Source organism: Amblyomma americanum, chromosome 1 (genome assembly GCF_052857255.1).
Source record: "Amblyomma americanum isolate KBUSLIRL-KWMA chromosome 1, ASM5285725v1, whole genome shotgun sequence".
Classification (NCBI taxonomy): domain Eukaryota; kingdom Metazoa; phylum Arthropoda; class Arachnida; order Ixodida; family Ixodidae; genus Amblyomma; species Amblyomma americanum.
The window spans coordinates 436,765,202-437,053,559 of NC_135497.1; the positions used below are offsets into that span (position 1 = coordinate 436,765,202).

The 288,358-nt window shown below is 45.8% G+C and overlaps 1 protein-coding gene and 1 pseudogene across 2 annotated transcripts; one reads left to right on the forward strand and one right to left on the reverse strand.

Annotated features, from left to right (window-relative positions):
• Positions 1-36,349: 36,349 nt before the first annotated feature.
• LOC144115900 (nose resistant to fluoxetine protein 6-like) lies at positions 36,350-170,951 on the reverse strand. 2 transcript variants are annotated; one of them, XM_077650532.1, is made up of 16 exons: positions 170,903-170,951; positions 129,248-129,914; positions 91,784-91,995; positions 89,036-89,147; positions 88,385-88,469; positions 84,139-84,227; positions 81,059-81,238; positions 72,400-72,493; positions 72,117-72,203; positions 70,706-70,871; positions 70,117-70,199; positions 63,026-63,148; positions 57,711-57,831; positions 52,866-53,055; positions 52,129-52,271; positions 36,350-38,130 (listed from the first exon to the last, which is right to left on the reverse strand). In XM_077650532.1, exons 2-16 carry the CDS (start codon positions 129,834-129,836, stop codon positions 37,858-37,860), a joined length of 2,547 nt encoding a protein of 848 aa, XP_077506658.1. In that variant the 5' UTR covers positions 129,837-129,914; positions 170,903-170,951; the 3' UTR covers positions 36,350-37,857. The 2 variants fall into 2 exon arrangements, with proteins under 2 accessions (XP_077506658.1, XP_077506659.1); XM_077650533.1 differs by lacking the exon at positions 170,903-170,951 and adding an exon at positions 168,262-168,313.
• An 88,746-nt stretch (positions 170,952-259,697) lies between these two features.
• On the forward strand, positions 259,698-261,346 carry LOC144125259 (uncharacterized; annotated as a pseudogene).
• The last annotated feature ends 27,012 nt before the right edge of the window (positions 261,347-288,358 follow it).

Sequence of the window (288,358 nt, forward strand, 5' to 3'; positions counted from 1 at the left end):
CGGCTAGGTGATTTGGATTATGAAGTAATCCCTGACGCATTGACTGCATCCCAGCGACGCCGCGTACGTCCAGAAGTTGTCCATGTATTCCGTCTGAAGCCGTATTATGCGCGCTGAAGGACGCTGCATTTCCATACTCTATTTTCGCAAGATCCGTTGTTTTTCTCTTACTAGTCGCATTATACGTTTTAATGTATCGGGTAGATGCTTCTTTGAGACGGGAGTAATGCTGCGAACATTTGCAGTGTTTGTTCATTCTTCAAATCTGCGCCACACAACTTTATCGCTTTGTTTGCGACGCAAAACACGACCAGATTTATTCAATTGATCGCAGCCTGGCAGCGCTGATTCTACGTTGTTACGGAATGTTCTAGTAACTTTGCACGCTTTATCTCGAAAGTTTGCCATCAGCTTTAAATGGAGCACGGCCGACAGCGGCGGGCATTCTGTTCGACGACCGCCGAGCACGCTTGCCGCTTCGCCGCCGCCGAGTGATTCGGTCCATTTTGGGTGCAAGTCAGCCCAATAAACAGTTTTCTTTTCGAAGACCTTTTGTCCGTCTTCATCGCTGCTTCGACTGCCGTCACCACTACGTGACAATATATACGATCAACACGTATTATGTTACATGTACTGAAGTATGCTTAGTTGCGTGCTTTGGCTGTATATTCGCTACATCACAAATTGTTTTTTCTGAAGAAGTAGAAGTTTGTTTGTTCTAGTTGTCGTACCTCAGACTAACGTGCAATAATTTATACATGAAAGAAACAAGGCATGATATATTTGGAGTTTAGCAGTTTGAGAAGGGATCATTCGGAAACGCGACAATATTCCACTAACAGCCGAAAGCTTCTTTCGCAGGTAGTCTGCATGACTGTCCCGCGGTAGATGAGAGGAGAAGTTAACACCAAGGGTTTTATGTACGTTCACTATTTCAAAGTTTGGTCTTCATATCGCAATGAGTAACCTGGTGGAACAATTTTATTTTTTGGGCGAAAATAACAGCTTTAGTTTTTGGTGGACTCACCCTTATCCGGTTTGCTTTGAACCAGGATGAAAGTTTGAAATGACATGATTGCTTCTTAGTATGAGCTGCTCGATACTGCCACCAGAAAGAAGCAGGGTGCTGTCATCAGCATATATCACAAACTGAACAGAACAGCCTACGTTTACAATGCCATTGATGTACGTGTTAAATAGGAGCGGACCAAATATACTTCCGTGTGGTACGCCACATGTGATTGGTAAAAGAGCAGAGCATTGGTCTTTAATGGAAACACAATAATTTCTGTTCTTGAGGTAAGCTTGAATTGAAGCTAAAGGTGTCCCGTGAATGCCATACGAGATAAATTTATTGATAAGAATATCATGATCTATGCAGTCGAGGCATTTTTCGCGCGCTTGCAGGCACTTATTCAGGCATCGTCCGGAGTGACCAATATACACTTTGCACATGAGAGTGCAGTCTGATACACAATTCCCACCTTGCAACCAACATATCGGTGCTCATGCCTCGTTTGGCACTCTTTTTTTTAAATTTTTCGACATTAACCTTTGGGCAAAGGCTTTTTAGTTTGCAGGATGCCGAAAAAACAACAGGAATTCTGTATTTATTTTCCACTTTTTTCATGTTATGGGCCACGCGATGCGAATAGGGAATCACTTGTGGCCTTATGTTGATTTCTCTTCTTGCATCAACTTTTCTGCAACCATAGCCAAAATAGACAAGGGAAACCCTGCTGATAGCAGCCTAGACACTTGGGAATCAAAACTTTCTTGAACAGCATGAATACAAGACTTATTCATGACTTCCTCAATGAACAAGATCACAACAGCTCTTTTTACAGTCTTGGACTGGGCTAAGTCGAACGGCATTATTTATTTCTGGGCACGAGGCTTATAGCCCCAGCAAGCATGCACATCATGAACAGAAATCTGAAGATCTAAAAACTGCAACTTGTCTTCAGCAACCTCATGAGTGAAGTTAAGACCCCTTCCATACTTTCTAAAAGTAGCTAAAATTTCCACCACAGTCTCGTGGTTGGTCAGTTTCTAGTTTTCTTGAAACGACTAAAAAATCTTCAACGTACCTAAAAATTTTAATTACTTTTTCTTGTCTAAAACTTCGTCTAAAACACGGGTAGTTGAAGAGAGGAAAATTATGCACAAAACAGGCGATACACATTGCCTAATACATATGCCACTCTTTTGCACAAACGATCTACCTTCGAAAGTAAGAACCGTTGCGCCCAGTTAAAATTGAAAAAATGACATGAATCTTTCAACAGTTATGCCAGCTGCATTCTGAAAAGCTATCACCCCATTCTTTTTAATGCACTTAAGAACAGAGGTAAACAGTTCTCTGTGGGGAATAGAATAGTAGATATCTTCAACGACTATGGTGGCAGCCAGCTCTACCGGCACCAGCCCTCTCCTTATGCAATACGCCAAGCGTCTTGCCTTGCACGTCGTCCAAGCGATGTGGGTGATTAACACAGATTCTTGAGATGGAGAGGAAAACACGAAAGAAGGGCCCACTCTACTAGAAATGAATCTCAATAAAAATTTTGCAGGGCGAGTTGGTTCATTTTACTTGAGGCGATGCTTGTAGCGCGACAAAAAACAGACAAGGGACAGAAGACGAACGGGGCAAGTGATACTGTCAACTAGTTTTATTGAAAGATCGATGGCACACATTTATACAATTTCCGTTTTACTTCAAGAACACAATCACCAGAACACTCATGCGAATGGCACACAAATTTCACACGCCTGCATCATATCATGCTATCTAAAAACTTATACTCTTCAGAGTACATCTTCACCGAAGGGCTGCTGACGCAGTCCGACCCTTTCTTTTTGATATAGAACGCCTCTATCAGTTCCCGCGTTAGCGCGTATTTGTTTCGACCAATGACCTCTTTCTTATTTAGGAATTGTGAGCGTTTGCAAGACTTGCGGTGAACTACCAAATTCGTTCCGCTCCAATTGTCGAGGCTTTTTTCATGCTCACGCTAACGCGGGAACTGATAGAGGCGTTCCATATCAAAAAGAATGCGTTGGACTGCGTCAGTAGCCTTTCGGTAAAGATGTACTCTAAAGAGCATACGTTTTTAGATAGGCTGATCTGATGCGTGTGAAATTTGAGTGTCATTCGCATGAGTGTTCTGGTGATTGTGTTTTTGAAGGAAAAGGGAAATTGTATAAATGAGTGCGATCGATCTTTCAGTAAAACAAGTTGAGAGTAGCGCTTGTCCCGTTCGACTTCTGTCCCTTGTCTGTTTTTGTCGCGCTGCAAGCATCCGCTCAAGTAAAATGAGCAAACTCGCCCAGCAGAAAGTTTTATTGAATTACTGGTCAATATTTTCTTTATCTTCTTTTAATTTAATAGACTGGTCTAACAGCCGAACCAAGCTAGCGTTAATATTGTTGCCCTCTTGCGTCATACGAATCATTTTCTTTCTAAATTTGCGGGCCCTTTTCTCCGCTTTCACCGCCTGCGCTGCTTCCTCTTTATAAAACGCAAGAAGCTGGTGGACAACTGAACTGCAGTCCCGCTTGCGTCGGCTTCTGTCGCCTCCACTTGTGCCACCACCGTTTGCTCGGTTGCTGCAGCCCATGGTTTCACTGGTGCTGGGTAGCACAGCCAGGGGAGACGTGCTCAGCACTGCAGCAGTGGTGCTGCTACCCTGCGTGTCTGCAGTGCCGAGGAGTTGTGGGTCCACTGCGTCTCCGAGGGGCCCGTCTTCCGCTGACGCGACTACCTCGGCATTTTCTGGTGCCTCCTTGACGACTGGCGGCTGCACACGACCAAATATAGAATATTGCATTTTTCATCTTCCCACGTAAATGGCCAAAGTTGCCCTAATAGTATGCAATCACCAGCTGCCTCGACCTATGCCGGCCAAAACAAAGGGACAGTTCAAAACTTATCTCCACATAACTGCATAGATATATTATTGAAGAACTTAACAATACAGTCTAGTAACTGCATAGATATAATATTGAAAAACTTAATAATACAGTCTAGCAAAAACTGATCACTTAAAAGCAATAATGAATAGCATGTTTAAACTGAATGAGACATCGAGAGAGTCATTGGCAATATATAACCAGTCTTGTACACGTTGCATAAAATAAGTAACCGATTACAAGTAAATCCCTCCATCCGAAATGTAACTGATTACAGTGGTCAATTACCGCCCCAGTGTGGCTAAACGGCTCTGTTCCTGAGACCTGGAAATTGGCCACTGTAATCCCAATTCCAAAACAAGGGAAGCCACCGACGGATCTTGGCAACTTCCGGCCTATTTCTCTAAAATCAACACTGTGCAAGCTGACAGAGAAAATGTTAGCCACACGACTGTCGTAGTGGCTGGAGCACTACGGTTTCTACCACCACGCCCAAATTGGCTTCCGTCCATTCATCGACACTGAAGATAGTTTTGTTTATGGTTTATGGGGTTTAACGTCCCAAAGCGACTCAGGCTATGAGGGAGGCCTTAGTGAAGGGCTCCGGAAATTTCGACCACCTGGGGTTCTTTAACGTGCACTGTGATCGCACAGTACACGGGCCTCTAGAATCCATCGAAATTCGACCGCGCGTCCGGGATCAAACCCGCGTCTGCCGGGTCAGCATCCGAGCGCCATAACCACTGAACCACCGCGGCGGCAGTCGAAGATGGTTTGGCTGTATTGGCGTCGCAAGTTCTGTCATCAACTCGCAGCTACAGTGTACGTACAGTCCTCGCCATGGATATCAAAAAGACTTGCGATAATATAAGTCATGCTGCCATTTTGCATTCTTTTGACATGCTGCCTTTCCCTCTTCGAGTACGCAATTTTATAAAATCGTTCCTTGAAGGCAGGCGATTTGCCATACGCCTCAGTGGTATTGTCTGGAAGCCGTCAATTGAAGGCAGGGAGAGCTATCACTTGCCTTGCACGCATCACACCGATCGCGGCTCTTCAAGAAAATGCTAAGCTACATACCCTAGAGGAGCTTATGCAGCAGCGCCGGGATGCTCTTACGCTTAAGGCCACCGTTTTTCATTCACCGCGAGCACTAATGACGTCTGCTACATCACACACTATACTGTCGCCGGCACCGTCAGTTCTTCCTCCATGGGACTTTGTGCAGTTGAGCGACAACAGACCTACCGATCTACGTCGCCGAACCTCACCTTATGCGGCACCGTCCCTTCGCGAGCGAATCGCGGAACAAGATAGTCACGTACCCGGCGGCTCAATTATTATATTCTCTGATGCCAGTGTCCAGGGATGTGTAACAACTGCAGTTTATTGCCCCTGCAAGCCTGCGCTTAACAAGACGGCCAGGCTTCGATTCGCGGAACCCCCTTCTTCCTTCTGTGCTGAGCTGTTTGCTATACAAGACTCGCTTCCCTCTGTACCCGCAGTTAACTTGCTCCCTACAGCCCACATTATCATCCGTACTGACGCCCTTCAAGCAACTCGTCTACTCCGAAGCGTCAGCCGCAGCCCAGAAGTCTGCTAGAATATACATAGCCTGGTGGCTCGCATCCCGCAAGCCATTTAAATTGAGTGGGTCCCACGTGACCTACTCAATTCACAAAGCTATGCAGAATCCGCGACCTGCGTTCCGAACCTACCCATATCAATGCCTCAATTCCTCAGTATGCATGACGCTACCCTCCTTCTCACAAGAAAAGAACACTTCCGGCGCCACGTGCTCTTGTCGCTCCGAGTGCGATAACCCAACCCCACAGTCTTACCCGTGCAGGGGAGGTTGTGCTCCGGAGGATCCGGGTCGGCGTTGCCCTCACTCCTGCCGTAACTCGGACGTGGCTCAATTTCGACACTTATATCCTTTCTGTTTTCTTCCCACCTCCCCTTATGCCCTGAGGCAATAAACAATGCTATAAAAAAGAATAGCTGCATAACCCGAAACGTTACAGTCTGAAAAAATAATCGATTACAAAACTGCACACAAATGCATTCGATTACAAGTAATCAATTACGTACAAATCTGTATATAACCTTGGCAAGAGGCCAAACCAATGAACCAAGTAGATAGAGATGAGGTGGGAACTGCAGTATGACACTTGGGTTTTAACTGGTGTGGGTTAAGAACCTTTTGTTCGCCCTTGCCTGACAACCATGGTTGTACAAGTGTCGTTTTTTTTTTCTGTGAAAGCTCTTCCCTCTATTTTTCTACTCAGTTCTATAATATCCGCAGCCGGCCTGCCTTGTGCAGTATTCTGTACATTTGAAAAAATCGTAGTGATGAAATTCCACAGTGAATGAGCGGCTTAAAAACTGGTAATGATTTAAATTGCAAATTATCTCCAAACTTTCATCGACCCGCCCATCATCACTGATGTGTAGGCTGCCGAGCAAACGCTGCAGCTGCCAGTAGAACTGCCACGGGACACCAGTAGAGCCAGGGGAAGTTTCAGTTCGTCTCAGTTGCCTGGAAAGATGGGAATTTCAATATTAAATGTTCTCTTGTTGATCTCTTTAGGCCATCAAGCTTCCCTGTGAACACTGGAACTTAAGAAAAATGTTACATAAATATGCCGGTACCAACTGGCAGGTACTGGTGAAAAAGTCACTTAACTGCACCAGTTGGAGCTTTTCAAGTGATTGGTTCAGCCGATAGCATTCTAGCAATATCTGCGTAGTAGGCCAGTGAGGCCTGCAGTTATATATTTGAAAAAATCGAGAAATTTGCTTAATTCTTACCGTAGCTGGTAGCCAGAAGTACCCGAGCACTAAATAAAGACACCGTAACTCAGGAAAAAAAAGTGAAATTTTGAAGCACGTGTATTCAGTTCTGCATGCAATGCTTACGCTTGAGCGGAAGTTGATTGACTGAGAATTTTACTTGCCATTCTATCAGTGTAAGTTAAATAGGGGATAAGTAATGATCACAGCGCTTCTGTGCTGTAGTCATGCGTGCTGACGGCTGTATGGCAAGGCCACTAGTACAGCGCTCTGTCAGTTTGCAAACAAAAGTTTTGAACAACAGTTACCGCGAAAATGTGAAAGACGAAATTTTCATGCAGAGCGGTGCATGCACGCGTACACAAACGAAGACGAAAAGGTGCTTTTCTTCTTTATTAACTTAGTGCAGGTAAATAGCCATCCGATTCTTGGCCGATCCCCCGTGGGGCTAACAACAACAGCAACTACTACGCAGGTTACGAAGGAAAAAAGAAACGAAGAACAGACTGGCGCTGTGTTTCGAGTGCATCATACGCTGTTTCTGTCACGAGGAATTCGTTGTTGAGTTCTTATATGAGTACATAATTGAAACATCTCGGGCGCTCGCGAGGTAAGCAATACGCGACGACGGCGAAGAGTTCGCACGTTGCTGCACCAACACACTGCTTCCGCACAAATGGGGCCGACGTCGCGCCATGAAAACAGCGCTAGATGAGTAATGCAATGAGAGTAAAGGTAGCACTTACCGGTATTTTTTGTTAAGATTGTCCATTTTCTGCTTCACCTGCTTTGCTGTGTAGGGGCCTTCGCCCGGCGCTAGCCTGGCGTTCAGCTCGGCCGCTATGGCAGCGCATATAAGCGCATTGCGCGTATTTCCATGCAGGGCGGGTAGCTGGTCCTCCCAGATGCAAATCAAAGCCGTGTTGTCACATGAGGCCAGATGACACGCCTCCGGGATGACGATTCCTGCGACACTGCTGCTGCTGCCACTATGACTTCCACGGTCGCCACCATTTTGTCAGTTTAGCGCAAAAGGAGGATAGCCAGCTCGGTTTACGGTGACTGCGGTTAGTGGCGTAACTACCGTTTGGCTTTCCGTGTGAGCGCGGCTAACTATAGCCAAGGGTAACCGCAGTTCTCTTAACCATGGTTAAGGGTGCCCGTGTAAATGCAGTATAAGCCTATCTTCAAGCAGCAGTCATGTCCTCCGCACAGAGAGCGACGGCGGTCGTGTTCATGGCAAACTTCATCTCATTATTCTTTTTAATTTGTTGCTCAATGTACCAACCATCGACTACAAAATGATGCAATTTCATAAGCAGCAAACATGTCGTGAAAGATGACTTACAGCGGATCAGGTCAAGAGAGCGGAGACTGAAAATAATGTCATTCGTCCCTCCTTTGGTCTCCTCGCTACCGAGGGCTTCACACTTAGTTCTTGAAATCTGCACGGAGGTGCCTCATCTCACAGTTAGTCTTTCCGCTGGCCAAACTGCTTCTCAGGGGCTTAGTGGTTCGGACGAAAAATCTATCTCACTGTAGGGTCGGGGATAGCCCACCGAAGCGTTTGGGCCCCGAGCTGCGATGGTTATACTTCCTGTGGAGACAGAGTTTAGGTGAACCGTGCGTGAGGTCAGTCCAACTAAACAGGAGAAAAATGAGTGAATAAAACACAGAGGCACGCACGATGACGTTACGCAATCTCGGCTATCAAGCGCATATATCTAGAATGCTGGTAAGCTGCCGTAGTGACACTGCGCCACTCCATCACGTTTACGGTGAATGCACCCGCAGAGTGAAAGCCCTCAGTGGGCAAATTGAAAGCGGCTTTCGGCTTCTTTCTGGCTCGGGAAGTGCTAACAAAATATTCACGATTGTAAGTGCCTTTTTCCGTTCTTCTTTCGGTGTTCTTAAGAGGGCGCTCGCGGCATGGTATTGATTAAAAGATTTGTAAGGGTTGTTCTTTCCTCAAAGCTGCAGCACAATTTTTTATCGCTTTGTGATGATAGACGTGAACAGATTTATTTAGAATGGTCGCACACAGGTGGAACCTGTTCTAAGCTGCTCTAGACTGCTGCGCTTACTTTACATGCCGTATCTCTAAAGTTCGTTGTCAGCTTTTAATAGACCACCGCCGAGAGCGGCTGTCACTCTGTTCGACGATGCCCGCCGAGCACCCTTGTCATCGCCGCCACCGAGTCTTTCAGTATTTTGAGGGCGCACGACAGCCCAATAAACCGCTTCACTTGAAAGCCCTTTTTGCTAACGGCGGGACTGGCGTCACCGCTACTTAAAAATATTGAGCATTGCTGGCGCTACGCTGCAGGTTGATGAATGACCCCTACAATGTCTGTATTTGGGTACCAGTGTCTCCCATTTTTCCTGACTTTAGTGCTACATCTTAAACCAGGCTCCTTACTAGCCTTGCAAAAATAATGTATTTGCACTTGCCACGCCGCGGTGGCTCAGTGGTTAGGGCACTCGGCTACTGATCCGGAGTTCCCGGGTTCTAACCCGACCACGCCGGCTGCTTTTTATGGAGGCAAAACGCTGAGTGCACGTTAAAGATCCCCAGGTGGTCGAAATTATTCCGGAGCCCTCCACTACGGCACCTCTTTTTTCCTTTCTTCTTTCACTTCCTCCTTTATCCCTTCCCTTACGGCACGGTTCAGGTGTCCAACGATGTATGAGACAGGTGCTGCGCCATTTCCTTTCCCCCCAAACAAAGAATTATTATTATTCACTTGTCACGCCGCGGTGGCTCAGTGGATAGGGCGCTCAGCTACTGATCCGGGCACCCAGGTTCGAACCCGTCCACGGCTGCCGCGTTTCGATGAAGGCGAAACTCAAAGGCACCCGAGTGCTGTGCGATATCAGTGCACGTTAACGATCCTCAAGTGGTCGAAATTATTCCGAAGCCCTCCGATACGGCACCTCTTTCTTCTTTTATTCTCTCAGTCCCTCATTTATCCCTTCCCTAACGGCACGGTTCAGGTGTCCGCCGATATGTGTGACACATACTGTGCCATTTTCTTGCCCCAAAAACCAATTTTCGATGTTTTTTTTCTTCACTTGCCAAAGCTGCACTGCAGCGCCTAGGCAGCATCATAGCCATAGCTGGCGGGAGAAGGTGTTGTCGAGTGATGTCGAGGCTTGAGGAGAGGGTGTAGCTAATTACAATTCATTGAAATTCATTGATAGCTTCATTTTCTGTCCCGAAAGCATACTCACCATCACCTCTCCTTGGCGCCTTTCTTCCCTTTTCCTTTTTCTGGCCCTCTCCTACCTTGCTTCCCTGACGGCGTTGTTGATGTTTCTGCCGGAAAGTGACAGTGAATGCGTCTTTAATTTCTTAGAAAACGAACGAACAAAAAATTAGCTGCGTTTAACTGTTGCTAAACCTGATTAGAGAGCGAAAGCTGTGGTGTATCTGGCAAGTAGACGCGGCTTGGCGTCTGTAACGTTGAATGCGTTCCGCAGAATTAATAGGCAGCGCGCCCATCCTGCCACCCTAGCAGATAGCAGTTAAATTACTGATGGATCACGAGAGGTTGGTCACCCAATGAACGCTGCCTATTGCTTCAGTGCCGCGTGTCTGCCACGACGTTGTCAGCGCTAATGCATCCAAGCCACATCTCGCCCCACCGCCACGTACCTCAAAGTACTATTGAGACGTCCACTGTCCTAGGAAACCATGTGTCCCATTCCTCAGAATCATGCCAATCTAGAACGCTGTAACGCCAACGGCAATGAACGCAATGAATGCCGACGTCCTATTGCTTCAGTGCCTCGTTTCTGCTACAACGTTGTGAATGTCAACGCCTGCAGCGCACATCTGGCACTACCGCCAAGTCGGTTAAAGCGTGACTAAGGTATCCAGTGTTTCAGGGGGCCAGTTATGCACCTTTCCTTTGCTTTCGAAGAAAATTGTAGATTGGTTTTGAATTGATTGGTTCCATTTTCAGGAAAGAAAATGGAACTCTCACATATATTGGTAGAAACCCGAACCACGCCGTAAGGAACTTAAGAAAGGAATAAGCGTGGTTGGCCTGAAGGCCATTCAAAGTCATTCACTGGCCTATCGGATGACTGCTTTACCTAGCGTAGTGAAGCTTTTCGCTTCAAAAATTACTAGACCAAAGCTTACCGAACACAATGAACGTGGAAGGCCCATAGAAACAGAGGCGAGAGTGTGTTTTTGGCGGCGGTGGCTGAGTGACATCATAGCTGTCACGTGGTTTCTCCTAGGTTCAAGGTGAAAGTCGCCCACACGGCGAAGGAGCTACGGAGGTTAGTAGTAAAGTTTTCGCTTTAAAACAACTTTAAAACCCAACGTGCAGGTAATGTGCGCGGCGCCAATAGCTGGCAATCTGTTTTGCGATAAGCCGTTTTGCTACACTGCGTCTGTTGTAGAAGCGGACGCATCTGCAGAATGGGCCCGGAAGCCATCTTGTGGGAGTTCACTTCCTTGAGTAAAGAATATTTTATTACTTTTTCTTTTATTTCCTTCGTCTCGAGCGGACAGCCCGTGTGTGCCGCTGCGTGGGGTCAGCGCGGTTTGCGGACGCTGCTGAAGTCTGTCGTAACAGAAGGACGCGCAAAGCATTTCGCCTCCAGCGTATTTCTTTTACATTGAATATGGAAACCAACCAAATTTTCTCACTTTGTCTTCTTCGGGATTACGCCTTTATGGGAAAACTATTAGAGTGTCAAAAAGCCGCAACGACGCAGTCATTTATTAAAGCGACAACTAGCTCCACAAGCGCTGGTGCGTCCATTCTCTTAAGCGGGTCACTAGCGAATTCGTTCGTACATAACACTCAAAGTTGTAGCGAAATAAGTTGTAAATGCAGAATCTGCAATTATAAAAGCTTAACTGTCTTTGATACTGATACTTACGCTGCGCACTTTATGCCGCATCAAACTTTTATTTCACTTGCATATCTACCTTGAATGGTAAGTCGCCAAGCGTCATTTCTTTTGCTTTACACTCCAACGTCAGCAATTGCCGCGGTAACATTAAATTGGACCCGCCGCGGTGGCTCAGTGATTAGGGCGCTCGGCTACTGAGCCGGGGTGCCTGGTTCTAATCTGACCGCGGCGGCCGCGTTTCGATGGAGGCGAAACGCAAAGGCGCCCGTGTGCTGTGCGATGTAAGTGTACGTTAAATATCCCCAGGTGGTCGAAATTATTCCAGAGGCCTCCACTACGCCACCTTTTAAAGCGCAAGCTTAACTGGCCGCGAGCTTGCGATTTCTCCGTGGCCGCACTCCTAGGAGGCACATGACGTCAGAAAGCGCACCTCACATATCACGGTGGACACCCGAACCACGCCGTAAAGGAAGGGAAAGGAGGGAGAGAAAAAAGAATGCGCAGTTCGGGTGTCCACCGAGATATGTGAGACGATTACTGTGCTTTGCGCACTCGCCACGCCATCTTGCATGAAATCACACTGCGCGACTCGCCGCCGCAGCCGTTTGGTATGACGTCATATCGCGTTCCCTGTCGTTGCGCTCGCCTCCGCTCACTTCGCCAGCTGCGTCGCGGGACTCCCGGGTGGTGTCCACCACCATCCTATCTGATACCTGATTTAATATCTGCTGCGGGTCCTTGGACCCATGACGTCAAACTTATTTTGGAATATGGCGGAGTGCTTAGCTTGCAGCACTCTGGCAGGGTGGGCCAGGTATTGTACAGCCTCCGTGATCGGCACGGAGCATATTAGCGCGCGCCTTTTCTCTCTATCTTTCCTCTTCTATCCTTTAACTCTCCTACTTTCAGCATGCGACAGCGAGCGTGGCTCGGCTTGAGCCAGTAGGCAGGCCCGTGCACTTTCCTTTTCTTTCTTCCTATCAGCAACAGCAACAGCTGCGTCGCATGCCTGATAACGTATCGGAGGATTGAAAAGGAGAGCTCGCTTGCCCCTCAACTACAGTTTTTGTCATCTTTAACGCGACAAAAACATAGCTAGACAACCAGACTAACCTGGTCTTGCAATCAAGATTACCACAGCTAACCATGCTATCCCTTACCGTTCACTACGTATATCCTGGCATAGCCGAGCTAAGCCATTAAGCCGCAGAGTTATTGGGTGACCTACCTCTCGCGACCAACCGTTAACTTAACCGCCACCTGCCAGGGCAGGCGCTTTGCCTATCCAGTGTGCGGAACGCACTCATCGTTAGAGGCCAAGCCGCGTCTACTTACCGGATACACTGCAGCTTTCGCTCTCTAACTAGATACAGCAGTACTTGAGCCGCAGCTAATTTTAACGCGAAAGCTTTACTGGCCACAAACGCGATTTCTCCTTGGCGGTGCTCCGAGGAGGCACATGACGTCCCAATGCGCGCCTCGCCGCGGATATTTCTCTCCCTGTCTCGTTCTCTAGTCACTACTGCGCATGCGCCACTAGTAGCACCGAGCCACAGGTGGTCCGCCGCTGCGCAGCACCGCGCCTTACCTCTAAATGCAACTTACCTTAAAAAAACCAAACAAAACAAGTGAGCCGACGGAGTTAATAGTGTTCTTTGGCGTTGACAACGTTGCAAAAGCCGTTCATTTTCACGACAGGAAAGGCGCACAACCGGCTCCGTGCGCCAGTGGAGACCTCAATCTCACTTTCATGTACGTGGCGTTGGTGTGCAACTGCAAAAGCCTGCTTTGATTGCGTTCCGCACACTGGACAGGCGGCGCGCACTCCCTGCCACCCTGGGAGGGGGCATGCAGTTAATGGTTGATCGCGAGAGATTGATCACCAAATGCGCTCTGCGGCCAAGCTATTGCTGCAGTGCCGCTTGTCAACCGCAACGCTGTCAGCGCTAATGCATTCAGGCCACATCTCTCTCTCACCACCCCCACATGCATCAAAGCACGAATGAGGCGTCCGAATATCCAGGGAGCCAGATATGCGCCCTTCCTTTCCTGAAACCATCACCGTCTATAACATTGTCAACGCCAACGCCAATCAACAGTGAACGCCAACATCTTTCGCTTTGTATTTCCTGGATTTCCTGAGCTAATCCACATTTTTGTTTTTGTTTTCTCCACGCTTACATTCATGCTCGGCCTTCTTGCGCTGGTGGTGTTCGCTTCGCTAATTTTCCCGGAACATTTCGCGTGCTCCAAGGCCCACTTGACGGAAAAGTTATTCTAGTTTTCAGGGTTGTCTTACCCGCAGAGTATACCCTAGGTTGTTTTTGAGGAAAGGCCAATAACTAACTCGCTCCCTGTGCCAGTGGACACCTTATTCGCGCAGTAAGATGGCGGTTGTCTCCACCTGCAAAGTGAGGCACTTCTCCGCCTATCTTCTTCTGCCACCACCTTCCAGGCTTGCAGGATTGGCGCGCTGCCTATCCAGTGTGCGGAACACTCAACGTTACAGATGCCAAGACGCGTCTACTTGCCCAATATACCGCAACCTGCGCTCTTTAACCAGCTTCAGCAATAGTTAAACCGCGGGTAATTTCTCGGTCAGTGCTTTCACATGTAACAATACCCAGCGAATTTGGTCGGAACGACACGCAGGGAAACTTGATGACGCCATAAGCAACAATTTATTAACTGCAACATTAGCAGAGCAGGGAATGTTCGAGGTTGGTTTTGTTATGCGTGCTTTTAGCTCTAACGACGTATTTCAAATGTTTATCATTGTAATAAGTGGTTTTGCATTTCTTTAAAACTACGCTGCGGTGCTACGCGAAACTCCGGGGATGCGAAAACACCGCAGGCCACCGATATAACACTCAGACAGCACCTTATACATTTTACTACTACTACTACTACTACTACTACTACTACTACTACTACTACTACTAATAATAATAATAATAATAATAATAATATTAATTGCTTCTGGGGAAATGAAATGGCGCAGTATCTGTCTCGTATATCGGCGGACACTTGAACCGCGCCGTAATAGAAGGGATAAAGGAGAGAGAGAAAGAAGAAAGGAAGAAAGAGGTGCCGTACACCTTTGTTTAAGCCATTTAGGGTACAACGCCAGCCCTAGCGCGTTATGTTACTCGGGCTGCTTTTGCGATTTCTCACTGCGTGGTTCATGTGTCCACCTACAAAGTGAGCGAGGAATGCGTCTTTCCTTTCCTCAAATCCAAGAGAGCGTTTAGACCGCGAATAAGATTTCCCATATGTTTCTATTATCAGTCTAGACACTCCACTCCGCTGGACTTGAAGAAAGGAAAGACTCATAACTGGCTCGCTTCACCGGTGAACGCTTCAACCGCACAGCGATAGCGAACCACGAACTCCGGCTAACAGCTTGTTTCCAACTAGCGTTCGTGTTTTTTCTCTGACCGCACGGTTGAGGTGTCCACCGGATAAGTGAACCAGTTATGAGCCTTTCCGCTCCTCTAATTCAGCTAATTATATATTTTTTAATTTCTCTTTTTTAATTTTCTGTTTTGCTTTCTATTTCTTTTTATGTGGCACCTGTGGTTTCTCATCAGGGTCCTTCAGGCGACTTGAGGTGGATGCCTTCTGCGTCCGCCAACTGAGGATCACGTGTCGAGGTTTCAGTGGGCGCGCGTGCGCGCACGTGTATGCGTGTGTGTGTGTGTGTGTGTGTGTGTGTGTGTGTGTGTGTGTGTGTGTGTGTGTGTGTGTATGTGTGTATGTGTGTGTGTGTGTGTGTGTGTGTGTGTGTGTGTGTGTGTGTGTGTGTGTGTGTGTGTGTGTGTGTGTGTGTGTGTGTGTGTGTGTGTGTGTGTGTGTGTGTGTGTGTGTGTGTGTGTGTGTGTGTGTGTGTGTGTGTGTGTGTGTGTGTGTGTGTGTGTGTGTGTGTGTGTGTGTGTGTGTGTGTGTGTGTGTGTGTGTGTGTGTGTGTGTGTGTGTGTGTGTGTGTGTGTGTGTGTGTGTGTGTGTGTGTGTGTGTGTGTGTGTGTGTGTGTGTGTGTGTGTGTGTGTGTGTGTGTGTGTGTGTGTGTGTGTGTGTGTGTGTGTGTGTGTGTGTGTGTGTGTGTGTGTGTGTGTGTGTGTGTGTGTGTGTGTGTGTGTGTGTGTGTGTGTGTGTGTGTGTGTGTGTGTGTGTGTGTGTGTGTGTGTGTGTGTGTGTGTGTGTGTGTGTGTGTGTGTGTGTGTGTGTGTGTGTGTGTGTGTGTGTGTGTGTGTGTGTGTGTGTGTGTGTGTGTGTGTGTGTGTGTGTGTGTGTGTGTGTGTGTGTGTGTGTGTGTGTGTGTGTGTGTGTGTGTGTGTGTGTGTGTGTGTGTGTGTGTGTGTGTGTGTGTGTGTGTGTGTGTGTGTGTGTGTGTGTGTGTGTGTGTGTGTGTGTGTGTGTGTGTGTGTGTGTGTGTGTGTGTGTGTGTGTGTGTGTGTGTGTGTGTGTGTGTGTGTGTGTGTGTGTGTGTGTGTGTGTGTGTGTGTGTGTGTGTGTGTGATGAGGGGTATTTTTATTCTATCCCTTAATATTTTGAGGGCGGGAGGACCTGTACCTTCTTTCCTTTACTTCTCTTCTCTCTGTCTGTTTCGTTTTTCGCATTTTTCAGATTCAGCCTTCCGTTGAATCCCTGCCCTTTTTTGCCCTGCCTTCCTGTTTCACCACTTCATTTTGTGTCTTCATATTTTGCGTTCCACGTTTTTTTTTTTATGGAGAGGGGCACCACCATCTGCCATACAAAAAAAAAATTTGCATCCCTTACGATGTAGACCCTCAATCTAATCAAAAGGGGTAACAAGTAAGAGAGGAGGCCTAAGAGAGAGAAACCTATTCAGGCTAATACAGGCCTTCTCAATCAGCAGAATCCGCTACGCCACGCCATAGATAAATTTAAAAGCAGCAGAGAAAAACAAGATATAACACTCTCGTAAGAAAATGCATCAAGAAAGCATTAGGGCTACCCCTTTGCGCATCTGAGGAACTGGTAGCCCTCGGATGCAGAATACCTTGGCAGAACTAAGAGAGGCTGTAAAGATATCGCTGCTAGAGAGGCTAAGCATAACACATGCGGGCAGAGCCACTCTAGCCAAAATCTGACTCAAAGCAGACAGGGACATAGGAGAAAGGGAGGAAATTAACAAGGAAAACAGGAGCCGCATTAAGCTCCTCCTTTCCCAAGAAACATGCACTCAGAACTCGACAAAAAAAGAAGACGTCTAATACCACTGTCACACGGCCGTGGGCAGAGCCACTCTAACCAAAATCTGACTCAAAGCAGACAGGGACTTAGGAGAAAGGGAGGAAATTAACAAGGAGAACAGGAGCCGCATTAAGCTCCTCCTTTCCCAAAAAACATGCACTCAGAACTCGACAAAAAAAAGAGACGTCTAATACCACTGTCACACGGCCAGTTTCAATGGCCATCGAGTTGAGGGTCTTCGAAATTCTCAATCGCCATCGAACTCGAAGGATTTGTGTCGCTGCTACACGGCAAATCTCAATGGCCATTGAAATGGTTCTCGTGTCATAGGCCAAGCTTGTGTGGCGCCACATTCGCTACTTTGGATTTTGCAAAAAGAACAAAAATATTTGAAAAATGTATACTAAATGCTGAAATACACCCATACGCGCATGTTGCTTAAAACCTTAATAATTGCACGTACGCGACGGACAAATGCAGACACTGCTGTAGCCACTCTAATATAAGACGAGCCAAAACCAAGCCAGTCCAACTGCGTCGGAGCGCTGCTTCGTCAGGCTTAAGGCCTAAAAAATCGCCTTGATATCTAAAAAGCAATAGCCATTTGCCTCTTGAAACTTTATGCGAGGGTAAGAATGCGTAAATCTAAGGCGAATACAACAGTTTAGAACACGATATTGCTTTGAGGGATTAGCGACGAAGCTGTTATCGCTGTGAAGCAGGCGGGCAGGGCGCCGCCATGTTGTCAAAGCTAAGTACGGAAGCAACGCAAAGACCTAAACGCAAAACTAATACGCTTAAAACCAGTCACATACAATTTTTTAATTATTGTACAGACTGCTAGCACTAATGTATAGGCGAATAAGGTTTGTTCATGCTTTTTTACCGTTAATGTGTCGTGTATGAAAGTGCGCTTGGCGCCGCTCGAAGCACCGCTAGCAACCTTGGGCAGCGCTCGAAGGCCCTCGAAATCTCGATGGATTTCCGCGTTGCTCCGTTTACTCGATGGCCATTGAAACTGCCCGTGTAGCAGCGCTCGATCACCTTTGAGTCGATAGGCTGTCGGTTCGAGGGCCTTTGAAATACCCGTGTGACAGGGGTATAAGAGAGTCCAAGTACTGGAAGGCATATAAGGCGAAAAACCAAAAGAAATGGTCGCCTACGTAGAGGTGGCAGGAGACAGAAATACAAAATACACACAGCGATGGTGGTGCACGCCCGAGGCAACCCGATCACATCCACCACCCCTGTGGGTGGAAAATATATAAACAGCAGAGGAAATTGCGATCGCGCTGGCTGGCGTCGGATGAGATGCCGAATATATTGTAAGCCACAGTAAAACTGCAATCCGAAATTTCGGTATAGCAAAAATTTTAAGACGATAATTATTAGACAGGCCAATTACCAAAATCAAGACCTCCCGGGAACGAATCTGTCCGTGGTAACGAGGCTGCCCATGAGCTGGCTCGAGATTTCTACCAGCGAGCAGCTCAAGAAGAGCTCCACCTCGAGAACCACGGAAAAGAAGGGTGACTAATATCGCATCAAGTAATAACTCACCACTACAGGCAACACCGCAGGCAACTTCCCCGCCCAGTGTGATGCTTAATAATCAGCAAGCGGTTGCGTTCACACGTCTTCAAACTGGCGTCTACCCGCACCCGACATAAATTAAGCATATTATCGCGTAAATTGAGGATGACAAATGTAAGAAATGTAGAGCGAGAGGGACCCTCGACCATAATCTATAGAAGTTCACACAATCCCCAGGCAGTGCGAATAAAATAGATAGTAGAGACGCCTGGGGGACCTTGCTGCATAGCCCGGACCCTCAGCAACAGCTCCTCGCTGTCCAACTGGCTGAAGAGACCGCCGGGATTCAAGTCGAGGCCAGCATCTGACGCGGCGACCGTGTCCACCCCAATCCCTCCTGGATCTCATCTCTCGACTGAGAAGGAGAGCCGGAGAGTAGGATGAGGTGGTCTCCTTCTGTTGGAAAATAAAGTCCTTCACTCACTCACTCATCCGTCTGTGCTCGTTGAGCCCTTAGGACATCACTTCCGTTGCCGCGGCCAGAACCTTATTCTTTCAATTCGCTCTTTACACGAAATTACAAATTTGGCCGATTGGTCCCTGTTCATTTATCTTTGGTTGGTTTAAACCTGTTGATGCTTATCAGGTGCAGGCTACTTCTCATTCTACTATATTATTGCTGTTATTTTCTGGTCTTTGGCATGGAATGAATTCTGATTGTGGCAGTCCATGATGCAGAACAGGGTTCTGAACAGGGCATATGCGTTTCTGGTCGTGCACAGCGCTTTCTAGTCTCGTCCTGCACTCCACCAGCAAGCAATGATAATTCAGTCCCGCCTGTCGCAGCGACGTTTCCAACTTCCGGTCTTTTTTCTTACTGTGCGGATCAGGTGTCCAACAAAAGAAAAATGAGCTGGTGAAGCGCCTTTTCTTTACTCAAATTCAGGGGAGGGTCTCGACTGCGAATAAGCTTAGACAGCGAACTGGATAGTCTTATTTGCTTCGTGCAAGCGGGCTCACATGGTTCAACATTTGGACCCCAGCTGTTCAATATCTATGGGAACGATCTTCATACCTTACCATTATCTTCCCGTTTATATCAATGCGCTCATGACACTGCCCTAGTTCTCACACACTTCTCATATGAACACGCTACAAAAATCTTACGGGCAGACTTAAGTAATCTTGCAGGTCCGATGAACTCCAATTACATATTTATAAATAAACATGAAACAGAACTTACGGGGGTTAAGAGCCCTCATTATCAAATACACCTATGTAGCAACTTATACCTCCATTTAATTGACTGTGAACGGTGCCACTGCCCACCTACCACTTAGACTATTGTACACATGTAAAATACGTCGGTTTATACCTAGATGAGTTTTTAAGTTGTAATCACCATATTACACGCATTTGTAAAAACTTCTAACTGCTGCCTCGTGCATCCATAGACTGCGTACGGGCACTGGCGCTCAAACCAGATACAAAATGTGCAAACTCAGAGAAACCGTCATCTGGTATTGAATTAACTGTGTATGGCTTTTGTTCAGCTAATAGGAAAGAAAGGGTGAACTGGCTGCTTCACAGAATTGCTCAATATAGGTGTAGCGATGGCAGTAGTGTGCATAATCTAACAACTTGAATAATAAACGAAATCTAACTGTTAAATATGAAAAAGCTGCCCCGTTATGACGTCCACTATTCAATATGTTATGAAACGGAGTACAAAACACCACTTATTTAACCAAAAACTCCGAGACGATTAAAAAATACTGCATAACTTGAATTTATACTAACTATCGTAAAAGTATGTGACGCTGCTATGTACCATTTATGTTCAATTCTAAACCTGCCCAAGTGGTCGAAATTATTCCGGCGCCCTCCACTACGGCACCTCTTTCTTCCTTTCTTCTTTCACTCCCTCCTTTATCCCTTCCCTTACGGCGCGGTTCAGGTGTCCAACGATATATGAGACAGATATTTCGCCATTTCCTTTCCCCAAACACCAATTATTTTTTATTAAAACTAAACAATATGACCAGCCTGAAGGATGCCAGGAAATAATTAAAGAGCTGGTGCCTTTTTTTCTGTATTTTGCACTTCACACTTTGTCCCTGTTCCAATTTTGTCAGAAGTATACACCTATGAATGATTCCCTTTACTTTGTATTATGCTGCACTTATCGATTTCCGCGTGTACATCTGCTACTGACCTTTATGTTTGTTAATGAAAATGTGCGTTACTTCGATACTTCTGGAGACTGTTTTCTTCGTTGCGTTGAGTTTAGCACATATTCACTGTAATATTCAACAAGCTTTTATGTCTGCATTTTCAATTTTTACTTGAGCTTGTTATGTGCATTTTCATTTTTTCTTTTGCATGCATATGTCACGTTCCCGTTCACAGCTCCTTTGAATCTGTACGTCGCCTTGCTTATCTGCCCGTCCACCTACGCAGGCGGGCTGTGCATATAAACGGTAAAAAATGCGTGCAATAAAGTTATATTACTATTATCCAAATTTTGTTCCTTCTGCTATTTAGGATATCACGCAGTTTTGTGCAGTAAGTATTGTTTAAATTTCGCTACTGGACCTATGAAATGCTGACCGTTACTGAAGAAAATGTGGAAACTATTTAAAAATAAAACAATTCGCCAAAAAGTGGTCTAAATGCATCTAATGTGTGCTAGAAAGTGGAAAGCAGGTTCCAGGAATTCGTTCTGAGGAACAAAACAAGGGTCAGGATTACACTCCTCATTAAGTAGTGAAAATTCGCTAAGCAATTTTTCAATGGAATCGGTCGGTACCGGGATAATGCTTTGCAACGTTTGAGCAGAGGAACGTTAGCTTGGCAAAACGGTCCGGAATAATTCCGATCAGTGATGTTCTTTTAGTGCCCACGTACGCACGTAGTGCACATCACGCGGCTGTTTTTAAACTTCGAATTGTGGCGGAGACTGAGGCATTCATCTCCCACTTAGCGGTAAAATATGTTATGTATACAATACCGAAAAGGGTACTGGCATGGCCCCCGGCCGCGAACCAGAACGGTCAGCTTTGGGACTAACGCTAGTTTACGTTTTCGTTTTTTTTTCTAGGAATAGACGCGCAGCGGCAGCCTACATGGCTTCTGGAGAGTTTAAACGGCGGAATGAAAGATTTTGCACCTCAAGCCGAGCACAGTATCTAGACAGCACGCAGTTGGGTAAGGCTGTCGTATGTCCTGAATCATTTCGCCTAAGTTTTCATTGCGCCGATTATTTCTAAATGACAAGTTCAGTAGGTTTGTTGTCCGTTAGTGACGTGTTTATTTTCTTGTAAAAGGTAAAAGGTAGCGATGCGGAGCGTGCGGCTGCTAATAGTGGAGGCTCCACGCGTGCAGCTATTCCGCTGAACATGTTGCAAGAGCCAGCTTTCCGAGCTGACTGCTGTATTCTTTTTTAAAAAAAAAGGAAGCACAATTTCCCATGGTTAGCGCTTCGACACTGCAAGTAACAATCCAACGAAAAAAAAATTACGGTTACAAAAAAAAAACTGGTACCAACCTGTGAGGTGGATTTGTCGCAGGGCATCTAGAACTATTGACCACTTTTGTTCGAGTTTTTGGGGTATTCGTTTGAACATACTATCGCGATTGAAAGAAACGGGAACAATGCCGCATTGACACACTCCGCTGTCCGAATTTCCTTTCATCGCTCTTTTACCTGGGTGGTACGATAAACACGTTAGAGTCTTCCTGGGATGTATCATGGATGACTCTAACGTCATTTTTGCTATTACCGAAGTAAAAGCGCGATGAAAAGAAATTCGAACAGCGGAGCGTGTAGGCGCCACGTTGTTTGCGTTTCTTTCCATCACGATGTTACGTTCCACAGAAGAAGCCGTTTTGCCACTTCGTCTATTAACAGCTCGTTGAACGCAGCGCGACTCGCTTCACAAGCGCGGATTACGGGTGTCACATTGAATGTGCGGTGACATGCGTGGGCAACATTTCAAACTCAATTTTTGTTTGCCGCTTCGCTGCTTCCAGAGCGGCTGCGGCACATGAACACAGGTGGCGTGCGGCATCAAGATGCTCACTATTGGTCAGCAACAGAATGATCACACCGACGCTGTCAGTTGCTAATGCTACCCAGGTTGGTATGCTTTAGCAGGGGCCGTGGATACTTGCTGCGGCCGCGGCGGAGTAGCCGTCAGTGACGGCTACTCCGTACGGAGGAGCGGGGAAGTCGTCACTCGAGGGTGCCGCGACACAAAAAGTATGCACCTACTTCATGACGCGACGTCACGAAGATGCGGAGGCGCTGATGTCAGTATCGACTTTCGTACGGTACTTTCGTACTTTCGTACGGTTTGAAATCCGCCCCAAGTACAGTCTTCAGCCTTTAGTCCCAGCCCACGACCTGCTAGCAATCAACCGACGGATTTCAAGCCAGGCTGACGAAGAAGATCAAGAAAGGTGCCTGCTGGAAGGTGTAGAAGCCTTGACCAAAAAAGTCAACACGGCGTCTACCAGGTGTGCCAAAGACCCAACCAAAAGGGTGGTCTCGTTTTTTAGGCAAAATGAGTTGCGATTGCTTCAGGCAGACAAGAACGGAGGGTTCGTCGTATTACGTGATAAAGTTTTCAACGAGAAGGCGCTCCAAGCCATCGCAAAGAACTTCGTCCGGGTGAAACCCAGCGCCACAAGGATCAAGACCAGAGCTGCTACTTTGTGCAGAGACCTTGAATTGTCCAGGCTGGCAAACTCAATAACTGCGTGTAAGACAAAAGCGCTGTTTGTGTTCTTTACTGCAAAAGCGCACAAGGACTCAATGCCGTTTAGAACAATCGTCAGTGAGAAGGGATCATGGCAGTTTCTAATTAGCCAGTATTTACTGAAGCACCTTAATACTTTACAAATTGAAGACCCCTTTTTTACAAAGAACTCGACTGATGTTCTTACCTTCTTCAACTCCAATGACCATATCGGCTACGCCTTTTCAGTAGATGTTGAGGGTTTGTTTTATTCAGTGCCGCATCAAGGTTTGTTTGTTGCTGTCCGAGATTGTATTGAAAGAAGCGGTTTAATAGGCTTTCAAAACTCTGCTGGTGTTCCAGCAGATAGCTTCATGTCTTTGCTCGAATTTTATCTGCAAGCCACCTTCATTTCTTTTAAAGACAACTTTTACATTCAAAAACAAGGAATTTGTATCGGTTCATGCGTCGCTCCTGTTCTTTGTAACATATTTTTAGCCGCCAATGACCGCTCCCTAATGGACGAGCTTACTAATCTGGGGGTATTTAAGTGTTTTAGATACGTGGACGATTTTTTGATTGTTTTATCGAAACAAGACACCTTGACCCACACTGATTCAGTGAGTAGAATTTTAACTGTCTTTAGACAGTATGGGCGAGGTCTGACCTTCACGCATGAACTTCCTTCTAGTGGGTCGTTGCAGTTTTTAGATATCAACCTGAACTTCGGCTCACAACACGCCTGCTGGCACTATGCCCCACGAGCAAAGAAAGAGCTACTGCCGTTTGATTCAGCGCATTCTAAGGTAGTCAAAAGAGAAATTGCAAGCTCGTGCCTGGAATCTGCCCTCACTAAGTCATGCCCGCATGCAATGCATATTAGTTTCAATAATCAAATTGAAAGGTTGCTTTCAGCCGGCTTCCCCTGCGATGTCATATCAGCCGTGGCCGAGAATCTTCTTAGGAAGATAAAAAAAAAGAAATCGAGGAAGTGTGGATGAGCCGCCAAAAAAAAGAAGTTCGTGGTGATGCCATACATACACAAAGTGGCGCACAATGTAAAAAAAAAAGTGGCCAAGAGGCATGGCGTCTCTGTCGTTTTTTCTGCCCCACGGAAAGTCGCAGCCTTGTGCCCGAGAACCGGCACCCAAGGAACTAGAGGCAGTGGATGCGGCATCAAACATGCTGAGACGTTCGTTAAATGTGCCACTGGTGTGGTGTATGAAATCCCACTCAAGTGTGGAAGTGCATACGTGGGCCAAACAGGCCGTTGCGTGAATGAACGCGCAGGGGAACATGCCCGATCCATTCGGAATAAGGAAGGAGCTAACTTGCCTGCTCATTGCTTTGATTGCAGTGGATGCGAGCCTTTGCTTAAGCAGATTAAAATACTAGGCAAAAGTAATAACAAAACAGCGCGTGAGCTTTTGGAGGCCTATCACATAAAAGATAAAGGTGATAAACGTATTAGCGACACTTCCGTCAAAATTTACAATTAGCAAAAGTATTTTCTGCGCACCTGTTGATCAGGAGTTGCTTGGATCTACCTCCTCTCTCAACCTCCTTGTTCTTTTGATGTGATTTTGCATATATAAGGCACTTTCGCACAAATAAACCCAGTTGATAGTTTGCGCTCTTTCTGTACCTTGGCCTTTCCTGTGGTTGTCTTTTTATGCGCAACATGGTTTCTTCAAAAGCAATGTACCAACTTGTCCAACAAGAAGTTCTTCTAAACTGTCGGCATTAGAGCGACCTAGAAGGCAAGTGGGCCATCTAGATCACTTGACCTTGCGGCGTCATCACAACCTGCCCACCGAATAATGAGAAAACTGACCATCGTGGGAGGTGGCAGTTAAAGTAATGATATGTCGCTCGGAAAGAGCAATCTGGGCCGAGCAAGGCCCACCGCTGGTAGCACCTGCCATCACAGGGCAGTGGCGCATCGCTTAACCGCTGCTCTGCTGCGCCAGAGGGGGCAGGGGGTGAAAACTGCCACGAATCTATGAGTGTAAAGTAGAGAAAAACCTTCTATCGCGTCATTCGCTTAAGGCAGAGCTTAGGTGGCTCCACCAATTTTATCTTTGCACAAGTTTATTTTCATTCCCCGTTCATACTGTACAAGTTGCCCGCAGCACTCGCACCACAAGGCGAAATACACGCTTTGTTGTTGTGGTACCGCAATAACAATGAAAAACATGCGCTGCCCGCCAGATAGTGGCGCGCCTCAGCAAAACCTTGCGCTATAGCGCTTCTCTCTGGCAGCCGGCTTCCCTGCAGTCCCACGATCACTCCACTTTGTCGAATGCCGCACCAACGAATCGGGGGCCTCATGCGACTATCGCATGAGGAGGGCGCGACGCCCCGATTGGCTGGTCCCGGCCATCACTTCAGAAGACATACCGAAGCTTTCTAGCCCGGCTCGCTATGCCCCGCAATACTTTCGCCAGCTTGAGGCTTCGGAAGTTCGTCCAGAGTCACAATAGCATTTCTGATATGACGAGAAGCTCTTGATGGTGTTGGGAAGCCGGGAAGCGTGACCGATGCTGGTCTTTCAAGAGCGAAGTTACGAGGAACGAAGTTTATAGACAGGTAATTAGATGGCACAGTTTTGCGGGAGAAAATAATAATAATAATTGGTTTTTTTGGGGGGAAAGGAAATGGCACAGTATCTGTCTCATATATCGTTGGACACCTGAACCGCGCCGTAAGGGAAGGGATAAAGGAGGGAGTGAAAGAAGAAAGGAAGAATAGGTGCCGTAGTGGAGGGCTCCGGAATAATTTCGACCACCTGGGGATCTTTAACGTGCACTGACATCGCACAGCACACGGGCGCCTTAGCGTTTTTTTTTTATGGAGGAAAAACGCTAAGGCGCCCGTGTGCTGTGCGATGTCAGTGCACGTTAAAGATCCCCAGGTGGTCGAAATTATTCCGGAGCCCTCCACTACGGCACCTATTCTTCCTTTCTTCTTTCACTCCCTCCTTTATCCCTTCCCTTACGGCGCGGTTCAGGTGTCCAACGATATATGAGACAGATACTGTGCCATTTCCTTTCCCCCCAAAAAAACCAATTATTATTATTATTTTCTCCCGCAAAACTGTGCCATCTAATTACCTGTCTATAAACTTCGTTCCTCGTAACTTCGCTCTTGAAAGACCAGCATCGGTCACGCTTCCCGGCTTCCCAACACCATCAAGAGCTTCTCGTCATATCAGAAATGCTATTGTGACTCTGGACGAACTTCCGAAGCCTCAAGCGAAGATATCAGGGAGATGTGGGAGTTCTCGAGAACCTCGTAAGTTCTTTACTTTTCGCCCATTGCGAACAGATTAACCGGCAATGAAAGCGCCCAGATGTGCAGCAGGGGTATGGGCTGAGGCGACATATACACTGGTGCATTGAAAATGCTGCTTCACTTTTTGTTTCAGTAATGAAAAGGTATACAAGGAAAGTGCACAACGAGTGCCGAATTTTTAAGCAAGGATTGGGAATCGTGTACACCTTCATTTAGTTTGCAGACAAGCCATGAAGCCGCCGCGGTAGCTCAATTATTGTGGCGCTCGGCTGCTGACCCGAAAGACGCGAGTTCGTTCCCGGCCGCGGGGCTCGAATCCTTATGGAGACTAAATTCTGGACGCCCGTCTACTGTGCGATGTCAGTGCACGTTAAAGAACCCCAGGTTGTTGAAATTATCTGGAGCCCTCCACTACGGCGTCTCTGATAGCCTCAGTCGCTTTTTGACGTTAAAATCCCATGAACCAAACCAGATAAGCCATCATGCTTTATTTGTAACGAAACCGTTGAGATCTTGAAAGCGGAGCCTTTACCGCCACTATACGACGCAAAATATACAAATTGGGTTGGAGCAGAATGTGCCTACAAGTACATGACCATGAAACGAGCCCTGCAATCGCTAAGAGTAATGTTATAGAAGCAAACTGAAGAAAATGAACATAAACACTGGCAAGCAACGGCGTGGCATATGAGTCGGCCTAAAGAGCGAAGCCCTTTACCGACAAAGAAATGGTAAAGGCATGTGCCTTTAGATTAGCTGCGTGGCTGTTTCGCGAGAAAATAAATTTAATAGGGAATGTCAGCGTAACACCGAATACAGTGGCTCGCAGACTCTAGAACATAGGCAGAAATATTTCGTGTCAAACTGCAGAGAGAGCTAAGCAGTTCACACATTGTTTACTGCCTTTAGATCAGTCAGCGGATATGTGTGACACAACCCAGATCCTTGTGTTCATTCGCGGTGTTAATGCTGAGTTCAACATCATGCAGGAACTCTCTTCAGTCCACAGCATGGTACAGTACAGGCGACATCGTTAAAAAATTAGAAGCGACTGTTTCTGCGTGCAGCCCGGAGTCATCATCGTCACCATCATCAGCATGACTACGCACACTGCAGGGAAAAGATGTCTGCCATGTGTCTCTAATTAACTATAGACTTTGCCAGCTGCGGCTACTGTATCCCCGCAAACGTCTCTATCTCATCTGCCCACCTAACTTTCTGCCGCTCCCCTCTACGCTTGTTTTTTTCTTGGACTCCCTTATTACCCGTAAGGACCAGCGGTTATTTTGCCATCGCATTACATGATCTGCCGAAGCTCATTTCTTCCTACTCATTTCGACTAGGATGTCATTAACCCGAGTTTGATCTCTGACCCACTCTGCCCTCTTCTTGTCTCTTAACTATAGAGCTCTCATTTTCTTTCCATAGCTCGCTGTGTTCTCCTTAAGTTGAACCCTTTTCGATATCCTCCACGTTTCTTGATGGCCCGATGGCCCTTAAAGATGACAGACTCGATTCGAAGGAAAAGGCAGCGTAGCCGGGGGCGGCAGAAAGTTAGGTGGGCGGATGCGGTTAAGAAGTTTGCGGATTTAGGGTGGCCGTAGGAGGCCCAAGACACGGTTAATTTGAGAGATCTGGGAAAGGCCTTTGTCATGCAGGGGGCGTAGTCGGGCTGATAACGATGATGACGTTGTCAGCAAACTTTCTGTAAACGAAATGTGTGAAGTGGAGGTGCAGGGATAATTTATTCGATGAAACCCGAGCTTGTCAGGCTTGCTGCCGCAGTTCACTGAAATTACGAATGCAAAGCATCAGCTCCAGCACTCACATTAGCCCCCGCCTTACGTGTTGGAAATGGGACGCAATTCTTGTGCATTGAAATATAGCAAAACTGCGTTGTGCCCTTTGCGGCATTTTGCTGCCGCGATATGGCTCTCCCTCTCTATGGATATATGGGAAAATCATAATGCTTAAATATGTGAACATTTTCCTCCCTCCTTCCTGCTGAATCAGTTGATTCTGCTTTAATATGTTGCAAATTGTGTCCGCTCCATTCGAAAAATACAGTGTCATTCACAACTTACTGTCGTGAGCACCTACTCCTGGCGTCGAGGCCGGCGCAGTGTGCCGGTCTTGACACCAGGAGTACTTTATCGGTGGCGCCCGCGTGCAGTTCGGCACGCGCTGCGGGAGAAGGGGGGGGGGGGGGGCTATTTTACTTTTGCTCACCACACTACGTTGTAGTCATCAGCCACCATTTTTCTCAGTAAGCAATTTCAATCCTTCTTAATTATTTTTTTCTTTCCGACGTCATGCATATCGTGCTTAATGCCTCTTTTCTGGACTGTTGCACGCTGTCCTGCTTTATGTGCCGTTTCGATTCGTATTCTGTTTTCTGAAATATTTTGAAGTTGACGCGCGCTCAAGAAGGCCTTTATGCACGAGGTGTTCTTTACGCCAACTTTAGAATGTGGTTATTCTGTAAATAGAAGTTTTCGAAATAAAGCATTTTTTATCACCTTTCTGAGATGGTTCCTATTAATCCAACTTGAAAACCGGCATTGAAACGCTTACTTTTTAGGGTTTAATGACTTGATGGATTACCCGTCGACTAATTCAATTCATTAATGCGTTATGGTCCGGCCCTGGATATAGCTAATGGTGTATCCAGACGGCGGGCCACGGACTGGTCCGCGGATTTGTGACGCGGGATTGACCGCGCAAGGCGCGCCCGGGACTGGCCGGCCACAGCATTCGCACGATGAACCAAAGCTCTGTGATCCGCTTGCAGCAACGCTCTTCTCACGCTACAGTGTTCCGCGGCGAGAGCAAGCGGAATACGCCGCCGATGCAGAGATTCCGCCTAAATACCCAACGGAAAGCTCGATCGGTCCGGGAGAGATTTGTGCCGCGGCGAGGGGGAAGTTGCATTCCCACAGCGACAAACATGGCGACGCGCTTCGAAGCAGGACCGCTCGCTGCGGACACAATTCGTCGTTGTTACTGCCTTTTTTTGTTGCGTTCGCTGGCCATAAATGGGGGCACCAATCTTTCGCTTAGTCTCATACTTCTTGTAAAAAGACCTTTCAGTGAAATAGTTGCTTTATCTTTTAAATTCAGTGACGATTCTGCCCCTTCTATGCTTAAGCGCAGCGTAGGTTTTTTGACAGAAGTATTTCCTGTCTTAACCACCAGAAGGCGCCAATAGGGTGAGCTTATCGCCACGTCTGTGCTTTCATACGCTGAACTAAGAGTGGCAGATGTGAGAAATGCTGTAAGGTCCAGAATGCCCGAGTGCGTACGAGCCATAAAGCTGTACTAAGGCTAACAAGTAAAATGTAGCGTCGTCAGACCACGTTGACATGTTAACAGTGGACGCACTTTGGCAGCAGCGGCGACGGAGGCCGGACGTTAATGCGACGTGCTTCTGTATTCACAGGTGCCCGTTGATCTACACCTATCCCGACGAGGACTTACGTTGACACAGAAGCAAGCTTGCCTGGCGGAGAAGATCTGGGAACAGCACTCCGAACATGGAAATGTGCAGCACATTCTTCAACGACGCAGCGTGTTCGCGCTTCCCGCCATTGTAGGAGCTGCCATCTTCCGACGGAACTGCGAAGACGGGACTGTTATCGCCACATCGCGTGGGCGTTGATCTTGGCTGGCCTAATCACTTTGGCAGCAGCGGCGACGGAGGCCGGACGTTAATGCGACGTGCTTCTGTATTCACAGGTTGGTGGAATACCTTTTGGTTTTTCTGTAGAATAAGCCTGTGTGCTCCTACCGCTGCTGCTGCCAAAAAGTGTGTTGTGACGTTCTTGTGTCTTCCTTTGATTGCCTTGGATGGTCCTGTTAGCACAGTATTTCACTGCTGCCACTGAACAGTAACATGAATAGAAGTAATAGTGAACAGCTTGGTGATTTTGCAGCAACCATTACAGAGAAGCAGCCTAATAGTATAAAAGAAGTTGTAAAAGTCCTTACAGATCTGGTAGTAAGGCTTGATGTGTTTGCCAAAGAAATGAAGAGCGATGTAGCAAGAGTGACGAGTTCAAATGCCGAGATGAGAAAGGAACTTGCCGACGCCTGTGAATCCATGAACCATATAAACAGTGTATTTGAGAATTTCAGAAATGATGTTGAAGGCTTCCGTCAAGAGCTTGAAGAGGTGAAGAGTCAGAACGCCAGTAGCAAAATAGAAACCGAACGGCTAAGCGAAGAACTCAGAGAAGCCAGGAAGGAGATTGTGGAACTAAAGCAGTATAGCAGGAGCATGAACGTTGAAATTCGGGGGCTACCTATGGTTAAAGACGAAGACCTGCGGAAGGCGGTTGGGGACATTGCGCTCAACCTTGGTGCCTCTGTCTCGGAGGGTGACATCGATGTGGTTCACCGTGTGCGGTCGAAAGATAAGGGTAAACCTAACGTTATTGTGAAGTTTTGTACTAAGACTGCCCGAAATAGATTGATTGCTGCTGCTAGGAAGAAAAGGATCAATTCCGGGGATCTGGGATTCGAGGGCGAGGAGCCAGTGTATATTAATGAGAATCTCTGTGTGGAAACTAAACGTCTACTCACCAAAGCCCGTCAACTCAAGAAAGACATGGAAGTTCATTTGGGTGGAACAAGGGAAAATCTTGATGAGGAAAGTGGAAAAGTCGTCTGTCCTACACATTGCGTCAGAGGACGACTTAGGGAGAGTAGACTGACCGAATCAAGGGTAGCATCTTATTTTGTGTTCTTTGTTTTTATTTTTTTTAAGGCATAAAATGCCGTACACTATTTCTCAAATAGACCAACTGATAGAAAACGGGGACACATTCTCAATTCTACACTGTAATGTTCGAAGCCTACGTAAAAACCTCAATGAATTGACTGGATATATTTCTCGCTATAAGTCTACTTTCGATTTAATTGCTTTAAGTGAAACTTGGTTGAGAAAAAATGAGACCATTTCAATCCCCGGCTATAAATTATTGTCACTCCCACGGGAGTCGCATGCAAGAGGAGGTAGTGTAGCCTTATTCATTAAACAAAACATTGCATTTCGGGCCCTTTCTACAGAATCTGTTAGCGACGATTGTATAGAAGCACTTTTTATCAAACTGGCAAATGGCATAATAGTTGGAGTGGTGTACCGCCCCCCAAGTTCATCACTGGGGTCTTTCACTGAAAGGTTTGAAACATCCCTTACTTCGTTATCGCGTGGGCCTAACGGTAGGATTATTATTGTTGGTGACTTTAACATTGATGCCACATCAGACACACAAAATGATTACACATTGTTGCTGGAATCCTTCAACTTACATAATCTAATAGCTGAACCTACCCGGATTACCACCACCACAAGTACACTGATTGACCATGTCCTTTGTAGCAGGGATGACATTGTTTGTTCTGGTGTGTGCTCTGTTCCAACTTCCGACCATTTGCCAATATTTGCTGCCCTGAAAAATAAGGCTCCAGAGGGTGTGAAGCATAATCACACTAAACATCATAAAAAAATAAATCATGGCTTACTTCGCAACTTACTGGAACAAACAGATTTCTCTGCTGCATATGACGGTAATGTTGACACAGAATTTAACAATTTTATTGACGCCCTTCAAAGTATTATTGCACAATATAGTGAGAAAGCATGCATAAGAAACTACAAGAAACCTGTTTGCCCGTGGATGACAAAATCCATTCTTGATGATCTAAAGAAAATGAGTACTGGTATAAAAAATGGAAACAGAATAAAAGAAATGAATACTACCTAACCCAATTTAAGCTCCTTAGGAATTCCACAGTCTCTATGATGAGAAAACCAAAAAAGGAATATTACTCCTTCCATATTCAGCAAGCAAATGGAAATACAGCGAAAATGTGGAACATCGTAAAGGATGCTATTCGCTCCACCTCTAAGCAACAAGTACAACCTGTTGTAATTGATCAGGATGTGGTGGACATATTTAACAATTACTTTGTAAATATCTGGCCTATCTTAGCCCAGCAGCTGATCCCGATAACTGATCCTAGCAATCTTATAAACCCTGTTATAAATAGTTTTGTTTTAAAGAGCTCGAGCTGGGCGAAATCGTTAGTGTGGTAAGCACACTTCAAGTAAGCAAATCCCCGGGTCTGGACGCCATTCCAGTAAAAATAATCAAAGATAATATTGACCTATTAGCCATGCACCTATTACACCTATTTACGCACTCTATAGAATGTTCAATATTTCCTGCAAGACTAAAAGTAGCTAAAGTCGTGCCTATCCATAAAGAAGGGGAACTGTCGGAACCGAGTAATTATAGGCCAATTTCAGTCCTTGGTGTCATCAATACAGTTTTTGAAAAAATACTATGTATACGCATAAAGAAATTTATAGGTAAGTTTAATATTATATGCCCAAGTCAGCATGGCTTCACGCCGCATAGATCAACAGCATCCGCAGTCCTTGTCCTATCGCAAATGATAAATACTGCCCTCAACTATAATAAGAAGAGCAAGGTTCCGGGCTAGTTTGTAATGCATTTAAGGGAAGAAACAACGCAATGGAACACGGACACACGTGTGTGTCCGTTCTTCGTGTGTCCGTGTTTCATTGCGCTGTTTCTTCCCTTAAACGATAATAAGATTGCCATAGTGGTGTATTTAGATATTAAAAAGGCATTCGATACGGTTAATTATACAATCCTTGTTGATAAACTCAGTAAGTATGGCTTCCGAGGGAAAATGTTAGATTTTTTCAATAGTTACCTTACAAACCGCGTACAGCATGTTGTAATGAATAATGTGATTTTTGGGGCGCAGGTCGTGCTGACTGGGGTACCACAGGGCTCAGTTCTGGGACCAATGTTTTTCTCGCTTTATGTAAAAGACCTCCCGTCTATACTAAAACATTCTCAAGCAGTGATGTACGCTGATGACACAGCTTTAATATTTATAGGAGACACAATCAATGAACTCAACAAAAAGATAAACGAAGAGATGGAAATGGTTCTTAACTGGTTTACTAACAACCACCTCTCCGTTAACATTCAGAAAACCAAATATACTTTGTTCCGCTCTAGGGGAAAAAAATTAAACTACCAAAATGTTGCTTTGTATTTAAATAACCAGCCAATACAAGCAGTTTTAAATATCTCGGCGTATATCTTGATTCTGATATGCACTGGAAGAATCAAGTAAAGCAAGTTTGCTCAAAGCTGGCATATGGTTGCCATATTTTATTACAAGCGCGAGAATGCTTTAATTTCTCTATACTCCGAATACTCTACTTTGCTTTTATACAAAGCCAGCTAATCTACTGCATGGAGTCATGGGGTAACACATACCCCACATATCTCGAACCTGTAATCCGATTGCAGAAGAGAGCGATAAGAATAATTACTTATTCAAAATATACTGACTCTACTGAACCACTTTTCAAGTCTACCGGCATTCTACCTTTCCATTCCATGTATACATTAAAGATAGCCCAGACAATTCATAAAATACTACAGCTCAATGAACCGCTTCCCCACAGTATCTTTATAACTCCTAAAAGGGAGACTAGGGCTGCTAGTGCAAAACATTTCAATTTGCCCGCCTGTCACAATACTTACGGGCAGAGATTATTAGAATTCAATGGAGTTTTAATCTGGAATGGCATTCCTAATGAGGTTAAAACAGAAACAAACCTTGTACGATCGCTCAAAATGTTCCTGATGAACATGTGAAGTATATGGTATGAATTTTTTACTTTTTGTTTCGAAGAGAAATATGTTTTTTGTGAGCGTTTTGTTTGTATTCCTGTATTTTTTCTCCGCAATTCTTATAAAGTTCTAATTTTCATTTTAGGAATAGAAATGTTCGTTTATGCGTGCTGCAAATATGTTGTATTGTATTGTGTTGGACCCGAAACAAGCCCCTGGCTATGGGTCCAGTTATTATTGTACATATTGAATTGTGCTCAGTTTCATTTTCGAATAAAAAAAAAAACCTACTTTCGCTGGTGTCGCCTCGACTGCCGGGAGCACTGAGCCGGGAAAGATCAGTGTGGTGTAGTTGCCAGACTTCATGTGTACGTGTAGGATAAAAAGTCCGAGGTCCGCCGCCAGAAAAAAATGTTCTCGCATTTTTTGCGCGATTCGGTCCGCGGACCGTGCGCGGAACTCGTAGATCGGAAGCGAAACCCCACATGACCGCTACTCCGCGTGCCAAAACAGGTCCGTGGTCCGTCGTCTGGATACACCTTAAGGGTGGATACATGGGCAAGTCGGTAATCCATGATATAGGAAAGTCCGGCGAGCAACACGGGCCAGAGTACGCGGGACCCGTGAACTAAAGCCCCTCTATTGTCGTTGGCGCTTTTTTAAGTAACGCCAAATCTTGAAGCGCATCACTGCCTTCTTTTCATATCAGCCTATGGTTTTCTCGGTTGCGATTTACGTTTTGCGCCGGAAGCCGGCGTTCATTTTGTATCTGCTCGCATGGACATCGAACCCCGTCAAGTCGTTATCCGTCTCACAGGTTAATCGTGGTCGCGCGCATTGTTTTGCCGGGCGTTCATCTAAAAGATACAAGTCTGTGATGCGAACGCATATTTCGAGCGCGCTGGTGTTACCAACAAGGTGCGAAGGCACACCACGGCATCAACAAGTGTCCCTTAGCGTCGGTAAACTTCGCGGCTTGAACGTTCAGAAATTTCGACGTTTTTCACACGGTGTAATCATCGCATGCGGACACGAACCACTAGCGTGATATAGGAACTACTTTTCTGTCACTGTTTAAAAAAATAGCACCCAAACAGCAATACCGCGATGGATGAAAACAACAGCTATGCAACGCAGCCACAGACTCGCCCCGAGAACAGCGAAGCAATATGGCAGCGCTTCCGTTCCAGACCGGAAGTCAGAAAGCTATGTGAGGAGGAAGATCCGGGTGGGGGGGGAGGTTAGCGGTACTTAGCCTGGTCGGCAGGAAACGTCGTGAAGAGGGCTTTACCGTGAACTGTCGACAAAGCCGTCGTCCTCGCGACGGCCTGGCGCCGGCTGCAGACACGAAGCTGAGGCCGCGGTGGCGTCTCGGGAAGGAAGGGGTCCATCCCCACATCGCCTGCAAGCCACTTCGACGGGGCGTTCACCATAGAGCGAGACTGCGTCAACCGGATGGAACCGAGGAAAACAAAGGCCCCAGGCTTCCCTGTACTGAGAACAGTGGCGGCATGCGGAGGAAGCCGTCTTTTTCGCACGAGTCGACGCGGACAAAAAGCGATGACCTCGTCAGAGGCGGTGTCCTTCCTAGAACTTTAGGCACTATACTAGAATGTATGATCCAAGTCGACCCTGGTCATCACCCGGCTACTGTGGGGGCTCCTTAACCTGTTAGAAAATAACTGTAGCCCCCAAAAGTGCTGCGTAACGGTGACCTGATCACCATTTCGGCCGAAACTGCTGCGAGAGGGCTCCGTACCGCCTCTTGCTGTGGGCGGGCCTACCAGTCATCACGCGCATCCGGCCAACTCGACTCTAATCAAGTAGCTACACTAACCAGCTAGGTGCTAGGGACGACAGACCCTATAAAGACAGCCGTAAGGCGTATGGTCGTATGCTTTCTGAGGAACTGTAAATAAACTGTATAGCACTCTCCAGGTTTTCGCTAGTCGGTTTCCGCGGCCGCCCTGTTCTTCCTCCGACACCGTCCACGCAACTTCGGGCACGGAACGCAACCTTAGCTACAAGGCTACAGGCGCCAACTTCCGACTGATTTATTTTCAATACGACCGATATTTAATTTTTCCCTGTGTGTTTTCCGAATGTGCATTCTTAATGCTGTCGTTTGTACTCATTGAAAATCTGTCAGAGTTGGCAATGTCTGCTTGGTCGTCCTTGTGCGGAAAATTTCGAGATGGTCCGAGCTAGTCAAGCGCTTTCTGTGCCTTTTAGCCCATCCTTGCAATTATCTTCGCTGAAAAATATGGCCGAATAAAGGAAGGAGGAAGAGCCGTAACTTTGCCTTGGTTGGTAGACAAGTTTATTTACACTTTGTACACAAAGCACATGCGGCGTACGCCAAATAAATAATTACATAATTCGAAAACACCGGTCAAAAAGAAATAGCGTATCATAGAAACATACCTTTTAAGTGGGATGTTCGCCTTTACTGGCTGAATAAACCTAACTTTTCCGCATCCCATGAGCGGTAGCTGCGCGCAACGCTGATAACTGGCGCTTTTCTTTTAATTCCTAGTTTAAAACACAAACGCTGAAAACCCTCATTCCACTGAAAATAACATGCAGAATTTCCTGCGAACTAAAACAAACTCTTTGCTTTCAATTAAGCTATAGCGCCGGAGTAGAAGGCACAGCATTGATTTTCGCGGCTAATGGACCTATAAAGCCCAGTGAATATTTGACGTCTTGCTGCTTTTACGCGGTGTTTATTTCGACCAAAATGTACATCCGCAACGTTTTTGAGGGCAGAACCGCTCCGAGAACTGCCCCTCTGCAATCAGAAAGATCAATTGTACCGTTTGATGTAAACGTTTGTCAGCATATCCGCGCTAGGCGAGCAATATTATTGTAACTGAGTGCAAAGCACTCCTAGAAGTGCTTGTTTTGCAAATGTCTTCATATGCCAGCACCTGCAGTATTTGCCTGGCAATCGCGTCGCCTTTGAGTACAGAGAAGTTACTGCTTTCCACATTGAATTTTTCTCGACCGTTCTATGCCTTCAAAGAATAAATTAGTAAACGCTCTCCTGCTTGCCAAAAACAACACCTTGGCAGTTAGCTGTGATTTCCATCAGCAGAAAAATGGCGAAGTTTATTGGCAGTGTCGCCTGCTCTTGTGTGCGCTGGACGAAAAAGGTGCAGAAGTTTTGCTTATTTCGACAGCATAGACCAGTTGCGCCGGCTGCTTGCAACTTGTTCTCCACTTCCTCAGCACCAGACCGAAACCTACAGCTGGCGCCGGCAAGACGGGGCTCACAAGCATTTTACACACCAGAACGACTCGAAACCGCCTCACGGCGGTCAGTACGGCAATCGCCAAAGCCTGAAATTCTAAGCACGCACAGTGCATACGCGCGAAGAACGTTTGGAAATTCGGCTCTTTATTTGCTGCCAGTGGCTGCAGCTTCTCCTTCTGTGCTTGTGAGATAAATTACAGGTGACCACACAGTGATGGAGACGGAATGTCGAACCAAGCACGCTCTCGTGCTTTATTATGTCATGCAGAGGCGGAAGTAACCCAAATAGGCACAAAGGCACCCGTAAAGCTGCCTTGCTGCCTCTGCCGATCCCGGTGGCTGTCGGTGAGCCTCGGTAGCCGCACAGCATTTGCGACTCACAGTAGCTACAATAATAATAAAAAGGTCAATAAAAACACCATTCCTCTTCACACTGCACAGTTTCGCACAGACAGCGTTGAGCTACTGTTCTGGATTGCACTCTGCTCTCGCGGAGTCTGCTTCGCTCCGTGCGCAGCATGAATATGGCGAAACCACTGGTGCGAAACTTCAGGTTGCCATCAGCATCCGTTGCACTTGTTACCGCTGCCCATCGACAGCGAGGCTCCCTTGAAGCACTGCTTGAGCCCACCGTTGTTGATGATAGCAGCGGGCAAATGGTTGGCATTGCTGTCACTACCAGTGTTCTCCAGTACCCCGCTAGTAGGAGCGCTCCTCCGGCGGTCCCTCACGAACACTAGCTTCTCGAGATGGCCTGTGGGCCCGTCGCAAGCAATGAAGAGAAGGTAGCTGATGATGTAGCTCCACACCACGACAGCGAAGCACTGGGAAACCTGGATGGGATAGCAACAACTGCCTTAAAATAGTCTTCGGCGACGGTGCCACGGCTACATTCATGCAGGAAACAATTACCACCACATAAGGAACAGACAGTAGCCAGACACAGGTGCAAAACTCTCGGATGCCGTTTCAACCAAGAAACATGGTTGTCTAAGTGACTCTGCAGCAAAATAAGACGCATTAGCTATCGGCGGTGCGGGGTCTGCAAACTGCCAATAATTTACTTCGTGGTATTCTGTTTCTTCAAGAAGAGTGCAAATTCTCCATTTTTCGAGTGAAACAATCCCTGCACCGATTTCAAAATTCGTTTTTCTCTTGTTTCAAATAAGAAACCAAACAAACCAAAGCGCAGAAGGGTCGTCAGGTAAAATATTAACTGATTTGGGGTCTTTTCCTACCCTGGCATCTAGCCGCCGCGGTGGCTGAGTGGTTATAGCGCTCGGCTGCTGGCCCGAAAGACGCGGGTTCGATCCCGGCCGCGGCTGTCGAATTTCGATGAAGGCGAAATTCTAGAGGCCCGTGTACTGTGCGATGTCAGTGCACGTTAAAGAATCCCAGATGGTCGGAATTCCCGGAGCCCTTCACTATGGCGTCTATCATAGTTTGAGTTGCTTTGGGCCGTTAAACCCCCATAAACCAAACCAAACCAAACCTACCCTGGCACCAAAGGGATCCGAGTATTACGCAAGAAAAAAACGACCTCTGGTACATGAGGGTGCCATGCGCGTGGTAGGAGAAGTTATCAATAAGAAGAGGGGAGTGGCAGAGCTCTTGCTTCCACTTCTCCGCTCCAAGGCAGGATAAAAGGGCCGGGGATCTTTGGAATGCTCAGAAGCCACGCGCAAAAATTACGTGCCCAGTACACCCAAATATGAAAATGAGTCTAAATAACATGCTGTGTTAGATGTAGTCTAGATAATTAGCATATTAGCTTTTATTACAGAGCTACTAAACCTAATATACTACTATTAGCGCAACGAATCAAACATAACACGTTGAAAAATTATTCGAAACGAATCGAATACGCTCTCATGTTTTCAAACTGGTTCGAATAATTGGCTCGAAGCTCTAATAATACCCACTGTAATTTTTTTTCGACTGCTGTTTCATAAGCAGGGTCCACTGCGAAGCCGGACAGGACGCTGCCATGATCGGCCTCCGCGGGATGGAGACTCCCCGACATGGTTCATTTCGTGCCAAGGAGTTAGTAGCGTTCATGCAAGACCTCCGATGTCGTGCGACTCTGACAGTGCTCTGGCACGTTCAACAGACCTTGCATTGATGCCAGATCTCGGACAACATGGCTCATAGGTAACTCTCGCCGTTCTTATCTACTGAAATGTGGCTGCAGGTGTTTGATGGCATCAGTAGCAAATGGGAATTTTACATGCGTGTGACACGATGGTCATAAGGTTAACATAGTGACGTCATACTGCATGACTGTATCGAATTTGCTAATATTCGAAATTTTTACCAGTAATCATAAAAATATTTGATTGGTATTCTTATAGCTGTTAGCTATAATATTCTTATTCGATTCGCTTTTGAAAAAGTACCATTCGAGCAGAACTACTGAGTTAAAAAGAACCAGAGTTATTTCAAGACCAAACTACAGCTGATTTGATGGTAGCCCGAAAGAAAGCATAACTTTGGGGGTACTTGTTGCGCAGAAAATAGATTATCGCTCTTAGCGCAGTGTAATGTATCCGAAAGTAAGCAAAAGTTAGCAGAGGGCCGCAGAGAGTCAGATGGATTGATCAGACTGGGAAATTTACGCGTATAGGGTGACCATTTCTGAGGCAAGAAAAGTTTAATGGAAGATTGGTGATGGTATCTGTACTATGTCTTTTCTTGAGCAATGTAAAATTATGAGATAGTACTGAGATGAATTTCATAATGAATAATTTTAACATCAATCTAATTATATGCTGAAATATTTATAATCTATCTCGACGTCTACAATCTCCTCTGCCAGTCTTAATTTGTTGCTCATACAAGCTATCATTTACACATCTTCCCGTTTGCCCGACGTATGTCGAACCGCAGTTAGTTGGAATTGAATATACTACTTTCTTATCGCAAGTCAATGTGCTTCTGGGCACGTTTCTTTCCACAGATCGGCTATCTACCTGTCTACCTGTCGACTTTACCTTGGTGCGTATCATTCCGAGACGCTTGCGAATCGAAAAAAAAAACACTTTTGCACTAGCCCTTGCTCCCACCTTTTTAAATTTTGTGAAACAGCATGAATATATGAAATAACCGCATAGTTCGTTCTAGTAGATCTTGTTTGAAGATGATGTGCACCTTCTGGTTTCTTAAGCTCCTTGAACATTTTTTGCGTGACTGATGAAATGGCATGGTGAGGATTGACGGACATGATAATGGAACTGCTTTGCAGTAGATGCTCGCATGACTTGTTAAATGCATTAGTTAGAGAAGTTTGGACAATGGATATTTTTATATGCTTGGCATGATATGATTCAAACGGTCAGATAGGTTTGCACGCCCTAGGTTTGTAGCCCCAGCATACTAAACGCAGAGAAAGGTGAATTTCAAAACCTAAAAATTGTGAAACAGTCTCAACCGGAAGTTCATGAGTCAAGGTCAAAGGGCAAAATGCGTTATTAAAGACAGACAGTACCGAAGACATTGGCTAGACCGTCCTTGTTCGACACAATCTTAAAGAACTAAAAAATCATCAACAAATCTGAAGACTTATATAACATTTGATTCTTGAAAGCTCTGTTTTAACAGTTTGTCTTTCGAGGCAAGGAAAATATTCCTTGAAACGGGGCCTATACATGAGCCTGTACATATACCTTCTTTCTGTGAAACAAGTTCCCCGTTCCAATCCACATACGTTGACTTAAAGTAGGCAGACAAATTTCAAGGAATGATGCAACTGATGCACCACAAGCTTCTGGAAGGCAACTGCTTCATTATTATCAATGCTGTTACTGGCACATTTTATCAGTTCTCGGTAAAGGTTCTTGATGCGACGGAAATGGCGTACAATCTTTTGGTTTGATTCTGAGTCAAAAAGTTTAATACTTATTCTGAATTATTACACGAAAAGATGTTCAACAGGAAATAAACCTAAGCGTTGTTGGAGGAATCAGGAAACTTGTTTCTGCGAAGAACCATTTTCTGATCCTATGGCCCAAGCTGAAACTATGTCAAGAAAACTTGCCCATCAGCACATTCTATATGGTAATTGCAAGACACAGCAGGAGTGGCTAAAAGTCCGAAGGTGCAGCGTAAGAGACTGCAGCGATGTTCGTGTGACCTGAGGCAGCAAGAACTGAAGCGGCTCCCTTAGTGCCATCGGCGGTTCGCATCCCACTTGGGAATATACTATTCTGAATTCCTTTTGTGCTTTGCTAGAACTCTAAAATAAAATTTCAGACGTTTTCAGGGAAGTCCAGCTTTATGTATTGCGAACGAAGTATTGGTCCCGAATTTAGCATGGGAAAAGCCGACAGAAGTACTGGTGTGAGATATTTCTAGGTCGTGCACTGCTAGTAAAGGAGTTATGGCTGTTGATGATGAACAGTTCGTTTTGATGTGCCAAACGAATCTAGTGCCTGTTGTCGGAGGTCTCCCAAAGTGTTTGGCCCATGGGCAGGTGAAACTACTACGTGTGCCGTAAGCTCGAGAGAGAGAAGAGTTAGGGTCCCTTATGTGATATCCAGAATTCTATGCAGCTATACCTGAAGCAAATTGTTCGGATCGGGCTTGTGTTCAACAAAGGCGCGCTTTTTAAATATTGCTCGTACTTTTTTGGCCCTTCCGAAATATTTGTCTGGAGTAGAGCACTCGTGGTGAGGCAAGTTGAGTGCCGCGAAGATGAGACTACGAAGGATAGAGAGGCTAAGCAACTGTAGCGCTATGCGCAAAAGGCGCACTCAGCCACTCGAGCTCTTTCTGGCTGATCTATGCGGGGAGAATTAAGCTATAAGAAGGATGAGCTTACGTTGGAGGCTTTCACTGCATTCGATGGCCTTGCTTACCTCGGCACTGGCGTCAAAAGCGCTAGAACTGATGTACAGTTTCATTATAGGTGATAGCTAGAGGCTTTTTCTAAAATTCCGAAACACTGCGAAACTCGCAACGATGAAATGTGGCATATCAAGCACACTCCAGCGGCTATTCGATGGTTTAGCTCTGAGGTCCTCTTTTCTCGCCTGGGCTGTACTTATTGAGGAGCAGTGACTATTTACGCCGTCGACAACGGCACCCCAGCAAAGATTTTCGAGAACTTTACGAATTCTAGACATCTGCTTTCAGGGCGCATGTCTGCGCTTTGCTCATTTTCATTGCAATCGTCTCTCTCTTCCATGACTGCAGTGGATGAGGTACAGACCAGATCACATATATATCTACGGTGCTCAAGCAGTACTATGCGGAAAGAGTACAGCGAAATTATAAAGCAGGTACTGACTTTCAATGATCATACTTCCGCTCGAGCACAGCCTAACAGAGAGGCAAACCGCATGGACACAAGCGCCTGGCTCTAGCAGAGCAGCTGCCTAGAGTTTTAAATCCATTTGCTCCGCAGCATACCACTACAGCGCGCCATACAAAAGTGATTAAGTCTGCACTAAAAGAATCAGGCACATAACCAGGGTCTACTGATGATAAAGCTTGTTTATTTCTACCGCATAGCCTACAGGGATGTGCGAGAAGCCGCCGCGCTGCGGCGTCTTTTTCAATGAACATCGCCAACCCTTGGCTGTGAAGAAGGAAGCTGACTCTCCCGAATATTTGTTTCGCCATGAATATTAGTTATTTCGACTACTCCAAGTCCTTAAGAGACTGAAGTTTCGAATCGGATACAAACACTGTTTGCGTATTACATGTTAAACGATCAAAACCTAAATATCAGTAGATCCGTAAATATCGCGTCTAGTCTGTCTCCCATGTAGACTTCTACAGAAACACTGAAAAAAACGGGCGAAAATTTCTCAAAGTTCACACCTGCTCACGAGAGCGCCTGCGGCTGAATGAAATGATCTGCAGCCACAAATATTCCTAAACTTTGCACGCAAGAAGACAGGCAAAGTTCTTTGCGTATGTTTCTTTCTTACCGCACGAATGTCTTGTATTTCGCCTGTCCAAAATCTATAGCTATCTCGATGTGTAATGCAGGTTGCTACCAATCATCTGTTGGGAACATCAGGCATTGCACATAAGCATGGAGCCTCAGTGACGGTTGTCATCTGGCATGCCAAAAGCCCACTTTATTTCAAGCTAGCGACATTGTTTGTTGGTCTCCAAATCTGATCGTCACTGTCCAGCTACATGCAATAAGTATTGCAAGATGGGCAAGGTACTGAGTTGACAGAATCGTAATTTTCATGGGAATTTCAGATGCATGGTGTACAGGCACTGATGTAAGTTAACTGAAGAGGTTATTGAACCATTCTACGTAGAAAAATTGTAGCCCCAGTTCATTAGTCAGCCTTCTGTCGCGCTGTATGAAAAAGAGTTTGCATATGTGACCGGCATGTCACGTGATGCATTTTCTGGCGTTTTCCGGATTTTTCGTGACGCCTGGACTTACGCAGTTAGCGGTTTTCTATTTCTTTGATGTCTCTCCTCTCACTTAACTTACATTTGCTAGTCGGCGCCTGTGTTGTGTGTTCTCTTTGTATGGTTCTGTGGACTTCGCAGTGTCCTTATTTACAGCTCTGTTTTCAATGCTTTCATGCTCTCCACAAAAACAGCAACGTCATCTGTATAGAATAAGCAATATCCAAACTTAAGATTCCATTTCAAATACACAGATGTTTTCGAAGTTCGCAGTCCTTACAGAAAATGACCTCACCAATACAGCAATGAACCCCGGTAACGACGGGCAACTTTATTGAAATGATACTCTCATCTCTATTCCCTCCGTGAACTTACGAAGAAAACTCAGGTGAGAACACACTGCCATCATCATCCCCTCGCATACGTCCACAGCAGCCAGACGAAGGCCTCCGTCACTGACACTGACCTCAGGTTAGCAATTCCTTGCACCGGCTGCAATGACCTGATCGCCGCAAATCTCTTAGTCTCTCCCGGCCACCTGGCTCTCTCTGCCACCTACTATCCTTCCTTCACGGAGAAATTGCGGCTGATTTCTTGGATGTTGATTATCTATTAGCTGCATTACTTGCTTTACCAAAATACATTTATTCTTTAAGGTTTCAATTAGGATATTATTATAGAAGGATGGATGAGCTGGATCTATATGGATGAGCTGCTATTCCTGACCTTAGAGTGCTTGCTGAATGCACACACAATCTCACCATTTACAAGAATTCCGAACAAGCGATTCTAGTTCTCGTGGCCACCACTACGTAGCGCACGGCTTTGAAGCTTCAAAAATAACGTTTACAGCATCCCTGACAAAAGAAAGAAAGAGAATGGCCTAATGGCTGCTGAATAGAACGTGATAGGGTGGTAGGCTTAGAGGCACCAGCTGGGCACTGTAAAAAATTCGTGGTAACGTCTCACGCTTAATCATTTCTCGTGACCTGGTTCTGTAATCACAATCTTACTTTGATACATTCTCTTACAGTATCTGATGCTTCATTACCGATGATAAACTATCCAGGCTGCAGAAAATCACTATTTTACATCTTAGTATAGGCCTGCTGTGGCACATAGTGCCCTTAAAGCCTGACTCATGTACTGCAGCGTCCTCTCTGAGTCCCTTGGCAGGGCAATGTTATCCAGAAATATGTGGCTGGTAAGGCATTTCTTCATTATTGTTGCCCTCATATTGTCCCAATCGAGCCCTCTCAGTCTCTCTTGTAAACATTCAGCTAACAGCAAAGAAGAGTGCGTCATTCTGCGTGGCCCTGGTTCTAATATTTTATCACTTCTTTGAAGAACTCTGGCCTCAAGGCCCGTGCTGCAGTTATCTTCAAACAATTCACATGCACTTTTCCACAATGCTGGTGTTTTGACTAAAGTGAGCGTTTAGCAAAACTGAAGGCTAAATATAAGGTCTCTTTACGTTATGCACATATTTTATGCACATGTTGATTGTGTGAATATCGTCTATCGTCTAAGAGTAATACAAAAGGCAGCTGTTTCCCTCGGCTGATTGAAATGAAATGTTGCTCAGGTTTTTTTAGCATATACTTGAGTAAACGCCCTTTTAACTCACAGGCAAAAAGTTCATCATCATTATTTCCATTTTAATGCAGTCCACTCCAGGAGAAGGACCTCTTCCTGATCCCTTAAATTAACCCTGTTCTGTGCCGGCTGGGGCAGTGTATTAATATAGGAAGTGGTGGCCAAGTCTACTCTTGGTGGCGAAATCCTGTTCTGGTGAGAAGGTGAGTTGCGGCTACGGTTGATGGGATGAGGCCGCCTCCCAGGCCCCCAGGTATTCAATCGACACTCAGTTGTTTTTTCCTCCCGTGAAGGATCGTGCGCCGCTTTGATTCCTCTTGCACTAGAGGCGAATATTTTACCCCTACGCCATCACCCTCCCCATGAATAATTATGTTTGCATTGTTTCACATTTTAAGACGTATTCATTTGTCGATGTATTGTGGATACCAAAAGAGAGGCTTTTCTAACTTCGTACCTCTGCCGTCTTTCAGTAAGCAGTCATAAGATCCTTCCCGTCCGCATTTCCTCTATGCATTGCTCTTGAGGCTTTCATTTCTTCCTCTTTCGTTCCCAAGGGGACCCTTATTTTCTTTGCCCCACTAGTGCTGCCATTTAGGCGATGGGTGTTTCGGCAAGTTAACTATCTTAGACATCTTATGGAACTGACTTCCTTGTGTTTGTTAAGTACGTCTGAGGCCACATTTTGAAGCAATTGATTTCATTTTACATTTCATTTGGCAGTGGCGCAGTCATGGCGAAAACAGGAGGGTGAGGAAACAAACTGCCAATCATGGATATTGCCTGTCTGGTAGCGACGCTACCACTAGCCACCGTCCTGCCGCCACAACTAGCCGGGCGGAGTTACACAGACCGCGCTGTGTCAATTAGACTGACAACCGCCAGCCAGTTTCTTTGTCGAGACTGCATTCGAGCCGATAAAGCTCGTCAAGCGTGTCCGAAGCGTCGTTGTGCTTTGCCATCCGTTACCATCCGTCCGCCATTGCGACATGGGCACGGGACGAGTATATGCAATTAAGTGGCACCATGGGCGTGTTTCTGCTACGGCCACTGTAACGTCTTCTCTCACAGCCTACGTCACCAGGAGTCAATATCAATACCAGAGGTCTAAATGAGAGGATTAATTAATAGAAAATTATTTGTTAGAAAAATCGTTAGCGTGTTTGGATGTCACTTTCTCCAGCTCCCGTTATCATGGTTGCAAGGCAATCGCTCCTACCCTTCTAAATTAAAATCATGGGCTGAAAATTGCACAGAGCAGCCACTACATCTCGATATCATTGCACTCCGAAATGTAATGTTTTGGCGTTTTCATGATTTGCCCCTTTTAATCCCGCGACATTATATTGAACACCTGGCAGCCCTATCAAATGGTGCACCTATACTAGACTCTGTGGGTAAGGTTCTTGCTTTAAGCGTTCATCGATTCAGTTTGCAGTGAGAGCCGGTCCGTATTGAGATTTTATAGCGTCCTCTGCTGCGCTACATACCTCTCCATCGGGCGAAGAGGATGTCGATGTGCCTCTTGTCTGGGCTGCAAGTCATTCCGCTGCCCCTTCCACCGCGCTCTGATCTAGTGCACACAACAGCCCAGCGAGCCATGTGGCGACGCCCTGTTAACACTCAATGGAACGGACTATAGAGCCACTTGTTACCTTCCACTTCGGACACTTCCTCCACAACGGCTTTCACTGAGAGTGAAGGATGGAGTGCCGTTCTTGCCAACTTATATTCGGCTGAGGAAGAATGCATTTTACTGCTCGCTCGATGAACCATTTTAGTTTAGTTGAACCTTGACAATGCACTTGCTTGGCTTCTGAAACATTCACAGGGGTTAACAATCATCCTAAAGCTTGTTTCAGTTGCATCAAAACTCCGTTTTTAAGGGCTATTAATCCTTCTGCGTAAGTAGGAGAGACAGAAAAACAGAAAATCCGAGAGGCTAGCAGGTAATGCACCCGAAGAGCAAGAATATAGGAAAAATTGTGTGGTGGATAAGAAATAGAAGTTTGGATTTTCCCTCTTAAGTATGCCCGGAGGAGCCGTGTATGAAAACGCGAGTAACTTCTATTGCCTCCACCAAGCGGCTTCAAAATTCCGAAGTACCAGGCCTGAGCTCAATTAGTAGGAGTCCCTTTTACCAGACACAGTGAGAAGACATGTACGGCTAGGCGTAGAGGAGCTGAGCCCACGCGCATACGTGCACGTGTTTTAGTAAGGCACTAAATATCTGGACACAACAGATCTAGTTGCAGGGTTCCAGAGTCCTGTTTGTAGTAAATTTGCAGCCAGGAAAGAAGCCAATTGAAGCTTCGAGGAAATTATTATCTTTCCCTGCATTTACGCCGTAGATGTTTTTGCAGCACCCGGGGCGGTTGCTTAGTGGGCTCGGTCACTGAAACCAAGGACGAGGTGGTGAACCATGGCCGTAACGGTGACATTATGAAAAGCGCGTTGTGTTGGGTTTAGTGGCGCAGAAGCATCAAGGCTATCATTTGCCAAGTTCAAGGCGTAGGATGATTGTTTTGTGCAGAAATTTACATTTAAAACATAAGAGAACATCATTGGTGTAGGGGGCCTAAAACTTTAGTTCGTACTACTTTCTGACAGAGTAAATGGAACTTAAAAATGGATGTTAGTAAAAGCATTAAACAAGATCAGGTAAACTCAGCGGCCATCCTTGGCTGGGCAAGGCTCTCGAGGCTCTCAACCAATCAAATAAAAACCTCAGCCTTCTTCTCAGGAACCAGAAAGTGACTTAGGCGTATCACCATTGGTAGCAAGGCACAGGATTAGAATTCAGAGCTTTTCAAGGACACCGGCTTCCCTTCAAAAGCTAGAAAACATAGCATATCCACAAGTCATCTGTACATAAAATGAGTGCTGCAAAAAATTATGTGTTGGTTGCAAACGGAGTACAATATTGTTCCTCAGTGATTCAAGTCTTGTGCATGAGATTAAAACATGGTTTGCTCTAAGTTGATCTCCGCGTTTTTCAAGAAACTTGCCTTCTCTTGTTATTAGGAAGTTGTGTGTCAGGTACGCATGTCTGATACGAAGACACATCAAATTACATCTATGAAACTTTCCTGGTGCCTCCAGGTTTTCTATTCACCGAGTATGCGATTTAGGCAGTGCAATTTGTTATTTACTTTTTGTCCTAGGTTTCCTCCCATTTAACGATCAAATTCATAATCATCAACATCATCAGCCTGACTGCAACCAATGCAGGGCAAAGGGCTCTCCCATGTCTCTTCAATTAACCCTGGCCTTTGCCAGCGGCGCCCACCCCATGCCTGCACACTTCTTAACCTCATCCGCACACCTAACCTCCTGCCTCCCATGTTACGTTTCCCTTCCCTTCGAATCCAGCATCTTATTTTTAACGACCATCGATTATGTTGTCTTAGCATTATACGCCCTGCCTAAGCCTATTTCTTATTTATTTCAACTAGGATGACATTAACCCGCGTTTGTTCCCTCACCCATTCAGAACGCTTCCGGTCTCCTGACGTTATATCATTTTTCTTTCCTTGGCTCGCTGCGTTGTCCTTAACTTAAGCTGAACCCTTTTCATAAGCCTCCGCGCTTCTGCCCCGTACGTGAGAACCGGTAAGAAGCAGCTGTTGTAAACTTTTCTCTTGAGAGATATTGATAAACTCCATTCATAACCTGAAAGAACCGGCCATATGCACTCCACCACATTCTTATCCTTCTAGTTATTTCCCTGTTATGACCTAGATCAGCAGTCACTACCTTCCCTAAGTAGACGTATTTCTTTCCCACTTCCAGAACCTCGCTTCCAATTGTGAACTGCTGTTCCCTTGCTAGGCTTTTGAACATTACTCTGGTTTTCTGCATGTTAATTTTTAGACCCACCATTTTTCTCTAGCCGCCGCGGTGGCTGAGTGGTTATGGCGCTCGGCTGCCGGCCCGAAAGATGCGGGTTGGATCCCGGCCGCGGCGGTCGAATTTCGATGGAGGCGAAATTCTAGAGGCCCGTGTACTGTGCGATGTGAGTGCACGTTAAAGAACCACAGGTGGTCGAAATTTCCGGAGCCCTTCACTTCGGCATCTCTCATAGCCTGAGTCGCTTTGGGACGTTAAACCCCATAAAGAAGCCAAACCAACCAACCATTTTTCTCTGCCTGTCTAAATCGTTGATCATGCTTTGCAATTCATATCGTGAGTGACTCAACAAAGCAATGTCATCAGCGAATCGCAGATTATTTAGGTATTCGCCATTAACTCTTATTCCCAACCGTTCCCAAACCAGGCCTCGGAATGCCTCCTGCAAATAGGCGGTGAATAGAATTGGTGAGATCGCATCTCCTTGCCTGAGACCTTCCTTATTGGTATTTTATTGCTGACATTATGGAGGACTATAGTACCTGTGCAGTTGCTGTAGATATCTCCATTCATTTTTACGTAAGGCTCTTCTACACCCTGATTCTCAATGCCTGTATGACTGCTGAGAGTTCCACTGTGTCCAATGCTTTCTCGCAATCAATTTATTGAGGCTATATATAGTGGTTGCTTATAGGTTTGGTTTGGTTTATGGGTCTAACGTCTCAAAGCGACTCAGACTATGAGGGACGCCGTAGTGAAGGACTCCGGACATTTCAACCACCTGGGGTTCTTTTACTTGCACTGACATCACACAGTACACGGGCGTCTAGAATGCCGCCTCGTTCGAAATTCAACCGCCGCGGCCTGGATCGAACCCGCGTCTTTCGGGCCAGCAGCCGAGCGCCATAACGACTCAGCTACCGGGGCGGCTAATGGTTGCTTATAATCTGATCATTTCTCTATCACCTGATTGATAGTGTGTATATGATCTGCTGTGGAATATCATTAAGAAAGCCTGCCTGATCATTTTGTTGATTAAAGTCTAAGGTTGCCTTGACTCTATCAGCGATTGCCTTAGTAAATAATTTGTATGCAGCGGGCAGTAACCTGATCGCTCTGTAAGTGTGCAAGTCTTTGGCGTCTCATCTGTCAATTAATATAATGTTTGCGTTCTTCCAAGCTTCTGCTACGGACGAGGTGATAAGGCGTTACGTATACTAGGGTGGCCAGTTTTTCTAACACAATCTCCGCTGCATCCTTGAGCAGATCTGCTGTTAGCTGATCCTCACAAGCTGCTCTTCCCCTTTGCATTCCTCCTTACTGTGTGTTGATTGCATGTAGGCTCCATGGCGCACGTTGAGTTTCTTGATTTTACGACTACGAGCTTGTGCAGTACATAAGTCGTCTCTTTCATTCCCATCTATTAAAAGATGGCTCGGCACCCAGCAGAATTTTACGTATGTCCCAGTGTTGTAGCTTTTTCTATGTTGTGTATGTATGTCCCTGTGTTGTAGCTTTTTCTATGTTGTGTATAACGTTTCCTAGTATAGGTTCGACAGCATTTTTGGAATATAATGCCCTGAACAGGCTAAATGAATCCGTGTAGATTACGCTGTTTTAGAAACTGTTGCTTAATTTTCTGCCTACAACTATGGAGAGTGCGTAACATTCTGCTGTAAAAATGGATGTACAGTTGCAGGCTTACTATATTTGCCGTTTCCTTGTAACACCCCGCTTCAGACATAATCTGCTCTTTTTGAGCAGTGAGTGTAAAATTCTGTGCAGTTCACGTGTTTTTCTTGTAGAGCCACGTATTCCTGCAATACGTGTTCGTGTGATGTTTGCTTTTTCGAAAGTGTGTTAACGTAAAGTCACATACAGCGTGAAGGCTCTACCGCAAGGAGAGCGGGTCTCGCCTTCAGACGATACCAGGAAGGGTGCCCAGTATTTGCAAGTTTTGGGAACTCTCCTCTAAGCGTAGAAGCAGATGTCTGATCGATTAGGGTTTGTTGTTGAACAGTGTTCTTGAGATGCACATTGAAACAATCAGATAACAAACACGTTTCGGTAGAGACCTTATTTTCATTACTTATTTGCTTATGAGCATTGTTTTTCTGTCTGCTAGGGATGGTTCATTTGTTCCTACCTAAATACTATTTATAGGAAATGTTCTGTACGCACCGGTTGAAAGACGAAGACCTAAGTTGTGAAGCGAGTCAAGTCATTTCAGATATGAGGGCCTGGCTGAACCACAGACTACGAACCCATAATCTAAACGACCGCGCACTATAGAGAGCGATAAACCTGGAAAAGGTAAATTCTACCAGAACCCCAGTGTTTTCGTGAGCGTATACCTTCAGTACGTTGAAGTTTCGAGATGCTTTCTTGCTTAAGGTGTTTAAGTGAGGTAGGAATGTGAGCTTTTTGTGAAATATTATGCTCAATGACATGTTTTCCTGTTGTCATTAAAAAAAACCGCTTGCTCCCCGATGTCTGTGCACGTTAATAAACCCCCGATGGTCGACATTATGTCGGGATCCTCCACAACAGACCCTCATAGCCCATGTGAAGCTTTGGGACACTAAACCCTACGAATCAGGAAGCCTGTCAAGCGGTCACTATAAAGCGTTATTTTTCGTCACTCACGCTTTTCCCTCCAAATGCTGAAATAAACATTCACATTACTCATGCAAGATGTTCATGCTAGAAAAATGTCATTCATAATTTTGAAAGGTGGCATGCACACACAAGGTTATTCAATTCCCCGCTAATCACTCATGCCAAGGATGCAGCTGAAGGTTAAATTAGCAAATCAAATTTCTACGTGTCCTTCTCGAAAGACCGCACTATTCTAGCCATAGGTGAAGTTCTAATAAGCTTGCGGTTCTCAGGCCATCAGCGAGTGACGCGCCACGGATTGAGTGCTTAACTTAAGGCTTTTCTTTTGTATCCCGAATTTGTGGCAAGATGAAACTGTTGGTCTCTCTAGGTTCTACAGAATTGGAGCTCACCAGAGTAAAGTGTGAGTAGAAGATTCGTTCCCTGGCGACGTGGTGCGTGAGAAGGAAGACAGGGTAATGAACGAGGTACACTCCGAAGGACAGATGGCTCAGGGGCACAAATCCGTTCCATGATAGAAAGCGGTTGACAATTCCTGCGTTTGTTACAAATCGGGGAAGAAAACAACAGATAAAGAAAATCGCGAAGAAGCTTTTGGAACTTATAACAACACTAGTCTTCAAATACATATGTGTCGAACACAGTGCTTACCACTAAATGCCATCAGGATATTAACCATAAAGTAGAAAAAATTTCTTGAGCACGAATTCTTTTCAGAGAATTGAATTGTATTTCTACCTCTGCAGCAGAGAATTCGCAGCACATGAGGAAAAGCTTAGTTACTGAAAACCACTTTACAGGCTCCTCTTAAAACGAGTTAAGGATTTCATTGTGTTGCACAAATTCTAAGTAGCCAAGTCTATGCACTATGCAAGTCTGCAAAGAGAACCTCTTGCCCGGCCCCAGAAAGTATGTAGCTTTTCCTTTTGCTTTTTAACATTTTCAATAAAAATTTGCTTTTGAGAATTTTCTTCTGAGCTTTGCTTTTGAGCAAAAAGCTTGAACAAACCTTGAGTTCTGTATGCTGGTACGAGAAAATATGCGCTAGTCAAGAGTGAATAGAAGCCCCTGCATCTTGTCTGCGTGAATCTTAGGTGTTTCTTCAGAGAGGAGACTGGCCTGCGCTCACCTCCTCGGCCTGTAGAACAAGTGAAGGCGACGCAGGCTGTGCATATCGACCACAGAATGCGGTCGTTGAATGCGTGGAAGAGCCGTTTCGTCTCTGTGGGCCGTTCGCTTTTGCTGTACCACTCCAGCTTCATGAAAAGGCAGTACAGGCCGCAGAGCAAACAGATGCACCAAAGGGAAGCCTGAACCATCTGCAAAAAATAAGGAAAGAAGCAAGTTTCACAAAACAAATTGCTGTATAATTTGTGCTATGCCTGGACTACCCCAATGCACGAATGCATGAGCGCCGATCCGTGTTTTGTTACCATAAAGAAAGAGCGGTTTTTGAGCATACTTTTTGTTATTAGTGTGTTTTGGGCTGTCGCCCAGGACGGTAAGTAAGGGCATGTGATAGCTGGAGTACGAAACGTGATTCACGCCGGTCATCTGTTGTAACAGATCGCGCCTGTCGCTTCCGAAAGCGATCGCGTTTTTGGCGGTCAGGAGCGGCACTTGCGGATGGTTCCGCCAATTTTGACGCCCTTGTGTCCGGCCATAGAAACACAGTTAATGAGTAAAATGTTTAAAGGCGAATCAAAATGACCTGTCCATGTGACTGATTAGACAGTATTGAGCAAAAGCACTAAAGAAAGCATCTTAAAATTAGCTGCTGTCCGCCCCTCCCCCCCTCCAACCCACCGCCGCTGCAATGATAAAACAGTCGTTGGGGTAGGCACTAGACAGCGCCACCAGTAACACCTTTAAGCAAGCTGGTTGTTTTCGGTCGTGGATTTCTATTGAATTCTGATTGAATCAGGCAAGTACATCATACAAACGTCGTACTGATACAGAAAGATTGCAGTATATGACATCTCTGCGTCAAATTTCAGCTCAAATACGCAAGTGGTTTAACAGACAAGAGACTTTTAGGTGCGCGTTTAGTTATGCCGCAATGACTAAGTAGGCGGACGGGCGGAAACCGAAAGGACAGGATTTGTGGACAAAGAAAGGCTGAAATGTAGCCAATGAATGCATTCCAGCATTAAAAACGTTGTAGCTCTGGCACCGTCATCAGCTTAGTCCATGCATATGCCCGACAGCACAAACGCGACTCCTGGACGTGACACGCGATCATTACGACTTCAGCTGCCATGCGATCCTGAAACCTGCGTGGCTATAGTTCTCTGCAGTCCGCAGCCTCGTGTTGCACTCGTAGGCGAAGTGTATGATTGAAGTCCAGAAAACTGCCCAAGTGTGGCGGAGTCCCCGACTATCTTGCTCTGTGCTCCTCAAGACGACACGAAGGCGCTCGAATACCATTTGTAGAACATTCAGCATATACTTCCTGTCATATTAAGGATCCTTGATTTCAGTGAGAAGATTCTTGTCATGAAGAACCTATCGAAACTCAAAGGGGAAAAATTTTACATCACTGAGGATTTTTCTGCGAATGTTCGATCCCTTCGTAAGAAAATATAGAATGCATCTTCCTCGCTTCGTGACGGTGGTTCAAAGGTGAAGCTTCGGTACGATCATGCTTTCATTGATGGTGTCAGGTACACATGGGATGAAGCCTCGAGTGGCTTGAAACGGGACCCCCATCACGATGTGTCCGAATCTTCTGAGCTTCCTTCGTTATCACGTCACGAAGCCACAGAATATACTGTGCTTCCTTCGTTACCACGTCACGAGGTGGCAAATCTACTGCACTCGATTCGTCACCCCATTGACAGTTACCTAGCTCTCCATACAGTCTCGTTGTCTTAAATCTTAACTCTAGAAGCATCTCAAACAAACTCCCCGATCTTCTCGCGCTTGTGTCCTCCCATGACCCTCACATTATTGGCATCACTGAAACCTGGCTACAACCTGACATATATGACTCGGAATTTACCCCACCTGGTTACCTTGCTATCCGTGCCGGCAGACATGAGGGCAAAGGCGGTGGTGTAGCTTTACTTCTTCGTTCATATCTTAGGTTTTCTATACTACCCGCTCCTTGCAACACTGAGTCAATTTGGTGCAAGATTTATTTAGAAAAAAAGACCTATTATTGGCGTTTTTTACCGACCCCCCGGAACTTCTGTTGATGTTTTGCACTCTGTTGGCCAGTTCATGCATAGTCTTTCAGTACCAAACATCATCTTCATGGGTGATTTTAAGGTGCCTGGTATTCACTGGCCATCGATGTCTTATTCTGGCCATGATGCTTCTTTAGCAAAAGAATTGATAGATATTTCGCTCTCTCTTGGACTCACTCAAATAGTTTCGTTTCCTACCAGACTAAATTCATTGCTAGACCTAATCTTCCTAAGCCACAACCTAATAGAGACCGGATTTCAGTGCACGGTTGTCGATGGTATTTCCGACCATGAAGCAGTTCTCCTTACTCTATCCCGCTTTATTAGTAACCCACAGTGCACGTTCACGTCATTTCTGGATTTCCATCACGCTGACGACAACTCCATAATCGACAAACTGGCCGAGTGCTTCGACTCCTTTTGCGCACTCAGCCGTGACAGCGATGTTAATGACCTTATTGAATATTTTGAAAAGATTGTTAGTCTGTGCATTAAGCTGTTTGTTCCCGTCGAAACGAAGAAAAGAAATTCTACTCTCCCTCGGATCAATCGAGATGTTTTGCAGATGTCACGTCGTGTGTCTCGGCTGAGGCGCATGACACGTAACAATAACCCTGATTCCATTGCTCGATTTCAAGCTGCGAAAAATGAACTTCGTAATAAAATGCACTCTGCTAAAGATTTCTATTTCCGCGTTCAGCTTCAAGGGCTGCTTAGCAATAACCCTCGTAAATTTTGGCGATCTGTTTTACCCTCAGGCACTTCATCTACCTCATTCGTTATTAATGAAGAAATTGTCTCTGACCCCGCTGAAATATCTGATGCATTTAATGCTTACTTTCATTCTGTCTTTGCACGTGATAATAACATCATTCCATCTTTCAGTCTTCCTAATCATGACCGTTCTATCTCTGATATCACGGTTAGCACTCAGGGCGTTTTAAATCTTATCTTGCACCCTGGCTCAAAAAAATGCGCTGGACCGGACAGTATCCCAAATACCTTCCTTGCACGTTATTCTCTTTGGTCGTGTCGATATCTCTCAATTATTTTTCAACAATCTCTTTCTACTGGCATTGTCCCTTCCTCATGGAAACTCGCCAATGTACTCCCGCTCTATAAATCCGGCAACAAACAACTTCTTTCTAACTATAGGCCGATCTCTTTAACTGCATATTCATGTAAGATCCTAGAGCACATTATTTATAAACACATCATGGAATTTCTTGAAGCAACTAAACTTCTGTCAAGGGCTCAACACAGGTTTCGCAAGGGATTTAGTACAGTGACTCAGTTAACAGAATTTGCGCATGACATTTTTCTCAGCATAGATACCGGTAACCATATCGATGCCATATTCATCGATTTCTGAAAAGCTTTTGACACGGTTCTTCACTCTAAACTGTTATGCAAACTAAAAGTCATTCTCAATAACTCTCAACTCGTTGACTGGATTGCCGATTTCCTCTCGCACCGCTCCCAGTCTGTTCACTTCAATTCCGTCGATTCTTCGAAAGCTGACGTAACCTCAGGTGTTCCCCAAGGCTCTGTCCTTGGCCCTTTGTTGTTTTTACTTTATATTAATGATTTGCCTGACGGTATAACCTCAAAGATCCGTCTATACGCCGATGATTGTGTATTGTACCACACTATTAACTCTGTCAGTGATCACTTCCTTCTGAATGAGTCTTTTGGTATATTCTGTGATTGGTGCAATACGTGCCAGATGAAAATCAACTTCAGCAAAACAGTTGTCATGTCTTTCACCAACCGCTTATGCCCTTCTAATTACAATTATTCATGCCCTTCTAATTACGATCATTCATCCCTGCAAAGGGTACATGAATATAAATATCTTGGCGTTGTTTTTTCACACAATATGTCATGGTCAAAACACATCGATCATATCACAGCTAAAGCTCTTAAAAAGGTAGGTTACTTGAGGCGCACAGTACGGGATGCTCCTAAAGAGACGAAATTGGTCATGTATAAAACTCTAATTCGCCCTATTCTTGAATACGCTTCCAATGTTTGGAATCCATATAAGCAATGTGAAATTGATCAAATAGAATCTGTACAACGAAAAGCTGTAAGATTTATTTTTCGCCGCTACGACTTTCATTTTTCACCCTCATCTGCGATATCTTCCTTAAACTTAAGTCCGCTCGCATCCCGCCGGAAAACTGAGTCCTTAAAACTTCTTCACTCAATAGTGCATTCTGCTAATTGCCTCTCAGAGAGTAAGCATATCACATTTTCAAAATCATCTCTAACCAGGAGCCATCACGATCTTAATATCCAACCCTTTTTTGCCCGTACTAACGATTTCAAATACAGTTTTTTTCCGCGTACCGTGGAGAGTTGGAACTCTTTAAATGGAAATATACGTGCCTTTTCTGTGTCTGATTTTGCGTCCGAAATTGAGACGTAGCATTATATGATGTTGTATGCAGCGTTTGTTTCACATTTTGCCATGTACCCCTTTATGCGCGCAACTGTACCGCATGATATATGTAACCACTCCTGCTATAGCCCCTGGAATGGGGCTGCAGTATTTTCAAATAAATAAGAAATAAAATGAATTTAATCATTTCAACCTTATGTTAACAAGCAATGCGTAATCAGCGGCACATAATGTTGTAGAAGCCACCGTCAAGCATGCAGCCTTCCGTTAGGCTCTTCAATTTCGCCAAGACTGAAAGGAGGTGACTTGGCAGGGTCGACGGAACGATGCAGCACCCCTGCGCACGAGAGCTGCCATATCCTTCAAAGGCAGCAGGACTCACCTTAGAAATGTTGGCCTTGCCATACTTCTCCACCGTGAGGAAAGTGAGGCAGCCACCGAAGAAGCAGACGCCATGGTAGAAGGGAAGCATGTAGTAGTGATTCATCGTGTCCACAACGGTGCTGTGAGTAAATAAAACACTCTTGTTCTGAACGGTACTACAAAGTTAAAGTGGTTGTCAGTTTATTCAAAATAAATTTAAAACTTGGTTTATTTTAACAAAAGCCGTGCATTAGAAAACACCCTAGGACCTCGATAATTTGGCGAAAAATATATTTAAAAGGCGGTTTCTGATTAGTTTAGGGAGCGAAAACAGAAAAAAAGCACAACTTTTAAGACAAGGACCGAACAAAGGACGAATACCACCGTGACGACCTCGAGTGGGTGTTTAATTCCATTCCGAAAGGAAAAGAGGCAAAATATACACAGTCAGAACTGGCGGTGAGCAAACTTGGAAAACCGCCGTGTTCACATACACGGCATGAGGCGAAGTACAAAAGTCACTTCGCATTACCTGAGATAACCAGTCTAATCAACAAGTTCACAAGAACGAAAAAGCAATATATGAAGGGCTATTGAAGCTACATATATTTGTTTGTTTTCTTTACATCTGTTTTAGCTATTTATTTATTAAGTTGTATAATTCTGCTTCCTGAAACATAGCACGAAAATTCTGAATGTATTGATTATGCAGGTTTTTGTCGAGGTAGAGAACAAAATTTCAGCAAAAGAACAAGAAGACAATGTAAGTGCTCAATTCAGAGCAAGATTAGGTTCAAAATATTCATTGTGAAGACAGCATACGCTGTTTGCTCCCGCTCGTTACCTGACGACTTTGTAAAGAGTTCTAATTTCGTAAAGATCACAGTATTATGCTGCATATATTTCACACTCGCATCGAAGCTCGTCAATACATTTATTAAAACTTAAATTTCTGCCATCACATTTCTCACGAGACGCAGCCTTACTAACCCCAATGCACGGCAAATGCCTTTCCGCTACTTCTCCAGTTAACCTGGTCCTGTGCCAGCCGAGGTCTCCTTATTCCAGCTAACTTCCAAATCTCATCCGCCCACCTAACTTTCAGCCGCCCCTTCTACGCTTTTCTTCTATACATTTTATAAATTCGTATACGTGGCCAATTAATGGGTTCTTCCGCCACCCAAAGTATTCATATTTTGTTGAATAAAATTTGGCAGTTAGTTCACTACTAACGGCATGCTCTTGCACCCTGGCATCTTCCCTAACTTCAAGCAATTTTTCAGGCGTAAAAAAAACCTTTAGTGCCTTAACATTTTATTCGACATTGCATGAGTGAATGTAGAGTCCACAGTGTACGACTTCGGCTACAAACTGCAGCATTTTTGTAGGGGGTGTCCTTCATCGTCCCTCATTGGAAATTGGAGCCGCTGAAAGTATACCACGTGTTTCAGGAAAGACTCATAAAGTTTCATAAATACGCTTTCTGGGGCAGAAATATGGCTCTTGCGGCATAGTATCACCAGTGTTGGCGGGCACAGGAAAGCTGGTGAATTGTCTTAAGTAGTAAGGTGTTTGCCTAATTTCTGATAACTAACTTTTAACTATCACAAAAAGGCGACTAGCTGCAATTAGAGATTTCTAACCAGTCGTTAGTAATCGCCATATCGTTTTAAAATTTAAAAACGCGATTACTCTCGCCGCTGTGGCTTGAGAAAATTTCGCTGCAACGTGAGAAAATACATGCTGTTTCGAAAACATGCTGGAAAAGCAACCCTTCCATTGCACGCAACTAGTCGAAAAAGATAAATTTTGTCGACCCACAGCGCCAAGGGTAATCGCGTTTTCGAAATCCTAAAAACTGATACGGCTATTACTAACGACCGTCAACAGATCTGTAATCGCGCCTAGGCGCTCTAACTTTACTAGTTACAAAGTTAGTTTTTAAATATTAGTTAACCAGCTTACCACTTAAGACGATTCACCAGTTTCCTGGTGTCCGCCAACACTGGTAATACTATGCCTCAAAAGCAATAATTTACCTCGAAAAGGCAATTTTTGGAAATTTTTTACTGTGCTCGCCTAAACACGTGGTATATGAAGAAAGCCAAGAATCGCCAAAACCAAGCAGCATAGAGGAATGTTTTTTAATCATTTGTGCCCATAGTCAATATGATATTAACCGTGTAATTAGTTAATTGATGAGCCGCCGCGGTGGCTGATTGGTTATGGCACTCGGCTGCCGGCCCGAAAGACGCGGGTTCTATCCCGGCCGCGGTGGTTGAATTTCGATGGAGGCGAAATTCTAGAGGCCCGTGTGCTGTGCGATGTCAGTGCACGTTAAAAAACCCCAGGTTGTCGAAATTTCCGGAGCCCTTCACTACGGCGTCTCTCATAGCCTGAGTCGCTTTGGGACGTTAAACCCCCATAAACCAAACCAAACCAGTTAATCAATAGAAGATTATTGAACTCAAGGCAGAAGGAGAACATTGCCCTGTGCTACTTGGCTTCGGTGGCTATTGGATTACTTTCATTATATGTCATAGCGATCCACTCCTTTCTCTTCTCTAGTTTTGTCAGTCCCTGAAAGCAGGTCAATAGCACTCGGCAAGGTTACTTGCGGCCATGAGGCGCCTATATCTTCAGCGGCAACCATTATCGCTATTCAGAACGGTTCAGTTGTCTTGAGCATATAGACTGCAAGCATAGATCGCGGGAACTCCGCACCGCAATGCGCATTTTTAATATTTACTAAGAAATGTTGCAATGTTCGCACTGTAGGAACTATTTCAATTTTGCGGGGTTTTCGACTCCCTGCAGCCTTTTTTGTCACTTCCTCTCAACGGCCTACTGGTAAACCGTCCTCACAGTTCTTCCTATTCTTCGCTCATGCTCTCTTTGAGTGCGTTCTGCGTGCGTAAGAATAGCCGAAGCACTGCAGAACGAAGTCGGAACTGTAATGAACCTGAGGAATCGTCGTATGAAAAACCAGCGACCTCCGCTTGGCGACTCCGCCACCAAAGTAGCCTGAAATAAACGCCGTTGTTCCATTTAACAACGTTGTCTCATTTCTCTCGTATGCGACGGCGAATGGTCTCGTGCAGGAGCATAAGCGGCAATATGGCTGACAGCGAAGGAAGGCAGCCTTGTAGCAACATGCAAATTAATACTCAAAGAACAAGTGAGGCAAGCCGGCTTCACAGGGTGGTGGTGGTGGTGGTGAAAAACATTTTTTGACTATATAGAGAGAGGCGCTCGGGGAGAGGCCCCTAGTGGGTCTCGCCTCTTGCAAGGCAAGGCGGAGTCCCTCATTCCGGGACCCCGTTCGTCCTGACCACTGCGCAGGTCCACCGAGCCAGGGCCTGCTGGGCCGATAGTTTCTGGCAGCCGAGTAGGGCCGCTTCCTATGGTCTGCGACATATTCTTTGGCGCGCCAAACGGAGGGTCCTCGAGAGCCGGAAAATCCCCAATCTGGAATGCGGGGGCACCTGTATCACGTGACGCCTTCTGGTTAGGTGATCGAGGAGGCTCGGGGGTACGCCGGTGGCGTTGGTTCGACTGTGCCTTGCATTATCTTATTGCAAGGCGGGGGAGGGGTGTACCGGAGTGGTGACAGGACCCGGCACCACTGCACTCTGAGGTTGTTTTCATTGACCGGTCGTGTTGCCTGGTTGCTGCAGCCGTCGGAATTGGGCTTTGCAGTATTGCGAGCCCGTAAGATGGCCGCCACCGTTGATGGTGCAGGAAGGAGTGCACTCATGGGGTGCCATGTTGTCTTCTTCGAGGACGGCGACCGTTTGGCCGCAGTGTCCGCAGCGATTGTCTTGAGGATTCGTGCATAATTCCACGCGGTGACCGATGGTTTCACATGGGAAACAAGTGGGAATAGACCGCTTATATTTGCGCAGCATAGTCTCCACACTGTTATAGTGCACGTAACGTGGTACTCTATGCCTCACGAAGGTGAGAAGGGCAATCGTCGGCGTCCCCAGCTTGCTGATGAAAGCTATCTCTCCTCCGCGCCACTGCACTTAAGATTTCAGGGTGGCCGAAGTTTCTTGCTCATGGACTTTAATAATCCCCCTGCAGACTTCACCGTAGACTTTGTTGTAACCGACCATCGGGATGGATACTTTGGAAGCATTGAGTGTAAACTCACGAGTAAGCGCGGTCGCCGGATCTACGTCATGATTGGTAGCGATGACGATATTCTATTCCCAGATGCGCCAGATGCTAAGTGTGTCCAGCGAAGAGGCACTTACATAGGCGGAGAGCAAAGCACAAAGCTCACCTTTCTGCAGGGCCATCTTCAGGAAGATCGTCACTCTGGGCTTGATGACGATCTTTGAAATCTTCTTTTCGGAGTAGAGGCGTAGCAGTTGGGTGCCATTTCTTCGATCCTACTGTTTGCGAGAGCTGAGGGTTTGAGCTTGCAGTGTTCGGATGCACAGAAGCAGTGGTAGTCACGGAGGGTCCATTGACAGCCGAGTTGTTCAGGCGTTGTTCGCGTTTACGACGCACCGCAAGCGAGAAAAGACCTTCGTCCACTATCCCCTACGCCGAAGTGGAAGTTTCAGGCGAAGACAGGGCGCCTGCGACGACTACTGAACATGCCATTGTCTCTCGATTGTACCAGCGGCGACCAGAGGCCGCTATGGCGTTCGCGGAGAAAGCTGGAGACCGGCTACAAGGCTTTATGCCTAGCTGGAACTAAAAGGCCCAAAAATCTGCCCACTCAGTCGAACGTGGTATCTTCGGGCGCTGGGGGATGTTATCCGTCTAGTAGAAGCAAAATTTCCGCGGTCGTATGGAATTTTTCGACAATCCGGACGAAAATTTCCGGACCCGAAATGAGGCGCGTCCGCTTGAGATGCGCCGCGGCCGCGTTCTCTTCACTGGGTGGAGAAACCTCGTTGTCCACTTAGGCTTTATTTCTTTGCGTTTTTTGCATCTAGTGCGCCCCGCTCTACTCGCTGCGGCAGTGCGGAGCTAGAGTAGCGTATGAATTTTACTATTCTAATGTTAAGCTCGCTGCACAAAATCATGAAAAATATCCAAATTTTTCGGTGGAATTATCTGTTTCCGAGGAATGATTCCCTCACTGCTTCAGTCTCTCAAGGTGTTCTTCAAATGGTAGCGAGAAGAACCGGGCATACGCTTGGTTTTCGTATCTAGAGCTGCTGAGAATTCTAGTTGATAGCAGTGCTACAGCAAGTGAATCACTGATATCGGTTATGGGGGATTCATTGTTGTAAAACCCGTATAAAGCAAACTGTTTTTCCTGCCTCTGTGTGATGAGGGTAGTCCATTAGAAATAACTAGTCATTTGGACCTCACTTGTATGAGCCTTGTACCAGAACCATGAACGGCGTCATGTTAGTCCCGTATATCTGCCATGCGGCGATTGCACAAGACATCAGCGACAGCACGGAGAAGATGGTAGCAGCCAGCCGTGTCCTCCTGCGATGAGACAGAAAAAATCACCGCGACGAAGCTGACAGCTCTAGCAAACAAGAGACCGCTACAAAATACTCATAGACCCTTCTAGTGCAGTTTTATCTAGAGAAGCACTGTTTTGCAACCTGACTACCACTCCCATAACACGAAGTTTACTGGCCTAAGTTTTTTTTTTCTAACAGACATCTCTCTCTATCTCTCCCAGAGATGTTGTGGCACAACCACGCTGTAACCGTAAGCGCCTCCCAAGACAGACCTGCCAAATGCCTCGACACTATCGCAACCTACTCGATATCGACAACCTTTTTTCCCCCGCACTTAAGGGAGGTCGCACAAGGCATGCGCTGGGCACCAGATATACTCCCTCCTAACACAACGGAGCCGAACACTGGCGGCACGGTGCCGCGCAGTCCAGACATGTATCACGGTAACATTATATCCCCTAACTCCTCAAAAAGCAATGCTCAGCTTCTTACGCATAAGCACAGAGGGGCTGCCATATATAGATTGAGGTACCACTTTAGATCTCCATATTTTCATGTGTTTGTGGTGATAGGTAAGCAGTATCAAGTAATATTTGCAATTTCATAATCAAAATTTGGAGGACACCTAATTATCATTAACTGTGGCAATACGATACCATAAGAAACTCGTTGTGAGCTGCCATTCCCGACCACACATAGCATGCAAGTGTAGAAGGGCATTCCTCTCTCTCCACTTAGCCACCTGCCAACTGTGACTGGTGGCATATCGCAGCTGGCTGTTGTGACAAAAGCCACCTGCAAAGGCGCCACTTTCCAAGTTGCGGGTCCTAAAGAATGACACCGGCGGTGGGCGCGGGTATATGGGGATTTTAAGCTATCGCGTAAAAAAGAAACAGAAAATAAGTTCTGAGTAAAAAACTTCAATCGCTTATCACACTGGAGATCAGTCTCATCGGGGAAGCTAGAGGCAACTTTTCTGCTGGATTGATTTTTCGACGCCATTCAATAGCATTCAACGTACCTTCAGCATCCTTTACACATTTTTGTTCGAAAGCATTTATCATTTTCACCAGCTTGGACGCCCCTTCTGGCTTTTGATATCATGGTTGGCAGGGGCAAAATTGCGCGTGGATGGCTCAGAACTTTGTCATCAAGCTGTTCTGGCATGACATGCTATCAAGAATTTCCTTGTGGCTGTGATGTTCCACGGTACATCGCGGCCGTTCTTGAACTGTGGATTGTAGTTTGAGGAGGGCACAGTCCCTGCAGGGTCGCAGAGCTGGCTGTTGCGACTGCTGGAGAGTAGCACCACGTCGGGGTATTTGGGTGCTGATATTACTCTTTTGCCCTTTGTGCATGACCGATTACGGTGATCTCTACCGTTCGTTCCCGCTCTTGTGTAAAGAAACTTGCATGCGCTGGGCAGCATCAAGTGCGTGGATCCGAGGTTTATGTAGGTGCCTCATGCAGGCAGTTTCTAAGCGCCTATAATCCTCATGAGGGCCGCTGTCCAGTCATTTTTAGATAAGAGGATCGCTTCGTTGTGCTCATTTTACTGTTCGCATTACCAGTAAATGACCATGTAACCGAGGTGTGCTGCGAGAAAAAGGCACAAGATCCTAGCCACAAGCCGGAATAGATTCTCCAAGCTCCCGTGTGACCGATATAAGTTCATTTGTTGTCTTAGATGTCGGCATGTCTGGAGGGTTCAAGACTTGTTAGGAATACGGCTCACTGCGCGACAGCGAGCGCGGTGCGAACTAGACACATGAAAGGCGTCTGGTCATTTCAGAAGAGGCACGCATGTGCATGAACCTGGCGCGCTCTGTCCCGCTTTTTGCTTCAGTCATGGCCTTAGGGCGGTGCGCAGTGCAGATTCCTGACCCATAAGGTGGTGCCCCTTCACGTACTATAAGCAAAGACCCCTTTCTTGGCAGTACTGGACTACGCCTACTAAGTCACCGTGCGCGACTGGGACCGTGGAATAGAGTGCGCGCTGATCGTGGCACCCTGTTCTTGCATCTGTCCCTTCTATATACCGAGAATTTGGCAAGTGCGAGGAATTCAACGAGTTGTGAATAGGTCCCTGGGACCGCTAACTGTAACATCGTCCGTTTACTTGCAGAGGAACGCCAAGTTTGTTGTTTCAAATCGTGAATATCAGGCCTTGCTGAATGCTGCTTCAAATCGAAAGTGAAAATAGGTCGTGCAAAAACAATTCACGTGAATTAAATAAAAGATTATGGCTTTCGATTGTGACTAATCTGGCAAACACAACGCACGTGTTAGTGATTTCGAACTTTTATATGATTACATGTGAAAATGCAGAGCAGAAACTGGTATTTGACGCATACTCTCTCTTTTGCTCCAACAAATTTAAAATACCCACCTTCTTGAATTTCGTACACCCAGAGTTAAGCACCATTTCTTTAGTTCCTTGCAAACCTGCTTATTCTATGGACCGCCTAAACCAATCAGACACACCAAAAAAACTTAAACGTGTTGGTCCGCGTCTCGTCATTTGCTCGAGGCTCGCTCGCGGCATCTGCACTCACTATTGGGAACAGAGATGAAGAAACGCGGTTTTGAAGCATAATGAAAGAAAGAAATAATATTTGCGCTAAAGTAGCAGTTTTAATCTCAGAGCATACAGCAACACCGAGCAAATGTGCTGCGGAGATCAGACGTAGCGATAGCCCGATAGCCGGGTTCGGTAGGAAATGCATCTTGAAACCGCGCAAAAAAGACAAGGGACGAGGAAGAAACCAGCAGTCATTTTTCCGCGGTTTCAAGATGCATTCTACTAATAGTCACCAACTAGCCCGTCTCTATAGTCGATAGGAAAGCAGCGCAACGATGTGGCAACCGGAGTGGCAGCCGCTATTTCCTCGGTTTCGCATAGTCGTAGGCCCATCGATGTCGCGTCTGCAAGTGAGGGGCAGGTGAGGAGGTGAAGCGAGGACGAGTGCTGAGCAGTAAACCACACTAGGCGGCTCTCGGAGCGCTGATGTGCGGCGGCGGCGCGTGGGGAGCAGGTGCGTGCTCAGGGGTGCTGTTTAGAGACGTCGCTCCTTCAGATCAGCTGATAGGGAGTTTTGATGCAATTTCTTTGGCGGAGTGGAGCATATCCACCCTCTTGAAGCACGGGCTGATTGGGCCCCGTCAGATATTGTCACAGAAATCAGCATTTTCTCGTTTTTGACCCTGGAGAACGTTTAACACTTCTCCCTGCATCCTTTTTTTCGATTGTGTGCTACGAGGTCTCTTATCGTCTCTCTTCAATCCTGTGTTGCTGCACGATTGACAGCGATGACAACTATCAGGACTGCATGTGCGTTTTGGATAGGCATGAGTCGTTTAAAATCTTCAGCAGTAGCAGTAATGGGGTGGTCAGCTGCAGAGGCCATGGAGGCGTTAAGAGTTTCCTCTCATAATAGTGGTAAAGAATAATAGTGGTAATAGTGGACGAGAACAGGCAGCTGTGAAAACGCCACACTGCGAATAGAGAAAAACTGGCTGAACTGAAACTGAAAGACAGATGCATTCATTACAGATAATGTAATCCGCACCACTGTCTGGGCGCGAACAACTGCTTGTATGGTTTCCAATACGTACTCAGCCTTTTGATTTGGTCTTCCTCATAACTTGCGCTAGTTGGGCAAAATGTGCCAGGTGGGCTGTTGCGAATTCGCGACATACCGATTCTCTAAATTTCAGAGACACTTAAAAATTCCTAAACTGTGCTTTATAATGCGGTACCTTACCTGCCTTAATGCAGCAATAACAATTTCTTTCTTTCCTTTATAATACGGTCGTTAAATGGTTTCATGACTCTGCCCCCGCGTTGGCTAAGTCATATGGGCCTTTCTACTGCTTACACTGACCCGAAAAACGCGGGTTCGATCCCGGCAGTTGCATTTCAAATGGGGCGAAATGCTAGAGGCCCACGTACTGTGCGATTTCTGTGCACATTAAAGAACTCCACGTGGTCGAAATTATCCGGAGCCCTCCACTGTGGTGCCCTTCATAGCCGGAGTCGCTTTGGGACGTTAAACCACACAAAACCAAACCTTTTATCATCTTATTTGCTAAAATACATAAGAGGTAGTGGTGAAACATATTTATTGATATTGCTCTTTAGGAAAAACGTATATTTATGTAAGGGCGAATTGCTGAAAACTTTTCTTGCTTTAACAGTATGTTGTGTTGGGCATGTTGGGATTGATTCATATTGTGGACCAGCGCAAAACAGACAACGGACCTAGGAAAGAGAAGACGACACGCCGCTGTCTAGCAACTGAATTTTATTGGAAAACCACGTGAAATATAAAAAGTTAAAACAGCACTAAACCAAAAGAACAACAAAAAACATAGACACGTCGAGGATTACACAGCTGATGGAAGACATATCTAGGAAGGCTATCTCATTTCTCTGTAATTCCACGGATGGTTTCGCAACACACGTGTCAGTGTTCTCGGAAATGCATAAGCTTCAAAGATTTCCCTGCCTACCTGATTGCTACTGCAGTATCGGATATCTGTATTATGCAGATCAGGCAGGCAAGGGTCGTCATTTTCATCTTTGCAAGCGCGGCAATGCTGCACTAGGTTAGAGGAAGGGGATTTTGCGATGTCGAGCGAGTTCTTGTGCTCTTTCAGCCTGATGTTAATGCACCTTCCCGTGTGGCGATAATAAACCTTTCCGCAAGTCAGACACCCTATATATGATTCCTGTTTTTATTGCTTCCTTTACGCGCACAGGACCGTAGGAGCGCTATAAGCATCCCATGAGGCCTTTCGGGTTCGGCTCCGGAGCTACATTTTCTTCTAGTGCGAACCGGTTCTAGCTGGTTTAAACATGTTCGCCGTAAAAATTATAAACGAAGCGGCGTTTTCTAATTCACCCTGTTTATGTCTTATTTGGTTCTTTTTTTAGACTTAGCGGCGTAGATTAAAACATTATTTTATGTAACATGCTTCATGTTGGCCCACTTAGCAGTACTGGCCGCAGCAAACTTGTTCAACTCTCGTCACGTAGGACCGAAGCCGTGATCAAAACACAGTGAATAATTTTGCTTCGTCTTCTATGCGTCAGAATTAGAGCAGAATTTATTTTCTTTTTCTCTGTTTGGTCAGATCGTGCGCTGTTATATAGGCAAAAGGTCTTTTGAAAATCTCTAGTGAGAGTACTACGTCTATCAGGCGATTATTTGCAACTGCAAGACGGGGCTTAAACTGAAAAATCGGAGCAGAACGATAAGCGCTGGAAAGTGACATGTTTGTTTTCAAGCAGCAAGTGAGGCTTGCTATTTTCTCTCCTCAAAAAGAGGGAAGGATGGTGATGGAGGATTTCACGAGCATTCTTTCTACAGTTACATTTGTATGAAACGGTCAGCGTAATTTTCTGGAAAAGGGACCAAATGATAGTATTTGAATGATTCACAAAAGGCCTGAATTTTCTGGAAACAGAACTTTCTAGACTTCGAAAGAGAAGTCCTTGAACCAAGGAGTATGAGCGAAAACTGACTATGTGTGCGCAGAGCTGTTCATTGCATCAAGGTAATTATGAAAAAAAAGCAGATCGGTTGTGAATGTGCACAACAATTCACTATTTTAGGAGCCCCGTAATGCGAGTAAAACCTTTCGCACGTAGGCGGGGTTTTTATTAGCGTTATTCAAGTTTTATTGAAGATACTAACATACTTAGCACTTCAGGGTGATACCACGTTGAATAAAAAAGCAACTGGGAACTTAGGCTCAACGTTATTTTCGGGTGGTCGAGAATAAAAAAGCGAGGCTACCAGAAATACACAAAAATAAAGACTTCTATGGGTTTAAGAGAAAGAGATGGCGGGACGTTGTGTGTAAAAATGTGCCGACTTCTATGTGCAGTGGCTCAAGCTATTTGAGGCATAGGACAATGCCAAATTAAAATTATTCCATAACAAAAGAAGGCCTCACAGTCAAAAAATGTATAGACCAATTTGATTACTGTTCGTTGTTTACAAGGTAACTACTGGTGTAATCGTTGCACAATCAAAGTAACTTTAAGCATGTTGGTTTTCGGATTTGGTAGTCTACTAAAACCATTTTTGTGCCATCAATTAGGTTGAAAAGTAAAATGGAGAGCATAACCAGGCTTTATACATAGCATTCATAGATTACGAAAGAGCATTCGATTTATAGAAAATATCATCGGTCATGATGGCATTGGGCAACAAGAGAGCATTTATTCAGTATAGACAGCAGGTTCCAGGAATCCTCATGCGGCAATCAGCACCCGTCTCCTGCATCGTCTTTCGTACCCTTTACGAGAATTTATTTCCTGTAGTTTACTACCAATTACAAAGTAAAACGAGGGCCGAAAATTATTTTTGCCGTGCGAAGATGTTAACACTTCTTATGTATGCTCCAACGTGGAATGAGCAGGGAAAACTTCATTACCTTTGGCTGCCACCGTTTCGGCGCGGTTTTGAGAAGAGCTTGCATTTCTGTCTGGCTACCGTCGCCAGCCTTGGCGTTGAGAATGTAGAGGCGGTGGGATGAAGTGTGAGATGAAGTGTGCATATTTTTTTTCTGGCTGACAGGAAAAGCTGACGGCAGCATCTATCAATACAAGCAGGTACCTAAAAGGAACGAACACTTGGCCGTTTCGAAGTTTAGTTCGGACTCAGAAACTATTGTTCACATGAAGTAGACAGTCCGAAAATTAAGGAAAGGCTGATCCAGGATCGTATTCCAATAAAACTCAGTAGGCACTGCTTTTTACATCATAATGTTAAATATCTAACCTATGTCTCACGATGCCCGGTGGAGAGCATATGGCATCGACATATCTAATACCCTTAACCCTACAAAGAGAAAACTCCAACTTCACATAGCTTGCACAATATCTGCACGGGTAACTATAATTTCATTTCTGTCAGATTTTTTTTTTCAATTCACAAAAAACCCATAGTTATAATGTGAAATTTGCGCCATACTTACGCCTTGCACGTCTGAATCACAATAACAGCAACGAAGAATAACTGGTAGTCTGCTGAAAGGTACCACAAGTGCAGCATGGTGGACTGTAAAATGTAAGCAGAACAGGCGACGTTAGCATCAATACAACCCTTGCGATAACCAAAAGCGTCGTCTACCATGCACTGCCTGATGTACAATAGTTTCCTGGAAATAATGAGGCTGTCTTAATTCTCCGAGATGTTTAGGTCATGGCTGCAACAAGTCGATGTCCTGCTCTGATGCCTACGTCGTACCATGTTTAAATAGTTTCATTGACATGGTGGCCATGCATGCAGGGCCAACCATCTATGGCCTCCCTTTAGTCAAACGGATATATTTGGCAATCCATTGTCGGCTGAATGAAGGTAACCATGCGGACCGAATAAGATTTGTCTGTTTTGCTTTGCAGATTCAGGGGCTAATTGTTAACGGCACATCACTGCAAAATCATGCTCTATGTTCATTTCAAAAGTCTCTCTTGTGACCGTTGCTGAACAGACTCGCCAAGTTGAAATTACGGCTTCCTGGTGTTACAGTCGTTTCAATACAATAGCATTATTTTCCCGCTTACCACTTCTGTGTCACCTCTCCAGTTCCGCAACTGAAGAAGCAGGTCCCACCAGTGCTTTCGAACTTCATTGTAGAATTTCTTATAGAATTCTTGGGTGTTTGGGCCAGATGCAATTAGTGGCAGCAGGTACATGCACATGATCATGAAGAACAGCGGGACAGTGCACCTGTAAGTAGGAACGAAATGTATGTGTGCATTTAAAGTTGAAGCAGTCAAGAAACACAGATAATCATGAATTAATCACGCATCGACCGACACTCAAATAGTATTTTGCACATTCTTAACTCAAGTATGCTGAGTTTTGTCGAAATTGACCACATTCACACGATAGCCACCTAAGTGTTGTCGCAAGGAATGAATGTTTTATTTTTTAAAGCTATTGTTTCGTGTTGTAGCCAGGGGATGCGCTTGTACTCTTCAGCTTGTAAGCCGCTAAGCTTTATTTGACTACGAGGGCTTTCTCATGAATATTCGCGAAACTTAAAGAACCGTTCCGCCCTACTGTGTTAATATTTCCTTCAATGTTTATAGCATTTTAAGCAGACAGTGAGCGCAAACATAGGTTATGTAGATAGGTGAATTACAGACCTCTAAATACAACGAGGCTACTTCTTATCAAAACGACGGTTAACTGAACGCCCGGGAAGTTCTTGCTACAGACAAAAAAATAGACATGAAGTAATACGTGCGGGGACAGTACTTTATGTTTCGCACCCACCAATTGATTTTAAGCATTTAGCCCCTATTCTAGGCAAAATCAGGTTAATTCCTTTCGATGCTGAAGCAAAACTTGAGGTTGATCTTTTTGCGAAGCATTTGGAACTCTCTCTCAAATGGTACCAAGGAGAAAGAAGCATTTCATACTATAGCCCCAAGGAGGATTCCAACGAGCGCCCGCTTAAACGTAGCAGCTGCGTTGCAGGTGCCTTAAAACACTCAGTCATCGCCGCATCGTCTAGCACTCGTTGTTATAATTGCTATCTACAAACAAGCTAGATGAATCTTTGAAGCTATAAATATGTTTTGAGTTGACTACGGAAATCGCCGGCTGAATGTCGCTTCGTGAAGTTAGGCGTATGTTATACTAGTGTTGACTTGACCTCCGTACTCATCTTCGCCTCGGTGTAGCATAATTAATGTAATGTCAGGCACCAAGACTCGAGCAAGTAAATTTCGCTACTTCCCCTCAGCCTGCAGAGATGTAAATTTCGAACCTAATCGGTTCTTCTAATCTTGCAACAATTGTTGTTGTGCACTGCGCCTTTCACTGTGACTGCGCAAGAAGTGGATTCCGGAAATCCTCTCAAGTTAAACAGGGCAGTTTCTACGCACTACACACGGATATTACGCCTGTAAGCATGTAAACTATTGCACGCGCAAGTGTGTTTCTTTGTTTTGCTGTTGCGCTTACCTAATGAATCGTCTGAGGATGGCAACCACGCCCACAATTATATGGTCGGTCTTTTTCTTTCTAAGCGCCACATAGAGGAGGAACCCGCTGCAGAAATAGAAAAAAAGACAATAAGTAGCAGCGCAATTTCTTGAATAAATGAAAAACAGTTGGCATTAATTTATGTCGACTGCATGAAACTCATGTTTTCAAAAATAAAAAATAAGGGTAGGAAAAGAGGACTTTCGACTTCCAGTTGTAAAGACCTTTTCAGACATTCAGCGGATGCATGAGTAAGGCTTACCTGAAGAAGAAAAAGCTGTCCACCCCCTGGTAGCCTGCCGTTACGATCATCGTCTCCCATCGCTCGAAGTAGTGCAATGCATTGAGGAGCCTTGCTGAAAAAGTGCACCGTGAACTTAATAAAATAAATCTCTTTGCGTGTGCAATGACACATTAGCTGTTAACTACACAATGCTAATTCTGGAAGAGAGTACTTACAATTTGCACCGACTCTAATTACAAGATACCCTCACTAACGGGGTAAAGAAAACTACATCGCACTTTCACTGCACAAGCAAGGATATATACTTGAACAAATAAACATAAAAACGCTGCACTTAAAACTGCTGGTGCTAATACTCGATGGAATTGCTTATTATTTATAGTCAGGTTGAAAGCATTATGAAGGTTGTTTATCTTTTCTGTGTGTTGGGTTGTGTGTTGGGTTTTATGGCACATAGGCAACTTAAGCCATCATGCGCCAAGCTCGAGGTATGGAGAAATTTCCTGAGAAGATTCTTAAAAATGTTAAAGATCTTCAGTGGTTTAGAGTGCTCGCAAAGTTAGAACTACCCCATAACGACAAAGGAAAAATTTTAGAAATTGGTACTATTAAAAGTTTTAAAGGGCGTCAGGTAACCTTGGTGGCCATCCTTTCCCTGGCAAGGATCTCGAGGCTCCCAACTGATCTAATAATGGCCTCAGCATTCTTCTCAGGGTCGAGAAAGTGGCTGAGGTGTATTAAAATACAACAGAGCAGTGGTTAAAAAATTTTGAGTTTATGGAGAAATCTCGTTTCTCTAAGATAACTAAAAACGCACGACATATCAATAATTGCATTATCTCCTAAAATCAGCGCAGAATGAAAAGGAATATATTCGTTACAAAATTGAGTTAAGTACTTTTTCCTTACATCTTCTAGTTTCGCACCAGAGAACAAAATTTGGTTAACTGTAACTTCATCTCCGCATTCTTCGCAAACAGGTTTGTCGTGTTTTGTCAGCAGAAAATTATGTGTGAGGTACGTGCGTCCTATACGAAGACGGCAGATAACCACTTCCTTAAAACTTTCCAGGTAAGTGCAGGATTCCCATTCACCTATATTTGGTTTTACATTATGTAGTTTGTTATTTACTTCTTTGCTCCACCCAGGCTGCCATTTCTGTCTTATATTACGATGAATTCAGTTAATGCAATCTTTGAACGGTACATTTACTTTCTTGATATGCTTGTCATGAGCTTCAACAGCCCAGAAGTCTGCTCTTTCGTTGCCTTTCATGCCGATTTGGCTAGGCCCCCAGCCGAGTTTTATGTTTTGTCCTTCAGCAGTGGCTGTTGTTATGTTGTGTATAATGTCACCCAGGAGCGGATTTATTGCATGTCTAGAGTGAAGGGCTGTAAGTACACTTAGAGAGTCTGTGTTTATAATACTGTTTGCGAGGTTCTCGTTGACTTTTTTTTGTATGGCTACAGAGATGGCGTAGCATTCGGCAGTGAAAATGGAGGCACACTGGGGAAGCCTTACTATTTCATTCCAATTCCCTTGTACCACTGCGCTTCCAACGCAAGCGTCTGTTTTTGAACCATCTGTATAAAAAGCTGTGAAAGCACTGTACCTTTCTTCGAGTGCAAGAAAATCTTGTATTATATGTTGATGTGGAGTTTGTTTCTGCCGGAAGTGTGTAAGAGTGAAATCGCGTATTTCAGAGATATTGTACCATAGAGGTAGTGGATCGCCCCTTTTCGTAACACCAGGTAATGTGTTTAGTACGCCAATAACCTCGCAAATTTCTTCAAACCGCAAAATCAGTGGCCTAGTAGCATGGGATTTGTTAATAAAGAGTACTCTAGATGGGCACTTTGTAGTGATTGGGGAGCATAGATGCTTCTGCAGTGAACGAATTTTTAGAATGCATGAGCATGTCAGTATTCTTCTCCTGTCTGTAGGTGGTGGTTCGTTAGTTTCAACATAGACTATTCACCGGTGGGGTCCTGTATGCATCAAAGCAAAGACGCAAACCTAAATTATGCACTGGATGCAGGCGTTTCAGATACGATGGTCTCGTTGACCCATAAACCATACGTCCGTAATCTAAGGTCGAGCGAACAACAGAGCGTTAAATTTGTAGAAGGCATGTCCTGTCAGAACCCCAGCGTTTTCGGGAAAGTACTTTAAGTATGTTCATTGATCCAGAGGCTTTCTTTTTTAGAGTAATAATGTGAGGTAAGTATGTCAGGTTTTTTTGGAGAGTAATGACCAGAAATTTTACTTCAATTTTTATAGGTAGTTCGATTTTGTTTAGGTTTAAACTTGGGTCGGATTGTAGACCTCGTTTTAGTGAGAACAGGACGCCCACTGTTTTCTGCGGAGAGAACAGGAATTCATTTTTGTCTGCCCATGTCTCTAGTTTGTTTAGTTTTAACTGTGTTTGTCTCTCGCACATTGCTACATTGTAGCATGTGCAAGCTATTTGAAGATCGTCGACAGAGATTGAATACATCACGGACTTCGGCATTATTTTGTTAATGGAATTCATCTTTACAATTAACAATGTCGTCCTTAAAATACAAACCTTAGGGACCCCGTTCACTTGAACGAAGCACCTGGACAGGGTTGATCCTAGGCGTACTTGAAATCAGCGGACGGAACAGAAGTTATCAGGCAGTTCAACATCCTGCCCCGGATACCTAGGTTCGCTAGGTCGCGGATGATCCCAAACCTCCAGATTGTATCACGCTTTCTCTATGTCGAAGAAAACGGCAACACATTGTTGTTTGTATATAAAAGCTTCTCCTATTGTGTTTTCTAGGCGAAATAAATGGTCTGTTGTTGAGCACCACTTTTTAAAATCGCATTGATGGACATCAAGAAGTTCGCGGCATTCAAGGACAAATGTTAGCCTTATATTCAGGACACTTTCAAATGAATGGGCCAGACAGCTTGTAAGTGCTATTGCCCTATAGCTGCAAGGGCAAGTTGGGGTTTTTTCAGGTTTCAGGAGAGGCACTATCACTGCTGTTTTCCACGCCTTACGCATTTTTCCTTCTATGAATATTTTGTTAAAGAAATTCAAGAGTGCTCCTATGACAGGCTGAGAAACATGGGCAAGCATTTCGTAGTGTATCTGATCGGGTCCTGGTGCGGTTTTTATTCCGGCAGACAGTACCCTATTTATTTCTTGGAGAGTATATAAATTGTTGTATTGTTGCTTTCCCCCTCCACTGATCGGAAATTTTTTTTCGGCTATATTTTTGTGTTTCAGAAATGGCGGCGTATAGTGAGATGAACTGGAAACTGCAGCGCAGTGTTCCCCTAGGATCTCTGCCTGTTCCATAATGCTTGTTTCTGTGCCACGTGTTGTTATAAGAGGAATTGTGAACGGTGAGAAGCTGATATTCAACTTTAGAATCTGCTCCCACATTTTTTTATGTAATTTGACTGTTTATAGATGAAACATAACTCTGCCGAGAAGCTTTCTCGGCACTGCGGCGGACGTACCGAGCTCTGGCTCTTGCCTTTTTAAAATGTACGAGGTTTTCTTGTGTTGGGTACCTGTGAAAATTACCCCACGCTCTATTTTGTATTTCTTCCTTCCTTGCATTCTTTTGTCCGCAACACTGTGTTTTTGCCGCACCACTCCTGAAGACTGAGGAATAGCTAAGTCTGCGGCAGTAATTATGCAAGTCGTGAGCATTTCGTTTATTTTACCGATGCTGAGGTTTTATGAAAATTCATTTTCTAAATTGGCTTGTGCTTTAAAAATTTCCCCGTCTGCTAAATTCAGCTTCCAACGTCACGGTTTAGTTGGGATGATTTCTGGTGGGGATGTCAAATTTATTAATACAGGAAGGTGATCGCTGCCATATGGGTTGTCAATGACATCCCATTTAAAATCATTAAAAACAAATGGTGAACTAAACGGCAAATATAAACAACTCATATTGCCCTAGGCTGGAGAGCAGTATCTTGTCTTTTCCGTGTTTAAAAGACATATATTATTTGTGAGAAAAAATATTCAATTGTTTGCCCCTAGAGTCGCAGCGCTCGCTTCCCCAAAAAGGGGATTTAGCGTTTAAATCCCATACTACCTGATATGGTTCTGGAAGTTCCTATATCAGTTCTTGTAGATCGTGGAGTGTGAATGTAAAATGTGGAGTAATGTACAAAGAACACATAGTTAGTGTTTATTATATGACGATGCTGACTGCACCCGCCTCAAGTTTTGTTTTTAGTTTTCTTTCTTGAGCACGGACGCCTTTTTGAACGAAAATCGCGACGTCTCCCGAGAGTCGATTTGCCTCCTCGCGACCGCGTCTAAAAGATTTATAATGTTTCAGGATATGCACATGTTGTGGACCAAGATTGGTCTCCTGAAGACTTAAGGCTACGGGCAACATCGCCCCTTAAATATCTGTTATGGCACTGTAATTCCTCAACAGGCCTCTACAATTCCACTCAATTAAAAAGGCCATGTTTATTTTTTCGGGTGAGAACGCTAAGGCGTTTACTTATGCTCTGGACCCGTTTTTTTTTTTTGCTCAAGAGAGCTGTCCCGCTGCGGCAAAGCGGGCGGACTGGGAGTTATATCCATCACCTCGCCAGAGGTGCTGGAGGACCGCGCAGCTGCGGTTGTGTTAGCTTCAGGCCTACCCTGACGGGGGGAAGTCCTGCGGGATGCCGACCCATGGACCGGCGCTCCCTGCATTGGCAGTGGCAGGGCAGCTTTCGCTGACCCTGCCTGGGGTGTGGATAGTTCTGCTATAGGCTCGGAGGAAGTGGCCTCGGCAGGTGCCGGACAGCTGTGTATTGCTACGCTCCTGCGCACCACATCAGCGAAGTTTGGTTTTGCTTTGAAGGAGAATGTGTTGCTAAGCGCGAAACGCCTCCTGGCTTATTTAAATGAAATGTTTTCTGATGTCTTAATGGTGATGATTTCTTTCTCCTTTTTCCCGGACGGACACGCCCTGGAGTACGCAGCGTGGTCTCCTTCGCAGTTTGCGCAGCGCAGTGCTGCGTGACTATCCTCTGAATGGTGGTCTTCGGAGACGCATTTCAACAGGTTTTGCGGCCGCGGTAACTCTGTGAGCCGTGCTCAAATCTGATAATTTAAGCATCTGCGTATGTCCGGAATCTAGTGCCTGACGTTTACTTTAAGGTAACCGACTTGGATGGTTTCGGGTAATGTGTATTTGCTGAATGTGAGAACCAGGCGTTTATTATCTATTTCTTTGTTGTGTTTGTGAATTTTAATTCGATACACATCTGTGACAGTTTGGTCGCTGAGACCTTCTAGCATTTTGCGGTTAGGTGAATGAAATCTTTTTCCAAGATGACACCACGGACGGTATTTAGGGATTTGTGTGCCGTTATGGAGACTGGGATGTCTCCAACAGATAGAATGTGTGAGATTTTGGTGTTTTGGATATGGTCACGGATTTCTAGTAATAAGTCGCCACTGGCCATTTCCGATAGCTTATATCTGGGGCCCAAGGCATCAGTCAGTCACTCTGATACCGGGAAGGGGGATAAAATTCTTGCCTGTTTTCCTTCTACTGTATTATGTATCACATGAAACTTTGGGAAGCTTGTTTTCTTTTTGGGGGAAAAAGTCTGGTGCTTCGTTCCGCCATCTTTTAAGAGAGCGATCTGGTTTTTGAAAAGGGGGAGTTATAAAAAATTAGTTTTTCGGTCATGGTGCCAGCCACCCACAACGGAGTCCAACAAGGGGATGGGACAGGAACTTAAAGCAAGTCCTGCCCACGCCAGCTGTACATCTCAACTATAACCAAATATGACGCAACTCAGGGTAGTTGGTCACACAAAGTTAACCCTCGCCGCCAGGAAAAAAGGAAAAACCAAGAAGTGAGTAGGATATAGGAGAGTTGTGAGACTGAGATAGGAAAGTGAAATATGAAGGGGAGAATATGAAAAGGCGACTGCCGATTTTCCCCGGGCGGGTCAGGCTGAGGTGCCGTCTACAGGAAGCTGGGGCCAAAGTGGTGTGTTGTCTCCGCCGAGGAGCCTTAAAGGTCCAAACGCTCAGCATCGGCTCAACCACCAGGAATCCCTTTTTTTTCGGACACGGCGATGGCACGCAAGGCTAGGTGCGGGTGCTCTGGTCCGTGGTGATGCACTGTTCACCATCATCCCCCTGTGGGGATCTCCCTGCGGATTCTCAGGAACCATTGGTGTCGCCACTCACCAGCGCCTGCAAGCTGTAGATGCCCCCCTGCGGGGATGTTGATCTTTACCTGACGAAGCTGCTGCCTGTTCTTATACTATATAAATGGTATACTAAATGCTATAATGCTAAAAATGGTATAATAAATACGGGAAGCTATCTCAGGTGACGAAAGATCTGATTAAGAAGCGCCAAAACATGAAGGCATCTAACACTACCGATAGAATAGAACTAACGGAGCTATCAAAGTTAATAAATAAGCGCAAGGTAGACGACATAAGGAAGTTTAATATGGAGAGAATTGAGCATGCTATAAAGAACGGAGGTAGCCTAAAAACCGTGAAGAGGAAACTAGGCATAGGTAAAAACCAGATGTATGCATTAGGAGACAAGCAGGGCAATGTCATTAGCAATATGGATAAGATAGTTAACGTAGCCGAAGAGTTCTACACAGACCTGTACAGTAGCCAAGGTAATCAGAGCGCTAATGAGAAAGACAGCAGTGCACAGCAATGCGTCATCCCGCCAGTAACGAAAGATGAAGTAAAGAAAGCCTTAGAAGCAATGAAAAGGGGAAAAGCAACTGGGGAGGATCAGGTAACAGCAGATCTGTTGAAGAATGGAGGGGACATCGTGCTAGAAAAACTAGCCACCCTGTATACGCAATGCCTCATGACCTCGACTGTACCAGAAGCTTGGAAGAATGCAAACATTATCTTAATTCATAAGAAGGGAGACGCCAAGGACTTGAAAAATTACAGGCCGATCAGCTTACTATCCGTTGCCTACAAAGTATTTACTAAGGTAATCGCTAATAGAGTCAGGGCAACGTTAGAATTTAATCAACCAAATGATCAGGCAGGCTTTCGTAAAGGATATTCCACAATAGATCATATTCACACTATCAATCAGGTGATAGAGAAATGCGCAGAATATAACCAACCTCTATATATAGCTTTCATTGATTACGAGAAAGCATTCGACTCAGTGGAAACCTCAGCAGTCATACAGGCATTGCGTAATCAGGGGGTAGAAGAGCCTTATGTCAAAATACTGGAAGATATATATAGCAACTGCACAGCTACTATATTCATCCATAAAGTCAGCAATTAAATTCCAATAAGGAACGGCGTCAGGCAAGGAGACACGATCTCGCCAATGCTTTTCACCGCATGTTTGCAGGAGGTATTTCGAGGCCTGAATTGGGAACAGTTGGGAATAAGAATAAATGGAGAATACCTAAATAATCTGAGATTTGCTGATGACATTGCCTTGCTGAGTCACTCAGGAGGTGAACTGCAAATCATGATCAACGAGTTAGACAGGCAAAGCAGATCGATGGGTCTAAAAATTAACATGCAGAAAACCAAGGTAATGTTCAACAGTCTAGCAAGAGAACAACAGTTCACAATTGGCAGCGAGAGCCTAGAAATTGTGCCGGAATACGTCTACTTAGGGCAGGTAGTGACAGCTGATCCGGACCATGAGAGGGAGATAACTAGAAGGATAAGAATGGGGTGGAGCGCATATGGCAAATTCTCGCAGATCATGAGTGGCAGTTTACCAATTTCCCTCAAGAGGAAAGTGTACAACAGCATAATCTTACCAGTACTCACCTACGGGGCAGAAACGTGGAGGCTAACGAAAATAGTTCAGCATAAATTAAGGACAACGCAGCGAGCCATTGAAAGAAAAATGATAGGTGTAACGTTAAGAGATCGGAAGCGGGCAGAGTGGGTGAGGGAACAAACACGGGTTAATGACATCCTAGTCGAAATCAAGAAAAAGAAATGGGCTTGGGCAGGGCATGTAATGCGAAGGCAAGATAACCGCTGGTCTTTAAGGGTAACGGAGTGGGTTCCAAGAGAAAGTAAGCGTAGCAGGGGGCGGCAGAAGGTTAGATGGGCGGATGAGATTAAGTTTTCAGGCAAAGGGTGGATGCAGCTGGCAAAGGATAGGGTTAATTGGAGAGACATGGGAGAGGCCTTTGCCCTGCAGTGGGTGTAGTAAAGCTGATGATGATGATGATGATGATGATGATGACTAAATGCTGTGAGAGAAATGAATTGTTTGATCTCTTGCTACAGTGGTTCTGCGTGTTATTTACGAAACTGGTTTAGTTATTAATTGAAGTAAAGACGTAGGCATCCCAGCCAATAAATTATTTCAGGCCGTTCGGTGAGTACTAACTAGTTTCAACATCCAAAGGTAGCTTGTTTTTAAATACTGTTCCTGTGCATCGTTCATCGACTGCAGACTTCATAGAAAAGTGAGAAGCCGCATGATCCAGACCAACTTGCTGTCCTAACTGATGACCAGTAATATTCTCTTAAATGTATTATCCATAAAGCTGCTATTTTTATCTTCGTCATATGCTACATCGTTTCTTTCATTCGTAGAAATATTATAGTGAACCTTACTTTTTTTATGCAATCGCGTCAATTCAGAAAGCGTACGTTTCAATAATTCAATAAAAAAGATACACAATAAATATCTCACTGATATTTTCGGTGATTATTGCATAGGAATGTCCAAGACAGATCCAGAAGATGCTGAGAAACCGGATGCCATGCACAAAACGGTATGCATAGGTGTCGGAAAATTTATCCTCGTTGACCCTCAGGATTATCCTCGTATTCGTGAGCAGTGAGAACGCTACTGCACACCTGTACGGGACGGCTGCAAAAACATAAAACAAGCATAAGTGAAACATTGTGAGCGGCGAATATGCATCGTCACATTTTCAGGCTTATTTTCCTTGAACTTAAATTAAAATTTTAATTATGGCACTGTAGAGACAAAGGCAGCATTGTCGCAGATAGTTGGCCTAGGTTTAGATAGCCAATGTTTTCGTTCATATAGTCATACCTTGACCCCGGGGCATCTGCGCATCAACTCTAACGCCGGATTAGGCAGGCAAATAAGCGAAAACGCCTAATCAGAATTCCATTGTCATGTATGCCAGAGGATTAGAATTGTAAAAAGGCGGTTGAGGGGAATGGTGGTGTATATATAGCCATAATGTGCCACAGGCTCTCAGGTGGTCAACGCTTGCGTACTCACTCTGGATGTTATACGGCATGTACCTTTGTAGCCTGGAGTACTAATAATACCTAAAGTGTTCAAACGGCCACATTTTTGGGCTTTAAAATGGTTTCGTAAGATGAAACAAAGGTTACCATGCTGCAAAAACGCTTTAAGGATGCCATAGTGAAGGCTTATGGGCAATTTGTACCGCTTGAAATTTTTAACGTTCACTGACCCCTTACAGCACACAGGCGTTTTGCATTTCGCATCCATCGAAATTCAGCCGCCGCGATTGCGTTTCGATCTCGGGTCTTTGAGCACAGCAGCTTAAATTGAAATCCACTGAGGCATATGGTGGTGCGCCTGCGACAAAGGAAAGGAAACTTTCATGCAGAACGCTGAGCTCCTGTGGTTCGTTCCCATAATAGCCAGCATTATTTAAAGCTGAGTTATCAATATGAAGGTCCGTGAGCTACACGGAATACACGGAAGATCTGCAGTAAACATTAGGGCCTCTAGCTGTTTGCGTATATCTGGTAATAGAAGAAGTGTAACGCTGAAAGGACATTTCACTCCTTGTATTCGACACTTGTTTACCGAATGAAATGACTTCTTTCACGGTCATGCTTGTGACTGTCACATGTGCTTACACGCAGTCGGTTAAGCTGTAATGTCCAGGCTTTGAAAACGTCGCCGAAAAGCTATGAACTTCTAATATTTTATCTTTAATTGTCCCTATATTGCAGCAATGTTGAAATTTGGAGAATTGTTAGGAAAAGTGGAGTACAGAACAAATAAACTTAGTATTTGGAATTGTTTATAAATCCCTATAGACTGTAAAACTATGCGCAGTTACTCTCGAGCGTACAGTAAATCAAAACTGTCTCATAAGAATCCAATGCAGCATTCTGACGACAAAAATTATAAGCTGCTCTGTCGTTCAGATTGCATCAATTTATCTTCTGCGATTCTGGCAGGTAGCCGACTGTTGGAGCTTGCTTCGATAAATATGTTGCAAAAGGTCGTTTTCGGGATTACATATGTACTTTATGTAGCTCTGCGATCAAAAATAAAAATTATTCATGTTTATACACCCATTGTCGCAGACGATGCGCCGGTTATTGCGAGGTTATTTCAGAGCAAAGCCTAGCCACTCGATCCTACAATGCTGAATGAACTAGTCTAAGCTCCTAACAATGTTACGCTTCGCGCGCCACCGTAGCGCCAGCCGGTCACGAGGCGAAATCCAGTGAAACACTCCTCATCCGGCTAATCAGCAAGGCTGGCCTTCTAAGCTGAACGCACTTCAAATGACCTGCTTCTGCATCATCGAAACATGTACGCACAAGGAAGACGCCGATTACCGTTGTTCGTTTACTTAGAAAGACAATATAAAGGCACTCAAAGTGTGATTGAGGAGATGCAAACTTGTGTATATTTTCGAATTTACTTTTCAGTTTTGGATAGAGGTTAGTATTTTTGCTCCCTTTCTCAGAATTATTCTTAGAAAGTAGTTCATTCTTAATTTCGAACGCAATTGACTTACGCTACATGAAATAACGGCTTAACTACATCGATTGTCAGTCACAGTTCAGTCACACGGGAAAACATCAGCTGTTCAAGACAGACGGGTAGCTGTACACGCGCAAGCAGGTACGTTGAATCGTCACGGTACGCCTCTGGAATAGCTTGAGAATGAATGACTCTATGCTCTCATCAGTGAGCAATGAGCGTGGTAGCACATCTTTTGGTATAGCAATGTGATTGGCGTTTAAGACACCTCGCAGAGTAGAATGTGCCCAATTCTAACTTTTTAGGAATTTTTGCATGCTGCACCCTGCATCGTTCGCTAGAAAAGGTGGAGATGCTTAGGGGCCTGTATTTTCCATGCTGACAGTGTTAAACCCACCAACTAAAAAGAAGTCATTATTTTCACAGCTCTAACTTCTTTTCACGACTGCGTGCTTACTTTTTCCTGCTTACTTTTCAAGATCTCTGCTCCGACTGTTGATAGCTGCACATTTCTCAGACTATCACTGCCCACTGCTGGCCTTATATTTTGCCGTTACTTTCACCATTTCATTGCAGCATTTGCTCTATATAATTTGCAGCGGGCGCATAAGAGCACTGGCGATAATATGCCTGTTTACTCGTTATTACGTGTTCCGCTGAGTCTCGGTCGTCTTCTGCGAGTATTGATTTCAGGCAGTTTTACACACATCACTTTGGATATCTGAGATCCTCCAGGAGCGCAATAAATGGGAGGAGTGCCATGTTCGTTGTGCAGAGGTTCTCGTTTCTTGCCTTATGCGTCGTCGTTTTGGCAATATGAAGCATCAAAAAAATTTAATATTGCCCTTTTAGGGTATATGTATGGATATGGTTGTTAGCGTCTCGCTGGTCGGAAAATCGACTTTTGCAATTGCAAATTGTTTTTCCTTTCTTCCAATAAATTTACAATTAGGTGGTGAGCTTTTGACGCTAACGCACGACAGCCCTAAAATAGAAGACTGGAGGGCAAAATGGTTTCAACAGTTGTTCGCCCCACTTACCATTGCGGCGTTTCTTGTCCCATTTTCTGGTGAAGAGTTCAAATGCTGTTGCAGAAACAATTATCGTTGCAAGAAGAGCGAGGAAGGCTCTGCAAAACACAAGAAAAAACAGTATTAGGAATGAATGAGATAAAATTATCAAGGAATAAAGATATCAGGCCGGTAGGGAGCACCTAGTTTAGTCAGGTTTCGCTGGATATGGACCTCCACTAAGTAAGCCACGCGGCCAAAGGGTTAGACGGCGATAGGGAGTGTAAGCTGATGTTTCGATAATGTTCGATGAGAAAAGGATTATTCAGTATTTCCATGATACCGAAAGAAAAGGGGGGGTAGAAGGAAGTTCGTTCCTTTGTGCGTTAATTTGTTCTTCCTTTCCTCCTTTCATTCGTTCTTGCCTGTTCCTTCCTTGATCCGCTCGTTTGTTCTTACATTCCTTACTTCCTCCGCTTCTTCCTTGCACTTTTCTTTCTGTGCTCCCTTTGTTCGATTCTCAGTTCCTTCATTGATGCCTTTGTTTGATTCTCTCCTCCTTCCTTGCTCTGTTTGTTCGATTCTCTACTTCTAGCTCCGTTCCTTTCGTCCTTCGTTCCCTCTTTTCTCCCTTTGTTTGATTCTCGGCTTCTCCCTTGTTCTGTTCCTTTCTATCTTTTCCTTGCTCCCTTTGCTTTGGTCTATGTTCCTTCCTTGCTGCCTTTGTTTGGTTCTCCACTTTTTGCTTGCTCCGTTTGTTTGATTCGACATTTCTTCCTAGCTTCCTTCCTTTGTTCCTTCTTTTCTCTCTTTTATTCTCTGCATCTTCTTCCGCTTGTTCGATTCTTCTTTTTTTCTCCCTCCGTTCCTTCCTGGCTTCCTTTGTTTAATTCTTTCGTTCTACCTTCCTCTTTTCCTTTCACCTTCCCCTTTTTTCGATTCTCTGCTTTTTCCCAGCTCCGTTCCTTTTTCTTTGTTCATTCTTTTCTCCCTTTGATTCTCTACTTCTTCCTTCCTCCGTTTGTTCCATTCTCAATTGCTTTTTTGCTCCGTTCCTTTCTTCCTCTCTTCCTTCCTTGTGCCCTTCCTTCCTACTTTCGTTTCTCTCTTCCTCCCTTTGTTCGATTCTCCCCTCCTTTCTTGCTCAGTTCATTTCTGCCTCAGTTCCTTCCTTGCTCCCATTCTTCAATTCTTCGTTTCTACCTTGCTCGGTTCCTTTCTTCACCTTCCTTGTACCTTTGTTTCATTCTTCATTGCCCCTTTGCTGCCTTTGTTTGAGTCGTTTCTTTCTTGTTCAGTTCCTTTCTTCTTTTGTTCCTTCCATGCTCCCTTTGTTCAGTTCTTTGTTTCTACCTCACTCCGTTCTTGTCTCCTTCCCCTTTGTTCGATTCTCAGGTTATTCCTAGCCCCGTTACGTTCATTGTTCCTTCTTTTCTCTCTTTGATTCTCTACTTCTTCCTTCCTCCGTTTTTCTATTCTCCAATGCTTTCTTGCTCCGCTCTTTTCCTCCTCCTTTCCTTCCTTGCTCCCTTGGTTCAATTCTTCGTTTCTGCTTTGCTCCCTTCCTTTCTAATTCAGTTCCTTTCTTCCTCCTTCTGTTCAATTGTCCCCTTCTTCCTTGCTCCGTTCATTTCTTCCTCCGTTCCTTTCTTGCTCCCTTTCTTCGATTCTTCGTTTCTACCTTGCTCTGTTCCTTTCTCCCTCTTCCTTGCACCTTTGTTTCATTATCCATTCCTTTTTGCTGCCTTTCTTTGATTCTTCGTTTCTTCCTTTTCACCGTTCACTTCTTCCTCCGCTCTTTCGTTGCTCCCTTTCTTCGATTCTGTGCTTATTTTTTGCTCCTTACCTTTCTTCCCTCCCTTGCACCTCTGATTCCTTGCTCATTCTCTCCTTGCTCTCTTTTCTCAATTCTCCGTTGCTTTCTCCTTCCTTTTTTTCCTTGTTCCTTTTGTTTGCTTCTTCGTTCCTCCCTTGCTTTGTTTGTCTGATTCTCAATTTATGCCTTGCTCCGTTCCTTTTTTCCTCTCTTCCTTTCATGCTTCCTTTGCACCATCTTTTGTTCTTTATATCCTCCGTTCATTGCTTTCTCTCTCCGTTCTTTTCTATATATGAACATTTGGTCGTTTGTTGATCTATTCACTAATGTGTTCAGGAGAGTAAAAGAAAAGCCGTTCAGAGACTGCTTGAGGAGTCCGTGGCCTCCAAAACGCAGTGGCAGTAAAAGCACGATAAGACACTGAGTAAATAATTTGAAGAGCTGCAATCAACTGGGCACGGAGAGAGACAGACAGGGATCAGCGCTAGTTCCAGCTGATTTATTTAGTGAAAACAACATGGACTTCATATGCATCTTGAAACGTTATAATGACAGCAGCAGCAAGAAAACATGTCAAGAATTATAAAGTCATACAAGCAAGGCAAGCTCCTTCCTTGATAATGGAACTAACGGTAAACTGACGCAGTTTCTTCTAAGCGATGCTACTTTTTGTGCTTTTGTGGTCTTTTGAGAAAGTTTAACTCGAGGCCTGCCAATCATACGGCGCTGATTTTGGAACGGAACAAGGCTGCGGCGCTGTCTCTAGTGAATGGTCTGGAAGCCCCCGGACGAACGTCTTTCATTTTTGTGAAAACGTTTTGTACAACGTAAGAAACGTAAAGGAGATTGCAATGAAACCCGTCGTGAAAGTTGTGTTCACTGCTTCCTACAAGCTTAACAAACTCTGCAAGCTCACCAAGCCCTAGGCTGTTTTCAGACAGCATAACTGTTGAATAAAACACGAAACAGTATATAAAGTGCGAATATTGTCTTGTTTATTGCTTCCCGCTGTCTTGTGCCGACAAGGGTGTGGGACAGCCTAAGAGCGGTTTCAGCGATCGGCTATGCGAGCACAACAGTCTTATAAATTTATCAGGGAGCTCTGTGGCCATTCAGTGCAGAAAGTGCCGCGACCCTGTTCCATTCCTGAATCAGTGCCGTGGCATAGGAAGATGTCGAGATCAACCTACTCGCGACATCACTGAAGCACAAAAAACTGCATTACTTAGAAGGAACTGCATCAGTTCATTGCTAATTTCATATCTTGGAAAGCACTTGCTTTCCTCTGTAATTCTTGACATGTCTTCCTAGCGCTACTGACATTCCAATGCCTGCGGATGCGTATAAAGCGCATGCTATTTGCGCTCAGTAAATCAGTTGGGAATATAGTCCCTGCCTTCTCTCTCTGTGTCCGCGTTGATTGCCGGGCTTCCGAAAAATCACGTATATGCACCAAATAGCCCGATGCGCCACCGTTCAGAGACATTGAATAGTTACAGCCTTACGCTATGAATAAAAAATCAGTTTGAACAATCTATTAGCATGTGAGCATGCACGAACTTAAAAATGTACATTTGCGATACAATAGACAAATAATTAGTTGTAACATATTGAAGATGAGATTTTTAACAATCTTTTAAATTCAAAGAGGGTTAAGTACAAAAAAAATCGATTCTGAAGTGGGTGTATATTTTTTTAAGGAAGAATATAATATATGGAATATTGGGAGCACAAACGTACCACGGTTTCTTGCCATTCAGGAGCCTTAGCTTTAAAACAATGAATATAACGGAGTGAATGGTGGCCTCTTTATCATCGCCTTATGGATTGAAATAGAACATTACTTGTCCAAGCTAGATGTTTCATTGCTTTTTTTGCCCGCAATCCTCATAAGAAAAAAATACTACCTCTCCCGCAATCGAGAGTTGATATAAGCATGGAATCGGTTTTATTACCGTCGTACCACGCTGATGTGCCACCTCCTTTGCCCTCCCGTTCTCCTCGAGCTGGGCAGCGCGCTGTATGTCTGGCGTCTTTCGCTGCCTGTCGTTACGTACTTCTTCATTACCTCGATGTTTTCAGCTTCTTTTCTTCTTTCAACCGCGCAGCGTGCTCAGCAACTGTCGCTGCTTTTTCTGCTTGTCGCGCTGAAGCGATCGCCAGCTTTTCTGCGGCCTTAGCTTGACGCTCGCTTTCCCTGGTGGCCTTGTATGTCGGCTTTGTATGTAAGTGTATATTGTGTGGTCTTTCACATAATTATTGTGATTGTGAAAAAGGAAACAGTGTTCGTGTCCGCTTGAGCAAGAGAAACCCCTGTCGGGTCATACCTTTAAAGGCAGAGCTCAAGTGCCTCCCTGACTTTTCCTGGGATGTTGACATCCAAACTGGTCCTTTACTCTTCAAAGTTACGAGTTAGCAGCCAAAAAGCACGATGCGTGCTCGCACACGTTACACACTTACAAGATACAAGCTTGAGAGGGACTTATGCCTTGATCCACGCTTGTAACGCAGTTCTTTACAGCAATTCTGGTTGTTGGGCCGATTACTGCATGGAAGAAAACAATTTTTAATTGAAACATTTTACCTGTCGATGAGCTTCAGAAATGGCTACCGTTAAAAACTTCCAGTAACCATCATGATATGTAAATCCTCTGTCAATGCATAAAAAATTTCTGTTTGCTGCAAGTCGGTGTAGCCTGGGTCAGTTTCAATTCAATATGTGGGGGAGACATGTACAACACGCCTCTTTGCACTTTCTACTCATAGAATTTTTTTTTGTCCGCAAGTTCGACAGATGTTCGACAATGAATATAAGCACCAATGTATATCTGGTTACTATTTTTCTATTGATATACTCTCGAAAGTAAACAATTTTACTGCTGGGCTTCTTAGTAAAGGCTTTTCGCGGCGAATCTCAGGTCTATAAATTCAACGCAAAGGGACAGGAGATAAGGAAACATGTTCGGAGTTCTGAGCAGCCATTCAGCATCACATGGAGTCGTTGTATCTCTCAGCTCACGCTAGGTGACAGCGTGCAATGTACGTTTCGCGCGCGATCAAATGCATGTTTTAGAAACAGCAAGCAAACATTGCACAGCGACGGTAACTTGCCGGTGCGGCCGATGTTGTTTAGGTCTTCCTCGCTGCAGGCGGCGATGACACATACACCGAGACGAAGTCCTGGCAGCCTTTCGTCTGTCATGTACTCCGTGAAGTTCGGCGTCTGAGGAGGAAAAGTAAGCAAAGCTACGTCAAATACCACTGCAAGATTTAAAATACCTAGCCTAGTCGGCGACTCCGACTCGGTGAACTACTCTAATACTTTGGAGGCTCGTTGAACTACTCTAATACTTTGGAGGTCATCTAAAGCCATGCAGCACGATTCCTAGTCCGCTTGTACTGAATAGCGCCAGCGCTACTACCTTGGAGAACATTGTCTATACTTTCTTAAATAAATCGGCCATAATTTTACTGCAGTCATCTTCTACCTTTTCTCAAAGCCGCCTATACTCGGATCGGACAAGAGTATTGCGCTCGTCTTCTGTGTCCTAACCATTAAACAATAAAACAAACTACCTGAATCCTCCGCGCCTACCATTCACATGTAATTCATGAGTGCGGCACAACTGCACCTTTCTAGTACCCGCAAGCCGAAATGTGAAGACCGTTGCTGGCAGTAAATTCATACACCACCAGTTATCGTGCTTTGAGGCATTATTTCTTGTGCGTCCGAGAGCACGCTTTCAATGAAAATGATGTTTTCTTATAAATAATACGCAATTTTCATCATATGTGTTTGACAACTGTTAAAAAGAAAACGTTTGTGATTCGTGTTTGCAACAGATGGCACCGCCTACCTACATGACGAGTATTTTGTTCCTAACTCATTCAGGTAGGCCTCGGTGCAGCCGACGCCTTACTAACACGCTATGTCGTTTATTGCAGCAGTAATCTGCCTAGAATAAAGCAAGTTTGGCAGCCAGAATCAAGCGAATTGAGCCTGCACTCACTCTAACCACTGCACCAAGTCCGCCTCCTGCATACAAGGGTTGCGGCTTTTCCTCATTATTTGAATGCTCGGGGTAGCAATATGGCGGACTTACGCGCCACTCTAGGTAATTATATAACAACTCTAGTTGAGATATTCTCCTTTTTCTTTCTTTTTTAAGACCAAAAATACTACTGTCCGAGTTAAGTTTTGTATTGGGCTTGCCTACGTACTTTGTATACTTATTGCTGTCCAGATAGTACTATCGCTGCACACGCAGTACTATTGCTGCACAAGTAGTAACATCGTCTATCAAAAACGTCGACAGAACTTTGTCATCTTCGTCTCAATGTCGTCAGCCTATCTACACAAGCGTCATCTCCGTGCGGTACCACACGCTGAGTAAGAAAAAAGGTCGAATGTCTTGACATTGTGCCTTTTGAGGTACACTCCCACAGGCTTGGGTAGAATACAGTGTATTGCAGTGCGAAGCGCTGCGTCACAAGCGTCTATCAAAAAATCATGAGCGGTCGTAAAGTGGCGTGCTCGTAGTGTGCTCTCTTAAAAGAGGGAAAGCACTGTTTAGTGTCTAACATTTTGTTTGTTGTTAAGGGACGCCTACAAGTATTTAATAGATAGTTTGTGCGTAACTCCACGAGAGCCACCTTTGGGCGCAGAGGCCAGCTTCACAGTGAACGCGGGATGCAGTAGGCCATAAGCGGAATAGCAAAGCGGCCAGGTATTGGCGGTGCTTTCTGGGCCCCAAGATGACGTTCGCTATGAATTCTATGTAAACTATGCATAAAAAGTGGCTGTATTTTGTTCGTACAAATTATCTCCATTAACAAGAGCCGTCAGCTACGTGGACCTCGCCTTCGCCATTCAACTGCTGATACTGGGTGATATTTAAAAGGCGGATGCTCATTGCAGCTTATCTGTCTACTAATCTGATTAAGCCCCCTCTCACAGATTACTACTTATATGATCCATGACGGAACTAGTGTTTTGTATATTGCCGCTGTGGAAGTCAGGAAGCATGTGTCATAAATGTGGTGCCGTAATGAGAAGGGCATGTCCTTACAACGACAGGGACAAAGCAGAATAGACGTGTACCAGCATACCGATAACAGCAGCGTGAAAAAGCACCACAGGAAGACTGAGCACGCAAAGCACGCAACACAGTTAAAGAACGTAACTATCACAAAAAAGCACAAAGACAGATCCGCGCCGATGAGAGATGTCACAGTGATTAGCAGTGTATTATGTGGATTAGCTATCTGACAGTATAGTTTTCACGAAAAAGCAGGTTCCAGTGCGCCAGCTGCCAGCTGCTTCACTTAACTGTCTCGTAATACCTGTTCAAACTAGGATTTCGCCTGTTTTTCAAGAATGGTTCCAATTCTGCGCACAACAACAAAAGCTGCGCCAAATCATGGACACTTATAATGGTTTCAAGTAGCCATTTCCTGTCTAGCTTACTCCTCTCGCTTTCATTCATTTCAGTGTCGATCAATTATAGGGCCAAGAATACACGGTTTTGATGGTTTTGACGTTCGTAAACAAACCTGGGTACCGATGATGATAAGATACATACAGCACTTCCCGTATCAATGGCGCGGCGTTTGAAAAAGTTTGCACCCGCGCAGACGACACATGTGGCTCTGATTTTGACAAGGCAGCTTGACAAGTGAAGCATTCGGGGCAGTGTTTGATGAGGAGCCGGTGCAGGTGACGGGCGAAATTTCGTTCATACAGAAAGTGTCCTGGGGCTAAATCGCAATGTTGTCAGAACAAAAAAAAACATTCGACAAAGCCATGTTTGCAATAAATTGCTGTAATAGGAAAAAAAACCTGCCAAGCATTCACCTCACCCTTTTGTGGGTCATCATGACAGCTGGCATTATCTCTCTGATGACGGGGCTCTCTTCGCCAATTGAAAGGTGCACGTTGCAGTACTGGCCGCGGGCCTTCTCGATTCCGTACTCATCCCTCGCCACAGTTTCGATGCACTCGTCGTAAGCACCCAGCTGGGCCGTGGAAGCCTGCAGCAGTCCGGTCGGGTACTTGGCCGTCGCGTCAACCACTGCAGCCACATAGGACATAAATACAACGATTGTGTTCAATGGCCAAAATGAGCAATACAAAGACAAACATACAAACGTTGTCTTCATTCCTTGCGACAGGAGTCGATTGGCGGAGTCACTTTTGTGCTGAAAAGCTCTTAGCCCCTTGATAAACCAGGAATTGGTGATTATACTTTGAACGTTCTAGAATTACTAATTGGCATTAATCTGGGCGCAGCCGCGCATTCACACGCCAAGGCAGCAGCTTGAAACACTTGTATTCTTCGTACCACTGTCTACAAGCTCGCCTTCTGCAAAAGCAAAATCTGGTGTAGATTAGCGGATAGATCTTTGCGAGGAACTCGAACCCTTATTCAGCAAATTTTGTCTAAACCGCAAAGGACTGATATCCCAAAGCCAACAGCCTTTCCCTAGTTACGGCCTTACTAAAGCGGTCTGGCAAGGAATGCGTGCTGAGTCCAGTCCCGAGGACAATATGCTTCGACTACGAAGCGATCTCCAAAACTTGAACTGACATACGAATATTAATTGCAAATTGCCTACCTTAAGATGGCTATTTACACCCTCGACCAGAAAGGTCTCCTCATAAAGCTCTGTAAAGTGTGACAGTACTCAAGGTGTAAAATCGTGTTAAAAACTTCTTCACATTGTGCATGCTCTAAGTGGCTTATGCACCAACACCACTTCAGTGACTTCTTAAAATCATAGTTGTTAACCCTTCCTCTTAGGCGTGCGTATTAGAATTTGCGTTATAATATATTGTCACGTTATGTTAACGACACAAAGGCCGGTAAGAAAGCAGGGGAAGATTTCTTAACGAAAGTTTTTTTCTCAAACTTGGCCTACAAAAAGAGGAAAGAGGCGGCGTTACCAGCGACGTATGCATTCGTCAGTCGTCGGCATTGGAATCACAATGGCTGGTGACTGTGCTGTATTTCAACAAGATGAACTTTCGATATAGTCAGCTGTTATGGTTGAGAGTAGTCTGGTGCATGAAAAAATCATTTGTACAAGACCTTGATTATTCGTGAAAATATTTGCGCTTAGCGGGAACACGTACTGCATAACTTGCTCAAGAGAAGCTAGGAATGTTAACATGTTGAATGACCATAAGGAGGCAAAAACTGATTGATAAAGCAAACCCCGCAAAGAAGCAAGAACTGAACTTAGTGGGGAAGGGAGCAGCTATTTCACCAGCATGGCTACATGCATCTACGTACTTCTCGAACCAGAAGTCGTCCCGACCTCGGGAACGTTCTCTCTGCTTATTACGCAACCTGTCAATCCTCCTAGAGTCGGCTGTCAGCACGATGCCAAAATTAATCGTCCCTGTGCTCACTCATGCACCCACGCCTAGGGACAAATCATCGCCACTTGGATGCTAGGCGTGTACGGTGGCCTGAGAACGTAAGCACAGTGGACGGAGAAAACGGAACCGCGCTAGGAAACGACGCAGCTCGGCAGCGTTAGACTGCATAGTGGGCTGTGTCGTTTCGGGCACGTGCCCTCTCTTATTTAGTGTATTTAGGCGGAAGGCTTCGTCCGCTGAAACTGTGCGTGTTGTCATCGACAAATGAGTACTTCAAGGATCTTTAGCCTTGCTCCACCACCCAACCCCCCCTCTCTACAACTTATATCGTACAAAACGCTTCTTCGTAGTTAACTAGGTTATGTGTAAGCAATTTGGGACCGAATTTTACTGGCTAATTTATTGCGCTCGAATTCGTGCAATTAATAGTGTTCGTTTCATTCAGCTTAACTACAATCGAACTTTACCTCCTTCATGAAAAACAAGCTTTATTTTTCAATGCCCTGTTGCTTGAATACACTGAGCGGTTAAAAATAATGAAACGAGACAGCTACTTAACGCAACGCAACTATCAACGAAAAATTTTATTTCAGAAGAAAGAATATAATGAAGAAAATGTGAGACTTCGTTAGGCATGCGTGCCACTTTTTTTTCCTATCAATAACTGCTCGAGCACTTTACCTATGAATTCCACCTCACCTTGCATTAACACTGTTGAAAGCGTGCTGACGCAACTTTCGCGTGTGTTGGCGATAAAGAGCGCCTCCATGGACACCCTGCTAACTGTCTTTTCTTTGCACGTGGGCTGAAGAATAGTTTTTTTAATATGATTTTCTTCTTTTCTTGCAAGGCTTGCTATTTTTGCGGTGATTTGAAAGTGAACTTGGCGCATTGATGTAATCAAGGTTTCCTAAATCCTCTTCAAACTTAATCTTTAAACAACGATCAGCTTGTCCAACAAAGCTGGATCCGCAAGACAGAGAAATGCTGTAGATGACCCACGTCTGGCAGTGCACAAACGGTTCCCTATGCTGTAGAAAGAGCCGCGACTGCCTTGCGTTTCAATGCGATTTACCTTGTGGCACGACTTCAATTTGCCTGAAGCAGAGAACGCCAGCCTGACCTTGTGCCTGCTGGCTGCCTTTTTGATGCGGTGCGAGACCTGATACGAATATGGGAAGACGACCGGCCTTTTTCCTTCTGGTTCACATCTTCCCGACGGAGAGTCCCTCTCTTTTAATAGCTTCAGGCAATCCTCTGCTACCGCGCTGACATCTGCCCAAAAGCCGCTTTTCGTAAGCCTGGCAACTGATGGTCCAAGCACTTTTGCACCGCAGCAAAAATATAGTAGGCACAATGTCGAGCTGGTCTTCTAAACGTAAGCACTTCTTTACACGTCGCAGCCAGCGTTCGACTGATGAAGGCAAAGCCGTAAGAGCATCAGTGAAGCAGTTCGATTGTGAATTTTTTATCGGTCGCAAGAGAAAAGCACGGAGTGATTGCTGCAATTAATGTGGAATGCATCATTTGAAAGTAAAACACTCCAGGAATATTTCGTGTCTGCGCTCATTTAAAGCTAGAGTAAAGAAACTCCAGGAGCTTGTACAGTTCTTGTTTTCAGATAATTATTGTTTTTTTTCTGTCTGCGATGCAAACTCCGGGCAACAAAATTATTGGAACAGAGTCACACAGCTATGAGGAAGAGCACCTGAGAAAGCGGCGTTAATTGAACGATTGCAAGCAGTAAAAGTAGTAACGTTCGCCTGTGTTCTCCTTGATCTCAAAAAGTATTCGCTAATTTCGTCTATATATCTATAGTCCATCAGTTCCCCTATGCTTTTTTGCCCTTATTTTTATAGGGACTTGGTTCTGGCAGTCTTAAATACAGAGGTAGCATGAAAGGCTTCTCGATCGCGTAGTTGCCATTGACCACTTCTCATCATGTTCCACGGGACGCTAGCGGTGTACAGGACGACATTCGACATCCGCCGCTATGAATAGTGAACACTCTCAAGATTATGCTACACGCAGCACAAAGAAGTTCGAGAGTTTAAGTTTATACTTCCACCACCGTAGCTGAGACGGTAGAGCACTGTACGCGACATGATAAGGTCGTGGTTTTGGTTCCCACTCGCGCAGTGTGGTTCTCTTTTCTTCTGCTACCTTCATATAATTGTCATCTTAGGCATTTACTGAATTAATACCACTCTCTATTCTACTCCACCGAAATGAAAAAAGAAGAAGAAAATACTCCAATGCTTTCTTTTGCTTGAAAGGCTCAGGAATTTATTCGGAAATGTGTATTTGGTCGGGGGGCCTTTCTGGCCGGCCGAGGTGGGTGCGTTGTGCCGCGTGGCTGGCTGCACTTCCTCCTAGCTATGTGACTCTGTTCCAGTAATTTCGTTGCCCGAGAGTTTGCATCGCAGACAGAAAAAAGACAATAATGATCTCAAAACATGAACTGCACAAGCTCCTGGACTTTCATTCCTCTAGCTTTAAACGAGCGCAGACACGAAATATTCCTGGAGTGTTTTACTTTCAAATGATGACCACCGGCACGTTGAAGTGGACTTTGGTGCGGGCACGGCGCCGAGGGAAAGACGACTGACGTACCGAGGCACCACACGTTCCACCAACACAAAACCCCGAGTGCGGAGCAGTGGGAGAGCCGGCTCATTAGCTGTGAGCTCGCCGCCCAAAGGGCAATGGTGCAGCAGCGCGACTCAGTGGAGCCCTGGACTAGGGGCCCAACCGTGCTTTGAAGGTCAAGAGTCTGCAGCGATGCAGACGAAGACCGAACGCTAAACCCTTAGTGGACCAAATAAAGTTTTTCTCTCTCTCTCTCTCCCTCTCTCTCTCTCCCGGAAATGTATCCTATTTTATTTTTGTCTAACACAAAAAAGTAAAGGAAAAGTCTTTGTATGGATTTGGTGGATAAGTTCACTTGCTGACTTGTCTTCCGACATGTGGATGGTATTTTAGTGCGGTAGCCCTTTACAACTGGCAGACATTCAGCTGTGAAGGGTGGACCTTAGTGAAGGCATTCAAAGTAAATGTCTTCAAGGTAGACGCTCTTATGTCAAAAGCCTTAAAAGTAAAGGCCTTCTGGGTAAAGGCTTCTAGTCCAAAGGCCTTTACTATACACCCCTTTAGGCCAAATACATTTAGCACGTATTAGCTATAGCCATGGTAAACCATCTGCTATTTTTTAGCTAGAAAGCGCTACTTCACTAGACAAGGTGAAAAAATCGAGGAGTCTGTGAAGCCCGAACCTTTGGCGAGGGCCAGCGATGGATTTGTTGTTTGAGGTGTTGAATGCTACAGGTGGGGTTAGCCTTGCTTTATCTGCCGGCAATTGCTCCACCGCAGCGTCCCTTCGATATTAACAATGCCGCATCTACCCCGCTAAGCGCACAGTCTCTTAAAATAGCACACATTCTCTCCCGCAGTCACCATCTATGCTCACAATCAATCCACACAGTTCATATCACAGTCCACTCCAGAAGTCATCATCTATGCACATATTCAGTCACAGTAGAACATACGCCATTGTAGTGCCACACTCCATACACACATTCACTCACAGTATAAAGTAGTCCACTCCAGAAGACACCATCTACGCACACAATCACAGTTGGCCATAGTCCGTTCCTGCTGTCACCATTTAAAAACAAGATCCGTGTTCTGCAGAAATGTTAAAAGAAAGCGTGCAGCCTGCCTTCTGCATGTCTGGTTTCCACTTGGGTAGACAATGTCCTGCACTGTGCTGTGACGGGTTCCTGTCTTCTTGAAGGAAACGAACATCAATTGCCTTTCCGCGTTGTACTCTGGGCAGTACACAATATAATGTTCGATATCCCCGCACACACCACATAAAGAGCAGAGCGGAGATGATGCTATGCCGGTCTTATGCATCCATGCAGGAGTGCGAGCAGAGGCCGTGCGAATTCGATGTAGAAGGGTGGCCTGAGAACTTCTCAGTCCCTTGGTCACACATGGCTTGTGGGACGCACTCCACAGGGTACTGAAGTGATCGAGCACCGTTTTCCTGCAGAGACTTTTTCTATCTTGAGGTACTTTTTTTGATGGAATCCTTGAGAGAGCTTTATGGGCGAGACTGTCTGCCACCTCATTACCGTTGACTCCTATGTCAAAGGGCACCCACTGGAAATGTAGAGTAAAGCCTCTGCTGTGCACATTCTGCACCAAGCGCAGATAGCTTAGAGACAAGGCGTCAGTAGGGAATCCGCGCTCTAACCTCTGAAGGGCAGATTTTGAATCAGTTAGGATGACAACAGGTTGAGCCGGACAAGACCCTAACTTCCGTAAAGCCGCCTCAATAGCAACACTTTCAGCCGCTGTGGAGGATACGACAGCAGTACAGCGTACGGACCACTTACAGTCTAAAGAAGGAATGTAAAAAGCCGCTGCGCTAGCTTGTTTGACCTTGTCCACAAAACCATCCGTGAAAATTTGAAGATGGCAGGCATACTCTGTTTCCAAGTATTCCAGTACAAGCGAACGCGTTGCTGCCAAAGGAGAGCTGCGCTTTCCGCTCACATGGGAATTGTGACCTTACAGTCGAGGGTCGGAAAAGACCAGGGGGGTTTCAACCGTTTCCTTTGCCTTCGGACATTAATGCCTAAAGAACTAAGAGTATTGAGTGCCAAGTAAGCCTTCGACTCATATCTCTTGCAGAGCCGCTGGAGAAGGGATCGCCCAGCTACCATCTCTCTTAAGCGGTCAAGATGCATTAATAGTCTCTGAGAAGCGATAAGACTAAGAGGTTTCGACAGGGACTCATGAAGTACTGCCTTATTCGCAGCCGCCTGGGGAACTCCAATGGCTCTTCTTAGGCCCTTTCTGTGGACAACTTCGAGGCGCTCAAGTTGTGATGCCGAGCGGGAAATTAAAGGTAATTGATACATTATCCGGCTGACCACCAGCGCTTCATGAAGTTTGACCATTGAAGAAGGATGGCTTCCCCATTGCTCATGTGCAATTCTACGGATCACATTGAGACGAGAAGATACAGATGAAACAATCGCGTCTACAGCTTTTAGCCACCGTAGACGGGAGTCAATAATGACGCCCAGGAAACGCGCGTGGTTGAATTGACGGAGGCAAGAGTGACCGAGGTCTATCTTCAACCGAGCTTGACGTCTTCCTACACCTGGGAACAGAATAAAGCCCGATTTGTCCACTGACAGAGACAACCCCACACCTTGAAGGTAAGCTTGTGCCGAAAGTATAGCCTGTCGAGCTATCAGGGCTAATCGCTTGTGTTGGTAGCCAGTAATCCAAATACAGATGTCGTCAGCATAAAGTGACATACGCACTTGCCTGCAACTTTTTTTTCAACGAATCGGGTAGGCCAGCCATTACGGCGGTAAAGAGAGTGGGGGAAAGAACACTTCCTTGAGGCACACCTCGTGATAGAACCCTTTCGGTGCTTAACGTACTCCCTAACCGTACACGAACCGCGCGATCACTTATAAACTTGTAAATGAATCTTAACATATGGCCCTGTATGCCCATGCCTTGCAAACTGTTTGGAATTGAGCTCTGAAGCACGCTGTAGTAAGCTCTCGCAACATCAAGAAAAATGGCTAAGGTGGAAAGGCCGAAAGCTCTCTGGTGTTCAATGTGACTGATCAAGTCTAAGACCCTATCTTGGGCACTAAGACCTCGGCGGAATCCTGTCATACATGATGGCAGTGCATTGCTGTCCTCAAGCCACCATGATAAGCGTTCATTTACCAGCTTCTCCATCAACTTAGCTACACAGGAGGTCAATGACACAGGGCGATACGAGGCAAGGTCTGTCATGTCTTTGCCAGGCTTGAGGTACTGGAACTACATGTGCCACCTTCCATGACGGAGGAACATCGCCAGTCTCCCAAACTCGATTGATGAAGTTGAGGAGCTCCTTTCTGAGTTGCAAGGGCAGAATATTCAGCATTTGATTAGTGATGCCGTCGGGACCTGGTCAACACCGGCGTCGCAGGCCACTGAGCGCACTCTGAAGCTCAGGAAGCGTGAACGGGACGTCCATGATAGACCTGGAGGAAGCAGGTGGTGTATATATATCTATTCCAGAATCAGCGCGTACGAGTGCGTCTGCAAACTCCTCTGCCAAGCACTCAATAGGTTTTTCCTTGCGTATTGCAAGAGCTTCAAAAGGCTTCGAAGGGCGAGATTCTCCAGCAAGGCTGCCAATAACTCACCATATTCTCGTTATCGGTGAGAACACAGTCAAACTAGCACAGAATGAGGCCCATTGCGACCTGTACAGCTTGTTCGTGTGCCGTCTAATAGCAGAATTCAGCCTATTGAAGGTCGTCCTCAGTTGCCTGTCGTCCTTCTTCCGCACGAGTTGGCGCTCCGCCCTTCTTCTCGCTGCGCAAAGGTTCCTGAGTTTTAAATCCGGGGCCGGAAAATGATCAGGTAACTTGACCGCCGTAGTTTCTGCTAGCTTACTAGAAATCATTTTGTCAACATCACCAGAAACACATTCTAGGTGCTTTCTGTACTTGTCCCAGTTGACCACGTTGCTAATTTTAGGACCATGCATACGAAAGTCGGCAGCAAACAGCAAAATCGGATAGTGATCACTTCCCATGCGGTCAGGCGCTGTTGACCAACTCACGCGGACGTCAGGTGAATGCAGTGTCAGGTCTGTAGCTGTCGCTCAGGCTGGAGGCCGGAAAAAAGTGGGGCTTCCGTCATTGGCAACACACAGGTCCAAACTGTCAATAACCTCTACAAGTTTGCGTCCACGGGAATCAGTGTTCCTCTCACCCCAAAGGAATGATGGGCATTGAAATCACCGCAGATGATTCTAGGTGCTGGGCAGCGGTCGCAGAGCTGCTGTAGAAACAAATCTAATGCTACCTTCTTCCCACCGATACGCGTACACGGATGCAATAGAAAGGGTTCGAGAGCCGAGCTGTATTCTGACAGCCGCTACCTCAATGTCATGCGTGCAAAGATCGGCAACGCTTAGAGAAACATGTGGAATTTCTCTTCTTATGTAAAGCGCAGCGCTTCCTGCAGGAAATGACTTTATGCTGCAGTTTTTATGGGCGACATATCCAGTCAAACATCTCCCGTTTGGCAGGCCAGCTTCTGACAGGGTCAATACTGGAACACAAGACTCTTTCAAGAATAGTTTTAGTTCAGCTAACCGACTTAAAATCCCAGCGCAGTTCCACTGCAATATAAACGGCACTTTTCGGTGCATATGAGATCCACGAGGTTTAGCCCCATCCATTTTAGTTAGCAAGGAAGTTTGCTGCGAAGGTGGAAATTAGGGACTCAAAAGAAAGCACCAGCTGTAGGAAGTTCTTGAGGTTACCAGGCGCCATCGCTGTAACATGTGAACGCAGGGCCCCAAACAAAACATGGAGAAGGTCAGACATACCTTGATTTTAGAGCTCCTTATTTTGCGCAACGCACTCACTTACAACATCGAAAAAATATGCCGACGGGGACACACTCTTCGCCGCAGTAGCTGGTTTTTTTGTCACTTGTGCATATGAGGGTCCCCCTTGCCGTGGAGTCTGGCTGTGATCCGGCCGCTCAGGAACATGGACACTTTTTGCTGGAGGTCGAACAGTCGACTCGCGCGCACTGGGCCTTGGCCTCTTGCTGGACTCAGGTCTCTTAGGGACATTGTTGGGCAACGCAACAACATCAGACTCCAATACTGGGAACTCGTCTAATACTGGGACAGGCGTCTCAGTCGGTGGGGTTTTCGGACCAGCAATAAAGGACATCCGACGGTGCAGAGCGCTCACACGGAAGGGGCAGCCTCCGAAACTCGCTGGATGATCGCCACCGCAATTGGCGCAAGCAAAATCTGCCCTGCAGGTTTTAAAGTCGTGGTCGCCTCCGCACCGCTTACAGCGTCGATCGTTTGTGCAAACTTTGGCCACGTGCCCAAACCGTTGGCATCTAAAACACCGTGGAGGAGCTTCAGTGAAATCTGCAACAGCGTGTTTGGTGAATCCCAGATCAATTTTTTCGGGGCACTCTGAGTTGGGAGCGAATGTCAACACGATAGAGTTGGTAGGTTTCGCAGCCCATTCTTTCCCTGGAGACTCCACACGACGCACAATTCGTTTCACGTGCAGCACAACTTGTGGTTTCAGATAATCCTGTAGGTCGCTTTCTGAATACCACTTTGGTACACCCTTAATAACACAGGAGTTCTTCATGTAGGAATGGGGCAACCGCACGTTAACTTTGATGCCAAAAATCTGAGAGCTCTGCAGGAGCTTGTCAACCTGCTCTTCCGTCAAGACATCCAGCTCAAGAGCCCCGTGCATGGTGAACCGACTTGGAATCGGAGCTGATCCCAGCAGTGATTGAATGGCCGCGAAAAGTAAGATGGGATTCTTCTCTCTTAAATCAACCTCCTTTTCTGTGGGCTCAACCACTACCGGGATCCCTACCGTTCGTTGCTTGCGATGACTCACCAACTTGAAGCCCTCGTTGTCCACGTCAGCCATATCGGCCACTGACTCGTCACCGTCCACGATCGTTGACTCAGCCCCACTAAGCGATGAGGTCTCGCTGGACGGGTGGTCGAGTCCATGTTCTGCTCGCTCCACAGCCTGGGAAGCCATGGCCGCCTCTTCCGAGTCAGCCTACTTTGAATGGAGTGGTGGTCCCTTTAGGCTTGCCGGCGCCGGAGCAGCCGTACTCTTCCCGTAGGGACAGTACCGCCTTGAAGATGCTGCCGTCCTCGAATATTCAAATAAAACTAGGTAAATTAGGAAAAAATAGCTAAATAAAGAGAGCTCAGGCGACAGGCGATCGAACAAACCTATTCGTCTTCCTCTTCCCTCGGCCAGTGAGTAAGTCAGAAAAACTTTATTTCCCACCGATATAGAAGACACGCCTACCTTCCCAGCTCAGGTACGCAGACCCGGGAGGGAGTAGGGGGCTCCGCGACTAGAGGCCTGTGTGGTGAACCTCTTGGTTCTTCGAGGCCTCGGTCGCCAGGCGGATGGCTTCGAGTTGGTCTTCGAGTTTTGAGCTTCGAAGGAGAGACTCCCAAGCTTCCTCATTAGGAATGTTTACGGCAGCCCCAGGTGAGTAGGGGCATTGCCAGATTATGTGGTTTAGTGTCCCTCTCTGGTCGCATTGTTTACATCTGTCGTGTTCTCTTGCGTCTATGTTAAGGAGGTATAGCCAGTGTGGGTTCGGATAGTTGCCCGCCTGGAGTCTTCTCAGACACCTGGCTTGTTCGTTGTCCAGTTGTGTGTGTGGTGTGGCGTAGGATCTTCTACCCAGTTTATAGTAGTCGCAAATGGCTCTGAAGGTGGTCAGCCGCTCCTCGTGTACTAGGTCGTCGAGCCGCTCTGCGCTCTCCCAGTAGTAGACGTCTCCAGCGAGCCCGTGTGCGGCTTCATTCCCCGGTGCCGATTCGTGGCCAGGAGTCCAAATAATTCTGACCTTACGGGAAACCTCCCTGGATTCAAGTATTTTCTTCGTTTCTGCCCCCACCCTTCCTTTCGCGAGGTTCCAGATGGCCGTCTTGCTGTCACTAATTATGGTGTTGGCTTGCGTCTCTACACACGCGTGTGCAATAGCCACTTCCTCTGCGATGTCAGCATTTCTTGTTTTGATCGATGCTGTAATTAACGGGATGCCTGCCCCATCTACCACCGCGGCGACCGCGGCCCCAGATTTTCCGGTGACTGCGTCCGTGTATGCCACTGTTTCCGGTGGTTTCGAGTCCATTTTTCTAGCTATGGCCTTCGCTCTGTTTTCCCTTCTTTCCTTGTGGTGAATTGGGCTCATGTTTCTTGGCATCGGCGGTATGTAGAGGTTGTCTCTGTACCCGCTGTCGAGACTAACTTTCGGGGTCGTGCCCCTGTCGTGTTGAAGCCCCACCCATCTCAGTATTTGTCGCCCGGTGTCAGACAGACTGAGCCGCTCTATCTGTGTGGTTCGTGTGGCTTCCGCCAACTCGTCTACTGTGTTATGCATTCCAATGGCCAGTAATCTTGTAGTCGAGGTTGATTGAGGGAGACTGAGTGCGTTCTTGATACTCCTTATTACGGATGCTTCGATATTTTCTTTTTCCTTCGCATTTAGGTGTAGGTAGGGGATGACATAGCAGATTCTGGTGGTAATGAAAGCCTGCATTATTCTGGCTAAGTTTCCTTCCTTCAGACCTCTGTTTTTGAGAGAAATTCTTCTGATGAGCCCTGTTACTTGCGCTACGGATCCTTGCAGTTTGTTTATCATGGTCGTGATCCTCCCGTCGGCCTGGATGATGAGTCCGATTACCCTGATCTGGCTGACTGCTGGGATCCTTAGGCCTTCCACTGTAACTTCGATGTCGGGTTTCTGTCTGCTCTTGGTGGAAATCAATAGCTCAGATTTTTGAGGAGAGCAACTGAGGCCGATTTTCGCCGCGTAATCGACCACAGCGGCCGCCGCTAGTTGGAGATTCTCTTGAATTTCTCCGTCTGATCCTCGGTTGGTCCAGATATTAATGTCGTCGGCGTAGAGGCTGAAATTGATGTTTGGGATGGTGCCAAGTCTTTGTGGGAGTTTGATCATCGCAATATTGAAGAGCAGGGGGGACAAGACGGATCCTTGAAGTGTGCCCTTCCCAGCTATCTTTATACTCGATGATTCTGCTTCCAAGAAGGTCAGGGTGACCCTTCTCTCCGAGAGGAAGCTGCTGACGTAGGCGAAGGTTTTAGCTCCAACGTCCATGTCTCCGAGGTTTTCAAGAATGGCCGCGTGGTGAACGTTGTCGAAGGCTTTCCGGAGGTAAAGCCCCAGAATAGCCTTCATGTCACCTGAGTGCCACTTATCGACGATGTCATGCCTCAGTCGCAGCATTACGTCTTGCGTGCTGCGGTGTTTCCTGAAGCCGACCATTTCGTGCGGCCAGAGCCCTTTGGACTCCATGTAGTTATAAAGCCTCGTATGTATCCCCTTCTCCATGAGCTTTCTAACGCAGGAGGTGAGAGATATGGATCTCAGGTTTTCGAGCTTGTACGGTTTCCCTCGGCCAGCGGTGGAGGCCTTGCGCAGCTGCTCCGTCAACGCGCGAAACCGCCCCTCCCCCTCCATCCCCGCGCGTGGCTGATGATAGCGGCTGGCGATAAGATCTTGCATGCAGTTGCCTTTGAGGCGATGTTGCCTCACGTACTTGCGCACGTCCTACTCGGTTTAACTACATAAAACCCTATCATTTTTTCTATATCTGCAAATTTATGCTTTGGCGTGAAGGTAATAATATCTCTTGAAAAAAATGCGCATGTTTCATCCTCTTCGTCTCCCGTGTTCATCTTTCATGTTCGTGCAATTTATTTTAAAGAAATATGACGAGGTCCTGAAGTCCATAAACTGTCTTATATATTCAGCATTACAGTCGCATACAGAAAATGTAAATAGACGACCATTTCATATGTGAAGTCCGCATGCCAAAACTGAGGGTTTAGAAAGAAAAACTGAAATAAGTGACCAACCTGAAAAAGTTGAAATTGCGGCACATCGCCATAACCGTGAACACAAGAAACATAAATTCGTACTTGTGATGCTACGAAAGGGCAAATATTTGAATTATTTGAGGTGACAATTCAATTAATCCGTATTAGACGTTCGTTTCGACCAGAATTCAAGCGTTTTTTTCATCATCATCAGTTTATTTTGTGAAACCAATGCATCAAAACTTGATTGGACACATAGCCAGCTCTGCTAGTATAAGGTCCAAATGCAAGATATTAACTAAAGAAATGGCAGGCATTCAAACTACTTGTACAGAAAGACGTGAGATACTACAATCGCGGCTTGCAAAATATGTAAAGCGCATGCATATTCTGAAAACCAAAAGAATATGTTTTTAAATGTACAAAGCCAAACACAAACGTATTTAGTCCCACAGTTCAGGACAGACAAGAAAAATGTGTTTCAATAAGGCTGAAAAATTGTTTCAGTTTGATGTCATCGGGAATCTCATTCCATATCTGAGCGCCATTTTACTCTAAGCCTTTGACCGTAATTGTTGTGACAAGGCGGTAAGTTAAATCTAATATTAGTGGCGGCTCTTGTTTGTCTCCGCTTTTTTCTCGTTTGTTCCAACTTTTGAATTGAAAAACAAGGACGAATAGACTAAAGGTGTTACAGACATTGACAGCGGCTGTCGTACTGGAACATACACTCGGCAAAAACAAAGTTTTCACAATTTTAACCCGGAAATCATCTCTGGACAGAAAGCGAAGTATACATTAGACAAGTCAAAGGCCAAAAGATGCGGGGATGAGACGCACACACAAATGCAGCATAATAAAAAAAGAAACGATAGGTTATTAGGCCACATGTCTGATACCAAAACCAACAACATTGAAAAATTGAAAAAAAACATACTATTATAATCAAGCACGCTCATTTACAAAAATAAATTGCGATATAGAAGAGAAGACAACCTATGCGTTGATTTCCCTTGGGAGATGGAACTTCCAGCGGTAAATCTCACAGATTAGCATGAGATTAAGCTTGGTTTCAAAATTATTTTGGCTTTTTTTCTAAACTGTAATTCAAGAATCCCACAGTAAGGGTTCAACTAATTTCGTGCAGGATATGTAGGCTTTCGAAAAGCGTAATAGGCACTGGCCTTGCAGATATCGCAATACTGGCCCAGGAAATTATAGGATGCACCAAAAAGTCACATACTGTTGCTAAATGTCAAGTATAAATTCAGTAACTGGGCCTTTATTATGCATCGCTGTGTACTTCTTGAATCTTTTGTGAATTTTTAGTAATATGCTTCATGGAAAAAGGTAGCACGGACATTTACAAGGAGGGCCAGGACTGTTACAGTATTAACGGGTCTTCTCTGCAATGTGTAATTTTTTTCCTGGTTTGAGCCGGTAACTGTTGCCCTGCAGTTAAGCCATGAAGCATGTAAATATGGCGAAGCTAGTAATAATATTCGGATATTTCCTTTTTTTGTTACAGTGTAATAAACATGCTCAATAAGTCTATAAAAGGGGCGATTATTCCACCAAAGTCTTCCGCGTGGCTCGTCCAGAGTCAGTGTTCTTCACCCGCAAAACCTAAGGATTTTTAATACGAAAATTTTACTAGCCCGATTAGGAAAGAAGGCGGCGGCGTGTATGCGTAGTCGCAGATGGTACCGAAAATTTCGGCGATTGCAAGAAAAATAGGATGACGTCATCAAGAGGCCGCATGACGCACACAGCAAGCCGAGCACCGTCACTTTAGACAATACTGTAAATCCGTATGTCTATATATACTCCCAACATGTCGACCTCCATGAGGCGTCAGTTTTGTCGACACTCGCGCCGAAATTGTGACAAAAACTGTTTATCGTAAAGCGTTCCAGTGGTGTACGATTTCTCGTTGTATATAGTTGAAATTTGCTAGTCAAGTTAGAGGCTAGCTTGCACCAGGGATCCCAACCGACTACATATGCGCCTTCAACAAATGTATGGCTTCCCAGACTTTCGTGTCAAAACTGTGATGCAACCGTTCGTCATACAGCGTTCCGGACAATATCATAAAAAAAAAAAAACATTACGCGTAATGTGGAAACAGTACGCGTAAACAATGCACCCAGGGACAATAATACTTTAGCATTCACGCACGCAAGCACTCTTAAATGTCTCTGCCAATTTTCTATTCTGCATTCTTGAGTTTAGTTTAGTTATTTTTAGTTTATGAGGGTTTAACGTTCCAAAGTGACTCAGGCTATGAGAGACGCCGTAGTGAAGGGCTCCGGAAATTTCGACCACCTGGGGTTCTTTAAGTTCCACTGACATCACACATTACACGGGCCTCTAGAATTTCGCCTCCATCGAAGTTCGACCTCCTCGTCCGGGATCGAACCCGTGTCTTTCGAGCCAGCAGCCGAGCACCATAACCATTCAGCCACCGCGGCGGCTCTCTGCATTCTTGAAAGAGGCAAGTATCATCAAATACGAACTTAAAATGTGCTTTCATGATATGTGCTTTAAATAGAGCATGCTTTAGCGCACAAAAGTCTACAGGACCATTGAGAGGTAAGAAAAGCAAACAGCTCACAATGAACGCTTCTTTTACTTTTCATGAATATCTGTGGATAAGCTGCGTTTTCGGCTTCACCGATGTTTTCATCTGTGCTTTCAGTTGGCCTCCCGATATGTCTGACGGATTTTCTTGATAGTTTCATAGACGGCTGTGTGAATTATATGTGCATTTTACTGCCTCTTTTTTTCTTATGTATGGGAACTATGATTTTCATAGCATTATCTCCAGCAATAATGAAACTTCTGCCTTTATGCAATTCTGCTTAGATTTTTCACGTGCACAAATGATAACCAATCCTACGCAGCGCTTCACCAATAAAGTAAAATATGTTAATCTAGTTCATACAAATAACACCTATGCCTGTTCTGATAAAATTTATTCAAATGAGCTATCCGATCGCGACCTTATCACTGGGAGCATCACTCCTCCATTCAGTACGCAAAAAAATACTAGCACTAATTGAATTCGTTGCTATAAGCGAACTAATTTTATGATGGTAAACTCGAACTACGAATGTTTTCTGACAACTTCATAGATGATCATTCATCTCGCTGCAATAAATTGAACTGGTAGTTTCTTAAAAACATCTCGATTAACCTCACCTAGAAGTATGTCAGCTAAAAATACACAGGGACAACAGGATAGAAGTAGACAACACATCCTGTTGTCCCTATGTTTTTAGCGCTACTACTATATCCTCTCAATCTAAACACCGTCTAGCCCAGCTCCCTGCCTTAAAAATTTGTTCGCACACCGATTTCGTCGTCCTTAGGATAAGACAAAACAGATGCATTGTCAAGGAGTAAAGAGCGGTCTCCCGATGTCGTGGAGCACCTTGGGGCGTTTGGATAAACATATTGGTTACTGCTCGTGCCCTCTCGTCATTTTTTATGTCACGACTTCTTTGCCATGTTAATTACTGTCATAGATTCCGCGTCGTAATAAAAAACCAAGTTTTCCCACCGTGACATACTGCGTGTTCCACAATTAAACGCGCGCCGAAGAATGCACCTCACAGCTAAACCAGTGAATTGCTCAGGCCCAAATCAGAGTTAGGATAGCTCACGAGACTTTTTCGAAAGGTGCAGAACTCACCACTCTTCGTGTCGCCATTGAACACAACAATCAGCAGCGCCCTCAGCAGTCGTCCATTTTCACCGATTCCAAAGCTGCCCTCCAAGCCTTACAAGCTTCTCTTCGTCGTGGCGCCCATGAAAAACTGGGCGCGGAAATCCAACAACAACATCCATCTGCTATTATTAAAAGGCACGACATTATCTACCAGTGGCTACCGGGATACAGCGGCATAGCAGGCAATCATCGCGCGGACGAGGGCGCGCGAACTGCTCACCACGACGGCGATTTTGTGTCGATCCTCATTTCACGATCAGGCGCAGCAGTCATGCTTCGCGCACTTGCCCGGGATCACGCTTGCCGCGTGGAATTCAGGCCAATTTTCGAAATTCACGGTTAAAAATCTTGGACCCAGATCTGAAGCCCTGGCTTCCATCCGGCCTACCACGACGTGAAGAAACTTTGCTGTGTCGCCTGTGGCTTTATGTGGCTTTCACCAACCATTACTCTTTCTTAATTGACATAGCTGATAGCCTTGCATGCGCCATCTGCGGGTGTGACGAGATTCTATCTGACATTCTTTGTGACTTCCCTGCCTACAGCGCCGAAAGGCAGTCTCTCTGCCGTGCGCTGGAGCGTGTAGATCAACGCCCGCTGGTGAAATGATGATTCTAGGCCACTAGCCGCGGCGATCGTCGGCGGTGAGGGCCTCCAAGGCACTGCTCCGCTTCTTGAGAACTTCTGGCCTCCACGATAGGTGACTTTACTGAGCACTTGCTGACTTTGTATAGTTCATTTTGTATCCCCTCACCCCTTTCCCCCCCGTGTAGGGTAGCAAACCGATAATTCTTCCTGTTAACCTGCCTGCTTACCTCTCCTTCCTCCTCCTCCTCAGGCTCACATTTCGCAGAGACATGAAATTTGGTCGGCAGAGTTGTTTTATACCACATTTCTTTGGGGTAGTTGCCTGAATCAATAACAAAAAACCGGATATTCTAATCGTCTGCGGCTACGACGAAACGAAATGCCGCTTTCACAAAGATAGCAACGGTGGCGCAATCTCGACTGTCGGCCGCGGAGACATGGCAAAGGAGGTGGGGAGTGTTTTGCTGGAGGTTTGAATATGCTGTACCACGAAAGACTTCGGCCAAACTAAGCTTTTTGTGATCATTGATAAAGCGGTTGCAGAAGAGTCTTCAAACCTGCCGCAAAAGAACCCCCTCCTTTGCCTAATCTCCACGGTCGACCAACGAGATGGCACCACAGGTGCTATAGCTGAGAGAGCGGCCTGTTTCGTTTCGTTGTCGTTGCAGACGATGCGAATATTCGGCTTCATCTTATTGATTCATGCAAGTACTCGAAAAAAATGCGGTAAAAACAATTCTGCCGACAAAATGCCGTTTCTGTGCGAAATTTGTGCTCGTAAATTTCACCTGTTTACCTGAGAGGAGCATTCTATGGCTCGAGAAATGAAAACAGTAGCGCCGAAAACACAAACACACTGTAGAGGTTTTAGAGGCGGGAGGTTTTAGAGGCGTACCACATAAGAAAAAGAGGAAAAGGTTGTGTCAGCGATACATCTGTGAACCTGTTTAAAGCTCAGATTACATATCTTGAACGGTTTTGCTGATCGCGGATGAGATTTCTTACTGCGCATGCCAAGATTTCCTGTATATATTATCGCTTTTCAAAGACTAAAGTCAGATGAAATAAGCGCTTGTCCTACGCCGTTCTTCTGCTGTGTGTGTTTTTTCGGCGCTACTGTTTTCATTTCTCGAGAAATATGATGTAGCCCAAATAGAAGTTCTTCTATACATTCTATGGCGCGCGTTTAATTCCGGAACAGTCTGTAATACTAATTAGAGCGAGGGCGTCGTAGTCACTGAAACTGAGTATGCGCAGCTTTTAAGATGCCTTTTTAACAGCGTTACCCCATAAGGCAGTGCTTCATTTTCTACATTGCAGCCATTTTCCAATATTTCCATTCCGGAAAGCATCGTCAATGAATATGGCATTATTTCCCTATTGAGTAAGCTCAAAATTACTAGCAGGTGAAATAACTTGGGTTTTAACATTATAATAGTGAAAAGGGCATCTTTTTTATCTTTATCAAGTATTGTTAGTACGTTTTTCATAGTCACCTCTGACGTAATACCTCATGACTGGCGAACAGCTAAAGTATAATACCTCTAAGTCCGGTGGTCGCTCTGTTCCGCTTAACTACCTCCCGATATCAACACCTAGAGATATTTGTAAACTCCTGAAGCATATCATACATGCATGTGCTCTAAAAAGCGCACCATCAGGTTTGAATATGAGAATGGTTTTCGCAGGGTTTATTCATATGACACCAACTTGCTGGATTTACAAGTGATACATTTTATGCGGTACACGCAGGATTACAGGTTCACGCAGTGTTTCTTGGTTTCTCTAAAAGCCATAAATGGCGGTGTTCATAAGAGTCTTCTAAGGCACTTTGAAAAATTCAATATTTACAGACATGTTCTTACCTAGATCAGCCAGTTCCTCTCACAGAGAAAACAGTTTACCTCTGTCATTAGCTCTACCACTCATCTGTTCACGGAACGTCTGATTCTCCTACGGTAGCTAAGTAGGGAGCCCAACTCTTTTTATTTTTTTTAATAATAATCTTCCTCAGTGCCCTCATTGCGGATACATATTTACGGATGATTGCATTATATATCAGAACATTCGTAATAAAAAAATGCCGCTATTCCTTTGAAACTAACCTTTATACGAGAACACTAGGGGCTCCACTGGACTAACGTCTTTTAAGGTATGAGGTCGCTTTGAGAACTTAATTTTTTCGAAAAAACTAAAATATCAATTTTGAAGATTTATTTATTCGATGTGCACCTTCTTTTCTGAGTGAACTCCAAAAAATTATTTTTATTCCAAATAGCACCGTTCCAAATAAATAGCTAAATTTATAACCCACTGCTCATATCACGAAACCGACTCTAAAAGTTTTACATCGAAATAACTGCCTAACGTTTACAGCATAATAGAGAGAGGGCAGAAAGATGGGTTTCTTGAAAACACAAGGTTAGCTAGAGAGGGAGAAGCCTCAGGATGCTTATCCAACGTTTCGACTGGAGAACTTGTCTCGTCTCTGGGCAAAGCGCTTATCATCGTCTGGGGTTTTATAGGGGCTTCTCTTTGAGGAGAAAGTTCTGGTGGTGGAGGATGGCGTGATGTGGAAAGGGGGTGGGATGGGGAACCTGAAGTTGAAATTAGTTGTCCAGGCGGGATGGATGCTAAAGAAGATTACCCGCTTGACCTGAAAAGCTGTGATAAAAAAAATATGCGAGCTCAGCAGAAAGGAATCTGAGGGCTGGGGGAGGGTGGAGATATGGCGAATGCGGGCTTGAGCGGTTGTGTGTCCCGCCTGTGTGGAGCTGCGACAGGTTGCATATTGTAACACTGGTTGCGTTGACCAGGAATATCTAGAAGAAAACAATTGTGCAGCAGGGCAGAAGGTAGAGGGAAGCGGAAAAGAATAAACGGGTGCGAGGAAATAGCGAAAAGAAGGTTGGGGAGGAGGAAAGGAGTGCAAAAGCCAAGGGTTCCTATAAAATGACAGCAGGAGGTGCAGAGTATAAAGCAAAAGTAGGTAAGAATAAAGGATAATAATAAAAAGAAGAAAAATAACAAAAGAGAGAAGAGGATAGCTTGTGTGTGTGCGGGGGGGGGGAGAGAAATGCTATAGATGTGATTCGAACTGCTGGGCAAGCCTGCGTAATCTGTTTTTATCTTGTGGTGCTATTTTTGGGCTCATCATGTGCGAGATGTTTCATAAGAATAATGTCTGGGCTGGAATATACGTCCATGATTTTAGGTTTCCTTTGGGGATTTTGATCCCTGCCTGGTCTATGGTTTTAAATTTGTGGATTAGGAACACCTACCTATATTTTATATCGCTTGCGGATTTAGAGCCTGATTGGAGAATGAATGGGTTAAGCAAATCGAAATTATGACCACGTTGATTAAAATGTTAGGAAACTGCTTTCTGAATGTTCTTTCCTATGTCAGCATGGCAGCCATTTAGCCTTGCGCACATTGATTGTCTGGTTTCTCTGATATATTATTTCTGGCAGGAGAAGCATTGAAGCATGAAAAAAAAACATTAGACGACGCACAGTTAAAGCTAGTCTTTATATCGGAAATGGAGTCGCTTGCCGTGCTTCTAACCGTAGTTTCACTTTGTAAATGCTTGCATGACTTGCATCTAGGTCGAGAGCATGAGCTTACTGTCGGCGGGGCTTTCTTATCGAGGCTTGCGTGTACAAGGGTATCACTCTGGTTTGTGTTCCGTCTGTACGTCACCCTTGGTGCATCGGGAAATATTGTCACAGGCCAGACGGAGAACAGTCGTAGACGTAGAGGAGGGCCGCAGAACGGCCGAGGTTTTTAATCGCCCAGAACAGAGCCAGCTCGAGCGCGCCTCACGCGAACGCGACCACTTCGTCCTCGTCACGGCTTAGCGCGCAGGTAGCTCGAGCCAGGTCCGTGGCATTAGTGTCCGAAAAAGAAGAGCATCGTCCCGATGCGAGGGTATGTACAAAGCAGAAAACGAACAGGAAAAGCAGGAAGACAATCTTCAAAAAAGAAACGAACAAAAAGAAACAAATTAAAACGCAGAACCCGAACACAGTTTAAAGTGGAGCGTCATCGCTCTCACGCGAGAAGTATGGCTTAAGTCGCATTACATGCACAATGTCAGTCCGTGGTTGCCGACGACCGGTAGCCACAGTTCCAAGTGGAACAACCACATAATCCACGTTTCCAACACGACGGAGCACCTCATAAGGTCCGAAATATCGGTGCAGCAGTTTTTCGGACAATCCCTTCTGGCGGACAGGGGTCCACACCCACACACGGTCACCGATGTTGTGGGTAACCTCCCTGTGGCGCCGCTTGTAACGTCCGGAGTCCGTGTCTTGTTGAGCTGTGATGTGCAAACGAGCAAGCTGGCGAGCTTGCTCGGCTTGTTCGACAAAGGAGCCCGCATCTGGTGTCAAGTCATCATCCACGCACGGGAGCATGGCGTCCAGCATCATCCGCACTTCTCTGCCGTAGACTAGACGGAATGGTGTAAAGCGGGTTGTTTCTTGAGTCGCAGTGTTGTACGCGAATGTGATGTAGGGGAGTATTTGGTCCCAGGTTCTGTGCTCCACATCCACGTACATGGAAATCATGTCGGCCAGTGTTTTATTCAGGCGTTCTGTGAGCCCGCACCTCCACCAGATGTCACAGGCCAGACGGAGAACAGTCGTAGACGCAGAGGGGGACCGCAGAACGGCCGAGGTTTTTAATCGCCCAGAACAGAGCCAGCTCGAGCGCGCCTCACGCGAACGCGACCACTTCGTCCTCGTCATGGCTTAGCGCGCAGGTAGCTCGAGCCAGGTCCGTGGCAATATATTTTTGAGACCGCTGTTGCTAGGTAAAATAGACTTGTATTTCCACAGAATGCTGTTCACGATAGAGTAGGTGTTCGTAAATATCGTCACAAATTCAGGGGTCAGCTCCGTGTCAGCTTTTGGTATTCTTTTATGTATATCGCCTCGTTTCAGAATGGTCGTTCGTTGATCCGCATGATTAAGGAAGTTCTAAGAATGGTTCCTATAAATTTGGGTGTTTTTTAACGAGTGGAGATGTTTAAAATAGCCATCGACGTCAGTAAATATTCTTATAAGGCGCATTGCCTGTACTACATATGTGCCTTACTTACAGTATCTTGGATGATGGCTAGTGAAATTTAAGTATTGTTGTCGGTCGGTAGGCGTCCTGTACAACGTGATTTTAAGCTGGCGATTTTATAAACGAGCACTAGTGTCAGTAAAATTTACGCAATCTGAGTATGATGGAAGGAAAATTTAATTCTAAAGTGGGTTGAAATAAGGTCTTACACAAACGTCTTTAGTGTCTCAGATCTTTGTTATTTTATCATGAAAATGCCGTCTTTGTAATGCAGGTATATTAGCTGTTTTTCTAAGAATAACTTTAGAACGTTAGACTTTAGTAACCCGATTAAAATGTTTGCATAGGTGGGTGTGAATGGAGTTACACTCTTGTTCCAAATACTTGAAGGTAATAAGAACAATCGAACTCACAACAGTTGAGCGATAATATGAACTGAAGTAGCGAGAGATATAAACTTCTTTATTCATGCGGGTATGGATTTTGAGTTAAAATGTTCGCGAGATCTCGAGAGCGCGTCGACTCCTTAATTTGTGGGATTATCTGAGTACAAAGCGGCGAATCAGTGTGCTACCCGCTCGGATAATGGCTGTGTCATGAAGTAACTCTGTTATTGGAAGGAAGTGGGGTGTGTCCTGGACGAAGTGAAGAAGGAGGTGTGGATTGTCTGCAAGTTAGTGGTTCAGAAAGAAGAAAGTTCTCTGTATGTTATTGTTCGAAACCATAAGCCTGCCCGAGTTATCTGCTGTAAACAGTCATCTGTGGAAACCTTATGAATTTGTGAATTTAAAGCTTCCTGCTTGTTTGTTTGACGGATTTAAAAAGTTGAAGTCTGGTTGCGTGATTAGTTTCCTGGATAACAGGTCTGCCAGTTTGCTCAGAATTACTTGGAAGAACCTTAGGGTGGGACTGGCATCTAATTTCTTATAGTTTCAGGGGTTGTTGGGTTGCCTGCTGGCTTCTATTTTTATTTTTCGGCTGGTGACAGGATGACTATGCTGCCACCATTGCCTGCTGGCTTAATGACTTTCAGTTCAAGAAGGTAAGGAGTTAAAAGCCTGTTCTGTCTAGAAAGCGTTGCTTTTTCTTGTTTTTTCTATTATTCTTCTGGAGACAAATTTAATATGCAAGCCTAATTCGGGACTCTGCACCGCGCCCGGGCTAAGAACCCTGTGATTTCCTCCTTGCGTTGTTCACTTCATGTTTGCAGCATCAGTCATTTTTCGTATTTGTTTGTCACTTTAGACTAATAGTAATTGCTTCTGACCACCAATTTTTGTTTGTATTTAATAACTGAAATGCTCGCCAAATCAGGGCGCAAGGCGTTTGCAACACGTATGGTTATGTCAGCCTACCAATACCGAAGTTTAGTTTGTATTATGCCACGTCTGATTTAAGAAATGGCAGCACATGTACGCTAATCTTGTGAACCACATTGAGATCCCACCTGGTCTGCACACACTGAAAGCTTGGCTGACAGGTGCAAATCATCCTCTCGGTTTACTGATGCCACAAAGAACACGCCTAGGGTGAGCTGTCACATGAGCAATAGCGAAGAAAAGCAAAAGTAATGAGGAGCTGAGCTACATATATGATCGATTTTAACCCTCTTGGAGATTAGTGTGTGGCATTTGTACTGATTTCAAATTTTCTTTTTCGTTTTCCTAAAAACTCATTTTTCTGCGCTTCTTCTAGCGCAAACAATCCTAACTTTATTCTCTATAAAAGTTTGCTACCCCCCCTACTTCTGTATCTAGCTTGGAATTAACCACAATAAGTAGTTTAATGCTACTTTTTTGTTATAGATGCATTTTGCCGGTGAGGGGGGGGGGGGTGAAGAGTAGCTTCCTTTCTCTATACCTTAGGCCCCTAAAACATCGACGAAACCTTTCGAGTCGCTTGTTGAAGATCATCGTCAATGCTCATCCGTTCCCTTTGCCAAGAATGTTTACTTAGGCTGACGGTACTTCAAAGAGCGAAAGATGCGGGAAATGAAAAGAGCGCTACCCAGCAGTAAAAAAACTATTAGATCTCACTATACCGCCTTAGCGCATTAATCAGCGAAAGCTAACTGGCGTTAGCAGCCGAGAGGCCTTGAATCGCAGGCCCATTTTGGCGTTTCACAGGCGACTACCCAGGATGGGCATCTCACAGACCCGCTATGCCGTCTATATGCCCTCTTGATAAGCACTTTATCGAGAACATTTGCCACTTTTTAAGCGAGGCTTGTTTACACTCCTTTTTCTAACTTTCTCTCCCTTCCTCATTATGCATATAGCAAACATCTCAAATAAAAAAAAATTGCTCACGTGCAAACTCGGCCTTCTTGCGTTTGCGGTCTTCGGTTCGGTCGCGTGCCTGGCCTAGTTAACGGACTCCAGGAGCCACTTGCAAAAAGCACATAGTCTAGTTCCCAGTATTATCTTATTCGCAGTTTAAACCTTTCGTTGGTTGTGAAAAAAGAAAAGGTGCATAACTGCCTTAAATCGAGAAGCATCAGATCATTGAACCATGTCTTGTTTTTTTTCTGCTAAATCCTATAAATCATGTAACTGCTGTGCTAAATCTCTCGAGTTAACTCGGATAATTAATAGCTGTATAACAGTCGTTAATACAGGCATGTGTCCAATTTTGCAGAGATGAAGCAAGCGCGATATCATGGCGTGCTAAGCGATAACTAATGCGATTTTATTTCGGGATTAAGGGCCCATGTTTCGTTAGAAAATTTGTCAGAGGCCCTTGATTACACGTTGGATAATAACGCGGTCTCATGTAGTCGATTGTGGGAGATGAAGGAAGCTGTTATTTCTTCTAATCGTTTGATATTTTGCTTGAGGTTTGCTGCTGCAATTTCATTGACATTCACCTATATGCCTGCCATCACAGTTTCGAGTGACATGTGCGCCTTGCGTAAATGGCTTTGGCAATCATAATGACTATAATTTGACGAGAAAGACTCAAATGGCGACGGCGATGCATCATGTCAACTTTGAGAGTCGGACCTCCAGCGGCCTTTAGAGGTTCCATGTAAGAGTATTGGCCTCGTTAGGCCTTCTAATACTGATATGGGACTGATGCTGGAAATACAGGGGCTAGCCAAAATTCGAGGTTCCCCACACACATCCTAAAATGGGGCCCTATATGTTTTACAGGCTCTGCCGCAGCACTAACTGACCACGTGAAAGACGCACAAGCCTGTGATTGTGTGCAAGCTAGGATAAGGCAAATATAGCCATCCGACATCCGTTAGTGCGGCACACGCCGTGCGAATGCAGGCAATGATATGACTGACTAATCAGCCTCCTGTAGAACCGATGAAGACCGTGCATTGGCAATTTGCTAGTAAATGTGGCGTCTGATGAAGACCTCAGGAAAGCTCAAATTTAGTATGACCATTACTTACTGCGTGTCTGCACTATGTTGCTCAAATCTGGTGCCGCTATCTGTCAAAAGACTACCGTTTTACTCAAGAAGATATCCTGAAACTCGGGGTGGCGCTGTGCAGTGAGGTCTATGGCCCCGTGCAAGAAGCCAAACAAGAACAATCTATGATATCAGGCTGTTTTTTTCAACAGAGGCGTAGGATTTCCGGCCGCACGAAAAACTTTCTGGACGCGCAATCGGAATAAGTAATCCTTGTTGAAGCCGAACAGCCATTAAAAGGTCGTGAGCTCAGAAGTGCACCTTTTATTGGCATGGCGAATCACACGGCCATCGTCGAGCTACAATGAGTTTTACAGCGCAGCTCTTCAGAACTCGTTCGTGGATTGAGCGGCGGTGGTGGTGGTGCTTGTGAAAAGCATTTAGATATAGGTATATACAGAGAGGTGTTCGGCGGCTTCTCTTAGTGGAAAGCCTCCTTACATACTAGGTAAAGTACCTAGTCGGGACACCATTGGTAGACCCCGCCGTCCGAGCCCTCTGTACCAAGGCCCGCTGTTCCTGGAGGTCCGAGCAGCCAAGCAGGCCCGCCTTCCAGTCTTCTCGGGTAAGGTGGGGGTTTCGGGAAAGAGCTGTGCTTTGCTGGCAGGCCCACACCATGTGTTTGGTGTCAGCCACCTACCCACAGTGCGAGCACAGGCCATTGACCATAGGGTCGAAGTGTCTCATTATAGCCGGTCATACTAGAGTATTAGTGAAGAGTTGGAGAACCACGCGTTCGTCTGCTTTCCCGATTCCTTTTGCCAGGGATAGGTAGCATTGATGTTTAGGCTGTAATATTGCAGAATTTGACAAAAGTGGAAGAAGGGTTGTCCCACATCCGAGTTATCGGAGTCGGTATGAGGTATCCGGGAGATGAGAGCTCGGGCAGCCGCGTGTGCGGCCTCATTCCCTCGAACACCCTGACGGCCTGCAGTCCAGATGATGTGTTTAGGGATGGATTCCGCATTGCGAATGCACCAAAACAAGAAATATGCTGCTAGGCATGCTATGCGACCGGCTTCGTAGCTTCGACACGCTCCGCGGGAGTCGGTGATGATGTGTTGAGAAGCAGGATGGGAGATGGCCAGTGCAATAGCCACCTCCTCTGCTTGAGTGGGGTAAGCTGTCCTAAAGCTCAAACCGTCCACCTGCCTCTCCTTGTGTATAATTGCAGCTGTTAACCACCCCCGGGGGCCAGGGCCAGGCAATATCCACGCAGAAGACGCCGTGTTTGGGGCCATACTTGTGTGCCAGAGCCCGTGTGCGGACTGTATGGCGACAGTCGTCAGTTTGAGTGTCCATCTTAGAAGGGAGAGGGCGTACTAGGGTGCGGTAGCGCCATAGCTTGGGTACCGGGACCATATCTTGTTTATTAGGCGGGTGTTGTATAGGTAAACGAGCCAGGAGGGCCTGGCCAAACGATGTTTGCATGAGGCATGTGTACTGATTAAGGAGGTGCTCCTCTTTCAGTTCTTGAAAGGAGTTGGTCATACCCAAGGCCTCAAAGCGGCTGCTGGATGTAGTGACCGGCAGGCCCAGAAGCCGCTTAACGATTTTTCGAATAATGGCTGCGAGTTTGGCTTGTTCGTGTTTGCGTAGGCGGATGCATAGTGCAGAGTAAAGAATGCGACTTACTACAGAAGCGTGCGCCAGTCGCAGGGCGTCTTTACTGCAGAGCCCATCACGCCCATTCGCAACACGGCGTACCATACGGCCCACCTGTTCTCCTACTTTACGGAGTTTGGCCAGGGTAGAGTCCGCACGAAGCTGGTGGTGAATATGTAGCTCTAGAACCCCGATTTCTTGGGCTTCCGCGATATGGCCGTTAGATAGGGAGAGGACTATTCGCGTGTTATCTCGCCGTGAGGGCCAGATATGAAAAAACTCTGATTTCTGAAGGGCACATTGTAGGCCACAACGTGCGGCATACGTTTCACCAGGTGTGCTGTCCTTTGAAGGCGTTCCTCGATGTACCCGAGGTTACCCCGAGTGGCCCAGATGGTAATGTCGTCGGCATACAGCAAAGGCTGTATACCTTCAACCTCCATCAGTTGGCCAGGCTGGTACATCATAGCAATGTTAAAGAGGAGGGGGAGATGACTGTTCCCTGTGGTGTGCCGCGAGTACCAAGATGGTACGGCCCGTGCTCCGCGTCTTGGAGCCGGAGAAATACAGTCCGGTTTGAGAGTAAATCTTTAATGTAATTTAAATTGTTATATCCGCAGTTAGTGGTGCTGAAGTGTTCTAAAATGATGCTGTGTTTGACGTTATCAAAGGCCTCCTTGAGATCAAGGGCGAAGACCACTAGATCGTTGTCGAGTATGGCAACTGGTTCAAGAACGTCCCTATGCAGTTACAAGATGTCCTGGGCAGGTTTGTGGGAGCGAACGCCGCGCCCTCTCCTGAACGGCGACCCTCGCCGTCGCCGATGGAGTAACCGGGTGCCGAATATATAAACAGAAGCACGTGCGCGCCGTGAAAAAGGTGGGGGGGGGGGGGGCACAGAGTGCTGCCGCTTGCTCAGAGATGGCGCCAGACTCGTACGCACCGTAGCGCGCCGAAAGCCGACTCGGCGCGAAAGGAATCACTCGCGCCCGCCGCAGAAGAACCCCTATTTACCAACGGGGAGCGCGTAACCCTGTACATGTCGTGTGGTGCCCTCTTCGCTAACGTGCGGCGGCGCCGGGTCGGAGAGAAGACACTCGAAACCTCTGGAAACCTTACTCCTCGCCTGAACAATAGCTACGAAAGACTCTGCGGAAGGGTGAGAAATAGTTTGCACCGTGGACGCTATGCGGCAGGCTCTATGAAGGACGTTTAGCGCCATCGGTCAGCCCGTACAGTAGTTCTCTCTTCGAAAGTGCGCGGGAAAAATCTGAACGCCAAAAGTGCTGATGCAAATTTGGCATTACGAAGTATCGCAGTCCTCGATGAATATTTTATCGAGTTTAACGAAGCCAGCTTGTTTTCTGGTATTTATCCAAGGAAAAGAACTTTCGTAGTAGAGGAAATATGAGGGAGAGGAGTACAATTCTGAGTGTGATTTGAACCTTTGCCTCGTTTGCGCACCACTAGGAGGATCCTTGGCAGACGCGTCTGGCTGCTCAGCTACTTCCGCAATAATTCTTTTAAGAAAACGAGATTTTTGTCGTGCTATAGGAATAGTTCATGTTGATGTGTGCTTCATAACGTGAAGGAACTTATTCGCCCAATGCCTCAGGACTCTGGCCAGTGAAGATTTTGTTTTGTCTGGCGAATCTTTTTTCCGAAACATTATTTTTACGCCTAGCTGTTAGTCTCTTCAATCAGCTAGATTTTTCGCGCCTCAGGTGTTTAAGACATTTTTTCGTGAGTTAGGAATAGCAGTGTTCACAGTATTGCCTTAATTCATGCATTTTACAATTTTAGTTCTTTAATAAATATTCAGTTCCATTTCTAAGTGTCCACTGTTTAGGAACATACTACATTTTCTGCACGCTATACACTTGCTAGTACTTGCAACAAAATTATTTTGATTTTGAAGATTTCTTTTACCCGCAGGAAATTTAAAAATTATAAAAGCCTTAATTAATGTGCACTTATCAAAAATTTCCAGGGAACGAAAATGATAACTGGCGCGGATTGTTGAGTTCTAATTTATATACAAAGTTTGTGCAGCGTCAAGAAAAAGCTAAGAGTGTGAAAGGAAGTTTTTAAGATAAACGCTGTTTCAGGGGTCATGAAAGCAGACTTTTGGGAGACGCTGCCCGCGCTCTTCAATATTTACGAAGGACGTGTTCCCGGGACCAGTGTCCGAATAAACACGCCAAGGCTGAAACAGCAAAATTTTTCCTGTAGAGCCATTGTCGACTTAGTCAGCTCCACAGCTGTGATCATGTGTGCGAAAGTGTCATGCTCGTTAAGAAGCCGCCGCTTGGCCTATCCTTACAACAAAAAAGCTATGCCTTGCGCAGCAGATCGCAGGAAAACTTAAATATATATGCAATATATGCGGCACAGTATGCGTAGGCATTAATGTTACCCCGGGACGGAGCAGCCGCTTCCTCTGACGGGTTCAGACAGTGAGACCGAGTGATGTTCTCCAGTCTTTCATTCATCGCGTGACGTGTCATATCCGCACTCCAGTCTCGACCACCTGCCATCCTTCGCCTCTCACCATCTTTTCGTCTTCCTTCCGATTTCCATCGCCCTCCTTCTCTCGGCTGAAAATGGGCCGGGTCGATTTCCGTCTCCTTACATTGCCAACTCGTAACCGAAGCTGCAGAGAGGCGGACGGACTGATAGATTTTTCCAACACGTGGGTTCTAACGATAACGCATTAAAACGTTAAAATATAGATAGAGGAACGAGTTTGCTTCAATAAGGGTTTTAAATGGTAACCAGACAACGCACAACGGGAGAGATATTTTCTCTTTATTTTTTGTTCGTTTCTGCCTATTCTTCTTGAGCTTTGTAAGTCTCATTAAGACACTGAAAATGTTCAAATAAGATTAGCTCTACTCCTCTCGGCCGTTGCCACCTTTGCGCCTTCCTTTTTTGCCAACGATGCAGTCATCGTCTTATGTTTTTCAGAATAAGATTCATCATAATCATCACCAGCCTGACTACGCGCACTGAAGTACGAGGGTCTCTCCCATGCCTTTCTATTAGCCCTGTCCTGTACTGTCCACAGCTGCGGCCGCCCTATCCCCGCAGACCAGATTAAGGTTGGCTGTATTTTTGCAATACAACATCTTTTATGCGATTCGACATGTTTGGCACAAACCAAAAGACTTTGTGCACATCAGCATTTTTCAAGGTGATGCCCATCAGCTGTTCTTTGCCGCGAGGAAGTGGAAAATCAGCCTCAGCCCCCATTTGCACTCCAGGATCAGGCTGGAACGATGATGAACAATGAATAAACTCGAAGTTTGCGACCGAATCCTTTTGTGAAGCTGAATTCTCTTTTTTTGTCGGAGGAGACTGCCCGAACCTGTCGGTTTCATCGGGACCGAGCGCGCACTCCTACTTCTTGCATGTATGGATTGTGAGCATTCCCAGTGCAATGCTGTGGAGAGTGCCCTTCGAGGTTTTCATTTCTGGAAGTAGAAGGACACTACTGATGTCACTCGGGAATTCAGCATCAACGGCAAAGCCACCTGCTCATATAAGACATACAAAAGCTGCATAGTGTTTCTTGTGTTTCTACGAGAGCTGCGGCTCTCGGATTGAACGAATGCATTCAGCGAAGACCGACAGGAACGATTAAATGCAATATTTTGACACGGTGCAATCCGCTAGCACGCGCCGCCTCAAAAGAAGAAGAAGAAGTGATCTGGAGCTGAGGTAAAAAATAAGAAGACCTGGAGCTGTGCCCAAGATGTTCGTCGAAGCCCGCCGCTGTCTACTGTGATCAGTAATCTCCCGCATTCACGCGTGATATCTTGGTGGAAGTGCGGGGAGGCGCACCCGATGCCCAGGACCCCTCCAGGAAGCCGGGACTCCAGCACGCCTGAATCCTTGAAATTCGAAGTTACGCCCACCCACCAAGGTAGTCGGCGGCTCCAAGGACTGCAACCAGAGTTCGGGCCTCAGCAGTCTCGTCCGGCCCTAAGAAAACTGACCTCCGATTCAGCGTGACCATCAGTGGCCACACAGACCCCCGTCAGCATGCCGGATGCCATCGCTTCGCCGTCCGTCGTGCTGCAACAGCCACGCGAGCCACCCACCCTTCAAGGTTTTCCAGGCGAGGACCCGGTGGACTGGCTCGAGAATTTCGAGTGCGTAGCCCAATACAATAGGTGGGCTGACGACTCGAAGCTGCAGCACATGTTTGTTTTTCGCTGGAGGGTGCAGCTCGTACTTGGCTTGAGAACCGAGAGGCCACAATAACAACGTGGGGTTCCTTCAAGACTCAGTTTTTGCAGGCTTTTACCACCGTCTTCCGGAAAGAACGTTCCGAGCAGCTCCTCCAGACACGCGTCCAATTACCAAACGAGAGCGTCCTCGTTTACTCTGAGGACATGACGAAGCTCTTCCGCCCTGCTGTTAAAACTCTTTCCAGCCCGCAGTCGCTGCAGGTTTCTTCCATTTCGGACATTATTCGTGAAGAGGTCCAACAGGCGCTCACGCCGCCAGACCCTCTTCAACCGAACACAACACCCCAGATGATGTCATACGCCGCATCCGTTCGCCGTCCACCGCCGCCTCCAAGTCGCCCCAATACACCTGTCTACACTCGCCGCCAACCACTCCTTCCTTCCCCTTCTCAGGTCCCATCTCGGAAGAGGAACGTCTGGCGTACTGCCGATCAGCGCCCTCTGTGCTATCACTGCGGCGCGCCCGGTCACGTCTACCGCAACTGTCGTTACCGACATATGGGTCTGCAGGGGTACAGTGCTGATGCGTCCCGTCCGCAGCGTGGTAAATGGCCTCGAGCAATAAGCGATTACCTGGCCGCAGCACCCGAAGCACCACACTACTATGCTCGGTCGCCGTCTCCACGTCGTTTCTTGTCTCCGCGATGTTCTTCCACCGACATTTCGCGCGGAAGGCCTCCTAGTCCTCGTCGGGAAAACTAGAAGCGGCAACCATTGGGGGAATGTTCCTCACCGGCGACACGTACAAGATCCTCCACCACTGCACAGACATGACCGACCGCTTCTGCGACGCACCGACGGTCACCAGCCCGATAAAACGCCTCGCCGCATCAATTCTCCTCCGCAACGAAACCGCCTGACGCCACAACGCAGCCATGAGCGGACTCCGCGACGTTCGCGTACACCTACGGCTACAACTGCTGATCTGAACATTTCAATCGACGATGCCAACGTCACCGCACTTGTGGACACCGGCGCCGACTACTCGGTAATCAGTGGACCTTTTGCCGCGACTCTGAAAAAGGTGACCACACCTTGGACGGGCCCACAGCTTCGTACTGCCGGGGGCCATTTGATCACCCCAGCTGGCAAGTACACTTCACGAGTGACCATCGAAGAGGACACGTACCTGGCCGCCTTTGTCGCACTAGACCAGTGTTCCCGGGACGTAATTCTCGGAATGGATTTTTTGACAGAAAATGGCACGGTCATTGACCTTAAATCAAAGTCAGTGAAGTTCTTCACCGAGAACGCAGTCCACAGTGCTTCCGAACGTCCCGCGGCTCTTTACATCATTGATGACGCCACCATTCCACCCAGTTCGAGTGTTGTGGTATCTGTCGGCGCGAAGACACTGCGGAAGTTGGAAGGTGTCGTCGAAAGCAAACAAATTATGCTTTTCTACCAGCTGTCTTGCTGTCGCCAGAGGGGTCGTTTGCATCGAAAACGGAGAAACCGAAGTACTGCTTACGAATTTTGGAGGTGAGCACCAACATCTCAGCCTTGGGACTACTGTGGCCTATATTCATGGTATCGCCGACATTCGACGAGCGCCCAGCCTTGCCACGATGTCATCAACAGAAGTTCACACCGGTGTTCTCGACTTACAGTACGACATTAACCCCGCGCTCGCAGCTGCGAGGCCAAGTAGAAAATATCCTCCAGGCTACGGCGATATTTTCTCGACTTCTACCTATGCCGGAAGAACACACTTGGCCAAGCATCGGATAATTACGGATGATGCCGTGAACCCTCTCCGACAGTCACCTTACCATGTGTCTTACACTGAACGCGTCGCAATCAGCCGTCAAATTAAGGAGATGCTTCGAGACGACGTCATTCAGCTCTCCCGCAGTCCCTGGGCGGCACCTGTCGTCCTCGTGAAGAAAAAATATGGTACACTGCGGTTTTGTGTTGACTACCGTCGCCGAAACAAATTAGCTAAAAAAGATGTTTATTCCCTTCCTCGAATCGACGATGCTCTCGATCGCCTCTGCTATGCAAAATATTTCTTATCCATGGACCTCAAATCAGGATATTGGCAAATCGAGGTATATGAACGGGACCGAGAAAAAACCGCATTTCTTACTCCGGACGTGCTCTATGAGTTTGAGGCAATATCATTTGGTTTGTGCTGTGACCCGCAACGTTCCAACGGCTGATGGACACAGTGCTGGCAGTCCTGAAGTACTAGACATGCCTCGCCTACCTTGATGACGTTGTTGTGTTCGCACCAACGTTCGAAGAGCACATTCGGCGCCTCGAAGTTGGGCTGCCAAGCCATAAAGTCTTCTGGGCTAACGTTAAAAAATGACAAATGCCACTTTGCTTACACTGATCTAAAGCTATTGGGTCACGTCGTCAGTTACGAGGGAGTGCAACCGGACTCAGGCAAAGCCAAAGCTATTGCCAATTTCCCTCCACCGCAGGACCAAGAGGCAGTCCGCCGCTTTCTAGGATTATGTGCCTACTAGCGTCGCTTTGTGAAAGATTTCGCTCGAATCGCCGAGCCCCCCCTGACGCGTTTTACGAGGACAGACCCGCCTTTCACGTGGGACGCCCCTCAAGCACAAGCATTTGAAACTCTTCAACGCCACCTGCAAGCACCCCCCGTACTGGCTCACTTCGACGAAAACGCAGATACGGAGCTTCATACTGACGCAAGCAATGTCGGCCTGGGTGCCGTTCTGGTTCAAATCCACAGCAGTCGAGAACGAGTCATCGCTTACGCCAGCCGCTCTTTGTCTCACGCTGAAGCTAACTATTCAGCAACTGAGAAAAAGTGTCTAGCGATAATGTGGGCGACATCGAAATTTCGATCCTACCTTTATGGAAAACGTTTTACGGTAGTTACAGACCATCATGCCTTGTGTTGGCTCGCGACCCTCAAAGATCCTTCAGCCCGCCTTGTCAGGTGGAGTCTGCGCCTCCAAGAATACGACATGACAGTGGTGCACAAGTCCGGCCGGAAGCACTCAGACGCCGATTGCCTCTCGCGCGCCTCGGTCGAATCCCCAACGGAGGACGGTAACTACGACTACGACATCACCTTAAATGCGATCAGTGCAACGAGCCTCGCTGAAAAACAATACGCCGACCCGGAACTTCGGCACCTCATGGAGTTTCTTAACGGTACCCGCCCGACTATCCCGAAGGCCTTCAAGCGCTCGGTAGCGTCACTCTACGTTCGCCATGGTGTCCTCGTGAGGAAAAATTTCGCCGCAAACAAACAGCAGTAGCTTTTTGTCATACCGACGAGCCTACGTGACGAAATCTTTCAAGCTTTACATGACGAACCGACTTCTGGACATTTGGGTGTAGCCCGCACGCTTGCAAGGATCAAAGAGAAGTATTACTGGCCCCGCCTTCAGTCGGACGTTGCGCACTACGTCAAAACGTGCCGAGGCTGTCAGCGTCACAAAGTGCCCTCAACAAAACCAGCTGGATTCTTGAAGCCTATAGCACCACCATCGCGGCCTTTCCAGAAGATCGGGATGGACATGCTGGGCCCATTCCCTCTTTCTCATTTGGGAAACAAGTGGATCATCGTTGAAACTGACTACCAGACACGATACGTGGAAACATCAGCTCTGCCAAGCGCCACAGCTCTTGACGTGGCAAAATTTTTCGTCCATCAGATAGTTTTGCGGCACTGTGCACCGGAGATCCTAATCACCGACAGGGGTACAGCATTCATGGCTGACCTCCTGCAGCAGATTTTACACCACAGTCATACAAACCATCAAAAGACGACATCCTACCACCCTGAGACGAATGGTTTAACGGAACGATTAAACAAAACGCTGGGTGACATGCTCTCAATGTATGTCGACGTTCAGCTCAGAACACGGGATGAAATGCTCCCATACGTCACCTTCGCATTCAATACGGCTGTACAGGAAACGACAAAGATGCCACCGTTCCGCCTCGTTTACGGCCGCGACGTGACTACGATGCTGGACGCCATGTTACGGCATGCGGACGACATCGACCCGAATGCGGATCTTCACACCTTCCTGTACCTCGCTGAAGAGGCTCGTCAGCTGACCAGAGTGAGGATTCTCGACCAATAGTGCCGAGATGGCCAACACTATAACCTTCGACGCCGTGATGCTCGGTACACATCAGGAGACCGTGTATGGGTCTGGTTTCTCATTCGCCGACGAGGACTTAGCGAAAAGCTCCTCTGCCGGTATTTTGGACCCTACAAAGTGATCAGGCCAATGGGCGACCTCAACTATGAGGTCGTTCTTGACGGCTTTCAGAAGTCTCGGCTGTCTCTGCATCCTGAGGTGGTACACGTTGTCCGTCTCAAGCCTTACTATGAGCAATAGCGGTAGAGCTGGACTTTCGCGCGCACATCATGCTTTCCCTAGTGAACTTTTTTTCAAAACACACAGGCTACGCATCGGGATGATGCTCTTTCTGTCCAGGGGGGGGGGGGGGGCAGTGACACGGTGCATTCCGCTAACACGCGCCACCTCAAAAGAAGAAGAAGAAGAAGCGATCTGGAGCTGAGGTAAGCAAGAAGATCTGGAGCTGTGGCCAAGACGTTCGTCGAAGCCCGCCGCTGTCTCTCGTGATCAGTGATCTCCCGCATTCACGCGTGACAATATCAACTAAAGTTTCATTCCATTACAGTGGAAGAAATAAAACGCGAACACGTGACATGTATTGATAATAAAAATGACAAAGCATAAACCATGGAAAATTGCTGTGCTGCGAACAAGAAAGGCCGAAACAACCGAAGAAAGTTTGGAAAGGTGGGACTTTTTCGGAACAGCCAAACGAGAGGAAAATACGTCAGGTTATCGGGGCGGGATTAGCGGTTTTAGTGGCTTTTGAGGAAACGAAATGGCGCGGTAACTGTCTCACTTCTAGGTGGACACTCCAACCACGCCGTGAGGGTAGAGAAGACGGTAGGAGTGAAAGTAGGAACAGAGAAAGAGGTGTCGTAGAGGAGGGCTGTGGAGTAATTTCGACCACCTGGCATTTTTTAATGTGCTCTGATATCACACAGAGCACGGGCGCCTTATGCGTTCCGCCTCCATCGAAGCACGGCCGTTCAAACCCGGAAACTCCGGCTCAGTAGCCGGGCGCCCTGACCACTGAGCCACCGCGGCGGGTGAGGCGGTAGAATGCGGCGGCGCGGCATGAAGGTGGCTTGCGGCGGCGCCGGGACTAGATCGAATATGTCTCTGATTGGCTGTTTGCTTCCGTACCTGCTCGTTTTCGTCGCGATTGACGTAACGGCCATATTAGCTGAAAAAAAATTGACGGCTTTCTTCGCATTTTTGCCGAACCTCAATGCAGAGCGGAAGCTGCTTTCCTGCAATAATTCTTTCCACATTTGTTTCTGCAATTCTTTCTGAATATTGTTTACTTTTATTTGTCTTTTTTATTTATTGTTGTCTTATTTTATTTCTATTTTTATTTCGTATTTCCTATTTTACTTCTAGTTTTTTTTTAATTCATTTCATTGTGGTTTTGTTTTTATTTTATTATTCTTATTTTGCGCTCCACTCCTTCCACGGTCATTTTGCATACCGACATGACCTTGGAGAACGGGAGCAGTAGAGCTTTCGCTCTAAAATTGAACGAATCTTTATGAAAGACGGCCCCAGATTAAGAAGCGAAAGAGGTCTCTAGGAAGGCCAAGGCCCCAAGTTAATAGGCATCCTGCTGACGCTTTCGTCACTATTGATATCCCGAACAAATCAAATGGAACCCTAGAACATACGGAGCCTGAAAAAAATTGGCAAATTTTGCCAACAGGAATTTTTAAGAAGATAAAGCAGTTACACTCACGCCTGAAGGCCCACGGCTCCAGTGTTTGTATGGCACGCATGAAATGCAGCACCCCGAGGCTGCACTCTGCTGATATGTCAGCCTGCAGTAAGCGCCGTGTCAGCCGGCCGCTCATGCTGGACAAAGCGTGGGTGATCAGAGCCCTCATCCTAGACGTCTTTGGCAGCACAGTCGTGGGAGGCTCTGTCGTCTGGGCGCCGGGCACGCTTGTCGGGGTCGCTGAATCACTGGGCGCTCTGGATGCGCTTGCTTCGCTCCAGTCGGACGTGGTTGATTTTGCATCAGTCACGGCGGCCCACTTCTCTCCAGCGGTTGGTCGCCTTTCCATCATCTTCGATGCACTGATGACGGCAGCAAGGGTGGCGCTCTTTAGAACCGCACCACTAGACTGGGACTGGGGGAAAGCGTCTGCTGTTCCGAAAACAGTTCTGCTATCCACCATGGTAGCCGCGCTCAGAGCGCTCGGATGCACTTCGGTGAAAAGCTTGGCCACCGTGGCAACACTTTCGCTCATAGCAGTCGATGCATAACACGAAAGCAGCAGAATCAGCCATGTGTAGGATGCAGTCAGGAACCGCCGGGACCGCATGGCCGTGCCAGATGCCACTTCGGGTCACAGCTACACTCAGACGTTGGACTCCACTTGGAAGCAACACCCCTGGAAGAACTGAAGAGCAAAACGAATTTAGATTTAGAGCTTGTGAAACGGATATTTAAAGCAAACACTTGGCGAAAAGTTCAAAATTTTTATCTCACCACGTGTTTCATGGCAATATGCGAACATATATTAGTGAAGTGCCCCAGTTCTGAAAGGCGCACAAGTGACTGACCATTTATTTATTTCTTTGTTTCGAATACTACTAGTGCACAGTTTACATGGTGCAATAATCAGCACTAAATTTCCAGGCAAAGGTTTGAATTGCTTTCCCTTTACTATTTGGCTCACGCTCACTTTCTACCCTTGAACATCTGCTTTAACAAGGGTTCCTAGTATGAACCCTTGAGATGGCTGCGTTGCGCGTACTACGCAACAAGCTTAAACGTTTCAAATGTTTTTTGGGGCTGGCAATCAACATGTGTGTCGGAGATGCTAGACGTTTCTTTTTTGTCTAACTCATATTTACACGCTGATAATCTTTACGACAGAATTCGCTTCAGAAAATTGTTGTTTATTGCACTACTTGTAAAAGAGTGAAAAAATGTTTGTTGTGGATGCATAGGCAAATAAAATGCGTGTCCTTTGTCGAATGCGACTCTTTGATATGCAGCCTTCGCGTCTGCACCGTTGGCGGTTTGGCGGCCTGATATGCTAGGGCCACTGATTGCACCGAGCATGCCGCATTCTTTTGTCGGCAGGCCCTCAGTATTGTGAGGGTTCTTTTGGATCAGCTGTGGGCTTTTCTTTTTAGGTCGGCTGCGCTTCCTTGGATGTGCTTTATTGCAGGCCACTATTCTAATAGCAATACCAGTTCGTAAGGTGAAACTAAACTTTAGAAAGTTCCTTTCCGACAGGAAGGTTTTCAAACCCTTCCTGTAGTGTAATTCGGCGTGGAAGAAGACCAGGAGGCGTGCATGTATATAATGAGAGCCGAGCATATATTTACAGCATACATACAGGGTGTTTCAGCTAAGACTAAACAATTTTTTAAAAAAAGGTTTTTTGAGTTTGAAGTGCGCTTTTTGCGGCATAGCATTGTCAGTGGTGTAGCACATCAGTATAGAGCTAAGACGTGCTAACAAGCAGGATGGATAACAAATATTGAATAGTTAAATTTTTAATTATTTCTGTTAGGCTCCTTAATTATTGAAACGCGTGTAGCCCACTGTAAGTAATACGTATATAAGTTTTTTTTAATTTCGAAAACACAGTTACCCTACGCACTCTGGCCCCAACAAATTTTGGCTTTTTAGATGAGTTACGTGCACTAGAGGGGTTGCAAAGCCGAAAGTTGGGCGAGGTCGATAATGATCATGATGAAAAAATAGCGCAAAAAGAACACAAGGGACGGCAAGAGAAAGCTTTGTCTGCGTCGTTCCCTTTTCGTCCCTCGAGTTCCTTTTGTGCTATTTTTTTTTCAGTATGGAGGGGTCGCTTTCCCGGCAAGCTTCTTGAAATCGCATGTATTTTGGTGCGCTGTAGCCAAAGTTTGTTGGGCCACAGCACCAACGCTAACCGCGTTTTCGAAATTTTAGAAACTGACATGGATATTATTTAGCCTGTGCTATACGCTTCTCAATAATTAAGGAGCCTAAAAGTAGCAGTTAAGAAGTTAACTACTCAATATTAACCAGCCTGCTAGTTAGCACGTCTGAGGTGTCTGCCGATGGCAAAGCTGTGCCGAAAAAAGCGGTGTTCTAACTCAAAAAACGTATTTTCAAAAATTGTGTTAAGTCTTAGGTGAGACACCCGGTATACAGATAGTAAAACTGGAGAAGAACAAATGAATTTGCTAAAAGAACGAACTTTCTGTTAATTTACTCATCGACTTAAGTGGTTGGAGCCTCAGTGGAACCGCCTTACATGCTAAGCATGAAGTCCCAGCTCAGACTGGACTGAAATACCATTCGTTCACTTGCGTTTTTAAACCCTTCAGTAACAAAGAAATAGAGGTGGTCATCCGTGGCCTGCCGCAAGCATCAATTCTTCAATAAAAAATGCCATGCGAGGTTTGAACTACCCCATGGGTTGGGCTCAGCGTCGAACCCAGAGTTCCGCTAACAACACATACCAAATAAAAAAACTTTACACTCTCTCCGTAAAGAGTATCGGCACCCTCTCTCGTCGGGGCTATCTTCCCACTTTCCTCCCCTCCCGCACACTGCCGCCCCCCTCTCCGCTCGCGTTGCTAATCAAATTTTTGGCACTGATGCGCTCCCACCCGTCATTAGTAAGTGTCGTCCGTCAACACAAAAGAGAAAGGGAAATGGCCACGAAGCCGCTAAACCAAAAAGGGCAGGGTGCTCGGCGGACAAGAATACGAACAGACTTGGTTCCCACACATTGACAGAGAAATTCGTGCAATTGCTTTTTCGGGCGCTCTTTACCGTCTCGGCAAACAAGATAAGGAACGGTCCTGTTTTCTCACGCATTGGTTCAGTATGTCAAAGAGGCGCCGTAATTGCTTTAACAGGTGTTCGTCACCGCCATCCCTAAAAGACGCCTTTGTTAAGCCACGCGGCAGTGTGGGTAGCAGCGGGACATCGGGCGCCTTTCTGACGTTGGCCTACGGCGTAAGGGGGTCCTGTCCCGTGAAGACGGCGGTGGTGGGTCAGCAGACCCTTTTCAATTCCCCTCTGCACTGTAGCTGCGGGGGCTTTCGTTTACAATGTAAAGCTGGTTCCGCGGGTGAAGGCGTCTTGCAAATGGACGCGGCTGGAAATAAGCCGCGGCAGTTGCTCTTGGCGTGTCACAGGCACTAGAGTCAATTGTTATATCCAACGCGGCATGTTCCTCATTCTTGTGCGCAAGGTTAAAGGGACAGAAAAAAAAATTAGCTTTTCAACGCCCTGCATGAACCTTTTGGATTCTACAATCGCTTAAGTGCTTTCAGTGTCGACGTGAGGTTTTGTACCTTCACTCGACCATCGAAATGCGCCAACTCACCTATGCCCGCGATGGTTGAAGCTATACTGACAATAGTATTATATGACAACAAACAATAAGGTCTTCATTTTCACACTCTCGTGACAGCTTCCTCCTCCTCTATTATTCAGCTTTTTTTCGTCGTTATTGGACAAATGCAAGGAATTCGCTCTCATTGTGCAACTTGCAAGATTTCCCATGCTTTTCATTATAGGAAAAGTCGCCGTCAGAAACATCTGCATTGGCGATCTACACAAACAACGCTTTAGAGCTCAAATCATCTAAGTTTCTTCCTTCAGATGCACGATTTTGAAGAACTACAGTCGTTAAGCGCATGTATACTATGTGGGAACTGCCCCGCAGCCTTCCCTTGCGGTTTGATTTCCTGCGGTGCACCCTCCCATGGCTCCGCCTCAGGAGGGGCGCGCCACGTGACTTTCCCTGGTTAGTTACCTTTACTAACAAGGGAGGGCGTCACGGACGGCGTGATTGCTGCGCGGGCGAGAGAGCGCACTCTCTGGGGCAGGGGAACGTCGTCGAGAGCGGCTGTATCGCCCGCGTCGCTCCGCTCTCCGCCCGCGGGCCGAAGCCTCGTGGTGAGGACCGTCGGGCTTCGGAGCCTCCCCTGCACCTAGCGTGGGTGAACGTTCGCACGTAACCTCGCTGGTGAGTCGGACGACCTCAATTCTTCAGCGTATTTTGTTGCTAGCTTGCGGTATTATTGATGTAGCAATAAATGCCTGTTTGTGTCAGCCAATGTGTCGTTCCTTTTTCTGAGAGGAAGGCCCGCCGTGATCGGCGTGCGCTCGGTAGCGTATGCGATCACGGGGTGGGGTCTGGAGGCTTTGAACAGTGTCACTCGCGATTAAATGGGGGACACGTATTTATATGTCCTATTAAAACTTCACAACTACAAAATAACCTGAAGATAAACGGCGCATCAGGGCAACAAAACGACACTTGCAGCTTTTTGGCACTAAGGCGCCATGAACACATTTGTGAACGCAAAACTTTAAATGTCAGTCGCAGAACATTTTCTTTGAAATACACTTAGGTGTATGCGCGAGAAAGGGCGTTACAGACATGACAGGCACGGTCTACATGTTTAGGGCGTGTAGTTAAAACGAGGAAGTTCATCTTTCACACAAAAGTATAAATAGGTTTAGGTGGCATCAGCAAACATGGACGCAGTGCATGAAGGGGATGTGGAATCTCACAGGCTTCACATCTGCGATGGCATTCTTATGTTTCACCTTACTCGGTCAAGTTTGCGTTTAGCCGATTTCTAAACACTGCAATAAGTTTATTCTATCTCAATAAATCAGTAGCTTCGTCGCAGGAGGTATTACTCGAATTGAACACATAACATTTGTGTTGTTTGTTAAAATAAAATGCTTTGGTGATTTGTTATTGGTCATTGTAGTACAAAAGTTTTTAACCATTAACTTCGACCACACTTTGAACCCGAATCAACAAAGCATTCATGCCGACCGTCGAAATTTCATACATAATCTGAATTGGCACAGAGAAAAAGAACAAGTACTAACTATCGAGCAACTATACATCAGCCAGGAGGCGCTTGTCGCTTTTTCTTTTATTAATGCACAAGCAAAAACATCATACGCACTGAAAATGCTCCAGTAGTTGTCTGAGCATGGCAGCCAATTTAAGTGTTCGCTTTCCGGATCTTTCAACAAACTGACGTTTATTATACAGGCAAGCTTGGTTTTATTTACCAATTTAAAAATTGCGGCCTACGACATTCTCCTTTAGATCATTTTCTTCTGGAAAGCTCTGTCTACTGATAAAGCGATTGCTGTCATATTGTCATATTGATTGATTACTTACAGCTGCCCTTCGCACAGAAGTTTTTGCAGAGTTTAGTAAAGCTGAATTGTGAGCTGAATGAGAAATCAGTTTCTTTTCGTAACCGAGTGGTGTTACTACTAGGGCGGCAAGTAAATTGGGCGGAACCCCTCTTAGCGAAACGTTTATGGATGTAGTACACTTACAAGTGTTAGATCTGATGCGAACACAAAGCCACCCTACGATCGTTTAAGAATTCCTGCGACATCCTTCCACAGTCCCACACGCGATTCATAGTACTAAAGCAGCATAACAAATAAGGATGCTTATGTCGAAGAACGTGCCTCATTAAATCTACGAACGAATAAGCAAGACACACTAAGAAATGACATTTGAATCGCACCTTAAACTCGAAATAATTATGGGCAGCAATAACCAACTGCTCTTCAGGAAGTGTGTGAATTTTTGTTCGTTAGGGCTTGCTGTTTGTTACCGATGAAGTTATTGTCACTGCAGTTCAACCAGTTTGTAGAAGGATGTAGAAGCCAGTCAAGCCTCCAGAAGGCTTTTTTTTTGCCTGGTATCCTCAGCACTGAGTTTGTATTTCTTAATGTTGACAATAAAATATCTTAGTTAATTTTAAGCACTTTCTGCTTAAATCTCACGAAAGCATATAACTAGGCGGGCTTGAGAAAAGTGGCTTCCATCCGTTTTCTTCTTTCAACATCTGAAGCAATCATGGCTCTCCAAAACACTGGCGCAAGGATTTTTCGAGGTCATCGGTGTTGGCAAGTCTTCTTTACTGGAAGAGAGGGAGAACTTGATACTGTTCAGCGAAAGTGTATAGGTTTTACTGGGGCACGTGGTATCATGAATCAGAGGTTGCTAACTCAGAAGGCTTTCAGGTGTCATCAGATAGCTAATTACTCTCACACAGCCACCACGGCGAGAGCAACTAGCCCTAGACACCGGCTTAGTAAGCCGTTTCGGTGCAACTCTGCAGCTCGAAGAGTACAAGGCGAAGAAATAAGTACGGATTGCACGCAAATACCTTATTATTTTTCTTGCGCCTCTTCGATGTGCCATTTTCAGTTATGAGCGTAAACTGGGGCAATGATTTTTTTTGCAGTGATTTTGCAGATCATATGGGTCATAGTTTTCTACACTACGTGGCAGGAAACATGAATTATCGTTTTCGAAGCAGGAACTTGAAAGAAGAGAGGGAGAAAGCTCACTCCACTGCAGAATGTTTACGACGACGACTTCGTGCGGACAGCTGCGGACGTTTGATGCTCTTTATAGGCTTAGGCGCCCTTCCCCTCCCAGCTCTAAGACCGTACATACAGTTGCAGCTTTCTCACGTATATAAGAGATTTTCGAAACAAAGTTAGCCCCATTTATACTTTTTTCCTTACACTCGACTCTTGCCCCTCCTTTCCTGGGCGAAGGGCATACTTGTGAAGGGTATGACAACCATTCATCCTAGGTAATAAAAGAGATATTGGAAACCCAAAAAAATATAGGCAGATAAGGTCGCACCCAGAGCGCCAAGATGCTTGTGCGCCCTGGACAGTCCCAAAAACACAATTGGGCAGTGCATAAATGTCGTTCTCTGCAGTCCTGTGTCCGCTACCGTCGCGTGCTACAGTGCAGTGTCTTTGGCCGACGTGTGCCCCCCCCCCCCCGTGCTTCAATCGCTGTCAGTAGACCACACCTCAACCAAGACCGGCCAGTGCTCCTTGTTGGTCAAATATTTTGGGGAATCCCTCAAGGTGTAGTTTATTTGTAATAAGCGAGTAATTACTCACTGGCATCCACCTACCTATAAGGCCACAAAGGAAACCTGTACAGCTTTCCTTTGTGGCCGTAAGGTTGCGCTTGGGTGGATGCCAGTGAGCAATTAATGCCTTATTCCAGTGCTCCTAGTGCGGTCAAGCCTCCTACCCGCGTCCGTCCATCGCAGTGTAGTGCTACAATTGTGTGATGTCGTGTAGTGACGTGGTGAATCACCTCTCCGGTCATCACTACCTACAGTCCTCTTCATAAGAAGGCCTACCTGCTAAGCTCCCAAGTGACCCGCCTGGTGTGCTCTGTGCTCCCGTTCGGACCCCCTTTTCTCCTTCCACCCACATCCCCTTTCCCTGGCTCTGAGCAGTGATCCCCGCAGAGGGTAGCAGACGAGAGAGCCATACTCCCCAAAACGAAGCGACCTTGGACGGGAGCGCCGGCGGTGGTAGCGCACTTGGCGCAGGGCTACACACCTGCGCCAATGTGTGTGCTTGAAAAGCCTCCGCATGCATGGTCGCTTTTTGTTTTTTAAGCCCGGCATCGTAGTGAACTTGGCGCGCCTTTGCAAATGACGTTTTAATGTTGGCTCAAGTCCAGGTCAGCGCCTATTGCTGACGGCACACTTCAAATGCTCGCGAGGCATATCGGCATCCAGGACTGTGGTTGATAACATCGATTCACAGAAAGTACTGAGCCGCCATTTTTATCTGATGCCGATTACAAATGGGTGTTGCCGGCGTAGTTTTATTTTCGTATCTGCTTCTAACGCCCATGTGAATTTTAGGCGATCTTTTTCCGGAAAAAAGATGGGCGTTGGAATCTAGTAAATATTGCCACAGTACCAAGCAATCCAGTGGCGCCATACCGCGGCCGAACTGTTTTAGATGGGACTTGCCATGCCTTGCGCACTCGAGGGGCTAGAGGTTTTGTCTTCTTCCTCGCTCGAGCTCCCTGCTGTCTTGCACTCCCAACACGTCTAATTAAACCTGGTTTGAGTGCTTCGACCGTTTATCGGTGACATATTTGGTGGAGCACCTGGGTAGCGTCCCATGTACTCTGACTACGAGGACACTCTTGACGCCTGTTCTCCACGCGTGGACTCAAAACCCGTCCACAAGGCGAGCCGCCGTCTGCGGGGCCTACAACCGGAGTTCGGCCAACTGACAGCGCCGGTGAGGGAAATGACATCCACCGCGGCTAGCCAGACAACTCAGCATTCCGGGAGCGCCCCGCCATTCGTTCTTCACGCGCCTCGGTCGCCGCCACCGTTCCACGGGGACAGGTTCGAGGCCGGCGAAGACTCGTTGGCCAGCTTTGACCGACTGCCGGGTTTCAATGAGTGGGACGGCGAGCGCAAGCTGCACAACGTCTACTTTGCGCTGCAGGACTCGGCCAAAACCTGGTTTGAGAACTACGAAGCTTCCTTTGCCACCTGGGAGGCTTTTCGTCGAGAGCAGCTAGCGACATTTATCAGCAGCGAAAGAAAAGAGAAGGCTGAAATCGCCCTGCGCTCAAGATCACAGCAGCCGAATGAGAGCGTCTCGATGTTCATAGAGGACATGACGCGACTTTTCAATCGGGCCGACCCTGCTATGCCCGAAGCCCAGAAGGTACGCCACTTAATGCGTGGCGTAAAAGAGCAGCTATTTGCCGGACTGGTCCGTGACCCGCCACGAACAGTATCCGACTTCACCAAGGAGACAATGGGTATCGAGCGCACTCTGCAGGAACGGGGCGCCCACTACGGACGTCAGCCTACTGTAGCAACCGCTTCCCAGTACACGCCTACGTCGCTGCCCGCCGAGGAGCTTCGGGAGCTTGTAAGAAGCATTGTACGCGAGGAACTGGCGAAACTTCGCTTTGAAGCTCTACAGGTCAGCGCCGCTGCCGTAACGGATGTGGTCCGCGGAGAAGTCCGACGAGTTGTGCAGCCACCCCCAGCTCCACACCCGGCGCCCTCCGTTATGACGTACAGCGAGGCGCTATGAAGTCCGGGGCCAGCGACGCGAGCTTTTTCCCCCGTTGCTCATGTGTCATACCTGCAGGAGCCAGTCGCAACTGTACTCTCCGCGCCGTAGGAGTTCAGGCCACCCGTGAGCAAAGCGCACGTTTGGCGTACGCCAAACAATCGGCCGCTCTGTTACCACTGTGGGGAGCCCGGCCACATCCTCCGCCACTGCCCCTACCACAGAATGGGTTTAAGGGGGTTTTCACTTGACGCACCTCGACTACACTACGGTGAAAGACCACGGGATATCGAACAGTACTTGGCTGATAACGTGCAATCATCGACCTCGCAGCGACGCCAGTCCCGATCGCCATCCCCAAGGCGGTTCTCTTCACCCGGCCGCCCGTCATCCTCTGGCCAGTTCAGAAGCACGTCCCCACGTCGGGAAAACTGAAGACAATGTCCTCCTGGGGTAGGGCTGCCGCTACAGGACCGAGTCAAGAGCCTCCACCCGACGATTCGCTGCGACGCTCCGACCAACGACGACCTCACCCGACGACCTCTACGACGCGCTGCGACCGACTGGCCTCCGCCGAAATACCGGTATCCGCCGACAACCACGACGTTACAACACTCGTGGATACCGGCGCTGATTTTTCTGTAATGAGCAGCCGGTTAGTCAAGGCCTTGAGGAAGGTTCTGACCCTTTGGTCTGGGCCGCAGATCCGGACAGCTGGTGGCCACGAGGTAACTCCGATCGGTGTCTGCACTTCGCGAATCCAGATCCGCGGTGTTACTTTCGCTGGTTGCTTTGCTGTGTTACCCGAGTGCTCCAAAGACCTCATACTCGGTTTGGATTTCCTTCAGGAGTACGGTGCCGTTATCAACCTCCAGGAGCTAATACTGTCGTTTTCCACCCAAGGCCCTGTCGACGACGATAGCGAGCCACGCAGGGCTAAGTTATGCGTCTGTGGCGACCGGGTATTGATCCCGTCCAGAGCATGTTTGTTACGTCGAGTGTGAGAGCAGCCCCAGCACTCGTGGCATCGCAGAAACCAACATCTCATTGCTCCTGGGTCAGCAATTCTGTGTATCTCGCGGAATTATTGAATTGAATAGTGGGCGAACCGAACTTTTAGTGACCAATTTTGGTTCTGAACCCCAGTGTTTGCCTGGCAGAACAGCTATAGCGTATTTCGAAGAACTTAGCGAATTTTCGGGACAGCACGCGCTGTCCGAAATCCCGGCATCAGTGGAGGCACCGACCACTCCCATAAACGCCGACGTGAACCCGAACCTCCCGTCTAATCAGAAACTCTGCCTCGAGAGCATTATCGAATCTTTCAGCGACTGTTTTGCCTCGACCTCCGAGGTTGGGCAGACTCCGCTCATAAAGCACCGCATTATAGTTGACGCAAACCAGCGACCATTATGCCAGCCGCCTTATCGGATCTCTTCGAAGGAACGGGGTGCCATTCGCCGGCAAGTTCAAGAAATGCTCCAAGACAACGTGATACAACCGTCGATGAGCCCGTGGGCATCGCCTGTTGTTCTAGTGGCGAAGAAAGATGGAACCCTACGGTTCTGTGTTGATTACAGGCGTCTAAACAAAGTCACCAAAAAAAGACGTTTATCCTCTGCCACGCATTCATGACTCCCTGGACCTGGACGAACGCGACCGGGAAAAGACCGCCTTTATTACGCTGGATGGTCTGTACGAATTCCGGGTGCTTCCTTTCGGCCTGTGCTCGGCTCCTGCTACCTTTCAGCGGATGGTGGACACCGTGCTTGCCAATCTAAAATGGCAGTCCTGCCTAGTGTACATAGATGACGTAGTCATCTTCTCCGCCACGTTCGAAGAGCGCCTGAGGCGCCTGCGCGCTGTGTTCGCAGCAATTCGTTCGGCCAGTCTTTCCCTCAAGCCCGAAAAGTGTCACTTCGCCTTCCAGGAGTTGAAGTTTCTCGGCCACATCGTTAGCGCTAAAGGAGTCAGCCCTGACCCCGATAAGACAGCCGCCTTCGCTGCTTTTCCCGTGCCAACAGATAAGCGCAGTGCGCGCCGCTTTCTGGGTCTCTGCGCCTATTATTGGCGTTTTGTGCCGAACTTCTCCCAGATCGCTGAGCCCCTCACCCGCCTCACTAAAGATGCCGAACCGTTCCTCTGGGGCCAGGAGCAACAGCAGGCCTTCGAAGACCTCCGCACTCGTCTCCAGAGAACGCCCATGCTTGGCCACTTCGATGAGTCCGCCGCCACTGAACTGCACACCGACGCCAGCAACTTCGGCCTCGGTGCGGTCCTTGTGCAGTGGCAGGATGGTATCCAACGTGTCATCGCATACGGAAGCCGCACTTTGTAACGCTCGGAGGCGAAGTATGCCACAACTGAAAAAGAATGCTTGGCATCACAGATTAGACGACTGTCTGATTCTGGGTATCCTGGGCCACTAATTGTTTCTGTGGCTGAAGGCCTGCCCCAAAAAATGAAAAAAGCACGATTGTTCAACAAGCAGGAAGGTACCAATGAACAGCGGGATCGCAAGAAAGTAGCTGTCATCCCTTATATTTATCATACATCCCACAACCTAAAGACAACAGGAAAACGAGCAGGCGTTGAAGTTGTATTTTCAGCACCCGTAAAACTGTCTATGCTTTTCAAAAATACCAATCCGTGCGGTATCCAGGAGAAAAAAAGATGTGTAATGGACCATCAGAAACGATTTGTCACTTGTGAGGAGGGTGTAGTCTATCGCATACCGTTGTCTTGCGGCCATAAGTATATTGGGCAAACAGGGAGATGTGTGAATAGCAGGTTATAAGAACATGACTATAATGTTAATGAAAACAAATCGGACCACCTAAGCCAACACTCGTCAGTGCAAGGTCGAGTCTGAGAAACGGACAGTCCAAATTCGTGCATGCCACTTTTTAAGAAGAGCCAAATCATAACCCGCCACAATGATAAGATTGTTCGAGAGATTATTGAGGCTCGTAGTATTTCGCGTGCAGGTAATAAGTGTGTGAGCGTGGCATAAGTGGCACTGTCAGCGAAAGAGCTCTTCTATCTAGATCGATGGCAACCAGCGAAAGGCTGACTTATCAATATTTTTTTGTTTTTCGTTTCTAGTTGTGGCTCATGTATTTATAGGTAGCTACCGCAAGAAATAAACAGTTGATAGCGCTCGTGTCGTTCTGTGTCTCTCCTTTGTGTCCTGTTTTGTTACGCGCTGCTCTATTTTCATGGATCACCAACTCGCCCAACAAGCAACACTTCTGAAAAAGTATGCCTGGCAATTCTGTGGGCAGTGACCAAATTTCGACCGTATTTATACGGCCACCCTTTTAGAGTCGTCAGTGACCACCACTCGCTTTGTTGGCTGGCGAACCTCATAGATCCGTCAGGGCGGCTTGCACGCTGGAGCCTTCGCCTTCGAGAGTTCGATGTCACAATCCTGTATAAGTCCGGCAGGAAGCACAGTGACGCCGACTGTCTGTCTCGTGCTCCTATCGAGGACAACCGAGCTGATCCCAACGACGATTCTGGTTTTCTCGGTGCTATCTCCACGTCCGTCCTCACTCAACACCAAAGAGACGGCAGTGAACTACGGCCTCTCATGAGTATCTTGAAGGAAGCGCTGCGTCGCCCCCACGAATCTTCTCACGTGGACTGTCATCATTCTGTTTGCGCAATGGCGTTCTGTATAAGAAAAACTACAACCCGACGGAAGCTGCCTATCTGGTCGTCGTACCTGCGGCCTTGCGCGACGAAGTCCTGCAGGCGTGCCATGATGGCCCATCTTCTGATCACCTGGGTTTTTCCCGCACTTTGGCGTGGATACGCCAAAAGTGCTACTGCCCCAGGGTTTCTGCAATTGTCCAGCGTTACGTCAGAACTTGCCGCGAGTGCCAACGTCGCAAGACGCCGCCACCTAAGCCAGCCGGACTACTGCAGCCTATTTCTCCGCTACAAGTCCCCTTCCATAAAGTCGGCATGGACTTACTCGGCCCATTTCCGGAGTCCTCGCTGGGTAACCGCTACATTGTGGTCGCCACCAACTACCTCAGCCGGTACTGTGAAACTAAAGCCCTCCCTCGTGGTACCGCTGACAAAATTTCGAACTTTTTCGTTAAGAATGTTGTGCTTCGTCACAGTGCACCCATCATCGTTGTTACTGACAGGAGAACGGCGTTCACCTCGGCCCTTACGCAGGAGGTTATGCAACTTAGCGGCACAAGTAACCGCAAAACAACAGCTTACCACCCTCAAACGAACGGACTAACCGAACGTCTCAGCAAGACGATCGCCGACGTGATTTCCATGTATGTCGACGAAGACCACCGCAACTGGGACGCCATACTCCCTTACGTCACATTTGCCTATAACACTGCTCTACAAGAAACGACACGCTTCACTCCATTTCGTTTAGTGCATGGTCGTGAAGCCACAACCATGCTGGACGCCATCTTGCTTCCGACTAGTAGTACCTCATCTGTTATGGGTGCTGCCCAATTCGTTCGTCACGCCGAGGCCGCCCGCTAACTCACCCGACAGCGCATCCGGCACCAGCAAGCCCTCGACGCTCGCCGCTATAACCTCCGCCACCGAGCTGTTAGTTACCAGCCCGGCGAACAAGTCTGGGTTTGGAGCCTAATCCGCATGCGTGGGAGCTAAAAAAAGCTTCTGCGCCGATATTTTGGCCCCTACGAGGTACTCCGCAAAGCCAGTGAAGTGAACTATGAAGTTGTCCCCCAGGGAACAGTTCGCTCCTCTAGACGGCCGACCCCCGAAGTCGTCTATGTCGCACGGATGAAGCCGTATTACGCCCGCTAGCGCTTCAGGCGTGTCCGGAACATTTTCCGTCCCGTGCCTTCCTGCTTCTCATTGTTGCGGCACCGAGTCGTTCCCTTTCAGAGAGGGGGAGTAATGCTACAGTACCAAGCAATCCAGTGGCGCCATACCACGGCCGAACTGTTTTAGATGGGACTTGACATGCCTTGCGCACTCGAGTTTTGTCTTCTTCCTCGCTCGAACTCCCTGCTGTCTTGCACTCCCATCACGTCTAATTAAACCTGGTTTGAGTGCTTCGACCGTTTATCGGTGACAATATGGTATGTTAAATTCAATACGTTATTTACATGTTGCAGCTAGAATCTCAAGAACTGTGTCAGTTGTAACTAGCCCCTTATACATATGTCATACGCTAGAAAAAGATTTGATTCAGTTGAAACACCAAATATTATGCAGGCATTCCGCAACCATGGCGTGAGAGAAGCATATGTAAGGGTCCTAAAAAACAATCCACGGCAGTGCAAAGCGACAGCAGTCCTCTAAAGGGAAATATACCACTCAGAGAGGGTGTAGGCAAGGAAACACAATCTTTACGCTGCTGTTCGTCGCATGTTTACAAGAAGCGTTCAAAGGGTTAGAGTTGATTTAACTGGGGATAGAAGTTCATTGAGGATAATCTGGATCTGAGCTAGTTGTTTCATACTGGAGAAAGAGGTAGCTGCTTCAACGAGCGCGCGAAGCATCACGCAAGATTCGACAGCAACGCCTCGGGGGGACATTTGGCCCCCCACTGCAAGCATTGCGAGGTCACCAGATGTGTCCCGCTGCTGCGCGAGTCCATCTTGGCGAAAAAGAGCGAACAGTTAACACGTGAAGTACTGGAAGCTGTTGCGATCAACTACAACAGAGAATCCTGCATCAGTTCCGCATCCGTAGCCCTCACCGGTTTAACGCTCCACTTTATGACACAGGATGGTTCTTCTAGGGCCTCAGTCTTAAATGTTTTTATTGTGTTCTCATTTCTTCACCGTTTTTAGTCATGTGTTTTCTTACCTTGGTTTTAGTTTTTTTATCACTTCTGTCATTTAATCTGGGTGGGAGCTTAATACCTCCCGTTTATTACACGTGTTTTTTCTTAGTTACTTCGCTTTTATCCGGTGACATTGACCACTTCTGTTTCATCACGACTGCGCAGTGCTTTTATTTTCCTGTCTCCGTCCCTTTACCTCCATTTTGATGCTTATATGTTCTTCTGTGCGCCCAAATAAAGATCAGTTGTTAGTCAGCCTCGTGTCGTGTTGTGTCTCTTTGCTGTGTGCTCTCCTTCGTTGGCTGCTGGTGTAGGTGCAGGTTAATGGAGAACTACTGAGCAACGTCCGATTTGGGGATTGATGACACTGCCCTGTTAAGAGCCCGAGAAGAAGAGCTGCGCGGCAAGACTGAGAAGAATAAACACTATGAGGGAAAGGTGTGACTAAGAATTATGACGATGAAAACTAGCGTTATGTGCAGCGGTCTGCGAGGCGGCCAACAGTTTACGGAGGATTGGAAGTGGTAAAGCAATATGAGTGTATACTAGGTAGTGACCGCCGATCCGAACAACGTATTTCAAGAAACTAGGAGACTAAAAATGGGGTCGAGCACATTAAGCAGGTACTCTCAGCTCAAGAATAACATATTTAGCCGGTACTCAGTGGTCAAGAATAGCAGCTTTGTAATACCAAGAAGAGTGTGCATAATAGATTTATTTACAGCACTGAACTATAGGCCAGAAACTTAAAAAATGAAGGAAAGGATAGATATCAGAGAGTGAACAACACCGCGGGCTATTGCAAGGAAACTGTTCGCTCCAACGTTAAGAGACAGGATGAGAGCAGAATGGGCCAGGCAGTTAATGAGAGGAAATATCGTAGCTGGAATAAAGAGAGCGAACGGAGGAAGAAATTAAATGGAATGAACTTAAAAGAGGAAATGGAAATAGGAAGAGTCATTATCTTGGTCAGTTGGTGAATACTTAAAATATAGTGATACAGGCCAATGACCAGGTGTGTTTGCCTGCCTTCTCTCGTCTTCCGCCTGTTTGACTGGTTTCCTGTTAAGGGGGTTCACCAGTGTGATATTACGGAGCGAATACTTGCACACTTTCGGTAGATCTCGCGCGTGTAAACACGTTGAACTTTATTAGTCTGCGGCAACTATTTGTTCATTTATTAGAGCAAGAAATCTTGCGAACAGATCGAATACCGAAAATTTCATATTTCTAGAAGAAAAGCAAACATTGGATATGATTTTCGTTTTTTTAGGCCTCCTAAAAATATACGAGCCAATGTCTAAATTCTGCCTGCAGCATTGCCTCCATTTTTAACTTCTGGTTCTTGAGAAATGGATGAATAAAGCAATTATTGCATGGGAGGGATGGCACTCGGCCGCTTTTGGGGTCTTAGGAGGAGGAATGGGGCTCCGGAATAGGGGCTCCATCTAGATTTGTGAGGCCTGGGCCCAAACACCTCCTTGTAAATAATAATGTTTACCACCACCCCGCTCCACAAAAGTACCGCGGGTAGAGAAAGTAAGGAAATGTGGAAACGTACAATAAAGTAAATCGGACTAGTGCCGAAATTAAAGTGTAATATAAGAGAGGTTGAAGGAAGAAAGAGAGAACAATATTAAAAAAAGAAAGGAGAATCTATCATCAAGCGTCCCCGCAGCCAAGAGAAAGGCCAGCACAACGAGCGGCATTTATTTCTTTTCATTCGTTTTCTTTCCTTGCGCTCCTGTCATCTTCTTTGGTTGAGCTTGTCAGGTCAGGACCGGGCTTGACCTTCCTCGCCAAGGACTGGGTTTCCTTCAGCTGGTGTGGCCTCCCGTGAACCTCATGAGCTGGGCTTATCATGTTTTTAGGTTTTCTTTTTTCTTCTCTTCCCCCCTTTTTTGATTTTTGCTTTTCTGTGTTGGTGTTTGGTGGATGTGTCGATGAGTGTTATGTAGAATGGTGATATTCGGAGGTCGTGGGTTCGGTTCCCATCGGCGGCATGGTTGTTTTTTCTGCTGCTTTATAAGTAATTTTCTTGAAACTAATTGATTGGCACTACAAATTAAAAAAAAATTAGAAACATTCCCCAATGCACCTTGGCTTCGGTGACTGTTGGGTTCTTTAATATGTTTGTCAAACGAGCCCCTCATTTCATATGCCTTCTCTGCTATATATATATATATATATATATATATATATATATATATATATATATATATATATATATATATATATATATATATATATATAAACTGTCCGCGTAGCGAGCTTCGCAGGATTCGTGCGCTAGTTTTTCCAACAAGCTGAATGTGTTCTTCTCCCCGCGGTGCGACTGTTGCTGTCCTTGTGCTCGCTGCTGTGCGGGCAGCCATTAGAGGGGCTCACACCCCGACATTTGGCAGAGACGTTCTCTCTCTGGCTCTTTGTGAACAAGTTGTGCGGCCCCCTCCCCGGCCTTCTTCGAATGCATAGTTAAAGTAAAACGCAGTAAACTGTGAGACGCACGCTTAGCTGGCTGCAGGGGGACCAGGTCTTCCAAAGCCGCGTCCGAGTCACCAGAGCGGGCGCACGGACCCCCCGTGGTTTCCAGGAGAGTCGCGCGAAGTGATTGCCTCGGGCAGCACACTTCCCGGCGGACCAGATGCGCCGGAGACGAGCCCCAAGTGCTCAGAGCGCGGACGGCATGTCACGTGGTGCACCGACTGGGAGGTTTGCGTTCCCTGTGTTTCGGACGTCGTTTTGTGTGTTTGTATCTGTGTGCCAAGCGGAAATGCACGCGTCTTCGTGGAATTTGCGCGGTGCTCTCAAGAAAACAACCTCGTGGGCACCGGCGTGCTATGGGCTGCTTCCGTTTTAAAGAAATCCTTCTCATTCGCTTCGACAACAGCATTTCCGATTGGTTACTAAAAGTGTCCCCAGCATCCTGGGCAAACGTATTTAAGAGGGGGGTATTGGCGCGAAGAAGGGGAGAGGAATGGCTGCGGTCCTGCTGCTCGGGACCTCTGCTCGGAAGATGTTGCGCGCCCCTTGGTATGACTGACTGCGTTATTCAGTTTGTTCAGTTTAAATGATGTTTTGGACCCATTTTAAATAAATCAAGTTAATTCATGCTACCCATCGACACCTCCTAGTCAACTTCTTCGAGGCGGCGGAGCCACCGTTCCGTCCCGACGTACGCTTTGTTACAATATATATATATATATATATATATATATATATATATATATATATATATATATATATATATATATATATATATATATATATATATATATATATATATATATATATACACTCATGCAGGAAGCCTACAGTCACCAAAGCCAAAGTGCATGGGGGAATGGTATTTATTTTTTTTTTAATTTGTGGTGCTCAAAGATGGGTGAATAATACTTGAATTAATTTGCTACTTACAGGTAATTAATTATAAAGCAGCAGAAAAACAACCATCCCGCCGGTGGTGGGATCCGAACCCACGACCTCCGAATTTCGCATTCGGTAGAGCACCGCACATATATAGCTCCGTATATATATATATATATATATATATATATATATATATATATATATATATATATATATATATATATATATATATATACATATCGTATTGGGCATGGATTCCAATCCGCCAGTTCACTAGTGTAAGTAGTACAGCATGACGACAAACGCGACTGTTCGTTTTAAAGGTTTTTTGGGCCAACAGTTTCGGGAATGGTATTCCCTTCGTCAGGGCAGGCTTACAATGAAACAGTTTTGTCAGTCTAAGGACACCGAGCAAGCGAGGAGGTATAATCTCCGCCTTCAAAGCACACTTGAGAGTGAAGGCAAGGGGCAGTATAATGGACCGCGCACCAGCACTCACAGGGGCCGCGGCTGAACAAAACAGAGAAAAACGCCGAGAAAAACGGGGAGGTGGAAATAGTAAATGAGTAGAAAAGACAACGAATTTTAAGAGGGATAGAAAAGGGAAAGGAGCGTTAAGCACGGCTCTCGGCGCAACGGGAGGCAACAATTTGTCCCCCCCACCGCCGACACTCCCGCAAGACGCTCCCGGGCGCGCGCGGTTTTCTCGTATCAGGTATCCTAAGACGCTTGCTTGGGACGCGCTCGAGAGACACTTGTTGCGCGCCGCAACGGAAACCTGCGACTGTGTCATATGCGCATTTTTGCTTTATTTGCATTTATTGCATTTTTGCTTTTTTAGGCTCTTCTGTCGGGCTTTTCTACCAGACATCCTGGCGCCCTGCTTTCCAAAATTATACTAGGCCGTTTCAACCCGTGTCCGGCAGTGCGCTTCCCGTGAAAAAGCGACAGCCGTTGGAAAAAAAAGAAAAAGTATAAAAAATATATACTGAGCTTTGCCCGAGCGCGTAATGAGAAGACAGAGAGGAATTTAGGAGAGAAAACGAAAGGGAGAAAGAGGGGAAAAAATATTAACACAAAATCTTCCAAAGAAGAGAAATATTAACACGCACAAAAAAATGAATAGAATGTGCCGCTAAACAAATACGAAATTGTCAATGAAAATGAAAGAGGCGCTGAAGACACAACATAGAATACAATAAATCATAAAACAAAAGTTCAGAAAAAACAGAAAATAATAATAATACATGTGTGCGGAAACTGCGAAAGGTCGGTGGCTCGGTGCTGCGGCGTGGTCCCAGTGGGCTTGGTGATAGGGTTAGAATATAGGTGGCTATTTCGGAAAGAACATGGGTGCTGGCTGTAGGATGGACAAAGAATTTTACTGAGAAAATAAACAGCTAGATTCCCAGCCATTTCAGAGCGTGGTTGAAGTTGTCAAAAACAACATCCGGCGTGTTTTGATTTATAGCACTGTCCAAAGCCTATGACGGGTGATATTTCCTACGTTGTCTCTCTCAAGCAGGTGAGCCTCCCAGGAGTAGCGTTCATGCCATGGGAGAACGTGCCAAACTTCTGAATGAAGTATGACTCCCTTTGTTCCCTGTAATAGGTGCTAAGAAACCCGGACTGGAGAAGGATGACCCGGATGTTTTCGAAACTGTGCAGTGGCAGACGTAGGTGCTTCGAAAGGGGTTAGCTTGAAAGGGGTAAGATGACCCGTGGGCTTTGTGGTTGTCAAAACAGAAGCGAAATGATGTCTTGGTGTGACCAATATACTCTTTCCCACACACCTCAGACTCAAGTTTGTAAGTCACATTGGTTGATTCGCAGTCGAGGTCTTCGCTTATGTGAAACACAAAATGGTCGAACTTGGATATTGCCAGTTTCGTGTTAAAATGTGCTGACAGACAAAATGTGCGGCCCGGATACCTCTTGCGAGAGTGTCGGAAGGGGACAAAGTGTTGCCTACCGTTGCGCCGAGAGCCGTGCTTAACGCGCTTTTCCCTTTTCTGTCGCTCTTCAAATTCGTTGTCTTTTCTACTCCTTTACAGTTTCCCCCTCCCAGTTTTTCCTCTGCGTTTTTCTCTGTATGTTTTGTTCAGCCACGGCCCCTATGAGAGCTGCTGCGCGGTCCATTATACGGCTCCTTGCAATCACTCTCAAGTTTGCTTTGTGGGCGGAGTTTATACATCCTCGCTCGCTCTGTGTCCTTATATTGACAAAACTGTTTCATTGTAAGCCTGCCCTGATGAAGGGAATACCATTCCCGAAGCTGTTGGCACATTAAACCATTAAAACGAACAGTCGCGCTTGTCGTAATGTTGTACGTGCGTGTACGTGTGTGTGTGTGTGTGTGTGTGTGTGTGTGTGTGTGTGTGTGTGTGTGTGTGTGTGTGTGTGTGTGTGTGTGTGTGTGTGTGTGTGTGTGTGTGTGTGCGTGCGTGTGCGTGTGCGTGTACGTGTGTGTGTGTGTGTGTGTGTGTGTGTGTGTGTGTGTGTGTGTGTGTGTGTGTGTGTGTGTGTGTGTGTGTGTGTGTGTGTGTGTGTGTGTGTGTGTGTGTGTGTGTGTGTGTGTGTGTGTGTGTGTGTGTGTGTGTGTGTGTGTGTGTGTGTGTGTGTGTGTGTGTGTGTGTGTGTGTGTGTGTGTGTGTGTGTGTGTGTGTGTGTGTGTGTGTGTGTGTGTGTGTGTGTGTGTGTGTGTGTGTGTGTGTGTGTGTGTGTGTGTGTGTGTGTGTGTGTGTGTGTGTGTGTGTGTGTGTGTGTGTGTGTGTGTGTGTGTGTGTGTGTGTGTGTGTGTGTGTGTGTGTGTGTGTGTGTGTGTGTGTGTGTGTGTGTGTGTGTGTGTGTGTGTGTGTGTGTGTGTGTGTGTGTGTGTGTGTGTGTGTGTGTGTGTGTGTGTGTGTGTGTGTGTGTGTGTGTGTGTGTGTGTGTGTGTGTGTGTGTGTGTGCGTGCGCGCGTGTGTTTTTCTTGTTCCTTAATTTGAATTTGATGTCTCCGCTCACTTCCTACACAAATAAAATATTCGTTTAGTAGAGCTACTTATTCGAAAGTAAATCTCATTGCTTCCATGTCAAAAGCCGTTTTTAACTGGGCAGCCATTGTAGGCTAAGACGCATTAAGGAGCACTCTCAGAGATGATCGGTATTTATTTATAGAGTATCTTCACACAGAGGTTGTTTGGGAACGCACGTTAGGCAAATAACGCTCTCGTGTAATGTGCATGCAGTGGTACCGTCCTTCATGGCAAGTAAGTCGACAATATGTATCCTGCCCCGAGGTAATTATTTCCGAGTCACTTGGCGAATCAAGGAATAACGTGAACATGTAAGAATAAAAGTTCTGTTCAGTGGCACAACTCCGCTTTTGTAAACTATATTACGAAATAGAGGTAACCGTTTATGTCGCCATTCCAAAGCGAATGGCTCCGCACAAGACCGTAAACTAGTGCAGGACTGCTTCCACTCCGAAACAAGAGTGTAGGCCGCAAAAGATGGATCACCAGCAATAGAATTAACACATTTAAATGCGCCGCATCTGGTTATCTCGCTCTTTTTTTTTGCAGTTTTGCTTTCTGCCACCCGATCCTGAAAGTTGGTTAGCTGACTGTGCGGAAGATCTTGAATTGTGATACCATTGAGATTTTGTTGCAGTGCGCTTACGAATCTGCCGGCTGTTTCTGTGTCCTCATTTCCAAGCGAGAGCAAGTTGTCTCCTACTTTTTAGCTAGCGCGCTATCGTCGCCGCACACCCTTACGTCTTTCCTTGTGGCCAGAAACACTGGCGTTGTAACTTCACATCCTTTTGTGCGAGAGCCCGTGAAATTAATTTTTGCTCTTAAAGTGAGCAGGAGCCTTGTCAGTGGCACTTATTGCCTTGGCATATATATGGAGGCGTTTTTGTGAAAGTGTGTTTTGACTTGGAGAGAACCAGGCACGCAGCGCTGACTCGTTGCTCATGTCGTCGGAGTTAAGGACTGATCTGTATGTCGAATTATTTGACATGGCAACACTCCTAAAAACGATAACTTTTTTTTAGCCGCTTGTTGACCTGTGCCCAGAATATTCATCTTTCTGGTATTAGGAAGCCCATCTGCGCAATTTCGCATATCTCTGTTCTAAGTTTCATTTAAATCGACTATGCTTGATCAAAACGGTGCTAAAGTATCTTCAAAGCGCTGTATAATTCTGGTCAGAAGTAAAATTTCCTTGAAATAACCTGAATGTGCTGCAGAATTCTAGCTAGCCTTAGCCAGACCTGTAGAAGTCGCCAAAAAGAAATCTTTTTCATTGTTTGCTTTAACACCGAAGCTAAACATGAAATACATGATTGGCAGGTAATTTCTGAGATCCTGCTGGTAGGCGAACTTATAAATTCAACCACACTCAGTCAGTACGCAGTAGAACTAGTTACGTTACTCTTTTTAAAGGAGAATATGAAGTCAAGGTAAAAAAGAGAAATTGTCTGCAATACGCATTACTTTTAAAGTTAAACAAATGAAGGTATTTCACGCATATTTTAAAGACAATCGCGGAGAAGTTCTTTTTGTCAAATCTTCAAGTCAAATTAATTCTTGTGACTCGCGCAATTTTCGAATTTTGAATAATTTAGGATGCATATAAATGTAAACTTACCCGTCTGCAAGTACAAATTTTGCCTATCAATATTAGGAAGGGCTGCAAAATTCTGTGGAAAAGTTTCAGCGTCATGATGCCCTTCCATCTTTTCCCCTCATCGTCTTGACGTGTGCTTTTTGGAAACGCTTTAATTTTTCACCACTGTTTCCGAATTGTTCACACTGAAACTTCAAAAGAGGAAAGTCTTTTCAGCGATTCAAGCAAAAGGCTTCTGCGTAATCCATAAAAAAGATTAGGGTTGAAAAAAATTTTATATTTAGCTCTACATGGCTTGAAACTTGAAGTCTGTTGAAATCGCAACAGCAACGGTTCGCACCTCTGGTAATAGACGATTGTTTTCAAGGAAGGCTACAATCTTTTTCGCTCGCAAAAATAACGTTCATTTCTTTGTCTCGACACATGTGCGCATCACACATAACAACTGAATTGAAAAGTAATAACGGTCATAGGTTCTCTATTAGCCTACTTAACTCAAACAGCTACATAATCTGATGACTACTGTTTATCACCTTTCTATGCAAAACAAAAACCTTTAATCTGTTTCCACGCAAAGGGCACAAAAGCTGTTTAAAATGTAAATAACTGCTACTGAGAGCCAGAGGAAAAAAGTGTAGTACACGTTTAACGGATTTATCAGCAAATCATCTGTGATCGCACCCTTACTGGAAATGTACTAGGTAATGTCGTATTCTTACATAAGAAAGTGTTTATTTAATGTATTACAAAAAAGAAGTAAAGTTAAAGTATAAGCGCGAATGATGATGTGCTTGCCCAACACGTACGAATAATAATGAATAACGAGTGAACGAATAACTGCAAAAGGAATAAATGGTATTCACTTTTCGTTTTTGAAACTGATGCCTTTTCACAGAGCGCCTTTATTATCACGCATCAGAAATCTGAGAATTGTTTTTGGCACATTTCCTGAAAACATTAAAACTGACGACGTTACTCGTGATTTAAAATACGTGATGCACAGGAAGTCTCAAACTGCTAGCTAGTTTGCACGTTACCTCTTGAGTAAAGTAATAAAAACAGTGCTTGCAAGTCTCCTAACGGACTGCATACATTTACCTTATTGTCACTGCATGAACATGAATTTTCTTTAGGCAACTCAACGGAATAAGAACTAACATATTTCACTTAAACTGATGAGCACAGAGCACTGCCACAACTTTTCGGTATTGACGGTGGTGATTACGGGTGCCCCCTCTTTTGAGGAATCTGCCTCCATCACGGAACATCCCAGGCAAGAGACATCATGGTGCCAAGCAAAATGAACACTTGGAAGAACACTGCGTGAGCGCACCCACGAAAGCTCTCTCGCGCAACTTTTGTAGTCGTGAGGGTAAATTTACAACGCATCTTTCCGCGTATGTTGACAACCACCTGTGTAGCTTTTGCTTTTGTGCATCTGTGTGGCGGCTTTTTCCACTTGGACGCTTTTTTTGTATAATATCTGGTGGTTGGACTCACTGCTGGAAATTCTCGTCTTTGGCCTTATTAAACGTGGTAGCTGCGGTTTAAACGGATGCTCAAAACAAGATTATCCAATCGTTTTTCTGAGTAAAATTTTATTCTGTGCCTCTTTCTGGGCACCTTAGTGTAGGCCTGGCAGCAAAAGAAGCAGTTATTACCTAGAAAATAGAAAACTTTCCACCACTAGATTCAAACCTGTGACGTTTTCACCGAACATACTCCACGATCTCCATTATGAAATAAATGGGGGTGCGGGCTAGCTTCTGAGATCAGTGCCCCAAAAAATTTCAAACGATCAGAGTGATCCATGCAGGAGAGTATGCGTTAACATTAGTGTTCCCCCTGAAGGGGACATGCGGCGTGATCCAGTCCATCAGTCACCGTGTGTCAATCCGCACACCCTCTCCACTCGCCCGATCAAATCCAGCGATCACAGTGTCACAAGCCGTACCCCTTCGACACTCTCGACATACCCTCGACTCTGACTGGCGACCACGGTTTCCCTCTCACTACCCGTCGCCTCTCTCCCCTTCCCCTTGTCCTCTCTTTGCTAACGCTGATTCTGCTGATTGCCAGCAGACGCACCTTTTCGACTGCGGAAACAGCTACGCAATATTGAGAATCGCCATCCGTCGAATATAAAGACTATTTAACCACACGTACGGGATGGACAGTCAATAAGAATGTTCCGCGAGACATCTGAGAACCAATAAGAACTACAGCTGGCCGCAAAAGGTTGCTTTTTAAATCTGCAATATTACATATTCTGGCAATTTCTGCAATTGGCGTCCGTACTGAACGCTGTTAGTTTTGCTACTCCAGTACTCTTCTTCTTAGGCAACATTTTGGGCTGTACTCGAGTTATGCATGCGGCTTTAAGATAACGGCAGCTGGTTGTGCTCTCGAGCAAGGACACAGGGCTGAGGGGTTGAGTTTTTTTTCATGCTGAAGGTGAATCGTACCGGATGAAACACCCATTCCTCTAGATAATTCTGCCCCGCTTTCACTGCATCAAATTTTTTTCCGATCGTTTTATTCCGTGCTGTAAAAGCACCACCCCCCCCCCCCTCCGAAATTTTGAGACTTGTTTGAGAAAAAAATGTCCATTCTTTATGTGAGTAAATACTGTAACGCCATCGACTGACAAATTGACAATGAGCGCAGAAGTCCAATGGCGGAATTTACTCTGAACAGGGATCCGTACTGGGAGCTGTTCGAGGACCACCTGAACAGTGCAGGCAAGTGAAAACACTGCGGCTTGCTGAGTTCTGGTGTGCCGCTGCAGCACGATAATGCACAGCTCGTGTAACAACGTTGAAGATCACAATTCTCCTCGTGGAGTGTTTGCCAAACCAAGCCTAATCGCTCGGCATAGTGCCTAGGGCTGTCACACTTTCCAGCCTCTTAAAGATCCGCTCCGCAAAAACGAGTTCAGCATGCTCCATGAGATGCAAGAAGCGGCGTGCTCGTATTTCAAAAAGTACCTTTTTCCGGAATCAAGCATCGGTGAAGTGGTGGCGTACCTGCATTTAACGCGCTAGGTAGCGCATTCAAAAATAGAGAAATGTATTTGGCCTTGCCAGGCATTTATTTGAAGCAAAAAATAAATAAGCGCACTTTTTGCCTGCCCTTTATATGTGGAAAGTCGGTTCTGCAATTATGTTAGCAATCGATGTAGTACCAGGTGCAGAAATTAAATTATTCAATTTTTTTTACACTCTGTATCATGGGTGCTACTCCCAGAATTTCATGGTTAATGCATGACTATTAGTTCCACCTCTGGAAAAGGTAATTGATTCTAAACATCTTTGATGATTGCAGTGTTACAGTTTTCTGCGACTGCAATGCTTTCTACAAAATTCTGTATGTGCTTGTTGCTTTTAGCCTACATTTCCATCATCAGACCGAAACTTGAGTATGCATGCACCGTCTGGAACCCTTACATAAAACGTTCGATCCCGACCGCGGTGGTTGAATTTTGATGGAGGCGAAGATCTAGAGGCCCGTGTGCTGTGCGATGTCAGTGCATGCTAAAGAACAACAGGTGGTCGAAATTTCCGGAGCCCTCCACTACGGCGTCCCTCATAGCGTGAGTCGCTTTGGGACGATAAACCCCCATAAACCAAACCAAACCTTACACAAAACATATCATTGAGGCACTGGAATTGATCCAGAGAAAATATGTACTATTCATATTTAATAAATACATTCTACTGACTCCCCAACCAGTCTCATGGCGCAACACAACATAGAGGCATTGCAAACACGAAGAAAAATTCAAAGATTGAATTTTCTTTTCTTACTCACAAATGACAATCTCTCCATGAGCCCTGATTTATTTCTTAAGCCGATCACAATGCGACTAACACGAGATCCTCACAAGAAATCACTGACACCGTATAGCGCTAGAATCAATGCTTTCAAATACTCATTTTTTTCCTCACACAATAACTCAATGGAATGACCTCCCGCCTGGGGTACAGTTGATGTTTCGCGAAGTGTAGCTATTTAGTTTAGTTTTGAAGTACGTAAATTATTAGCGTGGAGAAAACAACTTATACAATACAATTTACAATATGTCCACGGTGCATGCATTATCAGCAAAGAATGTAAAGAGTAAATATGATGCGGTGAAAAGTAGAAAATTTTAACCAAAAACAGGTTTCTGCTGCAATTGACTGCTTGAGCTGCGATTGATTGTGCAACTACTCAAGATTATGTCCCTAAAATTTCATTCTCGTGTTGCGTGCAGAAGGCGAGAAATTCAATTTTGTTGAAACGTTGGGTAGCCCGCCTCTGGAAAGCCGCTCGACCAGAACTCATGTCTGCGTGTGCGGTGTTTTTTGGCTATTAAAGCAGTTTCATCAAAAATCTGCGAACTAAAATAAGGCACCAAGAATAGCATCGCATATCCAAGAATTTCATTCACAACATAAAATTATGATTCTTTTCTGACAAATCTTCAACGAAATACTTATTTGACAGCAAATTTTGAGACTTTTCTGAAGGTAAACGTGTCCAAAATGACATTCTGCCTCTTCGAAGCTCTGAACGAAATTTTTAAATTCGCGATTTGGAACTGTACCGTCCGTCCAGAAAAAGTCTTCAGTAAAGGGCAATGAAAACCAAGATTATGTAGCAAACTCGTCAATGGCCCGGTATCTCGTAATGTGTGTAGTTTTTTACTTAAGAAAATGACGTTGTAAAGAGTAGTCGCAACACAAAACAAACAGGCGTTAAAAAAAAGGCATCTAGTTGTGACATATTTGCAGAATCGTGAATTCTTGAGTACTGGCGGCGTTCCAAGACTAACCTATTACACAAAGATGAGAAGATACCTGCTATACTCTGTACGATAGCTTTTTCATAGGTATACTCACTTGGTATAGAAAGGTATAGGTATATAAAGTAAGGCCTTCACAATTTTACTCAGATTGGAAAAATGAGTGAACATTGCGCACTTTAGCTCCACCTCCCTCTTGAATAGCGTGCGGCCGATAGCCTCAATCCTTCCTGGCCAATGATTGATAGGTGTGCTTGTCACTACAACAGCCACCTCGTTTCTTTTGACGGCCATATACGGTTGCTTTCATAGAAACTGTCTCCCTTCGACACGAAGTTTGGTCGCTGCCCTACGAAAAAGTTGCTCCTGCTTGCGCGATCTTCGAAGGGATAGCCTGCATTCCGTTTCCAAACTGCCTTAGTGGTGGTATTGAAGGTGTGCATGAACTGTGGTTTCGTCTTTCAGTTACAACAATCACTGGTATTGTCTTGAGTTAACGCTCGCCTTTATTCACGTTTCTATGCTTGAACCAGTGCAAGAAGAGTCACGAAAGAAAGAAGGAGGGCACAGACTGGTTTGTGCCTCATTTTGAGAGAACGGAGATTTAAAGAGTAGCATAAACTGCTGGGCGAGTTGGTTATTCATGCTGTAGCAAAAATTCATGCTCCATTAATGTTCTAGCACTGAGCTGAAGAGCTTGAATTTCTGGACGCACATGAGTCAGGAACGACGACGGGGCACTGTACTCAATGCATGCATTGTTTTTATTTTTTTTCTCGTCAAGACTATGAAGGTGCTCTGCTTAAAAGTGCCTTAGCTAAGGCCCATGCTTACAGTATCGTGCTGAAACACAATTTGCCACGTGTCTGGCGGAGCGGTGTGTCTCCATCGTAAGAGCGAAACCGTTTTGAGCCTAACAGCATTTTGGCTGCGAAGTCTTCCTGCCGATGGAGAAGCTTCCAGATCAAAGAAAACATATTAACTCTGAGGAAGTGTCGTTGAACCACCGGCGTGATCGCACAGAAAAACAACAGGCGGCTGTTCCCCCAGTCGTCGGAACCCCTTCGCGTCGCCGGCGGTTATCAAACGCTCACGTTCAACTCGTTCCTGCGCCAACCTCCGGTTTCTTCCTCGGCGATTCTCACCGGCGATAACAAGCGCAGAGTGGAATGGGGAAATCCCCTTCCGCAGTCACGTAAATACCTCGGACCCCAGTGGCGCGACTCCAATGTCAGCCAAGAATAGCGTGTCGGTCAAGGTGCGATAGCCGCGAGGTGACCCACATACGCTTCCTCATGGCGCTTTTTCAGCCGTCGACGCTTCCGCGGTGCAGTACTCGCCCATCGGGCCGCGGCCGTCCACAACGCCGTGCGAAGAACGCTTCCGTTTGCACTGGCGGATCCTGCCTTGAGGCCGGCTACATTCAAGCCGCTCAGTTCGGTGCCCCGCTTAAAACTGAGGGCCAGGAACGCACCCCATCGCGTTGCGGGCATCCAGCCACAGTTAACTGCACGCAATCAGTGGCAGGTCCGAAACTAGCGCCAGCCAAGAACCAACTACCTGCTCAGGCAAAGCGTCGTCCGTACTGTTCGCCCACGAATGTTCCATACGAAACGACGCAGAGCAATTATCGACGCTGAAACGTGTTTTCTCAGTGGGTGGTGCTCCGAGAGCATCAGTTTGCCGAGTGCGGGAACTGGGCTACTATGAGCCGAGTGGGCAACACGTGGACGGTTCTTTGGTTCTTTATTTAGTTAAAATCCACCAAGTGTATTCAGACGTTTCTTTTTTTTCTCAGCGGTTCAAACTATACTACAGTAAAAGCCGCATCTTTCGTGCCGAAAACAGTGACGAGCGGCTGTGCGTAAACTCTTCGCTGGTAAGACATAGGGGGCCGGTGTACACGTGTAGAACGCCTTGAAACAGCCGAACCACTTCCTGATACTCAGTGACGCCCAGCGCGTTCCGTCTAATGCAAGCTGACCGTGTAGGTCGCTCACTATAGCTCTCTGGTGGGACGAAAGAAGTGGAAAAACCAGAGGAAGCACGCAAGCCCTACTGTCTCGCTGGCCGTGCGTTCACCGCACTGTCCTGAATGATGCAACGCTAAGTGGATATTTAGTGGGGCAGAATGCCGTCAATGCATTATGAACCCTCATGTTAGAATGAGACTGCGAGATGAATTGGGCGAATGTTTGGCTACGCGTCGTTATGTTCGCCCAGGGAAGGCCTCTGCACCTCGACTTTGAAGCAGAGGACGACATTCGGAGAATTATTCAGCACGTTTTTCATCGTCTGATACTTGATATTCTAAAAACGCGTATGATGGCGCAAAGAGAGAAAACAAGCGGCACAAAAGCAGCTTTTACACTGCTCCTTTCCCTAGTATTGTCCAGCGAAACGTTGCTAAGGACAGTTTGTTGGCGTAGATAGCAGCGTTAGCTGGGAAAATACGAGGATAATAAAAGAGCAGAAAAGGCTATAAAGAAAACTACTTATATTGCACAGAGTGATCTAAGAGTATGGTGAAACGTAGTAGGTACTGTAACACACCATAAACATAGTCTTTTAAAGATATTCTAGGGCACTAAAGCAACTTATTTATATCTCATTTAACATATACCTCATAAATGAAAGCTTGTGATCAGTAAGTCCTGTTTGAGTGAAGCATATGTCAGTGCCCGCGACCCTTCGCAGTATGATCACTTTATTTTTTGTGTAAAATACTTATATCTGTAATAGTGGTGTGATTTTCTAGATTTGTATTCATCGAGAAGACATTTTACCTGCGAGGTAAGAAGCGTACCTGCGAGGTAGGTGATAATATGTCACGAAAAAGTAATAATACAGAATGCAAAGTAAATCACACCTCTGCAATTTACCGCAGCAGGCTTCCTCCATTAGTAGACGCTTGCAAATTTTTCGCTTTCCTTGCATCGGTTTATGACAGCAAGTAATCCGTAAGAAACAAAAACAGTCCGCGGTTAAGAAATGCGTTGCTCTTTTTCGAAAACGAGGTGCAATGCAGAGTAATTTGCATAAATAGGAAAAAAAATTTACTCAGAAAACTTCTCACTATTTATTGCATTGTTACATTTTGCGTAATCATATCCAACATTCTTGCACAAAAATTTTGAACATTGAAAAATTGTAAGGTACTGTTATGGAAATATTGAAGGTAATGGTCCAATCTTCCGGTGTGCAGGAAAATATTTCTTTGAAAGTTTGTCCATCACTCACATCGAGCAGTTAGACTGTCATATAAAACCAGTCGGAAACGCTTCTGACGATAGCAAAAACGTTAATAGCAAAAAAATGCATAGTGGTGGTTCAACAGCGCAAAAACACACACAGACCAAGTAGGAGACGAGACACACAAACAAGCGCTCTACTTACAACTAATTTTTTATTAGGAAGAAGAACGTCAAATATGCATTCACGAAAAAACAGCGCACATGCGCAATGTCAACAAGACACCTAGTGATAGTAGATGGTAAAACCGCTTTAAAACCACGTGTGCATCCGCAGGACTGCTACCGACTATGTAGCATATTGATTTCTCGAGGCTATAATGTAACAGTTGGCGTACTCACGCATCCTACACTTTTTCTGATAATATGAAATGCCTCAGCTACTTCCCGAGTGCGCTGGTCAGAATGAGCGAACAGGACATCAGTATCATCAAAAATCGGCGTTCATTTGCACGTGAAACAATGTTTAGCTAGGTTCGTTTCTTTCTTTCTTAAAGAATTAGCGTGCTCCATGAGGCGCACGTTAACGCAGCAGCCAGTCTGGCCTAGGTATGTAGTCCTCAGGACAGGGAAATTTCATACACTACGCCGGTCTTGCAGGGAGCATATCTATTTTCATGATTTATGCTGCGAGCAATTCCTCTGCGCCCTTCATGCCTTCTTTGAACCGCCGCCCCCACTCTTTCTAGCTTGTTAGGTGCAGAGAACAGAAGCTTAAACCCATGCTTGCTCCCCACCCTTTTAATCCGGTGCGACAGCTTGTGGACATATGGCATAACCACTACCGTTCTTCTCCCTTCTTCCGAACCCTTTTCCAGCCCCGAGGTACTCGCAGACGATTTCAGGAAACGGCGGACTTTCTCTGTACTCGAAACGAGAACTGAGTCCGGGAAACCAGCTTCCCTGCACCTGTCTGCCTGGGTTAAGAGGCTGGGCATCATAGTATGATAACAAGATTTCTTTACTGCCATACCTAAGCATCCCGTAACGATACCACTTTTTACAAGCTTTGAATGTAAGGACCTGTAAATCAAAAGAGGCTTTTCACTCCTAGGTGAATACTGCCAACAGACATCGTTGTGTTCGAAAGACAACTTTAAATCAACAAATTGCAAGAGTGTTTCCTGAGGGACTTCATGTGTGAACCTCAGCCCCGACCCATTCCGAGCAAAAATATCAAGAACATTTGACACAAATTCTGGATTCACGGACCTAGCCAGCATCAGGTAATCGTCCACATAACGAAAAATGCGTATGCAACAACCGGCTAGATCAGTATCAACTTTCATATCAACCCGGCTTAGATAAATGTTACTGAGAATGGGGCCTACCCTCGCACCTATGCACACACCCAATTTTTGCTTATAAAGTCGGCCATCCCACTCAACAAGCGTGTTACTCAAGTAGTAGGATAACAGTTCCAGAAAGGATCCTGTTGTGATTCGACACTCATTTTGGAACAAGCATTCATTGTTGTCCTCTGTGATACATTGCTGAACATATTGGATTAGTTCATAGTGTGGAAAAGAATAAAACAAGTCAAGCACATCGACGCTAAACCATCACATAGTGTTGGGCTCTCAATTCGGAGGAAATCAGCTACTGCCTCAGAATTAGGTACGAGAAACGGAACCTTTACGCGAAGTGACGCAAATGTTTGCAAAGTAGGTAGACACAACCAACTGCGAAAAATGGTGCTCAGAGACGATTGCCCGGGAAGGAGCGTAAGGCTTGTGCGTCTTAGCACTGAAGAAAATTTCTAGCACCGAGTGTTCAGCTTCCTTGACTTTCTTTACGGAATTCCTGTGGAACGTCGTCCGGCCTTCTCTTCCCAAAGCCAAGAGGCGTTCTTCTGCGGGAGGGAAGCTTTTGGTACTTGGAGACATCGCCGTGGATCCAAGGCTTCCACACACTTTACACCTTGGACCGAAGTTTTGCCTAGAATCGGGCATGATGACTGTCGAAAGGTTGGCGCTTGCACGAGATGCCTCTTCTAAAGCCCAGCTGCAGATCGACCTAAGTGCGAGTCAGAATGCATTGATGCCGTTTCTAGATGCGTTAGTTCAAAGGGGAAGTCTAATAAGTTTCGCTGATTAGTCAACTATCTGTACGATAACCGCTTGCGCACAGTCCAGTCGGATAAGGAGGGTTTCTTTGTAGTAATGTCAGAGGACCACTTTTCTGAAAAAGGCCCATGAAGCAGTTATAAAGAACTTCAAAAGTGTCACTAAGAATCTCGCTCTGAGCAAGAAGAAGGCGGTGACTATACTTCGGAAGTTTAAGCCAGAAGGTATAGCAAAGAAAGTGAAGGAAGCGGAACACTCGGTGCTAGGTATTTTGTTTAGTGCTAAGACGCAAAAGCCTTACGCTCCGTCCCGGGCAATCGTCTCTGAGCACCATTTTTCGCAGTTGGTTGTGTCTACCTACCTTTACAAACATTTGTCGTCACTTCGCGTAAAGGATCGTACCTAATTCTGAGGCAGTAGCTGATTTCCACCGAAATGAGAGCCCAGCACTATGTGATGGTTTTAGCGTCAATGTGGTTCATTTGTTTTATTATCTTCCACACAATGAACTAATCCAATATGTTCAGCAATGTATTACGGAGGACAGCGCTGAATGCGTGTTCCAAAATGAGTGTGGAATCACAACAGGATCCTTTCTGGACCTCTTATCCTACTACCTGAGTAACACGTTTGTTGAGTGGGATGGCCGACTTTATAAGCAAAAATCGGGTGTGTGCATAGGTGCCAGGGTAGCCCTCATTCTCAGTAACATTTATCTTAGCCGGGTTGATATGAAAGTTGAGACTGATCTAGCCGGTTGTTGTATACGCATTTTTCGTTATGTGGACGATTACTTGGTGCTGGCTAGGTCCGTGAATCCAGAATTTGTGCCATATGTTGATGATGTTTTTGCACGTAATGGGTCGGGGCTGAGGTTCACATATGAAGTCCGTCAGGAAACAGTCTTTTAATTTCTTGATTTAAAGTTGTCTTTCGAACCCAACCATGTCTGTTGGCAGTAGTCACCTAGGAGTGAAAAGCCTCTTTTGAATTACAGGTCCTTTCATTCAAAGCTTGTAAAACGCGGTATCGTTACGGGATGCTTAGACATGGGAGTAAAGAAATCTTGTTATCATAAAATGATGCCCATTCTCTTAGCCCAGGCAGAAAGATGTAGGGAAGCTGGTTTCCCGGACTCAGTTCTCTTTTCGAGTGCAGACAAAGTCCGCCGTTCACTGAAATCGTCTGCAAGTACCTCGGGGCTGGAAAAGGGTTTGGAAGAAGGGAGAAGAAGGGTAGTGGTTATGCCATATGCCCGCAAGCTGTCGCACCGGATTAAAAGGGTGGGGAGCAAGCTTGGGTTTAATATTCTGTTCTCTGCACCTGACAAGCCAGAAAGAGTGGGGGCGGCGGTTCAAAAAAGGCATGAAGGGCGCAGAATTGCTTGCAGCATAAATCATGAAAATAGATGTGTTCCCTGCAAGACAGGCGTAGTGCATGAAATTCCCCTGTCCTGTGGCCTTACATACCTAGGCCAGACTGGTTGCTGCGTTAACGTGCGGCTCATAGAGCACGCTAATTCTTTAAGAAAGAAAGAAACCAACCTAGCTAAACATTGTTTCACGTGCAAATGAACGCCGATTTTTGATGATACTGATGTCCTGTTCGCTCATTCTGACCAGCGCACTCGGGAAGTAGCTGAGGCATTTCATATTTTCAGAAAAACTGTAGGATGCGTGAGTACGCCAACTGTTACATTATCGCCACGAGAAATCAATATGCTACATAGTGGGTAGCAGTCCTGCGGATGCACACGTGGTTTTAAAGCGGTTTTACCATGTACTATCACTAGGTGTCTTGTTGACATTGCGCATATGCGCTGTTTTTTCGTGAATGCATATTTGACGTTCTTCTTCCTAATAAAAAATTAGCTGCAAGTTGAGCGCTGGTTTGTGTGTCTCGTCTCCTACTTGGTCTGTGTGTGTATTTGCGCTGTTGAACCGCCACTATGCATCACAAACTAGCCCAATCTGCAGTTTTACAAAAAAATGCATGCCTGCCGATGGGAGATTGGCGGACATATCAAATGTTAGAGTGAAATCTGACAATATATGAAAAAAATTGTGCTCATGAGCTCTTTCGCGTTCAAAAAGTGCTTTTGTCCAGAATTATTTTGTATGTTTGTATTAATTAACTAAAGCACACTTATGATGCGGGGACACAGTGTCGGTACAGCAGAACCTTTACTTATTTCCGGCAGGACACATAAGCTATACAGACTGGTATACATATTCTACAGCACGGTCGATTTTTAATAAATCAATCGCATAACTATTATTGCACGAAACAGTGTCACAAATGCAGCCCCACTCTGCCGCTATCGTGCAGCCACAGATGACACTTGGACGAGAGTGCTCTCTGAGCGGCTAGCACAGTCCTCGTAGTTCAGGCCTTGTAGCACAGAGGGATCTGTACAAATTACCGGTTACGACATGCTGCGACAACAAAGCCACTGTTCACCTCTAGAAACGTCCATCATATTTCAGTGAAAGAAAAGTGTTGCTTTGTTGAGGTGGAAGTCATCACAACTTGCTTAAAAGAAACCTTGTGGCAGCTTCGAAATTACATAATACGCAGCCTAAAGAACCTAAAAGAATTGTCGCCTTTTGAAGACAAGGAATAGCTGCAATATATTCTGGCCGCTTTTCTTCCAAGAATTTTCCTTTTTTTCAAAATTCACGGGAAATAAACTATGCGTTATGTTCTAAGAAAAAAATGACAACAATTACATCTCTTTTGATTGATCTCGAATTCTGGTTTCTTCGTGTTGTTCTTACTTTCATGACAATTACCCATCGATCCACATTTTGCGGCCAAATTAAACGCTTTAGCAGGTAAAAAAAGGCTACAAATGTGTAACTACATGCAATTGCAAAATAATTTTCAACTAAGATGTTTGGTTTGGTTTATGGGGGTTTAACGTCCCAAAGCGACTCAGGCTATGAGAGACGCCGTAGTGAAGGGCTCCGGGAATTTCGACCCCCTGGGGTTCTTTAACGTGCACTGACATCGCACAGTACACGGGCCTCTAGAATTTCGCCTCCATCGAAATTCGACCGCCGCGGCCGGGATCGAACCCGCGTCTTTCGGGCCGGCAGCCGAGTGCCATAACCACTCAGCCACCGCGGCGGCCTTCAACTAAGATGTGCCGTTCTTGCTTTGAAAAATGTTGATTTTCTTGCAATATCCTCGCAGCTCGCAGAATAACGGCGTCATTTTTACGGTGCCGGGCACCTGCAACTACTGTAACACTGGAAAGACTGTTAAAGAATCAAAGCTGCCATTAAAAAAGCACAATTCTTAAGTAACATACGCTGACAGTAGAGGCGCTTAACTTTCAGCAGGAACTGGTTGATGTTTAATGAAAATAACCTCTGATTTAACTTACATTGCATTACTAGAACTACGCTAAAGACCCAAAAAAAATATTAAGTTGGAAACAAGCAAATGCGCAGACCATTCTGAAAAACTTGCGGCTTAGAAGCAAGTTGCTACACCGTAGTCCGGCGATTTCTAGTGGCGAAGTACAATTCGGAAAGGCTGTTTCCGATTAGCAGTCTCAATTAATTGTAGTGTGTAAAAAGATACTCTGTGACAAAACGACGAGAAAATTGACGCAATATCCAAAAACAAGTCCTTAACCACACGGTGTCTATTTACACCATCGCAGCCGCGTACCTTAGGCCATTCGTTTTCACTCGCCGTAGCGAAGCTCTTTAGTGCGTCATTTACGAACTACATTGCAATGCCCGAAAAAAAAATCATATTCAAGACTCCTTGCGCGCTTAGTTCACAAGTACCATAGAAGAGAAGGAATTCAGTTCATTGTAACATCTCTAATAAAAAAGTGGTCTTCTGAGTCGTCGTCTGTACAGAATTGGTGAAAAATAGGTTGACTTCATGTCGACCGGGTGAGCCGCTGAGTGGTTAATCTATGGCGCCAATGAAGCTCCAGATCTTTGAACGGTGAGAGAAACTCCGGTTCCAATTGTTCTTCTCAGGTAATCATTATGGGGCTACAGCAGAGCCATTAGTGGCGCGAAAATTGGCGGGAAAGTGAACCATGTGATATGAAAACATCTGGCCAAGAATGTACAGACCGTGGCAGTGGATGTTGCGCATTGAGCGCTGGTACCACGACAGCAACCGCTCGTTTAGAGCATTTCTATATAAAAAGGCCACCGATTCACAGCAGGTGAGCTTATCTGAGCAAGTCAACGCTGTTCCTTAACTACTAGACATTATTTTTTCACTGCGACAGCAGTACCACTGGCACTTAGCAAAAATGCCAGCGTTATCTGCGCGAAGTTTCACCAGCCACCTACCCACCACACCCACCACAATCCTCGGCCAACGTTCCCACACTAACTACACCCTCCCAAAGCGCTACCAACCTCCCACCCACCTCCATCGTCCACAAAAATTCTGTCGCGTGTGTCAAGCCTCCGCTGAGGTAGAAACATGCATTGCAGTAAGACCATCGAAGTAATCGTGGAGGGTAACTCTAACTACGATCGCAGCTTTCTCGCGTCAGGTTTAATAATCCTCCTGTCTACTTCTTTTTAATACTGCCACGAGTGAATTGTAGGAACTAAACTATTTCTCTTTATAAATGGGATAATTCACCTCTTCTAGCTGCCTTCGCGTTCTCAGGATACAGGCAGCAGAAGACAAGTTGAGCGGAATTGTCGCAAAATCTGGTGTAGTTTATATTGAGACAATTTTTTTCCACCTGCTTGTGCGCTGGAAAATGAGAAATCGTAGCTGTATACTTGCCAGAGCTTCAAAACATTAGCAGCACCTTTGTGAAATGAGCTTGCTTCAGCGGTTAAAAAACAAGGGCGAAGGAATAGAAGGCACGACGCATAACGCTTCTCTTCCTTCGTCCTAGTTTCTTACGCTATTAACCGCTCAAGCATGTCACTAAACAACCCCGCTTGCAATTCTTACTGAAATGAGCTTCATGGCAGTTGCTGAAAGAAATTGAGCTAAACATAGTTCGCCTCCATTACGTGCATATCGTGACAAATGGTTGTAAGTCAGCGACGCGCGAACGTACAAATCATGAGAGGGTTTATCCACTCCCACTATACACATCTACTTGCCTTGCACGCAGTTCGATTTGCTGTGCGGCAGCCCAAGAGGGACTAAACATCATTCCTTGACAACGACTTCATTAGGCATGTGGCACTCGCCTGAGAGGTTTAGCCGCTGCCCAATAATATTTTTTTCGATTGCCTGAGGAATGTCACAGCGCTGCCTGCTACCTGCAGAAGCCAAAGATGCTGTAGGCACATGCCAGCTGAATAGATAAAAACTGACTTGGCTAACCTACAAAGCCTGACGCCGGCCTGGTCGATGTTGCGAACGAAAAAAAAAGAACACCGCGTGAAGGACGGCATGTGTAAAGATGACGCGTGAAAACTAGCGAGCGGCTTCTCTCGCATTCCACCAGAGCTCTGTAGAGTAGCGGAGAGAACTCAACGGACTCCATTTTTACTTGACTAACATTTTGTGCGATCGGTAAAATCCGGGTATAAGACTTTTGTTTCTGTGCGCCACAAGCATCGGCCACAAAGATTGAGCCGGCATTTTCCACTGAATCTGATGAGTCCAAAATGAATAATTCTGTTGCCAACTCATCACGGAGATCTATCGGAAGTAAAGGAAAGAAGAATAGAAGAAGGCTTTGCTGTGGTGAAATTATATTTGTGTTGCACACGTTTTTTAGCCCTGTAGCGTAACCAGTTTTACAGTGCCACAAGTAACTTTTTTTTGGCAGGAAGGTTCATACATTTCATAAAGAAAGCAGTGTGCAAAATAAAAACCAGCGCAGTCATACTCAAAACTAAGAAACGTACGAAAAGGTTGCAAGCATGACGATATTAAGTCCACATTTTCTTCTCTTTAGCAAAACCATTTGTTTCTTTGCTCAATGCCTCTTGCCCGAGAGAAGAATGACACACGGGAGGAGAAAACAAACTCACCTGGCCACCTCCACTGGGCGCAGTGCTGCCAAACGTGCCCCGAATGAACGCGCTCACTGCCCTTGCGAAAACGCGCATGTTCTCGCGGGCACAAACTGGTTTCGATGGAGAGGGAGAGTGCGCGAGGCTTACCCCGTTAGACCGTCTTCTCCCCACTGGGACCAACACCTCCTCCCAGCTATGCGCGTGTCAAGAAAACTGACGCGTGTTACAGCAATGCGTCATATGCGGAACATATGACGTCGTGAAGACCACTCAGGGCTGTTGTACAAAACAACACGGAAAGCAAAAGAGAGAGAGAGAGAGAGCTCGGCGCAGCGAAAGAGAATACAAGGAGAGGATACGTGTTTTGCCTGTGCACTGACGGGTTATTCCTACAGTCACGAAGCGAAGCGTGCAGTGAGGACTTCCCTGTGCACCTGTTTTGTCACACTTGTAGGTCGGTGCCATGGCACAGAATATACGACTGTCGTGAGGGGCGGAAAGCACGCACAACAATCAGCCAACTCGCCGCCCACATAAACACCGTGTGTCTATCAACCAGCGGTCAAGGCGTTAACCTTGGTTAACCTGACCTGACCTTGGTGGTTTACTCACAAGGTGAGGCTACACCTTGACCGGATGATCTGACGAATGTGAGCGGAAGTGAGGCACCATTCTACCGGGGTTGCCATGAGGGAGCAGATAGGAGAATTTTGGCCACGGGGCTCTAATTATAGGAGCTAGGATGATACATTTATACTGCAAAGCTATGCTTGCCTTTTTTTCATCCTGAACAAAAGCTAGAAATGAGAGATATCTTAATCAGGAAGAGCGTTTAAACTTTCCTCGCCACGGGAGCGCTGCCGTGCCTTTACTGCTGACGTGGTGCGGCTAAAGGCGAGCAGCCGCAGTGTCGTCAGCAGGAACGAGCTTCAGTAGCACTATTCTTCAATGGGATTCCCATACGCTCCCTTCGGGTCTTGGAAAATGCGTTCTCATGAAAAGTCCCCTTACACATACTCATCTCCGTGAGGTTTCTTCATGTCGTGGCACTTTAAAATTGGCGCGGTTATCGACAGTTAATTAAAACTTGTTAAACACAATTTTATCCTTGAGAATAAACAATGCTCCATTTAAAAAAAAAACGAGAAGACATTTGCATTATTGGAAGTCGTCTTTCCGGATCATTTAGACCAGTTTACACAGATTACGCTCTGTACGCATGCCTTGCGTCTCTGCGCATCGCTTAAATGTCCATTGTCGATATGGCAGCGTGAAATTTGTGAATGGGCCGTAAGTCCGTCATATCTTTATCTTGACTGTCAGCCCTCAATCGAGCTTTATCCTCTTTCTGACTCTGCATGACCAACGTTCTCAGTAGGCAGCTTTCGTAATTGACAAGGAGTGTTCGCCATTTCTAAAATCGCCCCCGTCGGCTGAGATAGCACCATCCAACTGGACCTAAGTCTCTCCATGTAAACAGTGTTGGAGCTACGCTGCATACCCATGAACACGAACACATAAACGCTTCTATACGAGCTACGCGCAAAGATTATTCTATTTGTCTTGATCATTACGAAGGAATTTCGCATAAGTATTCTGCCACGGCATACTCTCAAGGCCTCTGAACTACGATACCTCAATCACACATTGGCGTCGTCTCACTAACGTGGTTTCGTCAAGTACCACGTAGCGTGGAATGTGAAAAGTGACCAACCTCAGAGGGTCGTGCTAGGAAATGGCGGTGGTCTAGGTAGGCGCCAAAAGTCTTCTACAATCAGTTATTGAGGAAGCGTACCGCTCAAACCATAATCACGTTTGTGGCTTTCTCCGCACCTTTGAGGTTGTTGCAATAAATAATGACAGCTGCAAAGCAGTGGCTACGCTTTCTCCACTGGGCGAGCAGCCGACCAGACAATGGACTGCAGGGCGGCATGGTCAGCGAAACACAGCGGCGACGAAATTCCGGCGTGTCACTAAGCATGAGCAAGCGGGACAAGGAGCCAAAATAAGAGCAGTATCGCGTGCTGTTGTTTGAGCTCTCGCTATGCATCTATGCGGGCTGAAAGACGGACGCGGCAAATGGTCGTGACTGCTTTGAGCGGCTTCGTCGCGTCGGATGGTTTGAGCCCCTAGTGCACCTCTGCGATAGGCAGCGCTTGTTGCGGGGTTGTTCGCCACTTCCCATGCGTGACTGAGTGCGTTTGTAAAACGCCTACGTTTGAAGAGTCAGTATTTGAGAAAGAAGGTGCTGCCGTTGACCAGGTTAAAACCGGTCTCGCAGATTTCTTAATGCATTCAAGAACACTTTCATTGCGATACTGTCAGCTTCAGTTAGCACTATTCAGCGTGAGGCTTTCCCGTTTAGTGAATGGCTGCACGTGTGTACAGCTTTTTTTTTACTGCGTACCCTAAGGATTGCTTGGCAGTTTACGCATGCACGTTGTTCTCATCTCCCAATGGACAGGATCTACAGATGTGGGGCTCATGGACCGTGCTGTCCAGAAGCATAGTGAAGAGACGCGCGCGGTGAAATTATGTCGCTACAGCACGCGTTGCGCCAGTAACTGCTGCCTTCAGCGTCCAGCGTGATGCAAAAAGTAGCGCCGACTGCGGCGCGGCGAGAGACGAACGGCGGACCAGCAAAGTAGGCGCTTACCGTCATCGTCGAAGACGCGGCGACCACGCGACCGCTCCCCTCAGCAGAGTCGCACCAAAGGCGCCCACTTCCTCACAACGGCCGGCTCCATCTTCCGCCCCATGACGTCACGCGCCGATAGCCCACGCGCCCGAGCGCGCCGTATATAGTATCGGCCGCCACGCGGTGTAGGAAGAAAATGCAGAGCAGCTCTTCCTCGATCGCCGTGTTTTACGCGACCGTTTGGTGCAGAATGGACGCGCACAATGAGTGCACGCAGTGCACAGAAAAGGGCGCGCAGGACACGCGCGCCAATTCATTTTTGCACTTTCCTTCATGTTGCTATTCTTGTGGCCAAAGGCATGCAAAGGTTACTGACCGCGGAACAAGCGCGGCGCCTCCCCTGGCGTATCCTGAAAGAACCAAACCGCGAAGTATTCCTGACGCTTAGAACTTCCGATAAGGTTATCGGAGAGGAAAGGTTTCAGGAGGTGATGCTACACACGCCGAGGCGAGAAACCCAATGTCCGGAAAAACGATTCTGTGCGTCACAGTACCTTCGTTCGCTTCAACTGCATTGCGATTGCAGTAGTCACTTGCGCTTGATAAGTAACGATAAAGCGTTGCCAGTCACGAGGACATTCTATTGCCGCTCGGACGGATTGGTACCAATCGTGCCGCACAGGGTGAACTAACTGGCAACGGGTGTAGCAAACAAACCTATTTAGCGCAACACCAAGTTTATTTTCTGTGCAGACCTGTTTACTATACGACGTTTCCTCCCCCTTTGGCTCTCTACCTTGGTTATTTTTATTCGTGCCTTCCGGTGCCTGTTTAGCCAACGCGGCGTCAGTGAAAGGCGTATCCGGGCGCAAGGAGACGCCACAGACAACCCTAAAATTCTTGAGGACGTCCTCAAATGGTAAGAAGGTCCCCATCGCGAACAGGACATTTTGAGTATCTTTTGAGTATGTCCTTTTTAGGATGTCCTCAGTTTGTACTTTCCTGGACTACTTGAGGGTGAAAATGCCTCAAATGTCCAACAAGCATTCTATTGCAGGACATTATTTTGGCATTTAACTGCGATCAAACCAGCTTTATCTCTCGATCTCGGCTCTCATTACTTAAAAAATGCAGGTTTATGAAAAGACAATACAAGAGAATAGTGATATAATACAATACAAAAATACTGTATAATAGTGATATAATAAAGGAAACCATGGTGACCCAAGAAATTATATGCCTTGAAGAAGTGTCTTAAGATACTTATGTTTTTAAGCCTGATCTTATGTAGCGCATGCTTCTGCTGGTGTAGTAGAATTCAATTCCAGATAGACCTATAGCTATCTTCGGCTCCGGGCGTAGTAATCTCGTGCTGTGCCTCTTCTGTTTGCTTATTTTGGCCACCATCACTTACATAGCTTTAAATATGGCACTCCTATGAAGAAAAATACAAGCTCTTGATACAAATACCGAAGTAACACTGAAAACATCCGCAAGCATGATTCTCGAAACACCATGAGTATGCAGAGCAGAAGGACAAATGGATCCCAATTGGAATGCTTGAGGATCAGTTAGGGACAACCTGAGGACGTCTCAACATCCTGATGTGGCCATCCTGAGGTCATATTCGAACTTCGCGTTGTCTGGGGCGCTTCTCTCGACTCCCGGCTGCGTGCTTGCGAAACGCGGCCTGTGCAGCAACCGGTCCGGCAGTTCCACATCGTCTACTAGGGAGCCAGCCTCAAGGTCACTAAGCAACGTGCAGGCTTCCTGAACAAATTTAGCACACTCAATTTTTCTCGTAAAGCATCAGAAAAGTGTGATTCTGAAGAAAGATTTAGGGAGAAGGAAAAAGCACCCATACCCCGGAGGATCGAACCACAGCGCCTTGCAGCCACAGTGATCAGCTTCTGTACAATGCAACTGACACAAACGTGTGCAAAATGCGTGGTTGCGCATCGCTGTGTCTCTACCGCTAGTGGCTGTACAGTTGTAAACTGCAAAAGCCAGGTTTTGCTATTACGTTTAGCCACAACGGCGCATCAGTCAGTGGGCGGTTGAAGACGGCTTTGGGGTCTTTATCGGGGGCAAAAACTTGCATAGCGGAAAGTTAAATATTCAGGTCAGGGCTGTATAAATTAGTCAGAGATCGTAAGCGAATCGAGTACTTCCAATGCATGATGTTAATATCCATCGAATTGTACAAACGCCACCTTGCTTTACCCATCATTGGTGCTTAACCCAGCAACTATCAGTGCTCACACTCTTTTACTCTGGGTAGTTTCCGTGGAAAACTAATGGGAATGATGCAGTTATTCGGAAGCTGGTCGCGTTCTTTTCGTCAGTGCCTTACAAATGGGTAGCTCTGCATGGAGCGTCAGGAATGTGCTGTTTGACGCCATCTGCCCTTATCAGATAGTACCGCGATTCTGAGTGCCACTTCCAGAGGTGGTGGTGTCACTAATCGCGGCCGCATAGCTCATTCTCTCGTTCGCATCGTCTTCTACAGCGCCGCAGACGGACTCTGGACCTTCCGGTCAAAGTGACTGTGGGGCACGGTGCAGACAGCTGAGCCAAGAAACTGGCTCCTAAATGTGACGGCGGGGTTCATGGTCTGAAACAAGGGAAGAAAATGTGCATTGCTCGAAAGATCCGAAGCGGTCAGCGACGTGCCACAGGACGCAAGCTAACCGTGCAGAAATACCCTCAACCCCACTCTAAAAAGATCCGACCATTTAAATGTGCAAAAGATACCAGCAATCTATGCAGGACGGACGCAGCACGAGGGGCAAAGATAGCCACAGCTATGAGCGTAGCCCCGCTGCAAAACCTGGGAGCTTTCCTTTCACTTGTAGGGTAGGTGGCTTTGGGCCCTCTCAGTTGTCCTGTCGTTTTTTGAGGAAAGCAGCCGTGATGTTAGATTAGCTGACAGCGGATTTAAGTAAACATAAGTGGCCCACACTTGCTGTGAGCGCTTCTCACATCTGAAGAGAAATGCTAAACAGTCGACTCGTGGCCTTTACAGACTAGCATACTATCGTCTGAGCGTGGCATTTCCTTCCTTTCGGAAATTTTCACAGGGAGGGCAGAGCGCTTGAGAAAAACTAGGCATTCTATCAATGAGGTTCTTAGCGACTTCTACTAAATAAGCATCATGACCAAAGAGACGCAGTGAAGAATCGTGCTCGCGTTCGCAAGTAAACCTTAATTTTTTGTTTTCTTAATGCAGTGGCAAGGCGGGAGAGTTCGTTATAAGTGCTATGTATAGGTGTGCGGGACTATAAGAAATTGTTAAGGGCACGCGGTGTTATTTACACAATGCAAGTTTTCTACGTCTCTTTTTTTAGATAATTGTGACGGTTGCGATTTCTCCGTATAACATTCTCGCGTCACAAATTTTGCAAGAAATTTAACTCATAGCTTCACAACCTTATTCCCCCTCTCTGACTCCCAGCTATTTCTGCTTTCGAGCCCTCCTCCCGCGCGGCCACCCTGGAGTAGCCAGTGTTTAGCCTTAATTGTTTTCAGTTTTGCGCTGTCGCAATGGCACTTAGATGGTCTCTCCTAAAATATGCCGGTTGATCGCTTCCTTTGGCAACAGGCACCGTGCGCCAATCGGCGGTGCTTGTCGACCAGCACGCCAGACTTTTTGCCGGACCTGTAAAGTTATTCATTTAAATACCGGGTGTTCTGTATTTGTCTGTATGGGTTGTAAAAATTTTTCCTGCGCAACGAACAGTTTTAATTCGGCTCAGGTACATACCACACGGTAGCGTAATATAGTCTGCGTTTTTTGATAAATAATTTAACATCGAACATGCCGGGACTGCCCGGAATCGGCGAAAACCTGTAATCGTCTTAGCGCAGAGTTTTCATCGAGGTGAGCGACATAGCCGATTTGAGAAGCTGTGCCATCTGTCGAACTGCGAGACAACCAACATCGCTGCCCAGAGCTGTGCTAGGTCTCGCAGAATGCCAGATGGCGCACCCTGACAAATCTGCTGCTCCACTCACCTAGACGAAAATTCTCTGTGCAGACGACAGCAGTTTTTCGCCGATTTCGGGCAGTCCAAGCAAGTTTAGATGTTTAATTATTTATCAAAAAAATCACTCTATAGTAAGCTATCTTGTGGTCTATACTTGAGGCGAAATAGACGAGTGGTTTGAGCAGGAAAATTTTTACAACACAGGCAAATAAATACAGAACACCCTGTGTATTTATCTTGCGCACACGGCGCTAAGTTAGCATTACACTGGAGAGAATAGCGCAGGTAGGAATACATACAAGAATACATGAAAATGAGAAAAACAGGAATATATTCTAGAAAACAAACAAACAAGAAGCATACACAGCATGTAAAATGCTTTAAAACAGAAAAAAAAATATGACTACGGAAGCTATATTTCTTAGAATAGCCGCCGCGACGCCTCAGTGCTTTTGACTTCGGCTGCTGTTTGCAACGTAGGAGGGTCGAATCCCTACCGCGGCAGCATCATCTTGACGGAGACGAAATGTGTAAATCCTCTGTACACAGCAATTTAATTATTGAATAGCATACCCATTACGAAACAGATGATTGCTTCGAGTTTTCATCTACGGTATTCCAAGTATTTAAAACAGCAGCGCTCTCCACAAATGTTCCACAACATTCCAATTGCAGGCTGTCGTGTTGCCCACAGCTGCTCATTTTTAAATGCGCCTGAAATGATGGTTAACAAAGTTACATTGCCTATCCTAGTATTCGGAAACATTAGCCCAAAATTTTCAATGTTAAAGCATGTTTAGCAGCATGTCTAAAGCATGTTTAGAAACGTGCATTTCTGTTGTTTTCTTCAAATTAACATTAGTTTGGTTAAGCTCATGGCAAAAGATGAATCCCGACATATGTGAAGCCTCACTTGACTATGCGCCCACGCGTCGCGTTGTTATACCCCTCAAAAGTCGCGCGATCTACTGATCCGAAAAACCATTTTGCATAAACACGCGACTGGTCACACCGGCGTTTCTGCGGTAAGTGCAGGCACTTCGCTTTGTCGGGCCAATGATTCTGTAGCAGGAGCACGACCTTCCCGCTGCCGTTTAATGGCAGAGCGCAAATAATTCCATTCCAACCTCGCCCTGCTAGTGATGCAGCATCTTGAGTCAAGCGAAACGAAGCGCCCGCGCTCATCGCGGAAGCGTCGTTGCGACCGGTGGCCTGTTAAAGCAGAACGGCTTAGCGTAAGCGAATTCCTTCAAAAGAGGCGTGTTTGAACATTGCCGCCTATAGCGTATTCCAGTCGGCGGTTCGGAGCTTCTCCTTGAATCCACAAAGGCGCACAGTATTGGTCGTGGTCAAGTGAGTATTCAAAATTTGAATCCAACGCACCCATTCAAATACGCTCCTCTGTTTCGCGGAGCAATAAAAACTGCTCCGTATCGCTGATCGAAGTACGCCAATATATACAAGGCCTGGAGAGCGGTCCGTTGACGTAAGCGCAGTGGTCCGGGTAAACTGAGCCGCTCGTGGAAACAACTTAGCTTGCCAGTACATTTATGCGTGAGGTGGGCTAGTGGCGTCACGTATGCTCTGTTTTTGGGTGTTTTTTTTTGCCGTTGAAAGACTCTCCCACCGTAACTGCGCTGCTTGGCGTCCCGTGCATCTTTAGGGGCTCTCTGTTTTACAAATTTGCCGCGCATTTCGTCAAAGCAAGCGACAAATCTGTCATGCATTAGGCCTATTTCACACCGAGGGAAGGCAGGTGTTTGCGAGTGAACGGTTATGTATGAACGTGATGATTCGAACGACGATCAAAAATTTTAGAATAGGTTCTTCAAACTAACCCCAGACAAATTACCTGCCATTACGTTTTTTTTTTGTCCCAGCGCGGCACTTTTCAGTGGTGTGAGATGAAATTTGCGACGGTAACTGAAGCTCAATCTGGCGGGCACTGGGAAATATTCAGGAGGAGCTCGTGCGAAGATTACATTCTGATAGCCCACGAAGTACAAGCACCACAATGGGAGTCCTGCCTCTGGACCAATTCGAGATCTAGGAGGACGTTGTGGTGTTGTGGCAGGAACAGCGCAGCCCGAGACAAAGAAGGGAAAGGCGGGACACGACGCTGGCCCCTTACACACCTTCGCATTCCAAGATCATCAAGCGGAGTATAACAGAAGCAGCAATGAGAGCCGCATTGACGAGATCCTGTTATTATGAAGTTCAAGGCAGTTTTGAGGCCCGGGACCGTCGGCTGAGAGCAGCATGTTACCCGACGAGACTGCTATCCAGTGTCGCAGAAGGGATTCTGCAAGCATTTAGAGGAAGGAAATACATCACAACCACATCAGAAAAAAGGAAGCCGTACGCGCTCATTCTTTACATTCATGCATTTCTCACAACCTCAAAAAGGTAGGCGCAAGAGCTGGCAATGAAGTGCTCATGTCAGCACCCAACAAGTTAAGAAGCAAGAAGCCTGTGCACCAAAGTCAACAACGAGAAAAGAAAAAAATCAATGCAAGAAAAAACACCAGACGAAACATGTGAATTGTGTGAAAAGAGTTGTGTATGAAATACCTCTATCATGCGGACGCACCTACATTGGTCAAAATGGCACTGTTTAAATGAACGGCTTCAAGAGCACAAAAGATCCCTGAGGGTGCCATAAGCAGTGAACTAGCAAAGCATTGCCGAGAGCAGTGCTCCGCAGCTTAAGAACGCAATGGTCATCGCGTCATATATTGATCAACGGACCAGGGAGATTGAAGCCTTCAACATCCGAAAAAAGAGCGACGTATGCGTCAGCATACCTTCGATAGCGCTTCTTGACAGCGAAACTGATTATCTGCGTGCATAGTCCTAATCTTTTACCATGTGTATATCTTATGGGTGTTTGCTTCTGTCCTTTCCTTCTTGCACGAGCGAGGTATATATATTCGACGAACGTGCATTAAAAATCTGGTTGTTATTCAGCGTCGTGTCCCACCTGTTCCTTGTCTCGTGCTACGCTCTTCCTGCCACAAGATCATGAACCAACCAGCCCAACTTTTCACCTTGCTAGGAGGACGTGCTGACGAATTTGGGGATTGTCGAATCAGGCACCGAATCACTTTTATTTAGTGAATGGACGAGTTACATGAAATAAGTAATCAAGAGGAATTCTGTTAGTCTGAGCCTGAATTGAGACCTCCCGCACATAAAGCCATGAAAGTATTCGAAACCAAGCACAGCATTGGCAAGAGGACAGCAAAGAACACAATCGAAGTCAGGAGTCCTGTACATATTTCATGAATCCCCTCATTGCTTGCATATAGTCAGAAGGATTACATCTTTACACTAAATTAGATGGAAACAAATACAAACAACAGCAAGCGGAAGTATAAAGGAAGGATAACAATCAAGGGGACAACTGAAGTAGACAAAACAATTTAGAAGAATTACATCACGTTATTCCTCAATATTTGTTTTATTTAATTATTTATTGGTAGAAAATGCCTCTAAACCAGCTAACGACTGCGGGCCTTCAGACGCATAGGGGGGGGTACAGCAAATAGACCAAAATACCACAACACAAACCACAAAAACAAAGAAAACCTTATCACCCCACATTAGAATAAACTGATAACTGCTTATAATTCACCGCCTAAAGAGTATAAATAAGTCCAAAACAAAAGAAAGAAAACAATGAACAGAGCAGCAGAGAGTAGAAAAATTGATACCAGGTAATACAAATTATTATAATCAACAGCCCTGAAATGAACCAAGAAACATCATTGACTGAAAAAGCTACCAGGGGCACTTCAGTCTCCTTACGTGCGATGAATGCGAATGCATTGTGCACTGCGCCTGCTTCCGTTGGTGCATTTGCGGTTAATTATATCTGTTGTATTCTGTGCGTTTGTGTCAACCAACACAAGAAATCAGCCAAATATTGGAAACTCATCGGCAAAGGCCGAACCTAGAAAGCACCATGGTGAAACCGCCCATTTGCAATATTGGGCAGATTACCTGTGCTGCTGGCCACCAAATCGCCACCCTTCGGATTTCTGATGCCCAATATCCTTGTATGCAAAATTTGTCACTCTCTAATTAGCATTCATAGATGCCGGCGAGTCCTCATACCACTACCAGCGCTCTGGCGCAGCAGTTAAGCGATGCGCCACTGCACTGGTGGGTGGCTGTTCCCGTCACAGCCACCCGTAGGGATTGTGCACCACATGTTGCTCGTCACGAGCAGCTTCTCGCACAGCTGCCGCGATGGTCCTTCATACTTATCCGAGCTTACCCGAGTTACTTTGTAGACCGAAACTGTGCACACGTTTTGCACACGCCACACATGAGACAAGTAATGCTTACGCATTAATACAGTGCGATCTGAACACAATGCACTGATGTTGTAACGCCGTACAAAAGAAGTTAACCAGTAGTTATGGAGGACATGAGATGGTAAAATTTTTCAGGACTAATGGCAGTTGCAAACGTGAAGGAGAAGCATTCTGTTCAGTTATTGTGCGCAGTATGAATGAATGCGCGTAGTTGAATGTACGATATGACAAAAGCTCCACTTTAAAGTAATGGTCGCGTCGTTGAAAAATGAAAGAAAGAATACAAAAAAGTCATTACGAAGGCGCTTAGTGATGATACAGCTTTCGAAAAGGTGGAAATCCTACAATTATTTGTCGGGGACGTAACTCCTGAAGACCTACGAGATTCTTTAAGGCTGTGGTGCTTGTATGACGGGAATACTCAGAGTAAATAAAACGAACCGCGCGATTCTGCAAAGATTCGATGTTATTTGAGTATGGTTGATGAGAGTACCTAATAGCCGAATCATACTCAATTTTAGGTTGAATTAGAGTGGTGTAAGCACGTGTTCGGAGGGGGAAAGAACATGCTTTTAGTTGCGTTTTAAGAGACCAAGTGACCGATTCGCGGATGCAAAAATAAGGTTAATATCGTGGCTACAAGTTACGTCTGAATGAAGGTGAGGTGTTAGGTACTTATACGTAGTTATAAACTCGGCTGGAGTGCTAATTAAGAAGTTAATTAAGAAATTAGGATAATAAAAAATATTAAAAATGCTTCAGCTCGGATTTAAACATCCTAATGCAGGTGATAGTGTATTGAAAAAACGACGGGAAAATAATTGTTTGTTTTTCCTAATTAGTTCGTATTTTGGCCAAAATTAAGTTATGATATATTGCGAATCTCGTTCTGTTTGTCTTTGCGAGGATTTCGCTAGGAATAACAGCCACATTAAACCAACTACAGCCATTGTCCGTAAAGCTCAGAGACTGAGACCATTAAAAAACGCGTTTAAAATTGAAATCATTTGTGCAGCACCCCTTCAAAATAGGCTCCCTTGCAATCTATACACAGATTCCAACACTCCTTGAGGTCTTGGAAACAGTAGGAAAACGCTTCTTTTGGCAGGGCTCTCATCTCCTCTGTCGTGGCGTCTTGAATGGCCTCCAAGCTCCCCATCCAGCGACCGTTTAGGGCTCTCTTCACACGAGAAAACAGGAAAAAGTCGCATAGAGAGAGGTCAGGCGAGTATGGCTGATGGGGAAGTACAGTTATGCTGTGCTTTACCAGAACTTCTGTCACGTTGAGATCAGTGTGCGGCTTTGCGTTGTTGTGGAGAAGGCTTCATTGTCCAGATGCCCATTAATCAAGCCTACACCGTCGCAGTGCATCACGCCTGTGTTGGAGTACACAAATATAAAACTCCTGATTCACCGTCTGCCCTTGTGGGACGAACTCGTGGTGTATGACACCTCTGGCATGGAAAGAGCTATCAGCATCGTGTTTGTCTCGGTCTTCTGTCACCGCACATTTCTCGACGCCGGGGAGCTTGTGGACCGCCATTCGGAGCTCTGCCCCTTTGTTTGAGGATCGTATTGAGAACACCCTGTTTCTTCTTCAGCAATGATGCTGTGCACGAATGCAGCATCCGTCTCTGCCTCGAAGAGCAAATCAGCGCTCACTGATGCGCGCGTGTCCTTCTGGTCCGGTGTGAGGGAGTGCGGCACAACTCAGGCATTCAGCTTTCGTTTCCCCAAGTTTTCACACTAAACTTGGTGGAATGTTTGTCGAGAGCATCTGATAGCATGCGGACTGTAATGGTGCGGTCTTGCTGTACGATTTTCTTTATGCGAGCCATGTTGTTTTCATTCCGTCAGGTGGAAAGACGCTCCTGCCTTTTGTCGTCTTCCACCGACGTTCTCCCTGAAACGTACCTCTTGGCCTCTCGAGAACTCGCGCCCGCGAAAATATACAGTTTTAGTTGACCGGAGCGGCGTTCCGCTCCGCTCAGGCGGCCCAGCGGGAACTCAACTGAGCATGCGCAGCCCGCTTGGCCCTGAGCTAGCTACTGGAGCGCACCTCCCGTTCCCCTCGCTCACGACCCTAGCGGAGCGAGCCTAGCTAGATGTTACCCGGCATCGGAGCAAGATGGCTGCCCCCAGCGAGGAAAGCACGCAAAGTTCGTCATCGACTTTTTCCGCCAGCGGTGCTAATTCGGCTTTGGCATCGTCTTCGTAGATGTAGCAAATGTAGAAGATGTACGTACATACGCACGGTGTCTCGTGAAATCAACATCAACGTTAGGAAAAACTAGTAAAACCTTGGCTAGGGCTGCTTTTGGCTTGCTTTGGATATCGAGAAGGCCCGACCTGTCGAAGTAAATCAATATATGTAACAAAAACATTTCTGCTGCTTAAATTATTTTCAACTGCATATGAAATGGTATATTAAAGAGAATTTTTTACACTATGAAAAGAAATAATGGCCCTATATAGTTTATCAAATGCAGTGCTTCAAGTTTAGTTACAAAGAGGGCGCTACGAGAATCTCCTCCGCTAAGAGAATTCGTTTCACGCGCAACTAAAAAAGACTTTGGTGTCAGCGCTGTGCTATCGCTTACCGTGCTACCGTGAGCGTAGCGGGACCGTCGCTCCGGTCAACTAAAACTGTGAGCGTCACGAAGTAGCTCATACATCTGTGTGGCTGTTTTGCCAAGCTTCACACAGAATTTTATGTATACACTCTGTTCGAGGTGGAGGTCCATCTCTCCACTTTCACTCACGGTTGATTGCACAGACAACTAGTGAAAACGTATTTTTCTACATGTAGTGCCATCTAGCGGCTGCCACAGCAATTATTATAAATGGCTCAGGTTATCCCGAAAAGGTAGCGCTACAAATACGCACCGACATTTGTTTGGAAAGTTATTTTAGATAGAAAAATAAATCAGTCTCGAAACTGCACGGACAAAAGTTTTATCTTAGAGCCCTCACAGAAGAACGCCGAGATTATCATACAAATAACAGTGTTGCGTTGATGTTACATGCGCTGAAGGATAATATTCTAATTCCTCTGTTTTGAAGGATTTGTAGTGGCGATAATATAGTGTCGTGCTTCCCCATCACAGTATGGCATTGTTATGGGAATGAATGAATGCATGGTAAAGGGGTACAATAGTATAAAGGAAAAAGAGAGGACGAGGTTTGACAAGAACACAGATTCCGTACGCAATTTTCAATTCTATGTGACCTACAACCTTTGTCCGTAACGTTTTGAGACTGATTTATTTTCTTCTCTAGAAATGATTCCCCAAAACAAATGTTGGTGGCTATGTGTAGCGCCGTCTTTTCGGGCTAACCTGAGCTATTTGTGTTCATTGCTGTGGCAGCCGCTAGATGCAGAAAAATACGTTTTCACTAATCGTCTGCGTAATCTACTGTCAGTGAACGTGATGAGATAGACGTCTACCTCGAACACCGTGTGAACACCACAATTCTGTGTGAAGTTTGGCAAGACAGCCCCACAGTCGTATGAGCCCCTTCGTGACGCTTACGGCAACGAGACATCATCTCAGGCGCGAGTTTTCGAGTGGCAGAAGACTTTCGTTTCGGGGAGAACGTGGGTGGAAGACGACACAAGGCAGGGGCCTCCTTCAACCTCACGGAATGAAAACTACGTGGGGTCATATCAGGGAAATCATACAGCAAGACCGCACCATTATAGTCCGCATGCTATCAGATGCTCTCGACATTAGTAAGACAACATGAAACCAAATTTTGCGTGAGAACTTCGGGAACCGAAAGCTGAATGTCAGACTTGTGCCGCTCTCCATCACACAGGACCAAAAGGACACGCGGGCACCGGTGAGCGCTGATTTGCTCTCCGAGGCAGCGAAGGATGCTGCGTTCGTCGACAGCATCTTCTCTGAAGACGAAACATGGTGTTTTCAATACGATCCTTAAACAAAGAGGCAGAGCGCCGAATGGCGGTCCACAAGCTCTCCGGCGTCGAGAAAGGTGCGGCGACAGAAAACCGAAAAAACATGATGCTGATAGCTCTTTCCATGCCAGAGGTGTCATACATCACGAGTTCGTCCCACAAGGCCAGACGGTGAATCAGGAAGTTTATATTTGTGTGCTCCAACACATGCGTGATGCACTGCGACGTCGTCGCCCTGACTTATGCACATCTGAAAAATGGAGCCTTCTCCACGATAACGCAAGGCCGCACACTGCTCTGAGCATGACAAAATTTCTTGCCAAGCACAACATTCCTGTACTTCCCCATCCGCTATACTCGCCTGACCTCCCCCATGCGATTTTTTTCTGTTTCCTCGTGTGAAGAGGGCCCTAAAAGGCCGATGGATGGTGAGTGTGGAGGCCATTAAAGTCACCACGACAAAGGAGCAGACAGCCCTGCCAAAAGAAGCGTTTTCCAACTGTTTCCAAAACCACAAGAATCGTTGAAAACTGTGTATAGACTGCAATGGAGACTATTTTGAAGGGGTGCTGCACAAATTACTTCAATGTTATACGCATTTCTTTTAATAGGCTCAGTCTAGAAACTTTACGGACAAAGGTTGTATATGATTTCGAAACTCGAGATTGTAGTCGAATTTAACTGCTCAGTGTGTGCAAAAATGGCTTACAGGAACTGTGTACTCATTAATTAAAATAAAAGGAACTGGATCAGGCAATGCTGGGCACGAAGTGAATAAAAAAAAATTGGGCTTCCTGTGGTTTACTTGTAGCTGGTCAACTTGATACCAAATCAGGTTATTGCCACGAAATCAGATCGTGGTTTTGTTCGCTAACTTGAGATGTGATGCAGTTCTTCGAGCTTAGTATTGTGGTGTCATGGACATACAGTATGCAATTAATGGGTGTGAGACAGTTAGGTAAGGCAAAAATGTAAACTAAGAAAAGAACTGTCCGAGCACAGATTCCTACAGTGCGCCTACATTTGTTGTTAACTTTGAGCAAACACATGAAATGCTAACAACCTGATTTCGATCTCGTAAGTAACTGCGAAGTAAGATTAAAGGTGGACCCGTAATTCCTACTTTGTCGAGTTTAATGAAAAAGATCGAGTGGTCAATTGTGTCGAATGCTTTAAATAAGTATCTAAATACAGAGCGAGCACATTCCCCACAGTGAATTGTGTCTCTTAGTTGCTCTGCTGAAGAAAAAAGTCAGATCGGTTGAATATCCCGAACGGAAGCCATACTCTCATGGAGAAAGGTGGTTAAATTTGTAACAATTTGTTAGGGGCTTTTTAATTATTTTTTCAATTACTTTACTGAAGAAATGAAAGAACACACACCGGTCTATACTTTATTACCGAGGAACCGAGGACTTCTTTGAAAATGGCGGTTATCTTACCTTCCCTTACTTCCTGGAGATAAACGCCTATTCTTAAGGTTAAAATAATGATAGCCGCCAGAACGTAGATTATGTGATGGAAAAACATTTGAATGTGGCTTGGATGGATGTTGTCGAAGCCAGCACTTGTTACTTTGGGGCTGGTAATAAATGATGAAACCTACGCACGTGTAGTTGGGAACAAGTGAAACGAATGCGGCAGGCGATTACATGGATGTGCATAGAGTGACATAGTATTCGGGTTATTAAGTGACTAAAGGCCTACGCATTTTATGATGGGTTGCAGTATTTCTTGTCGTCAAGGTAAACCTTGCTAACTGTATGGTTCTTGTATCTGTAGAGGAATGGGTTTACAATCTATTTTTTTTCCTACATTGTATACGCAAATTTGTATTTTTGTACATAGTACTTTTTATGCTGCCATAATCTGTGCTGAAATTGAATTAGCAAACATTTTATGTCTAGCAAGCAGCCTCGTGTTGTACGGTTGCGTTTTAGTTTATTTATTAAGGTTTGCCAAGAGTGCACAGACTTTAGCGGCTTAGTTCCTTTCAGCGCGTTAATGAATTTAGCTCAGGCTAAAACTAACAACGTTGGTGTAAAGCTTAATACAGTGAATTGTATCAAAAACAGAGTGGTTGGATTCGAGCTAAAGCAAACCCCCCTGCGCTTGTCCAACGAAATAAGGCAAGGAGAGACACGAATTTTTCCGTTAAATTTTCACCGGATAAAATTCGAAGGAATAGTATTGCCACCTAGCAACTCAAAGACTATGCTCAGTGCAAGTGAATCAATGGTTGTTGACATCATGAAGAGCAAAACCGCAAAAACAGGACGGGACTCAGGCAGGCGACAACACAGGGCGGTACTGACAACTGGCAACTGTTGTCAGTACCGCCCTGTGTTGTCGCCTGCCTGAGTCCCGTCCTGTTTTTGCGGTTTTGCTCTTCATGATGTCCTACCAACTGGCCTACACCAAAGTCCTTCTAAGTTACAATGCTTGTTGTCATGTTTTGAGATATTGTTCCGGTTCAATTTCTCGAACGTGGCCTTAATATTAATATTGTGTGCTGCGTGACTCGGCAAAAAAAATGAGTGCACATCAGCGTTGACTTTGTCCCCAGAAAGATTAGCTCATTCAATTTGGTAACGCTCGACCGCGCACAAGTCTGGAGAACTAAAGAGCTTTCAGTTCCACAATAATCTTAGCAAGCCTACCTCACCGAATCTGCGCCATCAGACTTCAGCCTGGTTCCTCAGATGAAAATAAAACCGTTTCAACGGCACGCAGTTCGCGTCCGATGAAGAGGTCGGAACTGCAGCGGGTCGTTGGTGTTGACAACAACTACCTCTTTCTTCAATGATGATAGGCAGAGGATGGAGCACTGTTGGCGGAAGTTCATCGCTTGTAAAAGGGACTGTTCCGAAAAAGACCTGATTTACCATGGTGAATAAAAAAGGGTACTGCGCGCAAAAAGACACGGACGAGAAGACAAAACAACAAGCGCAGACTCGCGACAGACTTTATTTGAAAAAACGACGCACCTTGTATAGCTTCAAACTGTCATATCACACACTACGCCCTGTCCAATAACGTGCCTTCATTCTGATACTGTTTTATTGATGGGTCAGTTCACAATCTTTACCCTCCTATCTTACACAGAAAGCTTCAGCCAACCCACGTGCCACATAGTTACGGCTCCTCAGAACTTCTGCCAGCAGAAGCAGGCATGGCTTATCGCGTGTAGCATCAGGGCATGCTACACGCGATCTCGGCCGTGTCTTTTTGTGCGCAGTACACCCTTTTATTTACCATGATTGACCGACTAGGCCAAAATCGCGCGCTGTTAACCTTATATAACTTCTGTAGTGCAATGCGATGTCTTGGATATCCACCACAAAGAACCTGAGCACTACTCGGGAGCTTGTGATGAGCGAGTGAGGAGGGCATTTGTTTGTGGCTGCGCAGTTAAACATTCTTTCAAATGGAAAGGGGGCGGCTACCGAGGGAATAATGGTCGCACCATGCAATGGCCTGTCTCGTATTTTTTCTTCCGCAGCTCTAATCGATTTGCCGAGCTTTCAGTCCTAAAGCTAATCACACTGCCACCGGCGCACAAGCAAACTGGAACGCCACTCTGAGGCCAGCAGCGGTGTAGCGCAACTTTCCGGTGCCGGCTTTCCGTCGTCGACAGAGCGAAAAAGAGGGTTGTGCCTGACCCACTCTTCTTTTCGGCCTCTTTCGATGCGATCGATGTCTGCGGCGATAAAGTGAAACTGGAAGAAGCCAGCGGAGGTTTTAGACACTGCCGGTTGTTCAGAACCACCGTCGGCGGAACTTTTCCCCTATCTTCTGGCATCAGCTGCCTGTGGCCAGCCGGAGAGGGCGGAGTTTTGAGGCCAGAGAATGGAAGCTTTTTTCGGTCGTCGTGGTCTTCGTGGCTTTTTCGGCCTGGCACAGCGCTGGCTAGTTCTGCTGTACGATGAACTATACAAGAGAGGTGCTTTGTTTTGTATAACACTTACATTACGACCGACTTTAAAAAATTTATGTCCACAAAAACGGTAACAAAAGAAAATTGCAATCATTTATGAGACCATCATTTAGCAGTACCTATAAAATAGCTATCGAGAAGATTCTCATCTGTGCTCCTTCCCAAATTTGTGGCGGCTCACACAACGCTCCTTGCGGCATGTTTCTTTGAACGAGAAGCTCGCTGGAAGGATGAAGGGAGGAAAGTTTTTTTTTTGGCTGCTTGTGCCCTTGTGACGTTTACACTACCGCTTCTTGTGTATCACTGTGCGAACAACGCGTTGGCGGTGATAGGTAAACCTGGACAATTAACATAGCTCGGGAACCCTGTATGTATGCAAAAAGAACCAGTTACCAGTGGCAACATATTGAAATATGTGGGAGTAAAGCACGATTGTGGCACGTAGGGCCGAACATTTATGCGAAAAATTTTAAAATAACGGCAAATATTACCTTGGGCATTTTATTAATTGCACGCATCAGTTGCATATAGTATTTAATTAATCCTACCAAATAAAACAAAGCAGTGCTTCCTATTGAAACAATTTGATTTTGCTCTTTTGCTGTTAGAGACTATAAGGGGGCAGTAAGGGAAACTGTGACATCGGGCAAAAATGGAATTTTGGTACTTATAATCGCAATTTTGAACGTGCAAGGACATTCACTAGATATTTAGCTGGTATATCCAGCCACATGTCGACTGCAACTCAGGTTAAGGTGAACGAGATTGGCTTTTTAAAACAAGAAATTTTCGAAGTGAGTTGGTGGACGAAAAGGCAGACAAAAAGCGCTAAATTATGCATGCCGCAATTTAAAAGCTGTGCAGCTGAACCGACCAAGTATTTAGTAATTACATTTGATATTGCTTTTGTGACATACAAACTTTGTCAAGGCAGGACCCGTTGTATCGCCTATATGTTTGTGAATTTTACTGCGCGCGCTTTTGCGCTTTCTTATATAATTGTAGGCGCATTGTCTAAAAATAAACTAGTTCAAGACGGTGCTCGGTGGTGTGTTTTCGTCCGTCTTCGTCTCTTTTTTGTGAGCCGGAAATGATTTGGTATATGTAAACAACTAGCCCACCTAGTTCGTCCTGAGCAAAGTTAAAAGATTTCTGCCACTCACGTTGGTGCGAGGAAATTATTTTAGCAGGAAGTTACACGCGTATCAAAACGCGACATTGTGACGTTCTGATGGACCTAAGGACAGATGATAGTTTTGTTGCTTGATCCAGAAGGCTGACCTTGCTTTATTGCCCTGTAAGATGATGGTCTGAGCATTGAAAATGAAAAATAATGAAAACCTGCTGGCATGAAACAAACCCGATAAACCTCAGTAGAAAAGCAAGCAACGCCGATTAAGCTTTGGTGCCTAATGACTCCAACTACACGACAGTAAAAATGCGATGGAATATTAGGAGAACAAGAAGAACAACTGTTCTGTCGACTGTACGCCCTCGACTCACCGGCTAACAAGGGCGGCTGCTTTACAGCGCAATAACAGGGGAACTAGGCTTCGAGCGATCGGTCGGTCTTACCTGAAATCTTGCTGAAAAGCTCTATTCACGTGCTGCGAATAGAAACAAATCGGATGTCCATTCAACAGGGATTCAACGCAAGGAAATAACCGTGGCGATAAAACAGAAAAAAATTGCGAAGAATCCCGTAGCCAGGCTCCACGCAAAGCCTAGCTCGCGGTGCTCACGGTGCGAGATGTACATTAAGTTGGCCAGCGCCTCCTCTATTTTTTCAGTGCAAGACGCATCGATACCTTCGAGCTGGGAGCCTTTCCATTTCCTCAGTTCACTTAGTTGGCGCGATGAGGCGCTAGCCAGGTGGAGTGACGAGTGAGTGTAAGAAAGGCTGAGTGTACTGAAGCTCTCTGCAGCTGCATGCGGCCGCTTGCCGCTGCTTCATTTCTGCTGTGTTCCGTCGTGTGGCCCCACTGATAGATCAGCTCCCTGCATAAATGTTGAGCAGGCGCAAAGGCTATATACTCGGGGACAACTTTCTGAGGCTACGCAGTGCAAGCTACAGGCCCCGAGACGCCGGCTTCCACAAACGCGCTGTTCGTACGCACGCACACTCGAGCCAAAGTCAGAGGCCTCTAAGCTTGAGGTGCGCGCTTGTAGCTTCCAATGCATAGCCACAAAAAACTATGCCCTGGTATTGGCGATTTTCACGTAATCGAGCCACGCTGCGGCGAAGCAGAGAATTAGTCTAAAAAGAATCGGCAGCGCGAAAGCCTTTGTTTCCTTCTTTGCGCATTGGCGATCTTCAGGACATAGACGCCACACGGTGCGGCCACGCTCCAATCTCGTCTACGCATTACTCGCTCTACAGATTCGCGCTTCGAGCTGCTGTTGCTGCGCGCAGCAAGCACTTCAGGATGGCGTCTCCAAAGCGTCGTGGCAAAAAGAAAGCGCGGAAGCGCTGCTGCGCGCCTTTTTGTACGTCAGCTACATCGAAATGCCCCGAGGTATCATTTCATTCTTTTAACAATGCTAAAATTACAAAGGGAAGAGAGGTTTGGCCGCAGAAATTGCTGATTGGAAAGTCAGTCGCGGTGTCGATGAGCGTGTGTTCGTGGCATTTTCAGGGAGGCGACATCTCTGGTCTATGCAAGAAGTCTGCCATCATAACCTTGTTTGGTGTTAATTAGACGAAAGGGTAGTACTCGTGGCAGTTCGTTGTAATTACTAGCGCGATGCGACGATAATGCTCGCAAAATTGTGTTTCGTCGGAACCCAAGATGCAATTAAAGCGCCGGCTATATATATTTTTTCATCTCTGTGGTTAATATTTTCTCATGTGGGTCTGTCATTCCAAACACTCGTGTTTCACGGTCCGCAAAATAAAATCTGAAAGCTAAGAGACCGAAGCGGCGTGTTTTAACACCGTTAAACTCAGCAGACCTGCGCAAGCATTTGTTTAGCCTGATTGGCTCATGGTTTTGCTTTCCTGGGCCGTCGGCATTACTGGTGACGATATCATACTCAGGTTAAGCTCTGATCGTTGTTAAGCGGATCTGACCTGTTAGGCGCCGCAGATGCAAGTTGATGAAGACGACGGTAGGCAATGCACAATGCTAGTGTGTTGCAGTTTGACACGAGGGGTGATCGGCTGCGGCGACAGCATAGTGCTCTCGTGCACTGGTCAGCGAAACTGATCTGTTCGCGCCGCCGCGGGTTCGAACCCCGGTAGCGGCAATATTTCTTCCATCATTTAGGTGAGACTATAGCGATGAAACGGCCTCTACAGCTGTGGTCTGGAAGTAGAGCTTTCGCTATAATAAAGCGCCAAGGCGGATCGAGTTAACTCTCCGGCAAAAGTATGTTTACACACCAGACCCGATCGGTGAATTGCATTTGATCCGTTTGACGTCGGGGATTAGGTTAACCAGCAAGTGAAAAAGCAGGAAAACCAGCGTGCGTCTAGAAACAGCGCCATCGCATCTCCGGGTGCGCGCTCCGACTCGGTGGTATAGAGTTCGTACTGTAACGTGCAGATGTCGAGCAGGCTTGTATCAGATCGCTCGAGAGGTCGTCTGCAAAGAAAATGAAACAGAATTCTACAGCAGGTGCTCGCTTTCACGATCACTGCTGGCGCTGAAGCAAAACTGCATAGAAATAAAAGCAAGAAACGAGCCCACTGCTCTTGGCACTGCACCTGCTCTTTTGAATTTGTTCCGCAGCACACCGCTTTAGCTTTCTGATGAAGCCTGCCTGGAGCGAAATGATGGCCTTACGTAAATGCTACTCGAGTTGAGCTAGCTGAACTGAAATCAGTGCACACAACGCTCAAAAGCAAGACAATCGCGAACCGTTTTAGCTTTTAGCGTCACCCAATAACTTAGCAAAGCGGTGCTTACCTGTAGTACTGTAGCAGTAAACTCGAGATGTGTTTGCATTTTTAGTGCAGCTGCCCTACTACCCGCATTCTCGCAAAAAGCGGGTTCCTCAAGCCGATTTGGCCTTTGAACTCTGCGAGCGCGGACGGGGGAGGGAAGGAGGATGACCACAGCTGCAGTCCAGGCCAGTGAGGCTGGTTCCTTGCACCCCCTCTGCCCTCACCGAAATCCCCCCGTGTGAATCGTACTTAAAGGAGCACAGACACCTAATTTTAGTGGGACGTTTTCTTCTCTACAATCATGCGGAAGCCACTACTACGCATTAATCACCTTGTGATACTCGCCTACGACCGCTAAATACCTTACAATCGAATTTTTTCTGTCATGCTGCTTCGATTTCAATAGCCGAACGATGGCTGTTACCTCAGAGAGTGCTTTTGTGTCCCGTAAGACATGAAAAAACGTCGATATATTCGCTGCTTCATCGTTTTCATTTGCTGCAGTGCTAAAGCCTACCATCCTCAAGAGCCGGAATGGCAACAAATGTGGAAGCAACCATTATATTGCAGTTTTTCTATGTCTCACATGACCTATAAGCACACGTTGACGTCACAGTCCTCATTCGGCTGTTGAAACCGAAACAGCTGCAGCACGAGAAAGAAATGCGATTGTAAATTATTAAGCGGTCGTAGGAGTATGCTAGGTGGCAATCGATGTATAATAATGCATTACGCATAATTGCAAGCAAGAAAACACGCACCAAAGAGTTAGGGATGTATACTCCTTTAGCTGCGAGAAAAAACGCGTTGGAGCAATGCTCGACACGGGTGAAACCGGTTCAAAAGCGAAGCGAAGGGGAATCTCGCATCGCTTTGCATTCCCAGCAAGCGTGCTCGACCACCTTCTGCCGTGGCTCTGCATCTCGGGTTAGCACGGAGGCTAACCAGGGGCCGTCGGGTGGTCGGACGGAGAGTATCATCCTGTATGTACGACAAAGGGAACAACAACGGGCAAGGCGACATCGGCACCAGGAATCAGCGGAGGCTGTTGTCGTAGCTAAGAGACAGAAACAATTGGAAGCACAGAAGAAGTATGTCCAGAGAAGACTTTAGCATACATTTTAGCCCGAGTCGACCAGGAACCTCGTGTTTGGCGCTCTTTGGCCTTAGTTGCCTTTGCGCCTTAGAAACCTAGCATCATCATAATCAGACTTTAGCAAGAAACCGATAATGAACGGCACTTACGATTGGATGCGCAGTCGGCTTACGGCAAGCAAAAATCGGATGAAGATCTGGCTAACAATGCTGAAGCGACCGAAAATATTCACCCTTCCGTTTGTGCAAAATTCGTTTGGGCTTTTGTCACGAATCATAACCACCAGGTTAATCCAGCTAAACTATGTTTCACCACTGCGACACAACAAGGATCACTATGCAAAACCAAGCCTAACCACCAGATTAACTCAGCAAACAATGTTTAATCATTGAGACACTGCAAGTATAGTCATGTAAAAACGCACTGCTGCTGCACGATATTCCGTGACTAACTGAGTTAAACCGTTTGCATTTTTTCTGACTTTCTCAACGTATAGGAACTTAGCGCTGGCGGCCTTCACATCACTCAAAACGTACGGGAGGCGGATGACGATCTTTACAGGTGCGCTTGAAAGGTGGACGTTTGCAGGCGCAGGTTGACTATCTCCAGTTGTCTGATTTACACCGGCTAATACGAAGGCGCTCACTTTAAAAAAAAAGTGTGCTTAAGTCGTGCATTCAAGAAAACTTCAAATTCGCCCATGATGGTCACAGACGGAGTACACTTTACTGTTGCCATCTTGCTCGGCTGCGCCGCTGTCCATATAGTGTGTGAAAACAGCCAATAGCCGACGGGGAAGAACGGGAAAGGAGAATAGGAGAGAGCTTTGATCGATCGGGTCAGTCGTATGTGGCTCGCATTCAAAAACATAGAGGTGGTGGCGGGTGGGGACACAGTAGCCTGCGCCTTTGGCAGATAAAGTCATCTGATTTGTCTGGGTGCAACGAGATGACTTCGCTGAGCAACCCATTTTAGCATGTTATTTGAACCACTTACAAGGGTAAGACCCGCCACCTTGATGACAATGCAGGATATGCCGACTAGTATTCTCTCCTTCTCTCCTTGTATTCTCTCCTTTTCACTCGTTGGCTGGCCCGTTCATCGCCTCCCCTTACGTCCATTGAGAGCCCTCCCGATCAAGTGCCCGCATTCAAAACAACAAAAAAGACGCTTACCGAGTGTGTATGGCGGGGTTGCGTAGACCGGTGGACGGCTGGCCAAACGCCATGAAACAAGCGCTTGCTGTGCCAGTGAGATGGCGCATGCATGATTCTGTTTCTGCTGGCGAAGTTTCACCGCGCGAACGATAGAAGATGCTGCAATTCCAAGCCCAGTTTGGAGGTGCTGAGTGGTGCTTTATCTAGCCGCTGGCGGCATCAAGCGCGTTCCGTGTGTTGCGCACCCACCTATGCGTCTTAAACAGCGGCTTGGCCGTAGAAGTGCCCAGTCCCTTGTTGAAGATGAAGGGTCCTTGAGTGAGCTGACTCAGCGCCACAGGTCCCTTCTCCGTATGACGTTGTCGGACTTGGTTATGAAAGAAACTGCATAGGGTGTTTATTTTACATTATTTACAAGATTTAGGAACTCATTGGAGGGCTATGACGGAAGGTCGGAGGATCTGAGAAGATCTGAGGATGATCAAGTATTCCTTCTCATGGCACTCCTCGTCCGGTTTAAAAAGGGTCGAGTCCCTAAGATTCCCCAGGTTCGAGGAGGTCTTCGTCAGGTTGGGTGTGGCCTAACTTGCGCTGTCGTACACACACACACACACACACACACACACACACACACACACACACACACACACACACACACACACACACACACACACACACACACACACACACACACACACACAAACACACACACACACACACACACACCCACACACACACACGCGCGCGCGCGCACGCACACACACACACACACACACACACACACGCACACACACACATACCACTTCACATAGGGACACGCCCCCGTCACATGCCTCGCCGGAGAGAGAGGGTGCCGCTGGACAATCTCCCCCACCAGAGAGAGCGTTGTCTTCGCGTGCGAACGACAGTTCTCACGCTGTCAGGCAGGACACGTCTTCCGGGAAGTCCGAATGGGCGAGGCGCCGGCGAGCAGGCACAGTTGAAGGGGTGAGCCACCCCTGCTCGGTTTTGGCGGTCGCTAACTGCCTCCGTACCGCACGGTCGATCTTCTGGGAACAATGTTGTTTACAAACGGCCGCAGAGTCCTCCGTCTCGAATCTAATAAACCAAGCGAGGACCGGCCGTGGGAACCAAGATGCATATCGCCGTGCAGTGACCCCGGCTGCAGGCGTCCCGGGCCGACTACGCAGCTGAACCAGACGGGCTGTCGCTAGAAACCTTACAGCTCCTCCGCGGCCCGAAAAATCTCGAATGTCCAGCGTTGACGACCGCTGGGCAGGATGAGATGAGATGGCGTCCGTGTTGGTCCCCTGGATTGCAATATCAGCGCCTCCAAGGCAGAACCCAAAGCACCACCAACAAAGGAAAGCGCAGGTGGGACGTTCCAAACAGCAAAGCACTGCCCCACCCGCAATCGCTCGGAATTCGCCAAAGAATCACCAGGCTTCTTCCATTGACAACAATACACTTTAAAAAAAATGTGTTTAAATTTGGGTTAATTTTGTGCCGAATGAGCGCGAAACATCCTCTTTTGAAACTGCCACAGCCGGATTACTCTGAACAAAGTAAAAAAAAACACTCACACAGGAGGGGATTCCTCTAAGTTCTCCCGCTTACATCAGTCTGCTCAAGCCATCAGCATTTCCGTGCAGTTTCTCCTTCTTATAACGCACCGAGAAATTGTACTGTTGGAGAGCCAGACTCCATCTGAGCAAGCGATAATTTTTGGGGGACATCTGTCGCAGCCACGTTAAACGACAATGATCAGTCTCAAATACAAACTTTGCTCCGTACAGGTAACACGACCACTTCTGCGCTGCTCAAACTACACACGCGCACCCTTTCTCGGAAGCGCTGTACGCTTTCTCTCTTCTGGTCAGTTTGCGGCAGATGTACAGAACTGGGTGTTCTTCATGGTCGTAGCCAACTTGGCTTAAGACAGCACCCAGCCCTCTATCACTGGCATCACACTGGACTATGAACTCTTTCCCATAGTCAAGGGTTCTGAGCAAGGATCGGGACACGAGTGCTTCCTTCAGGCTTTTGAAGGCGTTTTCTTTTTGGTTATCCCAACTTACGTTTGTAGGTGCCCCCTTTCGCAAGGCGTCAGTTAAGGGACTAGCCCGCTTTGAGTAGCTAGGAATATATCGCTGGTAGTACCGAACTAATCCCAAAAAGGAGCGAATGTCCGTTTTCGTCCGTGGTTGCGGAAATCCTGCGATCGGGGCAATCTTTAACTCGGATGGGCTCCTAGTTCCCTGGCCTACAACGTGGCCCAAGTACGTCACCTTAGCGCAACCAAATCTACACTTTTCTGCCTTCAGTGTCAATTCAGCCTGTCGTAAACTGGAAAACACGGTCTTCAGGTGTTCAAGATGCTCTTGCCAGGTTTCCGAAAAAATAGCCACATCGTTTTAATAAGGTAGTGCAAAGCACTGCATGTCCTTCAGTACAATGTCCATGAGTTTCGAGAAGCTGTAGGAGACATTCTTCAACCCAAAACTAATCATTAAGCGTCGACAGGTGCCCGCTGGGGAGATGAAAGCGGCATACCTGCTCGCGCTTTCTGAGAGGGGAACTTGCCAATATCTCCGTATGGGATCGAGGATGGAAATGAATTTCGCGCCGCTCACCCTTTCTATCCTTTCCTCTATGTTGGGAGTCAGGTATAGCTGATCCCTGGTAATTTCATTCAGCTATCTATAATCCACGCATGGACATAGATCTTTCCCGTGGGGCCTCAACAAGAATTAGCGGTGAGGTATAGTCACCTTTCGCTGGCTGTACAACCCTTTACTCCAACATGCGCTGAATTTCCGCGTCCATTATTCCTTTTTGCCTCGGTGATACCCTGTAGGGTTTCGACCGTACCGGCTCATCAGAGGTGAGCTCGATTTCGTGTGTCAGGAGGTGTGTCTTTCCTGGGCGACTGCTAAATAGGTCAGCGAATTCGCTCAACAACTGCTTCAGCGTGTCGACCTGGGTCCCGCTTAGGAAATCTGCATTCACGGAGAGAGCTAGAATGTTCTCGACGTTGTCCCATGCGTCCGCACCTCCCTTCCAACCCTGACTCTCGCTGTCCAGCTCTTCTGGTTCATTTAGAGTCAGATTAACGATTCCGCTGCGTTCCACGAACGGCTTCATCAGATTGCAGAGATAGATTCTCACCTGCTTTCCCCTGCCTGGAACCCTTAGCGCTTAATTCGTCTCAGAAAGTTTTTGCAACACTTCCGCTGGACTATTCCAGTGAACTTCCAGCTTGTTTTTTCTCGATGGCCGGAGGATCATCACGCGATCGCCCGCGGTGAAACCTCGAAGGCGCGCGTTTTTGTCATAATAGACCTTGGCGGCCTCCTGGGCAGCTTTCATATTTCGGTTTACTAATTCCCTCGTGTTGATAAGGCGGTCCAGTAGCTGAAGCACGTACTTAATCACTGTCTGGTTCTCTCCTGTTCCTTCCCACATTTCTCTCAGCATTCGGAGGGGAGAGTGGAGGGCTCTTCCGTACACGAGTTCTGCTGGCGTAAACCCCGTAGCTTCGAGGGGGACTGCTCGTAAAGCGAAAAGTGTGGCCGGCAGACAATCCTCCCAGTCTGCTTTATGCTCATAACAAAGAGCGCGTAGCACCCGCTTCATCACCGAATGCCATTTATCTACATTGTTGGACTGCGGATGATACACAGAGCTGTGTAACAGTTTTATTCCCCATCTTTCTAGGAATGTGGTCGTCAAGGCGCTTGTAAAGACCGTCGCCTGATCGGCTTGGATTTCGGCCGGAAATCCTATTCCCGCGAACACTGACAAAAGGGCGTCAACTATTTCTGTGGAGCTCAAGTCCTTCAACGGAATTGCTTCGGGAAATTTTGTGGCGGGACATAGCATAGTGAACAAGTACTTATAGCCACATTTCGTTTCAGGCAAAGGGCCTACTGTGTCTATTACAAGCCGGCGGAAGGGTTCCGAGATCAATGGTACAATTTTCTGTGGAGCCTTCCCCGTCTCTCCCGGGCTTGCCCACGCGCGGGCACGCATCGCATGATTTTACGTAGCGTTCTGCATCTTTGAAACAACCCGGCCAATAATATTCCATTAATTGCCGCTCCTTTGTTTTATTTATTCCCAGATGTCCTGCCTAGCCATTTCCATGGCAGAGACTCAGAATGTACGCTCTGTATTTTTCTGGCACGACCAGCTGATCAAATGTGTTGCCTTTTCTGTCCTGGTAGTGTGGGTATAGTAAGCCTCCCTTCTCATGCATCGTTATGTTGCATCTCGCGATGCCCTCTTTAGCTGTAAGGTGCAGTCTTTCCAAAGTGGGATCCTGCTTCTGTTCATTTATTAGAGACTCCCTGTTCACCTGCAGAAGGCGATCAAAACTACGCGATGTTGGAGATAAGGTCCATGACAACGCTTTCTCCGCTTTGGCAATGCTATCTTCAAAATGTCGTGAGATTACCCTTTCTCAATTGACATACACTTCCCAGTGATTCTAGATTATTCTCTCAAAATCTGAAGCCTGGCGAATCCTATAGCAAAATGCCGAAACGCTTACCGGCTGAGAAAGTACGATGTCGCACGGTCCATCCCAGCTGCTGCCAACCAGTTATTGGGAATGAGGGGTCCTTGAGTGAGCTGACTCAGCGCCGCAGGTGCCTTCTCCGAATGACGTTGTCGGACTTGGTTATGAATGAAACTGTACAGGGGGTTTATTTTACATTATTTACAAGATTTTGGAGCCCATTGGAGAATGATGGGGGAAGGTCGGAGGATCTTAGAAGATCTCAGGATGATCGAGGATTCCTTCTCATGGCACTCGTCGTCCGGTTTAAAAAAGGTCCGGTCCCTAGGATTCCCCAGGTTCGAGGCGGTCTTTGCCAGGTTGGGCGTCGCCTAACTTGCGCTGTCGTACACACACACACACCACTTCACATAGAGACACGCCCCCGTCACATGCCTCGCCGGAGAGAGAGAGTGCCGCTGGACAATCGCCCCCACCAGAGAGAGTGTTGTCTTCGGGACCGAACGACAGTTCTCACGCTGTCAAGCCGGACACGTCTTCCGGGAAGTCCGAATGGGCGAGGCGCCAGCGAGCAGGCACAGTTGAAGGGGTGAGCCACCCCTGCTCGGTTTTGGCGGTCGCTAACTGCCTCCGTACCGCACGGTCGATCTTCCGGGAAAAATGTTGTTTACAAACGGCAGCAGAATCCTCCGTCTCGAATCCAATAAACCAAGCGAGGACCCGCCGTGGGAACCAAGATGCCTATCACCGTGCAGTGACTCCGGCTGCAGGCGTCCCGGGCCGACTACGCAGCTGAACCAGACGGCTGTCGCCAGAAACCTTACTCCCTGTAAGGCTCACGAAGTGAACAAGAGAGTGGCAAAACTGAGGGTGCTTGCTGACGTCTCGACGAAAAGACTTGTCTTCGTGTAGGCAATGTGTTGATCATTGGTGGTGTTTATTATAGGGCCTTCACTCCAAGAATGAAGGCCTGGCGAGGGGGAGGAGGGCGTGGATTTGGAAGGGTGTTAGGATGGGGAGTGGCAGTCTTGTCCAGGCATGATGGCTGCTAAAGAGGATTAAATGTTGACCTGCAAAACTGTGAAAAGAAAGCCAGCTCAGCAGAAAGGAGTCCGGGGTTGTGGAGCGTGGAGAGATAGCGAACCTGGGCTTGGAAGGCGGTGTCCTGCTGCAACTGATGGTATGACTGGCTGCGTTGATCTCAAAAACTAGGATAAATGATCTAAGCAGCATGGATGAACGAAATACGATGAGGCAAAAAACAGCAAAGGAAAACGATAAAATACGGGCGGGTTCAGAGAAAGCGTGAAAGGAAGAGGGGCGGAGGAGTGAAGCCAACGGTTCCTGAGAAATCATAGCAGCAGGTGCAGTGCATAAGGTGAAATTAGAGCAAAAATTAAATAATGAAAAAAGTAAGGACGAGGAAAAAGTGATTGAGTGGAAAAGGACATGGCGGAGGGGTAGGGTAAAAGAATAAAGCGCAATATCAAAGGGGATCTCAAAGGGGTTTTAATAAGGTTGCAGTATGCCTGGGATGTTAAAGCAGACTGCTTCACGAATATTATCCAGCAAGAATTTTTTAATTTGCTTAGTAGGTGTTAAGTTATCTGTAGTCAAAATTTGAAATTCAGCCTCTTCGCGCCTTTCCCTCTCCTGTCATCTATTTTTACAAGCTGTAAGGTTCGCGCTCCTCCTCTGGCCCCAACTCTGGGAGCGGAGCTTCCTGACCCGCCGGAGCTACGCGGCTTACTGGTCGCGGCAATGGTAGCTGCCTGTCGTCTGAAAGCATCTAACCAATAGCCACCTGTCCACTTCTGTACGTAGGTGCAAGCCACGGAGGAAGGTGAGAGCATGAACAAGTCGCCGGGAAGGACTCGTCATATTTCGCGCTTAATTGCGAGTCCTCTGATACGTGTATAATATTATTTGGCTCAGGTTTTTATGACAACACGACGTAGTGATTGGGCGAGTTGATGTGCTCTCCACGGAAGGTGTTTCAGAGCACATTAAAGAAGTGGGAAAATCACTGACGACGTGCAAGACCTTTTTAAATAATTGCGCCAGTGCCGGAATATTTCCTCTGGAAATGTTGTTGATCCGTGCTGGTTATAAGGCTTTAAATCTGTGTATTAGGAATATGCCTCTCTGTCTTTTCTATCGTTTTCAGATTTGAAGCCTGATTGAAGAATGAATATTTTAAGTTCATAGAAGTTATAAGCGCAAAGAACAAAACCTTCCTGCGTTCGACTTGGATCCAGTGTTTGTCATGCAGACAGGTTCAGAGATTGTCAGTACCCATAGAGGCAGCTTAATGCACATTGACTGAGAAACTGCGCAATATCCTAATGTGAAAAGGGCATCTTATTGTGTCCAGTGGAGTGGGACAAAATGCGTCATTTCCATGTTTTTAATATCATTATATTTTATGGTGTTTACGTACGTAGAGGTAGAGAGAAGCTTCGTACTTCGAGAGCATGATGTGTGGACAACAACAAACATTTCAAGAATATTTGTTTGTGAATTCATATGAAAAGCAAAAATAAGGCGATGATTTGCCAATTTGTATCGCGTTTTGCTTCCCTGTCCCCCAGCCTCCGGTAATTAAAGCCTGTGAAAACCCTTGGTTTCAACGCGCGGCTTTCTCGTTAAAAAATCAGTAAGATGGTCGCGCGCAGTCTAGGGTCGAAACTTTACCCCTTTAGTCGGAATTAATGCTGTTTAGGACCATCTAATAGACAAATTGAAGCAAAGGTCGTCCCTAGCGCGATGCTCGGTCATTCCTGACGTTAGCGTCACCAACACTTTCCTTTGTAAACTTGATGGTGAAATCAGCAGCTGTTACGGCTGTACCTCTCTACCGCGCAGCGATTTATTCAAGACGCTCGTGTAATGAGCCATCGTATATTAGACGTTACCGCACGGAGGATGAATAATTTTATACAGTGTGATGAATTTAAGACGTGGTCCATATCATGTCCATTTATTTTTACGCTACGAGTAGTATGCACGGGTTTCAGTGCTCAACACTGCTGAAAATATCAATACAATGGGGTGCCTTAAAAATTATAATGCAATAGTACTAAATGATTGTGTGCTCTTCACTATTCATCCATTCAGCAGCCCACGACAATAGAGTTAACGTCATTCACGAAACAAAAAAAAAATCGAGACACGCTGCATTAATAATTAAGGTCACGAAGTTATACAAACAGAGCCTCAAGCTCAGCATACCATTGAAATTAGAGAAACGATGCAGGGTGAAGCAGATGTCCACCGTAGCACAAGCACAAAATTATCATTAAGGCAATGTCGCAAATGTTTAAACGAAAATTTATTTGAAGATTGATTTTGAGATCAGATTAGAGATTGTGTTGAAATCGCTGGCGCCAGAAGTTCTTGAAAAAAAAAACGGGACGGAACGAGGCGCCTGTGCTGCTGGTCGCTATAACTTGGTGTTTTACAGCACTAGCTGTCTTTGCTTTGTTGCAAGGTTTCAGTCGTCGTCGTCGGCGGGGTGGGCACCGTAGGTGTATACATTCTCCTCTCTTACTTTTTTCTCAGATGAGAAGGTGGATAGGAGGTGTTCAGAGGAGTGCATGGAGTAGAAGGAGAAGGCGCGGAGGAGAGTGGACATGCAGCAGCGTCCAGGGAGAGTGGTTGTGTGCCTACACAGAAGCTTATGAGGCGGCAGTCACCCTCCTCCGGCACAGGCAAAAAATTCATAAGGTGTGTGCCACTTATCTTCAAAATTAGTGCTTTGTAATAATGGAGTAATTGTCTAGCATGAACTCCAGCGCACCATTATGGCTACAAAAATAAACTATGAAGCTTTCAGAAGAACTTCGCAGTTGATATGAACATATTAATCTAGTACGAAGGAAAGGGGACAACAAAGAGAACTCACAACATAGAACAGGTGCCGTCCTATGTTCATGGGTTGAAGTCTAAAGAAAAAAAGGCTTTTTGGCCTGGTCCGGGGCAGACGCGCAACCGAATAAGCTATAACAAGGATGGTTAGCAGATGGAAGGGCGAGAGTGCATTGACAAATGACTCGAAGCGGAAACCGTGTGTTTCCCAATTTTAGAGAAAGCTCCCATTGTGGAGCTGATTTGTAGTAACTGAATGCGCTTGAGTTTAGGAGGATGGTAATGAGTGATTATTCAGTATTTATACATCTACTCGACGTTAGGAGTTTCCGCTTAACATTGCACGACGATTAGCTAGTGTGGCATCAAACGCTGCTCGCTCGCCGTTGCCGCCAGTGTCACTACAGGCTGGTCTCGTCTCGCCGATGGAATGGTACAAACAATAGCACACCCATCCGTGCTTTTACCACATCTGGTTTATCTTAGCAGAGTGTTGATAAAGATATGTTATTTGCACCTTTTATTACGAAAACATAAAACGACAATTAGAAGAATAAATATCGCTGTTGACAGAAGTAACAAGGCTACTGCGACAACAAAAATGTGGGCTGCAGCACAGCGGCGAATTTGTGGTCGCCAGCTCACGTTGGCTGCGAGTATAACCAGCGTGGGTTGAACTAGCGCAACCGCTATCCTCCTCAGCATGATTAAAAGCGTCTTAATGGCACGAAAGGCGCTAAGGGCAGCCTGGTTGCCCTTGGCAAAAACCATACGTTACGGGGAGCTTTTAGAATGTTCTAGATATTCGCAACCCGGAACGCAGAGAAACTCTGATGCTCCTTCTAGCTGGACAAGAGGTATTATTGTTTGAAATAAATTGAGTACTCAGTCTTTGCTGCCACACAGCCAGTGAGCTGATAAGATGAACTCATCACCGTGAGGAAAAAAGAAGAGGTTAAATGACAGAGATATAAATAGCCGAATTTTGGGGGATCTTTTGATATAATTCACATTAGCTTGCGTTTACTAGAATTGGATAATGAAATTGAAATACTGGAAATGAAATGACTCACCCCCCTGTCATCTCTACCGATGGGAAGTTCCGGAACCAAGAATTGATTCCGCGAAGTGTTCATCAGCAGACGAGCAATTCGTCGGGAATAGCCGACCCTCACAGCAGCTGTCAGGGTAATAAATGCGCAAATTCTAAGAAGGATTCCCGTATAAGCAATTTCAAACGAAATTTTAAAGCCCATTGTCTTCGGCACTCCACCGACACAGTGTTCACGCTGGTTTTAGCAGAAAAAGCTGCGAGGCTAGAGGCAGTACTGAACAACAGTCCCGAATTCTTATAAAGTAGGTGTCTTCAGCAGAAAGTGCGCGCTTCTTTTTTTTATTGCGACAGTGTGCCTGCTGGCATAAAATATTTACGCAAGTGCGCGCTTCTGATGTGCCTTGGCGTGCACATTGCTCAACGATGACTTCAGTGCTACTGCTCCATGATGCCCACAAAGAAACTGCGCTACAGAGCACACACTGGGGTATCGCGCTCCACACAGTGATGGAGCAAAGCAACATGATCGTGATCAGCAACTACAATCCTTACAGAACGCTGTCGGGTGGTACATTTTGGCAAGATTGAACGTATCCACACCTTTCAAGTGCGTTTAGCTCGAATGTTGCGGAATGCCGTTATCCCCATGTTGACTTCCAGGCAGGATGCTGCCGCACGCCGGTCCATCTTCTGCTGCCGTGTGCAAGCACTGGCGCAGGTTTCCGGGGAGCACTGGCTGGCCTGCCTCCGTGAATCGAGGCCCACAGACAGTGCGTTGTTTACGCGAGCACGGCAAAGACGAAGAGGACGCTGACCAGCATCCAGTAATCAAGCGCCGTCATTGAGTTGGAGGGCGGCAGCAGTTGTCGTGCTGCACGCATAAAGAAAGAGCGCAGATGAGCCCGCAGCTAGTGAGGCAGGCGGAGGAAAGAAAGACCGAGTGAAGTAGAACCGCATACAACGTTTGGCTAGTCGGACCCTCGAATGTGTGTGCTCAAATGGCGTACACCATTTCTCTGAAATACTCGAAATCTTCAAATTACATTCTACGCTTTTCAGACGACCTAGGCAGGCTCAAGTCTAGCCTTTGTTTTGGATACGAAGACCTAGCGTATAAAGAGCGTTAAGCACCAAGTAAGCCCTAGTCTCGGTTTTCGGCGGGAAATGGGCAGAAGAACTTGCGCCGTATTTGTTTCGTACGCGACCAACCTGCACCAGTAATCACTATGCAGCGGAGCGGCAGAAACGGGACGATAGTTCCAGGTGAAGAATTTTTGTTCCATTGGCTTGCAGTACACTCAGTTCTCCTATTGGGGTAATTAGGGGCAAAAGCTCAAGGCTGTCCGAAGAAGGGAATTGAAGAAAGTTGATCCTCCGGGCACCGTGCTCCGAACCCTTTATGTAAGGATTGGAAATAGGGTGCCCGGATAGGTCAATAATCAAAGTGTTTCCTTGTGGTCCCCCAACCGGAGCAAACTTTTCTTTAGTTACAAACCCGTCGTTGTGTGTGTTCCCTTCGTTGTTGGTTCTTGTTGCTTAGCGCTGTTTTTAATATTATGGAGCATTTCCAACTAGCCCAATCTGCCGTTCTTCTAAAGCAGCCGTCTTTTCTCACGCAGCCTGCGGATTTTATGATGACTTCCTCGGAAGTGGTGGCCTTCCTCGAAACGGAGCGCGAGGCTCGGCTTCAGGGAATTTCACTCAAGCTGGCGGTGAATTACTGTCGCTGCAAGAGGTGCTGTGTCATGGTGGCACAATCATCGTCAACATCACCGGATCTGCTGGGAGGGGGATGCTGTGCGGTGGGAGGCAACCCAAGCCTGCTTTAGGGATCCCTGATAGGACATTCATCCAGTGCCAAGATTACCCAGTTGGGCAGCTAGGGACATAAGAGGATATAAAACCCGCCGCATGGCTATGCAAATTGTGCTTCTCTGAGACCTGTAAATATGTAAAACCAACTTGTACAGTCTCCTCTTCAGCGCTCTCCGGCTCTTTCTAGTCCGTCACCGGCCGCCTGGTTCCTGACCGTCTTTGTCCACGCAATCTGGGGCACGACATCCAACATAGATCACAACAGTACACCGCCATAGCATTATTTGCGAGCTGCGATGCACGGTAGAAATCATTGGGGTGCCATTCATTGAAACTATAATTGTGCGCGGAGAGCTCTCCCCATTTGACCAATCTTTCTTCAAAAATGCGCAAACACACTCATTGGAATCACAGGCTCTGTACACAGTACACGGCGGCGGGCCGGTACGAAAGGAAAAGAGCGAGCGCGAGGCCCGCAAACCCGAGGCTTGCAAGCGCACTGAGCCCAGCAAGCACTACAAGCACTACATCTGAGGATTGGTTCGATAAGTTTGCGGACGCAGCGGTCCCAGAGCTGTGCCGGCCGCGCCGCCTCGAACATATCTCCATTTAGTATGACCACGCGAAAGACGTTGCTAGAAAGGGGTGAAGAAACCGAGATGAAGAGTTGTAAATAGCAAGGAAAACAAAATGCAATGAGTAGCTCGAATAAGTGCCAGGGAAGCGTCGTTAGGCCCGATAAAATATACGTACAAAGGTTTCATGTAAAATATAAATGACGGGGCTGATGAATAGGAATTGATTATCCAGGTTGAATGTTTAAAATGTTCGCAATTTTATATAAAAAAATATGGCTGAGGGTCTCGTGGATGCTATTTCCACTGACAGTGTGTTGGGCTCGGGAGACAGAAGATAACGACCGCCGCGGTGGCTCGGTGGTTTTGTTGTCCTGCGGCTGACCGAAAACGTGGGTTCGATCCCGGCTGCGGCGGTTGCATTTCGATGAAGGATAAATTCTCGAGGCCCCTGTACTGTGCGATGTCAGTGAACTTCAAAGAACTCCAGGTGGTCAAAATTTCCAGAGCCCTTCAATACGGCGTCCCACAAAGCCTAAGTCGCTTTGGGACATTAAGCCCCCATAAAGCAAACCAAAATAACGATTTTCAGCAGCGCAAGGGACAAAGGACGAGACAAGTGCACAGACACGTCTCGTCCTTTGTCACCTGAGCTGCTGAAAAACAGTATCACACCAACTTGCCCAAGCTTATACAGTACCAAAATAACGAGACACTTGTCGCAGTTATGCGACAAATTCACCGAAATGTTTACTAACTTTTAAAGCACTCTCTTTACGGTGCATGTTGCAATGTCCGTCTTAAAAACTGTGTTGATAAACATTAATTCAATTTACACAACTTGCAAAATACGGCAGGTCTTCATATATTAATCAGTGAATTCCCAAATTTCTCGCACCTCACTTTGAAACAAGGCGCTAAACGTGGCACAGATTAACTTGACGTGGACCACGTGGTGAGAATACCAGCTTCAAAGATTAAACGCCGCAATCAGTGTGACACTGGGCAGTGTTTTCGCTTATAGAAGCACATGACAGCCTACACGCAAGATGGGGCCAATTAAACAGCATGCGCAGCACAGACTTGAAAAAAAAAGGAAGGCATGGAATGCATTATGGGACTACGTTCAATTGTACCGTCAAGACAACGACAAAGTATTTTTAAAATATGATGTACTGTACCTTAATAAAAAGAAGTATAGGATTGATAAACACAGCGGTCAGATTGTTCGGGCTCGCTGACAGAAAAAGATTTCTCAAGAATCTTTATTGTTCTTTCTTCTAGTTAACTGCAGAGACATAAATAACACGGTAGATGAATTTCGCATCCTGATAGATATGACCAAGCCCTCGGTGGTTCTTGAAACGGAATCATGGATTCACAGCGGAACCAGTGATAGTGAGGTGTTTCCGGAAAACTACTCTTGTTACCGTAAAGACTGTGATGGTCATGGTGGTGGCGCTTTTATTTTAGTCAGCCAGTCGCTGTACTCTCGTTGATTAGATATTAATGATAGAACATGTGAGGCTGTATGGGCAAAAATAAGGCTGGATAATGGAAAGTCCCGATCTGTGTATTCAATTTCTAGGCCACCGGCAAGTAAAGTTAAAGTTCTAATTTTTCGGGAGCGTTAGAAACTGTTAGTGCTGACAGTATACTAATTGTTGGAGATTTAAATCTGCCGAGATTGCTTGGTCACCAGTATATTCCACATCCAGGACAAATTTACGGTGAGCAATGAGTTAAGCAAGTTGTTAAGGGTATGTATGTCGTTCGCATTAACCCAAGTAGTCTTTCAGCCAACGCGTGGCACCAATGTGTTAGATCTACTCCTAACATTTCAATGGCAGCACAGCCTCCACTGGTTATACCCGGAATCAGTGATCACGATGCTGTTCTTATTGACATGAAGCTACAATATGCGAAAGTCTTAGATCCCAGCTCTAGGCGTATTTATAATTACCAGAAGGCTCGAACAGCAGAAATACTACTTGCGCCGGATAATTACTATGACGTATTTGAAACGCTATCGAAGTCACTAAATATAAACGATTTATGTACCATATTCATCGATAAAATAAAGAAACTGCGCGACATATACGTTCCATCCTGGATGGTAACGGCACGCTGCAGCAGAAGTAAGCCCGGTGCAACGGAAAGTTGCGTGTTGCAGCCAATAAAAGAAAACAAGCTTATGTATATCTCAAAAAAAAATTCCATCACAGATGCATAAAGACAAATTCTGCCGTTGACAAAAGAAATGAGTATGGTGGTGAATGGAGCAAAGGGTATATTTTTATTTCTTTCCACTTGCGCAATCAAACATACCTGAAAAAGTTATGGCAGTGTTTTAAACGAAATGGAAAGGATGATGTATCTATCCCACTGCTTCATCATGGTGGTGCTGAAGCAAGTGACAATCTCGATAAAGCAAACAGTTTGAGTGCCTTCTTTTGTTCTGTGTTTTCTAGACATGTTGGTTCCAATGACACTGCACTGCTTGGTGCATTCTGCACTGAGCCATTGGATGACGTTCTTTTTGACCAGCGTGGAATTATGATGCTCCTAAGAAGATTGTAAGTGACAAAGGCCACTGGACCTGATGGGTTATCAAAAGCGTGCTTTCATTTGCGCAAGATTTCTGACGAAATAGCTTTATTTGATTTTTTCGAAATAACTTGAGGACAGTGACTTGCCCAATGATGGGAAAATGGCGTATGTTTTGCCGATTCATAAATCGTGGTCATGTAATCTTGTTTGAATTTATCGCCCAGTGTCCCTCACAACTGCAGTTTGCAAGGATTTGGACTGTGTATTTTTTACGAATGTTGTGCACCATCTTAATACGTTTCCCTCATAAATAATAACCAACTTGGGTTTGTAGTAGATTTTCATGTGTCACAAAGTTAACTGAACTCGTTCATTGTATAGCTAGTTTATTTTTATTTATTTATTTGAACATACTGCTGGCCTCACATTTGAGGCCATCGCAGGAGTGGGACATCACATACACAAAATAACACAGGTCAAGTAAGTGCCAACACAAAGGCGATTGTAGTCGAACAAGGCAATATGCATTATACAAAAGGTAAAACAAAATAGCAAAACAGGAGCAAGTAGCATATTTGAGGACTTCGGCACGATAAAAAAAAAGAGTAACAAAAATGCAGACAAGTTTTTAAGGAGCAAGAAATGAAACAATAGCTGCTGAAGAATGATACTGTCATGAGAAACGAGCAACATGGTTAAAAAATATAATAAGCGAGAGTCAGATAAGAAAGTCGGGATGTCATCGTCAGCAAGGAAAAAAGAGTGCAAAAGTTAGCGCACCAGCATCGTAGTTGTTATTGCAAAATAAAGCGTGATATGTTGGCGATGAAATCTTTGAGTGATGCGCAGTTGACAGCATCGCAAGGCAGACTATTCCACTCACGGATTGCTTGTGGGAAGAAAGAGTACCTGAATATATCGTTGTGAAATCTGTACTCGGTTAAGTGCTGTTGGTGTTTTGTTCTGGTAGTGCGCGTGTTTGACTTTATTAAGTACTTACTCGTATCGATTTTCATACCGCCATTAAGCAGAAGGAAAAGAAACTTGAGGCGCAGTAGTCTGGCTCGGTTATGTATAGTTCTTTAGATAAAGGAGGTTCTGTTGACTGCGTGTTTCTTGACTTCATGAAAGCGTTTGACATTGTACTACATACTTTATTACTAGAAAAATGGTGATTGTATAATATCTCTAAGCGAAAAAAGCCATTACTGAAGATGCATTTGAGCAAACTGTAATATTTTCATATTAATTTCGCATTTTTTTTGTCCCTACCCAGTCGAAACAAACAACAGAAAATTTCAGATGGTCTGTCGTCTTGTCGTAAATTTGACATGTAGTCGGACTTTCTGTATTCTGACGTTCTGTATTTCTGATGGTTTGTCGCCTTGTCATAAATTTGACATGTAGTCTGACATTCTGTAGCCTGACGTTCTGCAGTCTGACGTTCTGTACTCTGACGTTATGTAGTCTAAAGTTCTGTTTTACTGTAGTCTGTTGTTCGGTATTCTGATGGTCTGCACTGCTATGTTCTGCACTCTGACGTTTCGGTCTATGATGTTCTGTTGATGAATCCCCTATCTATTCGCAAGCTCTTGTCGCTCTGTTCTCTCCTAATATCAACACATTGACACGCGTGGAATGTTACTAATGTCAACTGTGTCGAAATTGTCCTAATGGCGGGTTGGCCAGACAGTTATTTACAGGCGTAAGAAGCAGCCAGCTCAGCACACAAAATTGTGCTAGAATGCCAAACACATGCAGAACAAGACCTCTGGGTAGCCGCTGTTTGTTTAGGTGCAAGCCTCGACACTGGGGAGGAGGTGCTTGAACAGGAACACCTGCACAGAGAAAAAAAGAACATTCATATGTGAATGAAACATGAACCGAGAGGTTTTTGTGCCAGTAAACGTGTCTTCATAAAAAATTGCTTTCTAAATGCAAAAAAAAATCAAAATCAGATGCCTAGAAAGGCACACTAAGTTGAAAATTAGCACTAAATGAAACTTCTTTTAACAGTGTGGTGTAAGGTCCCACTGGCTATGAGGGACGAAATAATGGAGAGCTCCAGAATCATTTAGGCAACGTGATGTTCTGTAATAGTCAAATGTTCAGGAGAATCCCCGAGGTGGAGTAGCTTTGTAACAAGGGAGTAATTACTCAGCTTTCCTTTGTAGCCTAACGGCCGCGCTTGGTTGGATGCCAATGAGTAATTACTCCCTTATGATGTTCTGCAATGTGCGCTGATAGTGCACAGCACTTGGGCGGTTTTCATTTTCGCCTTCGTCAAAATCAGGGCCACTACAGTCGGGATGGAGTCCTTGATTTTGGCATTAGCAGCGGAACGCCGATGCACTCAGGCACCGCAGTAGGTACTAAATCTAACTGTTTTCACAAAAGCCGCATTACAAAAAAATGAAAACTCATAAGTTGTCGTTAACAAGCCTCTTGGAGAGACTAACTAATCATGTACACCGTTTTGTAATGTAGCAGTCGCGTAAAAACATCATTTAGATAAATCCTAACAAATTTAGCGATGCTTCGGCTTCTGGCACTCCTGGGGCGTCTTGGGCACTAATGCTTCGCCGCATACATGGCCACGTCCAGCTTGGCGTGTTTCATATCGACATATTTTGAAGATATATAATTTTCCAGAAAATTTTGAGATGCATTTAGTTGCGGTACACTCATGTACCCATCCACCTAACGACGTGAATGTGAAAGCATGTGGACCACGTCTGCCTGCCTCTGCTGAAAAAGGATTTCAAAAATTGTGTCAGATGTTCTTTTCTTCCACTTCAGCATATTCAACGGGCAGATGAAATACATCTAGTATATACTGTGTAGGTATGCATGATGGAAACAAAAACAAAATTGTATAGAACAAAAAAACAGCGGCGCACGCAATTACTAGACTACACTCAACACGGAAGTTGCTGCAAAACTTACTTTAGCGGTGATAAAGATTCAGCTCTCCTACGCCGTGTACCTCGTCATCAGCTTGTGGCGCTTCAACATGTCTGCTTCACTGCAGCTCCGCTTCTGCAGAAGATTCCAGAAAAAGTGCACACAAATAAAAACATTCGTGTCTTACCACAAGCTACTTTATAAGAGGTTGCATGCCTCATTGCCAAACTGCGAAAACGAGAGCCTGCTAGTCAGCCACAAATGTTGACAGAGTGGTTCTGCACGCTGTCCCCGCTCTTGCTCCTGTTCTTCCTGCACAGCGCAATTTCCTTATATATACACAATCTATAAATTACAGGACTAAGTCTGCTGTGCGGCGTAGTGGGAGGAAGCGTGTTGAAGCATTTCGGCCAATTATAGCAAAAAAGAAATGTTGTAGGCCCACCTTCAAGCTAAAGTAACCGAATTATTCGCCGGTTTTATTTTATTTGCTGTTACCAAAATATCTTTAACATATATTTTGAGAGTCGCTTCAGAACAGGATGGTCTGTCTTCCCAATTACAGAGCTGGCTCCGCACACTGTGAAAAGAGACTACATAGATGTATCATAGCCAGATAACTGAATAATACCCGTCAACGCACTCACACAATATTTCCCAAAGCATATACGAATAGCATTCTCACATTTAAACCATAAAATAAGTGCATCTCACAGAGTTAGAGGCTAAAAATTGCTCAAACACATGTCGATCTTATTGCTAAGGAGTAGCGAGAATAAAGGTATCAATGTAAAAGGTGCAACTAATTACGAGCGGATGTCAAATTACAAGAATACAAAGTAAAATACAATCAGCAGAAGTATCCTTATCCTGCAAAATCTCTGCAAAGCTAAGGAGCTAAGTAACTAACTTCCTTTGGCTTCAAACAGCAACCTTGTAATAGCGCCCAGATTGGTCATTTCATTCCAGAAATTCCTGTAAGCTCACTGGATAGCCAACCTCTATAACTTTTACTTACTTGGCTTTGTAAATGAATAAATTTCACATGTACTGCTCATATGAGTGGTGCTACGGCATTATCCCAGAAATCTATCCAGGCAATCCGTACTACAATAATAATGCACTTCGCTGCAACTTGTAGTGCTTCAAGGTATACCCACATGCATTCCCCTCTGGGCTGAATATGTCTAGACTGCGTGGTTGCATGATCAAAATTTTCCAGGAACAGCCAGGAGCACTGATTGAAGATGAAACTGCAGACCAACAATATGTGTTAGCGAAAAGTACGGAGTGTTTCAGTGAACACTTCCAAAAGGAGTAATTAGTATTTCATTTTGCGCGCTATGAGGTAAAGGCAGTTGACCACGGTGTAATAATAACAGGGCGACGCTCTAGTAATAACCCTCTCGGAAATAAAAAAAAATTGAAATGAAAGAAAATCTAGGCTAGTACTGAATGCCGCGCGTAAATTGGATAACAAACAAAATCAGCCAAAAGCAACAAAGAGAAATAACCAGGTAGAAAATTTTGAAATAGACCACTCTGTACGCTTGTGAAAGAAAAAAATAAGCAGGAAGAATTAGAAGTGCAGAGATCGTCGCCAAAATTGAGACGAAAAGAGGATGAATAGGAGGATGAAGAAGAGCTAACGGGAGAAACAGACACAGAAAAAGTAAAGGCGATGCAGAGAACAAAAACGCAAAGGAGACCTGAACGATTCTAAAGCAATGAACATTGAGAAAATATAAAGAAAATATGAAATTAAAATTTTGAGCTAAAATATGCCTGTATGTTCATATGTTTTCAGAATTAGGAATAAAAAGGCAAGGGAAAGTAAAAGACTGCACCATCCGATGAAAAAAGAGGATAACACGGTAATACAGGAAGAACAGGAAGGAAACAGCAAAGAAAGCAAAGTTGAAGGAAATGAGAAAAACAATTGGAAAAGGAAGAGAAATAAATTTCAGAAGGACAAGAGAAATAAGGCCCTGTTTAGTTTTTAAGTGGATAGTAAACAACAAAGTTCTGAATAAAACTAATAGATCAGATATGGCGTGAATACACAGTTATACAGCTTTGTCGCATAAAATATTATCAGAGCACATAGAAGAGAAGCCTAGACACGGGAGAAAATTAAAGGTATACAGGCACAGCACAGGAAAAAAGCAAAAAAAAAAGGTGGCTAAAGAAAGTGTCACGCACAAAAAAGAAGGAAGGAAATAAGAGTGGTACCGGTTACCGACCTCCCTTGTGAGGCATTTTTCGCTTCTTTCTCGTGCATTATGGATTGTGTCCCGCAGGTGGGGCACTGTGGATGGCCTAAGTGGCATGCACGCACACATTAGAGACGCGTCACCCCCCTATGGTCAAAGGCCTCCACCAAATCCCAGTAGCAGATTAACGCGCTTTATGACACATTATCCTGGTTTACATGCCAGAGATACAACACAACTTTGATGTGATACGCTACTGGGGCATTCATGTAACCCTGGCTTCTGTGGCCGTGCTCAAGCGCAAATATCGTCTGCCTGCTGCGGTGCCTTAGTGGTTTAGCGTTTGGCTGCTGATTCCATGGCCGCGGGATCAAATCCTGGCAAGAACGGCCGCATTTCGATTGAGGTGAAATTTCAGACGCCTGTGAGCTGTGCGTAGTCAGTGCATAACGAACCGCAGGTCGACCTAATTAACCCGAAGCCTGCCACTTTGACATTCCTAGCGCATCGCTCATTTGAAGTTTTGGAACGTTAAAGCCCACATATAGGAAGCACTTCTTGTGAGACACATTACCCACGTTAAATTTAGTGTCTTTTGCTCGGCAGACAGTCGCTCGAACGCTGCAGACAAGTGCGCTCATGACTCTATGTACAGACATGAGCGCGTTTCACTACAGCTCTGGAGCGATCTCCGACGGGACAAAGGGAAATACTGTAACGCATCTGCTTTGTTCTGAACTTAGCGCTTCTGTCTTCGTCGTTCACACAGCTTAGTGGCAGCGCCGGAGCTCAGCCATTGCAACTGCAAACGACTACGCATTTTAAAATATCGCACCTTTAGTCGCATACAACAACGCTCGAACGCTCGAGCGCCCTGTCACCTCTCGTGGTAAGAGGAAAACTGTACCTTCAAGGGTGTCGACGGCTAATATTATATATTTACAAGCTACGTACTTAATCGCTAATAGCTGCTACAAGCAGAAAACAGGGACACGCAATCTACGCACCTTCTTTCGTCCATCAGGCTCGTTTTTGCGTTGGCTGTCTCCTTCCTGTGCTCCTTCCTCCACACAACCACTTCATTGTTTATGTGCGGTCAAATGCGAGAGTTTCAAATTATCTGTCCCTTCTCATTCTACATGAATGCGCTTAGCAGCAATGGCAACTTACCGGTCAAATGGATGTTGCTGGCATTGTATAGATACCTTGCGCTTGTTGTCACCGTCCCTGAACACTTCATTGTTCTGTCCAAATCATCGATGTCCAATGGGGAGTTCAGCACTGCTTCTTCGTGGACGACGTATACCGCTTGCGCTCACTTGCGTACTGAATAAGCGGAAACATGAACGTGGAACAGCACTAACGCACCACTATACCGACGTGCAAAACAAAAGGCGCGCTACCGCAGCCCCCGAGTCCAGCAGCTCATCAGCCCGGCTGTCCCGGCATCCATCTTGCCAAACGGCTTTTCCGCGCAGCCAGAGAGGAGGAGGAAGAGTGAAGAGGGCAAAAGCAGGCTTGGTGTAAGTACAGAAGAGGCCATAGTGGTTACCAGCGCTATCTACATACGCGGCCAGCGCTGGTGCGCTGAGACATACTGAAGACGGGTGACCATAATGCAACGATACTCGATTTACGCACCGCGATGTATACGATCTAATGCAAATAAAAGTGCGATGCAGAGGCGATTTTGTTCCTGCTTTTTAGCAGTAGCCTCGGAGACCGGTTGCTTTTTCGGAGGCCATATTTGCTTCTCAGGCGGGCTCGTATCTGCACTCGCCCCCTTCCTGGCCTCCCTCCCCCTTCACATCCACTGGAGCCCCTCTATAAAAAATGAAAAATGAAACAAAAACAACGTTTCCCTGCCCGCCGAGTAACTTCCCTTTCTCTTGCCTTCACGTAGGGTTTCAGGCCCCATTTCCCGATCGCCCCTCGCTTGTTACTCTTTTCCTTCCCTCTCAAGCCGCCACCAGCCATGAAAATTCTTTTAACATCATCTTTCTTGTTTGGGAAGTCCTCCTTTCGGACACACTGGAAGCGTGTTCCAAGCTCTGTCTCTGCATCGCCTCTGCCGAAGGAATGAATCCATCGTTCACGTGTGTGCCGCCATGGATGCGGCTTTAGAGCCAGCCAGCAGTTGTCGTTGGTTCTGTCGGCTGCTTTCTTGTGCCAGTGACCCTCGTGTCCTCTCATTGAGGCATTTCGCTCATTTTGTCTCTTTCAGTGTTTTCCTCTCTTTTTTTGTTTGCCATTTCCGCCAGCTTGTGTGCTTATAGATTTCGCCATTTGCAAAATAAGCATGGTCAGAGCCCTCGAGTGTCGTCTCAGTACTTTCGTGTTTAAGTGCGCTGCTCTTCGTCACTTAGGTGCACCTCCAGCTACGTTCCATCGTTCTCTTCAGAGAAATGGTCGTTAGGCTTGCGCTTGTTTTATTTTTGTAACTGGCAAGCCCCCCCCCCCCCCCCTCTCCCCGCAACAATCTAAGCGCGCTTCGCACGGAACAAATTGCTCGTTTTTCCTTTGAGGCGGCGTTTTAAGAAGATATCGTAAACGCAGAGCGGGATGGTGAGATGAGCGTTGGCATTGCCTTTCACGCCGCGCTGTCCATATGCTTGTGTCGGTCAGAGCCTGGGATATGGACCTTCTGAATAATACCGCCGCATGACTTCGGTATACAGAGGCTTCGTGCACGCTTTGAAGAATGTCTCGCTTGTACTGCACTGCAGAGATTCCAAGACCTTTCAGCAGTGGGCGCCTATGAGTGTTTAGGATGACTCAAAGATAATTTTGATGAGTTGAAGATGCGCCCCTGCCGGGCTGAGTATTTAGTTTTCAAGCTGTTAAAGGGAATTTGCTTAAAACATAGTGACTGGCTAGTTGGTTCTGCATACTGGAAAAATTGCAGCGCAGCAGTAACAAATACGAGACGAGAAGGACGCAAACACAGCGCTTGTGTTTGCGTCCTTCTCGTCTCGTATTTGTTACTGCTGCGCTGCAATTTTTCCAGTGTTAAAGGGACTATGCAATAAATTATTGAGAATACGTAAAGCATACGAGAGATAGGCATTTCATCACTCGTCACCCGAACGCAAGAATTTTTAAGCCAGCATCAATAACAGCAAAGATATAGACGATTAAAAATTACACTCTTCCTCTCCCCCTCAACTCATAAACGTGGGGCACCAGATAAAAATAAAAAAAACAGCTCTGGGACTGGACCCCACCCATGAATACGTCATCCACTGACCTTCTTTTTGCAACTTCCGGTTGTCGCTCCTAGCACCCCAGCAGCAGCGTCGGCGGCGTGATTGCGGCGCACGTCGGGTTTCTTTGCTTGTCGTCTGTTGTAGTTAGCAGTAATGGACACGGATGTCGAAGCGCGACTGCTCGTTCTTACGGCCGCGATGTGCATCGAGCACTATGCGTTCACGCCGTACCGGCTGAACGCCAGCGATGACAATAGCGACTCGGCGAGCCACTGCGACAGAAGGAGGCGGCAGAGGAAAATTGAAACCATATGCGCGAAGGCAATGCCCTGGCTCGCGCTTGCCCGAGAGGGTAGCGCGGCGGCACGAGCAGACGATTTTCACGGCTACCGGAAGTGTGCCCGCGACGTCGTGGCTGCCGTGGCTCCAGCGAATGACAGCGTGTGGTGGCCTGGCGACGTCATGGGTACAGTGACGTCTTTTTTCATGATTTTAGTTCAAAATCGGTCACTACGAGCACACCAATCGGCCCGCGAATTTAAAAAAACGCGGTTTTTAAAAATTCATAATAAATTGCCGGCTCGGTTCTGAAGACTCATTCTTAGTGTGCATGCTTCTTAGCATCATTTCTAAGCATTGAAAACATTAACAAGCGACTTTTTATTAATTTCATAGTCCCTTTTAGTAAGAGTGGTGCGGATTGCCTGGATGGGTTTGCACTTACCATGTGGATCTGGGGCCTTGTGATTTGTAGGAGGTCTGGCCCTATTACTCACGGGCGGGGAGGGGGGGGGGGGGTCATTTGGCGCCGCTCACACGTTTTCTACGGTTCCTAATATGCTATATATTATTGGTGCAAGTGCGCACAACCGCATAATCACACAGCTGCTCCGTCTACTCCCAAATATTGAAGCCTGTAAAGAGTTGCGAACAAAGAGTTATAAGTGAAATAGTGCGGTGACCTTCGATTTGAAATTTTAAAAATAAAGAAATACGTTCTTTCTAATTAAGATTAAGTGAATGTTGTTAGAAGATATCTACTGTATTGTATAGTAGTTTTTCGTTTCCTCTGCTCTAAAAAATATTCAACAGTTTTTTTTCAATATGTCTTAGATTCGCGCCAGCGGCTGATCGCGCGTCGCACAGCCCTTGGCGCTCTCGGAACAAGCAACAACGCGAAGTTCTCTCGTGGGCAAAGGAGAACGCGCTAAGCTGGTTGCGTTTTACCAAATTTGCGAAAAAGCGCACTGCGGCTCCTGCGCATTCGTACACATGGAGCACGCTGTCACGCGGTATTCTTAATTTTCGCGGGCTTTCATCTTCGCAAAATAAAAAGGGTTACGCTAAAGTTACCTTGTCGAAAGCGCATGAGCCCGACTGTGTCTGTAGCGTTCGACCTTTTTCTAGTAACATCTGATCATTTAAATCCATGTTTAAAGTAAATTTAATAATTTCTGAGGATCTAAATGTTGAGGAAACAAAGATAAGTACTAGCCATTACTTTACCTAGGCACACCATTTTCTGGGTGGTGGATCACTTTTGTATTGTTTAAGGACATGTTTACAATGTTTATTAATGCCATATAATTGTTAAAGGTATAGGAGAAACGAAAAAATAATTGCTGCTACTTTAGGCATTGCCTAAGAATTCATCACTTCATTTCATATCAGAAGAAAGCTTTTGTTTTTCTAAATTTTGATTCGTTCTAGCTGCGCCAACTTACAAGTATACGCGATGAAGCTAACTCTCATGGTCGCATTTGTTGCGCTCATGCTTTGCTTCGGCACAAGAGAAGTTCGGCGTTTCGGTCGCGCGACCGAAACTTCTGTTGTCGCTACAGAACAGTCTGTAGCGTGTGTTCCGTCTTCTGTAGCCGCTACAGAGCTTCTGTTGTCACTACAGAACACTCTGTAGCGTGCCTTTTGTTTTCTGTAGTCGCAACAGAGCGTTTTGTTGCCGCAACAAAACATTCTGTCCTCGCAACAGATTACTCTATAGTAACAACAGATTGTTCTGTCGTCGCAACAGAATGTTCTGCTGCGACAACAGAAATATCTGTAGCGGAACAGAAATTTTGCTCCCGCAATAGAAATTTCTGTTGTTTTTTTCGACTGGGTCTCTTTAAATTGCAATACGAATGCTTTCTAAGTATGGTAGGAGTAATATTTTGAGCACTCTTAAAAAATGCGTAAAAAATACACATTCTGTCTGCTTAGTAAATTTATTACACCAAAAAGATACTAAAAATATACATTACATACATTAAATTAAAAATACACTACAATATACATTTAACACTTTTAAAATCTACTAAAATTTACAATTAACCTGTTTAAATATATGAAAGTTTACATTAAATGCATTACATTAAAAATGCACTGAATACTTAATTATGTGAATGTAATAAAAATACATTCATTTCGCTAAAAAAGTGCACTAATCTGATTCACCGGATGGTACTCATCAGTGTTGTCAACAGCAGAACTAATGACTGAACTGGCTATGAGCATCAGGTGACAATCTCAGAGAAAACGCGTCGTCATCAAGAAGTCTATGCCAATGCAAGGCCACGTGACGGGGTCTCAACGCCAAAGATGTCGCCACACAAGAAATGCCAACTGAAAGTGACGTCAGCAAACAGGAACTGCTTCGACAAGCGTGATACTTGGCTTTGCTTATATATACCCCGCGAGAGGAGACACATTATATAGCCCAGTAAGGCGCTTTTTGCGCAAAGAGTGTGGGTCCCCAAATTGTCGCACAAGCGTTGTAGTGGTACCGTTCGAATCTACCGCCTACCTAGGACCGAATTTTTAGTCGTAACTTGCGTCAGACATCGGTCAGGAGTCGAACTGCCAACCAAAAGATACATGGGCATATATGGGAGTCGGTCGGCCTCGCCAGTCGGGGTCCCTTTCGCTGGAATGTTCGAGACGGGAAGCGCGCATGGCGCCATTGCCGGTTGTAGCGGCACTATCATCATCAGCAGTGCTGCGCCGCCTCGCCTCGTGACATGCGCTCGCGCTGGCTACGTGGGGCCACGTGCGGAGCAGAATAAAACAGTTGATTTCTGGTTCCCGGCCTGTTCGCTTCGTCCGCGTCGCGCTCCGTTAATTTGTAGGAGACTATGCCTCTGTCCCTCTGCAATTTTGTGACCCGGACATGATGGCCAAGGAACTCGATAGCATCGACGCCATCGAGTTCCTTGGCCGGATAGATGGGGAGACCGTGCTCTTTGAGGCGTTAAAAGAAGTGGCTCAGGTGTTATGCTTGTTCTTCTGGCGAGGAACTGGCAACCAGCAGATCATCGAGATACGCCAGCACAACACACAAGCCACGAGTGACATCGTTGATGAAGCGTTGGAATGTCTGAGCACCGTTTCGCAGACCAAAGGGCAAACGGACGTACTCGAAGAGGCCAAACGTTTTTACAGTTCCAGTCTTAGGGATGTCTGCAGCCTCCACCGGGATCTGATGGTAGACCTACACCGGTTCAATCTTGAAAAATATGGTCAAGCCATGCAGGTCGGGCGCAAAGTCATGAATATGAGGGAGAGGATATGGATCCGGGACAGTGCGGGCGTAAAGGGCACGATAGTCGCCGCAGGGGCGTCTATCACCAGGGTTACGTTTCGGCACCGTATGCAGCGCCAAAGACCAACTGCTGGACGACGGCGGAACGATGCCCAATTGCAGCATCTGATCGAATTCGCGGCGGGCAATGACGAGGCGGTTGCCAGCAAGGCGGCCGGTCGGCAGAACACTGGTGGGCCCGTAGTGACTATGTGGTGGGTGACGGTGCGACGGACGGGAAGCTCGTTTGCTGGGCCGCGTGATAGCAGAAAAATCGGCCAGAACCGCAGCAAAGGCGGACGACGGCAGCTGCGGGACGGCTTGGAGGATAGGGCTGGTCGCCGGGGAGAGGATGTCATTTACACACAACTGAGTTGTGTGGTCCACCAGTTGACTAAATCGAAGGCCAACAGCGAGGCCAAGAGTGGCGAGGAAGTCCGCTCCGATGATGGCAAACCGTACGTCTACGATAATGAAAGTCCATCGGAATGTGAGGCGTAAGCCCAAATCGAGGGTTATTGACCGCTGTCCGTAGGTAGCGATCTGAGAGGTGTTGACCGCCTGCAAAGGCGCTCCTTGCACAGCGCGTTGCCGATCGAGGCGGGAGGCGGGCACGCCGCTAACCATTACACCGCTGTCCACGAGGAAGCAGCATCCCGATATCCTGTCGGTAACGAGCAGTAGGCGGCTGAATAGAACCAGCGTCACCGGCCGCCATCAGCGACTCGCCGGCGCCTTTGCGTACCATAGGCAAGGCGGCCGGCAATGGCGGGCAGCGGCGCCGAACTTGCGCTGGTAAAGCGGAACCCGTCACAAGCTGGGCTCTATCGATGACTGGAACTGGAAAGATGGCGCAAACGTTGTGGAGAGGAATGCTGGCAGCGACGAGGAATCGACGCTCGCAGTGCGGCAACGATTTTCGCGAGGTGGTCGATTTTAGCCTTGAGGCTTAAATGCCGGTCCACGAGGGCGACCACGAGGTTCAGAGGGAGGCGCTTAAGGAGCAGCTGAAGGAGTGGCGGCCTGTTGACGTCTTGTGGGCGGTCGCTGAGCAGCTGTCGCATGCGATGGAGGAACTGAGATGGTCGACGGTCGTCAAAATCCTCAGTGCTGAGCAACTGCGGCAGGCGGCTGCGCTCCGAGGTCTTCCGGCCAGGACCGTAGCCTTGAATTGATCATACGGAGAGGAAGCGTCGCGTCTCTTCAGAACGTCGTCAAACTCGTCCATTTCCTCAGGGAAGAACGTGGACACGACGTGGAGATACTTCACACGTTGTGAAGTGATGCGCCGAAGGTCGAAAACAACCTCCACTTGCGCGAACCATATGGCAGGATTCCGAGGCCAAAATGCCGACAGCTGAACGTGGACGCTGGCGTTGTCCTGCGCAGCCGGTATATGAGCCGGGACCTGGGCCCTGGGCGCCGCAACCGTGGCGGCAACCGGGGAGTGCTTGCACTGTCAGCGTGCCAAAAGAACGCGCCACACGTGATCGCCTCAGCGCTATTTCCGGCCCCCCACTGTCATTTCGACCATGTCCATGTCGACATTGTTGGCCCTCTTCCTCCATCACGAGGTTACCAATACATACGTGCGTTTACTACTACACTCGGTGGCCCGAAGCTTTTCCGCTGCCCGATATCTCGGCGCCTACAGTGCCGTCCACTTTTGTCAGTGGATGGATTTCCCGTTTCGGCTGCCCCACGGTAGTGACTACGGATCGTGCCCGCAAGTTTGAGTGCGACTTGTTTCGCGCCCCGACATCTCTGCTTGGCGTGCGCCATGTTCACACCACCACGCATCATCCCTCCGCGTACGGCATGATTGAGCGTTTGCACCGACAGCTGAAGGTTGCTCTTGTTGCACGCGAAGCTCGCACCTCTTGGCCCGATTCCTTTGCTTTGGTGCTCCTTGGCCTTCGATCAGCCTTTAAAGAAGATCTTCAGTGCATGGCGGCCGAAATGGTCTACGGGACTACCGTCCGTTTGCCAGGCGAGTTCTTCGTTCCGGCCTGCACCGACATCTCGCCACCTGCCTACGTGGAACAACTACACCTGCTCTTCAGGCACCTGCATCCCGTCCTCACACGTCCATCGACTCACCAGGTCTTCGTGAGCAAAGACCTCGCCACGTCCCCCATGTCTTTGGGCGTCGAGGCGTCATCAAGCCTTTGCTCACCTCTCCCTACGATGACCCTTATCCCGTCCTTCAGCGGGGTGAGAAAACTCTGAAGCTGTCCGTCTATGGACGAGAAGAAATCGTTGCCATTGACCACGTGAAACCCGCCTACATCGCGCACGATTCTCTTTCCACCCGCCACCAGGAAATCTCAAGATTCACTTCTTCCACTGGCTCGATCCGCGCCGTCAGCAGGAATGTCTCATGGGCGCTGTGCTGTTGACTGCAAATCTCCTTCTTCTCCGGGGGGGGGGGGGGGGGGGGGGGAAAGCCCTGTAGCGGCACTATCATCACCAGCAGTGCTGCGCCGCCTCGCCTCGTGACATGCGCTCGCGCTCACTACGTGGGGCCACGTGCGGAGTAGGATAAAATGCAGTTGATTCCTGGTGCTCTTCCTGTTCGTTGCGTCGGCGTTGCGCTCCGTTAATTTTTAGGGGACTAAGTTTCTCTCCCTCTACACTGGTATAATGCTATCACGCTGTCCACACGTTATTTAAATAAGTGGTGATTGCCTTTTGTCTAGAAGTTAACAATAACGAATGGGCAACAGAAAAGGGAGTGTTTTCAGTGTTCCAAGAAACGTAATTTCGAGCACTAGGTTGTTCCACGGCAGCTTGAATTGTGCTGCAAATATGCTGAGGTGGAGTACCCACTTGTTAGAATTCAAGTATACTGTGTACGAATTTATTTCGTATTTACGAAAGTACACTTTCAATACATTGCCAACATGCAAAGGCCATTTCCTGAAACGCGATATTGAGCAATAGGTTGTTCTAAGGCAGCTATTAGTGTGCTTCAAATATGTTTAAAAGGACTGCCCGTTTGCTAAAATTAAAGTATGCCTCAGACCAATTAATTTCATATTCACAAAAGTACACTTTTAGTACATTTACGAGATGCTAAAACCCCACACAAATTTTTTCAGGTGTATGAAACGTGCTCGAAACATGCTTTAATTGGCGTGTACTTAATACGAAATAATTTTATATTTACGAAAGTTCACTATTAACATATTGACAAGATGCTAAAACCCCATACATATATTTCCACCTGTTTAAAACGTGCTCGAAACATGCTTCAAGTTCCGTATACTTCAGACGAATTAATTTCATATGTACGAAAGTACACTTTTAATATACTGACAAGATGCTAAAAGCGCATACATATTTTTTCACGTGTTTGAAACATGCTCAAAGTATGCTTTAATTGACGAACTTTTGGAAAATTTGAAGAATGTATTTCGAATACTAAGCATAAAATTTCAGGAATCTATTTCTGGCATATTTAAGTGCATTCATGAATACAAAATATGTTTAAAATACGTTATAGATATCCCGCAGTATATTCCAAGCATATTAGTTTTCGCTAAGGGATTAACAATAAAGTAATGGCATGGATCAAAGCATACCTTTATTTAAGAAAACTAAAGGTGGTGGTTAGTTGTGAAATATCGGACGAAGTTGCTCTAACCTCAGGTTTCCCACAATGGTCAGTTCTAGGACCACTTTTGTTTGTCATTTCTAGATAATGACATTTTCGCTGGTATATCGTCTTCATTGAAGCTCTTCGCAGATGACTGTGTTTTGTACCGAACTGTTGCTTATCCTGCTGACCGTGATGCTTTGCAATGTGACCTTGACAAGATTTCTGAATGCTGTGAAAAATGGGGCATGCCAAGTAACCTCCGGAATAGTGTTCATATGTGTTTTACTAAAAAGATCACCTTGTAATTTTCTTTACAGCATTACCTCTATGAATTTGTTGTCCGTCACTGAATACAAATGTCTCGGTGTGTATTTAACTAGTGATCTGTGTTGGCATAGGCACATAAATTACATAACTGCAAAAGCAGGTTGAATTTTGAGTTACGCAGGAATGTTAAGTGTTTTCCTTCACAAACTAAGGAACTGCTATACACAACTAATGTAAGGCCTGTAATGGAGTATGCATGCACAGTATGAGACCTTACAACTGAAAATGATATTGGTAAATTAGAAAAGGTCCAAAACCTGGCTGTCCGTCCTGTTTTGAATACTTAGAGCAGAAATTTCTGTGTGTGAGCAGCGCAGAAGTCGTTAGGATGGGTTTCACTCCAGAGACGCAGACACGTACTTAGGCTGAAATGCTTCCATAATGTATACCATTCTAAAACAGGCACTGAACGTGACCATTATTTATTTCCGCCAGACTGTATATCTGCAAGAAAGGATCGCACTTTCAAAGTAAAAGATGTAAATGCAGAGCTGATATACTAAAAATGACAATTTTTTTCCAAAAACAATAAATTAATGGAATAAGTTGCTCCAGGAAATCGTGAAAAAAAACTAATTAATCGTTTGCCGCGTTGCTGCAATCTTAAGCTTGTTTGCTTGTACCAAATTATGCTGCAATGTACTTTCTGTGAGTATTTTTTCCCCTGCCACTATGTCATATGATGATGTTGTAACTATCTCCCCCTTATTGTAATGCCAAACAGGTGCTGTGGGTAATGTGATGAATAAATAAATAAATAAATAAATAAATAAATAAATAAATAAAATAACTGTACTGGGTCAGACAGGCAGCAGTTCACGTGGCACAACGAAGAGGAAGACGAAGAGCAACTAAGGGCAGCTTGCAGCCTGAGCGACGCCTGAGCGCAAATCTGTTGAGACGCTTTTCTATCCACGTACATAGACCTGCTCTTGAAACACCTTTACATTTTTTTTTTTATTCTGCAAACTTGAACTCAGGACAACAAGTGAGTTGGTTTTTATAGGCTGTGTTCGAGAAAACTTGCTCCGAAGAATTCACTTTCCGCTCAACGCCTGTTCCTTCGTAACCACTCACATTGAGTTGCACCGACTGGTTGCCTTTCTTCATCTTATTTTCTTGTCGTGAATCAAAAGTTTTCGTAAATTGATAGCTGAAGACCATTGGTGCCCATCGTGTTTTTAACATAATTTCCAAACATTTCCTTCAGCAGGTTTTCCCTTAGCCGTCGTTAACTAGAAAAATTACGAGATGAAGTTTCCCTTCGCCGCTTTATTAGCACTTTTCCCACACATATCTGCGCTCATCATCAATCTAATGTTTGTTTTAGCGCCAGGGCTGATCGATATTCAGACATTAAACAGAAAGCCACAATACGTGAAACAGTTTTGGTACTATTGTCTCTTACCAGATGCCACACACAAATTCATACTTTTTTGACCCCCTGACGATCGCCACTGAGTAGGCGCTGTGTTTCGAATTTCTTCAGTATTCCGAAAAAGCCAGAGAAGAGACCAGGAACAATTGGGTCCCCTGAAAGAAAATTTTGTTTGGCTGCTTTGCGTTGGCAACTGAACAAAGGAAAGGACAAGAAAGCCTTAAATGAATAACGAAAATAACAGACTCACAATGCACTCCACTGACGTAACCCTGCGCGCCAGCGCCCTTTTAAGACACATGAGTACGTGCTAAACCTATTGGGCAGCATACGTCATCGAAGGCCTCATTTTTGCTCAACGGCACATGCCTATGTGGTCAAATGAGCGGCGCCTAAGAATATCTGCAATATAGCAGTTGCTAACACAGGCAGTATGCAGAGTCCTCTCGCCACAGCCACACGCATCGAAATATAGGGATTTTGGTCATACGAGTGAAATATTTGCACGCCATACTTTTCTTAAAAACACGCGAGAGAAGTCAAATGCAAATAGAAAATACATGAAGATTTAGTTGATTAATATAATTTATAAGGTTAGCGTACGTTTGCGAGCTCATCGCGAATATCACACAACTTTAAAACTTTTATGTACCGCCTTTGGCAAAAGTAACCAGGCAAGCGCGAACGATGTGCCGCCGCCGCTTCCATGCGATAAAAATGAATCAGTGGGGTTTGACTGAGACCAACCCTAGGCATTGCATAGAATGATTGTCGACGAGATGCCGGGGCCTTAACCTGTCAGTGGTACTGAACGAAGAATTTGTTGGTCAAATGCAAAAATTATATGCGGCTTTTTACACCATGATCTCAGTTTATTTGCATCGGGTATGAATGCAAGACCGCGTTGTCCGGATATTCAAGGTGGTAGTTAATCAGCAACTAATTTGGCGTACTTTGCTGCTGAGCGCGAGAAAACGTCCTGCACCTTGTTACTTAAGTAAAAACATTACCTCCAAGCAAACTGACGAAAACATTACAATCAAGCATTTGCAAACTTTAAAATCCGTATTCTAGGAGCAAGCAGATGCATCACGAAAAAAACTGGCTAGAGGGTCGGAAAGGACTTTAACGAATCAGCATGTTTTCGTACTCGATGAGCATAACACTGTAGGACGTCAGTCACTGCAAATAAAAAAAAGTTGCTTGAATTGCAAGATTCCTGGGTCTGTTATAATGTGCAGACTCTTGAAACATGCATCAAAGCGTTGTTTTGCCGATCTGTTTGCGAATGATGTAGAAAACCAGCGAGTTCGTTACAATTATGAAGAGAAAAAGTTGTTGATTCCAGGTTCGCAGGGCCTGCCGAAAAAGAAGCGAAGATCTCCTCTGCAGCGCTCGGCGCCCTCGCTCACTTTCACCGCACTCCAACCACACAAAAGCGCCGGCTGCACATATTACGCACGAAGTTTTTATCATCCACACAGCGAGCGCGAGGGCGCCAAGCAACGACAATCTCGGAGCAAGCGCTAGTCGGCAAGCGCCGGCGAACGCAATGGAACCTCATGACCGCTCCCGCTCACGAGCCGTTCACGCCTGGCTGGTTACTTTTGACAAAGATGGTACCGTCATCATGAAAACTTTTTTCCGGTTCGAAAGTTCCAATCGTGCGTCTCCGTTTTTGAGGCTACAAGCAGTCGCGACAGTATGGCACAGCACTAGCTCACCTTGCGGTTGTGCTGCATTCTTTTCAAGCTGACAACTTAGATTGGCGAGAAGACAATCAGCCTATTCTGAGCCGCTTTCTGCCATAAGTAGTGATTTGTTCTACTAAACGTACTGCTCGCTAGACAAGCAAGAGCTCAAAAAAATATCTACCAGTTAACGAACAATTGCAATGGAAATACCGACAGCTTCCAATATGCACCGGGCATATCTGTGTGTCCAGCATGAAGTGCTTAATCCAATGCTGCAGTTAAGGCGCAGAAGGCTGCTGGATAAAAATGAACAAAACAAGCCAGGGCTAAATTTGTCCCAAAGTGGGACCTCTATTAGTGCAAAGGGTACATTAACACTGCACATAAAAAGTCCGAGGATGACAGACAGAAAACAGAGAAGCGCAGGACAAGTGCACAATCTTAAGAAAGCTTCACATGTTCGCTTCTGAGCACGCAAGACGATACACGAGATAAAGTGAGTGCATTCTTCATCCGTAAGAAAGCGGACCAGTGCATCACCCGCGCACCAGTGTGTCTTCGATACCAGACAATTTTAGTAGCTCAACGTATATCCCACCTGTAACAAAAGTTGCCAGGCGAAGACAGAGGCTAGTGTGTGGTCGTACGCGTATGTTAAAAAATGACTCTGGAAGACAGGAAGCATTGGAACAGGCATGTGTGATTATCTCACTTCCTTCTTGCAGCGCTTGCGGCAACAATCATCCAAAAGACCTTCGGACATATCTCCTATTACCGTCGCACCCCCTTAGTTACGTCAGGAAGATCTACACACGCGGTTCGCCGCTGGTATAACTTCGTTCAAAACCAAGGGGCTGCCCCCTCATTGCCCGCAATTCACCTGCTCGCAATTGATACGTCTCCACTGGGGCCTGCACGAAGTCCTACTGATCAATGTAAAACCTCGGACATTGACTACAGGACCTCACTTTGTGGCAGCGGTTGCGGCAACGACTAGCCTGCTAAGCAGCCTTGTTGGTTCGCACAGATCTGCACCTGTACTTTATACTTACCTATTGACTGTCAGCCGCAACTACTGCCGCATTTGTCATGCCTACCATAGCCGAACTATCTAGGGTAGATGCCCTAGAAACCACCTTTCAGAGTCACTTGAACGTGATTGTACTCACGGTTTTTTCAAATGCTTATGCAAACTTTTATGCTAATTCTTCTTTAATAACTGCAATTTTGAAAAAAAGAAAGAAAGAAAGTGAGGATATGAGTTCCAGCTTTGGTTTTCTGGAGGATTCAATGATTGGTGATTTTTTCTGGCATAAGGGCACCCCTGGCAAAAGAGCAACACAAGGTGTTTTCTCTACTCCAGGTGTGCTCTACGACCCATTCTTATTCATTTCACTCCTAAGAAGCCGAGCACCAGGCCATCCTTTGTGGCAATCAAAGAAAAAAACAATGCGTTAAAGACTCAATAAAAACCTGAGTGCATGAAACAGTTCGATGAACAGGTTATTAATAAAGTCGAGCAATCTAGCGCAAAAGAAATATTGAAAGAAAGGTTATTTCAACTCCGAAAAACTCCCAGCTTTTACGCTCACAAGAGCAGAAGAGAGATAGCGACAACTGTACCACTCCGCTGTCTTTCTCCACCTCCCGGAGTACCCACTCAGCGGCCTAAAATGAGCCAGACCTGCCTGAATAACTTGACGCCACAGAGAATTTTCTTGATTCCCTCAACTGGCGAATCGATGGCAATTTCTTTCGCATGGCCCGTTACCTTCCAGAGCACTCTGTATGTAGGCACACTTGCGAGACTAGGCAGTGAGCATGAGCGCGGCCTCCTTTATTTGACAGTCATATGACAGCATCATCAGCATTCTCCACATCCCATTCTATCCCGGCGGGCACCCCTGTCGGCAGAACAGGTTTGTAAATGCTCCTACTGACAGGTGCTGATTGCACGCAGCAAAAGCGCTTCGTGAGCAGTGACCCCATTTGACCCTTTTACCCTTAAGTGATAAGGAACATCTGACCCTTTTATTAAACATAGGGCCAGCTGTGGCGTCCCTTGCGGAAGTCTTATCCAAATTTCCGGAATATTCATACTTCGGCTGGCAGATCTGCAGAAGTGTTTGCGGGCAGGTACAAAATGCAAATTGCTTGTATTGGTATTGGTACTCTAGCTGAATTCAACTAAGCGATTACGGAAGCTTTTGTGGACGTTACGTTACGCAGAGTACACAGAAATAATCCCGTGTTGTGCGGCACACAGCCAAATAATTTTGCACATCAGCGCTGAGCGATCCAAAATGCAAATTATCCTGTAATTGACACCCTTTCAATTAAACTGCTTTTTTTCAAACCCTTTTGTGGCATCTCTACCGCCCTTGAGGCGAGCAGGCAAACCAACATTACTCAAATCTAAAAGCTTTCTCGCTGTGGGAGAGGACACAAGCTTAAAACCTACGCACTTACCTCTGTATATATTTGAACATGCAGGCTTGCCCATCCGTAGGGATACAGAGGCTGCTCTCCAAGAAGGGATTGGACAGCACCGGATTTTCCGAAGCTGCTGGCTTCGGAAAAAAAAAACGTGTCTGGCACCCAGATCCCGGTGACGAAGAGGCGGTGCCAACGGAAGGGATCTCCTTTATGAGGGAGGCGCGGGTACAAGTCGCCCAGAACAGCGCACACTGGTTGCGTCATAGTCCAGTACTGTTCCAGTACGAGGTCAAGATCGAGGCCCTGCGCCGTCGTGTGGTGTAGGCCTCAATCCAGCGAATCAGGGAGTTCAGAACTGGTAGGACTAGGAGGCGGGAAGGAGGGCTAGCCAACACGGCAATGGCTCGTACGTGCCCCATAACGTTGTTTGCATTTCAAGAAAGCACCCAACCGAACTGCAGATAGCGTGCTTAGCTGTCACAGACGTAACGTACTAAAAATAGCAAAATTCCCGATTTTATTCCCGGGCAGCAAGAATCTATTGATGTATCGAGTGAAGAATAAACACCGGAAAAGCCGTTTGTTGGGTGCTGGGCCATGGCGCGACGACGATTGACTGGAAGAAAGCTCGCATCAAACGAAGCACTCATTGCTCGCTAGTATGCTAAAACTACTGACGAACGGTTATAAACATCTCCTGCCAAGTTAAGCAGCCATAGTGGAGCGCCTAGATTGCGGTACTAGCTAAGATCCTTGGCAGGGATTTTGAGAACAACGCCATTTTATGATATTGGTCCAAGGCTACTTTACCGCGACAAATTTTCACCAGTTCCTGTAGAAGTGATTGCGTGCAGTACGAAGGTACTTACCCGGAAAAGCACCGATAATTTTCTTGAGAAGTTAATGGCACACATCTGTGTCTAGCGCTTATTTTTGACTTTAACGTTTGAAAGACTCAACATTCGTAATAAGACTTGGAACTAAAAATCACCGTCAGTGTAAACCTGTTATTGACAGGAATCACAGGACTACGAGCCGCAGTTCGCAGATGTTGCCTGATGGCACCCTTTATTTCATCATGAGGGAGAGAATGTTTCAGGCGGCCATAACAGAACTCTCTGGTGTAAATTTATTGTTTTAAATTGAAATATTAAATTCTTTAAAGATTGCTTGAAAGAAACACTGACGACAACTGTATCCAGTTCTTATGGTTCGCAAAAATTGACGCTGAGGCTCTTTCTACTTCTCTTAATGTTCGTCCGACAGCAAAAAGGCAATTGGAGAGAAAATTTCTTTTAAAACATTTTCTCCAACTTCCTAGAAACTAATGATGTTAACGCCGAAAATAACCACGTAATTGCCGGTTCTAAGTTAAAGCCAGTGCTGCTTAACCTCAGGGACCTGTGCACAAATTTTGTCTTAAAGCGCAGCCCTTTGCTTGCTAAAAAGGGCTCTAGGTGGCGACACCTGCATTTCATTTTTGAGCTTTTCATGCACTTAAAAGCATCGTCTCCTTTCAAAGTATCGTCATTGTCATTAGAGCGCCCTAGTGTATTGATACAGGCCAACCTCAGTTTTTCCTCAGCGTTACTTTTATAATCACTCACTGTGGCTTTTTTCCCGTGTTTTATTTACCTTGCACAAACATAGTATCTTAGTTTCACTCAGATAACTGATGCCATCTATTGAAAGAATATGTATATGGGGTCCAGGAACATAAAGTCATGCTCAGAAATTTCAGAGGAGAGCACTTTTCAACGGGAAAAAGTTTATTAACGGGTTGTATTTATATATTGCAAAATTCCACTATAACAAACATTTTATCCGCAGACCTCTGGTCAGCAGGCTTGTATTTTTAGAGCGAAAGATCCCCTCCTCCCGTTCTTCAAGATCATGTCGGTAGGAAAAACGACCTTGGGAAGCAGGGGAGCGCGAAATAAAAATAATAAAATGAAAAAGTAATAATAAAAATAAAAATAAAACAAAAACAAATAAAACCGGAAATGATCCATTGCCTGGGAAGGTGTGCCGATCCTGCCTATTGCCCTTCTTTTCTGCGAGACGTTGCTTCCTACGAGATGTCGATAAAGCACGGGCGTAGCTCGACACGCTTGCTCCGGAAGAAGGCCGATCAGAACAATGGGTATGCCACTGACAGGCTTCATGAAGTTCTTGGGACTGACCACTGTACCAGGAATGCTTTAAATAAATATCATGGTCATTCTTGCTTGGATGTTCAGGGTAACATGCCCAGCTCACAATAATGTTCAAATTCTTCGAATTAATGTTCCAGTCTGCGCTAAGCACGTACCTGCAGCTATCCAACCCCAGAGCATTGCAAGCTCTTAAGATCAGGAGAGCCAAGGTTAAAAAGTTGATTGCTGCACAGCCCTCCCTTTCAAAGTGCACGTCTGAATATCCAAACTTCCACAACCAAAATTCCCCAGAGCATTGCAAGCTCTTAAGATCAGGAGAGCCAAGGTTAAAAAGTTGATTGCTGCACAGCCCTCCCTTTCAAAGTGCACGTCTGAATATCCAAACTTCCACAACCAATTAAAACTCTTATTTTATTTCTCGCGAAGCAGCCACGCTTCGGATCTGTGCAAAAGAAACCGCTGAGGATTTTTGCATCAAGACATCACACGAAGATCGGATTGAAGACAAGGCTCAGAAAATGTTTCGTCTGAGGTAGTAGAACTTACAGGATCGAAGACCTATCCTTCTAGTGCTCTTCCAAGTTTATTCTTGCAATCATCCTTTCAGCGTAGATAGAATAAGCTGAACCAAAAACACTTCTGTGCAGCATCTGAGGATCCTTTCTTCGGGCTTTGCATTACTGCTGCCTTTGACGTCACCTAGGCGGGGAACGGCATGTTTCGAGTACGTAGGAAGAGTGCTTGCAAGCATCATTGTGGCAGCAGTATCTGAGCCAGCAGTAACGTTCCCACTGCTTGATTTAACAATGTCTAACAGCGTTTTACCACAAGCTGCTTCTGTTTCTATCTCATGTTCGTCACTATAGCGTGTGTTGTGCGAGCTATGGCTATTGTGCGCCTAAGCAATCTAAGCAGGAGTAGCTTGATACACCTCCAGATTCCGCATGGCGTTCTGCGCCATTAGCGACCAGCGGTGCTTGTGTTGCACATCCGGAATGACGTGTGGCTCAACGAAGACGCCGCTTGCTGCTTGTCCGGATAGTTGGTGCCGATTATCGAGCTGCTTGCTGTTTTTGAGTGAGCCGCAGCTTTCTGTGTCGCAGTTGCGTTTTCATCGACCTTTTCAAGGAGCAGCACGTTTCTTCTCAGAAGTAGGTGCTTCAAACACGCAGTCATTATCTGTGATCTTATCAAACGGGCTCTTTGCTTTATAATCTGGAGAACTGTATCATGGCCGCACCTCAGTCCAATTTAATAGAAGAGAATTCTCGCTCTTCTTTCGATTTCCTTTAGTCGCAGCCCCGCGAATGATTACCTGGACGATTCGGTAGACGAAAATAGGATCTTTTTTCATGCAGCGTCCGCTAGAATCTATAAAAAATGTGTATATACTGCAGTGGCAGGTTTCGAGATAGCGCCACTTCATTGCTGAAAGCGCTAAAGCGACTTTCTATCCTGACCCGGGCGATATGCTTAATCCAAGCGCACTACCATGAAAATTCCTCTGCAGTTACGTATGAGGGTTGTGGCCGCAGAATCTCTTATTGCACAGCAAAGCTTGCCATTAAAGTCCGCGTCTCGTAGATATGGCTCGAGCAGACACGTGTTCAGAGAATTAGCATCCACTAATGAAAAAACGAGTATCGTGTTCCACCAGCCACTAGCAACATATCCGGGCTCCTCACACCGGAGTCACGCCGCCGGTTTCCTGAAATCGATAGTGTTAATCCTTTACTTTTTTAAAATCTGTTATTTCTGTGTGGCCTCTTTAGAATGTTCATCGGCAGCCATCCTACTGCGCTCTTACCACTGTTTGTTAGGGCCTTCGTCGCTGGCGATTTGTCCTCTAAAATTCACTACTTCTCTTGGCAGTTACCAAGGAATGCGCGCATTCCCTGATTCCCGCCTGGCACGGAACTCTTCAGGATGATCCGTGGTGTGTACTGGAGTATTGTCGCCTGTCCTGTCTGGCAGGCAACGGCCATTTCTTCGCCTAAACAATTACAGATCAGCTCGAGGCAGGCCGACTTCGATCAGCTTGTAGCGGATTCCAAAAGCTGCTACTCCTTACAGGTATACGGTCATCTGACTTCAAGTTGTGAACGAAATCGGGAACACTTGCTGGGCCGCTTTTCTATCCCATTGCCAAGGCTGCTGAACACATCGGAAGACAATCGGTACATTAAAGCGGCCTTGGCCTTAAAATAGTCCCCGGCCTCTTTTGTTAGATGAGCTAGCACTGAAGGCACCTCACACGGAAAGACTGAGAAATTGAGCAGAATGCGTCGTATATCGTCACCGAGTTGCTTAGGGCTGCAGGAGATTGTTATTTTTTACGTGTTGGGTGGACTGGGTTTCATGCGAGCCAGCAGCCCGACGACCAACGCGTACTGCCTCAGCCTGGCACAACAGCGTGACTGGTCAGAATAGCGCGCGATCCCTTCTCTGCAAGATGCCCCTTCAATAAATTTCTCATCAATGGGCTGTTAATTTAGCCAAGAGAATAGAGATTAGGACGAAGAAAGTCTGTAGAAACCTCAAAATTTGTAATAAAAGGTTCTGTATCATTTGCTGTTGACAACTTCGGAGACCAATAAAAAGTGCTCTTGGTAGGCCTTCGGATGGCTCTTTTGAAGCTCACTAATTGTGCCGTCGGGCGGTACTCTTTCTCGCCTCGGAAACTGCGGCATATAGCTTTCCTCTTGCGGAAGAGTGGGGTGCCGGCACATGGGAGAGAGGGAGCGGCGACAGTGGGGGGGGGGGGGGAGATGAGCGCTGGTTGGAGAAAGGGGAGCAGTCAGATGAAAGAAGACGACACTGGAGTGGCCCGGCTGTCGCTGAGAATTGAGTTTGAGGAGGCCGGCAGCCGGCAAATAGGGGACTTTGCAGAGATACCGCCACACGACAACGACAAAGCCGGGCCACATGACCGGGCTTAGCGCATGAATAAGAGAAGGGGTGACTGTCACCTGCACCTGAAGTTCATGTGAGGATGGGGCGAAAGGGACAAGGACAAGAGAGGCACAAGAACACAACAGGAGAGGCGCCAACTTACAACTGAGGTTTATTCGCCCAAACCCTTACATTTTATGGAGCACCCGAGCCGTACCATAGTAGCCTATCACAAAAAAAAATAATACGAAGAATAAGAAATTGTCAGCAAAAGTCAGAATTCAGAACTTAGGCGCTACTTCTAACTTACAGGAAGAAACAATTGAGTACTACACATCTGATAATTGCAAACTTGTTGGACTAAGCCCCAAGATTATCTGAGCGCAAAATCAAATAGGAACGCAATTCATCCTCACAACAGAGACGCACAATTGGTCAAGGCAAACAAGGGCTCAATCTCAACATTACTGCTCTTTGAAAAATTACAGCGCGGACAACGGGGACTTCAAGGGTAGAAAACACAGTACAAGCGCTGTTTTCTACCCTTGAAGTCTTCGTTTTCCGCACTGTAATTTTTCAAATATGTATCACTAACTCGCTCGCCTTGCTATCGTATTGAATTACTGCTCTAACATATCAGGCGGCAGTAAATGAGTGAACAACAATAACTCAGAAAAATTGGTGCGCATGAAAACATAAAACCTCCGAGAAATCATCTCGGCGTCAAAGTACTCGGGTTCGAACCTGACCGCGACAGTCGCGTTTAGATGGAGGCGAAACGCTAAAGCGTCCGTGTACTGTGCGATGTCAGTGCGCGTCAAATATCCCCAGGTGGGCGAAATTATTTCGAAGCCCTCCACTACGGCCCCTCTTTGTTCCTTTCTTCTCTTAGTCCCTCCTTTATCTTTTCTCACGGCGAGGTTCAGGTTCCGCCGATATGTGAGACAAATACTGCGCCATTTACGTTTCCCAAAAAACAAATTTTCCATCTTTTTTGAAAGTACTAAAAGCATTGGCTTGTAAACAATTCTTTTTGGCCGATGAAACACAGTCAAGAACAACCAACTATGCACAAAACACTTCCTAAAGGCACCCTTCAAGAAAACCCACCTCACCGTCACTGATCGAAAGGAACTGTTTACTAATGCACATGTTTCCCGCTTTTTTCATATAATATGCCTGAACTGCTGCTCGCTTGAATTTGTCTGCAGCTCTTGAGAAAAAATCTTTGTTTATTTCCGGACGATACCCATTGCATGTTTGAGAGATAAGTAGTTGAGACGTATTATATCAAGAAAGCGGGAACGTGTTCGTTAGTAAACCGCGTCATTTCGATCAGTGACGCTGAGGTGGCTTTTCTTGAAGGGTGTCTTTAGATTTTAACGTTTTGAAGTTTCATGTGCATAGTTTGTTGTTCATGGATGTGTTTTAGTGAACAAAAGAGATTGTTTACAAGCCATTACTTTTTTATAATTTGACGCTGAGATTATTTTCCGACGGTTATAATTTTTCATGTGTACCAATTTTTTCAAGTTTTTTGGTAATTCATTCATTGCAACTTGATGTATTAAAGCAGGATTGTTGAGATTGTGCCCTTGTTTGCTTTGGAAAAGAGTGCGTCTCTGTTGTGAGGATGAATTGGGTACCCGTTTGGTTTTGCGCTCAGATAACCTTGGAACTTAGTCCAACAAGTTTGTTGTTATCAGATGTGTAGCACTGAATTGTATCTTCCTGTCTGTTAGAAAGCGCGCCTACGTTCTGAATTTTGACTTTTGTTGAGAATTTCTTATTATACGTATTATTTCTGTTATTGAAAGGCTACTGTGATACGGCTCGGGTGCTTCATAAAATGTAAGGGTGTGAGCGAATAAACCTCAGTTGTAATTTGGCGCCTGTACTGCTGTGTTCTTGTACATCTATTGTTCTTGTCCCTTTACCGCCGTCCTGAAATCCACTACAGCTATGAACCAACTAGGCAAAACCAAAGTACTTCTTGTCACATGTATGCCAGGAATTTCCTATAGGCGGTAGCGGTCTGAAAAAAGGTCTCGCCGCTTGAGGGACCTTAGGCACAAGCGCTTGAGGCGCAGCGTAACTCAAGCAGTAGTTAGGCGGCCTCGTCCGTGAGATGGCTTCAGCTTAAGTCAATGGGGCAGCGACAGGGGCGGGCAGAGGTGCTGGGGCAGCCGCCTGGACCGGTGCAAGGGCTTCAGCCACACGTTCGGTGATGACATGTGAAAAGTCGGACGGAGTGAGGTGGCAGAAGAAAGAGTTGACGCGCAACTTCCTCAAGTATAAAGGCCTTGAGCTGTTGCGATAGCGCCGAGTGGTCATGTGCAGCGGATAGGCCGGCAAGCGATTCGACAGGCCTGGCGGACTGGCGAGTGAGTGGCCTCTGCTCGCGCTGCTCGTCGAAGCTCTGGCAGAGACTGACAACTTCTGAAACGGTGCGTAGATCTCGAGAGAGCAGCAATTGAAATGCGTTCTCCTCGATACCCTTCAGAATAAGCTTTATTTTGTCAACCTCGGACATCTGCGCGTTGACGCGCGAGCACAGGTTGACCACATCTTCGATGTAGCCCATAAAGGTCTAGCCCGAATGTTGCGAACGTTGGCGCAAGCGTTGCTCAGCACTAAGCTTTCGGACAGCAGGACGACCGAACACTCCGGAGAGGTTCTTGAAGGTGGCCCACGTGGAAAGGTCCCCTTCGTGGTTGCGATACCACAGCCTCGCTACCCCGGTAAAATAGAAGATAACGTCATTCAGTTTGGTAGCCTTGCCCCACTTGTACGTGCACACGCGCTCGTAGGATTTAAACCAGTTTTCCTGCGTCGTGGTCTTCAATTCGGCTGAAGAGGCCGACGTCTCACTGGCGGAGGGAACCGGAGCGCAGGACTGCGGGGCCAACCTGCACGGCTTGATGGATGGCGTCTGCTGTGTTGCGAGATAAGGCGGAGTGCAATAGCCAAAATATACAAAAATTGTAGCCCAAAATAGCCAACCATTCAACTTGGCCAAGACAGTTAAGAGTAAAAATAGCAAGCGTTGTGGCTACAAAATTGCCGTCACATCAGCCATTGGAAAGTGATGCGAACTTTTTTTTATTCGATATTTAGACTCCAAACACGATAAACCAAACAGATCAGGTGACACAGCAGAAAGTGAAGCATCACATACGCGCCAGCTGATATCCTTCAATTACATCAAATAATCGCGCATGACTGCGCTCTTCAAATTTTACAAGAATATGCTTTGCTCAAAATTTCTGCAGCACCCATCATCAGCACCTTTCAAACCACATTGCACGTGGTTGTAAAGTACGTGCTTAGTTTGTTCCGGAGATCTGCCCGTCGTATGACACTGGCACCGACCATCATCACCACCACCGGCAAGTGAAGAAAGAGCGTTGGTACAGCGTTGGTGGATGTGCAACCTCCTCAGTTGGCCAGAAATGCAGGCAGTTGACGCTTCACACATTGCGGTCACCCCTCTTGTGTTCAGAGCATGGTTGCGAACGTGTGCAGTTTATAAGTCTTGAAACCCAAGCAGGCAGAAAAATCTGTCTTTAATGTCTAGTTATAAATGAGTAATTATGAGCATGTAAATTACAGACGCCGGAATTAAGCGAGCACCATGCGTTTCGAGTATATTTCCTCCGAGCTTGGCGTGCAGTCGTAGTGCCGTCCTGTAGGCACCTATTGAAACCTCCCTTCGCCATGCACGGTGCTGGCCCGGCAGATGGCGAGCCAATCTTCTCTGTCTGCGCCTTCCCTGAATGCTGATGTCCCAACTAAATCAGCGGGTGCTCGACCACAAGGAAACGCTATCGCGTTTCACTCTCAAGGCAGAGCTTAAGCGTCTCCCAATTTTATAATTGTCATGCATAGATGTAAAGAGAGCAACCAAAACAGAAAAAATGCATCAACAGCTAACCAATCAAAGTCCACTTCATGAAACACGTTTCTTTTGCCAATGAAAGTTTCAGGGAGCGTTAAACCCAAATATAGTCACAACGCCAAACAGTCTGAAAAGCAGCCAGTAAAAATTTTCAGTAGCCCAATTTGGCCAAAAATAGCCCAGTCTGGCAACACTGGGCGTCCAAGGGCATACTAAGGGTCGGTAGCGTGCGGCTGCGGAGTTCCAGGCCGCAGGGGACAGTAAACCGATCCTCCACCAAATGTAAGAGTGGTTTATTTTGTGGCGCTGAGAACTACGGAAGCAGCGGTGAAGCAGTGGTGGTTGGCCGTCGGTCAGACTACAGTGAACTAGAATACCAATCTAGTGGCGCGAACGGAGGCGCGCGGCAGCGTAGCGGTTGAGGCAAAAAGCCTCTCCTTACCGCAAGGGGCGCTACTGCGCCTTTTACTAGCCCCGCGCTGTCGCTGCCGGGCTGCTTCTCACATTCGGAACGGCTCTCCGGGCGCTGAACTGGCTGAAACGAAGTGTTTTGTCTGCGTTCTACGTTTCAGTGTGGCTCCTCGAGCTGTAAACTGTGAGTGATCCGTAGAAAATCGTCTTGCGTGCGTGAGGTTCGTGCTTTATTATAAAGACACTACAGAGAAGCACGATGCCGAAAAGGAAGACGGACTCCCATTGCTTTGCCCCGGGCTGTCGGAGCGGTTATCCAGGAGCTCCTAAGGGGTCTGGTCACCGCTCCCACGGACGACGAACTTGGGAAGAAGTGCGAGCGCAATCTACGAAGAGATGACAAACCTTTCACTGAGTCCTCAGCGGTCTGTGAGCTCCACTTTGAGCCCGAGTGCATATTGCGGGACTACATACACATGATAAATGGCTCCGAAGTGCCACTTCTCCTTGGGAAGCCGTCACTGGGACATGGTGCGGTGCCTACCGTCCTGCCTGACTGTCCGTCTTACCTTTCTGTCCGAAGAGCGAAACAGAGGCCAGAAATAAGGCCAGCAACAGCAAGCGACAACGCACAGAATGAAAGTGCAGATGTCGCGCAGGAAGCCTTTCGTCAGCCTGTAACCGATGTTTCGATTTCCGAGCTGAACGCTCTAAATGAAGCTGCAGGCCCCACCGAGAGTGGGCCCTTCACAGTTAACATGCTTCGAGGAGTGATGCTTCCCTGAAAGACCTGGTGCCGGATAAATTGCGACAGTGCACGCCAGCGTGCTCTTCGCAACGACATCGATACGAAGAGACGCCAAACTTGAAATTCTTCACGAGAAATCCGTGCTGTTCCCTTTTGGATGCAGATGCTGGCCAGCAAAACTCCCATAGTAGCAGGAAGGAACTTGTTGATAAACTGCTAGATGCAGGCAACATAGATGCAGAAAATGCAGTGTTCCGCGAAATTATACCCCCAGACCATTCCACTAGCACTGTGGCATCAAGTGACAGCCGGCTAATATTTTATTTAGCTGGTTATGTGGCCAGGAAATGTGTCCTGAAGACGGGCTGTGAAAGCTGCCTCAATTTGCTTTTGTTCACCAAAGAGGCGACTCTGGGAACTTAAACCTAGCCAGTTCACTCGCATGAAAGACAACGGTGGTCTTCTGTATTCCGCTGCCGCCCTGTACAAATTTGTAGCTGACCTAGAAAATGCTTTCACAACATGTTTTAGCCTCCAAGAACTACAAGCAGACAGTATCACTGATATTGTAGATATGGTTAAGGCAAAAACAGAGCATCGACTTGGCTGTCCAGAGCACTGTGAGAATGTTGCTGCCGAGCTCACTGCTTTTACGTAACAACCCGCCTTCACTTTTTTATGAAAAGCATCAATAGCAGCAACAACCGGAAATGCCAAGCTTTTAAGTCCCTGAAAATGAGTCGATGCACTTAGATTTTCGAAGCACCCTGTTAGGGTAGCTGCAAGCCCAGCCTTGTTTCCACGGATGAAATTTCTATGTAACCTAATTTAGGCTGGTTACGCCAATAATGTGCCTGCCATCAAATCAATATTTGCTTCAGTTTTTCTTTTACATATCCACACTTGCCAATAAAAGTATAATGCTCGCCTCCCGTGTATTATCAACCTGGCATACGTAATGCGTACACTGCAAGTAAAATTTTCCGAAAATTGGGTTGGAAATATTTTCATTCATGGGCAAAATTTTCTGAACAACATGCGTTTCTGAGGCCGCTTAACCGTCTCAGGAAATAACTGATTTCCGTAAGACTAGATCACACGTAGGCGCGCGCACAGATGAATGAGGGCTCGGTGTAGTTCTCTATAATTAAGTCTCCGCGGTGGCTCAGTGGTTATTGTGCTCGGATGCTGACTCAAAAGACACCGGTTTGATCCCGGTCGCGCCGATCGCATTTTGATGGAGGCGATATGCTAGAGGCCCGTGTACTGTACGCGATGTCAGTGCACGTTAAAAAGAACCCGGGTGGTCGAAATATCCAGAGCCCTCCACTACGGCGTCCCTAATAGCCTGAGTTGCTTTAGGACCTTAAAACCCATGGCACCAAACTATAATTGCAGGTAAACAATATCAGCCTGGCAAAAGATGCACCTAGACAACTAACATCCACCGGCAAATCCATGAGCCTCTCTCATTGCCCGGCGCCCGTTCTCGGTAGCAGACGGCATACGACGACACGATTTTTCATCATCGACGAAATGCTGAAAGGGGGAAAAAAAGGTTCCTATGAGGTTACGTTCAAGCTAGTTGAAGCAAATGGCATGCATGTTTATTAACTACAGGCGTATTAGTGCACCACACCAGAACAACGACTCGGAGAAACACACAAGCTTCAGCGACGACGCCGCTAGAAAAAGCTGCAGTGGCGCCACCTGGTGGTTTTTACGCCAAACGGCACGCCCACGCAACTAGGATAGTATTCTAGTTCACTGTAGGTCAGACTGACCAGGGTCTCGCTCGGAGCGATGGCAATGCGGCTGGCCGATACCCATCTTCTTCGACACAGTAATAACATTTATTAGGACATTATATCACACCAATTACACCATGAACACATGAAAGTGACCCCGAGCAATATGTGGTCTAGATTAAATCACACAGCCACGGACTCTCACATTTCGGCACTGGCACAGCAGATCAAACATAGCAGTTCATTAATCCGGAAAAAATAATTAGAAAAGGCAGTACAAGCAATCAGGAAATAGTGCTTCGAGGCGAAAGCAAACAATCATAACATTTACTTTCAAAGATAGCAAACAGAAACGCAGACATGAATGATCACGTTCAGACCAAAACACAGCTTTGATTTCGTACATGCAATCCTTGCCGTAAATTATGAAAAGACGGAAAACTAGCCTATAAGAAAGTTATTTTTTGATCCTTACTAGAGCTTGCAAAGCTTTGTAAGAGGGCTGGATGGATGGATGGATGGATGGATGGATGGATGGATGGATGGATGGATGGATGGATGGATGGATGGATGGATGGATGGATGGATGGATGGACGGATGGACGGATGGACGGATGGACGGATGGATGGATGGATGGATGGATGGATGGATGGATGGATGGATGGATGGATGGATGGATGGATGGATGGATGGATGGATGGATGGATGGATGGATGGATGGATGGATGGATACGGCTGAACCCTTTACATCGGGCTGTGGCTCAAGCCACCTAGCCATGTCTTGTGAAATTTTACTCCTGTCTTGCTTTTAGCCACCAATCAGATAACCTTCGCTTGGTTACTTCTAACCTCTTAAAATCCACTTTCCCTTCACTATCCCTAAACCCCAATGCCTTGGGTAAGTCAGCCCCGCTGCCTTCCACTTTAGGGTGAAGCCCTTTACAGAAAAGTATCAAGTGTTCAGCTGTTTCCTCCTCCTCTCCGCACGCAATGCACAAAGTTTCTATCTCCTGGTACCTGACTCTATACGTCTTAGTCCGCAAAACTCCAGTCCTGGCCTCAAACAACAAAGAACTTCCCCTACAATTATCATAGATATTTTCTTTGACAATTTCCTGTTTAAAGGTCCGGTATGTATCCAGTGCCGATTTCTTCAGCATTCCTGTTTTCCACAAAGCTCTCTCTGTTCCTTTAACCTTTTTCTTAACCGATAATTGCTGATTTGCCCCCTTACTGCTGTCCAGATATTTGCTTGTCAATTTTATAGTTCGCTTTCTCCATTTCCTGTCAACATTCTTTATATACAGGTATCTGAAAACTTTCCTAGCCCACCGCTTTTCCTCCATCCTTCTCAATCGTTCCTCAAATGCTATCTTACTGCTAACCTCTGCTCTCGAAAGACGCCCATCCCATATCACCCTGTACCCCCTGATTTGGTGTATTGCCATGTGCTCCCAAAGCTAACCTCCCTACTCCCCGTTGCCTAATTTCCAGCCTTGCTTGAACATCTGGCCTCATACACAGGACCGCATTCCCGAAGGTCAGGCTAGGGACCATCACCCCTTTCCAGATCCCTCTTACCACCTCATACCTATTGTAATTTCACAGTGCCCTATTTTTCATGACAGCTGCATTCCTACTAGCTTTATTCATTACATATTTTTCATGCTCTGTCAGATACTCAACACTGTTATTTATCCACACCCCAAGATACTTGTACTCATTCACTACTTTTAGCACGAACACCTGTATTCCATGCTCGCCGCCCTCTTCTTTAAATATCATGACTGCAGATTTTTCCTTACTATACTTGAAGCCTAATCTATCTCCCTCTGTACTGCATATGTCTAACAACTTCTGCAGGTCTTCCTTGCTAACTGTTGTTGCAACTCCACCTTGGGGGATTTCCCTAAACATTTGACCAACACTGCTCCCAATTCGAGTTGTTGTCAATTCGTTCTCGCCCTACCATAAGCTTGCGGTCCCGTTTACCTCACTTCATGCTACTTGCGGTCACCGAGCTAGACGGCCACAGAATCATGAGCTCCGGTGGGGCGGCGATAGCGGCTCTTGCTGGCCGCGGCAACCGGTTTAATGCCGACGCAGATAAGGAGTACGAGATTGTTTTATCTACTTTGCCAACAGGACGTGTTGTTCTTAACACGGTGTTTCTTCACGGTGACGTGCGAGCGAGGCCCTACAGAGTTGAAATTTTTCGGGATGCCCTCGCCGACGATGGTGCTCGCCCCTACGTCTTGGCGTTGGGGGCGTATGAGATTAATCATGTGTGGGCGGTGACTTTTAGTAGTGCCGAAGCCGCGAAGAGTCGTCCTCCATTCAAAGACCTACAAGTGAAAGGATGCTGGTGCATTATCTTTGACCCTGGGGATCAGCGGGTAAAGCTGCGCCTGCTTTGGATGCTGCACGGTGTGGCTGACGACGACATCCGGACTGCTTCCTCGGCGTTCGACAATGCGGTGGAAGGGACGCGGGAGTGTTGGCGCGTCTAACGAATGAAGGAAAAGGGCTCGACCACAAAAACCGCGCTACTGACGTTGAAGCCGGGAGCGAAGGTGGATGATCTGCCACACCAGGTGCGAGTAGCCGGTGAGCTGGCCCTCGTGGTTGGCCCGGGAGACCGATACGGTGCCTGCGCTGCCACGGCACGGGTCACGTTCGCCGCGACTGCAAGGTACCCAGGTGTTCCCAGCGCCAGTTGCCAATGAGGCACCAGACGGCTCAGAAGTGTTCCTGTCATGAGAGGACAGCCTGCCTGAAGGAGGCAGCAGAGACGACCTCTCACAAATTGCGGCCCGCTCCCCCAGTTGCAGTGCCAGTGCTGCAGTACCAGTGCTGCAGTACCAGTACTGTAAAGCACAGGCAGCAGCAGCGGCGATACAAGCAGAGCCAGGGCTGATGCAAGCAGTAGTGCCACTGCAGTGGTAAGCAGCAGTGCCGGTGCTGGCATAAGCGCCAAAAGAAGGGAACCCCACCGCAAGCCGCCGCAAGCGACAAGGATCTGCTATAGAGCAGCTGGTCGCCCTCCATAAAGTAGAAAGCGAGGCAGCAGTAAAGGCCGACCGCAAGGCACACAAAGTGCGGAAGAAAATGGCGCGCCTCCAGAAGGACGCGAATGCCATAAATGCAAGCATGGTGCAACTGCTTGCAAAATTTCTAGACAAGAAAACTTTGACTGCTGAATGTTTTGTATTGTGTTTTAAACAGTGAATTGTATTGTGTGGGCTGGCTACCGTGGTAGCTTGCAGTATTAGTTAACAGAGCACACGCATACACTGCAATGGTACACAAGTGCAATAATCAAACAAGTCTGTTGCAAGTACATTGCTGCTGCTATCGCCGTAACAGTCCACCTGCTTCTCCACTCAGAACCACTGGCTGTTTGTTGCATGTTCACCAGGAACTGTTTGCTACAAGGCTGATATTTTTTTTGCAACAAAACTGGTTTTTTGGGGAGCAAGTGATAGAACAGTGAGGAATTTAGACAACAGCAAAATAGTAATGACATCAAATTGTTTCATTTTCATTTCATTTACTGAACCCTCAGGGCGAAAGGCATTAAAGAGGGGAGTGGTTACAAAAAAATACATAAATAGATACAATGCGTATTACAGAACAAGTATTATCATTCTCCTGTTATACAATGTTAGCTAGTGCACAACGAAAATGCTGGTTATCAATTATGTCGACAATATCTGCGGGAAGGCGGTTCCATTCACGTGATGTACGAGGCAAGAAAGACTGAAATGCCGTTTTAGTGTTACATGATTCAATGCCAACTTTGTGACGATGATCAATGCGATTTGACACGTATCTGGCGGACGAAATGAGGTAATCGCGAAGCGTGGGGTGATGGTATAGTTTATGAAAAAGGCTCAAACGAATTGTCTGCCGGCGGGATGCTAAAAGAGGTAAAGAAAGATTAGCTTTCATGCTTGTTACACTTGCGGTACGGTTAAATTTGGACAGGATAAATCGAGCAGCGTCGTTTTGAACCAGCTCAAGCAAAGTTATCAGTTTTTCATTATGCGGATCCCATATCGCTGCGGCATATTCCAGATTACAACGTATTAGTGTTTTATAAAGCAATAATTTCAAAGAAGATGGAGGTTTGGAAAAGTTACGGCGCACGTAGCCCAACATGCGGTTAGCTTTGTTAGCAATTTACTAAATATGGCGCGTCCAGTTAAGGTCAGCAGAAATATGAACACCCAGGTATTTATATGAAGTAACCGCTTCCAAGGCAACGTTATTTAGGTAGTACAAAGGCGGAGAGTTGGAACTTCTTGATATTCGCATAATTTTGCACTTATTAGTATTAAGTTCCATTAGCCATTCATTACTCCAAAGAGAAATGTTATATAGATCACGCTGGAGAATGTTAGCATCGTCGGGGGATTTTATTTCGCGGAAAACAACACAGTCGTCAGCAAACAAAAGAATGCGAGATGATACAATGGAAGGGAGATCATTGATGTAAATAAGAAATAAAAGGGGCCCAAGCACTGACCGTTGTGGCACGCCCGAGTAAACTTCGCTGAAAGGTCAATTAAAATTATTAGCGTAAACGAACTGGGATCGGTTAAAAAGAAAGTATTCAACCCATTTCAGAACATTGTAGTCAATATTCAGTTGGGTTAGCTTTAAAAATAGTAAGCGGGGACATACCTTGTCGAATGCTCTCGAGTAATCTAGGAAAATGCAGTCAGCTTCTGATGCGCAATCTAAAATATGGTGAAGTTTGATGGTGAAGCTGGCAAGTTGGGTTTCACAAGAAAATGACCTCCGAAAGCCATGCTGTGCGGGTGTAAAAAACGAATTAGACTCGAGAAAGTTCACAAGGTTAGTGAAGATGACATGTTCTAATAGTCTGCAACAAGTAATAGTGAGCGAGATTGGGCGATAATTTGTTGGGGATGTTCTATTTTCTGATTTGAATAATGGAATCACCTTCCCGACTTTCCATTGTGTTGGCAGAATGGAACTATCGAGAGTCTGCTGAAAAATTTTTGTTAGTATTAAGGAACTGCAGACAATTGTATTTTTTTTAATTTTGCATGAATGGAGTCAAAACCGGGCGGTGAATGAAATTGTAGGGCATCAATAAGTTTAGCAACGCCAGATGAATCGATGACAATTTGAGGCATCGTTGGGAAAATATACCGGAGTGGAACGGGATGTTTGGTGTTTGATGTGCGTGAGAAGTTCTGGACAAAAGTTTCGTTAAGTTCTGATGCGCATAAATGAGCCGGAATTGTGTCACCTGACGCGTCCGTTAAGTTAATAGATTCTTCGGTATGCGGGTTGACGACGCGCCAAAATTTTTTAATGTTGGTAGACAGCATGGATGGTAAAGTTTTAGAAAGGAAGTTATCTTTTGCTTGCTTAAGCGCAGTTATATAGGCATCAGCGGCAGTCTTGTATGCGTCCCAGTGAGCGTTACATGGTGATAGCCTGGCTGTGCGATATCAGCGCTTTTTCTGTTAGATAGGCGTCTTATATGGGCGGTATACCATGGGGCTTGAGGATTAGAAGGGATGGTGCGTCTTGGTACATATTTTTGAGTTAGTTCATGAACTTTGGCCGTGAACATATCCCAGTTAGTTTTCACAGAGCGATCGTCAAAGTTTCTGAAGACGTTTTGAGTAAAAACTGAAAATTCATTCTTAATGGCATCGAAGTCTGCTCTAATATAATATAGTATGTTTTTTTCTTTCTTGCAGGTTTATGAAAGGCAGTGTTAATGTTGAAAATGAGCAAAGAGTGATCACTTATGTTAGGTAGGTAGGTGATGGCTGAAGCAAAGTCAGCTCGATTTGTTAGGATCAAATCTAAAGTGTTGGCTGCGTTGACAGAGATTCTGGTAGCTTTAGTGACTAATTGGGTAAGTGAAAAAGCGAGCATAAATCTAGAAAATCCCTGGCATCGGATGAAAATTGAGATAGGGTGGGAGGCTGGGTAACCCAAGAAATAGTCGGAAAGTTAAAATCACCTAGTAAAAAGAAGGAAGCAGATAGAAATCTGGTGTGTATTATGTTAAGTTCGTCATGAAGGTCGGTTAATAAACGAGCGTTGAAAAGAAGGAGGACGATAGCATAAGCCGAATATTATTTTCTGATGGTCGAGAGTAACTGATGCCCAGACAGTTTCCAAGGCGCTATTATTGTAGATGCATGATGACGGTATGTCTTTCGAAACAGCAAGGAGTACGCCGCCTCCCCGCTGATTAGGTCGGTCATTGCGATATACTGCGAAGCGGTGTGCGTTGTGAAATAGTTCGTTATCGTGAATTTGAGATGATAGCCAAGTTTCAGTAAGTGCGATGATATTCGCAGAACAGGTGTCGATTGCCGATGAAAGAGAAGTTTTCTCACTCAAGATACTTCTGATGTTAGTATAAAGAATCATAACATCAGAGGCTGATGAATGACCACTGCCCCTCTCGCGCCCCTAGGACGCCCCATGTGGCGAAGCGACTGATCCTTGGGGCGCGTGTTCAGATGGCAGCTCGATTTCATCGATTGTGCCGTTAGATGGATTATACATGAAGCATTTGCCGCGTATGTATAGCTTATTGTAGCGAAGGCGAAATTTGGGTGATCCCGGATAGCCGATTCCAAATTTGGTAAGTTTCCTTCTCGCAATTCGAGTGGCGGGTGAAAAATCCTCGCTTATTGAAATTTTGTGTTCCTTGAAATCATTGCGATGTGATAGGATTAACTCTTTTATTTTGTAGTTGGTAAACTTGGCAATAATAGGTCTGCATTCATTAGCGGAAAATATCCCTAAACGATGAACGCGCTGAAATGGGTCGTTTGGTAGCGAGTCAAGAACATTCGTTAGTGCATTGGTCACTGTGCTTTCAGTTTGTTCCCACGTTTCAGATGAATCTGTAAGTTCATGAACAATCAAATTATCGAGGCGCGACCTGTCCTCCATACCGTCTAGCCGTTTTTGTAAAAAGTTATTTTGTGAAGGTAATAGTTCAATTGATTCTTGCATGCCTGCAAATTCATGGTTGAAGGTGTCAAGAACTTTCCCTTTCTCTTCTAGTTCGTCAAAACGCTTCTGAATGTTAGCTATTTTTGTTTCGATGCTTTTCTGGCCAGCCTTAATAGATTTAATAACTGCGGTCAGTTCAATTTGTGCCTTCGAAATTTGCAATGAGCGGGCGTGAACATCTTTGAGCAGTTGAAAAATTACGGTCATCTGTTGTGCAGGGTCTTCGGGGAGCGATTCAATTTCTGATAGGGATCAAGTGGTGGGGCCGGGGTTCGTTTCTATGTCGCCGGAGCACAAGAGTAGGAAAGCCATAGAAAAGCAATCGCACACAGTTTCACACAGTACCCCTGGGCACGGGAACAGCAGCAAGCAGATGTCATCGCTCTTTTTAGTGTCCAAGGAAAACGTACACACCTGCATCGGAGCAAAGCGGAAGTCAGAAGCCATGCTTCTTGCAATGTTCCCGTACCCACTGAATCCGAGGACGTAGAGGCCACAGCTTAAATTCCTTGCGGGCGATGATGCAGTTGTCGATGGGGTTGAACGGCTGAAGGCGAGCGATTCCATCGGGTGCGCAGGGATGAAAGATATGTTGAAGGGGCCATTGTCAGGCAGTGGCGGTGGTAGCATCTGAGCTCATGGGCATGGGGGAGATAGCGATTCCAGTATCAGCCAGGTGAAGAAGAGCGTCAGCGTAACCTGCATCGGAGCAAAGCGGAAGTCAGGAGCCATGCTTCTTGCAATGTTCCCGTACCCAAAGAAAGTGCACTTTGGTTTAACGAGTTAGGATGGGACTGTAATAAAATTTATCACACTGTGAGTCCTTCAAAGCTCTCACCATCGAGTCCCATTTACATCACAATTTTGTGTTTGATTTGTGTGTGGATGATGTGTGCAAAAATATGAAGCTTCAACCTGTGACCGACATGATTTCATTACCTCATGAGCAAAAGGGAAACATTTCTCGCAACTATTGCTCAATCTTCGACCAGATATAAAATGTTCGCTCTAATATGATTGTAAGCACCAACAGCTTTTTTGGTCATAGGTATCCACTTCCACTGGGCTAGAATCCGGTGCATGCAACAGCGTAGCGAAAAAATACGATGATACCCAGGGGGCCCTTATTGGAAAGGTCTATAAAGAGAATGCATTTCATTCACTATACTGCTCTCCGAATAAAGTTGAATGGCGCAAAGGAACAAACACAGGAAGACACAGAGACAGAAAGAGTGCCACTGCTGTGTCTTCCTGTGTTTGTTCCTTTGCGCCATTCAACTCTATGATGAACCAACTAGCCCAACAGCAAGTACTTCTGCTTTCAGAAGTAGGAGTGCAAGACTAAATGCTTGTACTGCTCGACCAGGTACCAGCGAGTGTGTCAAGACGATGGCCAGTTATACACGAAAACTATAAGCAAACAGCAAGTGATATAATAGCAGGCAATACGCAGACCATGTGACATAAACACAACAATGGAAAACAGTACAATGGCAAAGAATCAGCAACATAAACAGCAGCGCTCAAAAAGAATGATTCATATAAAAATAGAACTCTAATGCCAACATTTTACTACTGTCTGTGAGCAAAACTGTTTGAAGAAAGAGATTTGTTTACAGGAAGTAATGAAATCTTGATTATTAGTTCATTAGAGATGGTTGCATGTAGGTGAAGGTTTGTTTGTCATAACGAGTACTAGTAGTTCGTACGAACCACTTCATTTTGTAGCTTAACAAGAACCCATAATTAACATTAGCTATATAATGCAAGACTATTTACTGAACGCCTGGCCACGACAGCGGCTTTTCGATGGAGGTGTAAAGCAAGACACTAGTGTACTTTGCAATGTAAGTGCATATTAATGAACTCCAGATGGCCGAAAATTCTGCAGCCCTTCACTATGGCATCACTCATAGCCCAAGTCACTTTGAAATGTGAAACCCCATAAATCAAACCAAACCTATTTTTGAAGCACATGTAGGTTACGAAATTACAATATTTGTAACCCTCATAACCTTCACTTCAGTAAGGCGTATGCATCATGTGCACACAATGGCAGCCACTTATGGTGAGCCGAACCCAGTGCCTGCCCCTTCAATAATGTGTGTGTAGCTCTGTTCAGGGCTGTTCCCTCTTGGCAGAGGTGTCCTTCTTAGCTGCTCTTGAGTTTCCCACGGACTGGGTTCTAGCTCAAGGCAAGGTTCTTGACCAGGGCGTTCGTGATGGCCACACCTGACGTCCCTTCCCAGTTGCTTCTGCACACCAGCTGAGGCCGCCTTTCATCAGCGCTCTACACCACACCAAACCAGCTTGAATCACTCTGGTCACTGAGCTGCTCACAAATGTTGTGAAGCACACAAGCAGCATGGGTAACATAACTGACATTGTGGATGTCACACTCAAGGCGCTTTAGCACCATTCTAAAGCATGCCTTGACACGTCCAAAAGCATTTTTGACAACACGTCTGGCACTCGGCAGCCGGAAGTTAAAGGTCTGTGAGGGGGACCCAGAGGCACTTGGAAGGAGAACAGCTGCATCAGGTGCATCTGCAAGGGGAAAGCTTGATCACCAAAAATTGTGCCAACTTTCACACCTTCAATGACCTTCGTTTCTTGTCGGAACAGCTCACTAGCCAGAGTAGTTGGCAGTCGAGACTTCTGAAACACTGCCGCGTCATTGTTCCTACCATTCTTCCAACATTCGTACATATGAAACTGTATGTTTGGTTGACGACAGCAAGTAGGATGACACTGTACCACCCCTTATAATTGTATTAGTCGGCAGCTTCTTGCTTTGGGAGGTACACCTCTATATGACAGCCATCACTGCACCGACACCTTGAGAGAAACCACAGACTGCTGTGAATTTACAAATGCGCTCGTAAAGCTCAGCTGGTGTTTGGAAATGCACAAATCGTGCTTCCAACTACTCCAATTCCACGCCACAAAATCTGTGAAATATTAAAGTAACTAACGCAGGGACTACTGTGACGTTACACATGTGCTCGTGAAGCTCAGCTGGAGTTGGGAAATTCACAAATCGGGTTTCCAACTGCTCCACAACCACGCTGCAAAATGCTTGAAATATTTAAGTAACTGACGTAGTGCTCACGCCAAACAAGTTGGCAACTGTCCGCTCTTCTGCTGATGTTGCGAGGCGGTACAAGACGATTGCCGCGCGTTTCTCCAGCGGAATCGCTTTCCGCATGTTGGTATCTTGCCGGCTCATGCTTCTACAAACAGCCACCATGTACCGGAATGCGCCGCGGTTGATCCGAAAGTTTTCTCGGAGTCCGCTGTCCGGAAGGTGCGGAAGCGTGGTCTCATACCACAAGTCTGGGCGCAGGTACGCTGACAGATTTTGCTCAAGGACGGGCAGGTGCGCCGCCGCCAACAATAAGCGCTTCGGCCGCCCCCTGTGCCGCTTCCTCCTCTCTTCAATCTTGACAATTTCAGAACTCAGCGCCAGCATTTGCACGTGCAGGCGTTGTAGCGCTGCTTGATGCGCCACGAACGCAGCCCAAAATTGAGCGTCGCCCTCGTTCTTCCTTTCTTCTTTCACTCCCTCCTTTATCCCTTTCCTTACGGCGCGGTTCAGGTGTCCGCCGATTTAAGAGAGAGATACGGCGCCATTTCCTTTCGCCCAAAAGCAATAAGAAATAACGCCTCGTTCGCGACAGGGCTACTATGCGCCAACATATGCTTGACACCCAAGACGTCCGAAGGATCTTAACTACACAAACAAATGAACAGTGCACAGCACTCACTGTGAAAGAAAAGCCACGAAAATCAACAACGATACAGTGATACAGTAGCAGTGAGCAGGCCAGCAAGATGCGCCGCAGTGAGCTGTCACGAGAAAAAAAAGGCTAAAAAGTAGCGAACGTAGAACGCGCAGTCGGCTACGAAGTCGACTGTGGTCATTGTTTAGAACTTTTTTAGATTTAGGCTAATGTCAGCCACAAGCACAAAGAAAGAAGTTTTTAAGCAGGACTTATCAAAAGAAAATCGTTTTTCCTCTTATGTATTCTTTTTAACGTATCCCTGTTTAACAATACGCCTCAGTAGTCGACGTTTTAACTTCACTGAGGCGAGTATCACATGATCTGTTTCGTCGCACTGAGACGGCTAAACTATGTGTATGCGCGGCAAACTGCAGTTAACTCTAACCGCGGTTAAATGTCTTAACTGCAGCTAAGCTTAACCACGGTTAGGGCTGCGCGTGTAGGGTATAAACCGTACACCTGCGGGTTCTCCGCGGCCGTCCAGGACCTCTATTGAGGGAATAGACACAACTGAAACTTATCCCCGCTACAGCATCGGCACAGCTCTCTTTAGCGAAAACGAAAAGACAGGGCCCCCATTAGAGGACCCTTAAAACCTTGAACAAGCTTTTTAACTCCCCCCTTAAAACTTAACCTCCATGACATTCTTAATTACTTGGAACTGCCGAGGACTTTTAAAAAACTACAGCGATGTGATCGATCTTCTAAACTATCTTTTCTCCGTGGCTTTATGCCTACAGGAAACTAACTGAGGTTCTAAACATACAAACATTTTAAAAAATACAGTCTTTCGGTGCGACCGAGAGCAAGCGAGTAGGCTCTCTGGAGGTGTTGCGTTTATCATCCAGTCTGGTTTTACAAGCCATTGAAATGTGCACTACTTTTTCCGGGAAAGTGAAGAAATAAACACTAGAGGCCGCGTTTTAGATTTTATTCTATACAATATTGTCTGTCTACTAAATTCAGGAAACACACATATTTCACCCCAAGCACTGGAAAAATAGGCTGTTTAGTTTTATCGTTTAGTTCACCATCTGTTTTTACTGATTTTGAGTGCGATATTATAGAAAACCCACGGTAAAATAATCATTTGCCAATAATTATTAGCCTGTGATTCTCTGCGTCAGTCATCTCGAGCAAACTTCGCCATTGAAAGTTACACTTCGCTGACTGGGCACTGTTTCTTTAAAATACTAGTTTGGAGAAACTGTTTTCGGATTATCTAAGTGTTGACGAACTTAAGATTTTCACAATCTGTATAATTACTGTTGCACGCATATCTATTCCTCAGTCGTCGGGCGTAGATGGACAAAGTCAGAAGACGTGGTACTCACAAGAATGTAAAGAAGCAAAACGAAAACAAAATAAAGCTTGGGGAATTTTTCGTAGGTATCTCAATCATCAAAACCTTATAAATTTCAAAAAGCCAAGAACCAAAGCCAGTTATATCCGTCGAAGCGCTGAAAAAACATCATGGCAGAACTCTATAGCATTTATAAACAGTTTAATAACATCGAATAAAATGCGGGAGCAAGTTCACAAAAAAAATGGCAGCTACTGCCCCTTCCCAATGCCTTTTCTCATAGGCACAAGCACACAAACAAGTATTAAGGAACTGGCAGATATTCTAGCGGAACATTTTTCTACAATTTCTAGTTCCGCACATTACACAGAGTTATTTTAATGCACAGAAACATAGCTGAAAAACAGACTCCCAACAAGTGGCCGTTCGAACGAGCCATATAATAGCCTAATTACACTTGAGGAAATACTTAAAGTACTGTCGGCTGGCAAAAAGGCAGCACCCGGCCCTGATGAAATTCATTATGAGATGCTGGCACACCTTTCCGAAGCCTCAGTAGAAGCACTTCTAAAATTTTTTAACAAAATATGGAAAATAGAAAAAATACCAGTGGCTTGGAAAAAGCAGTTATTGTGCCATTACTAAAGCCTGGAAAGCCACTCACTTGCGCTGCTAGCTACAGACCAATAACACTAACAATTTTCCCCGCCAAATCTTTCGAAAGTGTGTTGAATATGAGGTTAGTGTTTACCCTCGAAAGACGTCAACTTCTTTGCCTCCAACAATGCGGCTTTAAAAAGGATTCTCGACAACTGACCATCTAGTGCGCCTTGAAAGCACTGTACGAGAAGCGTTCATACACAGGGAACACTGTCTAGTAGTATTTTTTGACATGGAAAAGGCTTACGACACTGCCTGGAGGTTTGGCATTCTCCGCGACCTAGCAGACCTAGGTATCCGCGGAAGGATGCTGAACTGCCAGAAAGATTTCCTGCCGGAACGTGCATTTCATGCGCGCCTGGGTTCAACACTTTCCGAAAGATTCGTTCAAGAAAACGGGGTACCGCAGGGATGCATTCTGAGTAGCACGCTTTTTATTGTAAAATTGAATTTCATAACTAAATAATTCCAAACTCCATCATGTATTCTGTATATGTTGAGGGGCCGTCAGATTGCGTGCATATCATCCTGCTTATCAAGCTGTGAGAGACGGATACAACTGACATTAAACAGAATAGCAGTTTGGGCAGAGAAAAACGGGTTTAAGTTCACACCACAAAAACAGTGGCAGTTCTTTTCTAAGTGAAAAGAGGCTTGTACAACGACCCCACCCTACATCTAAATGAAACTAAGCTACCAATAAAACAAGAACATAAATTTTTAGGCATAACATTCGAAAAAAACTAACATTTCTGCCCCACGTAAGCATACATCAAAAAGAAACCGTCCTAATCTTCAAAAATACTGAAAGTGCTTTCAAGGAAGTATTTGGGACCCGATAGAGCATGTCTTCTGCGCATATACTGCTCTTTGGTACATTCCTGTTTAGATTATGGTTGCATTGTGTACGGTTCACCAAGACAATCATATCTAAAAAAGTTGGATCTAGTGCACAACTCAGCCCTACGCCTCTCGTGTGGCGCGTACAGAACATCTCCTATAGTTAGCCTTTATGAAAAAACTAATTAACATCCTCTTGAATTTTGAAGAACCACTCTGACTTGTTCATATATCCTTAAAATAAAGTCACTACCAAAACACATATGCTATCCACTTGTAACGAGTTGCCCTTCCAGAATAATATTCAACAGCAAACCACAAGCCACCAAGCCTCTACTCTTGCAAATTGAAGACATGTGCCAGAATCTCAATGTACTGGACATATTACCCGGTGTTGCACAAACGCGAGATCCGCTACCTCCGCGGTACCATTTTCCTAGAGTCTGCGATTTTGCTCTTGCACAGTTCCACAAAAAACATACTCCACAACAACATATCATACAAGAATTTCCTGCACTTGAAGAAAAATACGGCGACTTCACAGATTTTTATACTGATGGTTCGAAAACTAATGTTCACGTAGGAAGCGCAGTGGTACGAGGGAATTCGGAGGACACAGTACGACTTCCACAGTGTGCATCCATCTTCACAGCAGAATGTTACGCAGTCTGCATAGCCACAGAAAAAATAGTAAACGAAAACCTCACAAACAGTATAATTTACACAGACTCCTTAAGTGTACTTACAGCTCTTCACTATAGAAATGCAATCACTCCGCTAGTTGGTGAGATCATACACACCATAGCAACAGCCACAGCTCGAGCGCAAAACATAAAACTCTGCTGGGTCCCGAGTCATGTAGGAATAAAATTCAATGAGAGAGCAGATTTTTGCACTGCACAAGCTCGGGGCTGGCAAGATAATAAAAAAACGTTTATGTACCTCTTAGAGATTGCATGAACTCAGTACAGCGTAAAGTAAGAGAAAAATGGCAGTCGTCTTAGAAAAACGAAGTCAATAACAAATTACACTTGATTAAGCCGGTTTTAGGCGAATGGCAGTCATGTCTGCACACAAAACGTTTCAAGGAAGTAATTCTCTGCCGTCTCTGAATAGGCCACAGGCACCTTACACACAACTTCCTGCTAACAAAACAAGACGAGCCTCTTTGCGAAAATAGCGGAGATAAACTTATAGTTAACCATATCTTATTTGCTTGCGAGAAACTCGAAAAACAAAGATTGGTTTTGTGGGGGTTTAACATCCCAAAGCGACTCAGGCTATGAAGGACGCCGTAGTGAAGGGCTCCGGAAATTTCGACCACCTGGGGTTCTTTAACGTGTACTGACATCGCACAGTACATGGGCCTCAAGAATTTCGCCTCCATCGAAATTCGACAGCCACGCCCCGGATCGAACCCGCGTCTTTCGGGCCAGCAGCCAAGCGCCATAACCACTCAGCCACCGCGGCGGCCCGGGAAACAAAGAAAAAAAGTACGTTAATAAATTTTATGGCGAACACATTCCTTTCCATCTTACACTACTTTTAGGAGATAATGGAACCGTGGACACGTCTTGAGTTTTTAGTTTTTTAAGAGACAGGATTTCTCAAAAAACTAAATTTTTTACCCACTGGTCTGTTCGAATTTTAATACCCCTCAGCCACATTCTCAACCCTGCTATGAAGGCTGAGGTCTTTATTTGTTTTATTGGGAGCCTCGAGATTTTTGCCCAGCCAAGGATAGCTGCTGAGGTTACCCAATCCCCTTGAAAGCTTTTAGTACTAGCCATTTCTAAAAACTTCCCTATCTGTTCACTAGATAGCACTAACGTTTGAGGCCCTCAACACAAAGGATTTTTTTCATGCTTCTATAAAATTCAGCAAAACTTTTTCGATATCTAGTGCTTGGCGCATGATGGCCTTAGTTTCCTATGTGCCATAAAACACAACACAACACTAAACAGCAGAGGTTGTACCGTGATCTTTGTGGTATTGTTTTCCCAGATCCCATATACAGGGCTTGGTACGGTGGAAGCCCAGGAAGTGATGTTTTAAAGAGGGTGAACAAAATGCATGTGCCACACACCGGAACGCTGCCAGTTAAAATTTTTTTAGAGGGAAAGAATTTCTTTTACCGTGGGGGACTAACTGCTTAATTTTCACACAGCGCGAAACAATAGACCATGTTTGTTTTGCTTTGCTGGGAAGGGGTTCATTTGTGGGATGTGCTACAAAGGAGAATAAAGAAAGAGCTACCACTTGACGCGCAGGAGATTCGGTATTTAAGCATCGATAATGAACATGAGGTACCCTTTGATCTCATAATGCTCTTGGACCTCCACTCTATATGGCACTCCAGAATGGCGGGATATCATTGTGACAGAGATGCACAACCTGCCAGAATTTATTTTCAGGAAAGTGTGGACCGCATTGTTGCCATCCAGAACGTCGCTGCAGAGCCTCCTGAGTGTCTCGCAAGACTGGAGCTTTTGTGTATGTTGCCTGAATTTTAACGTGACGACCCCAGACCCACGCTGGATGACCACGACAGTGTATTATCTACATAGCGTTTTGTGTTTTTTTTTGTTAGGTTCCAAAACAAGGTAATGAAAAAAAGTCCCGATTAGCTCAGTTGGTAGAGGGACTGCTCCGGTGAAGCGCTGGTCCCTGGTTCGAACACCGTACCAGGAAGAATTTTTCGTCAACTACGAGGTTTCTGAGAAAGCATTATAGCTTTCGTTTGTAGCCATATGGCTGCGCTTCGGTGGATGCAAATGAGTAATTGCTTCCTTATTACAAATATACTCCACCTTGGGGGATTCCCCTAAGCATTTGACTAACATAGCTTTCCTTTGCAGCCGTATGGCGGCGCTTGGGTGGATGCCTATGAGTAATTACTCCCTTACAACATGGTAAGCTTTGCACAACTCATTTAAGGATTATACAATCCAGACGACAGCTGCATGCCGCAGAAACCTTCATTCGGATGCAATTGCATTGCGCATTGCGTACGGTATGAAGGTTTGCCCATGGCGAACAGAGATAACTGAAGAAATCCTGCATATTTCATTGTCTAAGAAGACCACCGTAACTTCACTTAACGCTCATGTCGAGCACTCACACACGTGCATTGCGCTACTATGTGAAGTATTTAGAGTTACTGTGTATATGTCCAGTTAAGGGCCGTATTTTTTGTTTCTAAATTCTGGCAGGGTGCAGCTCTTCAACTTTCAAGCTGCATCCTGGGGAAACAATTCTCCATTACAGTTTGACCCTCTATCTAGCACACAGTTCTGGTTTGGTTTATGAGGTTTACGTACCAAAGCGACTCAAACAATGAGGGATGCCGTAGTGGAGGGCTGCGGATAATTTCGACCACCTAGGGAGTGCACTGTCATTGCACGGCACACAGGCCTCTAGCATTTCGCCTCCATCCAATTGCGACCGGCCGGCCGGGATTGACCCCGCATCTTTCTAGTCAGCAGCCGGGCACCATAACCATTATCTGTATAGTACTATCTGTAGCGTTTAGTACTTTATTCAACGCAAAGCCTTCCTGCTTTTGTTTCTTGTGGAGAGGTATTTCTTCAGGGCACGCTACCGGTGCCCACACTATAGTCGACTCCGAAGTTGCAGCCGGCGGCCCTCTTCCCGTGTAGGTAGGCGCATGCTTCGAAGCTCGAAAGCTGCATCGCATACGCGGTTAAGCGTTTGGTTTCCCATCGGAAACTGCCACTTGTGGCAGACTGACAAAACAGACGGCTCAAGATGAACTATAAATAAAAATGATGCCTATCTGAGCAGAAGAAAATTTACGATCCTCACATATAGCACTCAGCAACACACCGGTGCATGTTCGAGAATGATGATGATAGAAGCAGGGTGGCTGTCATCATGTGGCAGCTCCTTGTTGAAAGCCGGTTCATGTAGAGTATTTCATTTCAGCCGATTTATTTTTTAAGGCGTAAGTGTCACTTGCTTCGTTTAGCGGAAACCCGTTTCCATGTGTGTGTGTGGAGGGGGGTCTGTGTCTGTGTGTGTGACAGAAAAAGAGATAACACTCGTTGTTACCCGTAAAAGGTTGCGTACAGATGCAACCTGGTAGGTGGCGGTTGAATTAATGATTGGTCGCGCGAGGTTGCTCAGGGAGAGCTACATGGATGGCACAAATTCCACCGGGGGTAGCACCTGCCACCGCAAGGCAGTGTCCCATCGTTTAACCCCTTACAAAAATGGCTATCAACTTTCTTTATAATTTGTATTAACTTTCTATGTACTGTAGTAACCTTGTAGTTACTTTTACATTCTGTCAACAATTGTTGATAGAAGATTGGTAGGAATTTCCTTGTATGTACTTTTCTCAGTAGAAAGTTACTAGAAAATAAAATTTTACATTCTATGCACCTTTGTTAATAAAAAGGTAGTAGAATGTTACTTCCCTGTATATACGCCTGTCAATATAAAATTACTATAAAATACTGGTGCAGTTAGACACATCGAGAGAAATGAGGGACAACCTGCATGGGGTTCAAGGTGATTAAAACTCTTGTTCGCGTAACCGTGAAATCTCACTTGAGTGCCCAGTGAAATCTGTTGCAGCTAGTTAACAATTTCCCTATATCGACGAGCGTCCAGCGTTTTTCGCAGCAAATTCATTTGGAATCAAGTCAGGGTATAGAAACGTATTTTCAAAACTGAAGATATATTCTATTTTAATAAATTTTCCTTATTGCTTTTTATGCACTATTGTGAGAAAAAATATACTAGAAACCGAAAAAACACGTTTGGTCATGCGAATAAAAACCTAAAATAATCATGTACTATAGCCAAACACTTCAAAGCTATTAAAGCAACTTTGAAGACGAAATAAAGATTAGCAATTAGATTAGAGACTTTTAGCTGAACGTATTTGCGTTCCGCTCCGCTGGTAGTTCCCCAGCGGAGCACCAGCGGAGCGTAGCGCGAGTAAAGAGTTTTAGCGCAGCGTCTAAAACGCCCGAATGAGCGTAGTACAGCGGAGCGCTGCGCAGCCCCACCTATTGGTGAAAATCAGAGTTACGCTGAAACGAATATGAATCGCGCTTGCTGTTACTGTACTGAAGTTGCTAAATAAAGACGTTATTTGTGTTTATAATATATATTTAAACATTTGTGGACCTTACAATCCAATTTAAAGTATGTCGTTTTAGAAAAAAAAATGCTTGGCACTGTGACGGTCAAGTCAAGCCGAAGCCCCACGCCACAAGCTGTTTTTTGGTGCGCTGTGTGTAGATTAGCACGAGTTCGCGAGTCACGACCGCATTTTGCCTCCACCACAGCAATGTGGTAAGGTCTAGAGATGCGGAAGAGCATACTCCAAGACCCGCTACTCTTGTCACAGCTAAAGTGGTCAGAGATAGAAGACTTGCTGTGTCTTGAAGTCTTTGGTGAGACGCGACGTGACCCACTGTCTGTGCGCGGGCTTCTGAACATTGACGACATCGACAGTGGTGTGTTCAGGACGCATTTTCGATTCGAGAAGCATGACTTGCACAGGGTGCAGAGGGCCTTACAAATACCTGAAGCAGTGGTAACTCCGCAGAGGGTGGCAGTTCCAGGGGACGAGGCCCTGTGCATAACCCTGCGACGGCTTGCGTACCCGAACCGGCTCTGCGATCTGGAAGACCTTTTCAGGCGACACAGCTCTACCCTATCGTCTGTGACCAATATAGTTCTATGGGCACATTGAAACGCGTTTTTTTCATTTGTTGGATGACCTAAACAACCATGCTTGGCTGAACCTGGACTCGCTGGAAACGTTCTCTCATGTAAGCCGTAAATAGGATTAGAGTTTTGCGAGTCAATATTTCTCACATTTTCGTTCTTTTTTTCAGGCAGTTCACAAAAAAGGAGCCCCGCTTAAAAACTGCTGGGCGTTCTAGACGGCACGGCGCGACCGATATGCCGACCATCTAGAAACCAAAAAGTTTATTTTAGCGGCCACAAACGCGTCCACGCCCTGAAATACCAGTCAGTAATGTGCCCAAATGGGATTATCTGTCAGTTAGACGGATCGTATCCCGGATGCAAACATGATGCTGGTAAGTAACTGGCAAGCACAGCCGCCTCAACAAAGCGTTGTTTATCATTCTTTCTTCACTATGCCTGGTGCTTGGAAACAGGCAAGGTTGAACGTCGTCTCATTATACAGTTTATTTTCCTTCTTCCAGGTAACTTCGGAAACAGCAAAGCATATGCAAAGTTGGAAAAGCTTGTTCAGGGGCGCAACTACGTCATCTACGGGGACCCTGCCTACCCTTTGCGGCCCCTTCTGCTGAAGCCCTATGGCGGTGGTTCCTTGACCCCAGAGCAGCAAGCATTCAACAAAGCTATGAGCAGCGTGAGGCAGGCAGTGAAATGGGGCTTCGGTAAAATTGCGAGACTTTTTGCCTTTGTAGACTTCAAAAAAAATCATAAGCTTTACCTCCAGAACCTGCCACGCATATACAAAGCAAGTGCACTTCTTGCGAACTGCCATACCTGCTTGTACAGCGCCCAAGTTTCTCAGTATTTTTGCCTTGAGCCACCACCTCTAGAGGATTACCTTGCCCCTCGATAGTGCTTCATAAAACCACGCAGCTGCGAAAGCGAAGAGTTTATTTCATGACTGTAAAAGGGTAGTGATGAATCAAAATGACATTTGGTTATTTATATTATCGATAATGCAGACAAATTCGCAGCATAAATAAGACGCACACAGAAGACAAGGAACACACATGACAGGACTGTGCTGCACAGTCCTGTCTGCAGCTGCAGCACAGTCCTGTCTTGTGTGTTCCTTGTCTTCCGTGTGCGTCTTATTTATGCTGCGAATTTGTCTGCATTATGAATAGCAACCAACTGGCCCAATCTACCATGTTACTTCAAGATGTTATCGCTGTTGTGCATTCAGTATACTGAGCAGTTTTTTGTCGTGATCATCAAACATTTTTTGTAGATGCACAATGAATTTCTGTTGGTTTTCTTCCCGGGAGGATGCTTCCAATTGGAGTTTTTTTTCTTCGAGCTCCAGCTTGCGTTCCTCTAAAGCAAGGCGGCGCTCCTCGTTCTCCACTTTCCTCCTTTCAATTTCCAGCTCCTTGTTTCAAAGTTCATATTCATGAGTCTCCCTCATTGTCAGAAGCTGGAGGCCCATGCTTTGTAGTCCTCGAATTCCTGCAAAGGTAGACAAACAAGGCAATTTCGGCCGTCAGTTCAATTGAGTTCATGCACTGTACGGCTGCTGTGTAGTATTATAATGCCGTAGGACAAGCACAGATCCTGTGATAAAGCTGCTGTGATAAAGTTCATATTCAACTGATTAAGTATTGTATGGTTTGCAAACATGTATTTGTGTGACACCTACCTTTTAGGTTAGTGTTTTCGTGCCTGACGTACCTTGATAAACAAATTTTGTTCTTGTGGATTTATTCGACATTTTTAGATCTATTCATGAAAGAGATGGGAATGTTTCCAATTCTGTTAAGCATTCATGTGATAAAAAAACACTTGGGTCATGAACTGCTGCGCCATGCCAAAATGTGTTTTGATTTCTGCATTCTGTCTTCCTACTCAGGCGAGGTTCTTACTGTTAATATTTGTGGTTTTTATGCATATGTTTTAAAGGTGTCAGGAATGAGTGTCAATACATACTCATAGTTTCCATATAGCCATGAACGATAATTTGTACTGTAGGGTTAAATGAAGACGGCTCTAGTTCGACTTCCACAAATCAACGGACAAAGTTGCCCAAACCCTACTCATGTCAACATTTACCCGTGTACACTTATAATGCTCTCCTGAACACCATTCCGCTTTGTGTGTAAATAAACATGTGGTAAACACACATTCCTAAAAGACTTGCCTTTAGCCATGGCCGGCAGAATTTGTTGCCTAGCTGCAGGCTGGCGCTGGTCGATAGACGGAGGTGCTGAGGGAGGACGCTGTTGCCCTGAAATGACTTGGCTCTGCTGCTGCTGCTGGCCACCATCCGTCTGCTCTGTGTGGTCCCGCTCAGTGTCACTGGTAGCTGCAGACGGTTCCAGCACAAGCTCCTCATCATACATTATGAGGAACATCTGCGCTGCAGGAGTTCCTGTTTATAATGAATGAGAAAAGGAGGCAAAATCGTACAAGGAGGGTTGCCAGATTGGGCTACTGTTCGTCCGAGTTGGCATTGAAAGTTTCCATTTGTCTATGTGGCTAGTTTTGGATTACATTTTTTTTGCTGCGCCCATGTCAATATGATTTGTTCTGTAAAAAATATTGTGAATGTTTTTGTATATCCTTTCTCTACTTTGTGCCAGTGTTCGAGGCATCTGCGGAGAGGCTGTTTTCTCCGTTGGAGCCCTCTTAGCTGATTGCAAACGACACGAAATTTTGTGTGGACCTCAGGATAGACTGGGCAAGTGCCCTGTGTGGGCAGCCCAACAGCCTGTAGACAAAAATGAAGGTAGAACATGCGTGCTTCTAAAGTGTGTGTATCATTCCCTAGAGCTAGTCTGTCATCAGGCAATCAATGGTGATCATCAGGCTACCTCCACACTGACTGCCTTGCCTGCTATTCTAAGGCAAGAATTTATGTGTGCAAAACGTTCAAATGGATAACACATTCTCCAAAAGGGCAAGAGAAGGGGGAAAAGTCCCTCATTATCATTCGGGACATACCCCGAGGTGATGGTGGCACATCTTGTGATTGCCATCTTGTTGCACAGACACCTACCAGCCTCTGTGTAACACGATGGATCAGCATTGCACCTGCCTTGCATTGAATCATGAATCAGTGTGCTGCACTGAAAGCCCGCTCTGAAGCAATGAAAAGTATAAAATGCTGCAAGGCAGCAAGTGTGCATATTAAGCGGAGTGTACACTGATGAGCAAAATTGACTTTTTGTTCTACATCAGTAAATTTGAGCGAATGAACAAGCTCCTTCAATGCGAGGCCCTGGCCCCTGTCAGGCTAAAGGAGACATTCATCTCTTTTGTGAAAAGTTAATCGCAAGAATTTTAATACCTGCACCTACGCAGGACAACAAAGCGAAATCGGAGCAGCACATAGATATTACATTTCAGTGCATGGCAATTCTTTTCTTAACAGCCTCAAAACGTCTTCTCTCAGCTTCTCTAACAAACATTTTCTGTTGGATAGGCACCACAACATTATTTTTGTGTGCATTAAAAGTGCACTAAAGAGGTTACCTGCTAGCCTAAAGCTTCAGAGCGACCTGCACCTAGGATCCTGAATCAAAAAACGCAAATTACTCAGCGAATTTTATCCGGCACTCACTCAGTGCTTTTATAACTACAAATTCAATTTATGCAATAGAGTCTGAGTTTGCCAGCTATAAATGAAATTCAACGATATGGCATAGCCTACCGGGTTCAAAATTAATTCTGGGTAAGCGTCAGAAATGTAAAAAATGTTGCCGGCGAGCTCACGTTCCCACTGATGTCTGAGCTGGCACTCTTTGTTGTCATTCACTTATGAAACGCCACCGTCGAAAGAGTATTCAGCTAGGTCTCGGTCACTAAATCGGGCCTGAGAAATAAGGTGTCTAACTAGATTTTACAAGCGCTCCTTCATGTGAAGTTTGGCCTGGCCAGCAATAGAGGCTGCTACAAGGATTTTAAACCGACCATGAATTTTTGTCCCATTTCAGCTCTAACATTTCGTATGGGCCAAGCAGTTCGACTTCGAAATCAACTCATGATGCCCCAGTTCCTTCTCTAACCTATTTTGTTCTCTCGGTTGTGCTAGATTTTGGAAACTGTGGATACAAGTTGCGCTAAGAGATTCTTCACTGGTCACTAGGTGCAATAAAAAGCTCAGCACACTGGCATGCAACTGTCAGCTCCAGTATCATTTGATTCAGTCCGCAAAGAGTGGGCACACAGCAGCCTGGGATACACCTCTATGCAGTCATGCGGTGAACCCTCCCCCCACCACTCTCGAGAGGCTCACAGAAAGAGAAAAGAAGCTAGAACACAGACGACATCAAAACTCGAGAGTTCCATGTATGCACACACGTGCTACTTGTAGAAAGCCCAGTACAAAAGGCTTACGGGCCGTGCATGCGGCTTTGGAGTTATCCGGTAGAAATGGAAAACACAAGAATGCGAACTCAGATGCAGGCATTACAAAAACTTACCATCTTTCTCACCATCTATGCCAATTTTCGAAGCTGGCGTGGCCGAATAGGAGCAGTCGCCAGCAACTTCGTCCTCCAAGTGACTCGCACCATTTGGTTGCTGTGCTGCCCTACTCGTCCTTGCGTCATGAGCTGTTGCTAGCTTCTTTTTACGCACTGCGCAGCCCGCACTTCTTGGGGTAATCCTCGGCTCGTACTGCACAGCCAGCACGTAGTCCGAAAGGTCTTGGAGAATTTGCTCCTTTTCCGAGTACTGCTCTCGGTCCCCGATCTGAATAGGCCAGAAAATGCACGTCACATAAACATGTGCGCCAGAGCTGCAGAGCGAACAAACAAAAACACACTCACTTTTTCAGATTCTTCACATCCTGCCGCCTCCAGTAGCCGATGAGAAGATCTACTCGATCCTTTATCCCGCGAAGCGTTAGCTCTCGGCCTACCGTCCGGTTAACGCTCGCGAGGACGCTCACCCACTTGAGCTCGTCCCCGAATGGCCTTGTCGCAGCCACTTCCCGCAAAAGGCAAAGATCGTCTTGCGCATTAAAACATTTGCGCGGCTTCCTTGCTTGCAGGCGTGCTTGCGCCGCGTCCGCGCTCGATGAAGCCGACGCACCTAGGTTCGCACTGGAGGCCGCCATGTTAGTGCTCGACGACGCTCACTTGCTTGCACTCGCTGGGCGATCTCCGCTGGAAAGACCAGACGAGCGGGCGAGCGCGCAGCGCCGCAAACCCGCTGGCCGCCTGAGCGTTCTGCGCATGCGCACTGGCGCCCTCTCTCGTCTGCTCCCCTCCGCTGGCCGCTGGCCTGCTCTGCTAAAAGTCTCTATTATTCTCTTAGCTTAGCATATTCTATTAGCATTTGTTGATAGGAAGTTGGTACAATTTTCTTACTGCGTTCTATGTACTGTTGTCAGTAAAAATGTACTATAAACCGAGAGAATGTTTTTATCATCGGAACAAATGCCTAAATTAAGAACTGCAGCTTAACAGGACAAAGCAACTAAAGCAGCCTTAATTGAAAACGAAACAAATATTAGCAGTGACAGTCTCGTAGCCGAGCGTATTCTGTTAATATTTGTTCATAGGAAGTTGATACAATTTTCTTACTGCTTTCTATACACTGCTGTCAATAGAAATATACTAGAAAAAATTGCTTTTCAGGAAAGGGAATGACGCAGTAACTGGCTCATATATCTCGGTGGACACCCGAACCCGCCTTACGGGAAGGGATAAAGGAGGGAGGGAAATAAGAAAGGAAAAAAGAGGTGCCGTAGTGGAGGTCTTCGGAGTAATTTCGACCGCCTTAGGGTCTTTAATGTGCACTGAAATAGAACAGCACACGGACGCCTTCTGCGTTTCAAAGCGACCGAGGAGCTTCGAGTATCGAAAAAGCTGTAAGAGCTTCGGTCTCATAATCTAGAATGTGAGCAGCAACCGCCTTGAGCACAGCTAAAGCACCGTCGCAGTGCGTCTTCTGCATATCCAGTAGCATCTCCTTCAACGCAAACACGGTACAAAGATATATGGCAGGGAAAATGCGGTGAGAATTGTATTTTCTATTTTCCCGTACTGCAATGACTATGAGAAGCCCGGGAAATAAATGTAGAATTTTAAAGTTTAAACTAAATAGACGTGCAAAAGCATGTGTTCATGCTTCGCCTCTCCTTACTGGCATCTGCATATGCACACAAACGCGGTTCTCGATCGCTCTTCATCTTCACACCCTCTCTGCTCGGCAGCAGCGGGCGTGACGTCCTCTTCCCATTGGCTATATCTGGCTCGACGCTCCTACGAACTAACCTGATCGAGCTTACCCGAGTCACTCCAAGGCTTCACACAAGATAATCTCAATATACGGTTTCACCCCGTTAAGTAGTGCCTTCCCACTAAGAATGTGTGTGTGTGTGTGTGTGTGTGTGTGTGTGTGTGTGTGTGTGTGTGTGTGTGTGTGTGTGTGTGTGTGTGTGTGTGTGTGTGTGTGTGTGTGTGTGTGTGTGTGTGTGTGTGTGTGTGTGTGTGTGTGTGTGTGTGTGTGTGTGTGTGTGTGTGTGTGTGTGTGTGTGTGTGTGTGTGTGTGTGTGTGTGTGTGTGTGTGTGTGTGTGTGTGTGTGTGTGTGTGTGTGTGTGTGTGTGTGTGTGTGTGTGTGTGTGTGTGTGTGTGTGTGTGTGTGTGTGTGTGTGTGTGTGTGTGTGTGTGTGTGTGTGTGTGTGTGTGTGTGTGTGTGTGTGTGTGTGTGTGTGTGTGTGTGTGTGTGTGTGTGTGTGTGTGTGTGTGTGTGTGTGTGTGTGTGTGTGTGTGTGTGTGTGTGTGTGTGTGTGTGTGTGTGTGTGTGTGTGTGTGTGTGTGTGTGTGTGTGTGTGTGTGTGTGTGTGTGTGTGTGTGTGTGTGTGTGTGTGTGTGGGTGGGTGCGTGCGTGCGTGCGTGCGTGCGTGTGTGTGTGTGTGTGTGTGTGTGTGTGTGTAAATGTGAAATGTGAGTCTAAATGTGCATATTGTAGTGCTGTCAAGTGTTGAAAAAAGCATGTAGCTTTGATGCTTGTAAAAGGTAAAAATCCACATCTAGTTATATGGAGCTAATCAATGTCTGCAGTTCTAAGTAGCTGCACTTCCAGCTTGCTACAGGGTGCCCAGGCAGCACAAGCCATTGGCCCAATATTGGGATTGTGATGGCAAATGGTGGTCCTACATAGGACCACCATCACCACTATTACCCCAATATAGGCAATGCCTCTTTCCGACAGTTCCAATGATGGCCCCACATGTTCTATGTGTCCCCGATATTGGCAGTGCCGCTTAGTTACATCGCCAGCAATGGCCCAAGCTGGGCAGTATTTTCCCGATATGGGCATTGCCACTCACTTACATTTCCAATAATGGCCCCAGTTGGCCACTATGTCCCCCATATTGGCTTTGCCTCTCAGTTACATTCCCAATAATGGCCCCAGTTGACCATTATTTTCCCCATATTGCCATTACCACTCAGTTACATTCCCAATAATGGCCCCGGATGGTCACTATTTTCCCTATATAGGCCGTGCCACTCAGTTATATTCCCAATAATGGCCCCGGATGGTCACTATTTTCCCTATATAGGTAGTGCCACTTCGTTACATTTCCATTAATGGCCCCTCGTTGTGTAGTATTTCTCCAGGATTGGCAACGCCACTTCAATAGGCAGAACAATATCGGTCATTGTTTGCCACTAATCCTCCACCATTCCAGTGCATTTATTATCACCCACGAAATTTGTGGGTGATAATCCATGAGGATTTGCTTGGGGCAGTTATTGGATTTACACAAAAATCTTAGGAAAATCGATCGAAAGATCGAACTATAATATATATGCGCGTTAGTTCTTTAAAAATCTCTCACAAATCCCGATATGTAAACAATGCGGGCTGGCGCGAACCATAGGAAATGGGTCGATTATACATACGCGTGTGTGCGCGCTAATTGGTAATCAAGAAAATTCATTCTTTGTCCATGAGACTCCGTGCACAGCACACGCGCAATAAGGGACAGCCTGCAGCGCACTAATTTTAAGTGGAATGAATAAACTGCTTGGCAGGAACACGTATCTTCAATGACGAATGTCTCTTAAGAGAATGATATGTGTGGTGCAGATGGTCTAGTTCACTCGATCGTTTCCAAGCGAAGGGTTTAGAAGCAATTTTCAGCTTATTCTGATTAGCATCGCCGCAAGCTATATGACCTCAGCCGTCGCGTTTTCCATATGAATTTCGAGAATTTGGGGGGAAAAAATCACGACTGCAGTGTACACAGCCCGCGTTAGCAAGATATGCAAAAAATTCAGCAGGGCGCACACTTTGTTGACCTAAGTGCGGTAGGCGAATGCCTTGAGCGCGGTGTTGCTGCTTGTGTCTCTGATGATGACTATGGATTTTTATGGCGCAAGGGCAGCTATGGCCAAAGAGCGCCATGTCACAAGGTATTTTTCTTTTTTTCTCAAGGTCGGGTCGAGGACCCATTTCCCAAGCATTTCTCCCTAAATAAGCCGAGCACCAGACCAGGGGAAAGCTTGTGCCCATTGTATCACCGGTGGGTACCCGGCGGCACTGGGGATCGAACCCCGCACCTCCCGCATACGAGGCGGATGCTCAACCACTTGACCACCGCTGCGGTTTGTGTCTCTGATGTGTGGTTAAGATGTTAAGTACACAATTATTTTGAATATTATTCTGGAGACATTGGAGGGTGTTTGGGAGGCATATCCGTCTGATTCGGCGCCTTTCCGCACTCTCCGGCGTCATATATTAGTGTAGGCACAGAAAAATCTAGAAAATATATGTTTGAGAAGTAGAACCACTTCCGCGTTGGAAGTAAGTATAGTGTAGTGGGAAGTATGCTCGGCTGCAGAACTTAAGAATGGTGGTTCAAATGCCGCCGTGCACAAAGTTTTTTTTTTAGCGAGTTGTCATTTATTTATTGACTGCTATAGTGGGACAGATTTCGCGGAAGGACGGACAATGATGACCCATTAAAGGCTTTCTCCTTAAAAGAGATCTCTCTTAAAAACACTATAGTTCACGCATTGAAGCAGCTCGCACTGTACCAGCACACACGGGAAATTTACACGATCGACCTGTGATAAGACACCATGAAATTGGAAAGGAAAAGGACGAGACGGCTTCTTAAAACCGATGTCGTCTCGTTCATCGCTCTGCGCAACAATATATATATAGATATGCATATTCATCTTTCACATTTCACTCGTTGAAACATCCCAAATTTGCTAGCGGATTATAGAATAGCTGTTATCATTCACAATTCTGTTGTAACAGCTAGCAGTGCATCATCTAGCGCCCGCTGATTACCACAACCTATATACAGTTGAGCGAAAGTGCAAATATCGACGACTTCCACGACTTGCATACAGTTCAGGCAGAATATAATGCGCGCTTGGACATATAATTCTAATAACTCTTTTGGCATGTTGCGTAGTGTGAATAGAAATGTTTTAGGCCTTTACATATTCAAGCACAAGAGCAAATTTTGCATCAAATATGCGCATAAATCATCATTTATCTTTTGCTAGGTAATGCGTCAAGAGAATTTACTACGGAAACGTACGTGGTCGGTTTCTTTCGCCCCCGGACTGTTACGCGGAAACCGTCGCCGTTTGTAAGAAAATGTAAGGTGGGCGCATTGAACGGCGATAGCGCAGAAAAAAAACAGCCTGGCTGGCGATAAAATATGGTGCTTATACAATTGTGACGTATGCCTTGAATACATTGCTCACGCGCCCGATAGAGAGACACGCGGTTCGCTTCGCTCAATCATTGACATTCGATACATGTGCCACCACAGAACACAATTCGTACTGTTGTCGTATTAAAACTTATTTAGGGCAGGTGTTGCCAAAATCAACACCATTATCCACTTTAATCGCATTTTCTGTTAGACCAAGGCATGCGCGCGCATTCTGTGCCAAATTCTGCTGTGTAACATACAAGGAAGTTTTTTTTGTCTCCACTTTTAATCATAACAACCACAATTATGTGTGCTGTTGCTCTCTGGTAATCAATAAAGTGCACCATTAATTCACATGCAGTCAGCCATCTCTAGCTGCTTTTTTCTCACCTCTAATGAAGATGGTCATTGTGTAAAGCATGTTCAGGTACTTATTCAGTCGTCCATATGTGTATTGAACGGGCAAAACATTAAGACAGTAATGAAACTGATATTGTAATTAGCTCATTGTACCACTCATCTTTAGAGTTTCAGGCAGATATATAGCACAGCAAAGGGGTCAAATATGTATCTTCCTTCTGCGCAACACGCTCATGAAGCTTGTTTCTATTAAAGGGGGAATAGTAAAGAAGTATATATCACAGCCTTTTGGTCAGCGCTTTATTCTCACCAGCGTGTAAAGTGTCAAGAACACATTTCAGATGGCATTCAGCAGAGGTACAATGCTCAAGGTAGCATACATATGTGTCACCTTCTGCAAACATACTCCACCAAATTAACAAATTAATAGGTGGTGAGTGTAATACCATATAGCAGACAAGTTAACAGTTAAGTTCCTCTCCAAAGTTTGTCACCTGATACACATGTATTTGTCCAGATTGCTTGTATAGCCGCAAACAGTTAGATCCCCCTGTGGTCTTTTTGTGAAACCCTTTTATTTGCAGTCCACATTTTGGATTATGCATTAGTATACTATTTGTGTATCATACAAATGTGTCCAAGAACGCATGCTTCTGAAGGATGGACCAGATCAGTGCCATTTCTCACATGTAGTTGTAGTTGGTGCCTCCATCATTGACGTGGTGGCTTAAATGCTGCATTAAAACCATAAGTTCAATTGGATCTGCAGTCCCTGCCTGTTTCAAAAATTATGTGGTGCGACGGTTCCTTCTAACACACGTACATTTCTTCTCAATCTTTAACCTGCAATTCAGATACTCACCGGCTTTCAGCCATGGAGTCTTGGACTTGCCCGTCTGTCTATGGAAATTTTTGCCCCTTAATTGTGTCTCAAATGTTTTTACCACCACTACACCAACTAATCAGAACTAACTGGAAAACATGCTTCCATCTGCAGTACAAATTGACAATTTAATTAAATTGTACCCATAAATTAGTCACTTAGACAGGAACTGCTATAGTTACTCAAAAGTATAGCAAAGTAAAGCAATGCTATTATATTTAATTATCTTAAGTAAACACATCAGTGGTTTTTGCTGAGCCTTTCACTGACATTTGTTCAGCAAAGCAAATGCAATACCTTATGTTGTGGGTTACACAGCATAAAGCCATGGAGGTGCACGACTATATCAAATGTGTATGCCCAAGAACAAAATTTAGCCACTCTGCCTACTATTGCCAGGGTCGACACACATGCAAAGATTTGCATGTGACTGTTCACACCAAACGAACTGTTGCTACAGCAGTATGGGAGAAAATTTAGGAGTATAGAGTTGAGAGCATTTCGTATTTTTCATATCTATTATCGGCCTGTGCAATACAAAATTGTTTCTTCACGCATTAGTATAGTCAGAATTAGGTATAGTACCAGTTCACGGAATACAGCATGATGTTGATTGCATTGTCACTGACATTCACAGTACACTGCTGTCATAAATAAAATTATCCTGCAATCTAATTACTTATACAGTTTGGATATCTCACCACATGGCTTTATGCTTCACAGACCTCAGCCTTTGTGATATAGGGTTGAAGGAGTCTACATACTCCAAAGTACTAACATCTACGATATCAGATTTAAAGTACTTTAATTACCTTTCTCCATTTCTGTACAATTTACTGCTGCTGCAATGGTCAGGAACAAATATGCTTGTAATGGCTCTTACAGATAAAATCAGAATTTTAAATTTTTGTCATCTCTCAATTCATAACAATAGCAAAAAAACTGCTAACTACCATTTATAATTGAATGGAGCATCACCACAGATCCAGTGAAAGAACCCGTCTTTTTTAACTACACTTTTCTTGCAAAAATCTCTAATGATGACAGCAAATGTATCTAAATTTTTGCAACTTCCCTTTTAAAGCGTTATGATGTGTAAGTAGCTTTTTTGTTTTCAGACAGCAGTAATTAATCTATCAGATTTGTCCTTGGCATCCCTTAAAGTAGCAGCAGCTTCGAATTTCTTGCTACAAACTTTATGCTCTATGGTACTTTTATTCAGTATAAATAGGCCAAGCCTCATGTCATGAGTAGACATATATATGGTTACACAGCTAGATTATTCAATTTCTTTTTAAAGCAATATATAGTCATGTTAAATTAAAGTGCTGAAAATATGATGTGTCTCGTGCTAAGTGACGTAATTCAAAGGCTCTGCATTGAAACAAGTGTTTGAAGGGAGCTCCTTCCTAGAAACAGATCTACTTTCTGGTGTGGCTCGTACCAAGTGTTGATGCACTTCATCCTCAGCATATTTACAACATGGGTGAAACTGCATTTACGAAAGTTAAGTGTGCAGTTTTATAGGCTCATCTTGACAGCCCGAAATTAGGTGGCATGAGAAAAGAGCTGCAGGGGACACAACCAATTAAGGGCGCCCATCACAGCAGATGCCACTGCACTAGTGACAGAAATCCGTTTTTGCTGGTGGACACTAAGAAGCGGTGCACTGCTTAGAAGCAGGTCATTTCAAACTTATTATTCGATGCAACAACTTTCCGTGCCATGAAGTGACTTCCAGAGGTGAGTGAGCATCCCTTCTCTCCTATGATGTTTGAACTCGAGGTTTTTAAAGTTAAATTTCCATATTACCTTTTTTGTAATCATGTCATTAATGCATCACTTACAAGCAGTTAAGCTGCATGCACTAGTCTTACCTAACATTTAACATAAATGCGTGTTAATTCAGCCTTGCATTCTCAATATCTTTCTTTGCCCACTACTCTGCAGTCTGTTATATACTAACAAGTTGAGAGTATACTTTCAGGGGAACAAGAGGGTTCTGGAGTTTCTGGAGGCGCAGCAACGACCCTGCCAGTAAATTTGGGCGGCCCTGAAGAGGGCCATTATAGCTTCAAAGTTGAAATTCCCCAAAAGATGAAATTCCAATTGCTTCAATGCAGATCTAGTATGCAAAGGTGGCTCAGTGGTTATGGTGCTTGGCTGCCGACTTGAAAGATGCAGATTCCATCCGGGCTGCAGCAGTCACATTTCAATGAGCATTGAATACTATAGAGGCCTTTGTACAGTGCGATGTCAGTGCCTGTTAAAGAACTGCAGGCGGTCGAAATTTCTGGACCCCTCAACTATGGCGTCTGTCATAGCCTGAGTCGCTTTGGGATGTTAAGCCCCATACAACCAATACCAAACCATGCAAAGGATGGTGATGTAGAAGTTGCTGTCTTCAGCACCAATTAACACTTCAAACTAGATGCTGCAATCTGCAGCTATCTTAAAAGAGGCACATAATACTTCAGGCACCACAGAAATGTAAAGCCTCACTGAAGGTGAAGAAAAGGGAAAACGACATGCCCCCTCTTCTACTGAAGCTTTATACATCGAACTTTATACTTGATGTACGAAACGGGCCAGATTTTGGTTTCTTGACCAAGAGCACTGTAGCGACGCACGTCCATCCTTGAAGAGTCAATTGGGACTCTAAAAAACTCTCTGCCATTTGGCAAGATGCCAGCTTTGGCATTGCCCCCCAGGAGACCAACAAAGACTACAGCGCAGTTATCCACCAGAAAGCAGTCACCGACTTTCACTTCACCACCCACCTGTCCTGTAGAGAGCGGTGTGCACGCCCTCACCTCCGACATTCGTTGGCTGAGTTGCGCCAGAGGCTTGTTTGTCGTCCGAAGTCTCTTCTTTACCTTTCCTAGGTAACATTCAAATGGAAATGCACTGAACTCATCGACAGTGCCATGCTCCAGGCATTGCTCTGCCAAGTGTGCAAGGGTGTGCACATTGTACACGAGTTGTTTTTGTCCGTACAGCCTGCCAAATTCTTGCACAAAGTACCGCAGCAGGTCGTGAGCAAACTGGTTGAGGTCTCTGTGATGCTGAGGAGAGGCACGTACCCTAACACATATATGCAAATATAAAAAATGCTTTAAAGCTCTTCAGACAGGATGGATTTCAGGAGAACAGGCCCCAGGTATAGTAAAAAAGTCCTGAACTCTGTGGCCTTCCATCTGTCGAGTTCTTCGGTGCCCCTCGGTTTCCTCTGAAAGTACTTTGGAAATGCAGTTGCTGCTTCTCGCAGCTTGTCGTTGAGTGCACTCCTGTCAGCCCGGCTCAGCCTGGCAGCGTGCCCCTTGCATATCCAATTCCTAAGGAGCCGCCGCATAACCCCCAAACAGACTAAATGCATATACTCTGTAGGAAAGCATTTCACCATATCTACGTTCAAAGATGTAAATGGTGAAACACCAGTGTGATGGCGCCGATCCTCTTGCGAACGAAAAGAGGAGTCTGATCGCTGTCGTGCATGCAGGTCAGCGAAAGTCATCCTGTTTTCCAGATATAGCCCTTTTGGGCTGCAACGTTCAAAGGCATGATAGCCTGTGTGGCCAGTGATTGCCTTCACGAAACTCCTTGCTGGAGCGTCACAGATCACGGCTTTTAAGCACACATTGACGTACACCCCTTTCACCATCAGTCCGTTGCAACTAAGGTTGCGCACTTCATCGATGAAAGGCCTGAGGAATTCCTGGAGGCACGGAGGTTTCCCTGCACCGCAGTACGCACTGACCATAAATGGTTCAGATTTCTTAATGTTAATTACTCTGCACAGAATTGGCCAGAGTGCAGTCTGGCTACTCCTATGCAGAGGCAGCCCATCAATATTTGCGGGCAGCTCGACATTCTCAGGCGCTGGTCCTTGGCCAACAGCATGCTGAATGCCCTCAGCAAGGCGAAAATGCACAAACGAGTCGCCATGTTCTAAATTAGCTTTCCGCTCCGTCTGCATGATGGTCCTTGCATCTTTCGGGAGCTCTACAATCCCACGCCGACGGCAGAAGTCCAGCAAATCGTTGATGCAGGCATGCGTCAAATTGTGCTTGCTAGCTATGCTAGCTAACTCCTGCGCTGTCGAGAGATGGCGATAACAAAGCTCAGGAGACTCCTCATGAGGCTGGCCCATTTCCACGTTCTCAGCAGTAAGGCTGTTCGTGGACGAGGTCTCATCGCTTGAGTCGCACGAGGTAGCGGTATCCTCACTAGAAAGGCTTTCAGCGCAACTCTCGGACACATAAGCCTGCTTGTTGAGCTTGCTCTGAACAGATGGTACCGGCGGGTCTGCAGGTAGCGACGAAATAGCTCGTCCGCTGCCACTAGCGCAAGCGCCGCCGGCGCAAGCTTCGCTATTCGGCCGTTTGCTTGCTCCGGACGGTAGCGGGAGTGGAGGGGCGCTGACGACGTCCAAGGCCGCTTCGCCGCCCGTTCTCTTGCTTCCAGAGGATTTCAGATGCGTAGACGGTGGCCGTCGGATGCCGAGCTCTTCCAAAAGTTCCCTGTACTCTTTTTCGATGATACGGTACCTCCGCCACTTGCTCATGACCTCCGTCTCCATGCTCATGACGGAGCGCAAAAAATCAGAGTGACGAACAATCAACAAACCTAACCGCTCAGAGCTACAGTTAAAAACGAAAAGAGGCCTAACAGTGAAGATACTCGCAGCGCACAAAAGCAGAAACATCACAAAAAGGCGTTAACACTGTTCATAAAAAATACCTCCGGTTGCGAATTATTTGGTATTATATTAGGTCACTATCTTTAGTAAATAAAAAATAATCATGAGTTGAGTTGTTTTATTTTTAATTCACGGAGAAAGTAAGTGGCCGCAGCGGCACGTCTTAGTAGAATGCGTCTAGAATACGCATGCCGCACCTCCATATTTACCACCACTCGCTCATAACTGTTCAGGTCATAGCCTCCTTGACTCGCTCATCTATCCACTCCAGTGAGAGCTACACTCTACAGTAGGGTTGCCGAAGCAAATATAGTCACTGTCTGTAATTTTTATTTTTTTTATTTGTTTACAGCCTTTCTCGGCTTTGTGCCAGTGATCGATGCGGAGAGGCTAATTGAGGCTATTTTCTCTATTTAAGCGCTGATAGCTGGTAGAAAACTTGTCGTGAAATATTGTGTGGGCCTCGGGACAGACGGGGCATCAGCCCAAAAGCCTTTACACAAAAATCAAGGCACAAATTGCGTGGTTCTAGCGTGGTTTTAAAGTGTGTGGGCTACCACCATATTGACTGGTTTTCATAAAATGTACTAGAATTCTTTACGTCAGGCTTTCAAATGAAGCACAGTACTCCAAAACGGCAGCATGAGTACGGAGAAACGTACGCCGGCCTCATGTGACGCCGCTGATTATTCGTAATATAGTCCGAAGTGATAGCGGCCGTGCTGGACATCTTCCCGCATACACCTAACGGCTTAATTCTGTGCGTCAAATTGGCTCAGCATAGCACCTGCCTTGCGATTAATTGTGAATAAATGGGCTATACTGGAAGGCCGCTTTATTCGGTGCATTGAAAAGTAGAAAACGCTGCTACGCAGAAAGAATACATATAAAAATATACACCGATGATCAAAATTTGCTCTTTGTTAGATTTGTAATCGGTGAAATTAATTTGAGCGAATGAACAAGGGCTTCGGTGGAAGACCCCGGCCCCTGTCCGGCGAGCTTTAGCTATACCGTACGGTAACTACGCCAATTCTTTTGCGAAGACGCTGAGTTGCGTGCAGCTATGCAGAACGACAACACCGAAGGGGAGAAGCACATAAGTTACATTTCAGGGCATGCGGTAGGGTTTTTTCTCGACAGCCCCGAAATATCTTCTTCTGATCACACATCTCTGACAAACGTTTCCTGCTGGATAGGTGCCGCAGCGTTTCTTTTTTTTTCCTGCATTAAAAGTGAGCTGAAGAGGCATTACTGCGAGCCTAAAGCTTCTGAGTGACCGGCGCCGACCCGAACTCCATCGGTTTTGTCTATCGCCCATTCGGTGATTTCGTAGCAACAAAGTCAATTTATGCAATCAAATCTGACAATCGCAGGCTGTAGCGAAAGTCGACGATCTGTCAGACAATACCCGGTTCTGCGTGATAAATGCAAAAAATGTTGGAAAGCCGATAGACGTTCCCGCTGATGAAGTTGAAGGTCACATGACCGCGCATGTCGAGGTGATGAGCCGTACGTATGGGTTCAGAAACGTCTATCGTAACCTGGACATGGTCAGTGACTTTCAAATTCATCAGTATATCATGCCTCCAGAGGGACTTTCACATTGATGTCTGACCAGACGGATATGTTCCCATTGATGTCTGAGCTGGCACTCTCTTTGTTGTCACTGCCGTCATCAAACGCTGCAGCCGTCAAACAAATGCTCAGCTAAGTCTTAGGGCTGAGACGGGACAAAAATTCTTGGCCGGTTTAAAATCCTTCTAGCAGCCTCCATTCGCGGCCATACCAAACTTCACGTACATGGAGGAGCGCTTGCAAAGTCTAGTTATAAATCTACATTCTATTTCGCAGGTAGGTTTTATAGTGAACGAGACCTGGCTGAACATTTGTTCGGCGGCTGCGTTTGATGACGGTAGGGACAACAAAGATAATGCCAGCTCAGACATCAATGGGAACACATATATGCTAGGGCTCGACGAAAGTTCGTCTCCATGGTCAGGCATGATACTGATGAATTTGAAGGTCACTGACCATGTATGGGCCAAGCTGTTCCCCTTCGAATCAGCTCACGATGCCTGAGATCCCTCTCTAGACTACTCCGTCTATTGTGCTATATCTTGTCTAGCCGCAACCTGTACTAGAGTTTGTCTTGGAATTTATTGTAGTGTATTTTATTGTGTTTAGTGAAATTTTCGTGAGCTGTACCTATACTGCATTGCTGAATGCATATCAATACTCAGTGAGTTTATTCTGCGATGTTTTTTGCGTGTTGTTATTTTCCCGATACTTCTATGCTTTGAGAAGAAAAATAAAACACGACGTTTATGATGAACATCACATTTGCTTAATCAAGAATTCGCTTGCAGGCAAGCCTTGCGCTACTTCTAATAGTATTATGTAGATATACTTGCGAAAAATAGTTTAATATGGCTAAGGAGTTTTCCATGCAAAAACAAAGTTTTTTGGCTAAATTTGGGCTACTACGGAGGCCAGCTTGGCTACTTGTGCTTGAAGCTATCTGCAACCCTTGCTGCCCGTCCGACCGCTCCGACGGATGCCATCTCTTTCTTTGTTCGGTCGGCGCTGCATTTTCACCGTGATCTTCAAGCCCGCCACTTGCGTAAGTATTTATGCTTTTTTGTTAGTAGCTTTTTTTGCTTCCTCATGAGCCTATTGTCATGAGTAGCAATAAGGGGAGAGGCGTCATTTGTTGCCCTGTTATGTAATTGTACTATTTTATAGTCATGTGGGAGGCTAGCTTGCCACATGGGTTCGGACCGACGACATGTGCACCTTCAAATGTATGCCTTTTTCATGTGCTTATTTTCTTAACGCTGTGTTGTATTGCTTCTGAGATGTGTCGCGAGACCTTCGTGCGAGAGGAACGTGAGAATAGGGCGAGCGAGCTTGTGAAAAATCAGTTTACGCACTAATCTTTGTTTGCATCGCTTTACTCCTTGCAGCATGCCACCAAAACCGTGTGCGGTCGTGAAGTTCCCGACGGAGGATGACAGCTTGGCTCTCGTCCCTGTCGGGTGGCTCTCCCACGATTGGCAGCATTGCCTCTGGCCAAAAAAGCGAGCCGCGGAGGTAATCCGCCTCGCTCGAGAGGAGGCGGACCCATCCGCCCCAGGGTGCGAGTGGTTCCGCTGCCCAGTCGCTGTCGTCACAACATGCTGTAAGTGGTTTTATTGCCGGGATAACGCTATGTGTGCAATTGTGAATTGTGGTGTCTAGCATCCCGAAGCGACGCATGGGCTGTTACGGGTGCTGTATTGGAGGGCCCCGGATTTTTTAACCGTATTTAACGTGCGCCAACACTTCTCAGCACACGGGCGCCTTTTGCTAGCCTGTCAAGTGACTAATCTTTTCAAAACTGGGAGGCTAATGAATGATGGACACGTGCATTTGTGAGCTGATGTCATTGCTTCATCTGCATCAAAAGCGATTGCCAGTTCAAATTCGCATGTGATCTCAAACACTGCAATGCCTTGTTTTATGGTGATATCCAGTTTCCAGGTCACTGGACTCTACAGGTTTGAAAACATTTAGGACTGACTGTGCTTTGTTCTTGTCCAAGTTTATCGCTCGTGATTGAAAAGATATCTCTATCACATGGGCATTTCAATGACTTTCAAACCAATTGTCTACGACTCAGGAGATGAGCACTAGTTACTGCACAGTTAGCTTCAGCAGCAATTGAGTCAATACATGGCTTGCTCGTGATGTGACTTCTGCTCCTATCAAGCGCTGGCGGCCATGCCGCCAAACCACTCGATCCCAGACCGTCCGCCTTGCGTGGCCTGACTGCTCCTTAGATGCTTTGGATTATTTCCTTATCCTTTCAGGCGTGATGCTGCCTCCACAGGGGAATCGGCTATTCAATGCAGGCTATTACTTTGAACTTGCTGGATCGGTGCATGTGCGCTGCACAAAAAAGGTGGAAATGTGCGACAATATGAATGCATACATAGTGTGGCCAGGTTACGTTGCAATGATAGATGATGATGTGGTCTGAAGTGACCCACAGGGATCGTGAACAATCTAGTTTACTCTTCCAGCTTTGTGACATTAGAAAGAATGCAAACCTCAAATCTTTGAAGGTACAAAAATATTTCACGAGCTGCTGGTCGAGGATCCTGTCTGCAACGAGTCTACGATACCTAAAGCTCGGCCTCAGCACGCTGTCCTTTCTGCCGTTGTTGCTGGCTGTGGCCGTGGTGATCTGAACCACTTTTCCTAGTGCTGTAGCCAAGGTATATGCAGTGACGCAGGGCCCAGTCTGTGTTTGGGTTGTCAAACAAGTCAGATGGCCTCACTCGAAACAAAAACATTCACTTCTTCAGGGTGTAGACGTTGCTCACCATAGCTTTGCAGACATTAAATTCACGACCCAAACCTCTTATCTGTCACAAAGTGCACTCTGTACTCTTGTAAATTGAGGCTCTTGGGGTCCAAATTGTCTTGCTTAGTCCGAGCCAGCCACAACCTGCAGCTGTTTGTGCTCTGGGATCTTGGAGTTCTTGCGCTAAGTTCATGTTAGTCTGCTTCTTCTTGTGCCTGTACCTGTCGCTATGATTGGGGCCACTTAGGATAATGCACAAAATCATAGTGAAGCTGCGGTTGGACGCGAATCAACTCTATGTGAGCAAACAGAGGCAGCGGTAAGCTAGAGGCAGTCTGGCAGTGGTTCAGCACAGCATGGCTGCCTGGCAACCGATGGGTACTGAATGCGACATGCGGGCCATGTATAATGTATTGAGACAGTGAAGCAGCACGGAACTTGGTGGTGATTTCGAAGGCCTTCAAGAGCGGCAGTGTCCACTCTTGAAATTGGAAATCAGAGCCTTATAATTGGCGAATAATTGCTGATGTTTAAAAATATTCAGTTGAACCTTGCTGTAACGAAGGAAACCCCAAAATGTCTGTTTTAGCCGTTCCTTTTTTATGGCAGTCATCGGCTTTGTTTCCAATGGATTTCATGCTAACAAGCTTATCTACTACAATGTTTTCCTAATGTGCATGAAATTTGACTCCACATTGCAGTGGCACTGTGAACTAGTCGAAGAAAGATAGGTGTACAGAATCGGATGGTTTGCTTTGTCACTTGAAGGCTCCACTGGTACTTTCTTACATCACTTTTGCTGTGACAAAATATATTTGTAACGCTGTTCCACGAATTGCTTGAAATTAATGAGATAGAAGAGCTGCTGATATCATTATGAAATTTTTATGCTGCCAGCAGCACAGAGAAATCATACAAACAGTAGGATGTCTCTCTGCATTGCAACATTTGCTGCACCATGACAGTGCAGTTATCAGGAACCCAGTCTACATAATAATGTTCAATTATCGAGGGATTTTTTCTTTACGGTTATATGCTAAACTGACGGGACCAAAATATGCTTCACTTCTAATTAACTGGAAATTCCAATTAAGCGGCCTAAAAATATCGGGAGTCAACTGTATAAATTATTTAGCGGTTTTAGGCGAATAATACGCAGTGATCTGTGTAAACACTGATGTCTACCGCATCATTTGAAAGTGCACACCAACAAGCTGTGGTGTCAGTCGATGCATGTGCATGTGCCTGTTAGTTTTAAGTAAGTAAAAGCATTGGGCGCACAAGAGAGGAGCAGCTTTGAAACCAAAATTACTGCACGTGGTTGGTGATCAGTCATTAAAAGCCTTACAAAAAATTAACACCGATTTTGTCTTTTATACACAGATAGCTTAGTGTGTCACCAGTGTGCGTTGAGGGAGCTTTCAACACACACACAAGTGCCTGCCTCATGCCCTAATATAAGTAGATCAACTGAATATGTCAGCCTTGCCATCGCTTGCCTGTTTCTTGCAGAGCCCACATGAGAACGGCTAGCTGTCTTCCCACAGGCCTAATTGCCTGCATATAGTCATAATGACCAGGCAGTGGAAAGCTTCTGTGAAATGTAGAATTGGCAATGGGGAAAGTAAAAACGCAGTATTCTGCACTAATGGGAGACTTCAGTGTCAATGTTAGCAAAAAGCAGGCTGGAGACCAGGCAGTACATGAATATGGCATCGGCACTAGGAATAGCAAAAGGTAGGTATTGAGTTCGCTGAACGCAATAACTTGAGAATCATGAATACTTTCTTCAGAAAACGGAAGATCCGAAAGTGGACATTGAAAAGCCCTAACGGGGAGACTAAAAATGAAATTGACTTCAAACTGTGTTCTAACCCTGGCATTGTGCAGCATGTGGAAGTAATCAGAAAGGTGTGATGCAGTGACGACCGATTGGTAAGGTCTCAAATTAGTCTGGACTTGAAGAGGGAACGGAAAAGACTAGTAAAGAAGTCCAACAACAAATTAGTGGTGAGGGGGGAGGTAGAATAATTCAGGATTTCGCTACAGAACACATATTCAGCTTTAACCGAGGAAGACAACCTCAGTGTAGACGCAGTGAACAATTATTTCAGAAATATTACCGAGTGCAGTGAAGAAGTAGTTCAGGGAAGGAGTGCAGGGAAGAAGTTCTTTACCAGTAAACTATCCAAGCAGATGAAAGATTTGATTAAGACATGAGAAAGTGTGAAAGCGTCCAACCCAACAGACAAGATAGAACTGGCAGAGCTATCAAAGCTGATCAACAGGCGTAACGTATACGACATAAGGAAGTATAATATGGAGAAAATCGAGCATTCTTAAAGAACTGTGTAAGCCTGGAAGCAGTGACAAGAAGATTAGGCGTAGGCAAAGATCAGATATATAGGCGCTTAGGGACAATTAAGGGGGCAATGTCATTACTAATATGGACAAGTTTGTCAAAGTAGCAGAGGAGTTCTATACTGACCTATACATTATTCAGAGTAGTGAGGACAATGAGATTGGCAGTAGAGAAGAGCAATCAAACGTTCTGCCAGTAACGAAGGCCGAGGTTAAGAAAGCTTTAGAAGCTATGAAAAAGGGGAAAGCAGCTGCGCAGGACGCGGTAACTAGAGAGTTGTTGAAGGATGGTGGGGCTATTGTGCTAGAAAAACTGGCCACCCTGTATAAGCAGTGCCTCTTGGCATCGACGGTACCGCAGTGAAACTGCCCACATTCAGGGCCACTGCACAGAATGCCTCCACGACAAAGTAGTCCGTTGTTAAAAGTTCTTTTAACGCAAGCTAGAAGCTAATCACAGGAAAAACTTATAAGGTCTGTATTCTAGAATTTTGGTGCCTGGCTGGTTTCATAATTCAATATAGTTGCACATTAGGAAGCTGATTTCACTTACTGTTCTGACTGGCCAGGGGAGAAATACAGGATTCTGTGCATTATGGCCCAGCGTTACAAACTGCCGTTTTTTTACGTTGTATCCTACTATAATTGAGTGCACAAGCTGTAGTTTGTAATGTAGTGGTACTTTTCGATCTGAGTCACTGTATCTTTCCAACATCTTCAGTGCTTGGCAACCGATTTGTTAAGGGGTTAAGCTAATTAACTGAGGAGTGAAACACTTTGCAAAACAATGAGGATTACATGGATGGAGTGTAGTGCTAACTGGCAACCCATTGCATGGCAGATGTCAGCAGACAGTAAGTGCAGTCCTCCTCGGTTGAGGTGGTTCTGGGGCTTCACCCAAGTAATGTGCTAGAGTTAGGATTACGCCAACTATTCGGAGCACCACGGACGTGAAATTTCATTACAATGGCCAGCATAGAATTAAGTTGCAGCAACATGTTTTCTGCTTGCCACCAACCACATATACAATATATATACATGGTGTCATAGTGTTTCGCACAATATGTGTACGTGGTCATTGCAAACCCATGCATGTACAGGGTTGTCCAATTGAAGTTTGAACACTGCTTCGGGCAGCCGGCGCTCTGCGCAGCGCCTCTCGCGTGCCTGTGTAACTAGCGCGCAGGTGCAGTGAAAAACATAGGCATGGCTTTCGCCGCGTCGTCTGCTACAGCATGCCAGCACTGCTTGATTAATCTCGCCTTTTAGCGAAGATCACTTTCGAATTGAGCGCAGAGCGCCCAGGGAATTACTGTTTCTGACGCAGCAGCTTAGAAACCCAGCACCTGCGCGTGGTTGAGAGCTGCATCCATGGTGGAAAAAGCTTTTCCTTATAGTTTCTTCTTGCGATCAACACTTAATGAAAGCTGATACGAAGAAAAACTTCGTCCAAGTGTGATTTACAGCAGTTTACGTGGAGCCTTCCGCCGCTTAGCTGCGATATTTTATAATTTGAAGCACTTCGTGCCGAGCTGCCAGAATAGTCCGATTCATGGGTGCTTTCATCTCCTCAAAGTGCCGCACCCCAGTACAATGCCAGTGCTAAATTTATTGGCTGGCAATACAGGTGCAGGGTAGGTGAAATTTTTTTATTTGCTTATTTACCTTAACACACAATGAACTAGGCTGCTAGGGAGCTTCACAATTTTGATAAAATAATGCGTGATGAATTCACACACCGGAGCATTCTTGTGGAAATGATGTTAAGCAGTCTCAAAGCCGGCCTTGGTTGCTGCTCATATGCGGCCACTGTTTCGCCGTAGATGAGCAAAACATGCCCATGTTTTTCATTCACTTTTTTCACCATTTTTACGGTGCAGTGTTGGTGTTCATACTGGCTTTTTATTAATCTCCCTCCATGGCAGCGCACCATATATTAAGCACTAACATTGCCGAGCGGCGCTTAGAACGGATGAATGCACTCGTGTGTAACCGGCTTATTGCGCCTGCTGGGCAAGAAGTGCTTGAAATTATAAAATATTTCAGCTAAGTGGTGGCGCTAGCCTCCAGGTAAACCGCTTGAACTCAAACTTGGACAAAGTTTTTCTCTGTATGTGCCTTTTATTTTGTGTTGATTGCAAGAAAAAAACGATAACGAAAAGCCTTGACTACCAGGGATGCAGATCTCAAACACGCTAAGGTGCTGGACTTCTAAGTTGATGTGTTGAAAATAGTAATTCCCTGGGCACTCTGCGCTTAATGCGATAGTGGTCTTCACTGCAAGGTGAGCTCAATCTAGCGGTGCTGGCGCGCTGCAGCAGAGGACGCGGCGAAAGCCACGCCTGTGGTTTTCACTGCACCTGCACGCTAGTTACCCAGGCACCTGAGAGGCACTGCGCAGAGCACCGGTTGCCCGGAGCAGTGTTCAAACTGGAGGTGGGCGAACCTGTACTTCATGTGAAATTGCTAAGCTCGAAGCACCTACCGCTCTTGTGATGCAAATAAACTTAAATTGCACCTTAAGGTTCCAAAATACATAATCAAAACCTCACCACTGTTTGGCTTCCTGGCCTTTTGCCTGCTGTGAGGCTGAGAGCCACTGCAGCACCACCTCGTTATTTTGGAAATATGGCGGAGGCCTATTCCAGGAAGGGTACCATTTTAGCGTTGCCTTGGCCCTTGGCACCTGCTTTCATTCTGTCAGGTTAATCATATATCATGCTTGTTCCTTCAGCTTCGGACACATGTGACAATGCAATAGAAGAAATGGGCATGACTATGCTGACATGTACTATGACTTTGGAGGTACACTTTGAAGGCCTACAGGCTCTGGTGCAACAAAGATAGAGCTAGCAGTGGGGCGTATGTATGCACCCAAGTTTATATCCTCCACCTACTTAAGCTGCCTAGCTATTGCCTCTGTGGCACATGCACGGGGAATGGTGCTATTAATAGCTTGTTTCTTCAGACTTCTTTAGCGTGTGCATTTTACCTTGTAGCAACCCGGACCTCTACTGCTGCATCACAGAGGCCTCACAGAAGGATGCATACTGAGCATAAACTAATTGCAAAAAGCATATCATTGTCAATCAGAGAAAACTTGCAGTAATCGTGCTGATCACGCAAAAGGCATCATTATTCAGCATGCATGACACTTTATATACTACGATCAAAACTGCTGCACTTCAGGTTTTTGTTCGCATACCCATATGTTATCGGCACACTGCCCAGATATAAAAACAAGAAATATTTGTGCCACTGATCGGTATCTAAGCAGAAAATTTCTTTACATATGTAGTTGTCATTATGAGTCTGATTGCATTGACTGCAGAACAAAGGCCTTTCCCATGTCCCTCCAGTTGACCCTGCCCTGTGCCAGCTGTGGCACCTTGTGCGTACAAATTCTAGTGGAAAACTGTCGTGCATTATCGTTTACCACCTTCTAGCGTAGCAGGAAATAAACCACATATGCAGCAAAGGCCACTGATGCTACCACAGAGGCTGTGTGCTTGGCCACCAAGGTCACATGATAATCTACATCCCTTCCCTACATTTCCTTTCATAGCCCACAGGCTGCTTCAAGATGCCTACTGTAAAGTGTGTGTGTTTGTAATAGCCAGGAATAATTGCATTACAAGTAATATCCAGGAATTGTTGCATTAAAAGTTTGCCTTATTTTCATGTGAAGCAGCAATTTTAGTGTGGGCTGCACTTGAGTTGGGTGTTTGATCTCTAATCTTTTGCAGGATCATAAAAGAATGCAGAAAAAAAGCTAAAAAATATGAGATGAGCTCTGCAGTCGAAAGCTCTGCAATTTCTGGTAAGTGGAAAATCCTAAATTTTTAAACATTAGTAAAATAATGCATATTCAAAATATGCATGCATTTTTCTGTTTTAGGCAATGAGGTTCCGGATGGGCCTGAAGTCCGGCTGCCATTGCCGCTGAGGCTGCCATCGCCACCCCGGCTGCCATCGTCACCACCCCGGCTGCCATCGCCACCACCCCAGCTGCCATCGCCACCCCGGCTGATATCACCACCCTGTAAGCCTTTATCTGTGTTTAGTCTTTAGATTTGCATTGTTTCAGTTATGGCTTCGTGAATTTATGGTAATATCACATGGGAGAAAGGGGGGAATCCCACCTTCTAGCCATGCCTGCTTTTTATTGATCGCAAAAAATGCATATGGGTGACTCATGAATTTGAGCTCAATTAAGACCCTGTTGCAAAACTGCATTAAGTCTGCTTTCCTGCATAGCAAAGACCCCTTTACCACAGAGTCCATGCGAGTCCTTGAAAACATTTCAAGAGGGAGAAGTTATTTTCAAGGGCTGAAGAACAATTTGAGGTGAAGGCAACGGAACAGATTCTTTCAGTTGTCAACACGTGTGCCCTATCCTTAGACGATGTCATGGCCAGTTGATACAGAGTGTTAGGTGGTTGCTTTGGAGATCGCTTCTTGGTTTTTAACGTTGTTACAATGTTCTTTTGGGTGCCTTTAAAATCCCCAGCCACACCTGTGTAGGCATGCGCTGTACCCTCAGAAGACTGAAGCATGCGCTGATTGATGTCAGACGTTCTTTCTGAGAAAAAATGTACCCGGGCGTTGTTTACGGCGTCCCGTTTTCCGAATGTGACAGTGTCTACATTGGCGAGACTGGCAATTTTAAAAGGCACCTAAAAACATTGCAACGATAGGTTTGCCGAGAAGAGCAATTGTAGTGAGGTACTGTAAAAATTGAGTCATGAAGTTTAGCATTTCACTGTTTTCAAGCAAAGGATGGAAGGTAGAATATAGTTTTTGTACTGAAAATTTAAAAGTGCACAGAAGACAGGGACAAGAGGACTGGATGGGACAAACGCTGCTCACAACTGGGTTTATAAGAAACATTTTTCATTAACAGCCCACCTGTGAAGTCATAGTCAGCATTGACTTGCACAATGTAACTGCCAAAGGCAGGAGAGAATTTTAAAATTGTAATTCATCAGAATGTAATCAAAGGTTGGTGCTACGTGTGTACAATGCTTGCTGACACTAAAGCATGTACTATAATAACCATATGCGACTTGCCCATGAACAGCAGCTCTTTTTGAAGCATGGTCACAGAGCTTTCACTCACAAACTTGACACACAAATTGCCGCAATGGCTTTGTGGTTAAGGTGCTTGGCTGCTGACGCGAAAGGTGCCGGCTCAATCACGACTGCAGTGGTCTCACTTCAGTGGAGGTGGAATGCTAGATGCTCGTCCGTGAACTGTGCAATGTCTGTGCACGGTAAAGAACACCAGGTGGCTGAAACTTTCGGAGCTCTCTACTGAGTTGCTCCAGCTAAGGTGGTTTGGGATATTAAGCCTCGTAAGTCATGACTAAGAGACAATTTCGGTATCTCCCTTTCAGTTTGTTTTTTTGCCATATTCCACGATTGCAGTCCTGTGCACTTCAGGGAAGCATCCGTGGCATTCCCCACAAAGAAGTGGCAGATTCAATCCACCGCCTGTTCCAAAGGGCGTGGGCGCTCTCTGAGGCGGTCGTTAATACACCAGCCAATTTGGCTAATGTACACTGCCACACCTGTGTGGTATTCGATAGATGACACCAGTGCAGCACGGAACATGCACGTTTTGGTGCTTCTTCCGGCAGTCAGTATGGCGCTCCGGCCTTTCCTCTACAAGTCTTGCATAGCTGCGACAGCTTACATGGCGTACAAAAATCCCAGTTGTATGCCATACTTAGAGGCAATTTTCTTCGGGCTATGAAAGCTTTGTGCTGTAGGGCGTAACCTAATACCTTTTGTTCTTGGAACCTCATATATTTTGATCTCGAAAAGTATGAGTTTATGCCCTAACTGCACAGTCTCATAAGCTGAGGATAATTGCTTCTCAGTATGGCATACGGCTGGTGTTTTCTGTGCCACGTAAGCTGTTACAGTTATGAAGACTTATAGAGGAAAAGCCATATTATCGTACTAGCTG

Coding starts and splice junctions, on each gene's coding strand:
- LOC144115900 (XM_077650532.1), bottom strand. CDS start 129,836: ATGCGGTCCCGGCGGTTCCTGACTGCATCCTACACATGGCTGATTCTG. Junction 63,149..70,116: donor GTGATTCAGACGTGCAAGGC/GTAAGTATGGCG, acceptor GTCTCATCGCAG/GAGGACACGGCTGGCTGCTA. Junction 53,056..57,710: donor GCAAGGCCAACATTTCTAAG/GTGAGTCCTGCT, acceptor TATTTTTTGCAG/ATGGTTCAGGCTTCCCTTTG.